This window comes from Bubalus kerabau, chromosome 15, assembly GCF_029407905.1.
Source record: "Bubalus kerabau isolate K-KA32 ecotype Philippines breed swamp buffalo chromosome 15, PCC_UOA_SB_1v2, whole genome shotgun sequence".
Taxonomy (NCBI): Eukaryota; Metazoa; Chordata; class Mammalia; order Artiodactyla; family Bovidae; genus Bubalus; species Bubalus kerabau.
Window position 1 is genome coordinate 7,280,787 of NC_073638.1, and position 288,358 is coordinate 7,569,144.

Consider the following 288,358-nt stretch of genomic DNA (forward strand, 5'->3'; position numbering starts at 1 on the left):
GTGTGTATGCCCAGCAGTGGGATTGCTGGATCATAAGGCAGGTCTATTTCCAGTTTTTTAAGGAATCTCCACACTGTTCTCCATAGTGGCTGTACTAGTTTGCATTCCCACCAACAGTGTAAGAGGGTTCCCTTTTCTCCACACCCTCTCCAGCATTTATTGCTTGTAGACTTTTGGATCGCAGCCATTCTGACTGGTGTGAAATGGTACCTCATAGTGGTTTTGATTTGCATTTCTCTGATAATGAGTGATGTTGAGCATCTTTTCATGTGTTTGTTAGCCATCTGTATGGCTTCTTTGGAGAAATGTCTATTTAGTTCTTTGGCCCATTTTTTGATTGGGTCATTTATTTTTCTGGAGTTGAGCTGTAGGAGTTGCTTGTATATTCTCGAGATTAGTTGTTTGTCAGTTGCTTCATTTGCTATTATCTTCTCCCATTCTGAAGGCTGTCTTTTCACCTTGCTAATAGTTTCCTTTGATGTGCAGAAGCTTTTAAGGTTAATTAGGTCCCATTTGTTTATTTTTGCTTTTATTTCCAATATTCTGGGAGGTGGGTCATAGAGGATCCTGCTGTGATGTATGTCAGAGAGTGTTTTGCCTATGTTCTCCTCTAGGAGTTTTACAGTTTCTGGTCTTATGTTTAGATCTTTAGTCCATTTTGAGTTTATTTTTGTGTATGGTGTTAGAAAGTGTTCTAGTTTCATTCTTTTACAAGTGGTTGACCAGATTTCCCAGCACCACTTGTTAAAGAGATTGTCTTTAATCCATTGTATATTCTTGCCTCCTTTGTCAAAGATAAGGTGTCCATATGTGCGTGGATTTATCTCTGGGCTTTCTATTTTGTTCCATTGATCTATATTTCTGTCTTTGTGCCAGTACCATACTGTCTTGATAACTGTGGCTTTGTAGTAGAGCCTGAAGTCAGGTAGGTTGATTCCTCCAGTTCCATTCTTCTTTCTCAAGATCGCTTTGGCTATTCAAGGTTTTTTGTATTTCCATACAAATTGTGAAATTATTTGTTCTAGCTCTGTGAAGAATGCTGTTGGTAGCTTGATAGGGATTGCATTGAATCTATAGATTGCTTTGGGTAGTATACTCATTTTCACTATATTGATTCTTCCAACCCATGAACATGGTATATTTCTCCATCTGTTAGTGTCCTCTTTGATTTCTTTCACCAGTGTTTTATAGTTTTCTATATATAGGTCTTTAGTTTCTTTAGGTAGATATATTCCTAAGTATTTTTTTCTTTCCGTTGCAATGGTGAATGGAATTGTTTCCTTAATTTCTCTTTCTGTTTTCTCATTATTAGTGTATAGGAATGCAAGGGATTTCTGTGTGTTGATTTTATATCCTGCAACTTTACTATAGTCATTGATTAGTTCTAGTAATTTTCTGGTGGAGTCTTTAGGGTTTTCTATGTAGAGGATCATGTCATCTGCAAACAGTGAGAGCTTTACTTCTTCTTTTCCAATTTGGATTCCTTTTATTTCTTTTTCTGCTCTGATTGCTGTGGCCAAAACTTCCAAAACTATGTTGAATAGTAATGGTGAAAGTGGGCACCCTTGTCTTGTTCCTGACTTTAGAGGAAATGCTTTCAATTTTTCACCATTGAGGATAATGTTTGCTGTGGGTTTGTCATATATAGCTTTTATTATGTTGAGGTATGTTCCTTCTATTCCTGCTTTCTGGAGAGTTTTTATCATAAATGGATGTTGAATTTTGTCAAAGGCTTTCTCAGCATCTATTGAGATAATCATATGGTTTTTATTTTTCAATTTGTTAATGTGGTGTATTACATTGATTGATTTGTGGATATTGAAGAATCCTTGCATCCCTGGGATAAAGCCCACTTGGTCATGGTGTATGATCTTTTTAATGTGTTGTTGGGTTCTGATTGCTAGAATTTTGTTAAGGATTTTTGCACCTATGTTCATCAGTGATATTGGCCTGTAGTTTTCTTTTTTTGTGGGATCTTTGTCAGGTTTTGGTATTATGGTGATGGTGGCCTCATAGAATGAGTTTGGAAGTTTACCATCCTCTGCAATTTTCTGGAAGAGTTTGAGCAGGATAGGTGTTAGCTCTTCTCTAAATTTTTGGTAGAATTCAGCTGTGAAGCCGTCTGGACCTGGGCTTTTGTTTGCTGGAAGATTTTTTATTACAGTTTCAATTTCCATGCTTGTGATGGGTCTGTTAAGATTTTCTATTTCTTCCTGGTCGAGTTTTGGAAAGTTGTACTTTTCTAAGAATTTGTCCATTTCTTCCTCGTTGTCCATTTTATTGGCATATAATTGTTGATAGTAGTCTCTTATGATCCTTTGTATTTCTGTGTTGTCTGTTGTGATCTCTCCATTTTCATTTCTAATTTTATTGATTTGATTTTTCTCCCTTTGTTTCTTGATGAGTCTCGCTAATGGTTTGTGAATTTTATTTATCCTTTCAAAGAACCAGCTTTTGGTTTTGTTGATTTTTGCTATGGTCTCTTTTGTTTCTTTTGCATTTATTTCTGCTCTAATTTTTAAGATTTCTTTCCTTCTACTAACCCTGGGGTTCTTCATTTCTTCCTTTTCTAGTTGCTTTACATGTAGAGTTAGGTTATTTATTTGACTTTTTCTTGTTTCTTGAGGTGTGCCTGTATTGCTATTAGTATTTCTTAATTACTATTTTAATATTCATGGTTTTGGCAGTGATGTTCTCCCTTACATTTTACTTTTTTTTTATTAAAGTATAGCTGATTTACATATTATATTAGTTCTGGTGTACAACATACAGAGTTAATGGTTTTTATAGACTATACTGCCTTTAAAGTTGTAAAATAGTGGCTATATTCTTTGTGCTATAAAGTATATCCTTGTATTTTATCTATTTTATACATAGTGTTTTGTACTTTTTAATCCTCTACCTTTACTTTGTCCCTCCTCTATCCCTCTTTCCATTGGTAACTACTAGTTTTTTCCTCTATATCTGTGAGTCTGTTTCTGTTTTGTTATATTCATTCCCTTACTTTGTTTTCTAGATACCATAAAAGTGATAACACACAGTATTGTCTTTGTCTGAATTATTTCACTAAGCTTAATACCTTTCAGGTCCATTCACATTGAAATGCAAATTGAAAAATTTCATTTGGTGTTTGGGGGAGAATGGGTCCATGTATATGACTGAGTACCTTCACTGTTCACCCGAAACTATCACAACATTGTTAATCAGCCATACCCCAATACAAAATAAAAAGTTAAAAAAATTTTTTTAATGACTTACTAGTAATCAAATATATATATATATATATATATATATATATATATATATATATAATCACTTCTTTATCCATTCATCTATAGATGGATACTTCCTAATCTTGGTTATTGTAAATAATGCTGCAATGAACACTGGGTTGCATGGATCTTTTCAAATTAGTATTTTCTTCAGATATATACCAAGAGGAATTCCTGGATCATATTGTACTTCTATTTTTAGTTCTTTGAGAAACTTCCATACTGGCTGCACCAATTGACATTCCCACCAACACTGTACAAGTGTTCCCTTTTCTCAGTCCTCTCCAATATTTTATATTTGTGTTCTTTTTGATAAAAGACATTTGGCAGGGGTAGGGTGATATCTCCTTGTGTGTTTTGTTTTTTTTTTTTGGTTTCTTTGTTTTTTTTTTGTTTTTTTTTTTTTTTTTAATTATTTATTTTAATTGGAAGACAATCACTTCACAACACTGTGGTGGCCCCTGCCACACATTGACATGAATCAGTCATGGGCGCACATGCACCCTCACATCCTGAACTCCCCTCCAACTTCCCTGCCCACCCCATTCCTCTGGGTTATCCCAGAGCACCAGCTTTGAGGGCCCTGCCTCATGCATCAAACTAGCACTGGTCATCTCTTTTACATATGGTAATACACATGTTTCAACGCTATTTTCTCATATCATCCCACCCTCGCCTTCTCCCACATAGTCCAGTAGTCTGTTCTTCACATCTTTGTCTCTTTTGCTGCCTTACATATAGGATTGTCATTACTGTCTTTCTAGATTTCATATATACGCATTGATATACTGTATTGGTGTTTCTCTTCCTGACCTGCTTCACTCTGTATAACAGGCTTCAGTTTCATCCACCTCATTAGAACTGACTCAAATGCGTTCTTTTTATAGCTGAGTAATATTCCATTGTGTATATGTACCATGACTTCCTTATCCACTCGTCTGCCAATGGACATAGACGTTGCTTCCATGTCCTAGCTATTGTAAACAGTGTTGCAATGAACACTGGGGTCCAAGTGTCTCTTTCGATTTTGGTTTCCTTAGTGTGTATGCCCAGCAGTTGGATTGCTGGGTCATGCAGATGACACCACCTTTATGGCAGAAAGTGAAAAGGAACCAAAAGCCTCTTGATGAAAGTGAAAGAGGAGAGTGGAAAAGTTGGCTTAAAGCTCAACATTCAGAAAACGAAGATCATGGTATCTGGTCCCACCACTTCATGGGAAATAGATGGGGAAACAGTGGAAACAGTGCCAGATTATTTTTCTGGGCTCCAAAATCACTACAGATGGTGACTGCAGCCATGAAATTAAAAGACGCTTGCTCCTTGGAAGGAAAGTTATGACCAACCTAGATAGCATATTCAAAAGCAGAGGCATTACTTTGCCAACAAAGGTTCGTCTAGTCAAGGCTATGGTTTTTCCTGTGATCGTGTATGGATGTGAGAGTTGGACTGTGAAGAAGGCTGAGCGCCCAAGAATTGATGCTTTTGAACTGTGGTGTTGGGAGAAGACTCTTGAGAGTCCCTTGGACTGCAAGGAGATCCAACCAGTCCATTTGGAAGGAGATCAGCCCTGGCATTTCTTTGGAAGGAGTGATGCTAAAGCTGAAACTCCAGTACTTTGGCCACCTCATGCGAAGAGTTGACTCATTGGAAAAGTCTCTGATGCTGGGAGGGATTGGGGGCAGGCGGAGAAGGGGACGACAGAGGATGAGATGGCTGGATGGCATCGCTGACTCGATGGACGTGAGTCTCAGTGAACTCCGAGAGTTGGTGATGGACAGGGAGGCCTGGCAATGCTGTGATTCATGGGGTCGCAAAGAGTAGGACACGACTGAGCGACTGATCTGATCTGATGGCAGTTCTATTTCCAGTTTTTTAAGGAATCTCCACACTGTTCTCCATAGTGGCTGTACCAGTTTGTATTCCCACCAACAGTGTAAGAGGATTCCCTTTTCTCCACGCCCTCTCCAGAGTTAATTATTTGTATACTTTTTGATGGCAGCTATTCTAACCAGTGTGACATGATACCTTATTGTGGATTTGATTTGTGATGTTGATAATCAGTGATGTTGAGCATCTTTTCTTGTGTTCATTAGCTATCTGTATGTATTCTTTGGAGAAATGTGTTTAGTTCTTTGGCCCACTTTTTGATTGGGTTGTTAGTTTTTCTGGGATTGAGCTGCATGAGCTGCTTGTATATTTTGGAGATTAATTATTTGTCAGTTGATTCATTTGCTATTATTTATTCCCATTCTGAAGGCTGTCTTTTCACCTTGCTTATAGTTTCCTTCATTGTGTAAAAGCTTTTAAGTTTAATTAGGTCCCATTTGTTTATTTTTGCTTTTATTTCCATCACTCTGGGAGGTGGGTCATAGAGGATCTTGCTGTGATTTATGTCAGAGAGTGTTCTCCCTATGTTTTCCTCAAAGAGTTTTATAGTTTCTGGTCTTGCATTTAGATCTTTAACCCATTTTAAGTTTATTTTTGCATATGGTGTTAGAAAGTATTCTAGTTTCATTCTTTTACATGTGAGTGAGCAGTTTTCCCGGCATCATTTGTTAAAGAGATTGTATTTTCTCTATTGTAAATTTTTTGCTTCCTTTGTCAAAGATAAGGTGTCCATAGGCACGTGGATTTATCTCTGGGCTTTCTATTTTGTTCCACTGATCTATATTTCTGTCTTCATGCCAGTACCATACTGTCTTGGTGACTGTAGCTAGACTGTAGTATAGTCTGAAGTCATGAAGGTTGCTTCTTCCTGTTCAATTTTTCTTTCTCAGGATTTCTTTGGCTATTCAGGGTCTTTTGTGTTTCCATACAAACTTTGAAATTATTTGTTCTAGTTCTATGAAGAATATCATTGCTAGCTTGATAAAGATTGCATTACATCTATAGATTGCTTTGGGTAGTATACTCATTTTCACTATACTGATTCTTTCAGTCCATGAATATGGTATATTTCCCCACCTCAAACCTAGGAACAAATACAGACTGAAAGTGGGGGGCTGGAAAAAAATATTTTATGCAAATGGAGGGCAAAAGAAAGCAGGATAACAATGCTTATATGAGATAAAATAGACTTTGAAATAAAGACCATGATAAGAAACAAAGAAGGACACTACATAATAATCAAAACTAATACAATTATTTAAAGTTTAAAAATAAAATAAAATTAAAAAAAATCAAAGGATCAATCTAAAAAGAAGATATAACAATTATAAATATATATGCACCCAAAATAGGAGCACCTCAATATGTAAGCAAAAAATGCTAACAAGTATGAAAGGGGAAATTAAGAGTAACAAAATAAAACTGGGGGACATTAATACTCCACTCTCCTATGGATAGATCAACCAAACAGAAATTTAGCAAAGAAACACAAGCTTTAAATGATATAATGGACCAGTTAGACCTAATTGATATTTACAGGGCATTTCTCCTTGTAGTTTTGAGTTTCCTTGATAACTAGTGTGATTGAATATCTTTATTATTATTATTATTCTTTATTGATGTACAATATTCTGTAAGTTATAGGTGTACAAAGTTTTGCTCCATAGTTATTATAAAATATTGGCTATTTTCCCCCTGTTGTATAATATATCCATATACCTTACATTATTCTTGATAGTTTGTACCACTTAATCCCCTATACCTGTACTATTTCTTCCCCCACCGGTCTTCCCAGTGATAACTAAATTCGTTCTGTATATCTGTGAGTCTGTTTCTTTTTTTTGTTTATTCACAGTTTGCTGTATTTTTTAGATTCTTTCTATAAATGATATACTATATTTCTCTGTCTCTGTCTGACTTATTTTACATGATGCTGTCCAAGTCAATCAGAGTTGAACATCTTTCCATGTGCCTATTGCCATTTGTATTTCTTCTTTGAAAAAAATGTTTATTCTGGTTTTCTGCACATTTTTAAATTGTTTTTTTTTAATATTGAGCTATATGAACTGTTTAATCTCTGCATCAAGGTTGCCAAAGTATTGGAGCTTCAGCTTTAGCATCAGCCCTGTCAATGAATGTTCGGGGTTATTTCTTTTAGGATTGACTGGTTTGATCTTCCTGCAGTCCAAAGGACTGTCAAGAATCTTCTCCAACACCACAGTTCAAAAGCATCAATTCTTCTGCATCCAGTCTTCTTTATGGTTCAACATCCACATCCATACATGACTACTGGGAAATCTATAGCTTTGACTAGATGGACCTCTGTCGGTAAAGTAACGTCTCTGCTTTTTAGTATGTTGTCTAGGTTTGTCATAGCTTTTCTTCCAAGGAGCAAGCATCTTTTACTTTCATGGCTGCACTCACCATTTGCAGTGATTTTGGAGCCCAAGAAAATAAAGTCTGTCATAGATTATTTGACCATAAATCTGTTTGTTTATTTCTAGGGTCTCTAGTCTGTCCTACTGACCTTTGTATCTGTTTCTATGACAGTATCATATGTGTTAGATTACTGTAGCTTTATAGTGTAGTCTGAAGTCAAGGAGCTTGATACATTCAGCTTTGTTCTTTTTATTCAATATTGCTTAGGCTACTCAGAGTCTTTTGTGGTGCCATATAAATTTTATGGGGCTTCCCTGGTGGCTCAAATGGTAAAGAATCTGCCTGCAATGCAGGAGACCTGGGTTCAATCCCTGAGTTGGGAAGATCCTGTGGAGAAGGAAATGGTAAGCCACTTCAGTTATACTTGCCTGGAAAATTCTATGGGCAGAGGAACCTGGTGGGCTATAATCCACGGTGTCACAAAGAGTTGGACACAACTGAGTGGGGGATTATTTCTTCTAGTTCTGCAAAAAGTATCGTGGATAGGTGATAGAGATTACATTAAATCTGTAGATTGCGTTGAGTAGTATGAACATTTCATTCATTTAAGAAGTATTAATTCTTCCATAAAAATAGGATATCTTTTAATTTCTTTGCATCATTTCCAGTTTCCTTCATCAATGTTTATAATTTTCAGAGCATAGGTCTTTCACTCTGTGCTTATGTTATTACTAGGTATTTCATTCTTTTTGATGAGATTTTAAGTGGGATTTTTTTTTCTTGGTTTGTATTTCTGATATTTTATTATAATGTATAGAAAAGCAGAATATTTCAGTATATTAATTTTGTATTCTGGAACTTTACTGAATTAATTTATTAGTTCTGATAGTTTTTTAGTGGCAACTTTAGGGTTTTCTGTATATAGTATCATATCATCTGCAAATACTGATAATTTTACTTCTCTTCTAATTTGGGTGCCTTTCATTTCTTTTTATTACTGATTGCTGTAGCTAAAACTTTCAATATTGCATTAAATAGAATTGGTGAGAATGAGCATTCTTGTCTTGTTCTTGAATTTAACAGGAAACCTTTTAGCTTTTCACTTGTGAATATAATGTTGGCTGTAGGTTTGTCATAAATGGCCTTTATTATGTTGACCTATGTCCCCTTTATACCCACTTTGATGAGAAACAAGAAAAATCTCAAATAAACACCCTATCCTAACATGTAAAGGAATTAGAAAAGGAATAACAAACACAAAGTCAGCAGAAGGAATATATACCTGGAAGAAATGGACAAATTCTCAGGAAGCTACAAACTCCCAAAACTGAACCAGGAAGAAATAGAAAATATGAACAGACCAATTTCAAGTACATCCCAATGATTTTGGAAAGTTATATTTTTATTTTCACTTCTTTTGAGGTATTTTCTGATTCTCTCTTTGATTTCTTTATTCACCCATTGCTTTTTAGTATCATGTTGTTTAGTCTCCACATATTTTTGTTTTCCCCATCTTTTCTTTCTGTAATTAATCTCTACTATTTCATACCATTTCATTAAGGTTGGAAAAGATGCTTAAAAAGACTTCTAGCCACTTAAATTTGTTGAGACTTGCTTTGCAGCCCAACATGTGATCTATCTTGGAGAATGTGCACTTGAAAAGAAAATGTATTTTGCTGACTTGGGATGAAATGTCCTGTAGATCTCTATTAAGTCCAACTGGTCTAATGTGTAGTTTAATACCATTCTTTTCTTACTAGTTTTCTCTATGAATGATCTGTCTATGATGTAAGTGAGATGTTAAAGTTCTCTATTATTATTACATTACTGTCAATTTCTATCTTTAAGTCTGTTAATATTGGTTTTATGTATTTAGGTACACTTATAAGGCAATGGCACCCCACTCCAGTACTCTTGCCTGGAAAATCCCATGGACAGAGGAGCCTGGTAGGCTGCAGTCCATGGGGTGGCTAAGAGTTGGACACGACTGAGCAACCTCATTTTCACTTTTCACTTCCATGCATTGGAGAAGGAAATGGCAACCCACTCCAGTGTTCTTGCCTGGAGAATCCCAGGGACGGGGGAGCCTGGTGGGCTGCCGTCTATGGGGTCGCACAGAGTCAGACACGACTGAAGTGACTTAGCATAGCATAATAAGTGTATGCTGCTACTGTTAAGTCACTTCAGTCGTGTCCAACTCTGTGCGACCCCAAAGACAGCAGGGATTCTCCAGGCAAGAACACTGGAGTGGGTTGCCATTTCCTTCTCCAATGCATGAAAGTGAAAAGTGAAAATGAAGTCGCTCAGTCGTGTCCGACCCTCAGCGACCCCATGGACTGCAGCCTTCCAGGCTCCTCCATCAATGGGATTTTCCAGGCAAGAGTACTGGAGTGGGGTGCCATTGCCTTCTCCGACTAATAAGTGTATATATGTTAACAAATGCTAACATCTTTTTTGAATTAATTCCTGTATTATTACATAATGCCCCTCTTTGTCTTTTGTTATAGACATTGTTTTAAAGTCTACACCATCAGATATGAGTATTACTACCTCTGCTTTTTTTGTCATTTACATTTGTATGAAATATCTTTTTCCATCCTTCACTTTCAGTCCATAAGTCACTGTTATTTCCTTCTAGTGTATTTTTCATTTCAGTTATCGTGTTCTTCATTTCTGTTTGTTTCTTCTAATTTCTCACTCTGTTAATATACTCTTCTTTTAGTTTTTTAAACATCTTTATGATACATACCTTGAACTCTTTATTGGGTAGACACACTTAACTCCACTTCACTTAGGTCTTCTCTTAGAACTTTGTCTTGTTCCTTTGTTTGGAACATATTCATCTCTCACCTCATTTTGCCTAAATTGCTATTTTTATTTCTATGTATTTGGTAAATGTGGAGAAGTGGCCTTTTGTAGAGAATATCCTATATGTCCCAGCAGTGCACTTCGCTCTGGTCACCAGAGCTATATGTTTTAGGAGTGCCCTCTAATTTGTGCTTCATGGATCCTTCTGCTTTGGAGGGCTGACTATAGGTGGTCTGGCTGGCATGGGTAACCCCCCAGTCTGGTTGGTTGCCAGGCCTTGACTTGTACAGAGGTTATTGGTCACTGGTGGGCAGGGCTAGGTAATGAGGTTGCTGGCTGTGAGGTTCTCGGAGTCCGAGGGCTAGCACTGTCCTACTGGGCAAAGCTGGGTTATGGAGTGGGTGGCTGTGGGGTTGGTGGTGCTGGATCTGGTTTCAACCAGTTCCTGACACAATTGACTGCAGGTTCAGAGATATCCCCAAACTGGTGCATACTCACTGGTGGGTGAAGCTGATCCTTGGACTAACGCTAGTGCACTAGTGCATAAGGCCAGGTTCTCGGCCTTCTGGTGGACAAGACAGGGTCACACTATGGCTCACCAGTTCTTAAGGCAGTAGCCTGTTCATGGGTAGGACTGTGTCTCCACACAGCTAGTGTCTTGGTCTGTAGTGTCCCAGTATTGGTAAGCGTCCTAGTATTGGACAGGCTAGCGGATGTGGTTGGGTCCCAGTGCTAATAAGATAGCAGGAGATTCCAAAATGACACTTGCCATCACCTGGGTCCAAATGATAGAACAACCCACTCCAAATGGGTGCCACCAATGTTCATGTCCTCAGGATGAGTTTCTATTGCCTCTTGTCTCTCTGGGAGGCTCTCCATGATCAGCACGTAGGTCTGACCTAGGCTCCTTTCAAATTATTTCTTCTTTCCTGGGTCCTCAGTCATGTGAGACTTTCTATGTATCCTTTAAGAGTGGAATCTTCCCACAGTCCTCTGGCTTCCCTCAAAGGAAGCTCCACTGGTCTTCAACCAAGTGTTTTGGAGGTTCAACTTTCTGGTGCAGAACCCCATACTGGAGAGTTCAGTGTACTGGTCAGACCCCTTGATCCTTGGGTGCAATCTCTGTAATTGTAATTATTTTCCCAATTGTGGGTTTCCCACAGAGGGTATGGGGTCTTGACTGTATCTACCTCTGCTCCTCCTACTTCATTGTGGTTCTTTACATTTTTAGTAGTGGAAAATATTTTCTGCTAGTCTTCCAGTTTCTCTCATCAATTAACTCTTATCTAAATGTTTGGTAGAATTTGCCTGTGAAGCCATCTGGTCTTGGATTTCTATTTGCTGGGAGTTTTTGAATCACAGTTTTAATTTCAGTACTTGAGATTGGTCTGTTCATATTTTCTATTTCTTCCTGGTTCAGTTTTGGGAGTTTGTGGCTTCCTGAGAATTTGTCCATTTCTTCCAGGTTGTCCATTTTATTGGTATATATTAATAGTTGCCTTTAGTAGTCTCTTATAATCCTTTGCATTTCTGTGGTATCTGTTGTAACTTCTTTTTCATTTCTCATTTTATTGATTTGAGCCCTGGTTAACTAGCTTCTCCTGAGGGCAGAGCTTATCAAGAATAAAAGAATGTTCTGGAATATTTAAAAAATGGTTTTGTCTCCACTTTCTCTGCAGGAAGTACTGGGAGATTTTCTCTTATATTCACCGTGATAATCTGATAGAGTTTCAGAAAGTAAACTTCACAGACATGTGAGGGCCTCCTAGTAACTGGTTTCTTTGGAGTTTTAATCTCTCAGATGGCCCATATCAAACCTCCAGCATTTGTTAATTGCACTTTAGGGTTTCATACTCCACCACAGGTTCCCATGGACATTTCTGCTCCAGTGAGTATGGTTCTCCGTACTCGCTCCTCAGTCTCTCCAATTAAGGGAGAAACACTTTGCCCTGTGGCCTCTTTTGTCTTATGGATCTAAGAAGAGTTGTTGAATTTTCAGTTTGCTCAGCTTTTTGCTTGTGGTTAGGGTGACTTTTTTTTTTTCCAGGCATTGTTTCCTTTTTATTTTATAATTTCTTTTACGTTTTTATTTTTAATTGTTTTACATTGTTGTGTTGATTTCTAACATTCAACAAGGTGAATCAGTTATAAGTATCCATGTGTCCTCTCCCTCTTGAACCTCCGTCCCACCTCCCACTTCCCACCCGATCCCACTCCTCTAGGCCATCACAGAGCACTGGGTTGAGCTCCCTGTGTTGTACAGCCACTTCTGCCTAGCTATTTTACATAGGGTAATGTATATGTTTCAATGCTACTCTCTCAATTTGGCCTGCCCTCTCCTTCTCACTGCTGTGTCCACAAATCTGTTCTCTACATTTGCACCTCTATTCCTGCCCTGCAAATATGTTCATCATTACCAATTTTCTAGATTCCATATATATGCAATAATATAAAATTTTTTTTTCTCTAACTTCACTCTGTATAACAGGCTCTAGATTCACCCACCACATGAACTGACTTAATTTTTTTCCCCCAAACTCCTTAAATGCTGGCCAGAAACTGAAACTATCAATATATTTTAGCCAAATACACTGGAAAAGTAATGTTGGACTGACAACCATCTGGAGTTGTATTTGAGAGGGTGACCAGGGATATCCTAATAAAATTCAGAAGAATTTTTTCAAAACTGAACATAACCAGATTTTTAGTCAAACTTACAGATGTTTAATATCTCATAGAGTTTACATCCCTGTCTGCTTCTACTACATATAACAGGAGTCAGTGGTCACCCTGGAGAGGGCTCACTGGAGGAAATATTGTGTTATAATAATAAACTTTCCACATTTAAATTTTCTCTGTGACTGACAGAAACTGAGTTATCTTTGGAACAGAAAACCTTCCAAACTGTATTTCAGGAATATTTTGGTCTCATTCAGCTGGGAAAAAAACAAATTTTCGATCTCCATATTTCCCTCCAATTCCCAAGGAGCTTCTAGGCCAAATCACAGACTAAAAATAGCTTAGACTAATTTAGGCTCAGTTAGGCAAGCTATTTTTCCTGTTTTACATAGTTCCTTTTTTTTTTCTTTTTTGAACATCTAGTCATAGACATTCTATTAATGCTGTGAAATCATCTATATGGTATGGACAAGACTGCTGTACATATGGAGTCACTTTCTTGAAAGTAGTTCTCAGAATTCAGCTTTTGCTGAGCATCTATTATTTGTGTTTCCAATTGCAGTTTGTTACATGCCATTACCATATTATTACTGCAAATTCTTCATCATCTGCCTAGTTACTGAACAACATGTTCAATTATATAAACAAGTACATTCTCAACATCTAAATATTTCAGTTGTAGAATTAGATAGTTTTACATATTTCCCTGTCTTTAATTTCTGGGTTTCTTTGGTCACTGTATAATGAGTATTTTTATTTATATGTATTTGTATTTATATGTATTTATATTTCTGTAGCTTTTCTCCCTTGCATATATACAGTTTATTTGAGTGAAGATACTCCATTTCTTCCTTGAACATTGTGATTATTATTCATTAATGCTTCATCCATGCTTAGGTTTCTGACTCATTATATCTTTCAAGTTCTTCCTCCAAATTTTTTTCAATTTGTCTAAAATTTATCTAACATCTCTATTTCTTCATATGGCTTTTCATGAATGATCAATTTGTAATTCTCTCAGTGTGTAGAATAGTTGTAAAGACTAATTGCAAGTATGTACTTTCTATGGTTAAATACTTTCTAGTTATGCCCTATCTTACCTACATTTTGGGCTTCCCTGGTGGCTCAGATGGTAAAGAATCTGCCTGCAGTGCAGGAGACCCAGGTCTGTCCCTGGGTGGGGAAGATCACCTGGAAGAGCATGGCAACCACTCCAGTATTCCTGCCTGGAGAATCCCATGGACAGTGACGTCTGGGAGGATACAATCCACAGACTCTCAAAGAATTGGACACTACTGGGAAAGACTAGAGATCTCTTCAAGAAAATTAGAGATACCAAGGGAACATTTCATGCAAAGATGGGCTTGATAAAGGACGGAAGTGGTATGGACCTAACAGAAGCAGAAGATATTAAGAAAAGGTGGCAAGAATACACAGAAAAACTGTACAAAAAAGATCTTCAAGACCAAGATAATCACGATGGTATGATCACTCACCTAGAGCCAGACATCCTGGAATGTGAAGTCAAATGGCCTTAAATAGCATCACTATGAACAAAGCTAGTGGAGGTGATGGAATTCCAGTTGAGATCTTTCAAATCCTGAAAGATGATGCTGTGAAAGTGCTGCACGCAATATGCCAGCAAATTTGGAAAACTCAGCAGTGGCTACAAGACTGGAAAAGGTCAGTTTTCATTCCAATCCCAAAGAAAGGCAATGCCAAAGAATGCTCAAACTACTGCACAATTGCACTCATCTCACATGCTAGTAAAGTAATGCTCAAAATTCTCCAAGTCAGGCTTCAGCAATACGTGAACCATGAACTTCCAGATGTTCAAGTTGGTTTTAGAAAAGGCAGAGGAATCAGAGATCAAATTGCCAACATCCACTGGATCATCCAAAAAGCAAGAGAGTTCCAGAAAAACATCTATTTCTGCTTTATTGACTATACCAAAGCCTTTGACTGTGTGGATCACAATAAACTGTGGACAATTCTGAAAGAGATGGGAATACCAGACCACCTGACCTTCCTCTTGAGAAACCTATATGCAGGTTAGGAAGCAAAGTTAGAACTGGACATGGAACAACAGACTGGTTCCAAATAGGAAAAGGAGTATGTCAAGGCTGTATATTGTCACCCTGCTTATTTAAATTCTATGCAGAGTACATCATGAGAAACGCTGGGCTGGAAGAAGTACAAGCTGGAATCAAGATTGCTGGGAGAAGTATCAATAACCTCAGATATGCAGATGACACCACCCTTATGGCAGAAAGTGAAGGGGAACTAAAAAGCCTCTTGATGAGAGTGAAAGAGGAGAGTGAAAAAGTTGTCTTAAAGCTCAACATTCAGAAAACGAAGATCATAGCATCCGGTCCCATTACTTCATGGGAAACAGATGGGGAAACAGTGGAAACAAGGTCAGACTTTATTTTTGGGGGCTCCAAAATCACTGCAGATGGTGACTGCGGTCATGAAATTAAAAGACATTTACTCCTTTGAAGAAAAGTTATGACCAATCTAGATAGCATATTGAAGAGCAGAGACATTACTTTGCCAACAAAGGTCCATCTAGTCAAGGCTGTGGTTTTTCCAGTGGTCACATATGGATGCGAGAGTTGGACTGTGAAGAAAGCTGAGCACCAAAGAATTGATGCTTTTGAACTGTGGTGTTGGAGAAGACTCTTGAGAGTCCCTTGGACTGCAAGGAGAGCCAACCAGTCCATTCTAAAGGAGATCAGCCCTGGGTGTTCTTTGGAAGGAATGATGCTAAAGCTGAAACTCCAGTACTTTGGCCACCTCATGCAAAGAATTGACTCATTGGAAAAGACTCTGATGCTGGGAGGGATTGGGGGCAGGAGGAGAAGGGGATGACAGAGGATGAGATGGCTGGATGGCATCACTGACTCTATGGATGTGAGTTTGAGTCAACTCCGGGAGATGGTGATGGACAGGGAGGTCTGGCGTGCTGCAATTCATGGGGTCACAAAGAGTCTGACACGACTGAGCGACTGAACTGAACTGAACTGAAGAGACTTAGCATGCATGTAACTATATTTTAAGTTAACTATCCCAGCTTTTAGCAACCTTAAGTCTTGCCTCACTTTGTCATTCCTGCCCCCAACAAGTATCAGGTTCTGGGGTGCATTATATTTTGCTAAATTAATAAAGAGTAAAGTGGTTGAATTGGTAAGACCCAAGGCATATTTTTGATGTGGCCATTAATTCTTGAGTGCTAACTACATGCCAGGCATTAGTTCCTGTGCACTAAAAATCCATTGGTAAGATAGAAAAAGTCCCTGTACTCAATAATCCAGTCAGGAAGACAGACAATGAACAAAATCAGCATTAGGTGCTATAAAGACAACTGGGAAAACAGGATAGGGAGTGATGTCCTGAATTTCTTTTTCATTGGATACATATTTTTAACTTTAATATTCAGAAAGGGCTTCTCTGGTGAGGTAACAATTAAAAGCTCAGATGTGAATTTGAAGGCGAGGAGTCAGCTGTCAGACATCTACAGGCAGGAGCATTTCAGGTGGGAGGAGCATTTCAGGTGGGCGGAGCAGGATGACCAAAGGCTGGAAGGCAGAAGTGCTCTTGGCATGTTTGAAGAAGAGCCAGGAGAGGAAGTAAAAATGCAGAACCACATTTGCCAATCTCTGAAGCGATCTTATCTGCTAATACCTCTTGAGGAAGCAAGTCACACAGCCAACCTCAGAATCAAAAGATTAGAAAATCGACTCCACCTCTTCAGTAGGAGAAACTATAGTCACATGGCAAAGGGAATAGACAGAAAAACGGGTGAAAAATTGAGATTGTCTATAATAATATTTATTCAACTCCCTAATTATTCACTTAGAATTAAAAAAAACCAGGAATTAAGAGATGAATGATCTTTTGAGCATTTTCCTTTAAATTATTAATGCAGCAAATTGTTGTTCAGTAATTCATTTGCCTCCAACTCTTTGCCACCCCATGGACTGCAGTATGCTAGACTTCCCTATCCTTTACTATCTCTCAGAGTTTACTGTCTCCCAGAGTCCCATGTCCATTGAGTCAGTGATGCCATCCAACCATCTCATCCTCTGTCGCCCCCTCCTTCTTCTTCTGCCCTCATTCTTTCCCAACATCAGGATCCTTTCCAATAAGTTGGCTATTTTCATCAGGTGGCCAAAGTATTGAAGTGTCAGCTTCAGCATCAGTCCTTTCAATGAATATTCAGGGTTGATTTCCTTTAGGATTGACTGGTTTGATCTCTTGCTGTGCAAGGGACTTGCAAAAATCTTCTCTCGCACCATAGTTTGAAAACATCAATTCTTTGATGCAAAGTACCTTGCTTGATTTTTTAATATTAAATTCCTCTTACATTCTTAGGAGAAAGTCAATTTGCTCATTATGTACATGATACTTAGGTATTTGTGCTTTTTTTTTTGTTTGTATGTATTTGGGCTTTTTAAGTTACATGAATGAATAGTAATAAGCAAGATTAGCCTAGAAATTTCTTCTTACATTGCCTAGTTTGCTCTGATATTGAGACTATGAAAGTAAATTGGAAAATATCCCACCTCCCTTTTTTTACTATTCAATGGATAAATTAGTTTCAGACTGGACTTTGTTCCTTGAAATGTTGAAGTCATTTGGTACTATTTTCTTTGTGGGGCAGTATTAAATGCTAATTCAGTTCTTTAATAATGTAGGACTAGTAAGACATATCTTCTTGTGTTAGTTTTGATAAGCTATATTTTTATAGGACTTCTGTAACTTTCATATGGTTATAACTGTTTATAATAGCTTTTCATTATTTCTTAGTGTCTGTAAGAGGTATAGTGATGTTCTCTTTTGAAATTTTTGTTGTTTTATTTTGCCCTTTCTTTCTTTCCTTTTTTTTTTTTTTGGTAAGTCTTGCATTAGGTTTATCACATTCATCAATTTTTTTTTAAAAAAATTGGCTTTTATTGTATATTTTTATGTCGAATTTTATTCCTTTACTTTCTGTGCTTATTATTTATTTTCTTCTACTTTCTTTGGTATCATTTTGCTTTTGATTTTATTACACCATTATATGAGTAATTCCATCATTAATTTTCACCATTCTCTTTTTGTAATACATGAATTTAAAGCTGAATTCTTTAAATTCTGCCTTAGCTTCATCTTTTAAAGTACAAAGTGTATTTGTGTTAGTAAGATAGGATGGGCTGTTAATCCAAATATCAGGGGCTCAGCACAGTAAAGATTTATCTTTCACTTATGTATGAGTCTAATGTGGGTCAAGGAAAACTCACGGGCCAGTCTTCTCCAGGTGGCCACTCAAACATCCAGGCTCCTTTTATTTTATCAGTATGCCCGCCAAACTTCCTGCTATGAGAGAGTCATTATGGAAGAGAACTTAAGAGTAGGTGGGATTTATGGCTAGCTATCAAAGTGGCATGTATAACTCCTACCTCTATTCCACTGATAACTGATCTGGTCACTATAGCTGCATGACCAACTACCCCCAAGCTTAGTAGTATGAAATTACCATTTTCTTATGTTCACAGAGTCTCTGGGTCAGGTATTCTCATAGGGTACATCAGTTTGTCTCTGGCCCCCAAAGTCTGTGACCTCGGTTGTTAACACTTGATGGCTTCAAAGCTCAGGGCTGTAACTATGACTCTCTCTGTGCATATATCTGTCTGTTGCTGCTGATTGTCAGCTGGAACTGTCACCTTTCCATGTGGTCTGGATTCTTCACAGAATGAGGCTCTCCAATCGGACCTCCAGTTGGGTCACGCTGAAGACAAGCGACCAGAGAAAGTTAAGCGGAAACAGAGAAAGGCTTTTTTTTTTTTTTTTAACTTTGCCATGGCAGTTACTCATTATTGTTTCTCTTGCATTCTAATAGTTATAAATGGGTCATTAAAGTTGATTCCAATTCAAGGGGTGGGGACATAGACATATCAGTTTTGAAGAGTGTCAAGTGATGTACAGAAATGTTTAGAACACCCTCATAGTCAGTTACATGGCCTTTAAGTGTAGAAGAATTTGACAAGTGCTATTTTCTTACATTCTCAGAAAGAGGAAAATTAAATAGAATTTGATGAATACATCCTAAGTAGATAAAGCAGCATATTTCATCAATTATTAACAAACCATTATGAGATCTTCTTTGACTGACATTTTAACATTTCAGGTATGTTTGTAAAGGTATGTGTATGGGTCAGCATTTTGTTTTTCTCTAAAGAGTAAAAAGTAAATATTTTAGGCTCTGTAGGCCACTTATGGTCTTTGTAACAATTTTTTCTTTCTTTTTTCACAACTGTTTTAAGATATAAAAACCATTCTTAACTCACATTTCATTCAAGAGCAGGTCATAGGCAGAATTTGGCTCAGTTTGCTGGCTCCTGCTCCAATTGATTGTTCTATATATAACTGTTAGTTCATATATTGTATATATGCTAATCTATTAGTCTATATATGACTAATAGACCGTATATTGCCAATTTATTTCTATTTGTAGACCTATTAGTTTTGCTTTATATATTTTGAGGCTTTATTATTGAGAACTGTTATATAAGCAATTTCTGCTTAATATCCCCATGGAAATATGACCATGGAAAAATGACATTATGTGCAAAAATACTAATCTGGAATGTTGTTTAGTCACAAAGCCATGTTTGGCTCTTGCAACCCCATGGACTGTAGCTTGCCAAGTTCCTCTCTCTATGGGATTTCTCAGGCAAGAATACTGGAGTGGATTGCCATTTCCTTCTCCAGAAGATCTTCCTGACCCAGGGATCGAACCTGCGTCTCCTGCTTAGTAGGTGAGTTCTTTACCACTGAGACACTGGGGAAGCCCCTGTAACTATCTATATGAATATAAAGTAACATGATAGGATACAAAAAAATGTTCAAAACACTACTTTTTAATCACCAAAAAAACTAGTTTATCAATATTTGTTAACCAATATATTTTTTTCATAAAATAACAGTTTCTTTTAGCACCAATAATATCTCAGGTAAACATTCATTACTTTTGTTGACACTCTGAATGCTTTTCAAAATGTCTACCTTTATAGCACAAAAACAATGTTACAGATCAATATTTACTGTGAATACTGGTACAAAAATCCCAAATAAAATATTAGCAAGCAACATTCTGTACCATATTTGGGACATAATATATTAATATAATGATCAAGTGGGATTTATTCTGGTACTGCAAGAATGGTTCAGTACTGTTATTCATTAGTATAATGGACCACATTAATAAATCTCAAGAGAAAAGTTACATTATTATCTCCATAATGATTTGGAAAGCCTCTTTTTTTAAAAAAATTAAAGCTCAAGAAAATAGAAATTGACAGACATTTCCTTAGCATATACACCCCCCTCACATACACACACATTTCTATTATTTATATTTAATCTATAGTAATATTAACAATATTCTGGTAACAGGAAACTAGAATAGTAGAAATTTGAAAATAAAATAGAAAATCTATCTCTCATTCAAATGATATGATAGTATTTCTGGAAACCTTAGAGAGTCAATGATAAACTGAAAAAATAAAAGAACCCAGTAAAGTATCAGGATATAAGATTAACCTAGAAATCAGTTGATTTAATATAAGCAAAAATAACTGTTTATACAATATAATGGAAGATAATCAGTATTTAAAATAGGTTGATAAACTTTTTAAATGTGGGAATGTGCTTAGAAAGAAATGTGTAAAAGTTGTATGAATAAAACTTTAAAACAATTCTACAAGACACAAAAATAGATATGAGCAAAGAAAAAAAGCATCCCTTGTATTTGGATATAACTGAGAGCCATAAAGATGTCAGTTTGCTTAATTTATAATTGTAATGTGATCCCAATAAAAATACCAACAAATATTTTTTTTCTGGAGTTAGCAAAGTTGATACCAAAGTTCATATGGAAAAATAAGCATACAAGAATAGCTAGGAAAACATAGAAAAGAAAAGCTAAGAGAAGGCACTAATCTTACAATATGTTAAAATATATTATTAATCCTCTGTAGTTAAAATAGTTTGGAACTCACATCTGAATAAACAAACATTAATGGAATAGGATAGCAAGTCTGGATATAGACCGAAGGCAATGGCAACCCACTCCAGTGTTCTTGCCTGGAGAATCCCAGGGATGGAGGAGCCTGGTGGGCTGCCGTCTATGGGGTCACACAGAGTCAGACACGACTGAAGCAACTCAGCAGCAGCAGCAGCAGCACACATGAAAATTTAATATATGATAAAGATGGTATCTAAAATCACTGGGACACAAGTTAAGTTTTTACTCAGTGGTGCTGGGGTAAATGGATAGCCATGTGGAAGAAGATAAAAGTAAGTCCATATCTCATACCACACACAAGAATAAATTTCAAAATGATATAAAAATAAAGTCATGCAATTACTAGAAAGGGTAATTTTCTCTACACCCATACAATCTAACTATGACTCAAAACCCAGATTTGATAAGATTTAACAAAGCTGTATTGCTGTCTTCTGGCCCTTAGAGAGAAGTTACTACCTTAAATGAATTGTTGGTCCCCTGTGTATAATGTGTTGTTTGCCACCAGCTTCTTTCAAGATTGTCTCCTTGCCTTTGGTTTTCAGCAGTTAATCTATGATGTGCTTACTTCCATACTGTAAATTCCTTTCAGACTCAAACCTACCATATGTAATAACTATTAATTACGGACAAAATACAAAAAAAAAAATAGACAAAGTCACTTAAGAATCATGAATAACTCGCTCAGGATTTCTTGAGGAGTGTGAAGACTTGAAAGAAGAGGCTCATACACAGCAAGTTTTCCCCCTGTACAGCTTTTATGTGAGAACAGGCCAAAACAGTCACCAAGTAGGGTGGGTAAAACTCCAATATCCATAGTGTGTATAGACTATAGAACAAAGAACAGGAGTCCAGGCCATTTCAGCTGCTGGGAAGTCTGGAGAGAGTCCTGAAATAAAGTCAGAGTAGAGTAATTTTCAAATTTTGTGAGTGAACTCTGGCTAAGTCTTTGGCTGGCCCTTGAACTATGCACACAAGGAGAGGAGAAGATGGGACAGAGAAAAGTATTTGAACATATAATTGCCTAAATTTTGTTTTTCAAATTCAAGAAACTCTGCATTTGCTTTTGATCCTGCTTCTAGGAATTTACTTTAAAGATGTATCTCTAATAATTTGAAAACACTTATATATAAAGCTATTAATTTTATCATCATTAATAATTTAAAATATTGGATACATCTTAATATCAACACACTGGATATTATTTGAACAAATTTTGAATAAATTTCATCAAGTGATAGCCTATTTTTTTAAAGAGCCAGATAGTAATTTTTGGCTCATACTGTCTCTGCTTCAGCTACTTACCTCTGTGGCTATAACAGTCATAAACAATGTGTAAGCAAATGTTCATGGCTGTGTGTCAATAAAACTTTATTTACAAAAAGAGATAAATGGTAGGGTCAGATTAAGCCAGTGGGTCATAATTTATCAAGCTCTGATTTACACAGTGGAGTACTATGCATCTATTTTTTAAGAAAAATTGACAGTCTCTCTGTAAACACATGGAATATTTTCATATTTCCTCCAGCAAAATATGAAATTGGCTCCCCTACACAGAAGGCAAGGAAAGACTGAAGAAAGAGCACACCATTCAATTGGTAGGTGCAGGATTAATAACCAAGACTTGTCTTGGGGGGCTGCAAGATGAGTAGATCTTTGCATTTACCTGCAAGCATCTCGAACATTTACAGAGAGAACTTGACTGGGCTCAGTCACATATACAGTCCAGGTGATCTCAAGAACACATACGATCTCAAGGCTGTGTCCTTGAAACAGGTTTAAGTGTAGGTGCTTTCACACATTCCAAGGACAGGAAAGCCCAGGTTCAGTTTGAGGATCAAATGGGAGTCATGCCCTCTTGGGCATCTCTTCTAACAGAATGACCTTCCTTATCTCCATCGCCAAAATTAGTAATCAGAAGTGGAGTGATTCTGTAAACAAGACAAAAGAACACACAAACTAAACTGAAATGTGTAGCATTTCCTCAGATGCCAAGTGATGGTAGACAAATAACTTGTTATCAACTCCTGGAAAGAGGGCAGTTCATATTACTGGTGTTATGTGGTAGGAAAAAATGTCAAAAACTGTCACCTCCAATTACTTGGAGGACAATGTACCTAATCATAAAGAAGGATTGAAAAAATGAATGTTCATAGCGGATGTTGGTTACTATTGGCTATATTTGGCAATTTGACAGGAAAGAGATGATCTCTGAACAGTATTGGAAAGTTTGTGAGCAAAACTGAAAAAGAATAGAGTCCTGAAATTCAGAGACCTGTACAGTTAAAGGTTTCCCTGGTGGCTGAGACAGTAAAGATTCCACCTGCAATGCAGATCTGGGTTCAATCTCTGGATTGCGAAGATCCCCTGGAGGAGGGCATGGCAACCTACTCCAGTATTCTTGCCTGGAGAATCCCATGGACAGTGGAGCCTGGTGGGTTATAGTCCATAGAATCATAAAGAGTCGGATATAATTTAAGCAAATTAACAGGCATGCACCCATGCACATCAGAGTTAAAGAGGCTGTTGTTAGTTTTCATCCCCAAACAGTAAAACTATAAAATTGAGAAATTATTTGAGCCCCCAAAGACCTACACCTCTCAGTCTTACATTAAGGATCAAGTCAAAGTTGTGGCCATGAGGCTCACTGTTAAAATCCTGATGGACTTAGGTGGCACAGAGTAAATCCTTCCAAGAGCAGGAAATGGCTAAGAGTGTGCGGCTCCCACTGCACCCTGATCTGTGTGAGGTGTCTGCATTTATAAAAGACAGTGAGGGAATAGGAGAGTCACGGGGGTGAAGATGTAATGAAATGTGGCAAACCCAAGAAATGTGACTAGAAAAGAATGGGTATAACCACTGGTACATGAAACTGCAATCAAATGGAAAGAAATTTTTTAATTTTCAGAAAATTATCTGTCAAAGGAACTACAAGTCCACAATACAGCTCAAACTTTAACCTGCTGCCTCTTTGAAGCCTCCCAGAAATTCAGGTGAGTGGCATCAGTGGCATCTGAGTTACATGTTCAGTTCAGTTCAGTCGCTCAGTTGTGTCCGACTCTTTGCGACCCCACGAATCGCAGCACGCCAGGCCTCCCTGTCCATCACCAACTCCCAGAGTTCACCCAGACTCACGTCCATCGAGTCAGTGATGCCATCCAGCCATCTCATCCTCTGTCGTCCCCTTCTCCTCCTGCCCCCAATCCCTCCCAGCATCAGAGTCTTTTCCAATGAGTCAACTCTTCGCATGAGGTGGCCAAAGTACTGGAGTTTCAGCTTTAGCATCATTCCTTCCAAAGAAATCCCAGGGCTGATCTCCTTCAGAATGGACTGGCTGGATCTCCTTGCAGTCCAAGGGACTCTCAAGAGTCTTCTCCAACACCACAGTTCAAAAGCATCAATTCTTCGGTGCTTAGCCTTCTTGCTTTTATTAGTAGATTCTATAAATTTAAATTTTGCTTGTTTGTTTCAACTGTTGGTGAATTCTTAGGCTGGCATTCTCCACTTGAAGATTACATATTGTAAATAAATTTCACTCCTATCTTTCTCTAATAGGATTTAGAGATTTAAAATTACATTCAACTTTTTAATGTCGTCCATTAATTTTGACAAAGGTGGAGACAGAAATCTCTCATCCAGTTTCTTTTATTCAACATTTCCTCATTTCCCCTCTTGAATTAAGATGTATTCTTTATCATATCATAAAATCTTTAATATATTGAAGTATTTCACTAAACTTTCTCTTATATTCTTTGAATGCTTCTATTTTGTTAATATGAATCTATTTGTTGTGAACAAATAATCAAAACTTATTCAATGTTTAATAGAAAAATATCCTTTCATTCCTTTTTTAAAATGATTTTTCTTACTTTTTTCACATCTATTCTTGGAAAAAATAAATAGTAGAGAAAAACCTGTCCTTAGAGGGAAAGCCAATATTGAAAATATTACATTCCACTCATTAATCTGTAAATTTTAATATCAGTTTCATCATACTCTCAATAAAATTTATTGTATAATTTGAGTTAGGCCTTTGACTCATCTTAAAATTAGGTCTTGGTAAACTTTTACAATTTTCTTTACATAGGTCTTACAGTGCTTGGTTAAATTTATTTCAATTTATTTTATGCTTGGTAAAGCTTTTATTATATTTTGACTGGCTATTGCTAGTATATAGGAAAGCTACTGAAGTTTCTATGCTTACCTTTATAACATAACATTGTTCACATAACATTGCTCCAAACATATTTCTTACTCTGTAGTTCTAATATTTTTCTTGAAATTTTTATGGTAAGACAAGTATATCATCCATAAACTAATAGGTTTATGTTCCTTTTCAAATTTTTACTTCCTTTATTTATCATGTTTTATTTAGCTTATTATAAAAGTTCTTAGCTAATAATTAATAGTAATGATGGTAATATCTTTGTCTTATTCCTTACACTTACGTAAACATGTCCAGTATTTCCCCATGTTGGTTTTGTCTGAAGTTGATCTTCTTCACCATGTTAAAGAACATACCTGTTTACTAAGCCTTTATGAAAAAAAAAAATAGTAAGTCAAGAAAAGATGGAATTTTATCAGTTGTGCATTTTGGATCCACTGAGATGACAATAAGTTTTGAATTTCAGACTTTTCTTAAAGGATCTTAGAGTTCATTTAATTTTCCACAAATATATTGGCTCATTTTATAGCAAAACTTGAGGTCTAGGCTGCATTTGAATGTGTCCAGTGATGGGAAACTAACTAGTTACCAAGTAACTCCATCCATTCTTGACATGTCTCCATTTACTGAGCCTGAGTGACATTGATCCATAGACCACCCATCTTCTCAACAGTCTTCTGACTACTTCCAAATCATACATCTGCTCCTCAGTCCACATAGTTCAATCTTACTGATAAATGTCATATAACGCCCTTGGCCAGTAGTTTACTGAAACTATTTTAATAATTCTATTAAAAGAGATTAATTTAGTCAAACATGACTTGTTCTAAGTGAAATCGTGGTAATCACAAGTGCTTCCAAAATACCCATATGATAATGTTAGAATTTTAGATAGCTATGTTAAGCTCAAAGGAAATATTAAAATAGGTCACTATTTTAACTTTTTGTTGTAGCTGTTTAGTCACTAATTTGTGTTCGACTCTGTTGTGACCCCATGGACTGTAGCTGGCCAGGCTCCTCTGTGCATGGGATTTCCAGGCAAGAATACTGGAGTGGGTTGCCATTTCCTCCTCTAGGGGATATTCTTGACCCAGGGATCAAATCTGCATCTCCTGCATTGGCAGGCAGATCCTTTACCACTGAGCCACCATTTTAACTCTACTGCTTCTAATACTTAATATAATAAAGTTTTAATATCTGCAGTAGAGATTTAAATATAACTGTTACAGCCCTTTCACTTTAATAATAAAGCAACTGAGGTTCAAAGATCTGGTATCACCTGCAACTATTTCACTCAAACCAGAATTTACAGAGGACCTTTGTTCATAGATCAGGCCTTCTGAAGCTTCCAGGGTTATTGTTGGTTTGTTTGTTTCTTTCCCCTGTAGATTCTCCCCTCTAAATTCTATGTGCATGAGAAGACAGGGCTCTGGGTCTCCACGTTTTGAATTATCTACATGAATTTCTGACTAAAGTATTATTTGTAGCTGTTGGTCAACTAACCCCAAAGCATTTCCCAGAAAAGCTCTTGTGCCAGTGGCTTCTCATCAACAGTAGCATCTGATAAACAGCAACTGCCTCAAGTCTTCCATGCAATGCCTTCTTTTTGAGTCATTAGGCATCTACTAAGGTTTTCTCAACCTTTTGTCCCTGATGCCACTAGAAATATCATTTTCTTTCCCTTTGGGGTCTTGGTTTGAGACCTTCTAGAGGGCAACTCTTCTTCTTGACTTTTCAAAATACTGCGTTGCATTAAAATCAATCAGTCAAACAAACTGCATGTATGTATAATGAGGTGAAAGTCCTCTCTTAATGGCATCCCACCCTTTGCCCATTCAGACACACAGCCTGCCTTCATCTCCGCATCTCAGACCTACCACTTGGTGTTCTTTTTTATTACTATCATAAACATATGACGTACATACAACATAAAATTGCATAGCAATGTTTTAAGCTCTGTGAAATGGTTCAACAATTTTTTACTTTTTTCTTTAACTTCATTCCCCAATTTTCTTCATTACTCCGGATATACTACTCAACAATGCCCCACTTGATTAAAAATATACATTAATTGGTTGGGAGGTCGTCTTCTTTTTAATGTAACTGAAGAGATAACTGCATCATAAAGTCAAAGTGAAGTCACTCAGTTGTGTCCAACTCTTTGTGACCCCATGGACTGCAGCCTCCCAGGCTCCTCCGTCCATGGGATTTTCCAGGCAAGAGTACTGGAGTGGGTTGCCATTTCCTTCTCCAGGGGATCTTCCCGACTCAGGGATTGAACCCAGGTCTCCTGCATTGTAGGCAGACATTTTACCCTCTAAGCCACCTGGTGGCTGAAGAGATAACTGCATAGGTAAGGATAAAACGCAGAAAGTTAGAGACTGAGGAGTGCTTTGTAATTATATCTCTGCTTACTGGTTAGTGAAAGAGGCAGAGAGAAATTAGATATTCTTTTTGAAATTATACAGTTTCAGTTAGTGGAATGGTTAGAACAAGGCTTTCAGGCTTCCAGTCAAATGCTCTTTCCACTTCATCAGATCATTAAACTCTTTCAGAATCCTCTAATCCTTTGTCCATCACCTTCTCCCTTCTGTGAAAACAGCCCTGGAATTTTTTTTGGTCTGGTACTAACTACATTTCAAATAACAGAGAAAAGCATGTCTTATCTTGCAAAATGATAAATTTATATCACATTATAAGTTTACTGTAATAATTTTTCCAGTGTGAAGGTTGCTACCTGAGAATGAAAAACAGTGTTATAAGAAAAGGCATAAACAGCTCAACTAACTATGACAACACCATTAATTCTGTCTCAATTTTTGTTTTCTTAGTTAAAGACTAACACTTAAACTAACACCACCAGTCATTTCTAACTTTTCTTTAGCTCACAGAATTTGAGTCAGTTCAAAAACATTTGATTACTCACCCCACTAATTTTTTTTTTTTGCCATGTTGTGACTTCATTTGCAGCCCTGGGGGTTTCTGTCTAGTCAGGGAGTCTGAGCTTCTCTTGTTGCATAGAACACAGGCTCTAGAGCGTGCGGGCTTAGTAATTGTGGTGGTTGGGGTCTCTACTTGCTTAGTTGCCCTGTGGCATATGGTATCCTAGCTCTCTGCCCAGGGGTCAAACCCCCATTTCCTGTATTGAAAGGCAGTTTCTTCACCACTGAACCACCAGCTCAGCTCAGTCGCTCAGTCATGTTCCACTCTTTGCGACCCCACGGACTGCAGCACGCCAGGCCTCCCTGTCCATCACCAACTCCTGGAGTTTACCCAAACTCATGTCCATTGAGTCGGTGATGCCATCCAACCATCAGGAAAGTCCTTAAATTGTTTACTATACTTGATGTTCTCAAACAGATTATCTTGGCACTATTTAATTAAACATTTATTAACTAATTTATTCAAGCATGAAAACTAGTGTTCTTACGGATAGTAATTGCCACAAACAAATTTCAAGGAGTGAACATTATCACTATGCATAATTATTAGGCAATAGTAAGAATTTTAAGCCACGGCTCCACATGATGAGAAATCCAAAGAGATTCTTAATCAGGAATAATATACTTCAGAATGATGGCAATTAGTTTTTCAGGATAAATGTTGTTTTAGTGGTCAAGACTCTTTTCTTATTTTTTCTGTACTTCATCCATCCATCCATCCATCCATTTATCCATTCATTCATTCCACATACCAGTGGCAAATACAGAACCAGACCCTAAGAATACAATGGTTCCTGTCTTCTCTGAGTTTTAGTTCTTAGAGTAGTGGCCAAGTAAAAGCTCTAAATTTGTGACACCTTTTCTCTTCTATTAAGTTCACTGCTTTCACACTTCCAACATACATTTTATCATCCACCTACTTATGGGATGCAAAAGTACCTTTACAACAGAATTTCTGACTGTCTGTCTTTCTTCAATCCTTTTGCAACCAGTTTCTGATCTTTTCATATCTGGCTCCTTGCCCTGTCGATCTCCACTTAACTAACACCTGCTTGGAAAGGCCTCTTTAAACCACCTAATAATATTAAACAGACAGTCTCCAGTTATTATAACATCAACCTGTCTTATTTTTATTGTGATTTTTGTCTCTGATTCCTTTTCTGTTTAATCTCTGTCTCCTCTTCCATTAAATCTCTACAAGGGCTGATGGGGGCCTTAGCTGGCTAGTTTGCCTCTGAATCCTAAAACGCTGCTTGGAAACTGGGATCAATGAAATATTTGTTGAATAAATGAATGGGTTCTTAATTGACAATTGCTTGAACTACTACAGTTAGTGATTCATCCTTGTTGAGTAGTTTTACTTCACACGTGTACGGAGATTAAGTCAGAATTTAAAACTAAGTCTTAAAATTAAAAACAGTTCTGAAATGTGGGAAACATCTGGCAGAGAAGTAATTCTGGCATTTGCAATGATGGAAGAAAAGTTTTTTCTCTGAAGTAAGCAGGTTGTTGGCCTCTATTGGTGTTATCGGAAAATGCTGGCCTATTTTGGTTGATTTGCTCAGGAACTGGGACCATCTGGCACTGGTAACACAGAATGTTGTTCATAATAAAGTGAAGAGTTATCACTTCGGGGGTAGGGAGGGAGAGAGAGAATGCCCTAAGAAGATGAAGGCAGTACGGAGCAAGGAGAGGCTCCTGTCTTTTAAAACAGTTGAGTTCTTGGTTCTCTGAGTCTTATTTAAGAGAAGCTTCCTAGAAAGTTCTTCATTTGGATGGTTTCTAAATAAGCACTCTTAGGGCCTAGAAAAAAAAAAGTGTGTGGCTCCACCTACTTGAGGTTCCTCTTGGCTCTGAAAGTTGTGGCTCCACGATAGGCTTCGGCTGCTTTCTGGAACCTCGTTCTGATCCCTTTAAAGGTGGGATCATGACGGAGGGCGCAGGGGAAGAAGGCGGGAGCCGAGGGCTGGAGTCTCGGTTGACATAGTAACTCCAGCGCTGTCTCCCGGGCTCTCGGCTCTCAGGCTCCGCTGCCGCCCTCCGACCCGCCTGGGCTCGCTCGGCCCGGGAGCCCTAGCCACCTCCTTGAGGGTCCCCGGCTCCGTCTGCTTGGCGCCCCGCTACGTGGCGACTGCTTCCCGGGCCCGCGGGGCAGCCGCGCGCGGATCTTAGCCCGCGGGGCGTCTGCGCGCCCAGCCTCAGCCTCGCCCCGGGGGCGCAGGGCCGCCGCGGGCCCCTGCGCACCGGGTCCCCGCGGGAATTGCTGAGGCGGCTCCGTCACGAGCGGGACCCCGGCCCGTCAATCGGGCTTCCCCGCCATGAACCAGAGCCCGGCCGCGTTCGGGCCCCGGAGGGGCGCCTCTCCCGCCGTGGCGGCCGGGGCTGGCGCACGGCGCAACGAGAGCCAAGACTACCTGCTCATGGACTCGGAGCTGGGAGACGACGCGCAGCCCCCGCTGCCTGCCTACGGCTACTACCCCTGCCTGTGAGTGCTCGCGCCGCGGGCGGGCGGGCGGGTCCCCCGGGGCCCGAGGGGGCCGAGCGCGCGGGGCCAAGTGCGCCCCTGCGAGCGCGCGCGGGGCGCCGGGTCCCGACGCCGCCCCAGCCGGTCTGCTCCGTTTCCCCCGCGTCCTCGAGGAGCTCCCTCGTCACAGTCGTGGCCCGGGCTGATTCACAGTTGCGTCCCCTGTGGCACGCCGCTGTGGGTTGATGAGAACTCTCAGGGTCGCCGGTGCAGCTTGGCGCTCCTGCCCGCAGCGGGCTCGGGAACCCGCGCGCCCCGCCGTCCGAACGCGCCCCGCCGGCGCCCTTCAAGAGGCGCCCACAGGCCCGCGGGCCCTGGCCGGCCGCCGAGTTCGCAGGCGGCGGAGAAATGCCGCCTCCAGGCTCACCTCCCCGCCGCGCGCACCTCTCACCGAGGGCTCCCGGGAGGAAACTGTTACAGGTGGCGCCCGGGAGACTCGGCAGGGGAGAAGCCCCAGAGGGCGGTGGGGGGTGGACTCCGAGGAACTACGAGATCTTATTCAAAAGTCTACAGGGTTTCTTTTTTGGCGGGTAGAGGATGAGAGGCAGGGGCGAGCCGAGGGCAGAAGCGGGGAGAAGTCTCCCGCTCGCCGCAGGCCTGGGCCCAGAAGTGTGGCGGGCAGAGAGCCTTTCTGTCTCCCTGCCCCTTTAGTTGACTGTGCAGTCTGGTTTCTTGACACGCCACATTATCTGCATGGGGTTTCCCACGGAAAGCAGTTCTCAGTAGCAGTTCTGTAAGCAGCTCTAGAGGTGTGTGTGTGTGTGTGTGTGTGTGTGTGTCTGTGTGTCTGTGTGTGTGTCTGTGTCTGGAGGCGGAATAGGGGGGCAGGATCGATGGGGACACCTTCAGATCACTGCTCAGGGCTGCGCAGCGTCAAGGTCTGCTGTGGATCCTTTTCCCAGGAGGAAGTGACCCCCAGAAGATGCTGCATGTAATTTTCCCCCTAGATAAAAAGAAAAAAAAATTGTAACTCCTTCCCTTCATCTGTGTACTGTACGGTTGGAAAACATCCTCCCCTAAAGAAATCTTATACTTTAACTTGACATTAAATTAGAAAGTATTACTATGTCTGTTATTACAGAAATTGTCAAACTTTAATGGCCACGTGAATTACCTGTGGAGCTTGTTAAAATGCAGATTCTGATTCAGTAGGGTCTAGGTGCAGCCAAAATTTCTGCATTTCCAACAGTCTCTGAGAAGATAAGGAGACTGCTGGTCCGTGGAGCACACTTTGAGTAGCAAGGAGATATATCTCAAGAAAAGACAGAATATAAATCAATTCTGCATACTCTGAATGTAGCTACTTGCAAGTTTGCTTCGAGGGTATGTTTAAAACACATGGATTTTTTACATTGACTTAGATTTGAGCTTACCCTTAAGTCTGAGGGTTATGTTTGGTAATGTTACCTGTGAGTAAGTTAAGTAACTTATAAAAGCTATATTGCTTTTTAAAAGTTATGCTGTTCCATAGACAAAAATCTATTTTTTTAAATCATTTAATCATTCTGTAGTCACTTGTTACTTTGTGGGGAAAATTGATTTTTAAAACTTGTGGATATATATTAGTAGTGAGAGAGACGAAATAAAATAGTAATTCCAAGTTGTCCTGAAAAATAACCCTAATGCTTTCTTCAAATGTGGTTTCCTTCCTCGTTGATTTATCTAGTTTTTATATCATCTACTATTTAGAGAAAAAGTATTTTTCTGCATTAAGAAATCCCAGATCATTTTTAATGCATTGGTAACAGATCAACAGAAATATTTTAATGTGCTTCAATTCATAATGAACACCTCCTTTCAGGTCAAACATATGATAGCAAACTTAAGAGTGAGCCATGTTTCTAAATAAGACTTTGGTCTTGTCCAAATCTATTATTTCCGAAAGGTTCTATAGTAACTTTTCATCACTGTTTACTCTTACAAGGTTTTTATTTTTTTCCTCTTGAATAATCAAGTTACTGAAAAATCTTCACCAATAAACATCAGCACTTCACACCTGTGATTTATGAGAAAGAATTAAGGAAAATTATTTCCTTCTGGTAGAGGATACAAATAAGCCTTTGTCTATGCTTTTGACTTATAATTTAAACAATTTCATATATTTTCCTAGAGTAGGAGGCATATTATTTTTGAAAGTTGAAATAACTAGTATACTTTAGGTTTTGTTCTGTCATTATCTCAAATTATTGAGATTTTCCCATGTAAGAACAGATTTTTGCAAATTGTCGTTTCTGTGGGATAAGTTCTATGGACTCTTGCTAAAATATTCTTTTTCATAGTTTACTTTTGTAGAACGATTTTCTTACATATATTTATGAGGCTTTTACTACTGAAATTTGTGCCTAACAATCTTGTTTGAGAGTAATTACATACTCTCAGGCTTTAAGTGCAATAAGTAACATTTTGAAGTTAGTATTTAGACGAAAAAGATTCAAATTCTTTTTTTCAACTTCTAATTGAAAATAAATTAATTCAATCTATTTTAATCAGTTTGTAATGGTGATTAGCAAGAAATGTCCATGTCCTGGGAGGACCCCAGAAGTTATATCACAGAATTCCTTCATTTTGAACGTAAATATGTCTTTAGTCCATCACTTCTGAACATGGAGAAGAATTCTGGACATAAAGCATGTTAAGTGTTTCTAAATTCTCAAGATCTGAAACAATTCAGCTAAAATTCCTGCTTGGAAATGACTGATTGATTACAAACTGTAAACTAAAGCTCTGGCAAAACAGTAGACTGAGATATTCTGAAACAGACTCTTGGTTACAAACGCCTAGCAGTAATGGATAAAATAATTAAAAGGATTTTAACATGTTGCCCAATTTTGCAAAAAAAAAAAAAAAAGTGATTACTCTTTGCCAAAAGCAAGGAAGTTAAAAGCCAGAGGATATCCTGGGGACTGATGCTGTGGTTGCCCCAGGGGTTAGAGGTTTGGGTGACCAGGAAGCTGGAGTATAATATCCATTTGAGGTAGGGAGAAGCTAAGGCCTTGGCCCCAGATGAGGCAGAGAGTTGGAATTGAGACATCCCTGCTGCTGCTGCTGCTAAGTCACTTTAGTCGTGTCCAACTCTGTGTGACTCCACAGACATCCCTAGCCCCTGCTTAAAACCAGGACCCTATATTAGTGAAAAGTTAGGCTAGAATAATATGCTGTTGGCACAGTGAGAAAAAGAAACTTTCTTTTCCTCTTAAAAGAAGAACTTTTAAGAGGAAAAGAAATCTTCCCTTAAGAATTTCATTCTTCAGGCCTGCACATCATGTGACTTTGTTTTGCTTTTGTTTTTTATACCACCTAACTGACCTAGAAATCTTCAAATTGACAAATACCCCTGAGGCTCCTAGACCAGTAAAACAGAAAACCATTCTGAAAGTACAGAAGTAACCATCTAGACTGCTAAGGATTTTCAAGAAAACAGCAAGCCCTGCTCAAGACATGATCACTGTAATACATGATGAAACACACAAGGAAGCAATCGACTAAACAAAAGTTAGCAGACGGTACAAGCCATGAGAGGGAAAATTAACATGAGACCTAACAGCAGTACTGGATCCTTAAAAACTTGAGATGATATTGCAGCATAAAAGGGAATATATAAAGTGAATATGTGTATAGTTTTGAGGGCTTCCCTGGTGGTTTAGATGGTAAAGCATCTGCCTGCAATGCAAGGGACCCAGGTTTGATCCCTGGGTTGGGAAGATCCCCTGGAGAAGGAAATGACTCCCCACTCCAGTATTCTTGCCTGGAGAATTCCATGGACACAAAACCTTGACAGTATAAAAGAAGACATTAAGCCCTAACAAAGAATAAGTTATTTTAAAAAAACAAAAACCACAAGTAGAAAACCTGTAAAAGGAAAATACAATTTTGAAATAAAAACTCAATGGAAGATTTAAAAGTGAAGACTAAACATGGTATAATTGATAGTAATACCTAGAATACAGAGATATAAATAAGTGGAGAATATAAACATTAAGGCAAAAGCTCCAGAAGGAGAAAATATAGAGAATGAGGGTGAGGCAATATTTGAATAGATAATAAGTGATAATTTTTCAGAAGTGATTCATTCTCATGTTTATGAAGTACAAGAATATTAGTGTGATGCAGAAACATAAACTTATTTAAATGTATCATATTGAAATTGAAGAACACTAAAGAAGAAACATTAAAAAATAAACCAAAATATGAGAGATTTGAATGAGTAAGTTTTAAAATTCAAAATATGGAAATGTACTCATACTGTATCTTGATACCTAGGTTATGCAATGCGAAGCTTGTGAGAACTATGGTTTTCTTTTATGTAAAGCAGTTTTTACTCTCTAGTTATTAATGTAGTTTTTAATTTTTTTAATACAAAGTCACTGCTCCATTGCTGGTAGGATTTGTTTAAACATGGATACAGACATAAAGGGATTCCAAGGATCATTAAATCATGGTCTCAGAAGAAACCCAAAGAGATTCTTTAATTCACATGATGAAACAAAAATGACCTTTTAAAGAAATGTTTTAATGGATCACAGACCTTTTAAAATTGTTATTGACCTCAGGATGGTTTTGGACGAAACCTGTCTAATGAGCCCAAGGACCCAGACTATGAACTCCTGATTTAAGAGAGGTAACTTAATATCAGAGACCACAGATAAATAGAATCCCCCCATGTAGCCTTCTTTTCTCCATCAAAATTAGGTATTAATAAGGAAATGAAAAATTCAGGCTGCAGGCTAGAAAATGTTTTTCTGACATTAATTGTTGACAGAGTATAGTACATGACTCTCTCGAAGTTTGATTGAAGTTAGGGTATGGATATACCTTCAATCAAGCTTCAAGAGAAGTTTGCAATGCAGGAGACCCCAGTTTGATTCCTGTGTTGGGAAGATCCACTGGAGAAGGGATAGTCTACCCAGTCCAGTATTCTTGGGCTTTCCTGATGGCTTAGCTGGTAAAGAATCCACCTGAAATGTGGGAGAATTGGGTTCAATCCCTGGGTTGGGATGATCCCCTGGAGAAAGGAACAGCTACTCACTCCAGTATTCTGGCCTGGAGAATTCCGTGGACTGTGTAGTCCATGAGGTGGCAAAGAATCGGACATGACTGAGGACTTGCACTTTCTTTCAGAGTATCCATCAAACCTATGAATCACATTACATTTTCATATGCTTGTTATACCTCCATCATTTTTGCCTCCACATGTGTGATAAATATGTTACTCAAACATCTATTTCACTTTTCTACACTTCTTTGCTCAAATATCTGTTTCTACCAGACCATATGCCTCCAGAGGTGGGGCTGTCCTTCATCCCTTACACTTAGCAGAGTGTCTAGCAAAGAGAAGGTATAAATTAATTTATTCTGCAACAGAGACATGGTACTCTTCTCGGCATTTATTCTGATAAGGAATAAAGTGATGCTGGCTCTTTTCGTAAAATAGCATCTGAGTCCTTTAAGGAAGGTAAAAGAGTGAATGTCCACCTAGAAGGAGATACCTAGATCTTCTATGCCAGCTGCTGGTTTGTGGAGATTCACCCTCTTCTGGGGAAGCTGTCACTAATGACCTTGCCACAACACTACTCTCCTTTTAGCTCTAGCCCCAGGCTCTTCCCTTCAGGTTCCTTCTGTTCACCTGAGGTAAGGTGAGCAGAATTATCAGCCCAATTCAGTTCAGTTCAGTCTCTCCCTCGTGTCCGACTCTTTGCGAGCATGCCAGGCCTCCCTGTCCATCACCAACTCCCGGAGTTTACTCACTTGTCAAATGCTTAGGGATAACAAAAGAGAATTAACATACAGAGACAAACTCCCAGCTGGCTGTGACTGTCTTTTCCCTCATTTGTGAAGCTTCTTAAGGACTGACTCCTCCCTAATCCCAAGCTTCATCCAGTTGGCAGAGAGTATTCTCCCCCACTCTACCTCACAAAGACCATCCCCAAACAATCTAGCTCTTAATAGTCAGTCTTAGCCCAGATGGATAAAGGAATACCACTCACTTAAGATATGCCTTTCAAACTCCCATTTGTTTTTCTAGTTTCTCCTTCCTTCTTTCCTGGATCATTGACCTTAGGTATGTCTAATCCTTTAAACAGAGACCCCACCACTTACCCCAACAGGTATGACTTCACTCTTGGACCCATAGGGGCAGTTACTTGAGAACACAACCACCCAGCAGCTGTAAAAGGGATTTCCAAATAAAATCAAGGGTCTCATTTCCTTATAAAAACACACTTATCAAAAGAAATATAAAATCCATCAAAGGAAGTATGTGTGATATCATGATTTCTTATGATATCACAAATATATGTAGTTGTTTAGAATTCAGAGAATCTTAGTATCTATTATGTCCTTTGAAAAAAAAATAGTATCCATAACCATAAAGCAAAAACCTGGACCTTGGTTAAGAGTTTGCAGTTTGGAAGCTGCAAAGCAAGTGTGAAAATCACCTTTGGCTCTGCTTCCTCTTCTTCATTTAGCAATCAACATCTCCTCTAGCTGCCATTTGGATTAATGGTGGATCTCTTTCAGTTGACCACTTTGCAGGATTATGTTCTGCATGACAGAAACCAGATATTTTGTTTCTAAATCTCCCTGGATTGAAGTAATCAACATCTGCTGATAACAGTTTATTGTCATGAAATGTTATCAGGGTCTCAGCACTGTGAGCTGTAGCGTTATTGCAGGATGTGCTGAAATGCACACACTTGTTCTGTAACAGAATGTTTACCTCTAGGAAGACCTTGCATAATTTTTTTTTTTTCTCTAGACAGTTATGTTCCTTGAGTTTTAAGAAGTAAGTTAACTTCATAAGGCAATTCATCTTTGCCTCTTAGAGAGTAAATCATAAAAGGAAAACATTTTCTTGAGCCCATTATTCGTTTCCTGCCTGTCATAAAAAAATGCTAAACATAATTGGATCCAGTTGGGTAAAATTACCATTTGTGATTGCTCTTTGTTTAGGAGTCATCTGCTGGGTTTTAGTACATGGAGAAGTGCTCATCTGTATGCCAAATTTCAGTTAAACTTGTATATCTAAAACTTGGTATGCTGTTGAAGACCCTTAAGCAGTTGGAATGGACTGAATCACATTTCTTATAGAATGTCCATTTGGAGCAGGGTATAGAAATGATACATGCTGTTACAATGAAACAATGATACCCAAACAACATATGCAGTTGCAGCCTAATTGTTCTCAGCCCCAAAGAGGAGCAATGGTGTTAACTATAGAGTTAGTTATTTACAGGCCCAGGCAAGTTGCTGTTTCTGTAGAGGAGTAATCTGTAAAGTATTTACATATATTTTGAGGGACTACCATTTTTTGAATACCTACTCTGTAGCAGATCCTTTTCTAATTGTCATACAAATGTAATTTGCTCTTCAAGGCAACTACTTGGCTATTTTTAATGTCCATTTTATAGATGACCCATGTTGAAGTTTAGAGATGTTAGACAATGTTTAGAAAGTTACATAGCTGGCAAATTGTTGTCAACTGGATAATAACCAAATGCATTTTAGATACTGCAGGCTGGAGCTCATGGAGGAAGGGCTGGCTGGTTGCAGAGTCTCCTCTCAGCATCCTGTATAATCATGCCTGCACCCAGCACAGCTGGCTATGTTGTGGGTGTGCTCTGGGAGTGCACACTCATCACTCCTTCTCATCTCTTCTTTGATAGGCACTTGAGAAGCCACAGGTTGGCTCTGATGCACTGAACCAAGATTCCTGACCTGTGCTCTTTTTATCTAAGTTATACTCTGGCAAGAGAAGAAGACAGGAAGAAAGGTTATGAATAGCAGGAATAAGTATGTTTCACTTCTACCTCTCCTCTCTGTTGAAATCTTAATCACCTCTGAAGGTCAAGCTTTATATTCCACTAATTCATTAATCTGTTTATTCATTCATCTTTTACCTTATGTGATTATGTCACATAGTAATAACAATAGCAGCTAGATTTATTAGGGGTTTCTGTGTGCTAGGGCCTCCTCTAAGTGCTTTATAGCCTTTAATACTTCTAGCAAATCTGTGAGGCATGCACTTTTATAATCACTGTTTCACTGATATTTTATTGATAAGAAAGAAAAAAAAAAAGCAACCACAGCAATGAGAGGGTAACTTGCCAAGGATTACACAGCCAGCAGTTGATAGAAAGAAAGGGAAGAACAGAAGATTCTTTTTTTATCACTTATCTAGACAGTGAAACTAGGTTTTAAATAACTGCCAATCTCTGTCACCAAAGGAAGATTAATAATGCATCAAAGCTAGATAATCTGTAAATTACTAATTATACCAATGGTCCACAAGCTGATTATGACACTTTAAAGGTTACAAAAGATGAAACTTTCTTTTGGTCTTGATCTCTATCAAGTGGATAAATTGCTTCTGTGCTATAAAACAGGTTGTATCAGAAAAACTGACCTGACTCAGAGGGTAGTGTGATACTGTGGATTTATTTCATGGCAGGATTTGCATAATTTTTAAAGCATTTTACATGGTATTCATCTGAAAGTATATATTGCCAGAAATCAATTACAGCATGAATAGCTATGTTAAGATTGATTGCCTTTTCAAGGCAGATTCCATGTTTTGGTTACAGAAACTCTGCTTGTAGCATAAAGAGCATTTTGCCCTGACATGGGTGGGTCAGCACAAAACCCTTGCACAAAACTGGGAAGCGTTCTCTTCATGGGGATTACTAAGAAAATTATCTTGAAAGTTATAATAAGAATTGGAAATGATGTGATTTCTAAACTCTTTTAAGGTTTCTTTTAGGCAGTTAAACTGTTAAAGTAATAATACAAATAAGTTTTATCTATGTTAACCTTTTTGAAACAGAATTTTGAATTGAACAGGTTGAAGGATGGCTGTGGTTGCTATGAACAGCTGATTTCTGAACACTGTAAGAATCCTCTCCTCTCCCCAGGAAAATGTTTTCTGCAGGACCCCTTTTCTTGGAGGAGCATTCAGGGCCAGACACAGTATTCTTTATTGAATAATGTATTCATTTTTTTCAATGAATGTTTATTAAGCTCTTTTAATGGGCCAAGTTCCATATTAGAGAACTCTGGATATCATATTTCATAGAGTCCAAGGTTCTATCAATTTTAACCTATCCTGATGTTTTATATACCTTTGAAAAGCAAGAAAAGATGATATCAATTACATTATACCTTAGATTTTTATATGATAACTATTGAACTATATCTTTATATTTAATTATGGGCTTTCCTGGTGGCTCAGTAGTAATGAATCTGCCTTCAGAACAGGAGATGCAAGTTCAGTCCCTGGGTCAGGAAGATATCCTGGAGAAGGAAATTGCAACTCACTCCAGTATTCTTGCTTGGGAAATCCCATGGACAGAAGAGCCTGGTGGGCTATAGTCCATGGGGTTGCAAAGAGTCAGATGTGACTTAGTGACTAAACAAGATCAAGGTATAGGTTTGGGTCATATATAACTCGTATGCACATATGAAAAAAGAAAGTCTAAACAAAATGAATTTAGTTAAAGTTCTAATAAAGCTTCTTAACATTAAGAGATGAACTTTCCTGAGCCCTTTTCAACTCAGAATTTTCAATATCTATGTTTCTCCACACAGTCTTATCCTCTGTTCCCAAAACCAATTGGTGATGTAGCATTTCTTTAAAGAATCCAAAGAAACGAAAGCTTTTGTTTCTAGGCAGTTAGGCTGACTTTGCAGTTATGTGTGTTCAGTCCCTCAGTTGTGTCTAACTCTGCAACCCCATGGACTGCAGCATGCCAGGTTTCCCTGTCCTTCACTGTCTCCTGCAGTTTGCTCACATTCATATCCATTGAGTCTGTGATGCTGTCTAACCATCTCATTCTCTGTCATCCCCTTCTCCTGCTCTCAATCTTGCCCAGCAACGGGGCCTTTACCAATGAATTGACTCTTTGCATCAGGTGGCCAGAGTATTAGAGCTTCAGCTTCATCATCAGTCCTTTCTAGTGAATATTCAGGGTTGATTTCCTTCAGGATGAGCTGGTTTGATCTCCTTGCTGTCCAAGAAACTCTCAAGAGTCTTCTCCAGCACCACAGTTCGAAAGCATCTATATTCTTCAGCACTCAGCCTTCTTTATTGTCCAATTCTCACATCTGTACATGACTACTGGAAAAACCATAGCTTTGACTATATGGACCTTGGTCAGCAAAATGATATCTTTGCTTTTTAATACACTGTCTAGATTTATCATAGCTTTTCTTCTAAGGAGCAAGTGTCTTTTAATTTCATGGCTGCAGTCATTCTCAGCAGTGACTTTGTAATTATATAGAGCTAGACTATTTTGACTTAACAGTTCCTGAATGTTGCTGAACAAATGTGATTCACAACCATTTCCCATGTCTGATCCATCCTCCTCGATACACACATGCACATACATACATGTATTAGTTTCTTAGGCTTGAGAGGTATGCTTATCTATTGTTTCCAAGATTTATTTTCAAGCCACTGTCATCCATTTTGCAATTTTGGAGCCATTTCTTTTAATTCCTACACAGATACTGGCAATGGAAAACTATCATGGTAATAACTGATATTTGACTAGCAGCAATTTCAAGAAGGCTATATGATAACATGTTCTATTCCAGAGAAGTTGAAGTGGGAGGAATATATGTCCTAGAATCAGTGAAATTTGGTTTTTAATGTGCTAGAGTTGGGGTAAATGAAAGCGGGTGAGATAGGAAAGATTACAAGGCAGACAATATGCTTTATTATCTGTATAGAATTTGAGAGTTTTGAATTTTAATCTCTACCTGACTTTGAAACACAGGTAAGACCATACCAATCTTGTTTGATCCTAACAGCAAACTTGTGTGATAGGTAGTGTTATTTCTACTTGTAAATGAGGAGACGAGTTCAGAAAGGTTAAGTAACGTGTCTATGAATTTATAGCTCTTAAAAATTTGAACTTGGGTTTGAACTCATATTTGACTGTTTCGTTTGTTTGCTTGTTTGCTTTTCACCTTCACTCTCTGAACTTCTTCCCCCACTGGAATGGCAGCTCTATGAGGGCAGAGATACAGTCTGTAAATGCTGACTAGCATTTGGCAGGGTCTCAGTAAATATTTGGTGGGTGAATGAATGCAAAGTCTTCTTTATACAAATTGATTCCAGTTGATTGGCCTTACCACTAAAATTCTTTTTCTGGGCATCATACAGTTTTGTGAGACTTTGCTTTTAGGGTACCATGTTTTCCTCTTAGTCTTTTCAAGAATACTACAATATTAGAGTCTTGTATTCTTGCAGCTTCCATCATTTAATGAATTCTAAGAGTTTTGTGATATATATATTATTTGATCCCTAACATTGTGCTTGTTAAATATTTTTAAATAATCCTACAAACAAGAAAATATGAATATAATGCAATTATTTTGCATTATGTTGATAGACCACTCATGGGGATTAATCTTTTTTGTTTTTACTATAATGGCAAGAGGAAAGGCACTTGAGTTTCTGTTTGTTTACACTGAAAAAGTTTATGAAAACTGAACTTCCAGAGATCAAAATTCATTACATTCAGGAAAGTTTTAAATACATAAATGAAAAAAAAATCCAGCTTACAATTGAGAAAGTGAGGAAAGAATGGTTAAATAAAATGATCTAAAAATTACATGTTAATTATAATGCAACTATTTGAATCACATTGTGCCTGGGCAAAACTTACAATGTCATTTAGTTGAGTTTCATGGCAATATGTCTTCTTGAAATTTGATTGGTTATTCTCAAATTATATTGCAACCTAACTCAGACTTAGACAATTTCCTTAGACAACTTCTCTTTCCTACATGTAAAAGTCTGATATACCCTCAACAGAATAGTGTTGCACACTGACTGATGTGAACACAGAAAAAATGTCAGCAGCCTTTTGTCTAAACATGCATCAGATGATGGGGATGAAAAAATGTTTTTATCAGTGGTTTAATAATCTGGCTATATATTAGACTCACTTCAGTTCAGTTGCTCAGTTGTGTCCGACTCTGTGACCCGATGGACTGCAGCACACCAGGCATCCCTGTCCATCACCAACTCCAAGAGTTTTATCAAACTCATGTCCATTGAGTCAGTGATGCCATCCAACCATCTCATCTTCTGTCATCTCCTTCTCCTCCCACCTTCAATCTTTCCCAGCATCAGGGTCTTTTCAAATGAGTCAGTTCTTCACATCAAGTGGCCAAAGTATTGGAGTTTCAGTTTCAGCATCAGTCTTTCCAATGAATATTCAGGACTGATTTCCTTTAGGATATACTGGTTGGATCTCCTTGCAGTCCAAGGGACTCTCAAGAGTCTTCTCCAACACCGCAGTTCATAAAGCATCAATTCTTTGGTGCTCAGCTTTCTTTATAGTGCAACCCTCACATCCATATATGACTACTGGAAAAATCATAGCCTTAACTAGACAGACCTTTGGTGGCAAAGTAATGTCTCTGTAATATTTCTTGCAGGGGGATGTGGATATGGCCTAGGATTAATATTTTTTTAAATTTCCCCGGTTGATTCAAATCATAGTCCATTTTACAAACCTGTTGTTACAGCTACTTTAGATTCACTATGAAAAGCAGTTAGGAACTAAACCTAATTTCAATCAAGAAAACCGTTACTGTGTATTCATCCATGCAACGACATGAGATTGAAATTAATTTTTCTACCTAAGATCCAATGATCAGATAAATTGAAATATAGAATATTTTAATTCAGCAAATTTTCGTCAAATAACCTGCTCTACAGAATGTGTATTCTTGATATATTTTGGAGAATAGTGATAATATAGGAAATATGCTTGATGTCAGGAGAGTAATAGCTTGTTTTGTGAGAAAGTACATGATAAAAACTAGTCTGTTTTTCCTGTCTGTTTCTTAAATCAAAACATAACACAATAATTTTATATTTGAATTAGAGGAGAATGTAATTTGTTTGAATTTTATTTTTATCTTAATGTTGACCTTCTTCTTGATTTGAATTATCTATTTTCAGAAAATATGGAGGAAGTTTGACCTTCTTAAATCATCCACGATTTTATGAGTTGAAATTTCTTAAAAGGATGAAAATTCTGTTATATAAGCTTATTATCATTTAACTGGATTTCTTTTTCTGAATATTATCAAGTTTTGAAACACTCTTTTGAAATTCTGCCTCCAGCAGAATAATCTTGGTGATCATCCTGTTACAAAACAACTAGATTCTGCATGAAATATAGTAGTTTATATTTGTGTGCTTATAGGAAGTAAGGAAAATCTTACCCAACCCTGTATGCAAACGCACACATGATAGAAGTCACAGATTTCTATCAGAGCAGTAGTCAACAGTGCTGCTGCTGCTGCTGCTGCTAAGTCGCTTCAGTCGTGTCCGACTCTGTGCGACCCCATAGACGGCAGCCCACCAGGCTCCCCCGTCCCTGGGACCCTCCAGGCAAGAACACTGGAGTGGGTTGCCATTTCCTTCTCCAATGCATGAAAGTGAAAAGTGAAAGGGAAGTCGCTCAGTCGTGTCCGACTCTTAGCGACCCCATGGACTGCGGCCCCCCAGGGTCCTCCGTCCATGGGATTTTCCAGGCAAGAGTACTGGAGTGGGGTGCCATTGCCTTCTCTGAGTGAACAGTAAACTCTCTTTAAAGGCAGAATTCCATAATAAGGTGCTAATGTCAGCATTTTGGTCAGGAGACTCAGCTTTGAACCTGAAAATTCTTAGTTAATCCTAGTCCCCTGGGTTCCCTACAAATTGGTAATCTTTAAATGTGATTATATATTTAATTTACAATAATTACACAAGAAAACAGCCATCAGAAGTAGGAGTCATCAGAAATAACAAGCAAGATATAAGCAAGATATAAGCATGTCAATGTAAAAATTAAAGATAAGCACATAAAATTACTTTGAACTGTGTAAAGACATAGAGTCTCAAAAGTGAAAAAAACAAAGGAAAGCTGTCAAAAATGAGCAAGCATGTTGAAAAAAATTACAACAGTAGAGCTTTCAGAAAAAAACCAAAAGCTGCTGAAATAAAAGTATCAATGGACCAGAGTTCTTTGTGGAAGATTAAGAGCAGCTAGCAAGAGAATTGATAATTGGGGAGATAGATACTAAAAAGTTTCTCAAAATGCAATACAGAAAGATAAGAATTGTAAAATATGAGAGAGGTTAAGAAATATAGAGGCTAGAATTGGAAAGAACAGTTTACATATATTCAAAGTACCATAAGCAAAGAATAAAGGGAATGTAGTTGAGGAAACAATTCGAAAAATGGTGGCTTAGGTTTTGTTTTTTCCAGAATTAATGAACAATATAAAGCTACAGAGAAAGGCTTCTATATATCAAATAAATAAAAGGAAACTCACACCTAGTTACAAGGAACTGAGTGCAGAATATTAATAGAACTTTGGACATATCATTCTTTTCTGCTTTCCTTTCTTAGTGTTGAGATATTTGCTGGAAGAAAATTCTCTTTCTTTGGTACATAATCTGTATTTTTCTGACTGCTTACAAAGTCTTTTTAAATGTTTTTTTTTTTTTTTTTTTTGAAATGTAGTTTCAGTTCCTTCTATCTAGGTGTGAATTTGAAATAAAGATATTTTCAAGGGAAAAAAAAAATCAAAAGCTTTTTTTCTTTTTAACCAATATACCTACATGAAAAGAACTTGTAATGGATGGACCATACTGCAGACAGATGGAAACCTATCCTAGGAGGATGGTCTGTGATATTAAAGAAATAAGAACAATGAAATTGATAAATGTGGATAACATTAAATAATCATTCTCCTATAACATAATTATGTCTAATTTGTCTTTAAAAAAGAGGACAGAGCTAAAGTACTGAACAATTTCCTATAGACTAGAAGGGAATTTTCAGACTTAAAAAATTCTAAAATCCTTATGTTGCTTAGGAAGTAGTGGAGCTTAAAGTCTACATTATACAATTTCAAAGGAAGTCCATATAAGAATAGAAATAGAGTATATAACTGTACGAATCAGTTCAGTTCAGTTCAGTTCAGTCACTCAGTCGTGTCCGACTCTTTGCAACCCCATGACTCACAGCAAGCCAGGCCTCCCTGTCCATCACCAACTCCCAGAGTTCACTCAGACTCAAGTCCATCGAGTCAGTGATGCCATCCAGCTGTCTCATCCTCTGTCGTCCCCTTCTCCTCCTGCCCCCAATCCCTCCCAGCATCACAGTCTTTTCCAATGAGTCAACTCTTCGATGAGGTGGCCAAAGTACTGGAGTTTCAGCTTTAGCATCATTCCTTCCAAAGAAATCCCAGGGCTGATCTCCTTCAGAATGGACTGGTTGGATCTCCTTGCAGTCCAAGGGACTCTCAAGAGTCTTCTCCAACACAAAGTTCAAAAGCATCAGTTCTTCGGTGCTCAGCTTTCTTCCCAGTCCAACTCTCACATCCATACATGGCCACAGGAAAAACCATAGCCTTGACTAGACGGACCTTTGTTGGCAAAGTAATGTCTCTGCTTTTGAATATGCTTTCTAGGTTGGTCATAACTTTCCTTCCAAGGAGTAAGCGTCTTTTAATTTCATGGCTGCAGTCACCATCTGAAGTGATTTTGGAGTCCAAAAAAATAAAGTCTGACACTGTTTCCAATTTTTCCCCATCTACTTCCCATGAAGTGATGGGACCAGATGCCATGATCTTCGTTTTCTGAATGTTGAGCTTTAAGCCAACTTTTTCACTCTCCACTGTCACTTTCATCAAGAGGCTTTTGAGTTCCTCTTCACTTTCTGCCATAAGGGTGGTGTCATCTGCATATCTGAGGTTATTGATATTTCAGTAGAGGGAAGATAAAAAGAAAGGAAAATGGAAAAAAAGAACTGGAAAGAAAAGCAAGCAAGAAAGACGCTGCCTAGGAAAAAAAAAGATAAATTCCAAGAATAGCAAGTTGGTAGAAACAAGTTCATATATATCAGTTAAGATAATAAATAGAAACTGACTAAGTTCACTGGGAAAAATCCCCAGAAGAATAGAGTTTTCTTAATTTAGTTGTTTTTCACTTAAATAGGAAGTATACTTAAAATTAATGGACGTGGAAAGACTGGGATCAAGACAAGAACAAAAATATATATGACAAACACAAAGAGAAATATTGGTAGGTATAATAACATCAAATTCAACAAATGTTCTAAAGCAAAAAATCATTGATAGGAAAATAGAGGCAACAACAAAATAATAAAAGGTATAATACATCTGGTAGGTATAGAAGTTAAAAACTTGCATACCCATCATAAAGTAGTGTTAAAAATATAAAAGCAGAGATCAAAAGAACTGTAAGAGTAACACTGACAAATCTGTCATCATAGTGGGAAATCTCAATTTTTGATAGGTTGAGCAAATAAAAAATTTTAAATAAGGAAACCTGAAAGTAAAATTATGAAACATTATTAATTGGACATATATGGAACCTGGGAGTTTAAATAATACCACTTTTTAAATGTGAAACATTAAAATTTGTTGAGATAGCTTTTTGGTATAATACATATAAATTTTACTGAAAGAATACATACCTCATAGAAAAAAAATCTGATCACAATATATTTGAAATAGAGATGAGCAACAAAAATAGTTTCCATCAATTTAAAAATTGATATGATAAATCTATCTATACACATACACACGTTTCATGGAACAAAGAAGAAATTATAATAGAAATTTAAAAATAAATTACAATGAAAATATTATATAGCAGTTTATAGTAGTGGTAGTAACATTGGTACTTAGACTTAAATGCTTAGAGAAAACAGAGTCTAGCAAATATTTTTATTCTATAATGCTATTTTTTGTGTGTTTATTCTCTTCTGTGCTCTCTTTCATAAATTGAACATTTAGCTAATGAATAAAATTAAAATTAAAAACAATAAAATAGTGGAGTGCAACAAATCTAAAAGTTTATTATTTTCAAAAAGTAAGTAGAAAAGACTGGTGAGCTTTATCCAGAAAAGATAATTCACAAATAAATAATATTTAGCATGAAAGATATATACACAGGTACCTGAAAGACTGAAAAAGAACATAATGATAGAACATAATAGCAGTTATCAGAGGTTGGAAAAGGTATGATAATAGACTAAATTTATGCCAAAATTTGAAAATTTAAAGCACAATGCTCGATTTTTAGAGTAACAGAACATACCAAAGTTCACTTAGGAAGATATCGAGGGCCCAAATAGTTTCATAATTATTTATTAAAGAAATTTATTCAGTATATAAAAATTCTCATAAAGAAAAGATAGGCTCAGGGAGTCTTATAAATAAGTTTTAGTAAATTTCCTAAAAATAGATCCCTTTAATCTGGCACATACTCGTATAGGGAAGCCATTGTAACATTGTAACAACCCAAAATAGGAGTGCAAGAAAGTTATAAGACAGTTTTATTCAAAACTTTCTGAACAAAGTATTGGTAAACCAAATCCAGCAGTTAAATTCTAAAGAAATAATTTATATAATTCATCAGATCAATAAATCGAAAATATATGATCATCTCAATGATAAATGAAAAATCATTTGATAAACTTGAGTATTCATTCACAGTAAAACTCAACAAAATAGGAATCTCCCCAGATCTACAGGAAAATATTCTGACACATTCCTTTTAAAATTCTAGCTCTAGACACTGATGACCACCTCACTTCTTCTATAGTGTGTATTGGAGAATTAACAAGCACAAAGGAAAAGAACATAAATAGAAGTAATAAGTTTGTAAAGGAAGAAAAGAATCGCTGTTATTATATAAGTATTGCAGCATTATTTAGAATAGCCAAAGTAGGTTTCCTCAATGAATGGATAAAGAAGATGTGGTATATATGTTTAATGGAATATTACTCAGCATAAGAAAGAAATCCAGTCCTTTGCAACAGCAGGATGAACCATGAAGGCATTATGCTAAGCAAATTAAGCCAGGTAAATACACACATTTTGCACTGGTATCACTTATATGTATACTCAAATTTAAAATTATAGAAGCAGAATAGAAGAAGGTTGCCAGAGGACTGTTGTTGTTAATCGCCCAGTCATGTCTGACTCTTTTGAGACCCAATGGATTGGGATTTTCCAGGCAAGAGTACTGGAGTGGGTTGCCATTTCCTTTCTCTAGGGGGTCTTCCTGACACAGGGATCGAACCTGTGTCTCCTGTGTTGTCAGGTGGATTCTTTACCTCTGAGCCACCAGGGAAACCTGCCAGAGGAGAGGAGTTGGGGAAATAGGGACGGGTTGGTAAAAACTTCTAGCTAAAAGATGAATACAGTCTGAGTCTGAGAATCTAATAAAACATGGTGAATATAGTTGATAACATTATATTGTGAAATTGAAATTTGCTCAGAGAACGAAATTTAAATATTCTCACCAAAAAAAGTAAAGTATGTAAATATGTGGGGTGATAAATGTGTTAATTATCTAGATGGGGGAATCCCTTCACAATACTTATGTATATCAAATCATGATGTATATGCTATAGATATCTTATAATTTATAAAGTCAATTATATCACAATAAAGCTGAGATAACAAAATCCCAAATTATTAGCATATTTCCTGCATAGTAAAGTCCCCAAATTCTGTAGACAAATATAGAAATAATAAAAGAATTTTTAACAAATGGTTATGAGATAAACATATAAAATCAATTACATTTATTTATATCAGCAACAGACTGTTATAAATCACAAAAATTACTATTCACTGAAAAAAAAAATACTTAAGGCATCAGTACTAAATCTAACCATAAATGTGTATGCTTTTATGGAATAAACTTTAAAATTGTACTGAAAAATTAAAGAATGTTCACGAAAGAAAACATGAACAGCCACCATTATGAAAGAGGTGGCTGGGCAGCTTCAGCTGCCCTTTCTGAGAGAAAGCTGATTTTTCATTAAAATAGTGATAGGGAAATTGGACATCCATATGGGGGTAAAAAAGTATAATATAAATTGGATCTCTAACTCACACCCTACAGAAAATTCTACTCCAGATGATTTTTAAGAGGCAAAACATTTGTTTTCATTTTTTTTCTAAACATTTTAATGACTTTGGGATAGAAAAGGATTCCTATGGCACACAAAAAAATCACAAAACAGAAATAAAATTGATAAGTTTAACACATAAAAATTAAGAAACTATGCTTACCAAAAGATACCATAAGTGGAAAAGGAAGATAAGATTACAGTTTGGCGAAAGATACTGAAAACATATAAAATAATGACTATATAGAATACTGACAATATATAGATTCTCTAAAAATTAACAAAGACACAGCTTTTTCTTACAGCAGCAGAAACACAAATGACCAATAATCATCCACAGTCATATTAATAATCTGGAAAATGCCAAAGAAATCACAGAGAGTTACTCTTTGACATCCAGTAAGTTGACACACAAAAAAAAGTTTAATTATATAAAGTGTCTATGATGATATAGATCAATGAAACCCTATACCCAGTTAGTAAGAGTTTACATCAAATGGGAAAAACTTTGTTAGAATAAAAATGGCAAAACTTAGTAAAGGTGAAGATGGGAACACCATATCACCCAATAATTTCACTCCTTGGCATATACCTAAAGCACTGGTCTTGATGATGTTCAGGTTGGTTACCCTAAAAGAACATTAACATCTGAAACGTTCATCATAATTTTAAATAGTTGCAAAAAATGTAATTGTCATTATATTGTGAAATTAATGTTTATAAATAAAATTGATCCATTACTTTTAAAATTGTGTTATAGTCACCATTAGCTTAAAAAATATGTAAGTTCTTTAATTACAAATTTTTACTGCCTTTTACTTGAAATCATTTTTTACATAATTTAACCATCATGTTGCAACATATTTTTGAAGGCTTTTTTGTTAATGACCTTAATAAAATTTTCTGAAACAAATCTATTTAAAATGGATTAAGTTAAAAAAAAATGCTTAAGTTAAAAAAGATTAAGTTTAAGATTAAGTTAAAAAAATATCCTGAGATATTATTATTGCCATTAATAATTACAACAACAACAACTGTAGGCTAACACATATAGCATTTCGTATGTGCCAGATACAATTCTAAACATTTCTAAATATATTAATGTATATAATTTACACTTACACTATTTATGTGTATCATTTAATGTGCATAATAATCAAAAAAGGAACTTACCATTTGCTTTTTATAGAAGCAGAGTTTGAGGCACAGGGAGATTAAATAACTTTCACAGATAGTTAAGTAGTTCAGGATTGGATTCTATATATTTTGACTCCACTTTTCAGATTTTTAAAAATAAAATCTTCATAAATTTTGATCAGTAATAGTTAATTTTTTGTTTACTAATGAGTAGAAAGGGCTTCCCTGGTGGTTCAGACACTAAAGAATTGGCCTGCAATACAGGAGACCCAAGTTTAATCCCTGGTTCAGGAAGATCCCCTGGAGAAGACTCCAGTATCCTTGCCTGGAGAATCCCGTGGACAGAAGAGCCTGGCGGGCTCCAGTTCATGGCGTGGCAGAGCTGGATATGACAGCCACTAACACACACACGAGTAGAAAAGCATCTACTGCAAAGATGGGCAGGGATACTTCTGGTGCCCTGATTAAGAGAGGCGTTGAACTTTGGAACATTTGTTTAATATTCAAGAAGGCTTTACACTTGAGGTCAGTGTTAGGAATGGATGAGGGTCGTGTTTTTCCTTTGCAAAGTGAGACAAGGGCGATGTGGCTGGGAAGTGGTGACTGACGACAAGCGTGTTCTGAGGGAAACCTGAGGGGTGTTTTAGGAAAAAACACATTCAGATATGGGGGAGTTGATAGATTTCAGTGGACTCTTTCCGACCCTTCACCTCTTGCAAAGTTGTGTCGTCCACAGGTAGGGGTACTCCAGTTTAAAGACAGAGCTCTGGAGCAGGGCTTCTCAAAGCATGTGCTCAATAGCACCCTGGAACTTGTTAGCAATCCAGATCATCAGGCCTTATTCCAGACTAACTGAATCAGAAACTGAGGGTGGAGCCCAGCAACACATGTGGTTTTTATTTGCTTTTTTAAGGTACAGCCTGACTTCAGACCGCTGATCTAATCGCCATAGATTCTACACAGCTCTCCCGGCATGATGCTCTTTTGCGCTAATCTTTATGATCTCATCCAGTTGAAAGCACCCCAATTGTAAGATAAAGTCCAATTTCAAAGGTTTTAAAATGTAAAAGAAGTATCTTTGATTGAATGAAGTGTTGTCCTGCCTTACCAGAGGATTGATCCTACCCAAAGGCAAGAATCGTGGCTTCTTTCTCTCTGTGTTCCTCTCACCCTTCAGGACTTGGTTATGTGGACCTGTGGAGTAGAGACTTGCTGAGTGCCTGTCAACATTGGGCTTCTCTGTTACATGTCCTTCTGGGTTCTTACTTTTCCTTTTTTTGCCCTGACAAGAGCCTCATCCTGAGGAAACAGGAGATGCTCAGTAAACATCTGTGGATTCACTGACCTATTATGAAAGGAGCGGTAGGCTGGTGTCAGGAATTGAGTCAAGTAGAAATTGAGGACTTGGTGACGTCTTTGGCTATGGAAGGAAGGATATAGGCACTGCTTATATTCCTAAACAGTGAGAAAGGGGACAGAGTGTCCTCTGCTCTGAGAAGTGTGGTGTTAGAGTCAAGAGATAAGTCTCTGATTGACCAGTATTAATCTCTCCATTATTTTAAATCATGCTGTTTGTATAGCCTCACTAGTGTATAATCTCAGTGAATGAGGGACTTAGAGACCTTTTCTACTATATTTTCACTGCCTAGAATGGCACCTCGGAGAAGGCAGTGGCACCCCACTCCAGTACTCTTGCCTGGAAAATCCCATGGATGGAGGAGCCTGGTGGGCTGCAGTCCATGGGGTCACTAAGAGTCTGACATGACTGAGCAACTTCACTTTCACTTTTCACTTTCATGCATTGGAGAAGGAAATGGCAACCCACTCCAGTGTTCTTGCCTGGAGAATCCCAGGGATGGGGGAGCCTGGTGAGCTGCCGTCTATGGGGTCACACAGAGTCAGACACGACTGAAGCGACTTAGCAGAATGGTACCTATTTCATAGCAGATAATCAGTATGTTTTGAATAAACACTTGATTAAGGTATCAACTGAGGTTTACTAAAACCCAAAAGGAGTTGTGATGTGTGGAGAAATTTTTTTACAACAATTCATGTTGTTTGTTTTGTTTTGTTTGTTTTGTTTTATTTATTTATTTGGCTGCACTGGGTCCTAGTTGTGACATGTGAATCTTCGCTCTTCATTTCAGCATTCGGGATCTTTAGTTGCAGCAGGTGAGTCTTAGTTGTAACATGTGGGATCTAGTAATAATTCCTAGACCAATGATCGAACCCCAAGCCCCCTGTATTGAGAGCTCGGACTTTTAGCCACTTGGCCACCAGGGAAGTCCCAATAATTAATGGCTTAATTTTATTCATTTACATTGAGTTGCAATATTTAAACCCTAGTGTTTCTCAAGCTTTAGTTTTTAAAAAATATTTATTTACTTTATTGTTGTAATTGACATATAACATTGTATTAGCTTGAAGTGTTCAACATGGTTTGACATGTGTATATATTGCAAAAGGATCACCACAAATGTCTAGTTAACATCCATCATCACACATAGTTTACAAAGCTTTTCTTAAAAATCTATTCTTTTAGTAACTTTCAAATATATTATACAGTATTATTGACTACAGTCACCATGTGGTACATTACATCCCCAGGACCTATTTATTTTGTAACTGGAAGTTTTGATCCACTTCACTCATTTGGCCTCCCCCTCACCCTCTTGCAATGGCAACCACCCACCTGTTCTCTGTCACTCTGAATTCATTTTTTGTTTTCGGATTCCACTTATAAGAGCGGCAGCCTGTGTTTTAACAAGCTCTCTAGGTGGTTCTAATACATGTTAAGTTTTGCAAGCTACTCCCCAAGAGAAATTTTCATTCATGTATCCCAGTGTATACATGCAGGAATGTTCAAAACACTGTTTCTAATGTCAAGCAGGAATTGTAGGCTGTCTGCAGACCTGCCAACTTGGAAAACAAATTAGCAGTAGAGGACACTAACATAGCCAGAACCAGTCAATTTCCCTCATGTTAGTTTCCTTGGGGGGAGGTCCTTGGACCTTCGCAATGTGTGCGTGGATAGACATTGTCCATTGCTACAGCTCCATGAAGTAAACATATAACCCTGTTTTCTCCCAGGTCACCTTTTCCTTACTCGATATGTACAGGTAAAAAGTGGGATAAAGAAGGGAAATCCTTAGTACAAGCAGGGTGGGCATCCCCAGGCAAAGGATGAGGGGGCGTGATCTGCTCTCACCTTCGGTCTCCATCTGCCCCGTGCTGCCTTCTCCTCGGGGTGTGCTCTGCTGACTCTTTCTGCCGGAACCTCTCTCCTCTCTCCTGCCCTTCCCTCTCCTCCTTCCTCCAGCCTCACTTCCAGATGCTCATCCTCACCATCCTCACTCCATTCAGATTTGACTTTTAAAGCTCATTACTTTGAAAATATATGGTGACCAGTCATGTGGTGAAGCTTGTGCAAGGAACAAGAAATTAAAAAGATGAACGAGACACAAATAATGTCCGTGTATGGAGTTGAGATTTTAGTTACACAGATGACTAATGAACAGCTTTAAAATTCTGTAATGTTTTCCTACATAAAATGTAGTCACCCTTCAAGTCTCCTTACAGTTAATTTTCCTGATTCATCAGCCCGCCCCCACCCTTACAAGCACATGGGGCACACACAGGCTTGCACAGACAGACATGGTATCCTCTGCATTTCATATGGCATCTGGTCCAGAGGAGACCCTCACTCCATGTTTAATGACTGCCTGACTCAACTAATTCTGTTCCTGGGGTTTGTCTTGTACTGCTACTATTATAATTATCCATTTCTAACACAACACTGTGCCATAGAACTTTCTTGGGCCTTGTGTTTTATACCTGCCATGCCCAGTATGACAACCACTGGTACTAAGCCCCTGAAATGTGATGAATGTAACTGAGCAACTGAATTTTTTAGCTTCATTTAATTTCAGCTAAGTTGAATTAAAGCTTCAATTGCTACTTGTGGCTACAGGCCACTATATTGGACAGTGCTGTTCCAACACCTTTGCACAGGTTAGTTTTCCAGATTCCTAGCAGAGGCAGCTTTCATAAAGAACAGACAATGCGCCAGGCACTGCCCTAAACATTTTCCACCTATTAATTCATTTAAACCTCACTATGACCCTATAAGGTAGAGTTTAATGGACAATCTTACAGCTTAAGATAACATGTTTAAAAATAAAATTCCCTCCTAAAGATGACTTGAATCCTGCCACTCAGTGGGAGAGGCAGCAGATCTTGTAGGATCGTATCTGGAATTGACTTTATTTCATTTGGTTCCTATTTATTTTTAACTTTTATTTTTATTTCATTGAAAAGGTAATGCTCAGGTTTAAGCAAGTTTTGCAAGTTGCTTTGTTGTCAGAAAACTGAAAGAAAGAAAGTAAGTGAGGCCGCTCATTCGTGTCCAACTCTTTGTGACCCTGTGGACTGTAGCCCACCAGGCTCCTCTGTCCATGGGATTCTCCAGGCAAGAATATTGGAGTGGGTTGCCATGCCCTTCTCCAGGGGGTCTTCCCGACCCAGGGATCAAACCCAGGTCTCCTGCATTGCAGGCAGATGCTTTGCCCTCTGAGCCACCAGGGAAGCCCCTTCAGAAAACTGAATGTGTACACAAAAGTGGTTTTTTTTGGGGGGGGGGTGGTGGTTACATAGATCTTTTTAAATGAAGTTGTTTTCTATGTGCCTTTTTCATAGCCACTCAGGTGGAGTGTTCCAGGTCGTTTATCACAATATGCAGAAGGCAGTCTATCTGTGTTTTCTGTGTTTTTCATCTGTGATGCCTCTGCTGCTCAGCACACCCCAGCCCACCTTCTCCTTCCTCTCCCTCAAGGCCCACGTCTCCTTCCCTCCCTCCCGAGCACCCATGGGCACAGAGTGCACCTTGCCAGCTCCAACTGCACCATATTTATCTTTCCCCAAAGCCACACCTCCACCCACGTCATCTCCATATAGAATAGGAAACGTAGGCAGACATAGCTAAAGTCATTTTCCCAATTGTCACCTCAGATTCAAACCCAAGCAGTCTGACTCCAGAGTCTAGGATCCTAAGCCCTTATTCTACACTCTCTAGTAAGATAGTTTTAATACCCATTTCCGGCATAATAATCCCAAAGGTCAGAAACAAGGAAAAAGATACATTTCCTATTATACTTGAACTCGAAACAGAAGGTAACTACCTACTTATGAATATAAAGTGCATTACAAACTAAGATTCTTTGTTGGAATGTCTAGGACAAAATTTAACCACTTTAAAATTTCAGGTTGTACAGAAAATGCCATTTTTATGAAAGAAATTGAAAGAGAATAGAGAAGAATTTTAAAATACGTGATTTGCAAAGGGATTTACCCTGGTGACATTCTGGGACCAAGGATGAAGTCATAAATTTCCTGAATTTAGGGACTGCCCCAAAAAGATAGTTACAAAATATATAAATGCTTATTCAAACTCTAGCAAGATCCACTGAAATTGGGTGATTTCCCATGGTTTCTTCTCTTCCTCTTGTGTACCTTTTCTTTTTTCAGTTCTTTATTTTTTAATTCCTTTCTTTTCCTTCTCTTCTATGACCTGGCCTATCCATTTTTAAGAAGGTTAGAGGAGGAAGAATTAGGAACCACTTATGGTGAAAGCAGGTTTGGAATTTTAGTATCTCAAAATGTTTATTTCGCCACAGGTTCACTCACTCATCCGAGCAACTGAGACCATCTTTTTGTGATGTTATGGTGTCTCTTAGGCATTTATGATGGAGAAGGCAATGGCACCCCACTCCAGTACTCTTGCCTGGAAAATCCCATGGATGGAGGAGCCTAGTGGGCTGCAGTCCATGGGGTTGCTAGGAGTCGGACATGACTGAGCGACTTCCTTTTCACTTTTCACTTTCGTGCATTGGTGAAGGAAATGGCAACCCACTCCAGTGTTCTTGCCTGGAAAATCCCAGGGACGGCGGAGCCTGGTGGGCTGCTGTCTGTGGGGTTGCACAGAGTCGGACACGACTGAAGCGACTTAGCAGCAGCAGCAGCAGCAGCAGGCATTTATGAAGCTGTGCCCCAGGCAACTCATTAGTAACAAGGGTTAAAGGACTAATACCTCAAAGGAATGTGCTTTAAAAAAGTTAAATTTTAGGGGACTTAAGGTAATCTCTTGGAGAAGGCAATGGCACCCCCACTCCAGTACTCTTTCTTGCCTGGAAATCCATGGACAGAGGAGCCAGGTAGGCTGCAGTTCATGGGATCGCTAAGAGTCGGACACGACTGAGCGACTTCACTTTCACTTTTCACTTTCATGCATTGGAGAAGGAAATGGCACCCCACTCCAGTGTTCTTGCCTGGAGAATCCCAGGGACCGGGGAGCCTGGTGGGCTGCCGTCTATGGGGTCGCACAGACTCGGACACGACTGAAGCAACTTAGCAGCAGCAGCAGTAGCAATGTAATCTCTAGAATCCTGATACTGACCTGCCTTTTCATATGTTTTGGAAGCGAGAGTAGAAGAGAGGAGTGAGACTTGTGTATAACCCAGCCTATACTGTCTGTATCCAGTCCAAGGAAGATTCTTTCCCTTTTGATATCCAGCAGCTCGGATGTAGAGAGAAATAAAGGGATGAGAGCCACTGATCTCAAATGTATTCAAGTCTACATGAAAGTTAAAAAAAAGGGCAAGGAGATGGTTCTGAGTAAATAAAAGAGTTGGCATGAAGTTAAGGCATACCGGTTTATAAAAGTACCGATCCCAACCTAAATAAAAGACATATTGTATGTATTTGTAATGAGTCTGATCCTTTACTTTTAGCCTATATTGTTTCAGGAAAAACAAATAAGGGGGAGACAACACTTGAGACTTCTTACTTTTCCCTCATGCTTTCAATTCACCCAACAGGTATATATCAAAAAAAGATGAGTCTACTCAAGTTACTTATTGATTGTATCTACTATCAACATTTATATCCAATTCCAAGATTTTTGAAAAAAATTCTTGTTCTTTGCTGCTCAGAAAAGTTTACTGAAAATACCAAGTCCCTGAAAGCACTGAAATCTGCTGTCTGTCTTCTGCTAAATAATGTTTAGAAGTGTGGAGAGTTCTCCCGTCATACAATCATGGCAGGTGACTACGTTCGTGCAAGGTGAACGTAGTCTGTTGGCATCCATGTGATTGGAGACAGGCAGGTCGAGTCTACACAGCCGTCTCCCATTACATTCGGGATAGTGTGCTAAAGATTTGTTCGCTTTAATACAGACAGATTATGGTAAAGTAGGGGAAAAAAAAAAGATGTTACTCAAATAGAATACTATTAACATAGGAGGAAGAGTCCCACTTATGGAAATGAAAGTGTTAGTCACTCAGTTGTGTTTGACACTCTGCGATCCTATGGACTGTAGCCTGCCAGGCTCCTCTGTCCATGGTTTTCTTCTGGCAAGAATACTGGAGTGCATAGCCATCCTTTTTCCAGGGGATCTTCCCAACCCAGGGGCTGAATCCAGGTCTCCTGAATTGTCAGGGGGCATGGGATGCAAAAAAGGCAAAAATGGCTTCTGAGGAGCCCTTACAAGTAGCTGAGAAAAGAAGAGAAGCAAAAAGCAAAGGAGAAAAGAAAAGATATACCCATTTGAATGTAGAGTTCCAAAGAATAGCAAGGAGAGATAAGAAAGTCTTCTTAAGGGAATGCAAACAAATAGAGGAAAAAACAACAGAATGGGAAAGACTAGTGATCTCTTCAAGAAAATTAGAGATACAAAGGGAATATTTCATGCAAAGATGGGCTCAATAAAGGACAGAAATTGTATGGACCTAACAGAAGCAGAAGATACTAAGAAGAGGTGGCAAAAATACACAGAAGAACTATACAAAAAAGATCTTATGACCCAGATAATCACGATGGTGTGATCACCCACCTAGAGCCAGATATACTGGAGTGCAAAGCCAAGTGGGCCTTATGAAGGATCACTATGAACAAAGCTAGTGTAGGTGATGGAATTCCAGCTGAGCTATTTCAAAACCTAAAAGATGATGCTGTGAAAGTGCTGTACTCAATATGCCAGCAAATTTGGAAAACTCAGCAGTGGCCACAGGACTGGAAAAGGTCAGTTTTCATTCCAGTCCCAAAGAAAGGCAATGCCAAAGAATGCTCAAACTACCACACAATTGCACTCATCTAACACGCTAGCAAAGTAATGCTCAAAATTCTCCAAGCTAGGATTCAACAGTACGTGAACTGAGAACTTCCAGATTTAGTAAAGGCAGAGGAATGAGAGATCCAATTGCCAACATCCATTGTATCATCGAAAGCGAGAGAGTTAGAAAAAGACATCTACTTCTGCTTTATTATTAAAGTCTTTGACTGTGTGGATCAAAACAAACTGTGGAAAATTCTTAAAGAGATGGGAATACCAGATCACCTGACCTGCCTCCTGAGAAACCGGTTTGCTGGTCAAGAAGCAACAGTTAGAACCAGACATGGAGTAATGGAGTGGTCCATACCAGCAAAGGAGCATATCAAGGCTGTATATTGTCACCCTGCTTGTTTAACTTAAATGCAGACTATATCATGTGAAATGCCGGGGTGGATGAAGCACAAGCTGGAATCAAGATTGCTGGGAGAAATATCAATAACCTCAGATATGCAGATGACACCACTCTTATGGCAGAAAGTGAAGAGGAACTAAAGAACCTCTTGATGAAAGTGAAAGAGGGGAGTGAAAAAGTTGGCTCAAAACTCAACATTCAGAAAACTGAGATTATGGAATCTGGTCCCATCACTTCAATGGCAAATAGATGGGCAAACAATGGAAACAGTGACAGACTTTATTTTCTTGGGCTCCAAAATCACTGCATATGGTGACCGCAGCCATGAAATTAAAAGCTGCTTGCTCCATGGAAGAAAAGCAACGACCAACCTAGACAGCATATTAAAAAGCAAAGACAGTACTTTGCCGACAAAGGTCCATCTAGACAAAGCTATGGTTTTTCCAATAGTCATGTATGGATGTGAGAGTTGGACTATAAAGAAAGCTTAGAACCAAAAAATTGATACTTTTGAACTGCGGTGTTGGAGAAGACTCTTGAAAGTCCCTTGGACTGCAAGGATATCAAACAAATCTATCTTAAAGGAAATCAACCCTGAATATTCATTGGAAGGACTGATGCTGAATCTGAAGCTTTGGCCACCTGATGAGAAGAACTGACTCATTGGAAAAGACCCTGATGCTGGGAAAGATTGAAGGCAGGAGGAGAAGGGGATGAAAGAGGATGAGATGATAGGATGGCATCACCAACTTTATGGACATGAGTTTGAGCAAGCTCCAGGTGTTGGTGATGGACAGGAAAACCTGGCACTCTGCAGTCCATGGGGTCACAGAATGGGATACGACTGAGCCACTGAACTGAACTCCTGCATTGTGGGCAGATTCTTTACTGTCTGAGCCACCAGGGATCCCTTATTTATGTAAGAGGAAGATTCCCACTTATAGCACTGGTATTTTATTGGCAGTGATTTAATCATTGACATTTATATTGCTCTTCTTGAGTCATCAAAAGAAATTTAAATTTATCATTCCATAATTTAAGAAAGAAGAGATGTATGCAATGCATTTTAGGAAGAGTTTAAATCCAATATAGCTAACAAAAATGTCATGTTGTAAGACATGGGAGTAAACTGTAATGTTCCTTTATGTGGATTCTTTTTTTGATGCCACATATAATCTGAGGCCCTATGTGGGCAACTCAGTATACTGGCATCTTCAATCTGACTTCTTTCCATCTCAAACATCAATCCTCTTCACCTTTTTCCAGTCTTTGTGTTCTCACGATAAAAGTACAGACACTTTTGACTGCTGTGCCTTTCTTCAGACTATTCAATCGGCCTAAATTATCCTCGTCTCCTTTGTTATCAGGCACACTCCTTCAGGGACTCCTTCCCTGAACCCTTTTATCCATTCCAGACTGGAGTTGCTCCACTTCAGAGCTCTCGTGTTGTTCAGAGCAGATCTCTGTCATTGCTTTTACAATGCCATAGTTCAGTGATTCATTCTGTTGTATGGACTTCTGAGTATTCAAGGGCAGAGGGAAGGGCTAAGTAATGTACTTGCTAGTTGCAGAACAGTGTCATTTGTTGTTGTTGTTCAGTTGTTTTGTCATGTCCGACTCTTTGCAACCCCATGGACTGCAGCATGCCAGGCTTCCCTGTCCTTCACCATGTCCTGGAATTTGCTTAAACTCATGTCCACGGGATGCTATTCAACCATCTCATCCTTGGTCGTCCCCTTCTCCTCCAGCGTTCAATCTTTCCCAGCATCAGGGTCTTTTCCAGTGAGTCGGCTCTTCACATCAGGTAGCCAGAGTATTGGAGTTTCAGCTTTAGTATCAGTCCTTCCAATGAATATTCAAGATTGATTTCCTTTAAGATTGACTGGTTTGGTCTCCTTGCAGTTCAAGGGACTCTCAAGAGTCTTCTCCAACACCACAGTTCAAAAGCATCAGTTCTTCAGTGCTGAGCCTTCTTTATGGTCCAAATCTCACATCCTTACATGACTACTGGAAAAACCATAGCTTTGATTACATGGACCTTTGTCCACAAGTGATACCTCTACTTTTTAATATGCTGTCTAGGTTTGTCATGGAGAGGGCAATGGCTCCCCACTCCAGTACTCTTGCCTGGAAAATCCCATGGACGGAAGACCCTGGTAGGCTGCCGTCCATGGGGTTGCTAGGAGTCGGACACGACTGAGTGACTTCAGTTTCGCTTTTCACTTTCATGCATTGGAGAAGGAAATGGCAACCCACTCCAGTGTTCTTGCCTGGAGAATCCCAGGGACGGGGGAGCCTTGTGGGCTGCCATCCATGGGGTCACACAGAGTTGGACACGACTGAAGCGACTTAGCAGCAGCAGCAGCAGCAGGTTTGTCGTAGCTTCTCTTCTAAGGAGCAAGCATCTTTTAATTTCATGGCTTCAGTCACCATCTGCAGTGATTTTGGAGCCCAAGAAAATAAAGTCTGACACTGTTTCCACTGTTTCCCCATCTATTTGCCATGAAGTGATGGGACCAGATGCTGTGATCTTAAGTTTTTTAATGTTGAGTTTTAAGCCAACTTTTTCACTTTCATCAAGAGGCTCTTTAGTTCTTCTTCACTTTCTGCCATAAGGGTGGTGTCATCTGCATATCTGAGGTGATTGATATTTTCCCAGCAATATTGATTCCAGCTTGTGCTTCATCTAGTCTGGCATTTCTCATGATATACTACAATAGCTAAAAATGTCTGATGAATGCAAGACTGGTAGAAAGATTCAATAGTGTCAACTCAAATGCCTGGGCAAATTATGGGAAGAAATGAATCAAGTCTGCTGGAAAGGCTGGGAGTGTTGGGAGTGTTGTGACCTGGAGGAGACGCCCTGTATGAAAGTGGCAGTCTCCACTTAGCACTTTCAGTTGTCACCATGAGGCACTAGAGGCCCATGCTCCTAAACCCTCCAGCTTTTAAAGAGAAGCCCAAGGTAAGGTTTTTATATGAGAGATATTTTCATTTTAAAAAAATCATATGGTCCAAAAGGTCTACAGACCAGATCCAACTCCCAGACTGACAATTTTAAAGATTTAGAATGAGTAAAAGGTCAGTTTCCATGAAACCTTAGTTAGAGGTTTAACAAATTTTGCTTGCTGATATTCTATTATAATGGAATCTACCACATTATTGATAAAAAGAGAATGTTACTATATCTTGGTGACATATAGGTTTTTATTGTAATTTTCAACTTGGACTTACAGATGTTACTTTTACATAAGATGGAGATGTTATTTTAAAAAGAAATTGTAAAAAAAAGTGAATTGATGCTTTTAAAGAAATAAATCTTTAAAAATCTCAGTAATAAAAATACCTCCAAATTATCAAGAAATTCTGTTAACTCCCTGGTTGGAAAAAAAAAAACAAAACTGTTTGCCCTTATTTAAAGGTACATTCATGATGTTATGATTTTTAAGGTTTATTTACTCTGTTAAAATCTATAAAGATAATTTCATGAAAAAACACTCTCTAGGGATAATGCTCCTCAAAATTTTATGAATAAAATTTTTTATGTAAAATTTTCAACATTTTCTATCCCCAGCCACAGGGGAAAAAAAAAAAAGACTGGTTCTCATAGAAGCCTTTGAGACTGGTAGAGTCCACTGGAGGCACAAATATTCTTTGACATCTGCTTCCCAATACAAGTTTGCACTTTATTCCATAATGTTCCCATATTTATGGGGAAAGGAAATAGCTTTCCACCACCTCTTCTTCCAGAAAGATGTAATATGTTTATTTATAGTTTTGTGTACCATTAGGTCTTGCCACATGCTCAGAGGTACTAATATAGGATGGGGAAGAGCCAGTGAGTCACATTAGTGACTATGAACAGAAAATGTCAACTCAGCCCCTTCCCAAACTCAGACCATGAGCAAATATACTGAGCACTTAGGAGCTTCCTAGACAGGAAAAGACAGTTAGGGGAGCCAAGAGGAAGCCTTTGTAAAATAATGGAATAAGAGGAAGTTCCCTTTCGGCATGCTGAAAGAGTAGGGTGCCACATGGCGATGTTGAAAAGAGAGGTGTTTGGAATGGAAGAAATAAAATGGAACCCCAATATGTTCCATGACTGGTTGACACCAAGCATAAAGCATCCTGCTTTTGAAGAATAGGTGAAGAAAGCAGACTTCACCAGTAAGAGAGTCTGTTGGATCATCTAGTGAATGGACATGCCATGTCCATAACCAGCACCAAGAGGAAGCTCCAAAGCCTGAACTCCCTGCTCAGGGCTTGGCAAGTGAGGGCTCAGTGCACGCAGTGCATATCAGCCCTCACTGTGCTGTCTCTGAAAATTAGGTAAACACTGATGCAGCCTGATTGCATATGTGGGATGGCATCTTTGTGGCCTGTTCTAAGACTCCGAAGTACAGAGAACAAGACAAACTGTGAGAGGACAGGGAGGGAGCAGAGCAGGGGAGCTAGTGCCCACACCTGTGTGTGCTGTGCTTACTTGCTCAGTCCTGTCCGACTCCCTGTGACCCCATGGACTGCAGCCCGTCAGGCTCCTCGGTCCATGGGATTCTCCAGGCAAGAACACTGGAGTGGGTACCCCATCCCTTCTCCAGGGGATCTTCCTGACCCACCGATTGAAACAGGTAAATTGATTCTTTACCAAGTGAGCTCCCCAACATCTAAGGCGAGGAGACAGGGCTGAGATCTCTCGAGGGAACATCCAGTTCTGATAGGTGGGCCAGCTGCTGTCGGTCTGAGCTTGCAGATTAAATTTCTTTATCTTTAGTTAATAAGTAATATTTTAGATTGGTTGTATTTCATTTTTGTTTAATTTTTTTTTAATTTTATTTTATTTTTAAACTTTACATAATTGTATTAGTTTTGCCAAATATCAAAATGAATCCACCACAGGTATACATGTGTTCCCCATCCTGAACCCTCCTCCCTCCTCCCTCCCCATTCCATCCCTCTGGGTCGTCCCAGTGCACCAGCCTTATCACTGTTTGCGTGAGGCCAAAAACGGATGCGGTGAGACAGATAACTTGTCTCTTTTTGCCCTGCCCTAGGCAGGTACCAGCTGAAACTGGCCAGGACACAGGGGTTACTGTATTGGTCACTGACTCTCCCTGGAGCCAGGAAGACCCCCATGCCCAATTCATAGATACTTCACAGTCAGAGTCATACAGACCTGGGAAACATGAGGGATTCCAGCATATTAGGCTATTGCTTATTCTCGTAAGTGGCCAACTTCCCACTGTTGCTCAGCTTTCAAGTAAGCTTGTGTCTAGTTGATATGCTGCTACTGCTGCTGCTAAGTCGCTTCAGTCGGGTCCGACTCTGTGCGACCCCATAGACGGCAGCCCACCAGGCTCCCCGGTCCCTGGGATTCTCCAGGCAAGAACACTGGAGTGGGTTGCCATTTCCTTCTCCAATGCATGAAAGTGAAAAGTGAAAGTAAAGTTGCTCAGTCGTGTCCAACTCTTAGCGACCCCATGGACTGCAGCTCACCAGGCTCCTCCGTCCATGGGATTTTCCAGGCAAGAGTACTGGAGTGGGGTGACATTGCCTTCTCCATTGATATAGTTGATATACCAAGCATAAAATAAATGCAAACAAAAGTTTAAGAAGATGAATATATGCAAATCAAAACTTTTTTGTACAGCTTCTCTGAAACTGAGCCCTCAATAATAAAAATGAAGTAAGAAGGAACAGTGCTGACTTTCAGTTCTTCCTGTTGAAATGACAGCACATGGTCTCATACTTCCTTCCATTACACACACTAGTCTGTCTGCCTGGGCTGCAGACGGTCTTCTTTCCTCTTCACTTAGACAGCCTCTTTGCATTTTCTCAATGTATTTTAAAATCATCTCCCTGTGAATTCCGCTCCAACTCAGGTTAAGTTCAGTGTGTCTGTTTCTGTATTTTCATGTTCATTATATAAACTTCTGGTATAACATTTAAAACAAATATGAAAGATGTGAACATTTTTCCCACTGAAGTATGAACTTATCACAGCTTCCTGTACAGAGCAGATGTTTACAAAATACTTCTTGTCTGCAAGTGTTTTATTTTCCTTTGTGTACATCCTATTACTACGGGTTGGTCTCTGGAATACGACAAACGTTAAGTGAATTTCTGTGGAAAGAATGATGTGTGAGTGTATTTTCTCTTCTAGAACTAACTGTGGGGGTCAATGGAGAAATGAATACAACAAAGGAACTTTCAGATACAATGTGATTGAAAATTTTATGATTCTTTGTGGACCTGATACAGTGTATGCTGAGATCGCAAGCAAGTGAACTGTTTGAGAAGGGAAGAAAGCCAGGAACTATTAGAAACACAGTCTAGGTTGATTCTACAGTTTTGGTCAGGAGTCATGGTTATAATGTCCAAAAGCATGGGACCAAGTTACTTGGTTTAGGTGATTGGCATCCACAGCCGTCTGTTCTAACAGGTGGGCAAGGCAGCAGGAGTCAACAGCTAGTGAGACATTTAGATTTGTTCTATGACATCATCTTAATTATTTTTTATTCATCTATTTTGATATAAGATACCAACTCTAATAAAGATTCAAGGAGAGAATTACAAAGCCTAGGCAGGGAGACACATAAAAGCAAGGCTGTATCAGGACTGGCAAATGTGGGACAGGTTGTAGGGAATAATACAGCTCAGGAGGATTCTGGTTTCTGAACCACGACTGTTTCGATTCTTAACTGTACAGACTAGAGTAAATGACTGGTCAAGACCAGCTCAGATTCATGGTCTTGAGCACCAGCTGCTGAGTCAGGCATGCAAAGGAGAGACTGTCTGCTTCTTTTTAAAATTACATTCCACTTCATAGCTCTTATCTTACTTCTCATTAATACCCTACTTCCTGATTTTTGCAAACCAGACTTTAAGAAAGCTTCTCATTTCACAGTAAATGAATACAGCTTAATTTCTTCTCCATTTTAAGGGGGGGAAAAATTATTTCCCAGACACGATATTTTCGTTTCATTTCTGCCACTTGCAACAGGAAAACCACACTGGATAAAGTCCAACAATATTTATAAGTATCATTCTTGTTCACATAATAGCATTTACACATCTATTTTTCTAGGCATTGCCTAGAACCTGGAATTAGACCAGATCCTAATTTATTGGGGTAAGATAAATACTCAATACTAATACACAATAATAATGTGGGAATTGTAGAGGAAATGTGCAGAGTTTGAGACACATAATCAGTTGGACAGAATTTTTAAAAACTGGGTAGTCTGATAACTAAGACAATTTCTTTTAGAATTCATGGTTGGAGTTTTAACCATTGCTCTTTTTTTGGGGGGTGGGGGGGCAGCAACAAATAAACAGACCTAAATGGAGAGAAAAGAAGATGTCTCAAAAGCAAAGCTTGAAGTTTCTGGCTTACTGCCTTAGCTTCTGTTTTGTGCCAGAATGGATTGACATAAATTTTATTATTTCATACAAATGCTTCCTGGACCATTTTTAGTTCTTGATATATAAAACAATGAGACAGAAGGTGACACAAATATTTAGAGCCAAGTAATTTTGGAAAATTCTGTCCCATGTGGCTTTTTTTATGATTTTTTCAAATACATTTACAAACACACAAAACATTGTGTGTTTCAAATATGGGTTACGTCGATTTCTCTTCATCATGTATTTCTTTAGTCTCTTAAGCTAACAGTAGCTAGCTGCACTTTGGAAGATGTGCAGTGAGTGGCCCTGGCTTCATTTAGTTAAAGAAAATCACAATCAAATAAATTCTGAAAATAATTTATAAACTGTATGTAAATTACATGTCTGATCTCCAGTACAGCGCAGGGTTTGAGATCTTACTTCACTTGCAGACTTACAAGACCACCTGCCACAGCTTCATGGACACTGGTAGAAGACACAAGTCTCCTAGGTCAGAGATAAAGGACAGTTTGTTATACTAGCATAACTAGCATAACTGTATACTAGTTATACTAGCATAACTGTATAACTATACTAGTTATACAGTTTGTTATATATAGTATACTATATATAGTATAGTATACTATACTGCTAGTATAACATGTATTCTCATGTTTGGATTGGTCCCCCAAGCCCCAATTTCCACACGGCGACATGGGTGCTCAAGATGGTGCTGTCCTCAGTGAGTTACGTTGCAGGAGAGAAACTCTGAGCTTAGGGAACCTAAATCTTTAGAAATGGACAATGGCCGTGACTGCCCTTGTGCTCTGGAGAAAGACAGCATCTCTGTCTTCCAAGGCTGTTTGCTATACCAGCATCCTGTAAATTATAGTTTGGAATGAAGGACAGTCATTGCCTCACACACAAACTATGTAGGCACTCTAGACTCATCTGTGAATAACTGCATTTTAAGAGTCTTTTTGAGACAATATCTTGGGGGGAAAGGTGATTTTAAAATTATAACTATAGAAAAAATTGCATACTTATGACTGTATGAGGAAATAGTGGAAAGCTATTTAACTTAGGTTTGAAAATGTTAAGTCGGGTTTTTTAAAAATGTGATTTAGAAGACTTGAGAGTCCCTTGGACTGCAAGGAGATCCAACCAGTCCATCCTAAAGGAAATCAGTCCTGAATATTCATTGGAAGGACTGATGCTGAAGCTGAAACTCCCAATACTTTGGCACCTGATGTGAAGGACTGACTCATTGGAAAAGACCCTGATGCTGGGAAAGATTGAAGGCGGGAGGAGAAGGGGACGACAGAGGATAAGATGGTTGGATGGCATCACTGACTCAATGGACATGAGTTTGAGTAAACTCCGAGAGTTGGTGATGGACAGGGAGGCCTGGTGTGCTGCAGTCCATGGGGTCCCAAAGAGTCGACTACAACTGAGCGACTGAACTGAACTGACTGATTTCTCAGGAGAGCAATTTAAATAACATTACTCCTTTTTCAAAAACAGAAGTTATGCTCCCCAAAGAAAAATAGTTTAAACGGTCAAAGCTAAATATTTTTGGACTTTTTTTAAACAAACTTTTTATGAAAGTTTAAAATTAAGATTGTCACCCTAAATTGGCCATTAATATAGTTTACTCTAATGCTTTTAAGTTGGTCATGCTTAATGAGTGCCAATTCATGCTATTCGTTTAGTCCTTTTAATTTATTTCCCAGTTTCACTGAATGTATTTACTGATTAAATATTAAATACTCATTTCTATGATGTTGAAATCATGCTATTTTTATAGAAGTATATTAAATTGAAAAATATGTTCTTATCTGGAGAAACTATTTTCTGATTACAAAAGAAGCATTTTCTCCAAGCAAGCTAGACTGTAGCAACTAACTACTTTATCCTAAATACTTACATATTTATAGTAATATAACTACTCTTACTGAAAATGATTGTTTTAATTTTGGCTAATGAGGCACCAAAAATTAAATTTTGGTTTCAGTTTTATATCATATGATTCATTTTCTTTTATTATTACAATTCAGTAAAATGTAGGAATCATCTTTTACCTCACAACACTTGTTAAGTGAATGTAATGAACACAAAATTTAGCATGTGTGTTATTTTTTAAGTAAATTGAAACATCAGTGTGGAATTTTACAAAGTACTATATTTGATCCAAATGTTTAATATTTCTCTAAATATTAAAGGTTATATTAATACCTCCTACTCTGGATATATCGCATATATTTTTGCTAAACCTGTTTGTGTATTGTGATATGTCACCTTCAGTTGAGTTCAGTTCAATCGCTCAGTCGTGTCGGACTCTTTGCGACCCCATGAATCGCAGCACGCCAGGCCTCCCTGTCCATCACCAACTCCTGGAGTTCACTCAGACTCACGTCCATCGAGTCAGTGATGCCATTCAGCCATCTCATCCTCTGTCGTCCCCTTCTCCTTCTGCTCCAAATCCCTCCCAGCATCAGAGTCTTTTCCAATGAGTCAACTCTTCCCATGAGGTGGCCAAAGTACTGGAGTTTCAGCTTTAGCATCATTCCTTCCAAAGAAATCCCAGGGCTGATCTCCTTCAGAATGGACTGGTTGCATCTCCTTGAAGTCCAAGGGACTCTCAGGAGTCTTCTCCAACACCACAGTTCAAAAGCTCAGTTCTTCGGTGCTCAGCCTTCTTCACAGTCCCACTCTCACATCCATACATGACCACAGAAAAAACCATAGCTTTGACTAGATGAACCTTTGTTGGCAAAGTAATGTCTCTGCTTTTGAATATGCTATCTAGGTTGGTCATAACTTTCCTTCCAAGGAGTAAGCGTCTTTTAATTTCATGGCTGCAATCACCATCTGCAGTGATTTTGGAGCCCCCAAAAATAAAGCCTGAGACACTGTTTCTACTGTTTCCCCATCTATTTCCCATGAAGTGATGGGACTAGATGCCATGATCTTCATTTTCTGAATGTTGAAATTTAAGCCAAATTTTTCACTCTCCACTTTCACTTTTCATCAAGAGGCTTTTGAGTTCCTCTTCACTTTCTGCCATAAGGGTGGTGTCATCTGCATATCTGAGGTTATTGATATTTCTCCTGGCAATCTTGATTCCAGCTTGTGCTTCTTCCAGCCCAGCATTTCTCATGATGTACTCTGCATATAAGCTAAATAAACAGGGTGACAATATACGGCCTTGATGTACTCCTTTTCCTATTTGGAACCAGTCTGTTGTTCCATGTCCAGTTCTAACTGTTGCTTCCTGACCTGCATACAGATTTCTCAAGAGGCAGATCAGGTGGTCTGGTATTCCCATCTCTTTCAGAATTTTCCACAGTTTATTGTGATCCACACAGTCAAAGGCTGGCATAGTCAATAAAGCAGAAATAGATGTTTTTCTGGAACTCTCTTGCTTTTTCCATGATCCAGCAGATGTTGGCAATTTGATCTCTGGTTCCTCTGCCTTTTCTAAAACCAACTTGAACATCTGGAAGTTCACGGTTCACATATTGCTGAAGCCTGGCTTGGAGAATTTTGAGCATTACTTTACTAGCGTGTGAGATGAGTGCAATTGTGCAGTAGTTTGAGCATTCTTTGGCATTGCCTTTCTTTGGGATTGGGATGAAAACTGACCTTTTCCAGTCCTGTGGCCACTGCTGAGTTTTCCAAATTTGTTGGCATATTGAGTACATCAGTTTCACAGCATCATCTTTCAGGATTTGAAATAGTTCAACTGGAATTCCATCACCTCCACTAGCTTTGTTTGTAGTGATGCTTTCTAAAGCCCACTTGACTTCACATTCCAGGATGTCTGGCTCTAGGTCAGTGATCACACCATCGTGATTATCTGGGTCGTGAAGATCTTTTTTGTACAGTTCTTCTGTGTATTCCTGCCATCTCTTCTTAATATCTTCTGCTTCTGTTAGGTCCATACCATTTCTGTCCTTTATCGAGCCCATCTTTGTATGAAATGTTCCCTTGGTATCTCTAATTTTCTTTAAGAGATCTCTAGTCTTTCCCATTCTGTTGTTTTCCACTATTTCTTTGCATTGATCTCTGAAAAAGGCTTTCTTATCTCTTCTTGATATTCTTTGGAACTCTGCATTCAGATGCTTATATCTTTCCTTTTCTCCTTTGCTTTTTGCTTCTCTTCTTTTCACAGCTATTTGTAAGGCCTCCCCAGACAGCCATTTTGCTGTTTTGCATTTCTTTTCCATGGTGATGGTCTTGATCCCTGTCTCCTGTACAATGTCATGAACCTCAGTCCATAGTTCATCAGGCAGTCTATCTATCAGATCTAGTCCCTTAAATCTATTTCTCACTTCCACTGTATAATCATAAGGGATTTGATTTAGGTCATACCTGAATGGTCTAGTGGTTTTCCCTACTTTCTTCAATTTCAGTCTGAATTTGGCAATAAGGAGTTCATGGTCTGAGCCACAGTCAGCTCCTGGTCTTGTTTTTGCTGACTGTATAGAGCTTATCCATCTTTGGCTGCAAAGAATATAATCAATCTGAATTTGGTGTTGACCATCTGGTGATGTCCATGTATAGAGTCTTCTCTTGTGTTGTTGGAAGAGGGTGTTTGTTATGACCAGTGCATTTTATTGGCAAAACTCTATTAGCCTTTGCCCTGCTTCATTCTATACTCCAAGGCCAAATTTGCCTGTTACTCCAGGTGTTTCTTGACTTCCTACTTTTGCATTCCAGTCCCCTATACTGAAAAGGACATCTTTTTTGGGTGTTAGTTCTAAAAGGTCTTATAGGTCTTCATAGAACCGTTCAACTTCAGCTTCTTCAGCATTACTGGTTGGGGCATAGACTTGGATTACTGTGATATTGAATGGTTTGCCTTGGAAACGAACAGAGATCATTCTGTCATTTTTGAGATTGCATCCAAGTACTGCATTTCGGACTCTTTTGTTGACTGTGATGGCTACTCCATTTCTTCTGATGGATTCCTGCCTGCAGTAGTAGATATAATGGTCATCTGAGTTAAATTCACCCATTCCAGTCCATTTCAGTTCGCTGATTCCTAGAATGTCGACATTCACTCTTGCCATCTCTTGTTTGACCACTTCCAATTTGCCTTGATTCATGGACCTGACATTCCAGGCTCCTATGCAATATTGCTCTTTACAGCATCAGACCTTGCTGCTATCACCAGTCACATCCACAACTGGGTATTCTTTTTGCTTTGACTCCATCCCTTCATTCTCTCTGGAGTTATTTCTCCACTGATCTCCAGTAGCATATTGGGCACCTACTGACCTGGGGCGTTCCTCTTTCAGTATCCTATCTTTTTGCTTTTTCATACTGTTCATGGGGTTTTCAAGGCAAGAATACTGAAGTGTTTTGCCATTCCCTTCTCCAGTGGACCACATTCTGTCAGATCTCTCCACCATGACCCATCTTGGGTTGCCGCACGGGCATGGCTTAGTTTCATTGAGTTAGACGAGGCTGTGGTCCTAGTGTGATTAGATTGACTAGTTTTCTGTGAGTATGGTTTCAGTGTGTCTGCCCTCTGATGCCCTCTTGCAACACCAACTGTCTTACTTGGGTTTCTCTTACCTTGGGCGTGGGGTATCTCTTCACGGCTGCTCCAGCAAAGCGCAGCTGCTGCTTCTTACCTTGGACAAGGGGTATCTCCTCACCGCCTCCCTTCCTGACCTTCAAAGTGGGATAGCTCCTCTAGGCCCTCCTGGGCCCGCGCAGCAACGGCTCCTTAGAAACATTTATTATAAACAGTAATATAATATTCAACTGCCCTTTGTCACTTTTTATTAGTGCTTATAACTAATTATAAATTTTGCAATTGAAATTAATTTTTCTTTTTGTTGCTTAAAAACACTGCACTGTGTTTTAGGGTTATAAAATTTATCATTAGTTCCACAAATATTTTCATAGCAACATAAATAGAAATCAACTTAAAATTAAGAAAAAAGTATAAATACATCTGAACCCTAACAAATCAAAATATAATTCTTTTACTTTCTTTTACCCAGGTTTATACATGTATTATTTTACATCATAGTATATATCTCTATACTTTCTACATGTAATGTAGTAATATACCTGTGTTTTCACATGTAGGATATGTATTTTTTATAATCATTATGTTGAAAGTCACATAAGATTCTATTGAGAAAATTTTATTGAAGAATTAAATATGTTATTAATAATTCCCTTATTGTTTGTCACATATAAGTTGATTCTAAATTTTTATACTTATATATGGTGTTTAGAAAACCATCCAGTATGCATATTTTTTCCTTTACACTTTTTTAGAATAAATTCCAAGAGGGAGAATTCTAAAGTACAAAAACTTAATACATTTTCAGTATTCTTAGACATATTATTTAATTATTTTCCAAAAGGATTTTTCAAATTTGTGTCATCAATGAAAAAGGACAAATTTCACTTCACTCATATACTTATGGTGATATCATTCATATTTATTCAGCTCCTATGACCATTTTAAGATCAGATTTTTTTTTCCATTCTATTGAGTTGTAAGAACTTCTTATATATTTTGGATGTTAACTCCTTATCAAAGAGATCATTCAAGTATTTTTTCTGATTCTGTTTATTTCTATTTGTTTATTTTTGCTATTGTTGCCTGCACTTTTGTAGTCAGATGTAAAAAGTCATTGCCAAGACAGATGTCAGTGAACTTTACCTCAATTTGTGTTTTAGAAATTTTATGGTCTCAGGTGTTATGTTTAAGCCTTTTTTTTTTTTTAAATTAATTTATTTACTTTAATTGGAGACTAATTACTTTACAATATTGTAGTGGTTTTTGCCATACATTGACATGAATCCACAATGGGTGTACATGTGTTTCCCATCCTGAATCCCTCCTCCCACCTCCCTCCCCATCCCATCCTTCTGGGTCATCCCAGTGCACCAGCCCTAAGCACCCTGTCTCATGCATTGAACCTGGACTGGCGATCTGTTTCACATATAGTAATATACATGTTTCAATGCTATTCTCTCAAATCATCCCACCCTTGCCTTCTCCCACAGAGTCCAAAAGACTGTTCTTTATATCTATGTCTCTTTTGCTGTCTTACATATAGGGTCATCGTTACCATCTTTCTAAATTCCATATGTATGTGTTAGTATACTATATTGCTGTTTTCCTTTCTGACTTACTTCACTCTGTATAATAGGCTCCAGTTTCATCTACCTTATTAGAACTGATTCAAATGCATTCTTTTTAATGGCTGAGTAATATTCCATTGTGTATATGTACCACAGCTTTCTTATCCATTCATTTACTGATGGACATCTAGATTGTTTCCATGTCCTGGGTATTGTAAACAGTGCTGTGATGAACATTGGGGTACATGTGTCTCTTTCAATTCTGGTTTCCTCGGTGTGTATGCCCAGCAGTGGGATTGCTGGGTCATATGTAAGTTCTATTTCCAGTTTTTTAAGGAATCGCCACACTGTCCTCCATAGTGGTTGTACTAGTTTGCATTACCACCAACAGTGTAAGAGTGTTCCCTTTTCTCCACACCCTCTCCAGCATTTATTGTTTGTGGACTTTTTGATACAAGCCATTCTGACCAGTTTGAGTAGCAGAGGTGTTAGCTCTTTTCTAAATTTTTGGTAGAATTCAGCTGTGAAGCCGTCTGGTCCTGAGCTTTTGTTTGCTGGAAGATTTCTGATTACAGTTTCAATTTCCATGCTTGTGATGGGTCTGTTAAGATTTTCTATTTCTTCCTGATTCAGTTTTGGAAAGTTGTACTTTTCTAAGAATTTGTCCATTTCTTCCAAGTTGTCCATTTTATTGGCATATAGTTGCTGATAGTAGTCTCTTATGATCTTTTGTATTTGTGTGTTGTCTGTAGTGATTTCTCCATTTTCATTTCTAATTTTGTTGATTTGATTCTTCTCCCTTTGTTTCTTGATGAGTGTGGCTAATGGTCTGTCAATTTTATTTCTCTTCTCAAAGAAACAGCTTTTAGCTTTGTTGATTTCTGCCATGGTCTCCTTTGTTTCTTTTTCATTTATTTATGCCCCAATTTTTATCATTTCTTTCCTTCTGCTAACCCTGGGGTTCTTCATTTCTTCCTTTTCTAGTTGCTTTAGGTGTAGAATTAGGTTATTTATTTGATTATTCTCTTGTTTCTTGAGGTAAGCTTGTATTCATATGAACTTTCCCCTTAGCACTGCTTTTACTGAGTCCTATAGGCTTTGGGTTGTTGTGTTTGCATTTTCATTCATTTCTATGCGTATTTTGATTTCTTCTGTGGTTTCTTGGTTATTCAGTAGTGTGTTGTTTAGCCTCCATATGTTTGTATTTTTAATAGTTTTTTTTTTTTTTTCCTGTAGTTGACATCTAATCTTACCGCATTGTGATCAGAAAAGATGCTTGGAATAATTTCAATTTTTTTTTAATTTACCAAGGCTAGATTCGTGGCCAAGGATGTGATCTATCCTGGAGAAGGTTCCATGTGCACTGGAGAAAAAGGTGAAATTCATTGTTTTGGGGTGAAATGTCCTATAGATATCAATTAGGTCTAACTGGTCCATTGTATGATTTAAAGTTTGTGTTTCCTTGCTAATTTTCTGTTTAGTTAATCTATCTGTAGGTGTGAGTGGGGTATTAAAGTCTCCCACTATTATTGTGCTACTGTTAATTTCCCCTTTCATACTTGTTAGCATTTGTCTTACATATTGTGGTGCTCCTATGTTGGATGCATATATATTTGTAATTGTTATATCTTCTTCTTGGATTGATCCTTTGATCATTATGTAGTGTCCTTCTTTGTCTCTTTTCACAGCCTTTATTTCAAAGTCTATTTTATCTGATATGAGTATTGCTAATCCTGTTTTCTTTTGGTCTCCATTTGTGTGAAATATCTTTTTATAGCCCCCTACTTTCATTATGTATGTGTCCCGTATTTTGAGGTGTGTCTCTTGTAGACAACATATATAGGGGTCTTGTTTTTGTATCCATTCAGCCAGTCTTTGTCTTTTGGTTGGGGCATTCAACCCATTTACATTTAAGGTAATTATTGATAATATGATCCCGTTGCCATTTACTTTGTTGTTTTTGGTTTGATTTTATATACCTTTTCAATATTTCCTGTCTAGAGGAGATCCTTTAGCATGTGTTGAGAGCTAGTTTGGTGGTGCTGAATTCTCTCAGTTGTTGCTTGCCTGTAAAGCTTTTGATTTCTCCTTCATATTTGAATGAGATCCTTGCTGGGTACAGTAATCTGGGTTGTAGGTTTTTCTCTTTCATCACTTCGTGTCCTGCCATTGCCTTCTGGCCTGAAGAGTTTCTATTGAAAGGTCAGCTGTTATCCTTATGGGAATCCCCTTGTGTGCTATTTGTTGCTTTTCCCTTGCTGCTTTTAATATTTGCTCTTTGTGTTTGATCTTCATTAATTTGATTAATATGTGTCTTGGGGTGTTTTGCCTTGGGTTTATCCTGTTTGGGACTCTCTGGGTTTCTTGGACTTGGGTGACTAATTCCTTCTCCATTTTAGGGAATTTTTCAACTATTATCTCCTCAAGTATTTTCTCATGGCCTTTCTTTTTGTCTTCTTATTCTGGGACTCCTATGATTCAAATGTTGGGGCATTTGACACTGTCCCAGAGGTCTCTGAGGTTGTCCTCATTTCTTTTACTTCTTTTTTCTTTTTTCCTCTCTCCTTCATTTATTTTCATCATTGTATCTTCCACCTCATTTATCCTATCTTCTGCCTCAGTTATTCTACTGTTGGTTCCCTCCAGAGTGTTTTTAATCTCAGTTATTGCATTATTCATTATTTATTGACTCTTTTTTATTTATTCTAGGTCATTGTTAAACATTTCTTGCATCTTCTCAATCCTTGTCTGCAGACTATTTATCTGTAACTCCATTTTGTTTTCAAGATTTTGGATCATTTTTACTATCATTATTCTGGATTCTTTTTCAGGTAGACTCCCTGTCTCCTCCACTTTTGTTTGATTTGGTGGGCATTTATCATGTACTTTTACCTACTGAATATTTCTCTGCCTTTTCATTTTCTTTAGATTGCTGTGTTTGGGGTGACCTTTCTGTGTGCTGGAAGTTTGTGGTTCATCTTTATTGTGGAGGTTCCTCCCTGTGGGTGGGGTTGGACGAGTGTCTTGTCAATGTTTCCTGCCTAGGGAAGCTTGCGTCAGTGTTCTGGTGGGTGGAGCTGGATCTCTTGTCTCTGGAGTGCATCAAAGTATCCAGTAGTGAATTTTGAGGTGTCTGTGGGTTTGGTGTGACTTTGGGCAGCCTGTATATTAATGCTCAGGTTTGTCTTCCTGTGTTGCTGGAGAATTAGTATGGTATGTCTTTCTCTGGAACTTGTTGGTTCTTGGTTAAAGCTTGGTTTCAGTGTAGGTATGGAGGCTTTTGGATGAGCTCTTGTCTATTAATGTTCCCTGGAGTCAGGAGTTTTATGGTGTTCTCAAGTTTTGGATTTAAGCTCCCTGCCTCTGGTTTTCAGTCTTATTCTTACAGTAGCCTCAAGACTTCTCCATCCATACTGCACCTATGATAAAACATCTAGGTTAATGGAGAAAAGATTCTCCATAATGAGAGATACCTAGAGAGTTTTGCAGAGTTACATGGAGAAGAGAAGAGGGAGGAGGGAGATAGAGGTAACCAGGAAGAGAAGAGGGGGAATCAAAAGGGGAGAGAACAGTCTAGCCAGTAATCAATTCCCTATGTGCCCTCCACAGCTTGGAATACCCAGAGAAGTTCACAGAGTTACATAGAGAAGAGAAGAGAAGAGGGAGGAAGGAGATAGAGGTGACCAGGAGGAGAAGAGGGGGAATCAAAAGGGGAGGGAAAGATCTAGCCAGTAATCAGTTCCGTAAGTGTTCTCCATAGCCCAGAACACCCAAAGAGAGTCACACAGTTGGGTAGAGAAGAAAGGAGGAGGGAAGAGATAGATGTGTCTTGGGGGAGAAAAAAGGAGAGTCAAAAGGGGGAGAGGGCAATGAAGCCAGTAATCACACTCCTAAGTAAAAATGGGTACTGAAGATTGGATTCTTAAAGGTACAAAATTGATAACAAATACCAAAAAGCAAAGATTAAAAATCTAGAGTAGAGGTTAGACTCTAAAAAATGCAATATTAAAAAAACAAAACAAAATCACAAAATTATAAAAAATATATATGAAATTTGCTTTAAAAATAGGGTCTTTTTTTGCAAGATAATAGTAGGTTGTGAAAATGAAAATTAAAGGAGTAATAAAGGACTTAATAAAAAATGATAATAGTAAAATATATCTAGGCATTTCTCTGGAGCTGTTGCAGGCAGTGTGGGGTCAGTTCAGTTTCAGATAGTTCCTTGTTTCAGCTTATACTTCTTCTTGAGATCTATAGGCCCCTTCCAATGTAGTTGGTGCTAACTACAGGGTTTTAATCTGTTGCACCTGTCACTTCCAAAGTGATTCCCTTTGTTTATTTTGGCTTGATCTGTTTGCAAGTCTCTTCAGTGTCTAATTTCCACCCTGCCACAAGGAGGCAAAGATGGTCACTATTTAGGTTCACTTGTTCAGTTGTGCTATGGGGAGGGAGGAATACTGCAAACAAATATCACTGGCATGTGTGGGGAGTGCTTGCAGTCTGGGCTGCACTTGGTTTGTCCCCACTCATGGCATGTGCTTTCTTGGTCTGCACTGCTCAGTCTCTAGGTTGCTCTACAGGGGAACTGTTTAAAATGGGCCCTGGGTTGCGTGTACTTCCCAGGTTTAAGCCACTCAGGTTCATGTTCTTGGGTACTCCACAAAGGCACAGACTTGGTTGGGCCTGGGTTTTGTGCCCTTCCCAGGTCAGAACAGCTCAGGTGACCAGGTGCTTGGCGAGCACACTCCTACCAGGTGGGCGGTGCCTCTTATCACTTCCCTGGTCCCAGCCTCTTGGTTTCCTGGGTGCGCAGTGGTAGCACTGTCTCAGGTGTGTCGTGTGTCTCCTCTGGGGAACTGATCTCTGGCTGCAACCCTCCTGGTGGATGTTAACCGTCCAGGATCCCAGGAAGACTTGGTTAGCAACTGGGAGCCTGCTTGCAGTTTGGTGGAAGATGCTGTCTCTGGGGCCGAGATTGCTCCTTGCCTTCTGGCTCTGGCTGTTGCCTGCCTGCCTCCCTGACTCCAGTGGGCGATGGGCTGGTCCACTGCCAGCTAGCTCTCCTCTGGTGATGGCTCAGACCTTTGTTCTGTGAGTGGGCCGGCAGTGCCTTAGCTTAGATCTTTTCATGGGAAAGTTCTGTCTCTTTTTTCTCTCTCTCTGGCAATCCCACGGTTTGGGTTGTCATCGCACGTTAGCTCCCTTAGATTGCCCTCAGGGCATTCAGGCCCGGTCCTTACCCTTAGCAACGCAGCCCGCACCTCCTTGTTCAGCCCCCGCTTGCTGGTAGCAGATGCAAGCATCTGGGCTACTTCTCCGCTGGGAGTTGCGGCTAGGTGCATAATCTGTGGGTTTTATTTATTTATTTTTCCTCCTGGTTATGTTGCCCTCTGAGATTCCAAAACTCCCCACAGACGTGCCAATGAGAGGGTTTCCTGGTGTTTGGAAACTTCTCCTCTTTCACAACTCCCTCCCCAGGACAGGTCTCTGTCCCTAACTCTTTTGTCTCTCTTTTTATCTTTTATATTTTGTCTTACCTCCTTTCAAAGACAATGGGCTGCCCTTCTGAGTGCCTGGTGTCCTCCACCAGCATTCAAAATTGTTTTGTGGAATTTGCTCAGCATTCAGATGATATTTTGACAAATTTGTGGGTGAGAAAGTGGTCTCCCCATCCTATTCCTCTGCCATCTCAGGACTGCCCTCCTATGTTTAAGTCTTTACTTCATTTTGAATTTATTTTTGTGTTTTAAGATAACAGTCCAATTTTTTTCTTTTGCTCATTAAGATATTTGTCCAATTTTCCCAACCCCACTTAAAAAGAGGGGTTGCTCTTCCTTCCATTGTATTTTCTTACTGCCTTTGTCAAAAGTCAGATGGCTGTATACTGTGGGTTTCTTTCTGGAGCCTCTATTCTGTTCCAATGATCTATGAGTCTTTTTTTTTTTTTTTAAATTCAAATACTGTACTGTTTTGACCGCTATGGCTTTGTAATATAGTTTGAAAGTCTCCAGCTTTACTTCTTCCTCAAGATTGCTTTGGGGGCATTTTGGAGTTCCACACAGATTTTAGGATTGTTTTCAATTTGCCACTGGGATTTTGATAGGGATTTCACTGAATCTGTGGATTTCTTTGGATGTATGGATATTTAATATTAATTCTCCTAATTCATGAACATGGAACATCTTTCTATTTATTTGTGTCATCTTCAATTTATTTCATCAGTTTTTCGTAGTTTTCAGTGTATAGCTCTTTCATTCCTTAGTTAAATTTATCCCTAAGTATTTTATTTTTTTGATGCTATTGCAAAGGGGCTTAAAAAATGTCTTCTTCAGATACCTTGTTGTTTCTGTATAGAAATGCAACTCATTTTTGTATAGTGATTTTGTACCTTGCAAATTTGCTCTATTCATTGATTAGTCCTAACAGTTTTTTACTGGAGTCTTTAGGGCTTTCTGTATAAGATTATGTTTAGCTTTCCTGACTAACTAAGGAAAAAAGAAAGTGTGAAACAATAGATTCAATGTAGATGGTAAAACTTCTGTGCTTTGAACAGCCTTAAAGAATCTTAAGGTCATAATTGGCATCTCCAGAGACAGTTTATATGTAAGAAATGTGTGTGAATACATTTGAATGTAGTATATTTATTGACATAACAATTTTGATGTTGAAGTTGGTTAGTAGTCTCACTTTAGTGCTTCTTGGTTTGCTCTGTAGCCATGAATATCAGAAATTAATAATAGGAAGAAAGAGGCAACAGGCTAGGAGAATATAGTGCCTATTGAGACCAAATAAAATATGTGTGTATAATTGTCAAGGCTGTATATTGTCACCCTGCTTATTTAACTCATATGCAGTGTACATCATGAAAAATGCCAGGCTGCATTAAGCACAAGCTGGAATCAAGATTGCCAAGAGAAGTATCAATAACCTCAGATAATCAGATGACACCACCCTTATGGCAGAAAGCAGGAAGAACTAAAGAGCCTCTTGATAAAAGTGAAAGAGGAGAGTGAAAAAATTGGCTTAAAACTAAACATTCAGAAAACTAAGATCATGGTATCTGGTCCCATCACTTTATGTCAAATAGATGGGGAAATAATGGAAACAGTGACAGACTTTATTTTTTGGGGCTCCAAAATCACTGTAGATGGTGACTGCAGCCATAAAATTAAAAGGCACTTGCTCCTTGGAAGTAAAGCTATGACCAACCCAGACAGCGTATTAAAAAGCAGAGACATTACTTTGCCAACAAAAGTCCATCTAGTCAAAGCTATGGTTTTCCCAGTAGTCATGTATGGATATGCGAATTGGACTATAAACAAAGCTGAGCACTGAATAATTGATGCTTTTGAACTGTGCCTGGAAAAGACTCTTGAGTGTCCCTTGGACTGCAAGGAGATTCAACCAGTTAATCCTGAATATACACCAGAAGGACTGATCGTGAAGATAAAACTCCTGATGCAAAGAACTGACTCATTTGAAAAGACCCTGATGCTGGGGAAGATTGAAGGCAGGAGGAGAAGGGAACGACAGAGGATGAGATGGTTGGATGGCATTACCGACTTGATGGACATGAGTTTGAGTAAACTCCGGGAGTTGGTGATGGACAGGAAAGCCTGCCGTGCTGCAGTCCATGGGTTTGCAGAGTTGAACACGACTGAGTGACTGAACTGAACTGAACTGATAATATACCTGTTCCATTCTCCATGTGCCTATGTTAGTGTATGTCTGGCTTTTGAAATGTCTGTTAGGACATGGGTCTGAAACTCTCACAGGAAGATTATCACCTGGATGTCTTCTAGGAAAGCCTGTTTTCTGTACAAAGTTTCTTAATTTCAGACAGGAAGAGACATTCATAAGACTAAGATTTAACAGTAATTAATGCCCTCCTGGGGGTATGCTTGGCATAATTTGCAGGGATCATATATTCTTAGTTTGAACCAAGGAGGTTTTTGGGATTTCTAAATTCAGGTACTAGAATTCTAGAATGTTTTCCTTGCATCAGAGCTTTCTTCTTTGCCATTCATCCTATGTACACTTTGGAAAACTTGAGCTGCTTTGTTATTTCCCATGTCAAAAAGGAAAAATTTTACTAGAATGGTTTATGAGTGCCTAGGAATCTTAACCCCTGCCTTGCTCCTAGGTATAAGGATACTTTGGGGATATTGAGAACACTGGGTATGAAAGGCCTTTGTGAGTCTCTGTCTTGGTGTTTCTCTACATGGGACCACAACTCTGAGATTGTCTTATTTTTCTTCATTTATTCATTCAATAATTTATTTATTTATCAATACTTTCACACTCACAATAGTAACCCAATGTTTAGGCCCAAATTTCTTCCTCTAAATTCTTCATTTTCATGGAGAGTGTGTTAGTCACTCAGTCCTGTCTGATTCTTTGCAACCCTATGGACTATAGCCCACCAGGCTCCTCTGTCCAAGGGATTCTCCAGGCAAGAATACTGGAGAGGGTTACCGTTTCCTTCTCCAGGGGATCCTCATGACCCAGAGATCGAACCCAGGTCTCCTGCATTGCAAGCAGACTCTTTATGGTCTGAGCCACCAGAGAAGCCTTTTGATGCAGAATCCTGACAAATATATAAGATAAGCAAACATATTTTAAAGTGTGGTAAAATATTACTTTAAGAAAATGAAATTGTGCAGTGGGATACAATGTGATAGGATGTAGAGCTTCTTTAGCTAGGCTGTGCAAACAAGTACTATCTGAGGAGCAGGGAGCTACCTATAAATCTGGAGGGAAGTTCATTGTAGATAGACTGGAGAGACCCTGAAACAGGAATGGACCTGGCATATTCCTAGAACAGCAATGGCAACAAAGCCAGTGTCCGTGAGCAGAATGCAAAATGGGCAGAAGTGTGAACCATATATTATCAGACTGCTAGTTACTGATTTGATTTTTTTTTTCCTGATTTGCCTTGGGAAAGAGTTTAATACTGTTTGATTGCAATGGGAAACTATTGGAGTTTATCTTATGCCAAAATAAGTATATTGTCTGATTTTATATTTTGAGAAAATATTTGGACCTCTATGTAGGGGGCAAGAATGTATGCAAAAGAGCTGTTGTAGAGTTATTGTAGATCAGGGATGGGGTGAGAGAGGCTTAGACGAGGATTCTAGGAGCAGACACATTGATGAGTATTAGATTCCAAATATATTTTGGAGATAAAAACACTGAAAATTTTACTTGTAAGGAAAAGACATAGATGAAGGATTGCTCCAAGTTTTCACCCTAAGTTTGATAACGGGACCATTTGCTGAATTAAAGAAAATTGGGGAACAGGAAAAATAGATATAAGAGTGCCATTTTGGTCATATTAATTTTTTAAATGCCTGTTAGGCATCAGGAAGTGGAATCAATGGCCTCAGGGATGAGGCTAGGTCTGGGTATATTGATTTGACATTTAAAGTCACATACTGGATGAACTCTTCTAAGAAGTAAGTGGAAACAGAAAAGAGAAGGGAACCAGGACAAGGACCCTGGGTATTATAACTTTTAGGCATCAGGCAGTTGAGGAGGGACTGACTAGTACAATGGGAGAAGAACATGGGAATGTGGCATCTCAAGAACCTAGGGAAAGTAAATCTTTCAAGAAGGTAAAACACTTCTTTTGTGTCCTGATGTCGGCACAACAGTCAAGATGGATATAAATGAATTGACTTCTGAATTTTCACAGTAGAGGTCAATAACCGCCTCAGTGCAAAGTGTTCAATGCAGCCAGTAAATACAAAATCCAGGTTAGAATAAGTTGAGGACAGTATAAGGTTGAGAGGATGGAGATAATAGATCTATTCAAGACTTCTGAAAACTTTTGCTACTTAGGGGGAGTTTTTTGTAAAATCAAACTTCCAGTGCCCTCCCCACATTAACCTGTTGAGAATACAGTAATTTAGGGGTTATATAAGAGGAGGTCAGTGAAGAAAATAGCCTATATATGGTCATTGGATTGTGCCTTTAAATTGGAGAATTCAGGTATGTTAAAGAACATAAGGATTTGGATTCCTACTAAAAAAAAATCTCTGACCCTAGTTTCACATATGTAGATTTTATGTATTTGTAAAAGAAAAGAAACATTAATTAAAAACAGTGTCTAAGAATAATGATAATAATTATACTTTTGTTCCTGTTCTTTATTGAGATACATGTCACACATACAGAAATATTAAACCTATGTATGTAATAGCTTAAATAATAATTGCAAAATGACCTCCATGTAACCAATACCAAGATGGAGAAACATAACATGCAAAAACCCAGAAGACTCCCATGGGCTTCTTTCCAACCTGACCTTTGTAAGGATCATTTCTCTGTTTCTCTTTACCTTTTAGCACCTGTGTATTTATTCTTTAAAAAAAAAAAAAAACAAAACAAAACAACTTTTTATTTTGTATTGGGGTATAGCCAATTAACAAAGTTGCAATAGTTTCAGGTGAACAGGGAAGGGACTCAGTCATACACATACATGTATCCGTTCTCCCCCAAACTCCGCTCTCATCCAGGCTGCAGTAAATTATTGAGCAGAGTTCCATGTACTCGACAGTAGGTCCTTGTTGATGATCCATTACTGTTTTTGAACTTTATGCAAATGTATTATGCTATCTGTATTCTTTTATTTCTGCTTCAGTTCAGTTCAGTCCAGTCGCTCAGTCGTGTCTGACTCTTTGCAACCCCATGAATCACAGCACGCCAGGCCTTCCTGTCCATCACCAACTCCCAGAGTTCACTCAGACTGACGTCCATCAAGTCGGTGATGCCATCCAGCCATCTCATCCTCTGTCGTCCCCCTTCTCCTCCTGCCCCCAATCCCTCCCAGCATCAGAGTCTTTTCCAATGAGTCAACTCTTCGCATGAGGTGGCCAAAGTACTGGAGTTTCAGCTTTAGCATCATTCCTTCCAAAGAAATCCCAGGGCTGATCTCCTTCAGAATGGACTGGTTGGATTTCCTTGCAGTCCAAGGGACTCTCAAGAGGCTTCTCCAACACCACAGTTCAAAAGCATCAATTCTTCGGTGCTCAGCTTTCTTCACAGTCCAACTCTCACATCCATACATGACCACAGGAAAAACCATAGTCTTGACTAGATGGACCTTTGTTGGCAAAGTAATGTCTCTGCTTTTCAATATGCTATCTAGGTTGGTCATAACTTTCCTTCCAAGGAGTAAGCGTCTTTTAATTTCATGGCTGCAATCACCATCTGTAGTGATTTTGGAGCCCAGAAGAATAAAGTTTGACACGGTTTCCAGTGTTTCCCCATTTATTTCCCATATTTCTGCTTAATTTGCTTTTATGATAATTTTGAGAGTCGTCAATTTGGTGTGTAGCTCTAGTTCATTTTCATGACCATATGGTATCCCATTGTATAAATGTATTGCAATTCATCCATCCTATTCTTTATAGTTATATGTGTTATTTCTAGCTTGGAGTATTATGATCAATACTGCTGTAAGCATTTGATAGTGCAGCTGTTAGGCTGTACTATCAACTATGGCAAGCACTAGACTGACAAATTTAAATTAGTTAATATTAAATGAAATTAAAAATGCAGCCTTTTAGTTGTGTTAACCACATTTCAAGTGTACAACAGCCACACTGTGTCACCAGTACCATTGACTGATAGCAATAGTATTGGACAGCACCATTTCTGGCACATTTCCATCATTCTGGAAATTTCTATTCAACAGCAATAGTCTAGGAATACATACCTGGGAGTGGAATTGTTAAGACCTCAGATAGACATTTCCAAATGATGTCACACCGTTTTACAAAGTGGTTGTACTAGTTTGTATTCCACTGAACTGTATAAGAGAACCCTGCTCCTAAGGCCCCTGCATCCTCAACAGCGCTTGGTTTGGAGCTCAGCAGTTAAGGCTTCTGTAACAAAGTACCACAAACTTGGTGGCATAAGTATCAGAAATTTATTTTCTAACAGTTCTGGGGGGGTGGAAGCCCAAGATCAAGTTGTCAGCAGGCATAGTTCCTTTGGAGGGCTGTAAGGAAAGGATATGTTCCAGGCTTCTATATTTGGCTTGTGGATGGCCATTTTCTCCAGGTGTCTTCACATTGTATTCCCTCTGAATGTCTCTGGGGGCAAATTTCTCCTCTGACCTCACCCTTATGACCTCATTTTAACTTGATGACCTTTGTAAAGGTCCTATCTTCAAATAAGGCCCCATTCTGAGGAACCAGGGTTTAGACCTCAGTAGATATATTTGGACAGAAGGGGCATAATTCAGCCTATAACAGGTATTTAGATGTTTCAATATTTGCAAATCTGGTAGGAGTATAATGGTATTGCATTATAATTTTAATTTTACTTCTCTGATTTTTCACATATTATTCTATTTTTTTCACATGTTATTTATAATCTGATAGTCTTTTTTTTTTTTTTTTTTTTAAGTACCATGTCAAGGTTTGACCCCTTATTTCTCTTAGGCTGCCAACTTTTTTTATACTTCTTTATAGGAATTCTCTTTACTATTTTGGACACTAGTACTTTTTTGATCATCGGTTCAGTTCAGTCGCTGTCATGTCTGACTCTTTGCAACCCCATGAATTGCAGCATGCCAGGCCTCCCTGTCCATCACCAACACCTGGAGTTCACTCAAACTCATGTCCATCGAGTTGGTGATGCCATCCAGCCATCTCATCCTCTGTCGTCTCCTTCTCCTCCTGCCCCCAATCCCTCCCAGCATCAGAGTCTTTTCCAAGGAGTCAACTCTTTGCATGAGGCGGCCAAAGTACTGGAGTTTCAGCTTCAGCATCATTCCTTCCAATGAACACCCAGGGCTGATCTCCTTTAGAATGGACTGGTTGGATCTCCTTGCAGTCCAAGGGACTCTCAAGAGTCTTCTCCAACACCACAGTTCAAAAGCATCAATTCTTCGGTGCTCAGCTTTCTTCACAGTCCAACTCTCACATCCATACATGACCACAGGAAAAACCATAGTCTTGACTAGATGGACCTTTGTTGGCAAAGTAATGTCTCTGCTTTTCAATATGCTATCTAGGTTGGTCATAACTTTCCTTCCAAGGAGTAAGCGTCTTTTAATTTCATGGCTGCAATCACCATCTGTAGTGATTTTGGAGCCCAGAAGAATAAAGTTTGACACGGTTTCCAGTGTTTCCCCATTTATTTCCCATATTTCTGCTTAATTTGCTTTTATGATAATTTTGAGAGTCGTCAATTTGGTGTGTAGCTCTAGTTCATTTTCATGACCATATGGTATCCCATTGTATAAATGTATTGCAATTCATCCATCCTATTCTTTATAGTTATATGTGTTATTTCTAGCTTGGAGTATTATGATCAATACTGCTGTAAGCATTTGATAGTGCAGCTGTTAGGCTGTACTATCAACTATGGCAAGCACTAGACTGACAAATTTAAATTAGTTAATATTAAATGAAATTAAAAATGCAGCCTTTTAGTTGTGTTAACCACATTTCAAGTGTACAACAGCCACACTGTGTCACCAGTACCATTGACTGATAGCAATAGTATTGGACAGCACCATTTCTGGCACATTTCCATCATTCTGGAAATTTCTATTCAACAGCAATAGTCTAGGAATACATACCTGGGAGTGGAATTGTTAAGACCTCAGATAGACATTTCCAAATGATGTCACACCGTTTTACAAAGTGGTTGTACTAGTTTGTATTCCACTGAACTGTATAAGAGAACCCTGCTCCTAAGGCCCCTGCATCCTCAACAGCGCTTGGTTTGGAGCTCAGCAGTTAAGGCTTCTGTAACAAAGTACCACAAACTTGGTGGCATAAGTATCAGAAATTTATTTTCTAACAGTTCTGGGGGGGTGGAAGCCCAAGATCAAGTTGTCAGCAGGCATAGTTCCTTTGGAGGGCTGTAAGGAAAGGATATGTTCCAGGCTTCTATATTTGGCTTGTGGATGGCCATTTTCTCCAGGTGTCTTCACATTGTATTCCCTCTGAATGTCTCTGGGGGCAAATTTCTCCTCTGACCTCACCCTTATGACCTCATTTTAACTTGATGACCTTTGTAAAGGTCCTATCTTCAAATAAGGCCCCATTCTGAGGAACCAGGGTTTAGACCTCAGTAGATATATTTGGACAGAAGGGGCATAATTCAGCCTATAACAGGTATTTAGATGTTTCAATATTTGCAAATCTGGTAGGAGTATAATGGTATTGCATTATAATTTTAATTTTACTTCTCTGATTTTTCACATATTATTCTATTTTTTTCACATGTTATTTATAATCTGATAGTCTTTTTTTTTTTTTTTTTTTTAAGTACCATGTCAAGGTTTGACCCCTTATTTCTCTTAGGCTGCCAACTTTTTTTATACTTCTTTATAGGAATTCTCTTTACTATTTTGGACACTAGTACTTTTTTGATCATCGGTTCAGTTCAGTCGCTGTCATGTCTGACTCTTTGCAACCCCATGAATTGCAGCATGCCAGGCCTCCCTGTCCATCACCAACACCTGGAGTTCACTCAAACTCATGTCCATCGAGTTGGTGATGCCATCCAGCCATCTCATCCTCTGTCGTCTCCTTCTCCTCCTGCCCCCAATCCCTCCCAGCATCAGAGTCTTTTCCAAGGAGTCAACTCTTTGCATGAGGCGGCCAAAGTACTGGAGTTTCAGCTTCAGCATCATTCCTTCCAATGAACACCCAGGGCTGATCTCCTTTAGAATGGACTGGTTGGATCTCCTTGCAGTCCAAGGGACTCTCAAGAGTCTTCTCCAACACCACAGTTCAAAAGCATCAATTCTTCGGTGCTCAGCTTTCTTCACAGTCCAACTCTCACATCCATACATGACCACAGGAAAAACCATAGCCTTGACTAGCTGGACCTTTGTTGGCAAAGTAATGTCTCTGCTTTTGAATATGCTATCTAGGTTGGTCATAACTTTTTTTCCGAGGAGTAAGCATCTTTTAATTTCATGGCTGTAGTCACCATCTGCAGTGATTTTGGAGCCCCCCAAAAATGAAGTCTGACACTGTTTCCACTGTTTCCCCATCTATTTCCCATGAAGTGATGGGACCAGATGCCATAATCTTCGTTTTCTGAATGTTGAGCTTTAAGCCAACTTTTTCACTCTCCTCTTTCACTTTCATCAAGAGGCTTTTTAGTTCCTCTTCACTTTCTGCCATAAGGGTGGTTTCATCTGCATATCTGAGGTTATTGATATTTCTCCCAGTAATCTTGATTCCAGCTTGTGCTTCTCCATAGGTGTTGCAATTATGTTCTCCTACCCTGTGGTTTGCCATTTACTTATTTTTTATAATAAAAGTAAGTTCCTAAATTTTTATTTGATTTAGTAAACATTTTCCTATGGTTTGTATTTTTTCTGTCTTGTTAAGAAATCCTTCCTTGCCCTGAGGTTATGGATTTCTTCTTCTATATTTTTTTCCTAAAACCTTACAGTTTTGTTTCTCTCATTTAGGTCATTTTTCTACCTGGGATTGTTTTTTGGTTTTGTTAAGTGGTGGTAAAATTTTATTTTCTTTTTATAATAAAGAAAATTAGATTTCCACCATCATTTATTGAAAGTTCTATTCTTTCTCCCCAAGTCTTCTGTATCAAACAATGTCCATTGGTCTGTTTATACTACTTTATTTAGTTCTCCTGGTGTGTTTTCTACCACTATGTCTATATGACCCTTCTTTATTATGAAAGTTTTACAATAAATTTTATTTGATAGTGAAAGTCTTTTTAATTTGTTCTTCAAGAATTTCTTATCTATGATTTGATATTTGCATTTTCTAGTTTTTTATAGCCATGTTTTGACAGACTAAGTTCCCTTCTATTCCTGGTTTGCTAAGAGCCTTCTTTTCTTTTTTAAATCATAAATAGAAGTTAAATTTTGTCAAATCTTCCTGCAGCTGTGCTTTACTTTTTCAAAAGCCTACTGTTTCCCAAATGATGTGCTAGATGCTTTATATATACATCATGTCTAGTCCTCAGATCAGTTCTGCCAAGTAAGTATAATTATTCCCATCTTGGAAATGAAAAAATAAAACAAAGCTCTAGAGGAAAGGCTAAGTAGTTTGCCCAAATTTCTAGGTACTAAGTGGAAGAGCTAGGATTCAAACTGAGATTTCTCTGGCCCCTTAATTAACTCATTAATTAATTTATGCATGTATTAAATCAGTAATTGTTATTGAGTAACCTCTGTGTTCCCTTGAAACCTTTGCACTTGCTGTTTTATCTCATTATCACCTGAGTCTGGGTACAAGTATACCTTGGAGGTATTGAGGATTCCACTCCACTGCAACAGAGTTAGTCACACAGAGTTTTTGGTTTCTTGGTGCACATAAAATTTATGTTTACACTATATCTAAAAAAATAATGTACATACCTTAATTAAAAAATACATAATTGCTAAGAATGCTAACCATCCCTTGAACCTCCATATTTTTCTGGTGGTGAAGGATCTTGCCTCAATGTTGATGGCTGCTGGCTGATCAGGGTGGATACTGCTGAAGGTTGGGGTGGCTGAGATAATTTCTTAAAATAAGAAAAGAAGTTTGCCACATCGATTGACTCTTCTTTTTAAATAAAGTATTGTGTGTCAGGGAACAGGGAGGCTGGCAGAGAGGGAGAAAGATGGGAACTGCTGGTTCATGAAATGGAACACACACACATTTATCAGTAAAGTTCACCATCTATATGGGCAAGTTTCATGGTGCCCCAAAACAATTACAATGGAAACACCAAAGGTGCCTTGAGAACACGTTGTTGTTAACAGTGCTAAACATGCATGTGTGTTTTAGTTCTTGAATTATTGAGAATGCTAACAGGATGACACTGGTTATCTGTAAATGGCAATTGAAAAAGGCATTTCCCAGTCCAACATCCTCCAAGGAATTTTGCAGTCCTTGGCAAAAGGAGGCATGAGTGGAGCCCTTAATCAGAAGCTGCATGTGAAGAATTCCCTCATCATATCCCATCCATTCAGCTTGGTCCTGGCCAAGCTTTTGATCTCATGGAGGCTATCAGAAATACAGTCTTTTTACATATAGCAACAAAGTTAAACAAGAGTGAATTTTAGTATACTCAAACACATATGATAAATGGGGACATTAAATACTACATAGAAGCCTGGGAAAATACATATGATAAAACATTTTTTAAAAAAGTATTGACTATGGAAGATACCACTTCTTCCCTTTGTTTCATATCTTTAAGAATGGTGAAAAGTGAAAGATAACGGCTTTAAGTACCTAAGTCTACTTGGTTCCCTGCCCAGTTTTGTGTTCCCTCATCTGTTCTTGATCGGCTGTGAGACTTCCCAGTTGGGGAGGAGAGGCCTAAGGCAGTCTTCTCCTATCTATCCCATGGTGTTACCTCATTTTCATTGCTGATAATTGTTTAAGCACTTCCTAGAAAACACGACTGAGCGACTTCACTTTCATTTTTCACTTTCATGCATCGGAGAAGGAAATGGCAACCTGCTCCAGTGTTCTTGCCTGGAGAATCCCAGGGACAGTGGAGCCTGGTGGGCTGCCGTCTGTGGGGTCGCACAGAGTAAGACACGGCTGAAGTGACTTAGCAGCAGCAGCAGCAGCAGCAGAAAACAGGAAGTTTTACACAAATGTGTTGCTCAGTACTCAGAGGAACTACAGACATTTTGAATAAATTTTTCATCTTCTTATATAATTCACTCAATTCCTTGCTGTATTTTGACATAACTGGAGACTTAAAGATGATTTAGTATTTCAGACATGTCATTAATCTCAGAACAAAAGTAAATGATCCCATTGAAATGTCTATAATTGACTGAATGGCTGTTGCCTTTACCACCTGCCACTTCCTCAGCATTGATGCTCCTAGTCTGTAATATACAGGTGGGTCTCACTTCACAAACACCCCAGATTCATAAAATGTACAGTCTAAGGCATCATTAGATATATATTTTAAGTAACTCTTTTTACAGAGTAACTTATTACTAAATTTCTTTATAAGAAAAGCTGCTACTGGGTGATTAAAATATGGCCCACTTTCTAAGAATGATATTTACAAGCAATTTTTCAAAAATATCTATATGTCTAGATAAGACTTGAAATTCTGGGAAGATGGGACCAGCAGAAGACATCTGGTTTTTTAAAATGTATTTGAATTCCCACACATAAACAACCAAGGTAGCTATTTAGCAGAACCAAAACCAATGGACATTTACAACAAAACTGGTAACAACATATCTCCACAATCCCCCAAAATGCAGGCTGCTGGAATAAACGCTGTAGCCACAAGGCCAGCTTGTTATCAGTGTCGAGCTGCAGGTAGCAGAGAGACCCTGAACATGGGTTCTGAGAAACTGAGAGCAGGTCAGCTCACAGCTCTTTACCAGAAGTCCCAGGACAATTGCAGAACAGCAGCTGCAGCTGGGCAGCTGGGAGGGTTTTGCTCATCTCTGTAGCAAAGCGCAAGGGCTTACTGTGAATCCTAAACACGCAAGCAGCCGGGTCCCTGTGAAATCTCCAAACTGAACCTTCAGAGCTCCTTTTGGAGAAAGGTTCTCACAGTGAAGTATGGAGTCAAAACTGAACATGATAAGAATGACAGAGAGAAAAAGGAAGGTTCAGATAAAATGAGTGAGCCAAGAGCCTCAAAAAGATATGGAGGAAACTTAAATTACATGTCACTAAGTGAAAGAAAATCTGCAAGACTTCATAGTGTGATAGTCAAACTCTACAACATTCTAGAAAAGGCAAATCTATGGAGAGGGTGAAAACCTCAGTAACTGAGGGAGCCTAGAGGGTAGGGAGAGATGAGTAGTCAGGGCAGAGGATTTTAAGTGTAGCGAAACTGCTGTGTTTGATGTTTTAATTATGGATAGATTTCATTGTGTATTTGCCTAAACTCATAGAACATACCAAGAGTGAACTCTAATGTAAACTGTGGTCTTTGATTGGTAATGACGTGTCACTGTAGGTTTATCTGTTGTAAGAAATATGTCACTGTCATGGGGGACATGACTCTAGAGGAGGCTCTGCATGAGTGGAGGCAGGGCATGTATGGGAAATCTCTGCACCTTCCAGTCAGTTTTGTTCATGAGCCTAAAACTGCTCTAAAAAGTTGTCGTTGTTTAGTCACTACGTCATGTCTGACTCTTGCGACCCCATGGACTGTGGCCTGCCAGGCTCCTGTGTCCATGGGATTCTCCAGGCAAGAATACTGGAGTGGGTTGCCATTCCCTTCTCCAGGGGATCTTCCCGATCCAGGGATTGAACCCAGGTCTCCTGCATTGCAGGCAGATTCTTAATAGACTGAGCTACAAGGGGAGCTCTAAAAAGTAAAGCCTATCAAAAAAACAGGGTGTGTTTGCTTACCTTAGTACTGTAAGGCATTTCTACAAACTTAGTGACTTAGAAACAACATAAATGTATTATCTTAGAGTTCTTAGGTCAGAATTATGAATGGTTTCAGGTGACTCTGCTACGAGACTTAAACCAAGGTGTATGTGTCTGGGCTTTTATGGGGAGATTGTAGGAAGAATCCCCTTCTGTTCATTCAGGTGGATGGCAGAGCTCTCTGCCATGTGTTAAGGGACTGAGGTCCTGTTTCCTTGCTGTTTGCTCCAAGGGTCATTTCTCAGCATCCAGAGCATGGCAGCATTCTCTGCTTAGTGGCCTTCTTCATTTTTGAGACAATCCTTTTCATGTGGGTCAGTCCTCCTGTCTCAGATCTCTCTTACTCTTGTTCTGCCCCATCCCTATTGCCTCCAGCTAAAGAAAGTTCTCTTGTTTTAAGGTGCTTGTATGATTCAACTGGGTTTCCACAGATAATAATCCGGGATATCTCCCTGGATTTTAGTTTATGGTCTGTAACCTTAGTTATATCTTTACAGGTTCTAGAGATTAGGACTCAGATATCTGGGGTGACCATTCATTCTACACTATGAGGAGAGGGGCACAGAGCCTGGAGATCTCAGGAAGCAAGCTGCTGTACAAAAATAACAGACGAGGGAACTCCGTGATGTTAAAAATTTAGCCTGAACTGTGCCTCCTTCTAAAAGTTCATAGAAACTAAATTCAACAAAAAGTATAAATATGGCCTTTTATAATATTTCAAAAATAAACTAAAGATTTAAAGATATGGTATAAGATGTGAAAGAACAATATTCATCAGAGAAAAATTCAGAAAGGAGGTAATGGAACTGAGCTGAGGTATTGGAAATAAAAGAAAACAAATTCAACACAAGAGAGAATAAAGAAATTACTTTAAGAAAAACTGATAATAAAAAAGAACAACATATCAAATATAAAACATGAAAAATTTAAAGAAGAATTGGAGATAAAGTTAAAAACACTGAGAACTGGCAATAAAAGTTCAACATAAATGTTATTGAAGTCTCTGGAAAAAATTTAAAACAAAACAAGAAAATAGGAAAACCCACTAACAAGAAGACTTTCTGAAAATATGTATATGTTTGAAATTATGTATTAGATACACACTGAGTACCTAAGAATATCAATCTAGAATGACCAAAATCAAGATATATTCTAGCAAAATTACTACAGCTTAAAGGAAAAAAAAGCCTTATTTTTCATCTTGGCAAAATCAGCAGGTGATTTATAAGGGAAAGAAAATTATGTTATCATCAGAACTTTTTTGTTAGTAGTACTTTATACTAAGAGAAAATGGAGTAACATAAAGTTAAGGTACTCAAGGGAAGAAATGTTGGCCAGGGATTTTATATTCATCAGACTTACCTGCCAGTTTAAAGGGTATAGACAAACAAATAGCATTAGAACTCAAAGAAATTGTTCCCAAGATTTCTTCCTGAAGAAGCTTCTAGAGACTGTGCTCCTGAACTACCAAAATGACAAGAGAAGCAGCAACATAAGGCCATGTGGTGTCATTAAATGTTTAGTTACTTATAAAACTCAAGAGTAAATGATTTTAGGACAAGAGAGGATACTATATAATGGCTATATGCTTAGGAATAATATAGTCCAGCTACTAAGCAATAGAGAGTAAAAAGCACATATGTAAAAGAAAAAAATATTCACCCATTCTCAGTAATTATATAGGTAACTAATAATTCTAATATAGTAGAATTACTATTGTTATTCTGAGACCCTTATGTGTGTAATGTGGGAAAAAGTAAATGAATATATGTGGGATATTCTGTTATTCCCTGTGTCCTTGAGACGTAGGATTCTTGGTACAGATGAAGGGTATATAAGAAAGAAGTGAAGTGAAGTGAAATAAAGTGAAGTCACTCAGTCATGTCCGACTCTTTGCGACCCCATGGACTGTAGCCTGCCAGGCTCCTCCGTCCATGGGATTTTCCAGGCAAGAATACTGGAGAGGGTTGCCATTTCCTTCTCCAGATATAAGAGGGAAGTATATATAAAAGTATATAGAAGAACTCTGGTTTAGAATTTGGGTTTGAATTGAACGTATCAGTACAAATGTTATCGTAAAAGATTAAATTATCTTAAAAGTTTTACTAAAGGAAGTGACACTCAGTGGCTGCATTATTTTATCCCCAATTCCTACTTCTCCTACACGGTAAGTCCAGAAACTTGATAAGCCACATTTAACCCTTTAAATCCTTTACTTCTTCTTCATCCCCTCTTAACAGACAATCAGCCTGCAAATTCAAACAACTCTTGTTCAGTTGCTCAGTTGTATCTGACTCTCTGTGACCACATGGACTGCAGCACGCCAGGATTCCCTGTCCTTCACTATCTCCTGGAATTTCCTCAAATTCATATCTATTGAGTCAATGATGCCCTCCAACCATCTCATCCTCTGTCACCCTCTTCTCCTCTTGCCCTCAGTCTTTTCCAATGAATCAGCTCTTCTCATCATGTGGCCAAAGTATTGGAGCTTCTGCTTCAGCATCAGTCCTTCCAATGAATATTCAGGACTGATTTCCTTTAGGATTGACTGATTGGATCTCCTGGCAGTCTGAGGGGCTCTCAAGAGTCTTCTCCAACACCACAGTTCAAAAGCATCAATTCTTTGGTGCTCAGCCTTCTTTATGGTCCAAGTCTCACATCCATACATGACCACTGGAAAAGCCATAGCTTTGACTAGATGGACGTTTGTTGGCAAAATGATGTCTCTGCTTTTTAATATTCTGTCTAGGTTTGTCATAGACTTTCTTCCAAGGTGCAAGAGTCTTTTAATTCATGGCTGCAGTCACCATCCACAGTGATTTTGGAGGCCAAGAAAATAAAGTCTGTCACTGTTGCCATTTTTTTCCGCATCTATTTGCCATGAATTGATGGGACTGGTTGCTGTGATTTTACTTTTTTAATGTTGAGTTTTAAGCTAGCTTTTTCACACTCCTCTTTCACTTTCATCAAGAGGCTCTTTAGCTCATCTTCACTTTCTGTCATAAGGGTGATGTCATCTACATATCTGAGATTACTGATATTTCTCTAACAACTCTACCTTTTAGATATTTCTCAAATCCATCCATTCTTCTCCATCTTAATGGTGCCACCATCTAACCTGGAAGCTCTGCAGTCATCTCCTCAGTGGTCTCCTTGCATCTCTCTTTGCCCCTCCAATCCGTTCCTCATTTTGCAAAATGATCCCTGTATAGTAAGTATGATCATTCCGCTCCACATTTTAAACACATCAGTGGCTTCCCAGAGTCCTGAGAGTGGCTACAATAGCCTGGATGATGCAACCGCTGTTGATGCTGAGTCCTCAGATGCACCATTTCCCTCCAGCTCTGAGTTTTCAGTCCTGCTGGGCTTCTTTTGGCTCCTCAAACATGCCAGAGTTTTTAGGGCCATCACATGGATTGTTTTCTCTTCCTGTTACATATTCTTCCTCCTATTGCAGCATCTCATTCTTCCTTACAGCTTCAGCTTAAATATCACCTTCTCCAGATTCTCCTGATCACCACCCCTAATTAGAGGAAATACCCCTGAGTATTTAACATCCTATACTTCTAAGAACACTGAGCACTTGCATTTTTAATGCCAATTTTCCCCATCAGCATGGGAGTTCCATGAAGAGGGGAATCTACCTATTTCCCACTTAACTCCCATTTCCTAGCACATGGCAGTTACTGATTAAATATTTACTGAATGAATAAAGGAGTGAAAGTGAAAGTCATTCAGTGTCTGACTCTTTGTGACCCCATGAACTATACAGTCCATGGCATTCTCCAGACCATAATACTGGAGTGGGTAGCCTTTCCCTTCTCCAGGGGATCTTCCCAACCCAGGGATCGAACCCAGGTCTCCCACCTTGCAGGCAGTTTCTTTACCAGCTGAGCCACAAGGGAAGCCCATGAATGAGGGAATGGTTGTCTAAATAGGCAAGATTGAGACATAAAAATGTTGGTTAATTTCTTTCCTCTAATCTTTGCATTTATTAAAACCAAGTGTGATGCCATCTATTTTATATTTATAGGAATATTATATGTAGGATATTCTCCCTTTCCACAGTCATTTAATTTTTCCAGTCAGGCCTTTAGATTTAATCATAGAACATTTTATTCTTTCCATCTAAACTTTTAAATGGACTTCCGGGGTGGCGCTAGTGGTAAAAAACAAAAAACAAAAACCCTGCCAATGCAGGAGACATAAAAGATGTGGATTTGATTCCTAGGTTGGGAAGACCCCCTGAAGGAGGGCATGGAAACCCACTCCAGTATTCTTGTCTGGAGAAGCCCATGGACAGAGGAGCATGGTGGGCTACAGTCCATGGGTTGCAAAGAGTCAGACATGACTGAAGTGATTTAGCTTGCCACGGAAAACTTTGAAATAGTTCAATAAAAACGATTAACTAGTATTCTCAATTAGTAATGCTTTTATACTCTGCTTTTAACAGGCTAAGAAAGCACAATGAGGGGAAAGACTATTATCAGAGGTTTTACTAAATTGTAAACAGAACCACTAAGTTATGTCCCAGAGTTAGCCCAGCTTTCTACATTTTTTTCTATTTGAGGTTAGCATTAATGTTCAGAATAAGGACCCTATGGTCCTCTGAAGTCCCACATCATGAAAAAGAGATTTAATTATCTTGGCCTAAAAGTGGGTAACTATTTTTATGAGGACTTTCAGTAATAAAGGTAAAAACAGGAAAAACAAAATAAAATTAATGGGTTGTTTGTATAGTAACTAAGTTAACAACAAAATAAATTAACCAGAACACATTACTTCTGAGCATCCTGGAAACGTTCGAACTCCTCTTTTATGTTACTATATATTTCTTAGTTGCTTTGACATCCTATGTAATTTATATGTGTGTATTTTCTCACATAAATCTTATGTCAGCTGTACATTATTTCTGTTGTGCAAATCAAGATTTCTTAATAAACCATTGTTTTAATTTCTGAAAAAAAATATTGGACTAAAACTTTGGTTTGCTGTGAAGCATGCATCGTAGAGAAGTGACCCATCACAACAGTTATGAACCATTGTTTCTACTGTGGGAGTGAGAAGCTCTGAAGCTCCTTAGCTTCAGGATAAATGTGCCCTGAGTTCAGCTGTGCAGTGTGGTTGCTTGATCTGACCTCTGACCTTGCTTTTGCCTTGGCACTATGAGTAATTGGTCTGGCCTGGGCCCTTGTTTATCCACCTGTGCCTCTGTCTTAGGATATGGCTCACCTCATCTTCAGAGGTAATGACCTGCAGAGCCATCCCTGACCAGCTCATCTCTGCTATGGCTAAAACAGGAAGAAGGAGATGGAGAAAGAACACCAAGGACATACCTGCAATAATCTGGGTGATAAGAATTTGAACTTCAGTGGAGCAGAGAGAACAGGGAGAAGAGAGGGTGAACTTGACTGGTTATAGGGGATGAAAAAAGGAAAGCAGTACATGGAATTAATACCAAATGACTGGGAGAGGGGGAATGGATGTAGAAAAGTTGCTAATGTGGGTCTGCATATCTATATTAGCTGAAAATATGACAGTAAAATTGTGTCAATACAGAAAGTCTCAAATTATGTCTACTTTATTCATATTCACAGGATTCAGGAAGAATTTTGGCAAATAATCTTCCTTTAGAACAACCAAACACATATTATTATATTCAAGATTGTGAGTCAAAATATTTCTTAGAACACAGGCTATGCATGCTGTTCATATACATTATCACTGCCTTTCATATTGTAGAGAATGTAACATGCAGTGCCTACCCAGATAAAAGGTAACACATTAAAGAGGTGAAGGTGGCAGACTTGGGCCAGACTTCCTGGCACCAAATCCAGCTTTGTCACTGAGGAGACCCTTGTATGGCTAAGAGCAAGTTACATATGCTGTCATCCTCAGTTTCCGCATTTGGACGGTGGAGATACTATAGTTATATACCTTGTAGTATTAAAGTTGTTATGACAATTGAATTATTAATTATAAAATAAACTTTAGAATTGTACCTGGCATGTACAGAGTAAGTACTAAGTATTTCATAAATAAATGTTTTCTAAGATTCTCCTAATTCTCAGATTATCTAATTTTATAGAAGAGTGTGTTCTGCCCAGTCTTTAGCCTTGTTTTACTTTGCCTTTAGGTGATTCTACATTGACAAATATTTTAAAACATACCATTTATGTTAGTGTTAGTCACTCAGTTGTGTCTGACTCTTTGCGACCCCATGGACTTCAGCCTGCCAGGCTCCTCTGTACATGGAATTTCCCAGGCAAGAGTACTGGAGTGGGTTGCCATTTCTTCTTTAGGGGATCTTCGTGATCCAGTGATCGAACCTGGGTCTCCTGAATTGCAGGCAGATTCTTTATCATCTAAGCCACAAAGGAAACCCATGTATGTCAGAGGACCTAGTTAAAGGACAAAAGTCTGCTCAGTGCACACTCATGCCTTTCCCTGGGCCATTTAATTCCTTTGCTGCAGCAGTAGCATCTGCCGGTCCCTCAAGAGAGGGCTCTGAAGGCAGGACTTGCAGAGCCGGGAGGCAGCCTGGTTTCATCCTGGCATCCCATTGCTTCTGTGTCACTCCATCCTAACTGATTAATAGACTGCATGTGCGTCATCCTACTCCCATCTTTAGCAGCATGCAAACTCCTTTAATCCTTCCTTATCTTGAACTTTGCTAACCTTCTGAGCTATAAACCTTTCAGTTCAGTTCACTTCAGTCGCTCAGTGGTGTCCGACTCTTTGCGACCCCATGAATCGCAGCACGCCAAGCCTCCCTGTCCATCACAACTCCCGGAGTTCACTCAGACTCACGTCCATCGAGTCAGTGATGCCATCCAGCCATCTCATCCTCTGCCGTCCCCTTCTCCTCCTGCCCCCAATCCCTCCCAGCATCAGAGTCTTTTCCAATGACTCAACTCTTCTCATGAGGTGGCCAAATACTGGAGTTTCAGCTTTAGCATCAGTCCTTCCAAAGAAATCCCTTTATAAAGCTATAAATGAAATCTTATGGATCTACAAGTCTGGCACTTAAAACACATGAGAATTCCTTAGCAAATATACTTTCTTTTCCTTGAAGAGTGAAAGTCACTCAGTCATGTCCAACTCTGCCACCCCATGGACTGTATGTAGCCCACCAGACTCCTCCGTCCATGGAGTTTTCCAGGTAAGAATGCTGGAGTGGGTTGCCATTCCTTTCTCCAGGGGATCTTCCTGATCCAGGGATTGAATCCCAGTGTCCTGCATTGCAGGCAGGTTCTTTACCACTGAGCTACCTGGGAAGCCCTTTTATTCCTTACTTTCAACTGAAATTCAGTTCATTAGTAGTTAAAAAGAGGAAAACTGTGCTTGTCCATGGTTAATGCCTCCTTCCTACCAGTAGGTTATTTATTGATTAGTTGGAAATTTCCAGGATCTATGACTTGGCAAGGATCATTAATATTTTCATGATTTCCAATACCAATTGGTGTTTGGTATTAGTTTATAAATTACTGCTTCATTTCTAGACTCTTAGATCAATTTAACCTCCTAGAAGGTATCTAAGAACTTTTTTGGCCTGTCAAAATTCTGTCTGATAGAATTTTTCTTGGTACATTTACTTATGACCTCACACTCCTGAGCAGGTTTATATTTTTAAAATACACATAGGTGAGAGGGCATCACATGGCAAGAGCAATGGTCCTGCATCCTTACAGATTTATATGAGAAGAGAAAACAGCCTACAAATGAGAAGTAATAATAGAAACAATAAGGAAATAATGATAACAGCATTTATTGTGTCTTATGCCAAGGGCCACACTAAGCAGTTCTTTATATGTTATATTATATAGGGCTTCCTTTGTGGCTTAGGCTGGTAAAGAATCCACCTGCAACTGGGGACACCTGGATTTGATCCCTGAGTTGGGTAGATCGCCTGGAGAAGGGAAAGGTTACCCACTCCAGTATTCTGGCCTAGAGAATTCCATGGACTATACAGTCCAGGGGGTCACAAAGAGTGGGACACGACTGAGTGACTTTAAAAAAAAATAGAGGACACACCCTAAGGTGATATCTGTATTTTAAAGATAATTTTTAACCAATATATTTCATAACAAGATTACATTAGTGAATAAGATTACATTGGATACACTACTTTATGAACTGCATTGCATTTGTAAATCATATCTTAGTTTCCCTTTCCCCTTTTAAAATCACAGTAGACCTCTTTCCATGTCAGTATCTCTGAATCTCACATTTGGCTAATACTTATTAATCTGACTTTTACCTTTTCCATTACACATGTTTAAAATAAAAAATGCATAAATGTAACATAAGTATATTTATTCAAATAATTTAAAACCTGATTATAGATATGGATATACAGATAGACACAGATAAAATATATAATCCATTGTATATCAAAAAGTATTTGTGGTGGCAGAGATTTAAAGAAAAAACTAAAAACAAAAGGTGTAATTATTTAGTTACTTCATTGTAAAACATGTTCTTTTGTAAACAGATAATTTCATGAATTTAATAAATTTTAAATTGTGCACCATTGTTTTTATAAAAGCTGTAAAGTGTCCATGGTATGGACCTAACAGAAGCATAAAATATTAAGGAGCGGTGGCAAGAATACACAGAAGAACTGTATAAAGAAGATCCTCATGAACCAGATAACCACAATGGTGTGATTACTCACCTAGAGCCAAATATCCTGGAATGTGAAGTCAAGTGGGCTTTAAGAAGCATCATTATGAACAAAGCTGCTGGAGGCAATGGAATTCCAGTTGAGCTATTTCAGATCCTTAACAGTGGCCACAGGACTGGAAAAGGTCAGTTTTTATTCCAATATCAAAGAAAGGCAATGCAAAAGAATGCTCAAACTACTGCACAGTTTTAGTCATCTCACATGCTAGAAAAGTAATGCTCAAAATTCCCCAAGCCAGCTTCAACAGTATGTGAACCATGAACTTCCAGATGTTCAAGCTGGATTTAGAAAAGGCAGAGAAACCAGAGATGAAATTGCCAACATCCATTGGATCATAGAAAAAGCAAAAGAGTTTCAGAAAAACATCTACTTCTGCTTTACTGACTATGCCAAAGCCCTTGACTGTGTGGATCACAACAAACTCTGGAAAATTCTTAAAGAGATGGGAATATCAGACCACCTTACCTGCCTCCTGAGGAGTCTGTATGCAGGTCAAGAAGGAACAGTTAGATCCGGACATGGAACAACAGACCAGTTCCAAGTCAGGAAAGGAGTACATCAAGGCTACATGTTGACACCCTGCTTATTTAACTTCTATGCAGAGTACATCATGCGAAATGCCACACGGGGTGAAGCACAAGCTGGAATCAAGAATGCTGGGAGAAGTATCAATAACCTCAGATATGCAGAGATACCACCCTTATGGCAGAAAGTGAAGAACTGAAGAGCCTCTTTATGAAAGTGAAAGAGGAGAGTGAAAAAGTCGGCTTAAATCTCAACATTCATAATAGTAAGATCATGGCATCCAGTCCCATCACTTCATGGCAAACAGATGGGAAACAATGTATACAGTGACAGACTTTACTTTTGGGGGCTCCAAAATCACTGCAGATGGTGACTGTAGCCATGAAATTAAAAGACACTTGCCCCTTGGAATAAAAGCTATGACTAACCTAGACAGCACATTAAAAATCAGAGATATTCCTTTGCCAAAAAAGGTCTGTCTAGTCAAAGCTGTGGTTTTTCCAGTAGTCATGTATGGATGTGAGAGTTGGGTGCTGAAGAACTGATGCTTTTGAACTGTGGTGTTGGAGAAGACTCTTGAGTGTCCCTTGGACTGAAAGAAGATCCAACCAGTCCCTCCTAAAGGAAATCAGTCTTGAATATTCACTGGAAGGACTGATGCTGAAGCTGAATTTCCAATACTTTGGCCACCTGATGCGAAGAACTGACTCACTGGAAAAGACTCTGATTCTGGGAAAGATTGAAAGCAGGAGGAGAAGGGGATGACAGAGGATGAGATGGTTTGGTGGCATCACTGACTCAATGGACATGATTTTGAGCAGGCTCTGGGAGTTGGTGATGGACAGGGAAAACTGGTGTGCTGCGGTCCATGGGGTTGCGAAGAGTCAGACATGACTGAGTGACTGAACTGAAAGTGTCCTTGAAAACAATTAACGTATCATATGCAGACACACACATATGCACATATACATACCCCATTTCACAAATGTATATAGTCCCCTGTCAATCTAATATATAGTACTGGACCTCTGTCATCAAAAAATATAAATGTGAAATCTATGTTTTCTCTCAACATTATATAAGAACACTTGCTTGCTCAATCCAGTCATTGTGGGCATAAAATGATCAAGCAAAGTCAAAAGATTTTACTTCATGAATGTTTAAGTGTCATAGAAGATTCAATTTTAATTATTGGTAGTGGTTTCAATTGTTTTTAAAATTTTTTTAAAGTTTTTTAAACTTTTAACATTTTAAAAATAACTTAGCAATTATTCTTAATTGGTAAAACAAGTTTAACCAAGACTTAAAGGCAATAATTCAACAGAGACCACAAAGCCCAGGAACATCACTTGGCATTTTCAGGAGAAGTGACGATTTCAGAGGAAAATAAATGTTCTGCAGGAAATGAAAACCAAAAGACATTACTTTTATTCCTGAAAATTTATAACTAATTAAATTTTTCTTGTATTGCTAGTCATATTTCCTTCTCCAGTTTCAGTACTATGATGTATAAAATATTGCACAACCTTGTACCTATACATTTTGAAATTGTAGCCTTTTTCATCCCATCAGCATTTGTGTGTATAGTGAATAGTATAATTCATTAGAAACATGACTTAATTAATTATACTTTAAAATGTACACTGCCTATACTTTGGGAGATGTCTATGTAATAAAATCATCTTTTGATATCAGAACATTCTAGAAAGTAGTTATATATACAATAAAAGACAATTTAGGAATGGCACATCTGGAAAAAGCCCACTCAGTAAAAACTAACTGTGGTTATTGACTTTGATTTTAAAAAGGGGAAGGGAAACTAAGATGTATAACATTTTTTGAAAATTAAGAAGCATATATAAGCTTCTAAGGACAGAAAATAAACCATAGATAGCTTATGTTCAGTGTTTAATACAGTTTCACATGGAAGTTAGCTCTCAGAGCTTTAATGGGGATGATGGTGCTCCTCTCTACGCTGGAGGAAACAATTCCGTTATTTTGAGGTGTCTGCATTATCCACATGAGTATTCATTGTTCAAAGGAGGGATGCAGAATGGGAAGGAGATTCATATTTATGCCTCTTCATTAATGTTTATATATATTGAACCCTCTCCACATGCCAGAAATTGTGTGTGGGACTGAAAAAGAAAAGCTTGATTTTTGTCCTGCTTGAACTTACATTTTACCATGTGATGAAAGCTCATTATGGTAAGTACCCTACTATGCAGGCAGTGAGTGCAAAGGGCTATGGAACACAGAAGGGAAGGCACTGCTCTTATCCAGGAGTCAGAGAAAGCTTTCCTGTGTGTTTCTCAGTCCCCATTCTTGCTGCCCTGTATTAGGTTGTCCTCGTCTTGCACCCTGCTTTTAGCCATAGTCTCCTAACTGGTCATCCTGCCTCACGTCCTTGCTCCTGTCCACTCTAAATCTAATTTAGAAGCTTTCACTCTCCCTACATCACTCTCAGGATTGCGTTCAAACACAGTATTATGTCTCAAAACATCTTTAATAGTTGGGATGCCATGTTCTTCCCATCCTAATCTCTAGCCATCTTGTTACATTGGACGCTAACGTGTAACTAAACTACCTTGAGTTCCAAGGACACATTATGTTTATGCATCTTATCTGCCCCTGGTTCATGTACTTCCTCTTTCTAGAACATTCTCATCCCTTTTACTGCACCTGTACCTGGTTAATTCATTCTCATTGTTTAGGTTTCTGTTCAGATGTATTCATCCAAGCCAAAAACAAAAGTGTCTTCCAACTGTCTTCCCTTTTTCTTGTCCTTTTCATTTAATCATCAAATCCTAAAAATTCTAAGCCTAAAGCACAAGCTGGAATCAAGATTGCCAGGAGAAATATCAATAACCTCAGATATGCAGATGACACCACCCTTATGGCAGAAAGTGAAGAGGAACTAAAAAGCCTCTTGATGAAGGTGAAAGAGGAGAGTGAAAAAGTTGGCTTAAAACTCAACATTCAGAAAACAAAGATCATGGCATCCAGTCCTATCACTTCATGAGAAATAGATGGGGAAACAGTGGAAACAGTGTCAGACTTTATTTTTTTGGGCTCCAAAATCACTGCAGATGATGACTGCAGCCATGAAATTAAAAGACACTTACTCCTTGGAAGGAAAGTTATGACCAACCTAGATAGCATATTCAAAAGCAGAGACATTACTTTGCCAACAAAGGTCCGTCTAGTCAAGGCTATGGTTTTTCCTGTGGTCATGTATGGATGTGAGAGTTGGACTGAGAAGAAGGCTGAGCGCCGAAGAATTGGTGCTTTTGAACTGTGGTGTTGGAGAAGACTCTTGAGAGTCCCTTGGACTGCAAGGAGATCCAACCAGTCCATTCTGAAAGAGATCAGCCCTGGGATTTCTTTGGAAGGAATGATGCTAAAGCTGAAATTCCAGTACTTTGTCCACCTCATGTGAAGAGTTGAGTCATTGGAAAAGACTCTGACGCTGGGAGGGATTGGGGGCAGGAGGAAAAGGGGACGACAGAGGATGAGATGGCTGGATGGCATCACTGACTCGACGGACGTGAGTCTGAGTGAACTCCGGGAGTTAGTGATGGACAGGGAGGCCTGGCGTGCTGTGATTCATGGGGTCGCAAAGAGTCAGACACGACTGAGCGACTGAACTGAACTGAAGCATCTTTACTGTGAATTATTTAAATTTCTCCTACTTACTAACGCATACCTGCAAGGTTGGTATTCTTGTTCCCCTGGTAAAACTAAAGCTAAAAGGGATTAAGTTGCCAACTCAGGAGCACACATTTAATAGGTCACACATCTGGGATGAAATCAAATTCCATCTGACTTCAAAGCCAAAATGCTCTAGCACATTGCCTTTCTCCTACGTTTCCAGACTGAACCATTGGGTGTTTGGTCCAAAAATGTTTTTACTTTAAGATGTTTAATTTAATTTTTTGTTTCTTCCATATTTATATAAAAATCAGTGGCTAACAAAATTGAGTACTAGACTTTTACTTTATATTTCTAAGGGATAGAAAGTGAGAAATAATTGAAAAGTGAATGAAGCAGATACTTTCATTTTAAGTAAAAGAAAAATAAATTATTTAAAGAGGATTTCAGGCTGATCTCACTTTATATGTAGAATCTAACAAAGCTGAATACATAGAGACGTAAGTAAAATGGTGGTTACCAGGGACAGGGAAATGGGATAAACGGGGAGATGTTGGTCAAAAGGTACAAAGTTGCAGTTATGTAAAATTAATGGGCTAGAGATCTCAAGTACAGCATGATAATTATAGTTAATAATTCCATATTGAATACTGGAAATTTGCTAGGAGAGTAGACTACAGATATGCTTACTCTCACAAGAAAGGTAACTATGTGAGTAAATGGATATATTAATTAGCTTGACCATAGTAATCATTTGCTATGTGTACATATATCAAATCATCATGTTGTAAACCTTCAATATAATGAATTTTATGAAAAAATAAAAATTATAATCAGACAAAAATGTCATTGTAGTTATGAATCTCCTATGAACAAATAAAAATTTTAAGATATTGCAAGCAAACTGTAGGAAATTCTACCACCATTGGTAGCAAATTTTCTATATTTTGTAGATTATATATATAATAATGTATTCACATGTATCATACTTCCTGCTACTCACTCTTTTGGGGGAAATGGAGAATATTGAAACAAAAGATCCAGTCTTGAAAGCAAAGCCCTTACAATATGGTAGAATTACATTTTGACTTAAATACATTCAGATCTAAGGGATAAAACAGGCCTGACAGACATTGAAGTCCCTGTCTTTAGACATTCGCCAGAATGGTCTTGATGGGTACACAGTCCAAATTTGTGAAAGTGACACTACAGTGAAGATAAACATCAGTATGAATGAGAGACTACTTCCAGATTGGAGAAATGCTAGCTGACTTTCACTGAGTAATCCCAAATTGACTTTGGCAAGGACAGAGCCTGTCTAGTTTGAGGAGATCCTTCCAAATTAATTATTATAATTTTAAAACCATAAAAGAATACAGAGGCAGAGAAGTGAGAGAGAAGTGAAAGTTTGTCTCAAATGTTGACATGAGAGGGGCAGAAAGTTTCATGTGGAATCACTGTATCCATTTTTGATTTTTTAATGCATCAGAAAAATTGTAAACAATTTTTTTACATTTATATATACATTACTTAAATAGTCATTGCAAGTAGAGAATATTTGAGTAGTGATTAGATACATTTTTATCACAAATGAATAGCTTTGGTCTTTTTCAATTTGTTTTGTTTCAGTTTCAGATAAATATTTGTGGACAGTTGTCTAACCTAAGGGGAAATATAGAACTTTTGCTTTTTACTGAAGATTTCAGTTGGTTTTATCACAGAGTTAGTCTCTAATGATTAGTAAAATCTGTGTTTTATTTCTGCTGCAGTTGATTTGAAATGTTTCAGAATAAAGGCAAAACAAAAGAGAATTTCAGATAAAGGAAGATAAAGTCTTCTAATATATCTTAGAAATGATAAAGAACAAGAAAGAACAAATAAAATTTCACAGAAACATACCCATGGTATAACTTGAAAACAAAGAGTGATCAAACTTCAATATAACTGAAATAAGAAAATGGAAAACAAACCTACTAAATCCTAGTGCAAGATCACATCCTCCTGACAGCTCTGCTCTACCGTGGCCTGCTTAGCAAGGACAGACCAAGAAAATCCATGGGTAAGAGAGAAGAAAGCTAGTGGAGAGTTTCAGGTTGGTCTAAAAGCACTGTCAGAAAGACTATGCTATGCTTAGTCACTCAGTCGTGTCTGACTCTTTGTGACCCCATGGACTGTAGCCCGCCAGGCTCCTCTGTCCATGGGATTCTCCAGGCAAGAATATTGGAGTGGATAGGCTATCCTTTTGCTAGGGGATCTTCCCAACCCAGGGACTGAATCAAGGTCTCCTGCATTGCAGGCAGATTCTTCACCATCTGAGCCACCAGGAAAGCCCAAGAATACTGGAGTGGGTAGCCTATCTCTTCTCCAAGGGAAATTCCGTACCTGAACTGGGGTCTCCTGCATTGCAAGCAGATTCTTTACCAGCTGAGCTACCAGGGAAACCCCAGAAAGACTAAGCCTACACTTAGTCTGATACTAAAAAAAAAAATGCGCCTTGGTAGATCAGAGGGAAAGAGCTACAGTATATGTTTAGCATTCTTGAAAATGTATACCTTCTAGGGGGAAAGGCAAAAATGATGTGAAAAGCCCCCTTTGGCTATTTATTAAGTAGTGAAAGATAAAAGAGGCCAAAAAGAGAAGTCTCTGTCCAGAAAGACAATGGATAACCAGAAATTTGAAGGATATACAACCTGATCTCCAACCACCAAAAGAGCAACAGTCTACTCACCTATCTGAGCTTTGCAATATTAACAGAAGAGGGTACAATTGAACTAGGAATCTTGTACAATACAAAAAGGAACACAAAATGTTCCAGTTGTCCTGCATCCATACCAAAACATGGTGTGATCATTGTTTTTAATTTTAGCCATCCTAACTGCAGCCATGAAATTAAAAGATGCTTGCTCCTTGGAAGAAAAGTTATGACCAACCTAGACAGCATATTAAAAAGCAGAGACATTACTTTGCCAACAAAGGTCTGCCTAGGCAAAGGTTTGGTTTTTTCCAGTAGTCATGTATGGATGTGCTACTGTTGCTGCTGCTGCTAAGTCTCTGCAGTCATGTCTGACTCTGTGCGACCTCATAGACAGCAGCCCACCAGGCTCCCCCATCCCTGGGATTCTCCAGGCAAGAACACTGGAGTGGGTTGCCATTTCCCCCTCCAACGCATGAAAGGGAAGAGGGAAAATGAAGTCACTCAGTCGTGTCCAAGTCTTAGTGACCCCATGGACTGCAGCCCACCAGGCTCCTCTGTCCATGGGATTTTCCAGGCAAGGGTACTGGAGTGGGGTGCCAGTGCTTTCTCCAGTATGGATGTGAGAAGTGGACTATAAAGAAAGCTGAGCACCAAAGAATTGATGCCTTTGAACTGTGGTGTTGGAGAAGACTCTTGAGAATCCCTTGGACAGCAAGGAGATCCAACCAGTCCATCCTGAAGGAAAGGAGTCCTGAATATTCATTGGAAGGACTGATGCTATAGCTCAAGCTCCAATACTTAGGCCATCTGATGTGAAGAACTGACTCATTTGAAAAGACCCTGATGCTGGGAATGATTGAAGGCAGGGGGAGAAGGGGATGACAGAGGATGATGTGACTGGATGGCATCACTGACTCAGTGGACATGAGTTTGAGTAAACTCAGGGAGTTGGTGATGGACAGGGAAGTGTGTTGTGCTGCGGTCCATGGGGTTGCAAAGAGTTAGACATGACTGAGTGACTGAACTGAATTGAATAAGTATGCACTGATATCACATAAAGGTTATCGTTTGCATTAATTTTATGGCTAATAACATTGAGCATCTTTTCTTATGCATATTTGTCATCCATATTTATTTTTTGATAAAACATCTGTCAAATCTTTGCTAATTTTTAGCTGGGTTCTTTATTTCATTGGGTTCTTTTTTTCTTTTTAATCAATTTTGTTTACATAAAAGTTCTTTATGTATTCTGGATACAAGTCCTTTATCAGGTAGGTAATTTGCAAACAGTCAGTGACTTGCCTTTTAATTCTATTAACAGTGTCTTACAAAAAGTGAAAGTTCTTTACCTTGATGAAGCACAATTTACTAATTTTTAAATTTATGGATCATTACTTTGGTGTCATATCTAGGATTCTCAAAATTGTCTAATCTGTAGGCATAAGGTAGTTCATAATATTCTATTATCCTTTTAACATCTGTAGAGTCAGTAATAATGTCACTTTTCATTCTTGGCATTGTTTCTAATCTGGCAGAGCTTTATAATTTATTTATTTTTAATTGAAGCATAATTGCTTTACAAATTGTGTTGTTTCTGCCATATATCAACATGAATCAGCCATAGGTATACATATGTCCCTTCCCTCTTGAACCTCCCTCCAACCTCCCACCTCATCCTACCCCTCAAGGTTGTCACAGATTACCTCAAGGTTGTCACAAATTACTGGGTTTGAGCTCCATGCATCACAGAGCAAATTCCCACTGGCTATCTATTTTACATATGGTAGTATATATGTTGGAGAAGGCACTGGCACCCCACTCCAGTACCCTTGCCTGGAAAATCCCATGGACGGAGGAGCCTGGTGGGCTGCAGTCCATGGGGTCACTAAGAGTCGGACACAACTGAGCGACTTCACTTTCACTTTTCACTTTCATGCATTGGAGAAGGCAATGGCACCCCACTCCAGTACTCTTGCCTGGAGAATCCCAGGGATGGGGGAGCCTGGTGGGCTGTGGTCTATGGGGTCGCACAGAGTTGGACATGACTGAAGTGATTTAGCAGTATATATGTTTCAATGCTTCTCTCAATTTATCCCACACTTTCCTTCCCCCACTGTGTTCACAAGTCTATTTTGTCTGCATCTCAACTGCTGCCCTGCAAATAGATTCATCAGTTCCATCTTTTTAGACTACATATATATATATGTGTTAGTTGGAGAAGGCAATGGCAACCCACTCCAGTACTCTTGCCTGGAAAATCCCATGGACGGAGGAGCCTGGTAGGGTGCAGTCCATGGGGTTGCGAAGAGTCGGACACGACTGAGCGACTTAACTTTCACTTTTCACTTTCATGCATTGGAGAAGGAAACAGCAACCCACTCCAATGTTCTTGCCTGGAGAATCCCAGGGATGGGGGAGCCTGGTGGGCTGCCATCTATGGGGTCGCATAGAGTTGGACATGACTGAAGTGACTTAGGCTCTAGGTTCATTCACCTCATCAGAACTGACTCAAATGGGTTCCTTCTTATGGCTGAGTAATACTCCATTGTATGTACCACAGCTTCTTTATCCATTCATCAGTTGATGAACATCTGGCTTGCCTCCTAACTATTGTAAATAGTGCTGTAATGAACATTGGGATGCCTGTTCTTTTTCAGTTATTGTTTCCTCAGGGTAAATGCCCAGAAGGGGGATTCTTGGGTCATATAGTAGTTTTATTCCAATTTTTTTAAAGGAATCTCCTTACTGTTCTTCAAAGCGGCTGTATCAATTTGCATTCCTACCAACAATGCAAGAGGGTTCCCTTTTCTCCATACCCTCTCCAGCATTTATTGTTTGTAGATTTTTTGATGATGGCCATTCTGACTGGTGTTAAGTGATACCTCACTGTACTTTTGATTTGCATTTCTCAATAATGAGTGACATTAGGCATCTTTTCATGTGCTCATTAACTGTCTGCACGTCTTATTTGGAGAAAGGTCTGTTTAGGTCTTCTGCCCACTTTTGATTGGGTTGTTTGTTTTTCTGGTATTGAGCTACATGAAGTGTTTGTATATTTTGGAGATTAATCATTTCTCAGTTGCTTCATTTGTTATTATTTTCTCCTATTCTGAGGTTGTCTTTTCATCTCGTTTATAGTTTCTTTTGTTGTGCAAAAACTTTTAAGCTTAATTAGGTCCCATTTGTTCTTTTGTTGTTGTTGTTTGTTAATTTTTTTGTTTTTATTTCCATTTCTCTAGGAGGTGGATCTTGCTGTGGTATATATCAAGGAGTGTACTGCCTATGTTTTCCTCTAAGAGCTTCATATTTTTTGGCTTTATACTCAGGTCTTTAATCTATTTAGAGTTTATTTTCATATATGGTTTAAGGAGGAGTTCTAGCTTCATTCTTTTGCTTGTAGTTGTCCAGTTTTCCAAGCAGCACTTATTGATGAGGCTGTCTTTTCTCCGTTGTATATTCTTGCCTACTTTTCAAAGATAAGGTACCCATAGGTGTATGGATTTATTCTTGGACTTTCTATCTTTTTCCATTGGTCTATATTTCTGCTTTTGTGCCAGTACTGTATTGTTTTGATGACTGTAGCATTATAGTAGTCTGAAATCAGGAAGGTTGACTCCTTTAGCTCCATTTTTCTTTCTCAGGATTGCTTTGGCTATTTGGGGTCTTTTGTGTTTCCATACAAATTGTGAAATTTTTTGTTCTATTTCTGTGAAAAAAATTGGTAGTTTGATAGAGATTGCATTGAAAATGTAGATTGCTTTGGGTAGTATATTCATTTTCAAATATTGATTCTTCCAACCCAAGAAGATGATATATCTCTCCATTTGTGTTATCTTTGATTTCTTTCATCACTGTCTTATAGCTCTCTGCATACAAGTCTTTTGTCTCTAGGTAAGTTTATTCCTAGCATTTTATTCTTTTTGTTGTAGTGGTGAATTGGATTGTTTCCTTAATTTCTCTTCCTGATTTTTCATTGTTCGTGTATAGGAATGAAAAGGATTTTTGTGTATTATTTTTATATCCTACAACTTTTGCCATATTTATTGATTAGCTCTAGTAATTTTCTGGTGGCAGCTTTAGGGTTTTCTATGCAGAGGATCATGTCATCTGCAAACAGTGAGAGTTTTCCAATCTGAACTCCTTTTATTTCTTTGTCTTCTCTGATTGCTGTGGCTATGACTTCCAAAACTGTTGATAATAGTGGTGAGAGTGGGCACCTTTGTTTTGTTCCTGATCTTAGAGGAAATCCTTTTGGTTTTTCTCCAGATAGAATTTTATAGATTGTATTGTTCTCAAAACAACAACAATAACAAACCTCCAAATAATGCTGGTACTGAAACTACACCTACCCAATTTCTTATAGGCAGTCAATCTAGGGTATATCTATTCATCTTTTCATCCATTCAGCAGACATTTACTGAGAATTTACTAGATACATTGAGAATACGTTAGGTAAAAAGCCCATGCCTTCATAGAATCTACATTATTGTGAGAGAAACAGATAATAAACAAGACAAATAAGTAGAATGTGTTGATGTTGATGATATGTGGTAAGATGAAATAAAAAGCAGGGTATGTTAGAGGTTTGGATTTTACTTTAAATAGTAACCAGAGAAGACCTCAGTGAGAAGGTGACTATTAAGTGAAGACTTGAACTCGGATATTAGGCAGAGCATAGAAGTACAAAAGCACAAGCATGCTTGTCACATAAAGGAAGAGCAGTGAGGTCAGAGTGGCAAGAGAAAAAGGTCTACTCGAGTGGGGCTGGGCTCCATACAGAGAACAAGCACAAAGTCCAGATTGTGCCTGGCATTGTATATCACGGTAAGAACCTTGTTTTTGTTTTGAGACAGGGAGCAGTTGTAGAATTTTGAGATGAGAGGTGACACAATCTGACTAATGTTTTTTTTTTTTTAAATTTTATTTTATTTTTAAACTTTACATAATTGTATTAGTTTTGCCAAATATCAAAAGGAATACGCCACAGGTATACATGTGTTCCCCATCCTGAACCCTCCTCCTTCCTCCCTCCCCATTCCATCCCTCTGGGTCGTCCCAGTGCACCAGCCCCAATCATCCAGTATCGTGCATCGAACCTGGACTGGCGACTCATTTCATACATGATATTTTACCTGTTTCAATGCCATTCTCCCAAATCTTCCCACCCTCTCCCTCTCTCACAGAGTCCATAAGACTGTTTTATACATCAGTGTCTCCTTTGCTGTCTCGTACACAGGGTTATTGTTACCATCTTTCTAAATTCCATATATATGCATTAGTATACTGCATTGGTGTTTTTCTTTCTGGCTTACTTCACTCTGTATAATAGGCTCCAGTTTCATCCACCTCATTAGAACGGATTCAAATGTATTCTTTTTAATGGCTGAGTAATACTCCATTGTGTATATGTACCACTGCTTTCTTATCCATTCATCTGCTGATGGACATCTAGGTTGCTTCCATGTCCTGGCTATTATAAACAGTGCTGTGATGAACATTGGGGTACACGTGTCTCGTTCCCTTCTGGTTTCCTCAGTGTGTATACTCAGCAGTGGGATTGCTGGATCATAAGGCAGTTCTATTTCCAGTTTTTTAAGGAATCTCCACACTGTTCTCCATAGTGGCTGTACTAGTTTGCATTCCCACCAACAGTTTAAGAGGGTTCCCTTTTCTCCACACCCTCTCCAGCATTTATTACTTGTAGACTTTTGGATCACAGCCATTCTGACTGGTGTGAAATGGTACCTCATAGTGGTTTTGATTTGCCTTTCTCTGATAATGAGTGATGTTGAGCACCTTCTCATGTGTTTGTTAGCCATCTGTATGTCTTCTTTGGAGAAATGTCTATTTAGTTCTTTGGCCCATTTTTTGATTGGGTCATTTATTTTTCTGGAGTTGAGCTGTAGGAGTTGCTTGTATATTCTCAAGATTAGTTGTTTGTCAGTTGCTTCATTTGCTATTATCTTCTCCCATTCTGAAGGCTGTCTTTTCACCTTGCTAATAGTTTCCTTTGATGTGCAGAAGCTTTTAAGGTTAGTTAGGTCCCATTTGTTTATTTTTGCTTTTATTTCCAATATTCTGGGAGGTGGGTCATAGAGGATCCTGCTGTGATGTATGTCAGAGAGTGTTTTGCTTATGTTCTCCTCTAGGAGTTTTATAGTTTCTGGTCTTACATTTAGATCCTTAATCCATTTTGAATTTATTTTTGTGTATGGTGTTAGAAAGTGTTCTAGTTTCATTCTTTTACAAGTGGTTGACCAGATTTCCCAGCACCACTTGTTAAAGAGATTGTCTTTAATCCGTTGTATATTCTTGCCTCCTTTGTCAAAGATAAGGTGTCCATATGTGCGTGGATTTATCTCCGGACTTTCTATTTTGTTCCATTGATCTATATTTCTGTCTTTGTGCCAGTACCATGCTGTCTTAATAAATGTGGCTTTGTAGTAGAGCCTGAAGTCAGGTAGGTTGATTCCTCCAGTTCCATTCTTCTTTCTCAAGATTGCTTTGGCTATTCGAGGTTTTTTGTATTTCCATACAAATTGTGAAATTATTTGTTCTAGCTCTGTGAAGAATGCTGTTGGTAGCTTGATAGGGATTGCATTGAATCTATAGATTGCTTTGGGTAGTATACTCATTTTCACTATATTGATTCTTCCAATCTATGAACATGGTATATTTCTCCATCTGTTAGTGTCCTCTTTGATTTCTTTCACCAGTATTTTATAGTTTTCTATATATAGGTCTTTAGTTTCTTTAGGTAGATATATTCCTAAGTATTTTATTCTTTCCGTTGCAATGGTTAATGGAATTGTTTCCTTAATTTCTCTTTCTGTTTTCTCATTATTAGTGTATAGGAATGCAAGTGATTTCTGTGTGTTGATTTTATATCCTGCAACTTTACAATAGTCATTGATTAGTTCTAGTAATTTTCTGGTGGAGTCTTTAGGGTTTTCTATGTAGAGGATCATGTCATCTGCAAACAGTGAGAGCTTTACTTCTTCTTTTCCAATTTGGATTCCTTTTATTTCTTTTTCTGCTCTGATTGCTGTGGCCAAAACTTCCAAAACTATGTTGAATAGTAATGGTGAAAGTGGGCACCCTTGTCTTGTTCCTGACTTTAGAGGAAATGCTTTCAATTTTTCACCATTGAGGATAATGTTTGCTGTGGGTTTGTCATATATATCTTTTATTATGTTGAGGTATGTTCCTTCTATTCCTGCTTTCTGGAGAGTTTTTATCATAAATGGATGTTGAATTTTGTCAAAGGCTTTCTCTGCATCTATTGAGATAATCATATGGTTTTTATTTTTCAATTTGTTAATGTGGTGTATTACATTGATTGATTTGCGGATATTGAAGAATCCTTGCATCCCTGGGATAAAGCCCACTTGGTCATGGTGTATGATCTTTTTAATGTGTTGTTGGATTCTGATTGCTAGAATTTTGTTAAGGATATTTGCATCTATGTTCATCAGTGATATTGGCCTGTAGTTTTCTTTTTTTGTGGGATCTTTGTCAGGTTTTAGTATTAGGGTGATGGTGGCCTCATAGAATGAGTTTGGAAGTTTACCATCCTCTGCAATTTTCTGGAAGAGTTTGAGCAGGATAGGTGTTAGCTCTTCTCTAAATTTTTGGTAGAATTCAGCTGTGAAGCCGTCTGGACCTGGGCTTTTGTTTGCTGGAAGATTTCTGATTACAGTTTCAATTTCCGTGCTTGTGATGGGTCTGTTAAGATTTTCTATTTCTTCCTGGTTGAGTTTTGGAAAGTTGTACTTTTCTAAGAATTTGTCCATTTCTTCCTCGTTGTCCATTTTATTGGCATGCAATTGTTGATAGTAGTCTCTTATGATCCTTTTATTTCTTTGTTGTCTGTTGTGATCTCTCCATTTTCATTTCTAATTTTATTGATTTGATTTTTCTCCCTTTGTTTCTTGATGAGTCTGGCTAATGGTTTGTCAATTTTATTTGTCCTTTCAAAAAACCAGCTTTTGGTTTTGTTGATTTTTGCTATGATCTCTTTTGTTTCTTTTGCATTTATTTCTGCTCTAAGTTTTAAGATTTCTTTCCTTCTACTAACCTTGGGGTTCTTCATTTCTTCCTTTTCTAGTTGCTTTACGTGTAGAGTTAGGTTATTTATTTGACTTTTTTCTTGTTTCTTGAGGTGTGCCTGTATTGCTATGAACTTTCCCCTTAGGACTGCTTTTACCGTCTCCCACAGGTTTTGGGTTGTTGTGTTTTCATTTTCATTCGTTTCTATGCAAATTTTGATTTCTTTTTTGATTTCTTCTGTGATTTGTTGGTTATTCAGCAGTGTGTTGTTCAGCCTCCATATGTTGGATTTTTTAATAGTTTTTCTCCTGTAATTGAGATCTAATCTTACTGCATTGTGGTCAGAAAAGATGCTTGGAATGATTTCTATTTTTTTGAATTTACCAAGGCTAGCTTTATGGCCCAGGATGTGATCTATCCTGGAGAAGGTTCCATGTGCGCTTGAGAAGAAGGTGAAATTCATTGTTTTGGGATGAAATGTCCTATAGATATCAATTAGGTCTAACTGGTCTATTGTATCATTTAAAGTTTGTGTTTCCTTGTTAATTTTCTGTTTAGTTGATCTATCCATAGGTGTCAGTGGGGTATTAAAGTCTCCCACCATTATTGTGTTATTGTTAATTTCTCCTTTCATACTTGTTAGCATTTGTCTTACATACTGCGGTGCTCCCGTGTTGGGTGCATACATATTTATAATTGTTATATCTTCTTCTTGGATTGATCCTTTGATCATTATTTAGTGACCTTCTTTGTCTCTTTTCACCGCCTTTGTTTTAAAGTCTATTTTATCTGATATGAGTATTGCTACTCCTGCTTTCTTTTGGCCCCTATTTGCATGGAAAATCTTTTTCCAGCCCTTCACTTTCAGTCTGTATGTGTCCCCTGTTTTGAGGTGGGTCTCTTGTCGACAACATATGTAGGGGTCTTGTTTTTGTATCCATTCAGCCAGTCTTTGTCTTTTGGTTGGGGCATTCGTCCCATTTACGTTAAAGGTAATTACTGATAAATATGATCCCTTTGCCATTCACTTTATTGTTTTGGGTTTGAATTTATACACCGTCTTTGTGTTTCCTGTCTAGAGAATATCCTTTAGTATTTGTTGGAGAGCTGGTATGGTGGTGCAGAATTCTCTCAGCTTTTGCTTGTCTGAAAAGCTTTTGATTCCTCCTTCATACTTGAATGAGATCCTTGCTGGGTACAATAATCTGGGCTGTAGGTTATTTTCTTTCATCATTTTAAGTATGTCTTGCCATTCCCTCCTGGCTTGAAGAGTTTCTATTGAAAGATCAGCTGTTATCCTTATAGGTAATCCCTTGTGTGTTATTTGTTGTTTTTCCCTTGCTGCTTTTGGTATTTGTTCTTTGTGTTTGATCTTTGTTAATTTGATTACCATGTGTCTTGGGGTGTTTCGCCTTGGGTTTATCCTGTTTGGGACTCTCTGGGTTTCTTGGACTTGAGTGATTATTTCCTTCCCCATTTTAGGGAAGTTTTCAACTATTATCTCCTCGAGTATTTTCTCATGGTCTTTCTTTTTGTCTTCTTCTTCTGGGACCCCTATGATTCGAATGTTGTAGCGTTTAATATTGTCCTGGAGGTCTCTGAAATTGTCCTCATTTCTTTTAATTCGTTTTTCTTTTTTCCTCTCTGATTCATTTATTTCTGCCATTCTATCTTCTAATTCACTAATCCTATCTTCTGCCTCTGTTATTCTACTATTTGTTGCCTCCAGAGTGTTTTTAATTTCACTTATTGCATTATGCATTATATATTGACTCTTTTTTATTTCTTCTAAGTCCTTGTTAAACCTTTCTTGCATCTTCTCAATCCTTGCCTCCAGGCTATTTATCTGTGATTCTATTTTAATTTCAAGATTTTGGATCAATTTCACTATCATTATTCGGAATTCTTTATCAGGTAGATTCCCTATCTCTTCCTCTTTTGTTTGGTTTGGTGGGCATTTATCCTGTTCCTTTATCTGCTGGCTATTCCTCTGTCTCTTCATCTTGTTTAAATTGCTGAGTTTGGGGTGTCCTTTCTGTATTCTGGCAGTTTGTGGAGTTCTCTTTATTGAGGCGTTTCCTCACTGTGTGTGGGTTTGTACAGGTGGCTTGTCAAGGTTTCCTGGTTAGGGAAGCTTGTGTCGATGTTCTGGTGGATGGAGCTGTATTTCTTCTCTCTGGAGTGTAATGAAATGTCCAGTAATGAGTTATGAGATGTCTATGGTTTTGGGGTGACTTCGGGCAGCCTGTATCTTGAAGCTCAGGGCTGTGTTCCTTTGTTGCTGGAGAATTTGCTTGGTATGTCTTGCCCTGGAACTTGTTGGCCCTTGTGTGGTGCTTGGTTTCAGTGTCGGTATGGAGGCATTTGTTGAGCTCCTGTCAATTAATGTTCCTTGGAGTCAGGAGTTCCCTGGAGTCAGTGTTTGGACTTAAGCCTCCTGCTTCCAGTTATCGGTCTTATTTTTACAGTAGTTTCAAAACTTCTCCTTCTATACAGCACCATTGATAAAACATCTACGTTAAAGATGAAAAGTTTCTCTACTGTGAGGGTCACTTATAGAGGTTCACAGCGTTACATGGAGAAGAGAAGAGGGAGGAGGGAGTTAGAGGTGACCCAAATGAGATGAGGTGGAATCAATAGTGGAGAGAGTGGGCTAGCCAGTAGTCACTTCCTTATGTGCACTCCACATCTGGACCGCTCAGAGATGTTCACGGAGTTATACAGAGAAGAGAAGAAGGAGGCAGGAGACAGAGGTGGCCAGAAGGATAAAAGGGGGAAATGAAAAGGAGGGAGACAGATCCAGCCAGTAATCAGTTCCCTAAGTGTTCTCCACCATCTGGAACACACAGAAATTCACAGAGTTGGGTAGAGTAGAGAGGGGTTAGGGAGGAGATACAGGCGACCTGGTGGAGAAAACGGAGAGTCCAAAGGGAGAGAGAGCAGTCAAGCCAGTAATCTCGTTCCCTAGTGAAAAATGGGTCCTGAAGATTGGGTTCTTAAAGGTACAAAATTGGTAACAAATACATAAAAGCAAAAATTAAAAATCTAGAGTAGAGTTTGGAATTTCAAAAATACAATGTTAAAGAAAAGAAGAAGGAAAAGAAAGAGAGAAAAAATGAACAAAGAAAAACAAACAAGGTTGCAAAAATTATAAAGAAACTACAGGTACAAAATTGATAACTAATACCAAAAAGCAAAAGTTAAAAATCTAGAGTAGAGTTTGGAATTTCAAAAATAAAATGTTAAAAAAAAGAAGAAGAGAAATAAAGAGAGAAAACAAACAAACCAACAAAAACAATGTCACAAAAATTATAAAGAAAATACAGGTACAAAATTGATATCAAATACCAAAAAGCATAAATTAAAAATCTTGAGTAGAGTTTGGAATTGCAGATATACGATGTTATACAAAAGAAGAAGAGAAAGAAACAGATGGAAAAAAAAAATCACAGAAATTATGAAAAAAACTATAGGTACAAAATTGATAACATATACCAAAAGGCTAAAATTAAAAATCTAGAGAAGAGTTTGGAATTTCAAAAATACAATGTTAAATAAAAGAAGAAAAAGAGAGAAAAAAAAAACACAGTCAAAAAATTATAAAATATATATATGAAGTTTGCTGAAGAAGAAAAAAAAGGGTCTTTTTTTTTTTTTGCAAAGTAATAGTTATAAAAGTGAAAATTAAAGGACAATAGAGGACTTAAAATTTAAAAAAAAAAATTAAAAAAAATAAGAAAGAAAGATTGATCGTAAAAATAGTAAAAATATATCTAGGTCTTTCTCTGGTTTTGTTGTGAGTATTGTGGGTTCAGTTCATTTTTGGCTAGTTCCTTGGTCCGACTTATATTTCTCAAGATCTATAGGCCCCTTCCTATGTAGTCCGTAGTAACCACAGGGTTTTAATCTATGGCCTGTAGCTTCCAAGGCGTTTCCCTCTGTTATAGCTTCTTCTGTTTGCTGGTCTCTTCAGTGTCTGGTTCCCGCCCTGACACAAAGGGGACGGTGGAGGACACTTTTTTTTTTTTTTTTTTAGGCTCACTTGTTCAGCCGCGCTGTGGGGAGGGAGGGAGGGATGCTGCAAACAGATAACACTGGCGTGCGCTCGCAGTGCCTCAGCCACACTGGGTCTGCCCCCCGCTCACGGCGCGTGTAGCCTCCCTGCCCACACTGCTCGGGCTCTAGGTTGTTCCGCCAGGAACAATCAGAGGCCGGCCCTGGGCTGAGCTCCCAGGTCCAAGCCACTCAGGTTCAGGCACTCGGGTAGTCCTCAGAGGCGCAGACTCGGTTGGGCCTGCGTTTTGTGCTCTTCCCAGATCCGAGCAGCTCAGGTGATGAGGTGTTTGGCGGGCGCCAATGCTGCGACTTATCGCCTCCCCGCCACTCGGTTATCTGGGTGTAAAACCGGCGCACCTTCTCAGGCAGATGTTGACCGTCCAGACCCCCAAGAAGTTTTAGTTAGCAAAGAAGCCTGCTTACAGTTTTATAGATAGTGTCTCTCTGGGGCTGCGATTGCCCCCTTCCGGCTCTGGCTGCCTGTCACCGGAGGGGGAAGGTCTGCAGCCGGCTATCTCTGTTCAGTCCTTTGTTCCATGCATGGGCCTGGTGGTGTCTTAGGTTAGGGCTGGCTTTTCGCGTGGTAGATATCCCACAGTCTGGTTTGCTAGCCCAGATTATTTCGCTCAGATAGCGCTCAGGACATTCGGGCCTGATTCTTACTCTAAGGGACACAGGCCGCGCGCTTCCCTGCCCAGCCCCCGCTTGCTAATTCCGTGTGCAGGCGTCTGCGCTGCTTCTCTGCTGGGGGAGTTACCGTAGGGCTCACAATCTGCGATTTTTAATTGTTTATTTATTTTTTTTCTCCCTTTTATGTTCAGCCCTCTGTGCTTCCAAAGCTTGGCACAGATTCGGCAGTGAGAAGGTTTCCTGGTGTTTGGAAACTTCTCTCTTTTTAAGACTCCCTTCCCGGGATGGAACTCCATCTGTCCCTCTTTTGTCTCTTTTTTTGTCTTTTATATTTTTCCTACCTCCTTTTGAAGCGTTGGGTTGCTTTTCTGGGTGCCTGATGTCCTCTGCCGGCATTCAGAAGTTGTTTTGTGGAATTTACTTGACGTTTAAATGCTCTTTTGATGAATTTGTGGGGGAGAAAGTGTTCTCCTCGTCCTACTCCTCCGCCATCTTGGCTCCTCCCCCTGACTAATGTTTTAAAAGTATTGCCCTGACAGCTATTGTGGTAAGAATAGTCTTTACTGGATGGTGGTGACCATATGAGATGAAAGCAGGGTGGAGACTATAGCAGTGATTTAGATGATAGGGTCTGGACTAGGGTGGGAGCAAGGTGTGCTCAGACTCTGGATGCATTTTAAGCTACAATTGAGAAGCTTTCCTGATGTAAAGTCCTTGGGGTATCCAAGAAAGGAAGACATCAAGGATGAATGCCATCAGCAACTTTTTTTTTTTTTTTTTTTTTTTTGAGTAACTAGTAGATTGGAGGGACACTAACTGAGACAGGGAACAAGATAAGAGAAGCAGAATTTGGCAAAAAGCATCATATTGTTGAATGTTTTCCTCAAGTGTTCACCTGACTTCAAGTTATTCAGTTTTGTCTCGACCCTCAGAGCTGTTGGAAATGAAGATAAGTATTCCATTATTTAAAATAAAGAAACAGAATCAAATATAGTATTAACTCAAATGGGCCTTACAGATTCCTTTACAAGCAAGAAAATGGAAGACCAGAGAGGAATACTGATGCTTTTCTCTGAGTTGAATTCACTACTCTGGGCTTCAGCTAAGAGATGAAGTTTATAGATCCAGCCACATGTTTTGACTTTTCTCCTTTATCTGGCCACACTCTCTATGGAATATATTCAAAACCAGCTATGAAACTGTCTGATAAACAAGAGGTGCTTTTTAAATTTGGTCTTTATCATAAGAAAATTCCTCTTAACAGGACCAGAAGCTAATTTCCTTTATTGTAAAATTTATTTTGAGGTAATAATATCTTGGAATGAAAATGAGTGAACAGTTCAGGGTTGTAAGAAGCTATTTAACATTGGGCAAGTTATTTTGGGCCTCAGTTTTCTTTAATAGAAAGTAACTTAAGGCATAAAGTTGGAAGAGACAATTTCTAAGTGCCCTTCTAACATTTCCAGTCTGTGCTTCCACTATTATTACTTTGGTGGATAAAGTGAAGTGATGCAGAAATGTATCCCATACATTCAGACATTTAAGTAACTAACATTCACTAAGTGACTGATGGTATTAATAAAGAATCACAGAGTAGTATGCCTAGAGGAAATATGACCCTTGGGCAGGGTTCTCAATTTCAAATTTACTAGCATAGAAATTTAATGCAATTAATAAAAAAGGGTTTGTGTTATACCTATAGGAACTGAATTTCATTTTTACCATAAAAGAAGAAGGGTAAGCTAAGAATTACTACTCTGTGGAAAAGTAGACCCTTATTTTTTGCTCAGGTGGTATCAAATACTCTAGAGGTTAGTCAACTAGATTTGCTTTGTGTTCTATCAAAGCAGTGGCTTCACTGGTTTCACTGAGCTTGTTTTTTCCTTTTCATCTTACTTTAGGGAAGTCATATGACTTTTTTAGCTCAAGTTGCCTTGAAAGTCCCATTTAAGGGAAGCTCACTTACCATGCTTCTGAAAGTTGAATATAGCTGCAGATGGAGATATAGACTTTCCATCCGTGGCTCAGGATAACTAGTAGCTTTCAGTTAGCATGGCTAGCCATGCTATGAAGCTTTCCGTGTAATTTGGTGTTTTGTTTTCCTAAGATTATTATTTTTTAAAATATAGAGGAAAGAGGAGATGAAGCAAAGTCGGATAACTGACTTCTAAAGCCCATAGGAGAAGGGCGAGGACCCTATTCCGTCTGAGGTGATTTGCCTTAACTCTGTGCAGCAGAGTCACGAGTTGCAGAAGGCCAGATGCCTCACCATGTGTCCAGCCAGATGCTACAGTTCAGGTGAACCCCTTGTTTCCCAGGACTCTGAGCAGTCGGTTGCTACCAACCCACAGGGATCCCTGTAAACTGTCAGGGAAGCAAGAGACAGACAGTGGACTGCGGACTACACTCTGCTGGTCTTGTCCAGGAGCCTCCCTCACCAGGAGAGTGGCAGAGTAGTTCTTTTTCCTTATTCTGCCAGGTTTGCGCTAAGTATTTAGTTTTCCAAACTAATCTATATTATTTAGGGCAGACACAGATGGAATGGCTATAATAATAATATTAAGAATGTTTAATGCAAAAGCAAGGTGCTGGTGTAGTGGTCACTTGTTGCAGTGTGCAGGGAAGATAGTAATTCAGAGTGGGCCACAGAGGTTTCCAAAGTTATCAGTGGTCTATTCTTAGAGGGAAGGTAAGGGGAAGGGTTGGTAAATGGTGTTCATTTTACTATTAATCTTAAAATAATAGCTCTTTTCAGCATGTATGTTTCACAATAATAAAAATAAGATTTAAAAAGTGAAATACATCTATAAAGCTATTTTATAATCTTGCTTTACTATATTTATCATTAGTATGAACTTAAGGAGTAGTGTATCATAACTAGTTCCAGCAGAGAAGGCTATGGCACCCCACTCCAGTACCCTTGCCTGGAAAATCCCATGGACGGAGGAGCCTGGTGGGCTACTGTCCATGGGGTCGCAAAGAGTCAGACACAACTGAGCGACTTCACTTTCACTTTTTACTTTCATGCATTAGAGAAGGAAATGGCAACCCACTCCAGTGTTCTTGCCTGGAGAATCCCAGGGATGGGGGAACCTGGTGGGCTGTCATCTGTGGGGTCGCACAGAGTCGGACATGACTGAAGCGACTTAGCAGCAGCAACTAGTTCCAGGTACTGTAGAGAGTTCATAAACATTTTTTAGGTATTAGTTTTTTTTTTTTTTCAGCTGTATTAAAAAATAGAGACATTACTTTGCCAACAAAGGTCCATTTAGTCAAGGCTATGGTTTTTCCATTAGTCATGTATGGATGTGAGAGTTGGACTATAAAGAAAGCTGAACACCAAAGAGAATTGATGCTTTTGAACTGTGGTGTTGTGGTAGACTCTTGAGAGTCCCTTGGACTGCAAGGAGATCCAACCAGTCCATTCTAAAGGAGATCAGTCCTGGCTGTTCATTGGAAGGACGGATGCTAAAGCTGAATCTCCAATACTTTGGCCACCTGATGCGAAGAACTGACTCACTGGAAAAGACCCTGATGCTGGAAAAGATTGAGGTCAGGAGGAGAAGGTGACAACAGAGGATGAGATGGTTGGATGGCATCACTGACTCAATGGATGTGAATCTGAGTAAACTCCAGGAGTTGGTGATGGACAGGGAAGCCTGGTGTGCTGCAATCCATGGGGTTGCAAAGAGTCGGACATGACTGAGCAACTGAACTGAATTGAAAAAATATAACAAAAACAAAAATAACAGTTTTCCCTATGTGTACCATTTCTGATCCTGATTGATCTCTGAACATTTCTTCATATGTATAGTGGAAGTAACAACACCAGCTTCACCAACTGCAGGGAAATTAAATAAAATATAATTGATAAAGAGATTGGCACATAGTAAACCTTAGTAATGATCAGTTCTTACTCTGCAGGTTCTAGTCAAATTAATTTAATATATAGATTCATAAGAGTTTATCCAGTAATTTTGTTTATATTATTCTTTCTTGAAAGATAATTGATGTGTAGGGCTTTGCAGGTGGTGCTAGTGGTAAAGAATCTGCCTGCCAATGCAGGAGATGCAAGAGGCATGGCTTTGATCTCTGGGTCAGGAAGATCCCTTTGAGTAGGAAATGGTACCAGACTCCAGTATTCTTGCCTAGAAAATCTCTTGAGCAGAGGAGCTTGGCAGGCTACAGTTCATAGGGCTGCAAAGAGTTGGACACAACTGAGCAACCAAGCATAGCACAATCAATGTATAACACTGTTAATTTTAGGTGTACAATTTAATAATTTGACATTTGTATGTATTGCAAAATGGTCACCACAATAAATTTAGTTAGCATCCGTCACAACATATAAGTGCAAATCTTCTTTTCTTGTGATGAGACTTTTTAAGATCTAGTCCCTTAGCAACTTTGTTATCTTATAACTGGTAGTTTATACCTTTGGCCCACCTCCTCCCATCTTGACCCTACTTCCTACCTCCTGCCTCTGGCAACAAACAGTTTGTTCTCTGTACTGATGAGTTTAGATTTTGGTTGTTGTTGTTATTTTGCTTTGTTTTGATGCTATATATAAGTGAAATTATACACTATTTTCCTTTCTCTTACTTATTTCACATAGCATAATGCCCTTGTCATCCACCCATGTTGTTGCAAATGGCAGGATTTTCTTGTTTTTTTTTTTTTTTTTTTTTTAATGGCTGAATAATACTCCATTGCACACATACATCATATTTTCTTTATCTATTCTTCTACCGATAAGACACTAAAGTTCTTTCCGTGTTTTGGCTAGTGAAAATAATGTTGCAGTGAATATGGGGGCACAGATACTCTTTTGAAATAACAATTTCATTTTTTCTGAATATATACCCAAAAGTGGGATTACTGAATCATATGGGAGTTCTATTTTTAATTTTTCGAGGAACTGCCATACTGTTTTCCATAGCAGCTGCACCAATTTACATTTCCAACATTGCATATGTGTTTTAATCTTATTTATATAACTTTTCCTTACAAAGCTAGAAAAAATAGTAACTATACAGTGAACTAACAACTTTACTTGACACAATTGGTATGCTAAAAATCAAGCTCTACCAAATTGCGATATTTCATTCTCACTGATATTCATGGACTGTATAGTCCATGGGGTCACAAAGAGTTGGACATGACTGAGCAAATTCACTTCACTTCACTTCATTATCACTGATGGTGGACAAATATATTTGATTTTATTACAAGTAAAAATTACTTTCAAATGCAATAGAATAATAATAACAAAACTATTTTTTGAACACTTATTATTAGTAAGTAGTAAATGCTTTACATTCTTTACCTCATTGAGAATAGTAAGAGTACTTATTATATAAGGTGGTTAAGATTACTTGAGTTAAGACTTGAAGAACACTTGTTACTATGCTGGGTCTATAACTGATATTTCCAAATAAAATACATAGTTTTTTAACCCTCCCAGCAATCCTGTGAATGGGATAGTTATCATCTTTATTTTGGAGGAAGCCAGGGAGTCAACAAATTGGCACATCAGAACCTGACTCCATAGCTGGTTATTCTAGCATTTGTATTTAAACCACTGTGAATCTGAAGTATTTAATGAAAATGTATGATTTGATCACAGGATGAGGAAGAAAATGTGTAGCTTTGCAAAGTCTGATGTTGCTGTACTAGGAATGGTAAAGGACACAGTTTTATAGATTAGTTTTGAAAGTCATTGGGGGCAATATTTACTTATTTATGGTACTTTGAAATACTTTGCCTTATATTTCTAAGGAACCAGCCTATTAAAAAGAGAACACTGAGGATTATTGGGTGGCTAAACTGCTAAAGAATCTGCCTGCAATGTGGGACACCTGGGTTCGATGCTTGGGTGGGGAAGATACCCTGGAGAAGGGAAAGGCTTACCCACTCCAGTATTCTGGCCTGGAGAATTCCATGGACTGTATAGTCCATGGGGTCCCAAAGAGTCGGATACGCCTGAGTGACTTTCACTTTCACTAAGTTGTATCAAGTGAGTATATAAAAATTGGTTGATTTAGCCATGTGACTATTTTAATATTTAGACATAAAATTATCTTATCCCACAAATTCATGATCTAAAAATCTGATGTGTTGCTGGATTACATCCTTCTGGATGGGAGAAATCCTAAATGAATAGACATTCATTTTGTAGGAAGTTTAGCAAGTATGGTTATATCTACAGAGTAGTCTGTCTACTTTGCCCTCAGCTACCTGAATGATGCAGGAACATTATGAGAAGTTACCCTTACTTGGTGAATACAGGATGTACTTTTCAAAATTTAACTCCCTGCCAGCACAGGAAGCTTGTGCAGTATGGTTGTTACACACTTGGTTATTGAGGATAAATGACATTCTAACTGTATAGTAAAAAAATTAGTTATTGATATGGAGTAAAAATTGGAGTGGGAAATGGCAATCCACTCCAGTATTATTGCCTGAAAAATTCCATATATAGAGGAGCATGGTGGGCTGCAGTCCATGGGGTCGCAAAGAGTTGGATATGACTAAGCACATGCACGGGAGAAGGCAATGGCACCCCACTCCAGTACTGTTGCCCAGAAAATCCCAAGGATGGAGGAGCCTGGTGGGCTGCAGTCCATGGGGTCGCTAAGAGTCAGACACGACTGAGTGACTTCACTTTCTACTTTCATGCATTGGAGAAGGAAATGGTAACCCACTCCAGTGTTCTTGCCTGGAGAATCCCATGGACAGAGAAGCCTGGTAGGCTGCAGTCCATGGGGTCGCACAGAGTCAGACATGACTGAAGTTACTTGGCAGCAAGCACATGCACACAGATACACATGGAATAAAATAGCTTTGGAAGCTCCTAGAAATATGACAAAACAGGATGCTCTCCATTAATTTTTCTTTTCATACATGTTTCTTTCTATTACTTATTCATTCATGTGTAGATTCACAGACATTATAGGCACAGCTTGTGCCTGACACTGGAAAGTGAAGATGAAATGGGGCTTTAAGAGCACATGTATACAAGAAGGGTAAGACAAACACAGTCAAGGGACGAAGAGAAAAGACTGGAGCATTATTTAGGAACAGTGCAAGCAAGAATGAAGTCCAGAATACGATGAAGATTAAAACAAAACTAAGGCAATGAAAGTAGTAAGGAAAAAAACAAGGGAAGGTCAATCTGTCATTTTGGGCACATGGTACAAATTTAAGAGATTACATTGAGGAAAGGAAAGCCATTTAATGACTACTTAGCTTCCACCTTGTTTATTAAACAGACATCTTCAAGCTGGAAAGCTTTGAACAATTATAGTTAAGAAGGATTTAATTTCCATAAAGCTTAAGGCATCAAAGTACCTTAAGCTGAATTGCGTGAGTCACCGATTTCATAGTAACTCTGCAAAGTTACATTATTCCCCCAGCTCCCCAATTTACCCATTTAATAGCACTGGGTGCTCAGAGAGGTGATACAGCTAGTAAATGGCCCAATCAGGATCCCCAACAAAATCTGTCTTTCTCCAAAGCAGTGTTCTTCCCAGTACTTGCAAGAGCTCCCCAGACTTGCCTCAAGTTCTTTAGATCCCTAAAGATTTAATTCTCAGCAGCCATGTATGTGTCCTTAATTTTTCCAAACTTGTGCACTTGAATTATGTAACCTCCAAATGCCTCAGAACAAAGCCCCTTGAGCTAGAGACCTCACAGTTGAGTTCTGAAGCTTGAATCTCCTAAAATTAAATTATTAGCTTTTTACCTTAGAGTTATCTAAATTTTCATCTTTTTGCCTAAGGCATACATCCTAAGTGTTGAACTAAGATTAGCAATGGAACCCAGACCCCAGCTTCTAAATCCTGAGTCCTCAACCTTCAATTAGACTGAGCCAGGAATAAGAAGACCCTTGGGGGAGAGAACTCCAGTGCATTCCAGACATAATGGACATCTTTCCCCTCTGAGAAATTAGAGGGTGGGAGAGTGAGGTCAGAGAATCAGTTCCCCTGATTTTTTCTCGAGGGTTGGCTATTACCCTCAACTAAAGGCCAGAAACACTGTCAAGTGGGCCTTGCCTTAGAGTTACCCTATTTAACTGCTTCTAACTTTTCCTCCTTTCTCCCCGGCAGTCTGAAGCCTCCCTTGTCCTAGACCAAGTACTTCAAGGCACCATGGTGGATTTCCCCAACTCCTGCCGCACAGTCCTAGTATCTCTTCATTAAAGTCCTCAGATTACCCAATTTAAGTATTCTTTTTCCTGCCCAGAATCTGTCTTATATAGAAGTTATTTTGGAATAGGAAAATATGCTTGTATAATACACAGGACTGTGATGGCTGTTGATATTGAGGCAAAGGGCTTAAAACTCTTTGGTGAGATAATTGGGATATATTTTGCTTGTATTAAACACAAACTTTTAATATCTCCAAGAGTACTCTGTCAAAACAAATAAAAATAAATCCATGGGCATTCTTTCTTTGAAAGAGCATTTCAAAGAAGGATGGCATGACACATGAAATAAACTACAAGCTAAAGGCTGAAAAGAAACAATGACATTTCAGATTTAGTTGTTTTAAAAAAATTCTATAACTGTTCCAGTATTTACTCATGTTTTCATTCTCTCACATAGTTTGGTTTCTAATGTATATAAATGAGGTGTCAATTGGTGATAAAAATAAACAAAAATACATAATATGCACAAGACATTTTTCAGTCACATTTTTGCTGGCTTCCACCTAAAAGTGACAAGCAGTTCAGGCCTCTATCATTTTGCAGAATACTGAAGCAGTGGTGTGATATAGTGTGACTAATCACATAGAAAGTTAGTGTTTGATGGACTAGGAAGAGTCCATGGGGTTAGCGAAGCTAACTGAATCAAAATAAAGAACTGTTATCTTGAAAAGTACCTGGAGGATAAAGGGATTTCATAATATGTTGTGAGGATAGGTGGTTCTGCTCTATGTGTGGTGCCAAGGGTAGACAAGGGAAACAATAGAGGTGAGATAATATTAGTTTTTTAAGGACAAAAGACTCCACTTCTGGATCATGGACAAGTCACAAAGATGCCACTTTTAAAAATATGCCTTTCAATTTTCTTTGTTCCCTATTGAACTTGCCACTTATTTGAAATGAATATAATTATTATACGTACTCCAGGGCACATTATGACTCAATCTTCATGTTGTGTTCCTTTTATCTTTTTTGGTAGAGTTGTATATCCTAGTGATTTGCTGTTGGCTTAATAGCAAATAAACAGGCTTTGGTTTTTATTCCTGTGACAAGAGGGGTTCATGCATTTGATGTTATGTCTGGAGTGTTTGCAGTGTGCCTTTCTGCTAAGCACTGGGAATCCAGTGTGGAATAAGGCAAAATAGTCCTTGTTCTCATGGGAGAAAGGGAAACCGCTACAGTTGTTTATTGCCCCCTCAGCCCCAGGGGAAGGACCAGAGGAAGCCCCAGAGGAAAGTGTGCGGCTAGAGATTAAGTAGAGTAAAGACAGTTTCATTACAAAATCAGAATAAAATTACTTTTTATCATTTATCCTCCTAAAGTAGTATGCAAAATTGCTAGTTGAGTTTGTTGTTAACCTCTAATTATCCACATCTAATTTTTTCTGTGGATAATTGTGCACGTAATAAAATATACATCCTAGAATTGTTTAATTTTCACTTTCCTATAAGACGTCTTAAAGTCTACTCTTGTGGCTCTTCCATGCTGCCTGGAATAGTTACATGCCATTTATGGTTTCAGCACTTCTGCTTTAGCAGAATTGTGCTTTATTTAAATATTTCAAGGATTTTTGAAGCAAAAAATAAAAGTGAAGATAGATACTTAACATGGAGCTTAGTTTGTAGGGGAGCAGTTCCATTTGATAAAAGTGTATCATATTTGAACAGGATGTAGAAAATTACTGCACATGTTCTGGCTTCAAACACATTGTCCATTTGACTCAGAAGCTAATTTGCATTGCTGGCATTTTCAGTGGAGATGGGTTATTCCATTTCTCCCTATCTAGGACAACAGGCATCATTTAGCCAACAAAAATAATCATAAAAATGAGGTATGTAAAAAAAGTTGTTTCCTTGACCTAATCAATATTTGAGTAGTATGGAGGCAGTGACTATTTATACTATTTCCTAGAACTGGTATTTATGTATTGTGATAAAGCAAATTATAAAAATATGATCACAAAAATGTAGGTTACTAAACATCCAACCATGCTAAATATGGCTAAAGGGTTGAAGAAAAAAAATCTTAATAAATATTTTTCTTAAATACAAGAACCCACTTTTAAAGTGTGCACTTAAGGTGGAATGAAAATGTCTCTTTTGTTAACATAATGCTTTGGGCTATTGTTCCTATTTCTAGTAGACAGTTTTTCTAGGTTACATTTGCAATTAATATACAGTTCTACAATATAGCCTTGTAAAATCCATTCTCAAAGAGGTAATTTAATCTAGCAATGTCTAGTATCTTTCTTGAAAGGCTTCAAATATTTGTCATTTAAAAAGCTGTTACACATTTTGCTTTTGTGTTTGACACTTAAGGATTAAGCATCACTTGTGACGAAATGCTATACATAGAGCCTTTTGTTGCTTCTTTACACTGCAGTTGAGGAAGGCAAAGTGAAAGTGAAAGTCATTCAGTCTTTGAATTCTCCAGACCAGAATACTGGAGTGGATAACCGTTCCCTTCTCCAGGGGATCTTCCCAACCCAGGGATCGAACCCAGGTCTCCCGCATTGTAGGCAGATTCTTTACCAGCTGAGCCACCAGGGAAGCCATTGAGGAAGACAAGGAGACAGCAAATCATGCATTTTGTCAACATGCAAATACTTTCCCTTTATCTCACTACTCATGCAAGGACTACTGCCTTCATTCTGCCTGTCAGAGTTATCTTCCTAAAACAATCATAAATGCCTCTATAAACATTCTGTATCTGGCTTTCCTGTGGCAGAGTGCTAAGAAAATGATGATGATCCAAGCCTTTTTATAAAAAGATATCTGAAATCTATGTCACTGCATATGATTAAAATTTGTGATAGAGACAGGAGAAGCTTTAAAACTGAAGAAAACATTTTCTCTGGAACTGTCTTTACTGTTCTTCAAAAGGATGAAAGTTATAGGTATGAAAATCATAATAGTTTAGAAGGAGATTGGATATATCCTTAGTGGCTTGCCAGGGTAGAACTTGCCATTATTCATATTAATAACATTAAAGTCATAAAATTAGAAATTTAGAATGAAAGGTGTCACAACTCAGGCTTATTCTACCTCAGTGTAATTCAATGCATGAAGCAGGGTACCCAAAGCCAGTGCTCTGGGACAACCCAGAGGGATAGAGTGTGGAGGGAGGTGGGAGGGGGTTCAGGATGAGGGAGACACATATATACCTGTGGCCGATTCATGTTGATGAATGGCAGAAACCATCAGAATATTGCAATTATCCTCCAATTAAAATAATAAATTAATTTAATAAATAAATAAATCTCAAGTACTCTTAGGTGACAACTTGGTCCCAGATTATGTAGATTAAAGCACTCTTGATAATTACAAGAATAGCCTAAAATATTACATGGACGTCAAGTGGGAAAGCAAACAATATTATTAGAACTTGAACATTTCCATTTAAATGCTTTCCACTTTCATATTTTCAATTGAGCCTAGAAGTAATTCTGTAAAATAGACTGGAATAATTATTTCTGCTGATCTTATGGAAGAAAAAGAACAACAAAGAGGCTTGGTTCTTGGCCTTTTGGTACTTGGTACTATTTTGTGTCAATTCTGTGTCTTTTTATTTTTGTTACACAAAAACCTTTCTTGCACTCCTATTAATTTAATCTCACTTCTATAAATCCCCTGATCCTAGCTCTTTTCTCCTTTAATTTTACAGTTTTCTTTCTCAGAGCATTAATCATGTTCAGGAGATGTCTCCCCTCTCCCTGATTTTTGAGCTTCCTCCTATCTACAACAGAATCTATGGAAAGTAATATATACAGAAGAGAAGAGAGGAAGTGAAAGGCTAAAGAGGTTATTAGAAGCCAGAAAAGTGACAGAAAAAATTACTTTCTCTTTTAAAAGACATTAGAAATAATATTTATTTTTAAAAATTGAAAATAATATCAACTAAGGATCACTAGTTACTTGAGGCAAAACTTTAATATAAAGTATAAAACAAACATAAAATAGAAATATAAAAATAAGCATAAAAAAGGAATAGGAGTAAATTCCCTGAAGTGTTCTGATCTGTGTCAGAGTCTTTATCACTGATGTCCCCAGAATTAGATACTGTGTTTTCAAAAGCAGGAAAAGGTATTATTTTTTTTTAATGTGAGGAATAAAAGATATCCTTGCAAATTAAAAAGTAATAGCAGAGGAAAAATTTACAAAAGATATATTAAAGTGGAAGAAATATCTCAGAGTACTGTACAAAAAGATAAATAATTGGAAAATAGAGAAAAAAGAAGAAAATAAAGGATATTCCAGAATTACCAACATTCAAAAAGAAGGAGTTCCAGAAACAAAGGACCCTGTAGACAAGAATAAAAAATATCAAAGAGTGTTCTGTTTATGTTTTCTTCTAAGAGTTTTACAGCATCTGGCCAAAATTGAAGCAAGGTTTTTTTTGTGTTTTTTTTGACCCATCTTCTAGAGTAATGAAAATAAAAACAAAAATAAACAAATAGGACCTAATTAAACTTAAAAGCTTTTGCATAGCAAAGGAAACCATAAACAAGATGAAAAGAGAACCCCTCAGAATGGGAGAAAATATTTGCAAATGAAGCAACTAACAAAGGATTAATCTCCAAAATATACAAATAGCTCATGTAGCTCAAAATCAGAAAAACAAACAACCCAATCAAAAAATGGGCAGAAGATCTTAATAGACATTTCTCCAAAGAAAACATACAGATGGTCAACAAATACATGAAGAAATACTCAGCATCACTAATTATTAGAGAAATGCAAATCAAACTACAGTGAGATATCACCTCAAGCCATCAGAATGACAATCACCAAAAAAGCATGGGGGGTGTGTGTGTGTGAGAGAGAGAGAGAGAGAGAGAGAGAGAAGGGTGTGAACATAGGGTGGGAGATTGTGAAAGTGACCTAAATATTCAACTTTCACAATGGGAAGTCTGTAGGTAATACCAAATCTGGAAAATTAAGAAATAGCAATATTACCAAGTTATATGATGTAAGGATTTAAATGATAAAATAATCAACTAAAATAGTTGAAATGTATTTCCTCTAAATATCAGGATGTGGAGAAAATGAAGAATAAGGGCCTGCTATTTTCTGTAACAAGCTTTTCAAGTCTTTCAGCATGCACATGCATGGCTTGGATGCAGGTTAAAATGGAATTGGAAACAAAACAATAGCTATAGAAATAAAAATAGATGCAATAAATAATTCCCTTATTATAGTACTTTAATAAAAGCTATATATACATTATTTAAATATCAGTCTTAAAAATTATGGAGAGGTGAGAGGGAGGCTCTAGAGGGAGGGGATATATGTATACTTTTGGCCGATTCACAGTATTGCATGGCAGAAACTAATGCAATATTTTAAAACAATTATCCTCCAATTAAAGATCTTAAAAGATTACTAGTATCATAACATGTTTGGCTATGGCCTCGATATAATTTTAAAGAATTTACATAGCTGTCATTTCAGTAAAACAACTTGGTTAGTTTTAAGAGGCTGTGAATGGTTACACTGTTGAACAAAAATTTCTGAAAAAATTTTGTGAATATGGTAGAACATTCTTCAAGCTCCTCGTTGCTAAGTCACTTCAGTCATGTCCAACTCTGTGTGACCCCATAGACGGCAGCCCACCAGGCTCCCCCATCCCTGGGATTCTCCAGGCAAGAACACTGGAGTGGGTTGCCATTTCCTTCTCCAATGCATGAAAGTGAGAAGTGAAAGGGAAGTCGCTCAGTCGTGTCCAACTCTTCGCGACCCCATGGACTGCAGCCTACCAGGCTCCTCTGTCCGTGGGATTTTCCAGGCAAGAGTACTGGAGGGGGGCGCCATTGCCTTCTCCTTGGAGAGACACAACCTATTTCTGAGCTGCAGACTTTTGCTAACTCCTTTGGGATCATACTGCCATGGTCAACATTGCCTGGAGCTTTGGTATTAAGATGGACAAGGGTTAGTTTGGAAAGAAAGTTAGCTTCTCTAGGCCTGGCCTGATAGAAAGGGAAGATGGTTTATGGGGTCTTTGGGTCTATTTAAATTCTCTTCATACAGGGAAATTTGTGAGTCTTTGAAGGAGGATGACTTTTGGAACATTTATAAAGATCTGTGACATCAATCATCAGTCACACTTTTCTTCATTTCATACTCCCCCATAACCTGGCTCTTTCATATTCTGCAGGAACTTATCCTTGTTGGGTTTCCAGTTAGTGATAGTGACACAGGTTCAAGCTCAAAAAGACCTTAAGACATGAAGTTGTGAATCACTAGAGAAAAAAAATCCCCATTTTAGCATTTCCTTCAGAGGGAGTATCACTTTTTCTGATCACAGAGTGAAAGCCAACATAGAAGGCTGGCCACCCTTTTGATCCTTCCCATTTAACACCTGGATCACAGCTTTTCAGGTTTCCAGTGATTTTTAGAATAATGCCTAGCAGAGTCCAACCCATTTATTTTCCCTGTCAATGAAACCCACACTGTGGCATTTAATTGATCCCTCTGCTGGAGGAAGCTCCCCACCTGTACCTGGCCTTGTCCCACTCTCACACTCTCTCACACTTTTCTTCCCACTTAACACCGGATCACAGCTTTTCAGGTTTCCAGTGATTTTTAGAATAATGCCTAGCAGAGTCCAACCCATTTATTTTCCTAGTCAATGAAACCTTCTCCGTGGCATTTAATTGATCCCTGTGCTGGAGGAAGCTCCCTGGCTGTACCTGACCTTGTCCCACTCTCCCCAAATACACTGTCACGCTTGACTTCTATGCTTCCATTTTCAGCACATCATTTCTCTAGGAAGGTAGACTAGATGCCCCTGTGGTAGGTTTCTCATGACAGTTAAACAGCTAATAATAGTAATGAACTAATTGCCCATTTCTCCCTTTGGACTATAAGATTTATAAGGACAGAAACTTTATTTTGTTTTCACTACTGCTTTGTCCACACCTTATATAATGCCTGGCCCTGGCATAGGAGGGACTCAATAAATATATGTTGACTTGAGTGGATTTGTTATTTTCCTACTTATTTTTTATATTTTCACACACTATGTCATAATGGCAACATTTTGGTCTTTCTTTATCTATACCACCTGTAAATGAAAAACACATATTAATCTGTATGTGCACGTCACAGAGAGATTAAGGGAACTGCTTGAACCTCCACCCAAATTAAAATGTTAAAATCTGCAAAATGCTTGACTTTCTAAAAAGAGAAATTCTTGGAATCCATTAACAAATAAATGTGTCTTCATTTGTATTATAGTTGGTCTAGAGATGATGGGACAACATCTAATATGCTTGAGGACTGCATTAGATGAATGGCAGGTCATTTGACACACTAAAATGCTCTTAATGTAATTTGTTCACAATCTTTCTATTTTATTACAGCCGGGGCACCGACAATAGACTGACCCATCGGCGGCAGACAGTTCTCCGTGAGAAGGGGAGACGGTTAGCTAACCGAGGACCAGCGTACATGTTTAACGACCACTCAACAAGCCTATCTATTGAGGAGGAACGCTTTTTAGATGCAGCTGAGTATGGCAACATCCCAGTGGTAAGGAAGATGTTGGAAGAATGCCTCTCACTCAATGTCAACTGTGTGGATTACATGGGCCAGAACGCCCTGCAGCTGGCAGTGGCTAATGAGCATCTGGAAATTACAGAACTTCTTCTCAAGAAAGAAAATCTCTCACGCGTTGGGGATGCCTTGCTTTTAGCTATTAGTAAAGGTTATGTTCGGATTGTGGAAGCCATTCTCAGTCACCCAGCTTTTGCTGAAGGCAAGCGGTTAGCAACAAGCCCCAGTCAGTCTGAACTCCAGCAAGATGATTTTTATGCATATGATGAAGACGGGACACGGTTCTCCCATGACGTGACCCCCATCATTCTGGCTGCCCACTGCCAGGAATATGAAATAGTGCACACCCTCTTGCGGAAGGGTGCTCGGATCGAACGGCCTCATGACTATTTCTGCAAGTGCAGTGAATGCAACCAGAAACAGAAGCATGACTCCTTCAGCCACTCCAGATCTAGAATTAATGCCTACAAAGGCCTGGCGAGCCCAGCTTACCTGTCATTGTCTAGCGAAGACCCAGTCATGACAGCTTTAGAGCTTAGCAATGAGCTGGCAGTGCTGGCCAACATAGAGAAGGAGTTCAAGGTAGGTTTTTAACAAGTTGGAGTCAAGGTGAATTTATAAGCTTCCACTATGTACTCACACTCTGTTAGGCATCATAGATAGTAGGCAATTTTATATATTTGATTCAACAAGTTCTTTATTATGTAGAGTAAAAGTTGTGGTTACTACCATTTGGAGATGATCTACTATAAACTAGACATTTTGCATTTATTATGTCTGATACCTATTACAACCTTGGGAAGATCTTAGTTCCTTTTCAGATGCAGAAATGGAGGTATAGAAAGGTTAAGGCCCAAGAGCCACAGCTGGTGAAATCACAGAGCTGGGATCAGAACCCAGGGATGCAGACTCTAAAACCCAGGTTCTGTCTCCTGTGAAACTCTTGTTTCTATATTCAGATCATGGTGATAGCTACTGTTGAGGTCAGAAAGATGAATAAGACAAAGGAAGTCATAGTTTGACTTGAAAGACAGATGCATGCATGCATACATATGTTATAAACAGAAATGAAACTACTAGACAGGGCTATAAGCAGAGTGCTGTAGCAGTTCAGAGAAAGCAGTATTTAATTAAGATTAGATGTCGGAGAAGTTACGTGAAAAATGGTATTTCAGCTGCATATGGCAGAATAAATAGCATATTTGAAGGCAGAGATATTTTAGGCCAAGGTAACAGCCAAAACTAAAGCTTGTAGATATGGGAGAAGTAGTCAAATATAATCACTTTACGATGTTGTATTCATGTCTGCTGTACAACAAAGTGAATTGGCCATATGCATACATATACCCCCTCCCTTCTGAATCCCCCTCCATCCCCTTGATCGCACCCCTCCAAGTCATCACAGAGCACTGAGATGAGCTCGCTGTGCTTTGATGAGATCCCACTAGCTACCTGTTTTATATCTGACGTATACACAAGGTAGTGCACATATGTCAGCGCTGCTCTCTCCACTCATCCCACCCTTCCCTTCCCGCCCTGAGTCTACATGTCCTTTCTCTATGTCTGTGTCTCGTTCCTGCCTCAAGGGAACTTTGAGCAATCTCTAAATAAGAGGTAAGTGGGGAGACACGCTGTCAGACCTTGCCATTGTCTGCATGGTTTGTGCTTCATTTGGAGAGGGTGAAAGTTCAGATTCCTAGTCCGAGGTCACACACTTATACACACACATCTTTAAATTTCCTCCACAGGTTATCTGACCTTTCCTATAGTGCTTATCATGTTCTGCTGTATGATACTATTTAGGGTGGGCTTTTCTTCTTTACTCAGCTATATACTGCTTGGAATCAGGTCTGATTCATCAAATACAGTATTACACAAAGATGAATATTGGTTTCATTTTCTCTATCCTGTATGCTGTGAGAAAGCATGTCTCTCTATTCCATACCTTGGGGTCTCTCCTGTGCAGTTTTTTGGTGCCTCTGTCACTGAAGGAACACAGCAAACCCCAGCCTAGCATGTGTCTCTCCCCGGGTCCTATCTGTCCAGGTGAGGAGGGCAGGTCACCAGTGACTGAAGCCTTCCAATGGCCCCCAGCATGGAGGATGCTGCTTTTCCTCTAGCTCCCTGGCAGCTGAGGATGCAGGACAAGCAGATGATCTCTTCCAACAATGTCACATTCTTTCCTACTTCTCACTTTGCTCCCAGAACTCAGGGAGGCAGGGAACTACGCTATCTTGGAAATCTGATAAATATGATCTTCAGTTCAGTTCAGTCGCTCAGTCATGTCCGGCTCTTTGCAACTCCATGAATCACAGCATGCCAGGCCTCCCTGTCCATCACCAACTCCCAGAGTTCACTCAAACTCATGTCTAACGAGTCGGTGATGCCATCCAGCCATCTCATCCTCTGTCGTCCCCTTTTCCTCCTGCCCCCAATCCCTCCCAGCATCAGGGACTTTTCCAATGAGTCAACTCTTCGCATGAGGTGGCCAAAGTATTGGAGTTTCAGCTTCAGCATCACTCCTTCAAAAGAACACCCAGGACTGATCTCCTTTAGGATGGACTGGTTGGATCTCCTTCCAGTCCAAGGGACTCTCAAGAGTCTTCTCCAACACCATAGTTCAAAAGCATCAATTCTTTGGCGCTCAGCTTTCTTTACAGTCCAACTCTCACATCAATACATGACCACTGGAAAAACCATAGCCTTGACTAGATGGACCTTTGTTGGCAAAGTAATATCTCTGCTTTTCAATATGCTATCCAGGTTGGTCATAACTTTCCTTCCAAGGAGTAAGTGTCTTTTAATTTCATAGCTGTAATCACCATCTGCAGTGATTTTGGAGCCCAAAAACATAAAGTCTGACACTGTTTCCACTGTTTCCCCATCTATTTCCCATGAAGTGATGGGACCAGATGCCATGATCTTTGTTTTCTGAATGTTGAGTTTTAAGCCAACTTTTTCACTCTCCACTTTCACTTTCATCAAGAGGCTTTTGAGTTCCTCTTCACTTTCTGCCATAAGGGTGGTGTCATCTGCATATCTGAGGTTATTGATATTTCTCCCGGCAATCTTGATTCCAGCTTGTGCTTCTTCCAGCCCAGAGTTTCTCATGATGTACTCTGCATAGAAGTTAAATGAGCAGGGTGACAATATACAGCCTTGATGTACTCCTTTCCCTATTTGGAACCAGTCTGTTGTTCCATGTCCAGTTCTAACTGTTGCTTCCTGACCTGCATATAGGTTTCTCAAGAGGCAGGTCAGATGGTGTGGTATGCCCATCTCTTTCAGAATTTTCCACAGTTTACTGTGATCCACACAGTCAAAGGCTTTGGCATAGCCAATAAAGCAGAAATAGATGTTTTTCTGGAACTCTCTTGCTTTTTCAATGATCCAGCAGATGTTGGCAATTTGATCTTAAAATTTATATTTAATTTTTTGAAACTTACTGCTTAGGGTTCAACATTTCTGTTTCTGTAATTGTATCTTTGTTTACACGATACTCTAAACCATTCTTCATTCACTCACTTGCTTACATCTTCTGAGCCCATGGTTGTAGCAAATATTGTTCTGGGAAGAGTCAAGAATGAGGGTGGAGATATCTCACAGCACAAAGACAGTTCAGTCAATAACCCTGCCCTCAATTAACTTGTAATTTAATAGGAGAGCAAAGACCTGTGTGAAATAACTGTAATATAAGACATGACCTTGTGGAATGAGGGGTGGGCTGGTAGGGCCAAATGTGAAAGAATCACATCTAATCGGAATGCGAATTTTTCATTGTCCCTAAATGCACTGCATTGGAGAAGGCAATGGCACCCCACTCCAGTACTCTTGCCTGGAAAATCCCATGGATGGAGGAGCATGGTAGGCTGCAGTCCATGGGGTCACACAGTCGGACACAACTGAGCGACTTCACTTTCACTTTTCACTTTCATGCATTGGAGAAGGAAATGGCAACCCACTCCAGTGTTCTTGCCTGGAGAATCCCAGGGACAGGGGAGCCTGGTGGGCTGCTGTCTATGGGGTCGCACAGAGTCAGACATGACTGAAGCGACTTAGCATCAAATGCATTGCATAATGTGAAGGCTGCTTTAGGTTTATGATAAATTAGGGATCCAGATATCCCTTTACTTGTTCATCATACACTGTTTCTGCCCACCTAGGTGCAAGGTAAATGGATCAGGCACTTTCCCTCCATCCCTGCTTTCTCTGTGCAGGTCCACACTGTTAGCCTCTAATCAGGCTCACCCTTTGCTTAATGCCCTGCCTCTGTGAAGGGTTAATGGCAAAGAAAAGGTAACTCTCTCTGAAAACACAAATCTCTTTAATAATATGTTATTCCTAATATCTTTAAAAAATCATCCTCAAGGATTAAAGTATACTGTTAAAAGAGGGTAGCAGTTTTAAAAATGTTCTTAAAAGTATGTCCTAGAACTTGACAATTCAACAGCTTTTCTAATTAGAAATTTGACTCCCCAAATCCTTGTATTACACAAGCAGAAAGGCCAGTTCTTGGCAGTTTTTAAAAGCCTTTGGCAAATACAAAACAAGAAACCATAATGTTTTCTTTCTCACCAGACGGGACACTCTAGAACAATTATTTTAGTCTCCCAGACTCAGTTGGCCCATAGAGGCAAGAACAGCTTCATGTGAGAATGCGCCGCCATGACTCTCACATGTAAACTCAGGGAAAGCATATCATGCTACCATGCATGCTCACGTGATGGTGCTAAACCTGCTCCAGCAGCCCAGCCCCAGTTTACAACAGGATGGGACCCCAAAGGGCTTGGTGAATCTGGTGAGATTTGCTAAATCTGCTGCTCTGTCCTTTAAGAATAACTTCTCTTTTCTTTTTTTAAAAGAATATAGTTGACTCTTGAACAACACGAGTTTGAAGTATATGGGTTCACTTACATGTGGCTTTTTTCCACTAAATATGCACTACAGTACCACACAAGCCCAGGCTGGTTGAATCCATGGGTGTCGAACAGTGGATGCCAAGGGCCCTCTGGAGAGTTATGTGCAGAGTTTTCGCTCGATAGAGTACTGGTTCTCCTTCCCTCTGCTTTGTTCAAAGGTCACCTTACATGATCATGTTAAAAAACAGTAATTTAAATATGAAGAAAAATTTAAAGATAATTTCTAATTTTGATACTGCAAAACGCCAACATGTATCCTTCCAGAAATAAACACTGATACTGCAACATGCCAACATGTATCCTATCAGTCTTATTTTTAGTAGTCAAGCCCCTTAGAGTCTCAGGGACCAAAGACTGCAGGGACCAAAGACTGAGATACCTCACAGGGACCTGAAATATTGTACTGGCAACAGGCAATCCTCTCTGCTCATGGTCTTCAAATTCTTTTGCTTCCTTTTCACCTGAAAAACATTTGAAAAATTCTGTGCTCATGAGTACATTTTAAAGTTGGCATCTAAATTTAAAGTTGAAATAATTTTAAAAGGTATAATTTCTGTGTGGCCTAAATATTAACATTTAAAAATATTTATCTTAAATGGCTGCTTCAGATGTATCTAGGGGCCTTTAAGTGCTGTGATTTTATACACACCATCACCTATTTTAAAAATAAACAGCCTCCTCTTTAATATTCATTAACAGTTGTTACATCTTTCCTTTTCTCCTTAAACTTGTAATCTAGTACATTTTCCTCCACAAATGTGATTTCTAATGTAATAGCTTTTTATTGTAAAGTCCTTCATAGATCACCTACTATATATATATATTAGATATGTATATTATATATATATGATATATATATATATTGCATAACACATGTGTAATGTGTATGTTTACAAGAAATTTTAGAATTTGTTTTACTTTCTGTTATCATCAGGCTCTAGGTATTTAAAATATTCTGGAAATACTTACCATTATATTTATTAGCAGTATATTTGATCAAAACTACATAAATTGAATATAATGTTTCAAAATAACATACACAAATTCTGAAAAATAAATTTTAAATATATGATACATTTCCTATTGGAAATGAATTTTAAAGGAACAAGTCATATCCATACTTTTGTTATGTATTTAATGAAATAAAAAACTTATAACCTGTTAAAATAACTTGATTTGTCAGCCAGCATATTGTTTCAGTTTTTGTTAATGGAATATGTAAATTATTAATGATTTTATGGAATAGAATTAAAAGATAGTAGACTATATTTGGGATAAATATTTCTTGATATGATTTGATAACTGCCTTATTGAATTACCCACACTGATCTGAAACAAATCACATAAAAGTTTTATCCTTGTGCTTTAGCCAATAGCCTATGAAAATTTTTTAAGTCCTGGAAACCATTCCAAGTCACAGTAAAAAGACTCATCCTGACTAAACTTCTTGCACATTTGTGATGTCTTTCTTTTAAGTTAATGATACATCCAAAAGATGAGTACTAAGAATGGTTTTAAATAAGGGTAAAATAAACTTGTTTACAAAACAGAAGCAGAGTCACAGATGTAGAAAATAAACTTATGGTTATCAGGGTGAAGGGGATAAATTGGGAAATTGGGATTGACATATACACTCTATTATATATAAAATAGATAACTAATAAGAACCTACTGTATAGCACAGGGAACTCTACTCAGTACTCTGTAATGGCCTATATGGAAAAAGAATCTAAAACAAGTAGGTTTATGTATATGTATGATTGATTCCCTTTGCTGTACACCTGAAACTAACACTGTAAATCAACTATACTCCAATAAATTTTTTAAAAAGAATAATTTTAATTAATCACTTAATTTAAATAATATGAAGTAGTGGAATTTTGTATTCAGTATTCCCTACTGATGTCTTCTTTACTGTCCTCTCATTTAAGAAGGATGCATTCTTTGATAGCTATTGAAGAATGAAGAGGCAAAGTACATTAAAATTCATCTAAATTCACAATATCCCAACATGAACTGGCAGGTTGTATTCCTATCATTTAGCTTCATCTTCATTGGAAATGTGTATTAAGGAAAGGAAATACAGGAAACCCCTCAGGGTCTGCGGTACCTGGATTAATTATTAAAGGGGAATTTTCATTGTTTGCTGCAGGGGTGAGTGAGAGTGGAGAATTTTTTGTAAAGGGAAAAATTATCTGTTCTCAAGAAAATTAGTTACAGGAAAGTTGAGGATCTAGAAATTATTTCTCTTAAAACTATCAGTGTTTTGTGGCCCCTTGAAAAGTCTTCATATTTCTCTGCTTGAAGGCAACTAATCTATTTTATGAGTTAGAGATGAGAATAATCACAAAGATCATAAACTCCAATATATAGTTTCTCTAAGCTCCTCCTAAATTCTCCTTTTCTGCATTAGTCCATAGTCATTTAACAAAAGAGCACAGAGGAGGTGCAACTGAGTTCCTCAGGCAACTGTAGTCTGGCACTTTGACTCTTCTAGACAGAACGAATTGCACTCATTACCAGTATCATCAGGTCTGAAGATGGATCTATGCAGAGGTGACAGCCAGAACACAGCAGAGAAATCTAACAGTTAGATGGAACCTCAAGAATAGAAGAAAACCAACAGACCTGAGAGACTACAGGTCTTCACAGTGAATGGGGAGAAGCCAGATTTAAAAGTTTCATCCATTCAAGTTCAATCTTTATATACTGAGTTTTTATCAATAACTTTTTGCTTTGGTAGAAAGAGACCTCAGCCACCTTAAGCTAAACTTGGGCTAAGCCTAATTTGGGCAATATATACTCAGAATTTTGACTGTTTTTGATATTGGGAAAGGAGAGTATAACACCTCCCTTCTCTCCTTGACTCACGATTAAGAATCATCAGAAAGACGAAAGGATCAGTACCATTATTTTAGCAAATGCATTCTTCCAAATTTTTAACTTCCTTTTACTATCTCAGAATTTACCTATGACCTATGTCTCTGAACACTTTTTAAGCCTATTTACATTTTAGATTGTGCTTCACAACCAAGATAATCACGATGGTGTGATCACTGACCTAGAGCCAGACACCCTGGAATGTGAAGTCAAGTGGGCTTTAGAAAGCATCACTACGAACAAAGCTAGTGGATGTGATGGAATTCCAGTTGAGCTATTTCAAATCCTGAAAGATGATGCTGTGAAAGTGCTGCACTCAATATGCCAGCAAATTTGGAAAACTCAGCAATGGCCACAGAACTGGAAAAGGTCAGTTTTCATTCCAATCCCAAAGAAAGGCAATGCCAAAGAATGCTCAAACTACAGCACAATTGCAGTCATCTCACATGCTAGTAAAGTAATGCTCAAAATTCTCCAAGCCAGGCTTCAGCAATATGTGAACCGTGAACTTCCTAATGTTCAAGCTGGTTTTAGAAAAGGCAGAAGAACCAGAGATCAAATTGCCAACATCTGCTGGGTCATTGAAAAAGCAAGAGAGTTCCAGAAAAACATCTTTTTCTGCTTTATTGACTATGCCAAAGCCTTTGACTGTGTGGATCACAATAAACTGTGGAAAATTCTGAAAGAGATGGGCATACCAGACCACCTGACCTGCCTCTTGAGAAACCTATATGCAGGTCAGGAAGCAACAATTAGAACTGGACATGGAACAACAGACTGGTTTCAAATAGGAAAAGGAGTACGTCAAGGCTGTATATTGTCACCCTGCTCATTTAACTTCTATGCAGAGTACATCATGAGAAACTCTGGGCTGGAAGAAGCACAAGCTGGAATCAAGATTGCCGGGAGAAATATCAATAACCTCAGATATGCAGATGACACCACCCTTATGGCAGAAAGTGAAGAGGAACTCAAAAGCCTCTTGATGAAAATGAAAGTGGAGAGTGAAAAAGTTGGTTTAAAGCTCAACATTCAGAATATGAAGATCATGGTCCCATCACTTCATGGGAAATAGATGGGGAAACAGTGGAAACAGTGTCAGACTTTATCTTTTTGGGCTCCAAAATCACTGCAGATGGTGACTGCAGCCATGAAATTAAAAGACGCTTACTCCTTGGAAGGAAAGTTATGACCAACCTAGATAGCATATTCAAAAGCAGAGACATTACTTTGCCAACAAAGGTCCATCTAGTCAAGGCTATGGTTTTTCCATTGGTCATGTATTGATGTGAGAGTTGAACTGTGAAGAAAGCTGAGTGCTGAAGAATTGATGCTTTTGAACTGTGGTGTTGGAGAAGACTCTTGAGAGTCCCTTGGACTGCAAGGAGATCCAACCAGTCCATTCTGAAGGAGATCAGCCCTGGGATTTCTTTGGAGGGAATGATGCTGGATGAAACTCCAGTACTTTGGCCACCTCATGCGAAGAGTTGACTCATTGGAAAAGACCCTGATGCTGGGAGGGATTGGGGGCAGGAGGAGAAGGGGACGACAGAGGATGAGATGGCTAGATGGCATCACTGACTCGGTGGATGTGAATCTGAGTGAACTCCGGGAGTTGGTGATGGACAGGGAGGCCTGGCATGCTGCAAGTCATGGGGTCGCAAAGAGTTGGACACGACTGAGCGACTGAACTGAACAATGTTTCCTTTAATTACCCTAAAATCACCTTTTCTATAAAGTTCAGGGATTTCCCTCTACCCTGCCATTCTGGATAAATAGTTTTTCTGAAGCTTCACCAAATACTGCTTGTCTTCCTGGGGCCATGTATCTAAATAGGCACCTGGCTGTCCAGACATCTCTGGCATTGACTTAGACTAAAGGGAAGACACTACTGTGCTTGTTTTTAAACTGTTGCTATGTTCTGGCATTCAAAATGTTCAAAGATGCCTGAAATTGTTTGCAAAAGAAATAACCTTCTAAGAAACAGACCAAGTTGAAAAGTAGTTTTTGTTAGCAGAAAGGCAGTGTGACTGTCATCTTACCATAGTCAGGTGACAGAGGTGTTGCTTGCACGCAAAATAGCCTACAGAGGCACAGGACAAGGGTCCAGGCCAAAGGGAAAGGAGGAAATGGACCACTGTTGAGCTTAATGAATTATTCTAAGTGGTTTACAATCTAACTTTATGATACAACAGCTTTTAAGTTCTCCATATGGTAAAGAATGTGCCTGCAATGTGGGAGACCAGGGTTCAATCCTTGGGTTGGGAAGATCCTCTGGAGAAGGGAAAGACTACACACTCCAGTATTCTGGCCTGAATAATTCCATGAACTGTATAGTCCATGGGGTCTCAAAAAGTCAGTCATGACTGAGCAACTTTCACTAGGTCCATCATAACTTTTCTTCTAAGGAGCAAGCATCTTTTAATTTCATGGCTGTAGTCACCATCTGCAGTGATTTTGGAGCCCAAAAACATAAAGTCTGACACTGTTTCCACTGTTTCCCCATCTATTTCCCATGAAGTGATGGGACCAGATGCCATGATCTTTTTTTTTGAATATTGAGTTTTAAGCCAGCTTTTTCACTCTCCTCTGTCACCTTCATCAGGAGGCTCTTTAGTTCCTCTTCACTTTCTGCCATTAGGGTACTGTCATCCGCGTATCTGAAGTTATTGATGTTTCTCCCGACAATCTTAATTCCAGCTTGTGCTTCATCCAGCTCGGCATTTTACATGATGTACTCTGCGTATAAGTTAAATAAGCAGGGTGACAATATATAGCCTTGATGTATTCCTTTCTCAATTTTGAACTGGTCCATTGTTCCATGTCCAGTTCTAACTGTGGTTTCTTGACCTTCATACAGGTTTCTCAGGAGGCAGATAAGGGGGTCTGGTATTCCCATCTCTTTCAGAATTTTCCACAGTTTGTTGTGATCTACAGTCTGCTCAAGAGAGGCAGATGCATGAAAAAATGCAGTAAAGTGTATGAGTCTGTTCTTGTGTTTGACTTTCCTATCAGTTTAAATAGACGGGCAGAGAAAATCCATTCTGGCAAAATTTTAGATCCAGTCAATAGTTGGGGAGGGAAGTTAAGTGCAGCGGTTTGTAACCTGAGAGCCCTCAGCCCCTGAAGCATCTGTTTACCTTCATGGCTGCTCTTTAAGCTTCATGGCTTCAGCTGAACCTGAGAATTTCTATGTTGAAGGAAGAATAAAAACTGGAATCAAGCACTGTATTAAGTTAAATAAGTAGCTGCTGCTGTGGCAACGATCAGCATAAAAGTGAGGAGGATCTGACATATCTAGGAAAATGCCTGTCTTCAATTCTTGTCTGAAATTGCATCTCACCTCCTGTTACCTTTTCTTGAGAGCAGTATCTGATTTCCTTTTATGTCCCTCACAGCCCTGAGTAGTAGGTGCTGTATAAGTGCTTGTTACTCTTGTGCACACCAGCTGTGACAGGACTCAGGGATCATCATGCCATTTAGTGACAATTATCCTGAAGAGCAGGAAAGCCCTAGAGTTGCTTGTGGTTCCAAGAGCATGGCTGGTTAATTCAGTCACAAGCTGGATAATGATAGTCTATGCTTTCTTTATTCTTCAAGAATGCAATCTCATTTAAAAAATTCCATCTGAGATAGAATGTGGTATCTATCACAGCACTGGTTGCTGAATATTTGTAGAACATTTGTTGAAATAATGAATGAATAATTGTTTTATTTTCAGTACATTCAAGTGACACTCAATGTTGATGAAAATACTCAATAAACAATCTATAATAGGCTTAGAAAAGAGTTTTATTTGAGCCAAACTGAAGCCTGGAAGACAGCCTCTCATAATTCTGAGGAACTGATCTGGAAAAGCATGGTTTTTAACACAGTTTTATATCTTGTCAGAATAAAGAACATTAACCAAGTCAGGGATACATTCCTTCAAGGTTTCAAAACACAGGTCAGCGTGTACACAGTCAGTCTGGCCTTGGCACCTGGGAAAGGAATCTTATCAAAAAGGAGGACCAGTATTGGCTTCCCAGGAAGGGAGGCATTTTTTATTTTTAACATGGATATTCCTTACTTCTGGTCAATGTGCCCTTTTCTTAATAATTAAAGCAGATGTACAATATATGTTTTGACAGGCCACAAACAGGTTATTTTAGTTAGCTTAAATTTAACTCGTGTATAAGCCAGAATGACTTACCCATACCTTAGTATGTGAAAATATCTTTTATCACTAGGAATTTCATCATGATTTTATATTTTTTAGTGCAATTTTGTGTCAAGGTACTGAGATGACTTGGGTATTTACGAAATGATGAAAACAACAACAATAATAATTATCATTGATTCAACCCATCCCCGAGCCAAGAAGTTAGCATTTGTTATCTTGTATAACCTTCACAGCAACCCTAGGAAGAACCTTATATTATCCCCACTTTACAAATAAGAATTTTGAGGCTGTAAGGGCTTAAGTAATTTTCACAATTCATGCACCTAGTAAGTGAGGTGTAAGTGATTTCAACTATACTTAACTTGAAATCCAGGTCTGCCCTTATCCAAAACTCACTTAATTAGTGTTGATTCATGAGAATTAAGACATGCATTTTCCTCACCCTTTTAATTTCTATAAAGCAGCTTTTTCTTTATATGGAATTATGAATTAAAATTACACACCATATCTTCTACTATATAAAAATCCAACTAAAGTTACCCTTTGAAATGATAATTGTATCAGGGTCTTTTTATGTTTTATAATCTTTATGTTCTATTAACCCGCTATCAGTCATCTCTTTAAAAGTCAAAGGTTAATAGGCAAGCACCCACTTTTAATTTATTAATGTATGGTGTGAATGTGTGAGCCAAAGGCAGAATTAAATCAACCACCAGCTTCACTTTTTATTTCAAAAAACTGAAATCACAGTGTTAAGTATGGCTCATGAACTACTGCCAATATCTCACTTTAAGTGAGTTTACATTTCAGTGTGAGAGAACATAAACATGAAAACATTTGTAAATGATTCCCAAGGTGAAAAAAAGCATACATTTCTAAAAGCAGTCTTATTCTTTTTTTTTTTTTAATGGGTTTTTGTTTTGTTTTTGCTTGTAATATATCTTGTGAATTAGCAATGAGTTGGAAATAATTTTTAAGATATTGAACAGTGAAGAATGCCTGTACTGTATCAATTCATGTGGTTTCTACTAAAAGTTATTACCCCATATTTGAAGGGTCATACCCTCCTTTGAAATATCTAATTTCACATGAGCCTTATTGGAATTCTAGAGAGTATTGGTTTTGATTCTTACATTTTTGTCTCCATAAGGACTAAGGATACATCTAGAATTGAGTGCTACAGACAATAGAGGCTAGGTATATTAAATTTTGTCATAACTCCATGGGTTCTTACTAATATTAAGAAACAGCTTGTTTTCAGGTCTTGCTTTTGATGATATAATACAATAATTATGTTTTATCAAGTGCTTGATATGCACTTCTTTATATATAAAGAATATATTCTTTTCTTTACATATATTCTTTCTTTATATATAAAGAAATGAGTGATTTCTTTAGCACAACTAATCTCACTAAACTTTTATTTTTTTATCTGTAAAATGAGAATAATAATAGCACCTACCTCATAGATTGATTTTAAGTTACCTTAGAGCACATGGCTAAAAACTGGAGGAGCTTGGATTTGATCACAAGTATATCTAACCTGGAGAAGGCAATGACAACCCACTCCAGTACTCTTGCCTGGAAAATCCCATGGACAGAGGAGCCTGGTAGGCTGCAGTCCATGGGGTCGTGAAGAGTCGGACACGAATGAGCGACTTCACTTTCACTTTTCACTTTCATGCATTGGAGGAGGAAATGGCAACCCACTCGAGTGTTCTTGCCTGGAGAATCCCAGGGACGGCGGGCCCTGGTGGGCTGCCGTCTATGGGGTCACACAGAGTCGGACATGACTGAAGCAACTTAGCAGCAGCAGCAGCATATCTAACCTTGGGCTTCCCAGGTGGTGCTAGTGGTTAAAGAACCTGCCTGCCAACGTAGGAGATATAAGAGACGCAGGTTTGATCCCTGGGTCAGGAAGATCCCATGGTGGAGGGCATGGCAACCCACTCCAGTATTCTTGCCTGGAGAACCCCATGGACAGAGAAGCCTGGCGGGCTACAGTCCATAGGGTCACAAAGAGTCAGACATGACTGAAGCAACTTAGCATGCATGTAGCATGCATTTAAACTTAAAAGCCCAAGCTCCTAAACACTATAACATGGAATAGTGGGCATGGACAACATATGTACTTCAACATCTCAAAGGTCTTCCCCATGACCTTAACCGACTATTTCATGAAAGGGGAAGAGCTGTTTCCTCATGACCTTGTTTATACTATCTGACCAGATACCTGTGGAAAATAGTTTGAGTCATTCTCAGTTGAGACATAGTTTATGAAATTCCTTTTATAGAATCTGTTTGAACCTACAGTTAGCAAAGTGAAACTAACAGGGAGGAGCCCAAGTAGGTCCTTTGCATACACTCAGGATGAAATTGTTTTCCATATAGACTCCCCACAATGTTACCTTATTGAATCATATCTAGAGCCTCTCCTATTTCTCCAATATCTTCTTCTCTTGATCCCTGCAAGGAATCTTTTTATCCTATAACACTGGTGACTTCAAAATGGAGGGGACAACTAATTCTGAATCTGCAAAGCTGATTTAAGAGTAAACTCGCCATGGAGGCTGTGACCTTGGTTTTTTGATGTGCCAAATGGAAATCATATTTACCTGGCTTACCTTGCAGTTCTTCATAGATCAAAACAGAAAAGCATTCTACAAAGAGACAAAGTGACAAAACTCTTACAGGCAAAGTGCAGCCAAACAGGGTTAAATTTAAAGCCTCATTTTGGCACCTAGTGGCTGCAGTTTTGGATGTAACCTAAGTGATCAAGGTGACTGTGAAGATTAACTGAGATTCTATGATCCACTTGCAATGCAACAAATTCTAGCTAATAGATTTTCTTTATTAACACTGGGTTATGAATGGCCTTATTTCCATGTAAGAGAATACAGAGGAAGGAAATTTTAGAAACCTGAATGAAGATATATATATATAGATGGTGTATGTAAATTCAAAAAGAGTATTTGATGTTTAAATATGATCTGTAGTCTCCAAATCCTCTCAACATGCTATTAGGTCCTCAACAGTAATTTATAATGAAAGTATTTTCATCAAACTTCCTTTTATCCAAAGAATCTCAATTTGCAGACTATATATTAGATCTTGTCTTTTGATCCCATAAGTTTGATAAGTAAAGTTCCTCAATAACAATTTAGTAAATAGGGAAGTGATATATGTTTGCTTTTCTTGAAACCTTTCCAAATGTTCTGTGTTTCTCAAGTTTATCAACACCGTATATAAAGTCTTCCAATAATTGCCTAGCTGGTGAAGTTATGAACATAGGAGATATGATGTGTGCAAGAAAGTATGATCATGATATGGGAAGAGTTGCTAACTTTTTATTTCTCCTGAATCAGCAGGTGAGTTTGGTGTAGTACAGTACTTTTTGGCAACTTTCATTGTGTTTTAGACAAATTTCCTCTTTGGAATATAAGGACAATCTTTATGGTGCTAATATATTTCAGAGCTCACTCAACAGAATAGCAACTTAAGCATGTTAAAAAGAATAATAAACCTAAAAATAGAGCTTTTTTATTCTCTACAGTCAAATCACTGATAAATTCTACAGTGTAACATAGTAAAATGTGATACTTCTACTTTTTTTTTTTTTCTTTATCTTTCCTAGAATGACTACAAAAAACTGTCAATGCAGTGCAAAGATTTTGTTGTTGGACTCCTTGATCTGTGCAGAAATACCGAAGAAGTAGAAGCCATTCTGAATGGGGATGTTGAAATACACCACAGTGGTGGAGATCACTATCGTCCTAACCTCAGCCGTTTAAAACTTGCCATTAAATATGACGTAAAAAAAGTAAGATCAAGCACAAAGCCCCTTTTATGTTATTTCAGTTTTTATTCATGCTAAATCAAGATGAAGGATTGGCATAATTAGGTTAAGCTGGGTTTTTCTAATTAATTGCTCTAGGTAGGATCTCTAGTAAATTCTAATTGCCAGGCAGTGAGACATTTCACCTACACTAAATGCTGGTCTTTAAAAATCTAGACTTGTTTATCCAATGATTGACACTTTCTTTTACTTAATGAATGATGCAAAAATGGCTTTGTGTGTTCAAAATACAAGGCATTCGTTGTAGGATGGGAACATCATTATTTAAGACCCATCTCCACTTATTAATTTAGTCCACTTCTGGATCAATGCCTTCAGTTCCTTCTTTAGTGCATTTGAATCTCCTGCATCTTTATTTGTGGAATATTTTTAGTCTCTGTCTTCAGGCAGTGCCTCCTATTCTTGACTGCTTTCTTAAGTTATGTAAGATATGTTTTACTTATTTTTTTCTTTTAAAAAATTGTTTATTGAGATATAACATATATTCCATAAACAGCACATATCTTAAGTTGTATGTAAACTCATTAATTCTTAAAATTTCACATTCTTTTTTTTTAATTTATTTATTTGGAGGCTAATTACTTTACAATATTATATTGGTTTTGCCATATATTGACATTAATCCACCATGGGTGTATATGTGTTCCCCATCCTGAACCCTGCTACCTCCTCCCTCCCCATCCCATCTCTCTGGGTCATCCCAGTGCACCAGTCCCAAGCACCCTGTATCATGCATCAAACCTGGACTGGTGATTCATTTCATATATGATAATACACATGTTTCAATGCCATTCTCCCAAACCATCCCACCCTTGCCCTCTCCCACAGAGTCCAAAAGGCTGTTCTATACATCTGTGTCTCTTTTGCTGTCTTGCATATAGGGTCATCATTACCATCTTTCTCAATTCCATATATATGCGTTAGTATATTGTATTGGTGTTTTTCTTTCTGGCTTACTTCACTCTGAATAATAGGCTCCAGTTTCATCCACCTCACTAGAACGGATTCAAATGTATTCTTTTTAATGGCTGAGTAATACTCCATTCTGTATATGTACCACAGCTTTCTTATCCTTTCATCTGCTGATGGACATCTAGGTTGTTTCCATGTCCTGGATATTATAAACAGTGCTGTGATGAACATTGGGGTATATGTGTCTCTTTCAATTCTGGTTTCCTTGGTGTGTATGCCCAGCAGTGGGATTGCTGGGTCATATGGCAGTTCTATTTCCAGTTTTTTAAGGAATTTCCACACTGTTCTCCATAGTGGCTGTACTAGTTTGCATTCCCACCAACACTGTAAGAGGGTTCCCTTTTCTCCACACCCTCTCCAGCAGTTATTGCTTGTAGACTTTGGATAGCAGCCATTCTGACTGGCGTGAAATGGTACCTCATTGTGGTTTTGATTTGCATTTCTCTGATAATGAATGATGTTGAACATCTTTTCATGTGTTTGTTAGCCATCTGTATGTCTTCTTTGGAGAAATATCTGTTTAGTTCTTTGGCCCACTTTTTGATTGGGTTGTTTATTTTTCTGGAATTGAGCTGCAGGAGTTGTTTGTATATTTTTGAGATTAATTGTCAGTTGCTTCGTTTGCTATTATTTTCTCCCATTCTGAAGGCTGTCTTTTCACCCTGCTTATAGTTTCCTTTGTTGTGCAGAAGCTTTTAAGTTTAATTAGGTCCCATTTGTTTATTTTTGCTTTTATTTCCAATATTCTGGGAGGTGGGTCATAGAGGATCCTGCTGTGATGTATGTCAGAGAGTGTTTTGCCTATGTTCTCCTCTAGGAGTTTTATAGTTTCTGGTCCTACATTGAGATCTTTAATCCATTTTGAGTTTATTTTTGTGTATGGTGTTAGAAAGTGTTCTAGTTTCATTCTTTTACAAGTGGTTGACCAGTTTTCCCAGCACCACTTGTTAAAGAGATTGTCTTTAATTCATTGTATATTCTTGCCTCCTTTGTCAAAGATAAGGTGTCCATATGTGTGTGGATTTATCTCTGGGCTTTCTATTTTGTTCCATTGATCTATATTTCTGTCTTTGTGCCAGTACCATACTGTCTTGATGACAGTGGCTTTGTAGTAGAGACTGAAGTCAGGGAGGTTGATTCTTCCAGTTCCATTCTTCTTTCTCAAGATTGCTTTGGCTATTTGAGTTTTTTTTGTATTTCCATACAAATTGTGAAATTATTTGTTCTAGTTCTCTGAAAAATACCATTGATAGCTTGATAGGGATTGCATTAAATCTATAGATTGCTTTGGATAGTATACTCATTTTCACTATATTGATTCTTCCGATCCATGAACATGGTATATTTCTCTATCTATTTGTGTCCTCTTTGATTTCTTTCACCAGTATTTTATAGTTTTCTATATATATAGGTATTTTGTTTCTTTAGGTAGATATATTCCTAAGTATTTTATTCTTTTTGTTGCAATGGTGAATGGAGTTGTTTCCTTAATTTCTCTTTCTGTTTTCTCATTGTTAGTGTATAGGAATGTAAAGGATTTCTGTGTGTTGATTTTATATCGTACAACTTTACTATATTCATTGATTAGCTCTAGTAATTTTCTGGTGGAGTCGTTAGGGTTTTCTATGTAGAGGATCATGTCATCTACAAACAGTGAGAGTTTTACTTCTTGTTTTCCAGTCTGGATTCCTTTTATTTCTTTTTCTGCTCTGATTGCTGTGGCCAAAACTTCCAAAACTATGTTGAATAGTAGTAGTGAGAGTGGGCACCCTTGTCTTGTTCCTGACTTTAGGGGAAATGCTTTCCATTTTTCACCATTGAGGATAATGTTTGCTGTGGGTTTGTCATATATAGCTTTTATTATGTTGAGGTATGTTCCTTCTATGCCTGCTTTCTGGAGGGTTTTGATCATAAATGGATGTTGAATTTTGTCAAAGGCTTTCTCTGCATCTATTGAGATAATCATGTGGTTTTTATTTTTCAATTTGTTAATGTGGTATATTACATTGATTGATTTGTGGATATTGAAGAATCCTTGCATCCCTGGGATAAAGCCCACTTGGTCATGATGTTTGATCTTTTTAATATGTTGTTGGATTCTGATTGCTAGAATTTTGTTAAGGATTTTTTCATCTATGTTCATCAGTGATAATGGCCTGTAGTTTTCTTTTTTTGTGGCATCTTTTTCAGGTTTTGGTATTAGGGTGATGGTGGCCTCACAGAATGAGTTTAGAAGTTTACCTTCCTCTGCAATTTTCTGGAAGAGTTTGAGTAGGATAGGTGTTACCTCTTCTCTAAATTTTTGATATAATTCAGCTGTGAAGCCGTCTGGTCCTGGGCTTTTGTTTGCTGGAAGATTTCTGATTACAGCTTCAATTTCCATGCTTGTGATGGGTCTGTTAAGATTTTCTGTTTCTTCCTGGTTCAGTTTTGGAAAGTTGTACTTTTCTGAGAATTTGTCCATTTCCTCCAAGTTGTCCCTTTTATTGGCATATAGTTGCTGATAGTTGTCCCTTATGATCCTTTGTATTTCTGTGTTGTCTGTTGTGATCTCTCCATTTTCATTCTATTTTTGTTGATTTGATTTTTCTCCCTTTGTATTTAAAAAACCAGTTTTTAAAGGTGGATTTTATAATAAAAGTAATACAGACTTATGATTGGCTTTCAAACAGTATAGACATAACCCCTTTCTGTCTTCCTATTTCTTAATGCAGAATAGTCAGTATTCTATTTTTCTCCATAAATTTATCTTGGACATCTTCATATATTAGCATGTAAACATCCACTCAACCTTTTCAAAGCCTACATATCATTATGCTGATTTATATAATTATGTTCATTTATCCATTTACTGTTTAAGGGTGTCTATTATTTTCTTAAGTTTCTGTTATTTCAAAACATTTGATAAATTTCCCTCAAAAAAGGTACACGTCAACAGTGTACAGATGGGCTTATTTCTTCCACTCATGTATCATTAAACCTTACCATTTTACAAAGACAAACACTGTAGCTTGATTTAATTGTCTTTGACTGTTAACCATCCTTAGGTAACATTTTTAGTTCCTTTATATAATCTGTCCTTTGTCTAACCTTTTAATATTCTTCAGCAATTGTTATTTTGGATTGTTGCTTTTTGTATATTAAGTGATGCTCTCTGTCATATGTAGCATTCATCTGTAAAAATTAAATATATGAGAACAAAAATATTCTGAAAATTAAAAATTATGAAATTTAGTTATACAATTTTCTTATTTGAAAGAGTTTATGGCACAGGAATATATCAATGGAATAGAATAGGCAGTCCATAAAAAGATCATATGCAAATGGGAATCTAGTATAAAATACATTTAGCACTTTAGGTCAGGGCAGAAAAGGTGGTATACTTTTTTAAAAAAAAATTATTTAGACATCCAAATTAGCAGGATCTTTATATCATTCCTTCTAGATGGAAAAAGTGCATAATCATAAAAGTCCTTTTATAAAATATTGATGAAGCTTTTTATAACACTAAATTTTCAAAATTTGTCTATGCTTTGAAAGTCCTTTAGTCCTAAAGGAAAAGTTTGGTAAATTTGAATCCTTGAATTTACATAAACTGTATTACAACCTCCTGCCACATTGCTTGATACCTGTCCCCTACATATTTTACATTTGTTCTTTAATTCTAACAATATTTTTTATGAGAAAGGATAGAACTTAATATTAGAACACAAGCAAAAAGCTTATGCTGAATCCTTCTTTAATCAAGCTGTTAAATGTTTTGTTACCCCCTGCTAGTTTGTAGCCCATCCAAACTGCCAACAGCAGCTCCTGTCCATATGGTATGAGAACCTTTCCGGGCTGCGGCAGCAGACCATGGCGGTCAAGTTCCTCGTGGTCCTCGCCGTTGCCATGGGACTGCCCTTCCTGGCTCTCGTTTACTGGTTCGCTCCGTGCAGCAAGGTACGTCTGTGAAGCCTGGACCTCTGTCAGCCCCTCAAAGTCTGTCTGTTTTATTTATTAGAGCCAGTTAAGCAGGGAAAATTCTATTTCTCAAACAAAAATGTCAGGAAGTCAGAGTTGGGTTCACATTATAAAAATAACATATTTGCTATAAGAAATTTTAAAAAAGCAATGGAAAGAAAAAGTTCACCTGTAATATCACTGTTAGTAATATGTGAAAGAAAACATCAGTTAGATTATTCCTATTTGTCTTCTCTCTAGTCATGCCTGTGCATATATTTCTACATTTTTAATGAAGCATGCATTGAGCAGAATTTCAAATAACATCCTAAAAACGCTTCCTTTTGTTTTTCCCCCCGCTGGCAAAATCTGAGATGAAAGTTTCTGTTTATCATTTATTTTAACTAATAAATCTTAATATAAATAAAGGACAATTGTGTAAATACTCCTATAAGGCTTGTTTCAATGAAGAGGATTTATTTTGGGACACTATACATTGTAACCTGACAGCAAAAATAGCTTTTATTGTTTGTTTGGTTTTATTTTTAGCAGACTCCCTCTGCCCAGACTTTGATGAAATTGGTTTGTTCAAATGAACCTAGCCTTTCAGAACAAGTTTGGAAAATGTTGACCTGTCATGCTTTAACAGGCATAGAAATTTGCCGTGCATTGCCAACAATCTTATTCTTCATATTTCGGAAGCCACATTTCTGGAATCTTTTAAGTTTCAACTCTGAGAGCCAAATTTAAATAATTCTAAAGCTATGTAGCTAAAATGTCTATTGGACCATCTATTTAAGTGCTATGTAGATATGCCAGTTGAATCACTTGCTGTTCTTAAACCTGGATATGGCTTATTTTCACATGGGTCCAAACATCTTGCCATTGTTTTTTTATTTTATTTATTGCCAACATTTTTTAAAATTATTATTTAGTCACATATTTGGTGCTTTAACCTTATAGGAATGTTTCTAAGTGGCTTATAGTAAGAAGCCGATGCAAAGCCTTTTTCACATAGTGGGAGCTTCATCATTACTTCCAGTGATAAAGATAGGAACTGCTAGAAACTGAGCATTTTCTCCTGAGGGTAAAATCTATCATCATAAATGTTTTCCTCATAAAGGCCAAAAATTGATTCATAAATAAAATATAAAGGAGGAAAAGTAAATGAAAATAGTGATATTTACTAGAATTAGAATTTATAGCATGGATTTTTTTCTAGAAAGTTAAGCTTTTCTTTTTTTTTCCTTTTTTCATTGGAATGACAGATTTCATTTTGAAAAAACTAATTAATCCTCCTTACTAGAACATAGGCCACATCTATGTATGTGGTCTCTATTCTGCTTCGACATACATTTTCGGGTTCTTCAGAGATTTAAACTGAATTATGCTTGTTATTACTCTGTGATCAGTTAAACTGTAATATATTTTCTAAAGTGAATAATTGCCCCTCTCCATAATGAGCTCAAAAACATAATGCCTTTCAGAGGGTTTGGTCTTTGACAGACTATTTTTGGCAGTCCTTAGAGTTTCACATTTCTTAATTTTTGATTAAATCCTAATCAACCTGATTTCCTTTACTATTTCTTCTTCCATAACTGTGTTTCTTTCTGCCATCTGTTTTTCATCCTCATTTAGATCATCAAGGCAAATAATCAAATTAAAAGGGCACTGTCAATGTATTTTTTTCTCATATCTAAAATCTATTTTACTGACTCTCATTTAGAGTTTGAAGCAAGATTATAAAATATATTTTATATTTTCCCTTTAGTGACAGAGATATAAATATTACAACTTAGAGAATTTTTTTTTTGTAATAAGGGAAAATTACTCGGGCTATATTAATAGTTTTATTTAAAATACTGTTTTAAATACTTAAAAATTCAAAAACACCCATGAAAATTATACCAGACCAAATTTCAGGCCTATGCACCTTGACAGAGTCCCTGTTTCTGTTTAGAGCTTGGTTTTCATTCCTCAAGTCTGCTCTTTAAGAAATTCTTTTTTGTCCTTACTTGTTCTCTTTTTTCTACCATAATCCAAATATGTTTTATGCTCATTATAGTAAAAATAGGCCATGCTGTGATTTCAAATCATTTTGGCTTCAGCTAGTACTAGCTGCAACCTTTTCTATTTACTATTGGTATTTAATAGCTATTTGATCATAAATACATACTTAAAAAGAATATGATGTAACATTTAAAGTTCTTCCTTTCAGTCATTTTTCAGGTACATCAGTTTTGTTTTTTGTTTTTTTTTTTTCTTTTGTGTAGCAGAGTTTTATTAAAGTGCAAAGGGACAGCGAAAGCTACTGACACAGACATCAGAAGGGGGATGGAGAATGCCCCCCTCGCTAGTGTTAGCAAGGGGGTTATATACTTTTTAAATTAGTTATTACAATAAATCAAAAGAATGTCTCAAGGTTGTAAAAATCTTACTAGACCTACTCCCACAATTTACATTTTAGGATGACAGGATTAGAACTTAACAGTAGAAAGACCCTACCAGACCCACTACCATAATATACATTCTAAGATATCAGGATTAGTCAGAAGGTTTTCAGGAAGCAAAAACTGTCCTCAAGCAGGCTACATTGTTGTTATATGATCCCTAGTACAGAGTTTAAACTGAATTTTTTTGTGTGTAATCATCAGTTCTGGGCTTAAAAAAAAAAAAAAAAGTTTTATGTGACTAAGACTAAGGAATGTAGAGAGAGAAAAAAAAAAAAAGTTTGTCCTTTGCTCCTCCTTGAGAATTCCAGACTCCTGTCTCTTCCTCAAAAATCCCAGACCCCTCTCTCCTTGGAGACACTGAACTTCTTATTAACCTGCCTAGGATTTCACTCTCTCATCGCCCCCTTTTCTTTTAGGAGAATTATATTGCCAAGGGAAAGGGGCATCATTTTCTTTACATAACTACTTCCTGCTGTTGAGGGGCATGGTCCCTAAATCATTGAGGCAACATATTCTCCTAACCCTCATGTGGAGGGTCTCTGATCCAGGGGCCCCAAGTAATAGTTGGAGGAGGCCGTGGCACTCGTAGGAGCTTGAACAACCTTTTGTAACCTAAAAGCTTTCAGACGGCGAGAAACAAATCCAGTTACACAGTTACAGATGTAAAGCAAACAGCAAAAACAGAACAATTAGAATTGTTACGATTAAGATAGTTTTCCACCATGGGGAGCTAGTTAACGTTTCCCAAAGTGAGGTGACTGTGGCTTTAGGAGTATCCTAGCCTGATTCATTTTGTTCACATGTTTAGTAAAGTGAGTAACATTAGTACTCATATCTGGTATGTATGTACAACATTGGATATTAATAATATCCAATGTGTGGCTGTTAGAATATCTAAGGCCAATCTGTTTTGTAAAACCATCTTTCTAATTTGTATTTGTTCAGCTTTAAGGACTGAAAGTTAGAGCATCAACTTGTAGCATAACATCTGATCTGTAGTTCCCAAAAAGGGAATGAATATTGTAGCCAGATAATCATACCAGTGAAACACAGACTTTGCCCAACAAGTTCCCCCCCGCCCCCACCCCGCCCCCCGCCAGTGTGGTTTTTTATTAATTTAATTAATTTATTTTTTATTGAAGGATAATTGCTTTACAGAATTTTTCTGTTTTCTGTCAAACCTCAACATGAATCAGCCATAGGTATACAAATATCCCCTCCCTTTTGAAACTCCCATCAGTTTTTCACTTTGGTCAATTATTCTTTACACTTATTTTTTTTAGAAATTTGTTTACATCACAGAATATATACATGACAAATTTTACTATGAGTAACTCATAGTAAACTCAAAGGAGTAACTCCGGCTCCTAAAGTCCACCAAATCTCCCAGCATCTCTATAGGGAAACTCAACTCTCAATGATTTGTGATAATAAATGGAAAATATGAATATCCACACACATCACTTTAGTTTCCTATAAGCCAACTTTTTATGTGTTTTCTTGTTTTATTTTTTCTTTAAACCACCACCTTTAATAAGCAACAAAAGTGCTTGGTTTGATTCTCCTGTTTGCCCTCTGGATAGAATGAAGGGGTCAATTGCAGAGGGCCAGGAACCCCGTGAAGAGCGAGAGTGAGCCTGCTCAGGAGGGAGGTGCAACTCATCGCCCTGGATGGCTGAATACTGGCTTGAGATGTGTTCAGACAGCTGAATGCAAGCTCTAGGCCTCTCAGACTTGAGGTCCACTCTAACGTGGGTGGCGCTCTTCTCACTCTATTTTACGTCCCTAGCCTTTTCTCTTCTCCCCCTGTTTTAGTTTGTGCTTTCTTGAGTTTTTGTTATTTTGTGTTTTGAAGGCTGCCTCTGATTCTCCCCTGAAGAAGGCAGGGAATAAATAAGTTTTTCATAGATTTCACTACTAATAGTCAATGCCCCATTCCAAGTTTTCCACAACAGTCAAATAAATTGAGAACTTTAAAAATGTTCATTTAATATTTATAACAATAGATTTTTTTTCACCAGAAAGATATTGAACCTTGAAGTACATGATTAAATAAAGCTCATGCTGCTGCTGCTGCTAAGTCGCTTCAGTTGTGTTCGACTCTGTGCGACCCCATAGAAGGCAGTCCACCAGACTCCCCTGTCCCTGGGATTCTCCAGGGAAGAACACTGGAGTGGGTTGCCATTTCCTGCTCCAAAATAAAGCTCATACACAAGATCCATAGAACTCTCATATAAAGTTAAAACAAATGGTAGAGAAAATAGGACTGATTTTCTTTTTCCTATTGTCCTTAGCCATGTTTTTCTTTAAATATTGACTGTTAAAAACTGAACATTAATGCATCTTAATTTCTTTTCCATAGTGTACCATATATACAATTTAAATTACATTGTTATATATATAATTTATTGTGACTTGGCTATTTAATCATGTATTATATAAAGTTTAATCATGTGTATGAGCTTTATTTGATTAAACTTTATATAGGTCAGATCAGATCAGATCAGTTGCTCAGTCGTGTCTGACTCTTTGAGACCCCATGAATCGCAGCACACCAGGCCTCCCTGTCCATCACCAACTCCCAGAATTCACTCAGATTCACGTCCATCAAGTCAGTGATGCCATCCAGCCATCTCATCCTCTGTCGTCCCCTTCTTCTCTTGCCCCCAATCCCTCCCAGCATCAGAGTCTTTTCCAATGAGTCAACTCTTCGCATGAGGTGGCCAAAGCACTGGAGTTTAAGCTTTAGCATCATTCCTTTCAAAGAAATCCCAGGGCTGATCTCCTTCAGAATGGACTGGTTGGATCTCCTTGCAGTCCAAAGGACTCTCAAGAGTCTTCTCCAACACCACAGTTCAAAAGCATCAATTCTTCAGTGCTCAGCCTTCTTCACAGTCCAACTCTCACATCCATACATGACACAGGAAAAACCATAGCCTTGACTAGACGAACCTTTGTTGGCAAAGTAATGTCTCTGCTTTTGAATATGCTATCTAGGTTGGTCATAACTTTCCTTCTAAGGAGTAAGCATCTGTTAATTTCATGGCTGTAATCACCATCTGCAGTGATTTTGGAGCCCAGAAAAATAAAGTCTGACACTGTTTCCACTGTTTCCCCATCTATATCCCATGAAGTGATGGGACCGGATGCCATGATCTTCGTTTTCTGAATGTTGAACTTTAAGTCAACTTTTTCACTCTCCACTTGCACTTTCATCAAGAGGCTTTTGAGTTCCTCTTCACTTTCTGCCATAAAGGTGGTGTCATCTGCATATCTGAGGTTATTGATATTTCTCCCGGCAATCTTGATTCCAGCTTGTGTTTCTTCCAGTCCAGTGCTTCTCATGATGTACTCTGCATAGAAGTTAAATAAGCAGGGTGACAGTGTACAGCCTTGACATACTCCTTTTCCTATTTGGAACCAGTCTGATGTTCCATGTCCAGTTCTAACTGTTGCTTCCTGACTTGCATACAAATTTCTCAAGAAGCAGATCAGGTGGTCTGGTATTCCCATCTCTTTCAGAATTTTCCACAGTTTATTGTGATCCACACAGTCAAAGGCTTTGTCATAGTCAGTAAAGCAGAAATAGATGTTCTTCCAGGTGATAGAATTCCAGTTGAGCTATGCCAAATCCTGAAAGATGATGCTGTGAAAGTGCTACACTCAATATGCCAGCAAATTTGGAAAACTCAGCAGTGGCCACAGGACTGGAAAAGGTCAGTTTTCATTTCAATCCCAAGGAAAGGCAATGCCAAAGAATGCTCAAACTACTGCACAATTGCACTCATATCACACGCTAGTAAAGTAATGTTCAAAATTCTCCAAGCCAGGCTTCAGCAATATGCGAACCGTGAACTTCCTGATGTTCAAGCTGGTTTTAGAAAAGGAAGAGGAACCAGAGATCAAATTGCCAACATCCGCTGGATCATGCAAAAACTTTATATAATACATGATTAAATAGCCAAGTCACAATAAATTGTATATATAACAATGTCAAATTTAAATTGTATATGTGGTACACTATGGAAAAGAAATTAAAGTTGCATTAATGTTCAGTTTTTAACAGTCCATATTTAAAGAAAAACATGGATAAGGACAATAGGCAAAAGGAAATCAGTCCTATTTTCTCTCCCATTTGTTTTAACTTTATATGAGAGTTCTATTTAAACAGGATCTTAAAAAGAAACACACAAAAAATACTCTGATTCAAGCTAAGGAATATTTACTTAGGGAAGTATGCTTTTCAGACATGATTTTTACAGCAACTTTTTACAAATTAATTTTGTATTGGCTCTGCAATATATCTAACTATATGGATCCATTGACTTAAAACTAGATTGATCTATTAATCTAGATAAACATACACATACACACACACACACACACACATGCACACACACATGCAGAACATGACATTCTGCCTGGCCTAAGTTAGAGAGAGAAAACAAATATCGTACATTAACCCATAAAAATGGAATCTGGAAAAAACGGTACTGATGAGCCTATTTACAGGGCAGGAACAGAGACGCAGACGTAGAGAGTGGACATGTGGACCCGGAAGAGGAAGGGGAGGGCGGCACAGACTGGAGAGCAGCACTGACATGTGTGCACTCCCATGGATGAAAGATAGCCAGTAGGAAGCTTCTGATGGCACAAGGAGCTCAGCTCGGTGCTCTGTGATGATTCACAGGGGTGAGATGGTGCGAGAGGGAGGCTCAAGATTCACTTTGTTGTATAGCAGAAACTAACACAACATTGTAAAGCAATTATACTCCAATAAATTTTTTTTAATGATTCTAATTAAGAGAGAAGGGACTAAGCTATGTGACTCATCATTCTAGCTCTAACTTTTATGATTTTGAAAACCATATAGACCGATAGTTTGTAGGAGCAGAGAATATTGATTGGATTTCTTCCATTATAGCATTTCTTTGTTAAAAACCTTAGAACCTTTTTTTTTCCCCTTAAGAATTTACATGTATATGTACTTCCATGAGAAAATAAGAAATTGTTTTGTAAACCAAATAGAAACATTAACTCTTAAAACAAATATGCTGTGCTTAGTTGCTTAGTAGTATCTGACTCTTTGCAACCCCATGGACTGTAGCCCAACAGGATCCTCTGTCCCTGGGGATTCTCCAGGCAGCAATACTGGAGTGGGTAGCCTATCCCTTCTCCAGGGGAACTTTCTAACCCAGGAATTGAACTGGGGTCTCCTGCAGTGAAGGCAGATTCTTTACCAGCTGAGCAACTCGAGAAGCCCCAAGTATACCTGAGTTCAAATTCCAGCTCTACCACTTAAGGAGCTCGTTTCTGGACCTTGCTTCCTCTTTTTCTTCATCTGTAAAATGGGCATTTCAGCAGCATATACCCCTTTGTATTGTTGTAACAGTTACATGTAATTAATAGAGTAAAGCACTTAAAACAGTACTTAGCACATAAAAGTACTGGATAAGTGGTGGTGTTATTATTATTTTCTGTATTTTATTTCTATATTTTTCTGTAATAATCAGTTAATTTAAAAAGCTGTTGAAAGCTATGAGCCCTCTCCTACAAAAAAATATCCTTACATGCGTGTGCTGAGTTTTGTTTACCATTCCAGGGGTGCACAGAGCCCCTGAGACACATCTTGGGCACACACCACACCTCTGCTCTGACTAGGATGCGCGCATCTCAGATGGGAATGATTCCTGCACTATTGACGTGCGGGAGCTTTATGGTCTCCATATTTTATATGAAGACTCTGATTTTCACATAATTTAGGAAGTTCACTCATTGCTAATGAGGGAATGAAACTGGAACCTGAACCTAAAATGTTGGACTTTCAATGCAGTGTCATTCCAGGACTTTGGTCCAGTGCATGACGGGACCTGCCCTGCTGTCCTGCCCTTGGCTGGGTGTCTTCTTCTCAGTACACCTGACTTTTGCTCCACACAGCATCTCCAACATACAATATCACCTGAAGCCTGACCTGCACCCACAGCAGTTCAGTTCAGTCACTCAGTCATGTCCAGTTCTTTGCGACCCCAAGGACTGCAGCACACCAGGCCTCCATGTCCATCACCAACTCCTGGCGTTTACTCAAACTCCTGTCCATGAGTCAGTGATGCCATCCAACCATCTCATCCTCTGTTGTCCCCTTCTCCTCCCGCCTTCAATCTTTTCCAGCATCAGGGTCTGTTCTAATGAGTCAGTTCTTTGCACCCACGTCAGTGAAATACATATGTGGACAGTGCTAGTGCTAAGTCACTTCAGTTGTGTCTGACTCTTTGTGATCCTATTGGCCGTAGCCTGCCAGGCTCCTCTGTCCCTCTGTCCATGGGATTCTCCAGGCAAGAATACTGGAGTGGGTTGCCATTTCTTTCTCCAGGGGATCTTCCTGACCCAGAGGTTGAACCCACGTCTCCTGTGTCTCCTGCATTGGCAGGCAGGTTCTTTACTACTAATGCCACCTGGGAAGCCCAGAAGGCAAATATCAACGAAGGGTGTATACATGGCAAAGTAGATTCAGTTTAATATTTTCACTGCTGCTTCCTCAAAACTTCATGCCCACTAAATTAGTTTGTTTTTCATGAATAATTGTGATACTCTGCTCTGCCTTTTGTTATTATACTAATAAAATATTTTGTCAGTATCACATATATTTTAAGAACTTAAATATTATTTTCTAGAAGTGAATTTATTTAACTATCAATCCCAAATATCAGCATATATAGATGAGCAATGAGACAAAATTTTATATTAGCATAAAGGATTATTTTTCTAATATCAGTTATAAATGTACATAATTATCTTAGAAGAACATTGGACTGCACAGATGTTTGTTCTTGTGTATAGACATGTGTGTTTTGCAAAATGCACACAACAAAGCTAAGACTTTCTTTTGGTGTGTTTTGTGGCAGATGGGGAAGATAATGCGTGGACCATTCATGAAGTTTGTGGCACACGCTGCCTCCTTCACCATTTTTCTGGGACTGCTAGTCATGAATGCAGCTGACAGATTCGAAGGCACCAAAATCCTTCCTAATGAAACCAGCACAGATCATGCAAAACAGCTGTTCAGGATGAAAACATCCTGCTTCTCATGGATGGAGATGCTCATTATTTCCTGGGTAATAGGTAAAGACTGACTTTCTCTCATCATTTATTTTTGCAGCCATAGCAATAGGACTGAATGACACCTGTTCTCTCACACGTCAGTTATATAAATGTATGCAGCATAATACAATGCTCTGCACAACATGATTTTGTGTTTTTAAAGTGAAGTTATCTAGGGTTCATTTTCAGTACCACAGTTCTCTTCACATGCCACATGCTTTTTAGATTTCCAAGAAAAACCCAGGAAGAAAATGAACAGGATAGTATGAATCAAACCTTTCCAGTGATGAAAAACTGCCATTCATATTTTGGGACAGCTGTGACTTCAAGCTTAAAAATAACCATATGATTTTATGTTGCAATTTAATAGGAACAGAAGGTCCTAGCCACTCACATCTATTGAACATTTGTTATGTACTAAGAACCATTCAGATCATTTTACATCCATCACATTACACACTGTCTTTGTGCCTTAGTGGTCTACTCTATCGTATAATAATAACGTCTACACTATGGCTTTAGGTCTCCCAGATGGAAAGTGAAACAGAGAGAATGCAGTCTCAATTACTAGGCTGTCTTTAGAATCAGTCATCCATATTGCTTGACATTAAATATAATGCAAATAAAAGATATTTCAATTGGATATTTATAAATGAATAGACTCAGTAGCTATTACCTATTGAGGATAATAATGTGAATAAAATGTAGTCCTTATAGTCAAGGAAGTTAAGTCTGCTGGAGGGAGGCAGGCAGGTCAACAAGTAAATCAACAAAGAAAACTATGTAACAAATAATATTACTGAGGAGCTATTAGAGGGTTATGAACATATACAGATTGGGCACCTAAATCTGAGTGGGTGGGATGTGGAAGGGGCAGAGAAGGTCTCCCTAGACAGTACATTCAACCTGAGATTTTGAAGATAAGGGCATGTTAATCCTACTGACTGTTTATGGTGGGGTAAGGAAGGACTGATGTTGAGGCTGAAACTCCAGTATTTTGGCCACCTGGTCGGGAGAGCTGACTCATTTGAAAAGACCCTGATGCTGGGAAAGATTGAGGGCAGGAGGAGAAGGGGACAACATAGGATGAGATGGTTGGATGGCATCACCGACACAATGGACATGGGTTTGGGTGGACTCCGGGAGTTGGTGATGGACAGGGAGGCCTGGCATCCTGCGGTTCATGGGGTCGCAAAGAGTCAGACACGACTGAGTGACTGAACTGAACTGAAGGACACTACGAGGCATGGATCAAAAAGCTGAAGGCAAAGATGTGGAAGTAGGTCCACACTTGGCTCCTCATTTGCCAAGTCATGTGTTAGGCTCAGCTATAACGCAGGCTCATTTATGGATGTGATTGATGGGAGAGAGGGGAGGAGACACGGTCAGAGGATGATTTTCAGCTATTGGTGCTGTGATTCCTCACCTTTTATAAAATGCAGCTGGCTGTGAGGTAGAGGGTGGCTTTGAGGAGGGGGTTCGGGAGGCTGAGAGTCAACCGAAGTGATCCGTGTATGGAATGTGGGGCCAGAAGTCAGGGAGTGAGGAAAGGACTTGAGAGCTTTGTAAAAGATATTCTTCAAAAAACCTGGTAATGTATTGCACGTGGACAGGGAGAGCTGTGGATTCTGCCTTGGGTTAAGGTGCTGACTGCAAGTCTCTAAGAGGAAGAATACAGAGGGAAGATAAGGATTGAGACCAGGAGAATGAAAAGCTGGTAAGGAAGTTTGCTTGAGATTGACTTTGAAGTGCCCATGGGATTTCCAGGTGAAGATGTCTACTAAGTAATAGGAAATGCAACCCCAGAGAGAAGCCAGGCTGTGGACAAAATTTCAGCTGTCTCCATAAGGTCTTGACTATGCAGGAAGTCCTGCAGGTAGATATGTGGAGAAGGATGTGAGAAGAGAGCTCAAGGAATCTTATTCCAAAACCGTTGGCAGTCCGTAAGCTTGGTTCTCCCCTGGTGATCTGGAGAAGCATCTGTAGTCGGTTTTATGTTACTTCTGTGGCAAGGGATATCTTCTTGGCTTCCTCATTCTGGGGCTGATAGGATAATCAATTGAAATGTTATAAAGCACTATACAAATTACCTTATGAGCATTTTAAATGCATATGAGGTAATTCAACAGCATTGAGAGTTATTCAAAACTTCTGAATCACTTCATTTCCTCATTATGTTCCAAGGAGAAATATAGTGTCTTAACAAGTGAATTGCATCACTAAGGTAAACCTTTGATAAAGAAGAGTTTGATTGTCCACTTTTTCTTTTCTAATTTGTTTGTCTTATGCTATAAAGCTCTAAGAAATATATTACATCTCACTTTGAATATTTGATTTAAAATAAGAATGATCATTTGGACATTGCCTTTATCTCAAGCTAAATATGCCTGTATGCTGTCATGTTTTGTGCATGTTAGTATGTGAAACATACATAATATAGTACTGGGCACACTGGAAATGTTTAATAAATTTCAGATGGCTATGATTATTATTAAACTCTTCATTAAGAGTTCATATGTTTTATATGGAAGTGATATTTCCTACTGAAAAGATATTAATCAAGATATGACTCTTTCAAGGTTAAACTTTGAAAGCATTTAATTTTATGTAAGGGGATTAGATATAATGAATGGTCATTTTATTCTTTTTCTTATTTTAAACTTTCTATTTTGCATTGGGGCATAGCCAGTTAATAAGGTTGTGGTAGTTTCAGGTAAACAGTAAAAGGACCCATCCATACATACACATGCATCTATGTTCATCTTATTCTTTATCAAACATAATTTACTCTTCTCATACTAATATTTTAATATAAGCATTAGAAGTTTTTCCTTTTTCACCTGGAAACCTAAACCAAGAATGTTAACTTTTAATTTTATGAATAAAAGCATTTTCCTTGGAACAACTGGCCCAATAACCTTTATATTTGAGATTCGGAGATGTTCTCAGTGTTCATTTAAAGGGAAAACAGTGAACAACTCAGAATGGACAACTGGTACTTTGTAGCATGTGTTAGACTCCTGGTTCAGTTTCTAACACTGATATTTTTTTTCTTCCTGAATTTTCTTGAAAGTGGTTGTACCTTCTGGAAATAATCATTAAGTGGCCTACTTAGGTCTGATGCTAGCTGGTTTGAAAGAAAAGACTGACATTATTGGTCACAGAAAGCAAACTGATTTAATTTTAGTGAAAAGTTGAAAAGCTGAATGATGGAATCTGCATTCCAAGAGATCTTGACAAGACAGAATGGTGAGCTCAAAACAAGGAGAAATGAGAAGGGTAGCAGGAACACAGGGAGGAGGAGACGTGCTTGATGACACTTCACAGGAAAAGGTCTTAAGCAGCAGTTTTAGCCTAATGTCCAGTGAGCGCCGAGGAAGGAAATGCAATGCAGGACTGACTCTTCAACAGGAGGGAAGGACTGCAGGCAAGGGCTGTAATTATGTCCCTGAGCCACACTCTGTCTAGACCACAGCTGCAGGCAATTGGCAAAATAGGGAGCATTCCAAGTGGAAAGCTGTCAGAAAAGTGAGTGGCTTCTCCACAGAAAAGCCCCTGTTGGGACTTGAGAAGCTTACTCTGGAGGGTGGGAGGTAGGGCGGAACCTAGGGATTGTGAAGCCTGAAATTTAATTTTTTGGAGGGCCCCATTTAGAGAAAAAGAAGGCAAAATAGAGAAGGAAAAATGGAGGATCCTGGGCAAATAAGGCATCCTAGAATTCAAATTTCATTTGCTTCATGGGAAACCCACCTCTGCTCTAGAAGAATAAATTTAATGAGGGCACAGGTGTTTTTGCTTTTAAAAAAATTTTGTTTTAAGAAATGTAAAGGTGGAGGGAGCAGATTCATTCTTTTGAGGGCAGAATTAGTACTGACAGGTTCACAGTGAAGGGATACTTCCTGCAAAGTCAAGAATGGGATGAGCAGCCTTCAGTAGGAGTAATTCAGGACATATTCAAGCAGAGGCTCCACCCTGTGGAGGAGTTCTCTGCTTGTGAAGAAACTGGACTAGATGGAGGATTTTGAACTATGCTTGGCAACGCCTGGGGGTCCTCAGAAAACATAATATGGAAATTTTTCCTTCAAACAGAATGGTTTGCTGTATCTGTTTTATCTTTTAAGCTTTGGGAAGATATCATTTTTACCAAGAAGTGTACCCCTTAAAGAGAGAGAAGATGGAGGAGAAGTGGGAAGAAGGAGAGAAGCTTTGAAAGCAACTAGACTATACGAATTTAAAACCCCCAGTAATCTGTTTTTCAGCTACTCTAAACTACCCTTGTTTCATAGTGAGGAAGCTGGTGGGAACCCAGGGACAACATCCACACAAAGACTGCCCTCAGATTTTTTCACTCCTGCTCATTGTTTGTGTGTGTGTGTGTGCATGTGCATGTGTGTGTGCATGAGTGGACACATGCAGTGTTTCCTATTTTATTAATAAATCTGATCCACTAAAGTGTATATGAATTCAATCCCAGCCTTCTCTAAATTTGGAATAATTTCAAAATAAGTAAGTCGTGTGATACATTGAATGCTGATTTTGAGAAAAGCACAGTTAAGCTGTTGGAAGGCAATTCCCAGGTGGTCCTAATAGTAAAGAACTTGCCTGCCAATGCAGGAGACACGGGAGACACAGGTTCGATCCCTGGTTTGGGGCGATCCCCTGGAGAAGGGCATGGCAACCCACTGCAGTATTCTTACCTGGAGAATCCCATGGACAGAGGAGCCTGGCAGGCTACAGTCGATGGGGTCGAGAAGAGTCAGATACAAGTGAAGTGACTTAGCATGCACGCACAAGCTGTTGGAAGGACAGAGCATGGCTTTTTAAAACCCCTACAGGGCTTCACAATCATTCACATAGGTTCTGTGATAAAAGTTTATGACAAATATGGGGATTTGGGGAAGGTGATTAGTGGCAGAAAGGGCAGAAGATTTATTTCAGCTAGGGGACCCTGGAGACTTCTTGATGGAAGTAGACTTTGAGGAATTGTTGGTGTTTAGGTTGTGTTTCTCCAGATGGCTCTAGGAGGAGACAGGACATCAGAGATTAGGATGTCTTAAAGATAATAGAGGTAAAGTTACTTCTTTTTAATAAAGAAAGAAAATATATACCAGACATAGAAAATCTGAAATAGTAAATTCTCAGTAAGTATTAGTTATGTTTTCAAGTGCCAGACACTGTGCTATGCATTTTTCATATGTTATTTAAGTCTCATAACCATCCTATGAAGTAGGTACAAACTACTATCATCCCCATTTTGCAAGCTGAATTTTAGAAAGTTTCAGTAAGTTGCCAAAGATTGCACAGCTAACAAATGGATGACTGTGATTGTTCAGGCACCCAGCGGTGTCTGACTCTTTGTGACCCCATGGACTGCAGCACGCCGGGCCTCCCTGTCCCTCCCCATCTCCCAGAGTTTGCCCAAGTTTATGTTTGTTGCATTAGTGATGCCATGGTGTCTGATTCCAAAACCTGTGCTCCTAAGTAATACACTAAGTTTTAGAGTGGATGTGCAACATTATTAATAATTCCGCCATGAAGAAACTACAACTACTACTATGCTCCTGTAATTCCTTCTAGTCTTTTACTATGCTGTTTTAAACATAATATCATAGAATATATAAAATGTTTACTTGGCATGCTTGAATGTTTATGACATAAACATTTCCCATTGTGTATTAGTCTAGGTCCTCCAAGAAGCATATGCAAAGACAGAATTTAACATGCAACAATTTTATTAAGGGAAATTCTATGTGAGAGAAATGGGAGGGAGCTGAAGAAACCTGCAAGGGCTGTAAGACTGCGATGCAAGGTTGATGTTGAGGGCAGGAGAGAGGGAAGGAAGGTAGGACAGAAGCACCCTAGATCTCCATTCTGTCTAAAGAAAGTTGGACAAGTGTCGAGAGATCCTTGAGCCGAGGTCAGCCATTGGAGGAGTCCCATGCCTCCCAAGAAGGGGTGTCCTCAGTTACTGGTGAGGAGCAGCCCATGGGAAGCATGGCCTTAGGGCAAAAGTGTCTATAGTCTTCAGAGTGCTGCAGCTTTGGCCCATGGCCAGTTGAATTTCTGTATTTGGAGGCCTGTGGGGCACATTCTTGTGGCCACTATTCCATGGTAATTAAAATATCATATGAAATGGCTACGTAATAGTCTATTTGTGAAAGTCCCATGATTACTTCTATTTTGAGGATGTTAGTATCTGTGTTTTTACATATATATTTTTTTTTATTATAAAGAATCCTATAATGAACATCTTATGTACAGAATTAATGGATCAAATCATGTTTGCTGCTTGAATGCCCTTAATGAACTTTGTCAAATTGCTTTATGATAATGCACTGATATTTTTGGACTATAGGATTTGTAGGGACAGGATAATTATGGCTGAATGGGTAAGATGAAGTCATATTTTGAAGGGTTTTGAATGTCAGCCTGAGACCTTTTAAATTTGTTTTGTTGAAAACTAAGGCTGGAATGAAATTGGATTTTAACCCCTATTTTAACCTCTTTCCCATACAGGCATGATATGGGCTGAATGTAAAGAAATTTGGACTCAAGGCCCCAAGGAGTACTTGTTTGAGTTGTGGAATATGCTTGATTTTGGAATGCTGGCAATCTTTGCAGCATCATTCATTGCAAGATTCATGGCATTTTGGCATGCTTCCAAAGCCCAGAGCATCATTGATGCAAATGATACTTTAAAGGATTTAACAAAAGTTACACTGGGAGACAATGTGAAATACTACAATTTGGGTGAGTTTACAGTACTCAGTCAATATGTTTATAAAAATGCAGAATTTACATGATATCATTTGTATGCAGAATCTTAAAAAAAAAAAAGGTACAAATGAGCCTATTTACAAAACAGAAATAGAGTCACAGATGTAGAAAACAAGCTTATGGTTACCAAGAGGGAAGGGAGGGGAGGGATAAACACAAGAGAGAGATTGGAATTGACATATACACACTACTATATATAAAATAGATAACTAATAAGTACCTACTGTATAGCACAGGGAACTCTACTCAATATTCTGTAATGACCTACATGGGAAAAGAATCTAAAACAGAGTGGGTTTATGTATAACTGATTCTCGTTGCTATATAGCAGGAACTAACACAGCATTGTGATTCAACTGTACTTTAATAAAAACTTATTTCAATTTTTTTAGATAAAATGATGAAAGAAAAAAAAGGAACACATCAGTAGCAGTTTAGTTATTATTCAGTTCTCATAAAATTATTGGTCAATTTCCAGCTTCTTCAGATTATCTATATCTTTTATTATGCTTTCTACTTCTTTCCTGATATTTCTTCTGGCAGAAAACCTCTCAATCACAAGAATCATCTCCCCTTATCTCTGGTATTAATTGGCTAACCACCAAACTTCATTGAGAATGCTTGTATTATGTCGTGGATTTATTTTTTTCTTCTTGTCTATTAAAAATAGTACACATTTAAGTACCATTTCTGTTTAAGGCATGTAAACTATTCGAAAGCAAGTTAATCATCGAAGGCTACCAATAAATAGCACCCCTTTTTCTCACCCAGACTTTGAACTAGTGCTATACTGTGCTTAGTCGCTCAGTCGTGTCCAACTCTTTGCGACTCATTGGACTGTAGCCCACCAGGCTCTCTGTCATGGGATTTTTCAGGCAAGAATGTTGGAGTAGGTTGCCATTTTTTCCTCCAGTGAATCTTCCTGACCCAGGGACAGAACCCACCTGCTGAGCCATGAGGGAAGCCTTTGAACTAGATGAGAAATAAAGTACCCACATTAGGTCAAATCATCACCTTTAATACTGACAAAGTTTAGAGTGGATGATATAATTCTGAGTTTATTAGTCAACTGGCTCAGCAATACTGAACCCCAGGCTTAGACAGATATATCCTCCAATTTCCAAGCAGCCATGGACAGGGCAGTCATACCCAAAGAGGGGTATGGTAGCAGGTATCTGATCATGTGAGAGTCCTCCATGGAAGATCAGAAGGAAATTCCCAAGATAAAGAGGGCAGAGCTGAGTCCAGTATGCTCAATTTCTACCCAGTTTAGCAATCAGAGAAGTCATTCTACCTCCCCAGGAGGAAAGTGACTAAAAAAGGAACAGAAGTAGGTTCAGTTATTGCTTAGGGAAAACCTCTCCTTGTAGAAACCTAGGGTGGGAAAAACAGATTCTCTTTGACTACTTACTTCAAGTCCTCCTCTGATAAGATGTCAGTTAACATACGGTTGACATCTCTATGAGTTTTATTGGCTGTATCACATAGGGATTTCTTTTTTATTATTTCTCTTTAATATTTTAATACCTAACAATTTTTAGAGCACATACATGGCTTTTATACAAGGATATATTGTACAGCACAGGGAATATAGCCATTATTTTATAAGAGAATTTTTAATATATGGAATTTTACAAGTCAAACTATTTTTATACTGACCTTATATTCAAAGTGCTATATAAAAAGAAACTGCTTTTATTACTTTATTGTTCCTAATTCTACTTCTCAGCAAATAAGCAAATACAAATTTATAATTATGTTTTTCCTCTCTGTTACACACTGCTTTGCATTTTTCTTCATAATGGCTTCTTAATTAGATTTTTGATGTTCTGATGTAATAATGTCAGAAAAATTCATAAATGAATAATTACTACATTCTATGATAAAAATAGACTTGAATGGCCAATATAAATTACCTTAGTAAGTTTAAATAACTACAAGTACTGCACAGGCCCCAAATTACTTTATGGTGTAATTATAGTTTAGGACTAAATAATGATATCATTTACTAGGGCCTTATTTTCTTTTATTATAGTTTAAGATTAAATAGTAAATGCCACTATTTAGCTAGTGCCAAGCACTTTCTAAACACTGAATGTATGTTGATTTACTAAATTCTCACAACAGATGATAGGGTATAAACAGTATGTCATTTTTAAAGATGGGAAAATAAAACTATTAATAAGATAAATAATTTGTACTAGTTCTTCTAGTTGATTTTAGATAGATAGATGCATGCAGAAATGTGTGGTAAGTCACTTGAATCATGTCCAACTCTCAGCGACCCTACAGACTACAACCCACCACTCTCCTGTCCGTGGAATTCTCTAGGCAAGAATGTTGGAGTGGTTACATAAGCCAAGTCCATAGTTTGTACTCTCGACCATTATGCTATACCATTATGGAAAACTGCCAGCAAACCAGGGGGTAATTTTCTTTGTAAATTCAAAAGTTCAAATATACCTGACACTTGAAGAAATTAACTGGATTGCTAATGTAATTATATTTCTATCCCAGAAAAGAAGTTACCTAAGTAAAAAGTTTCCTTCTCCAGGAGATCTTCCTGACCCAGGGATCAAACCCAGGTCTCTTGCAATGCAGACAGATTCTTTACCATCTGAGCTACCAGGAAAGCCCCAAGTAAAAAATGTAAATAAACTCACCATAACTTTTGTCTTTCCTTTCTCCTAGCCAGGATAAAGTGGGACCCCTCTGATCCTCAAATTATATCTGAAGGTCTTTATGCAATTGCTGTAGTTTTAAGTTTCTCCAGAATAGCCTACATTTTACCAGCAAATGAAAGCTTTGGACCTCTGCAGATATCACTTGGAAGAACAGTAAAAGATATCTTCAAGTTCATGGTCATATTCATCATGGTGTTTGTGGCCTTTATGATTGGAATGTTCAACCTCTATTCCTACTACATTGGTGCAAAGCAAAACGAAGCCTTCACAACGTAGGTGTTTTTGGTTCTTTTAATCATGATGATTGTCAATTAAACTTTAGCCTAATAGTGTTCATATGCAACAGTGGGATAAATAATGTTTTAGTAAAGACATTATTTCCAGTTACTCTTTAGCATTATGAGAGAAGTTTTAAATGTGTTGTAAGAACTCAACAATTTTAGGGCCAAGAGCTACCTCACACACATCATCTTATTATTTCTGTTTCACACAAAAAGGAACTGAAGCTCAGGGAAGTTAAATGACATGCTGAGTGTCTCATAGCTGCTAGTATGTAGAAAAGCCAGGACTAGTCCCTTGTCCACTGACCCTAGCATCTGTGCTCCTCACTGCTGTATACTGCTCAGTTCAGACTCCTGGGGCCCTATGAGAATGGCTGCTTCCAAAATCAATCTGAGTTACCAGCAGCAACAAGGGTTTTAACTTATGTTCACCATGGATACACGTTTTTTATAAAGTATGTTTGGAATACATTACTCAAATATTAGGTATTCAGGTATACTTTGGCCACCTGATGCGAAGAGCCGACTCACTGGAGAAGACCTTGATTCTAGGAAAGACTGATGGCATCACTGACTCAATGGACATGAGTTTGATCAAACTCTGGGAGATGGTGAAGGACAGGGAAGCCTGGCACGCTGCAGTCCATGGGATCACAAAGAGTTGGACATGACCGAGCAACTGAAGAACAACAAAAAAATGTTACAATGAGAAGTACTGATCAAAGCATAACCTATTACTCATATTCCTGTAAAGTTCAGTTTATCAGAGAGATTGAACCAACTGACCTAAGCAGAGGAGCTTCATTTTGGTCAATAATTATGCTTAATGCATTGAAATTCCTAAGACATGTCAGTGATTTCAGTAACACTGACTATGTTTATATTGTCATATTTTCCTTAAGACACCTTAAGATACATACCATTATCTATTTATTGGATATTAGAAGTGTAGATGAGCAGAAAACACAAAAGGACTATAAATTACATTATTACATTACATATATAAATTATAAATTACATATTACATTGTTTTTATTAATACATTTAATATTTTCTTACCAAAACTATGGATTATTTAAATGTTAATGTCTGTGGTTTGAAGTTATTTTAACATTTATTGAGTGCTTATTATGTGCCAGATAGTGAGTTGTGTGCTTCATATGCAAAATATTCCCTTATCCTTGCAACAATCCTGGAAATAGTTATTGTACCCATTTTACAAAAAAAGAAAACTGAGGCTCAGGGAAGTGAAGAATTTTCTCATGAATATCTAATAATTTTCAGACATTAAATCAGCTTGCTTTTATTATAGTATCATTGTCATTCATTTGTATGCTTTATCATCTCCTTTATTTCCTTTTTTTTACCCAGAGTGGAAGAGAGTTTTAAGACACTGTTTTGGGCTATATTTGGACTTTCTGAAGTGAAATCAGTGGTCATCAACTATAATCACAAATTTATTGAAAACATCGGTTATGTTCTTTATGGAGTCTATAATGTTACAATGGTCATTGTTTTGCTAAACATGTTAATTGCAATGATCAACAGTTCATTCCAGGAAATTGAGGTATAATCTCTATACATTTGCATACTATGTGGTATATATTTTAACTATTTCAGGGATCAACTCAGCAATGGTGGTGATACTATAGACTACTTTCTATCTGTTCTTTACCTCTTTATATACTTCTTTATATATTTTATAGAAAATTTATATTTTTATATTCTTTATATGTAGTAATCAGAAAAATTTAATCCTTTGCTTCCAAGCACAACATCTATGGGTGTGGTAGGGTAGTAAGGAATAAGGATGAGAAATGTTGTATGATTTAGTATTATTATTTGTAAATTCTTAGAGATACTATATCAGCATGAATTTATGTTTCATTTAAAAATTATTGCTTATGAATGCCACTGTTCTCCAAATCTTACTTTGAGTGATGTTCAAAATTGACTTTTTCTCAAATTTAGAGTGATTTTTATTCAAGAATCTTGGTGTGTGTCCCAAATTCATCAAAGTAGTGATCTGTTGCAAAATATAAGAGTGAATAATTTTTCATAGCGTTTTTCAGAATATAGGAAAATAGCTTTATAACTTTCAGTGTATTTATAAATACATGCAAGTTTTAAGATCTGTAAGAATGATAATTTTTTAAGTAAATTTTCCTAAATTTTCTTTCCTAAGAGTGTGTGAATAGTACCTTAATATTTTTGAGAATATCTTGGGGTGGTGTTTGGGGTCTGAGATTGTTGTAGGTAACATTACTTCCATCTAGCCACACAATATCAGAAGCATCCCAGTAATTCTGTTTATGCATTTCCTTGCTGAACTGTCATATTTATTTGTATAGGATGATGCTGATGTGGAATGGAAATTCGCAAGGGCCAAACTTTGGTTTTCTTACTTTGAGGAGGGAAGAACTCTTCCTGTTCCCTTCAACCTGGTGCCAAGTCCAAAGTCCCTGTTTTATCTCTTATTGAGGCTTAAAAAGTGGATTTCTGAATTGTTCCAGGGCCATAAAAAAGGTTTCCAGAAGGATGCAGAAATGAACAAGGTGATTTGACTTAATAATTTGAAATTATGTTTTTAAACACTAAAACCATGATAGGCACGATACCACATCCCTTTATAAAGAAGCAGTTTGTGATGACATGCCTATCCATTCCCAAATGTAGTCAATTAGCTCAGAGCAGTCCTTTGGCTTTTGTCTGTTTATTAGGAGCACACTGGACATTTTTTACTAAAAAATATAAGAAAAATCCATGAAATGTAGCTAAATAATGTGTCACATTTTCCAGAGTGGGTATTAAAAGGGAGAGCTATTCTGGGGCACATTTTCACTGTGGTAGCTACATGTCCCTCCCTTTGTCTTCAATTTATACAGCTAGGTGTAGTTATATACCTCAGCTTATGCAGCTTCAATTTTTTTTCACCTTCAACTTATACAGCTAGCTGATCATGACTTCGGGGACACTGACAGACTCTTAAGTTCTACACAGAGAAGTTCAGAAATCAATTGCTCACATGTAATATGGGAGATGAGTCTTGGCATTACATCAAGAAAGATCTATCTAAGGGTACTAATTGGAAACTGTAATCTCATGAAGCAGGGCCATCTTAAGAATCCATGGAAGTGATCTGTCTAGTGCCTGATGAAGGAGTAGAACCATCACAGAGGGTTAAGGAATGTGTGGAGCATGTGGAATGCTATGTGGACTGCATGGGGGTGGGGAGGTTATTCTCTGCCAGGAATTCCAAGGGGACAGAACTCTGTATCCAGGAGGAGCATAGACTAGATGCCACCAGAGGAGGGCCAAGAGGCAGACAGGTTTGGATATGGTGTCATAGATAAGTGATGAGTCAGCTGCTTCTAGAAGGAAGACTGAAGGGGAATACAATGAATATTTTTTACAATTCCCAATTTTAATGAGGAAATACATTTGTTTATTTTATTCTTCAAATATAGGAAAAGAGGCCATGGGCAAAATTTGCTAATAGTTCAATTTTAGCTTTATGTAAAAAAAAAATTTATCAAGATCTGTCCAACAGAATGGTGGGCTTTCTTATGAAATAGTCAGTTCCCTATCATTTTAAGTAATCAATAAATGCTAGATGACCAGTATTAGGATTTTATAGATTTTCTGCACTGGGTGGGCAACTGAGCCAAATGATCATAAAGGTCCCTTGCAATTATAAGGTTCTATTATTGAATATAAAGGAAATATTTTAATTCCTGCTGGGTTTGCATCTTACTACTTGGGATTCTCAAGTTAAGCTCCCTGAGCTCCAATTTCACCTGTAATATGGGAATTACAGTTATATCTATGTCATGAAAATCAAATCAAATAAATATGTGAAGTGCTTTGAGAATTCTTAAGCTTTCTTTAAATGTATGATGATTATTTTGGATAGGAATTTTGGAAAAAATATATGATCTTTGGTGCTCTCCCAGATGTATAACTTATAGAACTCAGTGGGTTGAATAGCAAAAATTTCGCTCACCTTACTCCATGTTACTAAGCATGTTGCTCTTAGTAACATGTAGTTAGAACTGCAACCCCAGACAATTCAGTGTCCAAATGAAATATCTGAGTATTCACCAAACGAAGACCCTAGTAAGAATATGTTCCTCTCAAAGAAACTTGCTGGAGAATTAGACCAGATGGCTTTTAGAATATGGGATGAAGGAAGAGCGAAATTCATCTTACAGTTCTCAATGTATAATTAGTGATTGTATTCATTTTACTCTCTATCTTTAAAAGAGAAATGAAGGAAAGAAATTTGGAATTTTGGGAAGTCATGAAGACCTTTCAAAGTTATCACTTGACAGAAAACAGGTAAGATCACATTTGAAAATATGGAGCCACACTTATGATCTGGCTTATCTTCTCAGAGAGAAGGACAAATATTCAGAAGCAATTTTAAGAAACAGTAGACACATTAAAGAATTAACAATTTGGCAGTGCTCCAAGAATCTGCTATTGAGAAGTTAAAGCAAGCCTGTGTCCAGTGCATCAGCAAGAAGAATTACATGGCTGTTTAAGGCAGATATTAAACATATATTTGGAGTACTTTGGGGTGATAAAATATAGAATTGTGATGTAAAGAAAGAAAAATTAAAATAATAGAGGAACTTGTCAGGGACCTGATGGAGATATAATTAATGTAATTCTCCACAGCTCAAGTGGCAATTATGCACACCTCGCAGAGCTGCATTATTTGTCAGTAATCGAGAGGTTGTCAAAAGAGGCTCCCTGAGAATTCAGTGGCTGCTCCAGTCAGCACAGTTTACAATGAGCAGTGTACCCGAGAGCTACATCAGCTGCCTAATTTGGAGTGGCAGAATCCCTCATGATGAGGACTTTTGATTCGTTCTGGCAGCAGGCACATAGTAGGGGCACAAGGCAGAAGGAAATTATGAGTGAACTAAATAGGAGAAGAGCAATGTATTAGGTGAGACTTGCATTCAGTTGCACATAATAATAATAATAATAAACATGGTGATTTAAGCGAGACAGTTGTCTTCTCCCCTCTCATTTAACTCTCCAGAGTTGGCAGTACAGGGTTCTTGTCAGGAGTGAGTCTCTGCAATTCCCCTGGATATTTTATCATAGTCAAATACAAGATGACACCTTTACCTCCAGACATGACACCTCCTATTCAGGCATGAAGAAGGGGGCAGAGGAAAAGTTGGGCACCAGAGGAATCGGTCACCACCCTCAGAAGTGCCTCCCAACATCTGTTACTATATCTCATTAGCCAGAGCTCTGTTCCAGGGCCACCACATGCAACACAAACGCCAAGGAGGGTTGCGGTTTTGTTTTGTTTTTAAGCCAAGTGTGTTACCTCCTCTAACAAAATAGGAATACTCTTAAGTATTGATATAATATTGATAAAGTGAGAGCACTGAACTAAGTAGTCAGAAGAATGAGATCTCATCTCATCTCTGCCACTTTAGCAATTCATTTAACTTCTCTGAACCTTAATTTCCTTATTGACAAAATAGGATTAGTCAAGTTGTACAACCCATCACACAAAATCGTTGGGAGGATTCAGTTGAAGCTTTGTAAATCACAAACACTAGTAGGTACTTGTTACAGAGAAGCAGCTTTTGTCCTTTGGTTATAATTAACTCAACAAAATTTTTCAAAAAAATAGGTCAGTGTAAGTTGGATTTGGGGCTTCCCTGGTGGCTTAGATGGTAAAGAATCTGCCTGCAATGCAGGAGACCCAGATTTGTCCCCGAATCAGGAAGAGCCCCTGAAAAAGGGAATGACTACATACTCCAGTATTCTTGCCTGGAGAATTCCATTGATAAGAGGAGCCTGGTGGGCTACAGTCCATGGGGTCGCAAAGAGGTGGACCTGACTGAGCAACTAATACTTTCACTTCAAGTTGGATTTTACAACTTTTCAGTAAGAAATTGCTTATACTAAAAGTATGATGAGTGAATGATAACAATAAGTCATTGAACAAGTATAAAAAATTTAAGGGGGATTAAAATGCTTTTTTTCCCTTTATGATAGAATCTATGTGTGTGTTGGAGAAGGAAATGGCAAACAACTCCAGTACTCTTGCCTGGAAAATCTCATGGACAGGGGAGCCTGGTAGGCTACAGTCCATGGGGTCGAGAAGAGTCAGACACCATTGAGCAACTTCACTTTCACTTTTCACTTTCATGCACTGGAGAAGGAAATGACAACCCACTCCAGTACTCTTGCCTGGAGAATCCCAGAGACAGAGGAGCCTGGAGGGCTGCCGTTTATGGGGTCGCACAGAGTCGGACACAACTGAGGCAACTTAGCAGCAGCAGCAGCAGCTGTGTGTGTGTGTTAGTCACTCAGTTGTCTCTGACTCTGTGATCCCATGGACTGTAACCCTGCAGTCTATGTCCATGGTATTCTCCAGGCAGATAGAATCTGTAGTACCTTTCAGTGAAATAATTTTATTTTCTCTGTAGTTTCTCCAAAAATGTAGAAAATTAAAATTTGTTTAAATCATCTGAAAAATACACTTTATATCCTTTTAACATGACTGGATTACTTTATGCTTTCCATTAGCATATATTTCAACCCCAGATTAAAGTAAACTCTTTAAGGTCAATACAAAGCCTCTGGTGTCTGACCCTAGTGGTGGATCAATAAAATGTTGATTTCAGTGTCAGCTGAACCTTATGGTGTATGCGTGCTAAGTTGCTTCAGTTGTGTTCAACTCTGTGCATCCCTGTTTACTGAAGCCCGCCAGGCTTCTCTGTCCATGGGGATTCTCCAGGCAAGAATACTGGAGTGGGTTGCCATGCCCTTCTCCAAGGAATCTGCCCGACCCAGGGATTGAACCCAGGTCACCTGCATTGCAAGGCATTGACCTTCCAAGCCACCAGGGAGGCCACCAACGAACCTTCTAGAGTGGCTGTTTATTTTGGCAACCATGGAGATGTATGGCTCGTATCTTCTTTCAAGACACAACCTGCTTCGGGGAGCTCGGTCAGCTGGCAGCCTCCTGCTGCAGCCTCTTTGGGATACCTTCAGCTTTCCCACCACGGTCATACTTTTTGGGTCCTGGGCATTTCTTGCCAGCACAGGACCTCTCTTGGGGCACTCTGTGCCCAGCTTTCTCAATCTTCCTACCTCTCCCTCTTTCACAAGTGAGCCAAGCCTCATGGTCTGGGAGCTTTTTCTGCCGTCTGCTCACACTTCCCATTATCTTTCAGAGGTATGATTCTGAACACATTTCATATTTCTGACACTGTCTTGGCATTTGATTCCCAGAGGACCAAACCAACACAGGTGCCTATTTCCCTTTGCCATGTAAGCTTATGATGAACAAAACTAGGCACATTTCACATAGTGTGCTTTTGCATGATACGTTAACTATATTCCCGAGAAAATGCTTTTTAAAGCAACCATTTGTAGTTCCATTTATTTTTGCCTGTTATTGCTGAGGTGAACTCCTACTGGAACATGTTTGACACTGTTATGTACTAAGAAGAACTCTCATGGTGTGTTTTCCCTTACTTAGTTTGTGTAGCTTTTGCTCACTTTTTCATGAAGTCTATGTTTAGTTTCTATTTCACTCGGGTCTTCTTTCTGACTCCTTGAAGGTTAAAGTGATTAGGTCACATGAACATTCCTTCACATCTTCTTCCTGCATATCTGCTCCACGCAAACTATAGAAATCAGTCAGATGAGCCATATAACAATACTTTTTGAAACAAAGTAAGCATTCATTATCTTTCAGTTCAGTTCAGTTCAGTCGCTCAGTCGTGTCCAACTCTTTGCGACCCCATGAATCGCAGCACGCCAGGCCTCCCTGTCCATCACCAACTCCCAGAGTTCACTCAGACTCACATCCATCGAGTCAGTGATACCATCCAGCCACCTCATCCTCTGTCGTCCCCTTCTCCTCCTGCCCCCAATCCCTCCCAGTATCAGTCTTTTCCAATGAGTCAACTCTTTGCATGAGGTGGCCAAAGTACTGGAGTTTCAGCTTTAGCATCATTCCTTCCAAAGAAATCCCAGGGCTGATCTCCTTGCAGTCCAAGGAACTCTCAAGAGTCTTCTCCAACATCACAGTTCAAAAGCATCAATTCTTCGGTGCTCAGCCTTCTTCACAGTCCAACTCTCACATCCATACATGACCACTGGAAAAACCATAGCCTTGACTAGTCGGACCTTTGTTGGCAAAGTAATGTCTCTGCTTTTCAATATGCTATCCAGGTTGGTCATAACTTTTCTTCCAAGGAGTAAGCATCTTTTAATTTCATCATTATCTTTAGTCATCACTTTTAATTCTGTCACTCACTTTGGTGGTCTCTAGCATTAACTTTTCAGACACAGAGTCTGAAAGAACAGCATACATTCAGTCTCTGCTGTACTACATTATATATGTAAACCTAAAAATGCCAAATAGCTTCTTGAATATCTGCTCTGTTCCAGCTCTAGAACAGATCACCTCCAAGTGTCAGTTTCAGAGCAGGTTTCATGTGACCTAGACAATAGGCCAGTGTGGAGCATAAAGACGTTATCTTAGCATTTTGGATCCATTCTGCACTATATTGAATGAGATGTGTAGATTTTTTTCATCAGTTACATACCCAAGAACTATGTCCTTTAGCCTTCAGTTAGGTCAGAGGCTGTCTTTTTAGTCATCTGATGAAATAGTTCCAATTACAATCACCAGGGTCATTTTGCCATACAAATTTGTGCAAATTACCCATCCTCTGCTCTAGAGCTATCAAGTTAAAATCTCTGGCCATGGGACCTGGAAATGTGTATTTTATTAAGTCCTTAAGAGATTCTAATGCTCATCTGGGTGTGGGAATCATTGAATATTTCATTGCTTGAATGCCTTAGTCATGGACACATAAGTGAAAAGCAATATTCAGCGAAGTATCTCCAGAAAAAAAAAAAAAAAACAGACTCAAACCAACCATGAAACAGGTCTAAAGCCACAAAGTAGATATTTATCCTTCCATATAGTAATAATAGTTGTTGACATTTGTACAATATCAACTGTATGTCAAGCTACATATTCTACACCACTTACATCTTTAATCCTCACATTCAGCTCTAGGGATGTAGGTAATATTATTTTCCTTATTGTATATATGAGAAACCTGAGGATAACAAAGGTGAAATGAACTGCTCAAAGTCCCATTTCAGACATGTGCCAGAGCCAGAATTCAAATCCACATCTACCTGGCTTCATTCCCACACATCAGCACCCACTGCTGACTGATCATATTGCCTGTACTTTTTCAGTTCATTGCTTTGATCCCAGCCTCAGACCCTTCAATGCTTGTGGAGAGTGGGAAACTCTCAGAACTGTTGCTATGTCCAAACATAAAAAATTCCAAAGACTGAAGCTTGCTTGTTCCGCTTAATAAATAACAACAGTTATTTAGTATTCCTCACTGCCATCCTACAGTGAAGCTGCAGCAAGATGAAAATGCTAATATCAAACTAATTACTAGGAAGTGAAAGAAAGACAACATAAAGAATGCAGGAAATGTGGTAGAAGGTATGAAAAAAAGGAGCAGGCAGTGCTCCCTTCAGAACTGGAGTGTATATCTGCATATTAGTCAGGTACAGAGCTCACACCCAATCATTCCTGCTTCCACTCACCAAACCCCCTTCCTCACTCCCATCTCATATTATACATCAGTATCATCTGTAAATGTCCAAATCACTAAGGGTTAAATGCTATTCATATTGCCCACTGACTTGCTTCGACTTCTCAGTCTATTTTAGTGGCCGTACATCAAAGCAAATATAAATTAGAATTTTCTGCCACCAAGTGGTTAAAATGCTTCTTTGCACCATTGGGTAAGTTTCTTCTTACATATTATTTCTTGGGGTTATTAAGTTTTTAAACACGTGCTTGTTGAATACCTACTACATATTAGAAACTGATTAGAAATTTTTGCTGTGTAAATGTTAGATTTGCATTCAAATTCACATTGCAGATTTAGAGCAGAATTCGTCACATAAAAAAGATCCAAGTGGATTTATTACTGCTTAGTCAGGTACCATTTAATTATATAACTGGTTCCCAGTGAGAGCTGATTTTTATCCCACATGACCAGCAGTCTAGGGTGCATCTGTAATACCTGGAGACAGGTTTGGTTGTCAAAACTAGTGATGGGTCCTATTATTGGCATCTAGGGGTGAAGACCAGGGATACGGGCAAACATTATACAATGCGCTAGAAGACCCCCACAGTAAGGAAGTACCCAACCCATAAATGAAATTAAATGAGAGCACTGAATATGAAATAGAAAAAGTGAAACAGGCTAAAAGTAAAAGATCAAATTAAAAACCTTATTTTTAAACATGGCTGCTCATTGGAATTACATCTGGAGCTTTGGAGCAAAAAAACAATACCTGGGTATTTGTATTTTTCAAAAATGTGCATCTGGATTTTAAAAAGTGATTATAGATTTTTCTATTAAATGGCAGTGTTAGTGATATAAAATTCTATTATTTTCTGTTACATATATTTTCTAATTTTCCTTGTAATGGCTTCTTAGATACACCCATCATTGAAAAGTGGACATTTAATTTTCAAACACATGGAATTTTTAAAGTAAAAAAAAAAATTACTCAGCCCAAAGTGTTAAAAATGTTGCAATTGAGAAAGCCCAGACTCTGCCTACTGGGTGCATGCAAAGGGAAGCCATGTGTTATGCTAAAACTGTATGACATACTGTAGATCTACACTTTAGAAAACCTATAATTGTATGCATTCTTAAAACTGTTTTCTGGCTTTCCCTTGCCTCTTTTGTGTCATCCAGTATGTCAGTTTGTAAGTCATCTGCCTCAGACCTTAAAACCAGCTCTCCAGGTTTCAGATATATTTTTCCCATGTGGTTGAATTGTAGCCAGCTGTTTCATGAACCTAGATTGTACATGCCTTGTACAGCAAGGTGTCTAGAAACCAAATGATCTCCACTAGTTACCCAAAAGTACTTCTTCATTCATTTCATCAGCCAACTACTTCTGAGCATTTACCATCTGTCTCAGAGTGATGGCTCTGGGGAAACTGAGATGAACTAAACAAAGTCCTTCCTTCTGTGGAGCCCAGGAGGGTGTAAGCAATAACCGTGTAAACAAGCCAATGAATAAAGTAATTGGCATGTTATGAAGGATACAAGAGGCTTCTTAGGTGGTGCTAGTGGTAAAGAACCTGCCTGCCAATTCAGGAGACATAAGAGACACGGGTTTAATCTCTGGGTTGGGAAGCTCCCCTGGAGGGCAACCCACTTCAGTATTCTTGCCTGGAGAATTCCATGGACAGTGGAGCCTGGTGGGCAACAGTCCTTAGGGTCACAAGGGGTCAGACACGACTGAAGCAACTTGGCATGCACAGAGCACGAAGGATACAAAAGGCCTAGCTTTCTTAAGATCTATTTTCATGGGGTGGGCAGAGAAAGCCATCTGAGGAGCTTATACATTCATCTCAACTCCAGAGGATCAGACAAAGCAAGTCAGTCAGGCAAAGACCCAGGAAGATAATGTTGTGGGGATTGGGAACAACAAATTCAAAGGCCTTAAGTTAGAAAAGAGCAAATGAAAGACCACCTGTGTGGTTATTAAGTTTTCAAAAAAGTATTATTGCCATAGGTGTGGTGTGTTGTGGAGCTGCTTTAATTTGGGATGATTGGCACGTCATGTACTAAGGTCCACACATTCATCTCTAAAATAATCTCAAAGAAGTATAAATTTTCACTTTCTTATTTCCATGAACACCATTTGGATATGTTCGTGGCCTCTAACAAAAGAAAACATTAAATTAATAATTTGTCACCATGAGGCTAGGTGTTCATAAGCAGATGGCTGGGATGCTCCAAAATTCCCTTTGTTTGGATCTTTTCCCTCTGATTATGAACCTGTCCTCACCCTCCATGCTTTAGCTTAAAAACCGAGGGGTGGAAGTGAGCTTGACTCTGGTCATCATGTTTAATGATGTCTTTAAAGCATAAGTCACAGTTTGAAATTCAGGAATCATATCTAATATTAGAGGTTACGATCATTATATTTTATATCATTATAAAAATTAATGATTATGTTATTTGCAAATGAATTAAATATTAAAATATGTTGAAGTTTACATTTGTCTCGCAAATTCATAAATTAATGGGGTTTAAAGGACTCCAGTGGAAAAGACAATGGCACCCCACTCCAGTACTCTTGCCTGGAAAATCCCATGGATGGAGGAGCCTGGTGGGCTTCGGTCCAGGGCGTCGGGAAGAGTTGGACACGACTGAGTGACTTTACTTTCACTTTTCACTTTCATGCACTGGAGAAAGAAATGGCAACCCACTCCAGTGTTCTTACCTGTAGAATCCCAGGGACAGGGGTGCCTAGTGGGCTGCCGTCTGTGGGGTCGTACAGAGTCAGACATGACTGAAGCGACTTAGCAGCAGCAGCAGCATGACTCCAGAGATCAACTAGGGCATTCTTTTCACTATCAGGAGAGATTATAGGATTTCAGCTTCTCACCTAGTGTTCCACAGCTAACCTGAAGGCAGAACCAGATTTGAATTTTCAGGCTTTTGTCAAGAGTTCTTCTACAGAACCTAAGCCATCTCTCTGGTTAATTTGGTCAACTGTATAATTTTATCTTATTTTTTTTAAAGTTGATATCAAGTTAAAAAAAATACAGATATTTTCTTGACATTTTTAGAAAGGGTGAAAGAGAAAGGGAAATAGCTACATGAAAAAGGATATTATCTAAAGAATATCTTCACAATTATATATATTTTTATGAATCTTGTCAGCCTTGCCATATTTTTCCTATTATAACTCAGCTAGATAATTTATGTTCTTAATTAAATACTCAGGACATAGCACAGTTCTTTACATATAGAAGACGCTCATAAAATACCTGTTTAATGGATGAATGTGTGCATAGCTGCTTTACTTCAATGTGTGGCCATTTATAGCATCAAAGAATTGGAGTTAAGGATTTTAATTGAATTTCATTGGGCTTCTCTGATTGGTAAAGAATCCACCTGCAATGCAGGAGACCTGGGTTTGATTCCTATGTTGGGAAGATCCCCTAGAGAAGGGAAAGGCTACCTACTCAGTATTCTGGCCTGGAGAATTCCATGGACCGTATAGTCCAGTGGGGTGGCAAAGAGTTGGGTATGACCGAGCGACTTTCACTTTCATTTTACTTCTAACAGAGGAAAAATGGCAACCCACTCCAGTGTTCTTGCCTGAGGAATCCCATGGACAGAGGAGCCTGGTGGGCTACAGTCTATGGGATCACAAAGAATCGGACACAACTGAAGCAAGCAAGCATGCATTAGCTCTAACAGTGTAGATATCACTGGGAAATAGAAATCATGGCTGTCTTAGTAAATGGTCTTGAAGTTTCTTTACCCCTGAAAAAATTTTGCACCCCGCAAAATATATATCTGGAGATACTGTGTTTTGTTCAGTTTCTCCTATTTATTTCTTTGTAAAGCCATTTTCCCTTTAGAAAATATGTTAAAGAGGTTTCTAATCTTTCTCTTAGCATGTCAATATGGTGCTTTACCACCTCTCTTGCAGATTGCTTTCTTTGTCATTTGCCTCTTCAAGCATATGTATTATTTGAAAAGTCCTACCCAGATAGGGTATTATACACATTCTAAAATTCAAATAGATTTATTAGTGCTTTCTTGACACCTGGATCCTATCCCTCAACAAAGTCGTCTCCTGGTGTTTCCTCAGGAGTCTCATCACGGTCTACTGCATGTGCAGATGGTGTTGTCAGTCATGCTGGACTGTGGCTCCCTCACCAGTGGACTTCTGAGATCACCACTATTATTTTCTCAACTTGTTTGCCTCTCCCTCTACCAAGGATACAACTGTGGGAGTGTTAAAGCATGACTCTCATGACAGCATGACTGACAGCCACGGAGTCTAAGACAGTCCTCAGACAACCTCTAATAGCCACCAAGAGGCTGAACACACCTAAAACATCTATGATTTGTGTTGGAAGAAAGAATATTAAGCAAATTAAGTTAAAATGGCACTATACATATAGAACGGAGAAGGCAATGGCACCCCACTCCAGTACTCTTGCCTGCAAGAGTACTGGGCGGAGGAGCCTGGAAGGCTGCAGTCCATGGGGTTGCTGAGGGTCAGACATGACCCAGCGACTTCACTTTCACTTTTCACTTTCACGCATTGGAGAAGGAAATGGCAACCCACTCCCGTGTTCTTGCCTGGAGAATCCCAGGGACGGGGGAGCCTGGTGGGCTGTCATCTATGGGTCGCACAGAGTCGGACACGACTGAAGCGACTTAGCAGCAGCAGCAGCAGCATACATATAGAAAAGATTATGTATATAAGACTATTAGTTCATATGTGTAACTATCACATATGAAACTATGAGATAAAGGCCATCACATTATTTAAAAATTAAATAAGAATCAATTTCTAATTCTTTTCAAATTACAGTTTGCACATAGTAAACAATCAAGTATAAGGAGCTCAGAAGATTTCCAGTTAAACAGTTTCACTAATCCTCCAAGACAATATCAGGTAAGCATGAGGTTTTAAAGAAATGACTAGTTATTTGTAATATTTAGAAACTCACACAGTGCAATTATTAAAAGGATAATGACCTGTTATGATATTTTTTCAGTGATAATGCACTAATACAAAAAATATTTATTGAGTAATTACAACATACCATGCACTTTCTAAGTACTAGAGATACAGAAGTAAATGAAATAGATGAAATCTTGCCATCATGGGAATTAGACCCTACATTTTTATTCTATCAAGACTATATTCAAAAAGCATAAGAAGAGAGTAAAAGTCATCTCAAACCCTATTACTGAGCAATTAAGACTACTTACTTTTTGTGAATATTCTGCCAGATGATTATACTTATGTGTATAATTTTACATACATTTTAATATTATTATAGAAATGTTTATGCAATATTGGGCTTCCCTGAAGGCTCAGTGGTAAAGAATCCACCTGCCAATGCATGAGATGCTGGTTTGATCCCTGGGTTGGAAAGATCCCCTGGAGAAGGAAATGGCAACCCACTCCACTATTTTTGCCTGGACAGAGGAGCCTGGCTACACTCCACAGCATCGCAAAAGAGTTGGACACAACTCAGTGACTAAACAGCAACAACAACAAATATGCAGTGTTATCTAAATGAGATAATAATATATAATGAGTAATAGTTTTCCACTTCACAAAGCATATATTCATATTAATTTTAATGGAGGTACTGTACTCCTTTGTACAAATAAATAATCCCCTATTGATGAACATTTAGGGTTTATTTTTTCCACTTTTATAAGGAGTACTACTATGAAAAGACTTGTTTGTATACCTAATTACATTCTTAGAATAAGTTCTTGAAAGTGGGACTTTATTGTCTATCATTTAATTTTGGGCTTAGGTAGTAAGATTTGGTTTAGCTATATATCCATCCGCTCAGGACTTCCTACATATGTGCTAAGCCTCTTATTATTTATAAAAAGTATATAGTAAAAGCAGTATCCTCATGGTAGAAGCCAAGTGCTGGAGAAATATTATTACATTGAAACTAGCCAATCCTAAATTATTAGAAAGTATACGATCAAAACTGGCTACATTTTTTGGTAATGGAGGGGAAAATCCATAAATGAGGCACATTTACTTAACTTTCCATTCCCACAGGCCGAACTGCACACCTTTGACCCACCCAGCTGAAAGGCTGTGTCTTGTTCTAACATTTTTCAAGTAAAATACAAGCAATGAACATCAAGGATTATGCGTTTGCTCTAAACTTACTCTTTTCTCATGAATTAACTTTTGAGTCATTAGCCCTGGTGATGTTAAAATTTACTTTAAAATCTGTAGATAGTATACATTCCCTATCAGATAAATCATCTTAATCTCTCATAGCTATCACTTCAAAGTATTTACTAAAGACAGAAAGATTCAGAAGCTTATTCCAAATGAGAGATTGGTCATGAACGTAAAACTAAGATGGATTTTTCCTTTTCCTGTCTAGAAAATAATGAAGAGGCTCATTAAAAGATATGTATTACAAGCCCAGATAGACAAGGAAAGTGATGAAGTGAATGAAGGTGAGTTGAAGTCAGCCCGTGAGCATGAGCCACACCTGGGGCCTGAGGCCAAGTTGAGGCAGAGCTGGAGAGGTGGACGTGGGAAGGGTGGGCTTCAAGGGGAGAAGACTGCATCGCACCAGGCATCAGCACTGCCTCATGCTGAGGAAATAGAGGCTATTTCTCCAAAGGGCAGATGCTGTTGGCTAGATAAGTAACTGTGTTCATCCCTTAGTCTTTGTGGGAGATTGGTTCTAGGACCTGTGTCAATACCAAGTTCCTCATATAAAAAAGGAGTATTGTATTCCAGCCTATCCTTCATATTCCAGATGTGGAGCCTGCAAACAGGGAAAGTAGACTGTACTATTTTTGTGGGGGGCTTTAGAGGGAGAGGACTTCCCTGGTAGTTCAGACAGTAAAGAATCAGCCTGCAATGCAGGAGACCCGGTTTGATCCCTAGGTCAGGAAGATTCCCTGGAGGATGGCATGGCAACCCACTCCAGTATGCTTGCATGGAGAATCCCAAGGACAGAGAAGCCTTCACAGGGTTGCAAAGAGTTGGACACAGCTGAGTGACTAACGCTTTCACTTACACTTGAAGGGAGAAATAAGTGGGTGGTGAAAGTGAGGGTCCATTGCCCCCAAAATCCTGTAACATTTGTTGCCAATGTTTCAATTTCAATTATTTTAGGGGGACTTTCATTATAAGTTTTCTCTATAATCTTTTCATTACCCAAAATACTTAGCTGAGAAAATAGAAATCTGCCCCCATTAAGAGTGATTTCCTTTGAAAAGATTCAAAATACAGATGTGTGTGGAATTAAAACAGATTTTGATCTATACAGAATCACCAGTTTCTCTGCATTACATATTTACAATTGAATTCTTGTCACTCTTGTTTTTCAAAGGGGAACTGAAGGAAATTAAACAAGACATCTCAAGTCTCCGCTATGAACTCCTTGAAGAAAAAACTCAGAATTCAGAAGACCTGGCAGAACTTATTAGAAAACTTGGGGAGAAATTATCAATGGAGCCAAATCAAGAGGAAAGCAATAGATAATGCAGAGACTTTCTTAAAAATTCATATTTATTCGTCCACTTGAAGCCATATTATTTTCTGATTTATTTTTTTAAGTGCCACTGTGACCAGCTTTTGAAAAAGAAAAAGTTCAAAGATAACTTGGGTCATCCGATCATTTGGAATTCTACTATTTAATATTTATGGTGATTAAATTTCATTATTCAGGTTAAAGATTGCAGATTATGATGAAAATTACACCCGATTGTTTGGTGCTTTTCTTCATAAACTGCTTTCTTGGGTCTAACTATTTTTGATTATGTGAGTGCCATGTAGTGTCTGTCTGGGGATTGTTTCGGCTGGCAGGGCAAACACACTGCACTGTGTTATTTCCCCTGATGGTGACTTCAGGCATCTTCTTGCCTGTTCTGTGGACCCCCTGATGGTGACTTCCAGACTTGAATTTAGAGAAAAATAATCTCTTGCCATTTAGAGAATACTATTTAATCATCCAACCCTTCTTAGTCCCCACAAAATAGGACTGATATTGTCTGTGCAAAGTGGTGTTAAATCGCTCCTAAATTTTCTGATTCATCTCTTTGGATATGTTACCAGTGAAAAAGTGCTGCCTTCACTGAACCTTGGAAACAAAGTTCAGTGTGTGGTATGTGTGTGTGTGTGTGTTTGTGTGTGTGTGTGTATGTGCACACGTGCATATAAAGTACTTGTCTTGTTTTCTTTTGCAGCCAGTGTAGAGACTTAAAAGCTCTTTAAGTTGTACTTTTTATTGTGACTAAAAAGATGTTGGCCAAATAAGAACTTTTTATTGGAGAAGTATCAAAGCCACAGACAATTGTGGTTATTTGGTCAAATGACAGCACAATTTTGTACCATTTCCAAGGGTCTTTTATAGGTGATTTCCTACATTTGGCAACAGATGGAAAGGAAAAAAATGTGTAGACAGAACTTGCAAATACTTATCTGTTATTCTCAGTATAGTCTACCCTCCTCTCAAAATATATAAAACAAGAATTTGCATTCATGAGCATTTACCAAGAGGTTGCTATTATGTATTGATAATGTGAGGCAATATCTAAAAGAAAGAAATGAAGGTTCACACTTCAGCTACCCAGACTATCAATACTTAGATAATGCTGGGCATTGACTGGAAGTGCTGCTTTAAACTCAATAGAGAGAGGCTTCATATGCAAAATTTTATTTTAAAGATAAAATGGTCACAGAGAATCTGGTTAGCCCCAACTTTGATTTTGTTTACATCAAAAAACCTTTATGTAACCAGATCCGAAAATTTAGCTGAGATTTTATATTAGGTGATTTTTGTATTTATGGTTATCACTTAATTGAAAAGTTATTTAGTGATACAGAAAAGGTCTGTTTTCATATGTTCTATGACAATATTTGAATCAGAAATTGTAAAAATCAAACTCATACCAAATGCACTACCCATGAATTAAAATAACCTAAATGCAAAAACCTTGTGTGTTATGCCATGCAAGAGATTGGCCTCCATGCCAAGCAGCATTCTATGACAGCAGATGGGCTTGATTCTAGAAGATTCTACAGAAGATATTTAGATTCCTCAGCACTCCAGCCACCAGGAGCACCAGCAGCTCCGCGGTGGCCAGGCTTACCAGCTAACAGTTGGTGAGTTGGACTGACTTTTAAATTTGATTGACCTGACAAGATGTAAGTTTTAGGAAATGCAACAGGCATGATGGTGGGCCCCCTCAGTAAAAGGCAAAGTGCTACATGTTATTATTCAAATTATATGTCCTGAGATCAACATACTTCCTTCAAAGGGCAGCTGAATTGGCATCTCTTCTCATTTCCTTTTAATTGGAAGATGATAAGAGAAACCAAGCATATTTTAAGAAAGGGTTTAAGAATTCCAGCAAGAGCTTCTTAATTCAAGGCATACTGGCAAAGGATGGTCAAAGCACAACCATCCTGCAAAAGTCTCAAGACCACTGGCTTTAAATCATGTATTCATGTTGCATCTGCTTAACCTTTTACGATTAGGGGATTAAGAAATTTAAATGTGTTTATCCAAACTGTTCTTTCTCATACTTCTTCTCTGAGATTTGGAGCTTTCTGGACTTCGGGTCCCAGAAGGAGGACAGAACAGTGATGTCTGATACTCTGACCACACAGCTCCTCCCTGAGGGTCAAGCCTGCCCACTCCTGGGCCTGTTTTACTCTGCTCTTCTTACTCTAAAATTGAGAAATAATACAAATTCAATGTGATTTTACTAGGTGTATAAAATTAATCACAAGAATCTACTGTCTGCTTAAAACTTTGCCAGGGATTAAGAGATAGAAAATGCATCTGACCTCAAGGAGACTGCAACCAAGTAAAGAAATGGGACTTAATACAACTATAAGAAGTGCTTACTGAATATTCACCATCTGCTAAGTACTGTGATAAATGCTTTCTGTGCTCTGTGTAATTTAATATAACTTAACGCTTACAATGGGTTTTCCTGGTGGCTCAGTGGTAAAGAATCTGCCTGCCAAGCAGGAGATGAAGTTCAGTCCCTGGGTCGGGAAGATCCCCTGGAGAAGGAAATGGCAACCCACTCTAGTATTCTTGCCTGGGAAATGCCACGGACAGAGAAGCCTGGCAGGTTATAGCCCATGGGGTCACCAAAGAGTCAGATATGACTAAACAACTAAACAACAGCAACCAATGCTTACAATTGCTGTATAAGGTAACTATTATTACTATCCTCATTTTAGAAATGAGAAAACAGAGGCTTTTTTTTTTAGTGACTTGCATACAGAGTAAGTATCGGAATCAGGACTAAAACCTAGGCCTGCTTCACAACAGAGGTCTCACACATAGCTGGGATCTTGAGCAGCTAATCTGCAGTGTGATTGCCTCAGTGCAAAAGCTCATAGTTCAATCTGTAGGGGAAGAAAAATGACCTGTACCTGAAAATCCACAGTTCCACTGTATACCCAGTCCACAGGCCCATAATCACATTAATCAAGGAAGGCTATGAGTAAAGAGAAGATCTGATTTCAAAAGGATTGTAGATACAAAAGAGAATAAGAGACGGAGATGTATATTAAGGGGAGGGGGGAGCGAGCATAGAGTGAGCAAGACCAAGAGTTGGACATGAGTCGGGGGCACAGAGGAAGAGAGAGTGAATTCAGTGGCTGTGACTCAGGCTGAGGAGAACAGATTGACTTTGGACAATCTATCCCACCCATCCAGCACTATTCCTGTATGAAAGAATCTTATCACTATATGAATAGTTAAAAAAGAAAAAAATATACTAAGATTTCAATTAAAATGGAGAGACTATGCATCAGTATTTGCCAACCAGGCAGCCTGACCTAAAAGTGCTCCAATAGAATCAGTCTGTACCAATATCCAGCTTCAGGCCAAGGAAGAGCTGTTTCTCCAAGTGCCACAGTCTAAGTATGACTTTCATCTGTTCCAACAAGCAGGTATGGCTTCCTTCTTCACCCTGAAACCATCCCTTGGGGTCACGTGCTAGGTGTTCCCACCGCTCTGCTGAATGGTGCCGGGTGGGAGGTTCTACTGTAGTTACAGCCCCTGCCCAACTAGAGGCTGCAGGTTAAATCACTAAAGAAGCAGAAAAAGATATGAATTCTTTTTTTTAGATCTGAATCTCATTTTCATATAATTAAAAAAAGCTTCTTTAGTAAGTACACATTGTTTAAAACTGTTTATTTAAGTACATTTTAGTGTTTTTTAATAGTTTAGCCTAATCTAAAAATGATATAGTATACATTAATATATCCTTTGAAAGTGAGATAAAGGAAATGAGTATATAATCTCTGTTTTACAGAATACTGGAACAAAAGTCCACTTCAATATAGGCAGACAATTTGAAGTACAGAACAATAAAATATTATAGAATAAAAAGGTAAATTTATTTCCTGGTTGAATTAGCAATAAGAAAAAATACCAAAAATGTCAGAACTAAAATGTTAACAATATCAAAAATTTGGTCTTAATCTGTTTTGATCATCTATCACTGTACAGAAGAAGTCATCTAGAGATTAGCTCAAGGTGGCAGAGTAGAAATTCTCCCCCTTATGAAAATACCAAAATCACAACTGACTGCTATACAAGCATCAACAAGAAAATGCTAGAACCTACCAAAAAGGATTTGAATTCTTGACCCAGACCTCTGTGTTGTACTTGGGAAACTTATCTGAGCAGCTTTCCAAGTGAGCAAGTTAATCACAGGTTGTATAGGAGTATAGCTCAGCATCTTACCACTGACAGTCAACTTCAAAATTCAGCTACCATAGAAATCTGTTACCATAGAAAACATTGACTTTTCTGAGTATTTACTTTTATATGTGACTACCTAGGTTAGAGATACACCACAAACAAAAGATCCAGGTAATGAAGGCAAATTAATTGTATCATTAGAATGATTGCTCGAAGTTTCTTCTTTACTTTGTATTTACAGCAACGACTGTAAATATTTCTATGGACACTTTTAAAAACTTTCCCAGTATGAATTTGACAACACCTATTCTCAAATCACAGAAAGCTTTCATTTTGAAATCAATTTTTGATGAGACTTTTGTACAACTGAGTAAATAGCTAGAGATACTGACCAACTGTATGATAGGCTTTTTTTATATTAATGCCATTTGACTGACATATATCCAGTGTAGGTGGATCATGGGGACATTGATTCAAGTTTTTCAAACTCTTTGAAAATGACAAAGCAAGCAGCCAACTTATTCAATGATAAGGGGAATTATACCTACTAAAGAGATCATATTAGTCATAGTGCTAAAAAATAGTTTTTCAGATTCATAATAGTCATCATACTCCCTAAGTATCATGTTATTGAAGACAGTGAAGTAAAAACTAAGAGAAATATTGGTATGTACAGAATCTAAGAATGGTTTACTTTCTTCTTTTTCTAATGGCCACTCTGAAAGCCATAAGCTTCTGTCATTATCTACTGATAAACTATAGGAACAGTGTGTAAAAGGTAGACAAATAGGCATGCCCTCTAGTAAATGCATAGAACATTAATATTTTTTCCTAAATCATTAGAGGAAACCTTGATGATGACATTTAGGAAATGAGTTTTGAACGCGACTGCCCTGCCTTTTTGTCCTCATCATTGTCCATGAAAATAGACTTCTGAATCATTACAAGAACAGTCTCAGAATAAATTTACTAATTATCATGTCTGAGACTAAAAGTACTATGGCAACTCTCTGCTTCTGCCTTAACCTTTCCAGTATTTTGTGATTCAGTCGTCTGACATTTACCCTTCACTCTCCTTCAGGAAATGGACTATCCTTCAGAATAATTGGAAGAAGTAAAATTTCAGTGTTACATGATGTTTTAAAAAATGTTACCATGTTTTCATATTGCTGCTACTATTAATATGTAGAATAATATTATAGACACATATACATAGTTTGTCATTATATTTAGTCTGTAATCATATAATGCATGTAAAATATATGCCTGTTTTATATATATGTATATATAAATCAAAACAAAGACATTTTTCAAAATATGGTTATAATCCTGGAAAAAAACAATTATGCTTGGGCTTCCCTGGTGGTCCAGTGGTTAAGAATCTGCCTGCCAGTGCAGGGGACATGGGTTCGATCCCTGCTCCTGGAAGATCCCACATGCTGCAGAGCAGCTAAGCCTGCTCGCTCTAGAGCCGATGTACAGCAACAAGAGAAGTCGCTGCAGTGAGAAGCCTGCACACTGCAGTGAAGTGGCCCTGCTGGCCACAACTAGAGAGAAGTCTGCACGCAGCAATGAAGACCCAGCACAGCCACAAAAAACAGATAATGCTTACAAATCTGCACTTTTTGATTGTTTCTTTCCTCATTTGTCCTTTTCTTTCATTTTCATTTCAATGATTTCAACTTTTCCCTCTAGTCTCTGTATCTACCTCCTCTACTGAGTTTCTTCACCCTAGTAGTTCAGAGTATATGTTCTAGAGCCAGAACATGTGGGTTTGAATCTGACCTATGACAATCATCAGCTGTGCATTTGTCATTAAGCTGTTTAACCACTCTGAGTATACTAAATTCTACAGATGAAAAGAAGCTAACATCACCTTCTGCATAAAGTTACTGTGAGGATAAAATGAGTTATCTTAGACTCAAAAATAATTCTTGCCATGTATAAGTATTTGGTTAATGGTAGCAATTGTAGAGAAAGAATGTGGTTCTCGAATTCTACCCTGTCTTAAATCTCTCCCTCCTAAATCTCACAATATTGTATTAAATTTATGTTTCAACTCATGTTGCTCTGATTAGTTGGAAAATGTGTCTGGAGCACTGTGCTAAGAAGGGATCTGTTGAGATCAGTAAGAAAGAAATATACAGAGACTAGATGAGAAGTTGGCCCTCTGGCCCAACTTCAAGGAAGGTTTTCCTTCCTTGAAAAAAGAAATCATATTTGAATAATATTTAGAAAACTCTTAAGGCATATGTGTCACTTTTGCTTGTGATAATTTTGTATTGTTATAAAATATCACAAAATATTTTAGGGCAGGTACTCTTAGATCTCAATCAAAAAATTTTTATTTAAAACCTATTATATTCATTGCAATGTGCTGGGTGCCATTGCCAATAGCAGTGATAGAAACAGAAAACAAGTAGTTTATGTAGAATCAATAGTTTGATGGGGCCTACTTTAATTTATTCATCCTAGAGAGCTATACAACACTTGAGAAGAAATTCTTTACCATCTGCCAAGTAGAAAATGAAGCCTGGACTCATTTGTCAGTGTGCTTTGACCTGGGCTTTACATGGGCTACTTTTGTTCCAGGAACTTTTATGCATCTCCCTGCCTAGTACAGATACTGGGATGTTGTGAGTGTCAGCAATAGGTGGCTTATTCAGTCATTTCACTTAAAACAATAATCAGGATTCATTTTTTACCCTCCAGGAGCCTTAGTCAGACACAGGAGTCAGACATGTCGCCTGTTCAATGCTGTGAAAGCCCCCAGGGGCGCATCAAGGTATTGGGAGTGAGGTGTGTTATTTCACGTCAATGAGACTGCTGGTTGGAAGTAACATATATTTCAAACAAGCCTGCCTGTAGGCTGACACACTGTTCTTTCCACATCCTGGAAATAGCAGTATTGGAAATACATCTGTGGTGGCTTGGCATGATGCTTGCTCTCATACAGGCTGTCTTAAATAACGTTTCCCAGAGCAGACTTGGAATGAAGCCATGCTCCCAGGCCCAGGACAAACTGATGAAGAGTTGGGAAAAGCAGGACAGGGAAGGAGAAATCCTCACAAATGTGTGATGCAGGCAAAATCCCACTAAGGCTTCATTTTCCACTTGGCAGATGGTAAAGAATTTCTTCTCAAGTGTTGCATGGCTCTCTAGGATGAATAAAGTAGGCCCCATCGAACTACTGATTCTACATAAACTACTTGTTTTCTGTTTCGAGTACTACTATTGGCAATGGCACCCAACACATTGCAATGAATATAATAAGTTTTAAACAAAATTTTTTTTGATTGAGATCTAATAGAGTACCTGCTCTAAAATATTTCATCAACCTGGAGGAAGTTCTGCCTCTGATCCATTGGTCTTCGTCTAGGAGCTGCCCCAAGAGGACGAAAACTCCCAGGCTCTTTGAGTAAGGCTTCAGTAGCCCAAAGCAGGCCTGCAGAGAGCATGTCAGGTACAGACACTTAGAAGCAAAAGCACACAGATGTCAGGGAGGGGCGCACTGTAAAGGGGTCTGCTAGCATCTGGAGAAGCCCCAACAACACCTGCTCCACTCCCAATGTACAGTGGGCATGTGCCTTTTTTTTTCTTTTCTAATTAATTATTTTGGGGCCATACTGGGTCTTTGTTGCTGTGTGGGTTTTTTTCTGGTTGCCACAAGTGGGGGCCCCTCTTTACTTGTGGTGCATGGTCTTCTCATTGTGATTGTTTCTCTTATTGGGGAACATGGCTCCAGGGTGCTTGGGGGTACTCAGGCTTCAATAGTTGCAACACGGGCTCAGTAGTTGCAATGCCCAGGCTCAGCAGCTTTGAGTATTCTGAGCACAAGCTCAGTAGTTTTTGTGGTGCACGGGCTTAGTTGCTCCACAGCACGTGGGATAGTCCCATGTCTTCCCAGGGGTCAAACCCATGTCTCCTACACTGGCAAACGGATTCTTTACCACTGAGTCAACAGTGAAGCCCCAAGAGATTCTTGAAACCAAGGAGATTCTGCGTTAGTCACACTTAGGGTTAAACCAAGTGGTGTCTGTACGCATCAGAAACAGGGCTGTTTCCAGAGGCGGCTGCTTACTTCATTGAACTAGATAAGTGTTGAGAGTTACACACACATGCTGGACCGACATACCTCATGAGGCAGCTAGGCCCTTCAGATTACCCACCAGCTGGCATTCCTTTAAGTAGAGGTTTAATACGTTCCTTTGAAATGTAATTTTAATAAGGGTGATATATTAAGCAGTTATGAACATCAAACTGAAAGAATTTATGTAGACCTCTGGATAAAGAGGTCCTTTATAAAGAGGTCCTCATTCCTCATAAAGAAGAATGAGACCCAGAATTGGTAACTTTAGATGAAAGTGGGTTGAAGAAAAAAAATCTAGAATATGGGGCTGTTCAATTAGACCACTTTACAACCAATCATAGCAGTTGTCCTTAGCTAAAGCACAGCAGAAATGTAATAGAAGGCTGTGGAGAATGCAACAGCCCAGGACAGCCTGAATAAAATGCATCAAAGAGCATCAATGACTAATGATTCCCTTACATGTCCTACTTCACAATACTTACAACACTGTTGCCACCAAAATAGGATTTGCATGAACCCTCAAAAAACATATATTGCATCTGTGTGCTCAGGCATGTCTGACTGAGCATGGACTGTAGCCTGCCAGGCTCCTCTGTCCATGGGATTTTCCAGGCAAGAATACTGGAGTGGTTGCCATTTCCTTCTCCAGAGGATCTTTTCAACCCAGGAATCAAACCCGTGTCTCTTGTAATTCCTGCTTTGGCAGGCAGATTCTTTATTACTATGGCACAGGATTTGTGTCACAGGTACTTACAGGGTTCCCAGCACATAGTGGGTGCTCAATGTATATTTCCTGAATGAATATACATATTGGATGAATGTGTTTGGTGCCACTTGCTACTCCAGGAGGGCTTGCTATTCCCTAGGAGAAGAAAAACAGAACAGGCCTTGGGCAGACAAAACTCCTGAGAGAAACCCTTTCAAGACTTGCTGTCCAAACACTTTGACAGGAGACCCCAGTGACCTCCTGCAGGCTCTGTCAGCATTGCGGTCTAGTGAGGGACATAGATTTTTAATGCTGCAGGGCTCTCTCTCTCTGGTCACCATAGAGGTGTACCCTAGACTGACAGAGTACACACAAGTCTGGCCTGACTTGGGCTCTTTTTTCCACTTTTTGAGAAATTTATTCTGGTCCCAACCTCCTGGGTATCACCTTTCATCTACATCAGAAGAGAGATTAGAGTTGAGAGGAGGTCTGCCTGGGTGACATAGTGCGATCAGAATTTCTAGGGAGAAAGGGGCAGCAGGAAGCTGCCTTTATCTCTGCTACTTTGGTTTCCTTTATCATCAGAGGAGGGAAGTAATCCTTGCTGTGCACTTGACATCCTGAGATTATAGTGAAGTGCAAAAAAAGAAAAAAAAAAAGTGATGTCTCTAAAATGTTTACAAATTGCCCCACAGAGCAAAGCAGCTGCCCTGAACACAAAGTCAGTGATGGAATTTCACCCCATAAGAGTTGTCATTTTCTTGGAATAATTGAGACTCTTCTACCAAAATCTCATTGTTTGTTAAGTACTGGGAAAAGAGCAAATATCAACCCAGTCTTTGGTTTCCTGAAAGGAGCTAATCGGTGGGTCCACTTTGGCTTCTACCATTCAGAATTCCTTTCATTCTTTTTTTTTAAAAATTGAGGTGTAATTGACATAATACATTATGTTAGTTTCAGACATATAACATGATGATTTATTTATATTGTGAAATAAGTACCACAGTAATTCTAGTTAACATCCATCACCACAAATAGTTACAATTTTTTTTTTCTCGTGACAAGAACTTTCAAGATCTACTCTCTTAGCAACTTTCAAATATACAATACAGTACTATTAACTATAATTACTGTGTTGTACATGACATCCAACTTGGGCTTTTTTTGTTCCCATTATGCCTGGCTGCTGACCAAACCTCAAGGTATTCTATCCCAGATCTGGGAGGTCACACTGACACAGTTCAGGCAGGCTGGCGACAGGACCTGCGAGGAACCAGGCAGGCTGGCCCCACCCTGCTGATGCCAATGTGTGGCAATGTGGTTCAGAGAGATGCACATAGCTTTTGAGACAGACCTTGAAGGACACTTGCCTCCCACCTGCTGACGCTGCCTTGAACTTAGACAAATGTGGAACATTTCCGAGGGGCTTATTTTCCTCAGTTGCTTAAAAATGCCTTCCTCATGACTTCCTCATAAGGATTAAATAAGAACATGTACAAGAAGCACTGTTTCTCTAAGGACAGTACAACTGAACATCTTTGTCAGACATTGGGTGATACAATCCTCAGACATCTTTTACCTTCTGTCCTCCCCAGATACCCAATTCACTTTTTAAAACTGAAGTAGACTGATTTACAATGGTGTGTTAGTTTCAGGTGTACAGCAAAATGATTCAGTTATATGTACATATATATCTATTTTTCAGAGTATTTCCCTTATAGGTCATTACAAAATATTGAGTATATTTCCTTGTGGTAATCTATTTCATATATAGTAGTGTGTATATATTAAACCCAAACTCCTAATTTATTGCTTCCCACTTCCCCTTTGAAAAGTGTTTTTCATGTCAGTGGGTCAGTTTCTGTTTTGTAAATAAGTTCATTTGTATCAGTTTTTTAGATTCCACATATAAATGATGTACGATATTTGTCTTTCTCTGACTTCACTTAGATGATAATCTCTAGGTTCTTCTATGTTGCTACAAATGACATTATTTCATTCTTTTTTATAACAGTAATATTCCATTGTATTATAAATATACCACATCTTCTTTATCTGTTTCATCTGTTGATGGTCATTTAGGTTTTTTTTGAGATAAAATAATCCCAGGACACACCTCAGGATATGTATCTGGATCAATGAAGACCTGGTTGGGGCGTTCACTGACCTTTGCCAGGTGTTTGGGGGAGGGGAGTCATCCAGAGAAATATCAAGGCCCACACACCCCGTTTTGTCTGTAGGCCTTGGTATCCTAAGTTTCCCTTCCAAACTTCACACATAATTTGCCTTCAAAATAGGGTTGCTCTTTCTGATGGGGACAGCTTCATCCTGGGCTTTGTTTTCTGGTACCCCCAGGGTGCGGATGGCAGGGGCTTAGTTATTGGCACCCTCAGTCTTATATCCGTTCCTCAAAGTTACCACTCCACAGACTGAAGGACTCTACTGCTGAGTCCTAAATACACCGGCTCTCCGAAAGCCCACGGGATCAGAAACTCCTTGACAACCCTGTGTGAGGCCCTCGTGCTCAGGCCTCCTGTCTCCTGGAGTTCCCGTGCCCTACCTGAGGCACAGTGCTGAAAACAGCGAGTTCGACACTTAATTTGCTGTAGAATAAACACGCTTTGCGCACTCACCTATAGGAGGCACTGCCCTGGGGGCCGAAGGGCGCGCGGAACCTCTGACTCCTCTTGGAACCCGTATTCAGGAAGGGGAAGTAGCCTAGAAGTAGAATAACTAAGTGAAGCGCGCAGGGTGTTAAAAGGGGACGTGTGCAATGAAGAAAACTGAGGCGGTGAGGGAGCTGCAATTTTAAGCAGGGTGGAAAAGGCCTCGTGAGAGAAGACCGAACGGAGGTGAGGGAGGGAGTTTCGCACGTACGTGAGGAGAACGGTCTCATGGGCCCACCTGAGAACAGAGACACTGGGGCGGGAGAGAGTCTGCTGTATCTGAGGAACAAAGAGGAAAGGAAAAGGGTTGGAGCAGAGACGCGAACGGAAGACCTAGAGACGAGAGCTCGGACTGGAAATGCTTGCCGGCCAGGTGGGCGGAGCTTTGACGTCACAGACGGCCAGGCTTTTACTCTGAGTTTCCTCAGGAGCCTTGGTGGGATCTTCAAGTCAGTGAGAACAACATTCTTCTCCAGCTACCTGCCTGGGGCCTGTTTCAGACCCTCATTTCTAGAAACGGGTGGAGGTGTTTTAGTCGCTAAGTCGTGTCTCACTCGTGACCTCATGGACTGTAGCTTGCCCGGTTCCTCTGTCCATGGGATTTCTAGGTGAGAACACTGGAGGGGGTTGCTGTTCCCTTCTCCAGGGGATCTTCCTGACCCAGGGAGCAAACCCGCATCTCCTACATCGCCAGCGAAGAATTTTTTTACCGCTAAACTTCCAGGGAAACCCCTTCTAGAAGCTGAGCCGTTTTTCTTCCTCTCATGCCACCGTCATCCCTGAATGGCACTTTGGTGAGATGTCAGGAGCATCATAACTGGCTGGGTCAGAGTCTGCGTGGTGATGCTCTCCGCACACCTTTGCTCTTGGCATACCTGCAAGAACTGGGTCAGTCACAGCCCTATTTATACTCTCTCTGATCACAGCTTATACGTGCAAGCTTCAAGCTGAGTCTTTCTCTCTTTTCCCCTTTCTTTCCCTGTAACTTCCTTAACATGGACTACGTTGCCTCTAGCATGCCAGGAAACTGGCACCAGTCTCAGGGCTTTCTGAATATCTACTAGAAGCTAGTGACAGATACCAAGCTGCCTGGTGATTAATGGGAAGATTCTGTGCCCACTTCTCTGCCCATTTCTATCAAGAAATGACAATAAATGCATCAGAATGCTTGCCCCAAGAATTACACGTCAAGAGGGGAGCTGATGAAGGAAGGAAGAACTTGCCATCATTTTCTTCACAAAACTGACTGACTTGAGCCAGTATTTCAGGATGAGCAAGATGTACTTGGTAACTCAGGGCTGGTGTGAGCCATATATTGGGGTCACCCTACAGCATCACTCCCTAGTAGAGAAGGGTCGATACTGTGGTTCTTCATTTGGCAGATTCAGCTTGAGTACCAGTGTGCCTTCCAGCCTCTGGAGCAGCGTGCTGGTAGCCCAACGCTAGCTCCATGGCTTTTCCAAGGTCACTGGTGGTCTCTAATAACCCTGCTCATAACCTTTAAGAAGGTGCCCTGAAGACTGTGTAAAGAGGGAATGCCATGAAGGCCTTGACTTGTACAAGGGCCACACACAAATTTCTCCATCACATTTTCTTCACTAACAATGCATGGGACTCTGCTGTGACATTTGAGTTTTGCACGTAGATGCGTTCAACTATAAAATAAATCACTTCTAAAACTATACAGATTCTTAAATGATAACATTTTTATTTTATAGTTTTAAGTTTTCATCATTCAAAGATCCTTATTACTTGTAGAACATTTAGTAATCATCATCAGCCACAGTTGTCACCTATAAATCACTCATCAAGGCCAGATTTGTGCTAGGTCTCTACCTCTGTGGTCTCATGTACTGTCCATATACCCTGTGAAGTAGGTATTACTGTTTTAGCAGAAATGAGAACATTCAAGCTCACTCAGATCACGTAATTTGGGCTTCTCTGGTGGCTCGGTGGTAAAAGAATTCATGTGCCAATACAGGAAATATGGGTTCAATCCTTGAGCTGGGAAGATCCCACATGCCCCAGAGCAACTAAGTCCAGGTGCCCTAACGATTGAGCCTGTTCTCCAGAGCCCAGGAGCTGCAGCTACTGAAGCCCACCTACCCTAGAGCCCATACTTCACAAGAGAAGCCCCCGCAATGAGAAGCCTGTGCACTGCCACTAGAGAAAAGCCCACACAGCAACAAAGACCCAGAACAGACAAAAATAAATAAATAGAACTATAGATCACACAATTTTCCCCAAACCCTGCAGCATTAACTGTGCCTCATATTACTGTGGTAGAATCAGGACTTAAATACAGGTCTGTTTGAAAACGACAGTGCTGTAGAGGCAGTTCAGGTGTTGGAATTAAAATGCCTGTGATTCACAGTGGTGGTCTCTGTGGACAGATGGATAGAGGGCGGCTTGCATGTGTTTAATGGCATTGAGCAGAGAGTGTTACAGTATTGCACAAATGGAAGGATGCGTCTCAGCTCCCACTACAGTGTCCATCCCACACACTCTCACAGCCCATGGAGAACACTGGTCCTGAGCTGGGTGTGACGGCAGAGGTCTGCAGAGCCCCTGGTGGCAGGGACAGCTCCCACTCTGCACCACTGGGTCCTGAGATCACAAATATGAAATATTTACTTAAGTTGGTCCCAAAGGGCCCAAGAAGCTAACATATAAAGAATGGTTTTGCTGCTTATCCCATTAGAATTCTCTTCCATTTTCTTGTCATATGAGGCAAAACAAACCTCAGTTCCACAGTAGGAATGAATTGGCGCTCAAGCTCTGCAACTGATAAAAGAGATACATAGGAGGTTCTGATAAGTATACAGAGTAAGTTTGGTTTAATTCTCCTTACAAAGCATTTAACTCAACATGATATAAAGGTAACTGAAATATTTGTTCATAATCACTGTGCCCCTCTGCTCATTTTTGTTGGGATCCCATTTCCCATTTGACAGTTAAAGTCAATTTTCTAATACTCAGAGTAAGAAAATGTCAATGAGTAGTCCCCTTGGAGAATACTTGTTTAATGTGCACTAGTTTTCTTTGGGTGTACTTCATGTGATGCCTTACATATTTGCTTATTTCAGTCTTCATAGCAGTCCCTATACTGAGGTTTAAAGAAAAGAAGGCGTGAACATGTTTCTTGCTTGAGACCAATATTCTAATCCCAGAATTTTTAACGGCAAGGCTGGTACTTTATGCATGTATTTTACATAACCATAAAAGAAGAAACTATCCTCAAGAGGAGGAGCGTTGAAGCAATCATCTAGTTCAGGTCAAGTTGCTCCTGTCTATCAGCAGTGAAGTTAGACAAAGAAGAACAAATTGTTTTTGAATTTACCAGGCAAGATCTACCAGGAGCCTACCAAGAAGATCTAGCCTGGAAAATCCCATGTACAGAGGAGCCTGGTAGGCTGCATGCAGTCCATGGGGTCGCTAAGAGTCAGACACGACTGAACGACTTCACTTTCACTTTTTACTTTCATGCATTGTAGAAGGAAATGGCAACCCACTCCAGTGTTCTTGCTTGGAGAATCCCAGGGACGGAAGAGCCTGGTGGGCTGCCGTCTATGGGGTCGCACAGAGTCCGACACGACTGAAGAGACTTAGCAGCAGTAGCAACAGCGGCAGGCAAGATCAGCCGAAGGCATATTGACAAAGGTCAGCCACTAGAGGGCGCCATTGCCCCACTCTGTAAAGCCCTCCTAGAATGTTACCCTGCTTACCTTCTGAAGCGATCCAGGTGAGAGATTCCCAAAACTCTCACTCTGTCTCTGTATCTGTCTGTCTCTCTCTCTGTATATATATATAAATAGATATAGATATATGTTCCTGCACCTATTCTGCACAAAATCCAGGAAATCAATAAGAAAATGTTCTTTTTAGCAAGCAGGAAATGGTGCTTTATGGTTACAGATAACTTGATGTCTTTGAAACCGTCTTCAAATTTTTTAACTCACTAAAAAATATTTTAAAATAAATGACTAAATGAAACCCAGGAGGGAAACCGTAGCTCATGTTGAAATTGAGCTAACTGAAACTAGAATTGAAATAATTCTAATTTTCTCTTTGAAGGCAAAGTGGATTAGTCTGTGAATAACGAGCTTCACCCAGTTCTGTCAGGAAAATCAGGGTTTAGACTTGGATAGACAATGATCTCTAATCCCGTTTCCCCACCACCACCAATTCTAAACTCTCATCCAGCCACCTTACTGGACAGGGTATTAAAACAGTGAGCAATACAGGGACTCCGGTCCACATTGAGCACTTCATAACTGCTGGTTGAAAAATTACTCCAAAGACTCCAATCTCTGCTCTAGTATCCCCGACAGTAACAAGGCGATGGTGACCTTTGCCAGCTACGCCTCCTGCCACAGGTCCTGAGCTATCAGTAGTGAGCGTGTTGAAGATCAAGCTTAGATGATGTTTAGATTTGTCCTTTTCCTTCCAGAGATTACAGACGCAACTCACACTTCTGGTATATGCTTCATAAATACCTGATGAGTTGAATAAGTAGGAGCTGACTCTAATTAGGAGTAACAGGTGAAACTGAGTCCTGGAAAACTGAAGATGGAACCACTTAAATGGGAAAAAGTAATGGTAAAATCCGCTCCCGTGTGTAACCACCTCCCATCAGTAGCAGTGGCTGTCCCCCCACCTTAATTAACTCAGAAAAAGAAATAACTTGGCCCAAAGGCCGGTTTGCAGGATCCAATGAGAGGGTGAGAGAGACAGAAGCAGCACGGCGAAGATGCTCTAATGGGTTTTCCACATTGAGGTTGATTGACTGTTGAGAAAAGAAAGAACAGCTTGTACTATTCTGGGTGGCATGAGCACTGTAATCTGTGATAGCTGTAGGTCATGTGTCTATTTTTCTGTCTGACAAGGACAGGGAGCAGCTGGTGGCTGGCACAAACCCAGACTGGCTTGTTCAGACTGTGAACTCTGGAGATAGAGCCTGGATTTTCAATCTGAGCTATACAGGAGGTAGCCTGTGGGGTTAGTGCATGTATATCTGTGAAAACATAACTAGAGTGAACAGATTTCTGGCTGCAGGTGGGAAAATGAAGCTTAATGATTCTAAGAGCTCTGTCCTTAATTTCCTTCTGAGCATGAAAAGAAAGTTGGTTTTATGCCTCTCTCTTGCCTCTCCTCTCCCAGCTTCAGTTTAATTAAGTCTAAAAAACATCAACCAAGTTTTTAGGCCTCGCAGGGTGCTGGGGGCTGAGACAGTGAGGTGAGTGTGGCTTGTTCCTTGCGCCTCCAGGACTAGTTTAATGCAGAAGGCAGACACGTGAGCACACATAGGGTGGTAATCGTGACAATAGATTTATGCGTGAAAGCTACAAGATGCAGCAGAGAGAGGAGAGATTTATTCTATTGTTGTAGATAAGCCCTCCAGGCTCCTCTGTCCATGGAGTTCTCTAGGCAAGAATACTGGACTGGGTAGCCATTCCCTTCTCCAGGGCATCTTACTGACCCAGGGATCAAACCCAGGTCTCCTGCATTGCAGGCAGATTCTTTACTTTCTGAGACAGCAATGAAAGTGACAGTCTCTCATTCGTGTCCAACTATCTGCTACCCATGGACTGTACAGTCCATGGAATTGTCCAGGCCAGAATACTTAAGTGGGTAGCCTTTCCCTTCTCCAGGGGATCTTCCCAACCCAGGGATCAAACCCAGGTCTCCCAGCAGGGATTCTCATAAATAAGAACTGTAGAAAACTTCTCAATTCATGCACATGAGAAGACCACACTAGGAAATACAAATGGCTTCCCAGTGCACAATTCTAACTTTCCCCTCCTGTAAATTGATGAGAAAGAGCTGAGCGGGGAAAGGACACATCTAGAGAGCGATCCGTTCCTCCCAACGTGCCCCAGCCCCGCCTTCCCTTCCAGGCCAAGCAGTGAGCCTCCTTCCTTGGGCTGTTCCTCTGGCATCTGCTCCACTGGTGCTCCCAGGATGGTACCATTATAAGATCTGTGCACCCAACTTTATTTCATGATTTTTTTTCTCCTGCAAAATGGTTATCTTCATTTTATTTACTTTAGATATTAAAAAAAAATCCTAGAAAATGTGTTTTGTCTTTTACAGGCCAGAAGTGCCAACATTTCTCCTAAGAAAAGGGCACTGGAAAACGCCATGGAGTTAAGTCACAAAGTGAATGCAAGTAATTAAATGCGGTAGTTTAAAGGGTCAAGCATAGAGGGTTTCCTGACATCTTCTACTTGTTCTTTACAAGCCCATTAAGTCTGTGTTGCTTTTCCCCCTAGTGTCTCCCACTCCTCCCCACACCTTCCCCAGCCCTCCTCTCACAGGTCTTCTCCCTGCCTGCTTCTGATACCTCAACACAGGCCTCCTTATATAAGCTGTCAAATTTTGGCAAAATTAAAACCATTTAGTCAAAGTTTTATGTCCTTTACTTAAGGTCTGGAATCCACGGGTTGGGGAAGTACAGTGCTCATGGCAGTGGAGCATTCTGCCCAAGAGGTTTGGGATGGGGTGAGTTTTAACAGATTTAGAAGTAGCAATGTAGAAACAGGACATAACTGGGTGGAAGGTCAAAGCCAAGGCAAAGCAGGTCCTACTTTCCAGGGAAGGGTAAGGTACCTAGAGCTGAGTTGGAGGACTGCATTTGGTGTTAAGTTTCCTTGACAAGAGTTTCCCCTAAGTGCAGGCTGACATAGGTTTAGATTTGTGATCTGAGCTGGGGTCTCTGGGACAGCCTCCGTCTTGTGGTCTTGATATAGGAATGAATATTATCAACATCTGACACATCTCCAGGAAAAAAAAAAAAAAAAAAGACGGCCAAGAGGAAATTCCTGATGTCCCCTCGCTACATGAGTGTCACTGTATTCACTTCTGGGCACTGATGAGGAATAAGCAGGGTCAGGATGGAAAACAAGTCTGTGTATCTCGGAAAATCTCATATTCTTAGAATAAATGCATGCCTTTGGATTCTTAATGAAAGTGATAAATTTATAAATATTGAAGTAAATTCTCCATGTTAAATGAAGAAAATTCATGGAGATTTTAGAAGACATTACGTGTAGCAACTGGAACATTCCACTGTGCGGCAGCAAGTCACTTTGCATTTGTGGACAGTCCCCTGAGGCCAGATGGAGCCTCATGATCGACAGAAAGCCAACAGCAAATGTTCCTACAGGGATATGCCTCCCAAACCCTGGGATTTTCTGTATCAGCCAAGCACTTAGGTCTTTAGGCACTTTTCTCTACTTGAGTCCGTCATGCTCATCTATGTGGCAATGAGCCCCTAATTTCAGAGAGGACTTGGCAGAGGGGTTCACTCTGAATCAACTCAGGTTATCTTTAGGCCACAGCATGTACCAGAAAGCCTCTGCATGTACATGCATCCTGAAGAGGTTTGCCAAACATGGGGTGGTGGTGTACAAGAGGTTTAAGGACAAACCACAGCCTAGGAGGCCTGCAAACCAAAGAGCAGTGTGGACTCACGGCTGTTATATGCGTGCATGCTCAGTCATGTCCGACTCTTCGTGACCCCCAAAGGCTGTAGCCCGCAAGGCTCCTCTGTCCATGGGATTCTCCAGGCAAGAATACTGGAGGGGTTTGCCATTTCCTCCTCCAGAGGATCTTCCCAAATGAGGGATGATGTAACTGGCTGTTATAGTGTGTCACATTAATAGGAACACTTTATTTAGGAAAATCTTGGAAGTTTTAGTGTTGCCAAAGGTATATCCAGGGACACAATCCACTTGCCTTCACTGCCAAATGAATTCACATTGTGACCTGTTTTCCACAGCCACCATGAGTTTGTCTTCTGATGAGACTCATTTGAACCTTGGAAAAGGGAATGAAAACTATTAACTGTACACCTTACAGTCTGGATCTGCCAATACTTAATGTTGAAGGCTGGCAGTGGCCACAGGACTGGAAAAGGTCAGTTTTTATTCCAATCCCAAAGAAAGGCAATGCCAAAGAATGTTCAAACTACTGTACAATTGCATTCATCTCACACACTAGCAAAGTAATGCTTAAAATTATCCAAGCCAGGATTCAACAGTATGTGAACCATGAACTTCCAGATGTTCAAGCTGGATTTAGAAAAGGTAGAGGAACCAGAGATCAAATTGCCAACATCGACTGGATCATCAAAAAAGCAAGAGAGTTCTACTTTTACTTTATCAACTATGCCAAAGCCTTTGACTGTGTGGGTCACAACAAACTGTGGAAAATTATTCAAGAGGTGGGAATAACAGACCACCTTACCTGCCTCCTGAGAAATCTGTATGCAGGTCAAGAAGCAACAATTAGAACTGGACACGGAAAAACAGTCTGCTTCCAAATCAGAAAAAGAGTACGTCAAGGCTGTATATTGTCACCCGGTTTATTTAACTTATATGCAGAGTACATCATGTGAAATGCTGGGCTGGATGAAGTACAGCTGGAATCAAGATTGCCAGGAGAAATAGCAATAACTGCAGATACACAGATGACACGACGCTTAAAGCAGAAAGCGAAGAAGAACTACAGACCTCTTGATGAAAGTGAAAAAAGAGAGTGAAAAAGTTGGCTTAAACTCAACATTCAGTAAATTAATGTCATGGCATTCAGTGCCATCACTTCATGGCAAGTAGATGGGGAAACAATGGAAACAGTGACAGACTTTATTTTTGTGGGGCTCCAAAATCACTGCAAATGGTGATTGCAGCCATGAAATTAAAAGATGCTTTCTCCTTGGAAGAAAAGCTATGACCAACCTAGACAGCATATTAAAAAGCAGAGACATTACTTTGCCAACAAAGGTCCATCTAGTCAAAGCTATGGTTTTCCAGTAGTCATGTATGGATGTGAGAGCTGGACTATAAAGAAAGCTGAGTGCTGAAGAATTGATGCTTTTGAACTGTGGTGTTGGAGAAGACTCTTGAGAGTCCCTTGGACTGCAAGGAGAGCCAACCAGTCAATCCTAAAGGAAATCAGTCCTGAACAGTCATGGGAAGGACTGATGCTGGAGCTGAAGCTCCAATACTTTGGCTACCTGATGAGAAGAACTGACTCATTGAAAAGACCCTGATGCTAGGAAAGTTTGAAGGCAGGAAGAGAAGGGGATGACAGAGGATGAGATGGTTGGATGGAATTCATTGACTCAATATATTTGAGTTTAAGCAAACTCCAGGAGTTGGTGATGGACAGGGAAGCCTGGTGTGCTGCAGGGGTCGCAAAGAGTTGGATATGACTGAGTGACTGAACTGAACTGAAAGTTGAAGGCAGGGACTACAGTTAGACCCTTATGTTGCAAGAGATGCAGCCAGGATGTTAAAATCAAATTGTTTTCAGTCTTGAGGGCTCTGGCTGAAGGAAGCTCCATAGAGAGGGGGAGCAGGGATCAGCTCTATTCCAGTTGACTCTGGAACCTTAACACCTCACTCATTAGACAGAGGATGGCATCCAACATCCTTCTCATCCCCCCACCTTGCATTTTGCAGGTGTCAGTCTCTGGGGCATTACTTGTAGAAAGTTACCCTGTAGAAATCAGGATGGATTCCATGGGTTTTGTGGTAAATAATCTTGGCAAGTACTATCTACTCTATTTCGTCCTGAAGAATCACAATATGTCTTCTTGATTATTTTAAAGACTCTGAGAAATTCTGAAATCAAAACATTTTCATTTTTTTTTGTATTCCTTTACACTTTTTTTAGTCCAGCATTTTAAAATTTTATTTAACCATTGTTAAAAGATAAAGTGAGGCATATCAAATATGTTAAGAATTTATTTAGCAGCAAAAGAGACACAGATATAAATAAAGACTTTTGGACTCTGTGGGAGAAGGTGAGAGTGGGATGATTTTAGAAAATAGCATTGAAACATGTATATTACCATATGTGAAACAGATGACCAACCCAAGTTCGATGCATTAAACAGGGCACTCAGGACCAGAGCACTGGGACAACCCAGAGGGAAGGGATGGGGAGGGCAGTGAGAGGGGGGTTCAGGATGGGGGACACATGTACACCCATGGCTGATTCATGTCAATGTATGGCAAAAACCACCACAATATTGTAAAGTTATTAGCCTCCAATTAAAATAAATTAATTTTAAAAATTTTTAAGAAAAAGAATCTATTTGAGCAAAATCAGTTTGTATCAGGCAGCAAAATGCTGAAGTGGTTAGGAGAACTCCAGTAGGAGCTAGAAGAAAAATGTATAAAGTGAGGAACATATATATATATATATATATATATATATATATATATTATTATTATTATTATTATTGCTTGGCTATGGCTTAAAGCCCTGTAGGCTGTTTGTGACTAGTTGTCCTCAAGTTTCTGTCCTTAACCTTGGGGTCATTACGGGCTTAGATTTGGTTGGGTTACATAGGTCACTGTAATGTTAGAGTTGCTTCAGTCTAATGGCTTTCAGGTTTAATTAATTTTAGACCATGAAACCATTTTGGCAGAACAATTACTGGCATCTCAAGCAATGAGTGTTCAGCGATATGCAAAAGTGACATGCACCTCACACAACAAATAAACGTGGTACAAAGCTCCCCATGAGTGAGGAAGGATACTGATGAATGTTTATATGAACTCATGCTTTCGGAGCCTCAGGGAGTACTGTGATGTACACAGTCAGTACTGACCAGGTGATTCTTTGCTTACAAGTGAGGGTGTACTTGGTGGAAGTGATCACTAATTTCAGCTCAAAAGAAAGGTGACTGGCACAGCAATCAAAGGGCTTTAACCTTTAGATCTTTCCATCAGACCACAAAGGGGCTCTTCTTGTCACATCACAAAAGCCTTGGGCCGGGTAGATTCTGAACCCTCAACAGAACCACATAACGATTCGCCTCGGGTGGGCCACATGTGGAACAGGCCTGTGGCTCCCTCATGGACCACCTGCCACACTAGAAGAATAAGTGAGGGGAGGGAAGGGGAGACCACACAGACTAAGATCAGAAGTTTCCTTGCCCTTTAATGATCAGCAGTTAAAGCCGATTTGGAAGGGGAGCCCTGAGCATAAATTGAGAGACTCTGGCCTGGGAGGCTTGAACTGGCCTCACATTCTTCCAGCCCTGCTGTAGTTAAGTGTTGTAATTTATAGCTCTGTTGTGGATGGGAGTAGGCTTGGGAAACAGAATTCTTAGTCTGAGAGTGTAAGGGTGGCTTGGGGACAAACAAGTCATTAATTGAGGTTGTTTACCAGAGATCTGAGGAAAATATCCAAGAGAAAAAATTCCTCAGGAAAAACAAGCCCTGATGGAGGTTCATACTTTCTGGCTTTTTTTCCCCCTCTTAGATCAACACCAAAGGCTCCTCTTTTCATTTGGACCCTCCTAAATGCAGACTCAAGACAGGATTGGTGCATAACAGGCTTACTCCAAGGATAAAGTGGGGAGAAGTCAGCGAGGAGGGCAAAGTCAGGCACCCATGAGGAGAAGGGCCGAGAAGGAGGGTGCAGTCGGGGGTGAGGAGGCTAACTCAACCTGGAGAGCACCACGTCTCTGCCACCTCAGCTGCTGTCTCCTCATCTTGTCTGGTCAGCTCTTGGTCACTGCTCAGGTTCACCAGGCCTCTGAGCTGCGGCACACTGTGGTCTACATCCAGGATCTGTCTTGTCTCTGTGGAGGCCAGACTACGACTTATATGGAGATATGATGGGGACCATGAGTGCTCATATTTTAGGGGATTTAATGGCGACGTCATCCCTCCCCGGAGGAACTATGTCAATCAGCATCTGCAGCCTGGCTGGGGTCTGGGAATTGAGCATGGAATTGTGGTTTTGTGTTGGAGCAACTGTCCCCAGCCTCCCGCTCCTCCATTCTTCCTTTTTCTGGCAGTAGATTTTTTATAGCTCCCTTTTTGGCTGCTGTCCACTTTGCTCCTGGGAACGATATGCTCAATTAACCATCTACAAAACTCCCTGAAGATCAGGCCCTCTGGCTGCCCTCTGTGAATGCTAGTTATTATGTTAATTATGGCCTCCTGGCTTCTGGCAGTTAAGTGCTAAGTACTGCCACCTCACCTCTAATCCCCCAAGGTTCCATCTTCCCCGTGGATACTAGTAAGCCCAGCTCTGTCAGTTCTGTGACTGCCTCTCCCACTGTAAGCACTGGCCTGCAGAGGAAAGTTGCCCTAAACTGCTGTCCTTGTCATCAGTACATCACTGGTGACCTGGATGAATGGAGTGTCCTCTGGATCTTCCTGCAGAACAGAATTCTGCTGGCCCTTCTGCCCTCACAGAATAAATCCCTGCTGGCCTGCCCAAATCCCTCAGCCTCTTTATTCCTTTCTCCATTGTCTTCCAGGACTTAAACATTTGCACTTGACTCAATTTGAATGATCAATTTCTCCAGGTTTCCAATAGTCTCCCTAGTAGAGAATTTGCCTCATCCCCTAGGGTCCATGCCAGGGTGGGTGTTAAGTTCAGTGTCTTGAGAAATTTCCCCCAAGTCAATGAATTCTTGCATGACCACTCTTAAATTCCATCACCTTTGATCAAATACTCTCAAAATCCAATAATGATACAGGATAGCCAATTTTTGCAGCTCCTCTCAGTATATAATCTCTTCCTTCTCTTATCAGGCCCAGAATATCTTCAACGGGTTATCAGTCTGGGATACAGGAGATAAAGAAGGAGAAGCTCTTATGAGGGGGTGCCTCTCACCTTGTTGGACAGAAGTCTCTGTTGCATCTTTCAGTATAGAGGAAAGTGTTGGCTCTTATTAAAGAAGGGTAGCTACTTGATGCAAACTCTGAGGATTGTCCAGGGTGTGTGTACAGAGCCAACATTCTCATACTAATGGTGTACTTCTCAATGCTCTCATTCCATTTTTCAGGGTCTCAAGTTTTCTCAACTTTTCCCAAGGTTTCTCACCATTTTTACATCTTAGGAGTTTGAACTTCAACATTTAGATCTCTGTTCAGCTATTCAACTGTGTCAACTTTCCCACTGCAGGACATAAGGAACTAAAGAAGCCCTCTGGCACTCACACTTAGTTTTTAAATGCTTTAAAGGTCTTCAGTTTTTCATTATCTTTGCCCAGGACATAAATATAGTTTAGCAGTCACTGACGAACTTCTCTGTCCCAGATATTGCACTGCCATGTTTTTCAAAAGCTTGAATCTTGTACCTGCAGTGATGTTCCCCTCCACTGAGGAGTTTCTCCAGTTACTGCTTGTGAAATATTTAACATTTCAGATGCCACCTTGTGCCTGAGACTATCCACTTTCACTTCACTTCCTTTCAGAAGCAGAAGTTAAGATGGGATTTGATTTCATGAAGGAAATGTTAATTAAGAATTAGGGATCCACCCACCTCATTAGAATTGACTCAAAAGCATTCTTTTTTACGGCTCAGTAAAAACTCCAGTACTTTGGCCACCTCATGTGAAGAGTTGACTCATTGGAAAAGACTCTGATGCTGGGAGGGATTGGCGGCAGGAGGAGAAGGAGACGACAGAGGATGGGATGGCTGGATGGCATCACTGACTCGATGGACGTGAGTTTGAGTGAACTCCAGGAGTTGGTGATGGACAGGGAGGCCTGGCGTGCTGTGATTCATGGGGTCGCAAAGAGTTGGACACGACTGAGCCACTGAACTGAACTGAACTGAATATTTAATTACTTATATGTACCACAACTCCTTTAACACACACACACATATATATATGGAATCTAGAAAAAAGGTAGGGATGAACCTATTTATAGGGCGGGAATAGAGAAGCAGATGTAGAGAACAGACCGTGGACATGGCAGGGAAAGGAGATCAGATCAGATCAGATCAGTCGCTCAGTCGTGTCCGACTCTTTGCAACCCCATGAATCGCAGCACGCCAGGCCTCCCTGTCCATCACCAACTCCTGGAGTTCACTGAGTCTCACATCCACTGAGTCAGTGATGCCATCCAGCCATCTCATCCTCTGTCGTCCCCTTCTCCTCTTGCCCTCAATCCTTCCCAGCGTCAGAGTCTTTTCCAATGAGTCAACTCTTCGCATGAGGTGGCCAAAGTACTGGAGTTTCAGCTTTAGCATCATTCCTTCCAAAGAACACCCAGGGCTGATCTCCTTTAGGATCGACTGGTTGGATCTCCTTGCAGTCCAAGGGACTCTCAAGAGTCTTTTCCAACACCACAGTTCAAAAGCATCATTCTTCAGCGCTCAGCCTTCTTCACAGTCCAACTCTCACATCCATACATGACCACAGGAAAAACCATAGCCTTGACTAGACGAACCTTTGTTGGCAAAGTAATGTCTCTGCTTTTGAATATGTTTTCTAGGTTGGTCATAACTTTCCTTCCAAGGAGTAAGCGTCTTTTAATTTCATGGCTGCAGTCACCATCTGCAGTGATTTTGGAGCCCAGAAAAATAAAGTCTGACACTGTTTCCACTGTTTTCCCATCTATTTCCCATGAAGTGATGGGATCGGATGCCATGATCTTTGTTTTCTGAATGTTGAGCTTTTAGCCAACTTTTCACTCTCCTCTTTCACTTTCATCAAGAGGCTTTTGAGTTCCTCTTCACTTTCTGCCATAAGGGTGGTGTCATCTGCATATCTGAGGTTATTGATATTTCTCCCGGCAATCTTGATTCCAGCTTGTGTTTCTTCCAGCCCAGCGTTTCTCATGATGTACTCTGCATATAAGTTAAATAAACAAGGTGACAATATACAGCCTTGACGTACTCCTTTTCCTATTTGGAACCAGTCTGTTGTTCCGTGTCCAGTTCTAACTGATGCTTCCTGACCTGCATCCAAATTTCTTAAGAGGCAGATCAGGTGGTCTGGTATTCACATCTCTTTCAGAATTTTCCACAGTTTATTGTGATCCACACAGTCAAAGGCTTTGGAATAGTCAATAAAGCAGAAATGGATGTTTTTCTGGAACTCTTGCTTTTTCCATGATCCAACAGATGTTGACAATTTGATCTCTGGTTCCTCTGCCTTTTCTAAAACCAGCTTGAACATCAGGAAGTTCACGGTTCACATATTGCTAAAGCCTGGCTTGGAGAATTTTGAGCATTACTTTACTAGCGTGTGAGATGAGCACAATTGTGCAGTAGTTTGAGCATTCTTTGGCATTGCCTTTCTTTGGGATTGAAATGAAAACTGACCTTTTCCAGTCCTGTGGCCATTGCTGAGTTTTCCAAATTTGCTGGCATATTGAGTGCAGCACTTTCACAGCATCATCTTTCAGAATTTGGAATAGCTCAACTGGAATTCTATCACCTCCTCCAGCTTTGTTCATAGTAATGCTTTCTAAGGCCCACTTGACTTCACATTCCAGGATGTCTGGCCCTAGGTCAGTGATCACACCATCATGATTATCTGGGTTGTGAAGATCTTTTTTGTACAGTTCTTCTGTGTATTCTTGCCACCTCTTCTTAATATCTTCTGCTTCTGTTAGGTCCATACCATTTCTGTCCTTTATCGAGCCCATCTTCACATGAAATATTCCTTTGGAATCTCTGATTTTCTTGAAGAGATCTCTAGTTTTTCCCATTCTGTTGTTTTCCTCTATTTCTTTGCATTGATCACTGAAGAAGGCTTTCTTATCTCTCCTTGCTATTCTTTGGAACTCTGCATTCAGATGTTTATATTTTTCTTTTTCTCCTTTGCTTTTCACTTCTCTTCTTTTCACAACTATTTGTAAGGCCTCCCCAGACAGCCATTTTGCTTTTTTGCATTTCTTTTCCATGGGAATGGTCTTGATCCCTGTCTCCTGTACAATGTCACGAGCTTCATTCCATAGTTCATCAGGCACTCTATCTATCAAGATCTAGGCCCGTAAATCTATTTCTCACTTCCACTGTAGAATCATAAGGGATTTGATTTAGGTCATACTTGAAATGTCTAGTGGTTTTTCCTACTTTCTTCAATTTAAGTCTGAATTTGGCAATAAGGAGTTCATGGTCTGAGCCACAGTCAGCTCCTGGTCTTGTTTTTGTTGACAGTATAGAGCTTCTCCATCTTTGGCTGCAAAGAATATAATCAATCTGATTTCGGTGTTGACCATCTGGTGATGTCCATGTGTAGAGTCTTCTCTTGTGTTGATGGAAGAGGGTGTTTGTTATGACCAGTGCATTTTCTTGGCAAAACTCTATTAGTCTTTGCCCTGCTTCATTCCATATTCCAAAGCCAAATTTGCCTGTTACTCCAGGTGTTTCTTGACTCCCTACTTTTGCATTCCAGTCCCCTATAATGAAAAGGACATCTTTTTGGGGGGTGTTAGTTCTAAAAGGTCTTGTAGGTCTTCATAGAACCGTTCCACTTCAGCTTCTTCAGCATTACTGGTTGGGGCACACTTGGATTACTGTGATATTGAATGGTTTGCCTTGGAAATGAACAGAGATCATTCTGTCATTTTTGAGATTGCATCCTAGTACTGCATTTCGGACTGTTTTGTTGACCATGATAGCTACTCCATTTCTTCTGAGGGATTCCTGCCCGCAGTAGTAGATATAATGGTCATCTGAGTTAAATTCACCCATTCCAGTCCATTTCAGTTCGCTGATTCCTAGAATGTCGACATTCACTCTTGCCATCTCTTGTTTGACCACTTCCAATTTGCCTTGATTCATGGACCTGACATCCCAGGTTCTTATGCAATATTGCTCTTTACAGCATTGGACCTTGCTTCTATCACCAGTCACATCCACAGCTGGGTATTATTTTTGCTTTGGCTCCATCCCTTCATTCTTTCTGGAGTTATTTCTCCACTGATCTCCAGTAGCATATTGGGCACCTACTGACCTGGGGATTTCCTCTTTCAGTTATCCTATCATTTTGCCTTTTCATACTGTTCATGGGGTTATCAAGGCAAGAATACTGAAGTGGTTTGCCATTCCCTTCTCCAGTGGACCACATTCTGTCAGATCTATCCACCATGACCTGCCCATCTTGGGTTGCCCCACAGGCATGGCTTAGTTTCATTGAGTTAGACAAGGCTGTGGTCCTAGTGTGATTAGATTGACTAGTTTTCTGTGAGTATGGTTTCAGTGTGTCTGCCCTCTGATGCCCTCTTGCAACACCTACCATCTTACTTGGGTTTCTCTTACCTTGGGCATGGTGTATCTCTTCAGGGCTACTCCAGCAAAGTGCAGCCACTGCTCCTTACCTTGGACGAGGGGTATCTCCTCACTGCTGCCCTTCCTGACCTTCAACGTGGGATAGCTCCTCTAGGCCCTCCTGCGCCCGCACAGCCACAGCTCCTTGGACATGGTGTTGCTCCTCCCGGCCACTGCCCCGACCTTGGACGCTGGGTATCTCCTCTTGGCCGCCCCCCTTGACCTCAGATGCGGGATAACTCTTGGCTGCCACCCTTCGAGCTTGGGTCCTCCCGGCTTCTGCCCCTGACCTCGGAGAGGGTAGGACAAATTGAGAGAGTAATATTGAAACATAACATTACCATATGTAAAATATATAGGTAGCAGGAAGTTTTTGCATAACACAGGGAGTTCAACTCAGAACTCTGTGACCACCTAGAATGGTGGGATGGGGTAAGGGGTAGGGGAAGGTTCAAGAAGAAGGGAACATAGGTACAGTTATGGCCGATTCACACTGCTGTATGGCAGAAGCTAACACAGTATTATAAAGCAATTATCCTCTAATTAAAGATGGTAACAATAACCCTGTGTACGAGACAGCAAAAGAGACACTGATGTATAGAACAGTCTTATGGATTCTGTGAGAGAGGGAGAGGGTGGGAAGATTTGGGAGAATGGCATTGAAACATGTAAAATATCATGTATGAAACGAGTTGCCAGTCCAGGTTCGATGCACGATACTGGATGCTTGGGGCTGGTGCACTGGGACGACCCAGAGGGATGGAATGGGGAGGGAGGAGGGAGGAGGGTTCAGGATGGGGAACACATGTATACCTGTGGCGGATTCATTTTGATATTTGGCAAAACTAATACAATTATGTAAAGTTTAAAAATAAAATAAAATAAAATAAATTTAAAAGAAAAAAGAATTAAGGGGACAACACCAGAGAAGGCAGGGAGAACCTTTAGCCCATGGTACAAATCTTAATCCTTTGAAGACAGGAGGTCTTGAGAAAGTCAAGGGAATTGTGTAATAAGGGTCTCAGACTACAGCACAGTTCTATGAAAATTTCAGCCCAGTAGAAGTTCTCAAGCAAAACCACATACTAAAAGAGTCTTGTGTTTTGAAGGAATGGTTCTGTATTAGCTCCTTGACGATGCTCATCTATTACTTGGGAGGAAGTCACGGGAAGCATGGTCTTAGCACGTCACTCAGAAGGGCAGCCGCTGAGGCCACTGGTCAATTATACTCCCTGCAGCAGATCAGTCCTGTGTGTTCATTGGAAGGACTGATGTTGAAGCTGAAACTCCATTATTTTGGCCACCTAATGCAAAGAACTGACTCATTTGAAAAGACCCTGATGCTGGGAAAGATTGGGGGCAGGAGGAGAAGGGGACGACAGAGGATGAGATTGTTGGATGGCATCACCGACTCAATGGACATGAGTTTGGCTAAAGTCTGGGAGTTGGTGATGGACAGGGAGGCCTGGCGTGCTATGTTTCATGGAGTCACAAAGAGTCAGACATGACTAAGTGACTGAACTGAACTGAAGCATTTAGCTAATGAAGTCACTAAAAAGTGAAGAAATGAACGTAAACAATTAGAAAAAAAGAAATAACCATAGACTCTTAGAAACTAATGAGTTAGACAATAGGAAAACAGCCTCGGAGATCAAGATGGTGGAGTAGAAGAATGCTGAGCTCACTTTCCCCCATGAAAAGATCAAAAATACATCTATATGTGGAATAATTTTCCCTAGAAGCAGACTGGATACTGGCAGAAAGACTCCTATATAACTAAGGCTATAAAAATGTTCTACACAGAATCAGTAGGAAGGGAAGAGAAGTGAAGGTTGGGACATGCACTCCTGGGAGGCAACACAGAGAATGAGGGGCATTGCAAAGGCCTGGAGATCCTCCCTGGGGAGTGAGAAGCTTGAGCTCCACCCTGGATGCCCTTCCTCTGGGGACTGATGCATCAGGGCAAGTATCCTTAGTTGATTTGAAAGTCAGCAGGACTGACATTGGAGTTGTGAGAAATGTGTATGACTCTGTGTGTACACACTTGCTTGCTCCCAAAACAAGGTGAAGAAAGCAAATTGAGATGCCTGGGACTCTGACGAGTCTCCCATGACTGCCCCAGGGCACACCCACACCAAGCCGAGAACCCACTTCGGCATGTTTGGCTCCTGCACAGCTTCGTACTAGTGCAAAAGTGGCTTTTGCTGAGGAGAGTGCACAGTTGTGGGTTATAGAGATGCCCTCCACCTGCGCAGCATTGAAACTGGGTGAGGGCAGCCATTACAAGCTTTCATGGAGGTGACAGACTGGAAGCACTGCCTGGGGTGACAGGATCGTCTCAGGATACCTCTGGCCCATGCCAAACAATCGCTGCAGCCTCTATTGCTTCAGTGCCACTCCTCTCTGGGGTGAAGTTGCCATTGATGAGAGTGGGAAAAGAGCACACGTAGAGGGAACAGAACTAGCTCAGACATGACCCCCAGGATTTCTGTACTAGCACCTTGAAACTGCAATAAGCTGGTGATAGCTACTGAGCATAGGAGTAGCCCCAGCTCACATCAAAGTGATAGCTACCGAAACCTCCTGGGGGAATCTGTGGCTCACACTCACTTCAGGTCAAACTCTCCCACCAAAGATATTAGGCACACACAGATTTCACAGGGACATTCTCACACAAGGACACCACATCAAGACCAAGGTAATTATTTCACATAGTTTCACACAGAGAGAACATTAACCAAAATGATAAAATGGGGGAAAAATAACTAATAAAACAGAGATAAATAATTTACAATATAAAGAGTTCAAGGTATTAGTAATAAAAATGCTAACATAACTGAGGAAAATAATAGGCAGAGTGAAAATTTTAACAAGGAACCAAAACATATATATATAAAAGAACCAGTCAAAGCTGAAGAATACAATAACTGGAATAAAAAACATACTAGAGAAGTAAGCCAGAAAGAAAAACACCAATACAGTATACTAACGCATATATATGGAATTTAGAAAGATGGTAACAATAACCCTATATACAAGACAGAAAAAGAGACACTGATGTATAGAACAGTCTTTTGGACTCTGTGGGAGAGGGAGAGGGTGGGATGATTTGGGAGAATGGCATTGAAACACGTAAAATATCATGTATGAAATGAGTTGCCAGTCCAGGTTCGATGCACGATACTGGATGCTTGGGGCTGGTGCACTGGGACGACCCAGAGGGATGGAATGGGGAGGGAGTAGGGAGGAGGGTTCAGGATGGGGGACACGTGTATATCTGTGGCGAATTCATGTTGATATATGGCAAAACCAATACAATATTGTAAAGTTAAAAAATAAAATTAAAAAAAACCCAACCATACGAGAGGGAATTAACAGCAAATCAAGTGACATATAAGAAAGCATAAGTGATCTGAAAATTAGAAATTGACTCTGAATACACTGGAAAAACTGTTTCTGAAGCTCCAATATTTTGGCCACCTGGTGCAAAGAGCGAACTCATTGAAAAAGATGGATACTGGGAAAGATTGAAGGCAAAAGAAGGAGGCAGCAGAGGATGAGATGTTTAGATAGCATCACTGACTCAATGGACATAAATTTGAGCAAATTCTGGGAGATAGTGGAGGACAGAGGGGTCTGGTGTCCATGGGGTCATAAAGAGTTGGGCACATCTTAGAGACTGAACAACAACAATATACCATCTAAAGGCATTAATAAAAGGAACAAATAAAGCCAAAAGTCAGAAGAAGGACAAAAACAATAAAGATCAGAAAATAAATACATAAAGTAGAGATTAGAAAACAATGGAAAAGACTAATGAAATCAAGAACTTTGTTCTTGAAAAGATAAAAAAAAATATTAACAAACCTTTAGCTAGGCTCATTAAGAAAAAAATAGAGATCAAAGAAATGAAGTAAGAAATAAAAGAGGAGAATTTACAGCTGATACCACAAAGATAAACATATGAACAGCTACATAACAACAAATTGGATCACCTAGAAAACATGGATAATTTTAATTTTTTCAATGGAATAGGAAGAAACAGACAGTCTGAATAGACCAAATACTAATAGAGAAATTGAGCTGTAATCAAAAATTCTCAACAAGCAAAAGTCCTGGACCAGATGGCTTAACAAGGAAATTCTGCCAAGCATATAAAAGACCTTTTCAAAATATTCAAAAAAATTGAAGAGGATAAAACACTCCTAAATTCATTCTACAAGGCCACCATTACCCTAATACCAAATAACTACAAAAAATAAAGAAAATTACAGGTCAATATCTCTGATGAATATAGAGGAAAAAATTTTCAACAAAATATTATCAAATCAAATTTAACAATATATAAAAAGGATCAAACACAAGAATCTAGTTGTATTCATTCTAGAGATCTGAGACTGGCTCATATTTGCAAATTAATCAATATGATATACCACATCAGTAAAGGAAGTATAAAAATCCATGATTATCTCAGAAACAGAAAAATTAGTTGACAAAATTTGGTATTCATTCATGATAAAAAACACTCTCAGGAAAGTCTGAGAGAGAACGTATCTCAACATAATAAAGTCCCTTCATCACAAACCCACAACTAACATCTTACTCAATGGTGAAAAACTAAAAACTTTTCCTCTAAAATAAGGGAAAAGACAAGGATGTTCACTCTTGTCCCTTTCATTTAACATTATAAAGAAAAGAAATAAATGAAATCCAAACTGGAAAAGAAGTATATCTATCACTATTTGCAGAGGACATGAGATATATATATATATATATATATATATATATATATATATATATATATATAAAGGGCATACACCCCTAATGTCTCCATCAAAAACTCTTAGAACCAATAAATAAATTCAGTAAAGTTACAGCAAGTGCAATAACAGAAATCTGTACAATAAATTTATATTAAAAAATTATACTCTTAGATTCACAAATAAAGAATGAGTGCTGCTAAAAAAAAAGGGAAAGTAATAAAAACAATCCCATTGGAAATCATATCAAAAAGAATAAAACACCTAGGAATAAACTTCACACAGAGGTGAAAGGCCTATACTCTAAAAACTTTTAAGACAGTGATAAGAAATTGAGGATAACACAAAGAAATGGAAAGATATCCTACGTTCATGTATTGGAAGGGTTAATATTTTTTAAATGTACGTACTACTCAGAGAAATCTATAGATTCACTGAAATCCCTATCAAAATATCTATCACATTTTTTCACAGAACTATAACAAGTAATTCTAAAATTGGTAAAAGACACTGAATGTCAGAGAAATCTTGAGGAAAAAGAACAAAGCTGGAGGTATCTTGGTCCCTGACTTCAGACCGTACTACAAAGCTACAAATATAAAAAGAGTATGTTTTGGCACAAAAAACAGACACATAGACCAGTGGAACAGAAGAGAGAGCCCAAGATTAAAGCCATACACTTATGGTCAATTGAACTATGACAAAAGATATAAAAATATACAATGGAGAAAAGACAGGCTCTTCATAAGTGGTGCTGGGAGAACTGGACAGTTACATGTAAAAGAATGACATTAGAATATTTTCTCATATCATATACAAAGATAAACTCAAACTGTATTAAAGTCCTAAATGTTAGATTGGAAACCATAAAATTTCTGGAAGAAAACAGAAAACTTACACAAATCATAGCAATATATTTTTAGACCTGTCTCTTAAGACAGAGGAAAAAAAGCAAAAATAATTAATGAGGCTTAGTTAAATTTAAAAGGATTTGTACAGCGAAGGAAACCATTAGCAAAATAGAAAGACTGGAAAGGAGAAAGCATTATCAAAAAATATAGGGGTTATGCTGCTACCGCTAAGTCGCTTCAGTCGTGTCCGACTCTGTGCGACCCCATTGACGGCAGCCCACCAGGCTCCCCCGTCCCTGGGATTCTCCAGGCAAGTACACTGGACTGGGTTGCCATTTCCTTCTCCAATGCATGAGAGTGAAAAGTGAAAGTGAAGTCGCTCAGTCATGTCCGACTCTTAGCGACCCCATGGACTGCAGCCTACCAGGCTCCTCAGTCCATGGGATTTTCCAGGCAAGAGTACTGGAGTGGGGTGCCATCTCCTTCTTCCTCTTATAGGGATTATAAGGGGTTATAAAAGATATAGGACTGATAAGGGGTTAATATCCAAAATATATGAACAGTTCATACAACTCAGTATTGAAAAACAAAACAACCTAATTAAAAATAGAAGACTTGCATAGGCATTTTTCCAAGGAAGATAGACAGATAGCCAGCAGGTCTGTGAAAAGATTCCCAACCTCTCTAATCATTATAGACATGCAAAACAAAACCACAATGAGGTATGACCTTGCACTATTACAGAATGATATAGTCACATAATGATGATCATTAAAAAAACGCACACACAAATAAGTGTTGCTGAAGATGTGGATGAAAGGGAACCCTTTTCATTCCTGTGGGGATGTAAATTGGTGGAGTCACCATGTAAAACAGTGTCTGCTGCTGCTGCTAAGTCGCTTCAGTCGTGTTCAACTCTGTGTGACCCCATAGACGGCATCCCACCAGGCTCCCCCATCCCTGGGATTCTCCAGGCAAGAACACTGGAGTGGGTTGCCATTTCTTTCTCCAATGCATGAAAGTGAAAAGTGAAAGCGAAATTCTCAGTCATGTCCGACTCTTAGCGACCCCATGGACTGCAGCCTACCAGGCTCCTCAGTCCATGGGATTTTCCAGGCAAGAGTACTGGAGTGGGTTGCCATTGCCTTCTCCAAAACAGTGTCTAGGTTCCTCCAAAGCTAAAAACAGAACTGCCATATGATCCAGCAACTCTACTCCTAGGTATATAGTTGAGGAAAACGAAAACAATTCAAAAAGATACTTGTAACCCAATGTTAGTAGCAGAATCATTTACAATTGCCTTCATATAAAAGCAACCTAAGTGTCCATCAGCCAATGAATGAATAAAGAACACGTGGATTCTATATGTTATCATTTATCCGTGGGATCTAAAAAGTAAACAATGAATGACAAACAGAAACAGATTCAGAGACACAGAGAAAAAACTAGTGGATACCAGTGGTGGGAGGGTAGGGGAGGTAGGAGTGGGAAAGGAAAGATGGGGTAGGAGATTAAAAGGCACAAACTACTATATATCAAATAAATAATCTACAGTGATATATTGTACAGCACAGGAAATTTTGCTAATATTCTATAAGAACTCTTCCCTGGTGGCTCAGATGGAAAAGAATCTTCCTGCAATGCAGGAGACCCAGGTTTGACCCCTGGGTCAGGAAGATCCTCTGGAGGAGGAATTGGCAACCCACACCTGTATTTTTCCCTGGAGAATCCCATAGCATAGCAGGCTACAGTTGGACATGACTTGGCAACCAAATGACAACAACAACATATTTTAATTAAAAATTAAATTTAAAAAAGAGAAGAGGAAAACAATAAGATCACAAAACATGTATGGCGTGTTTTGAAGGTACACAATAAAATACACATAAAAAGACAGTAGCTAACCTAACCAGGAAAGATAAGAATACTCAAAGACAAAAAGTTGAAAAGTTAAAGGAAAAAAAATGGATTCTATCAGAAATTACTGAGTACTTTGAAAAATATGACAACAGAAATGAATAAATGAGTTGGATAAATTCATAAGGAAATACAAATTCTTTATCTCATGTTATTTTAATAACATTTTTATTTCTTGTAAAGCATTGATCTGTTTAGGTTTTCTAAGAGTTCATTTCTCACAAAGGCCTACATAATCACTGAAGAGTTTTAAGCAGAGAAGTGAAGTGATTTGAGTTGCACTTAAAAGAGATCATTCCCAGTCTCCATCCAGGTCATTCCTTATTCTGAAGCCAGAGAGAATGCTGTTAAAAAACTATTACAGGACACTAAAGATGTTGGTGGCTCTCACTGGGGTAGTGGCAGTGAAGTTAAAGAGATGTGGGTAGTTTCAAAAGTATTGGGCAGAATCAGCATGATTGTGATTGAGTGGCTAAAGGGAAGGGATTGCACAGCAAACTGATCATATTCATCCTTTCACTTGTCTCTTTCCCTTGATTATCTTCATAGCCTCCAAACCTAGCATAGCATCTGTCACGTAATAGGTATTCTATGACCTGTTTCTTGTTTCATTCAACACATATTTACTCTCAAATAGCTCTCAAGAGATGCTGATCTATTTTCTGGGTGTTGCTACTTAGTAAAAAAAAGTATCTAGATGTAAAAATTCGGAGAAGGAAATGGCAACCCACTCCAGTACTCTTGCCTGGAGAATCCCATGGATGGGGGAGCCTGGTGGGCTGAAGTCCATGGGGTCGCTCAGAGTTGGACACGACTGAGTGACTTCACTTTCACTTTTCACTTTCATGAACTGGAGGAGAAAATGGCAACCCACTCCAGTGTTCTTGCCTGGAGAATCCCAGGGATGGGGGAGCCTGGTGGGCTACCGTCTATGGGGTCGCACAGAGTCAGACACGACTGAAGCAACTTAGCAGCAGCAGATGTAAAAATTGCTAAAGAAATAAAAAAAATTAATAAACAGACTATGATTCCTGCTTTTTATTTAAAATGGCTGTAGTGAATGCATTATCAAAATTCTAAGAATTGAAGAGCATGGGTTGGTATTGGAGTGGCCATTTTCCACAGAGAAAGACTATTAACTTATGACTCCATTCACAAAGATACTACAGTACAACTTTTAGTTTGTTCATACTTGATAAAAGCATAATCCCGTATGAATGAATTTGAAATGAAACCTAGGGTTTTAAAAGCATATTAGCAAGCACATAATGACTAAGCACATTAAAAATCCAATAGACTGAGACTCAACCAGCATACAATGTCTCAACTTGGAGTCAAAATTCCTAAATATTCAAAGCGCTTTTTAAAAAAAATTTACATAACTGAAAGCCTTTCCCGCTTACCCCAGACAGGGTTCCCTGACTTCCCTTCCTTTAGTACAGCACTTACATTACATAACCGTAATTGAATTTTTAGTCAGCCTCCTTTCCTTTGAGTTTGAACTTCCTGCAATCAGCAATAATGGGTTATTTATTTTTTTATGTCCTCCTGGATAATATTTAGCACACAATCAATGTTTAATAAATATTGAATAAATGAAACTCTGTTCACTGTTCCTTCCAAGAAACAAGTTTGGATTGTCAAAAAATGGATGGGCTGAGAGAAAGATGCAGTTTAAAAATGCTTTTGTTCTTTTTGCCATGAACTACTGACAATGCAAGACTTATTCTTTCATGACTTAGCCTCCCCAGTTTCTTCTTTTTGTCCAGGATTTCTCAGTCTCAGAATTGTAGACTTTTGGGCCTGGGTAGTTCTTTGTCGTGGGGGCTTCCCTGTTCCAATATAGGCTGTCCAGAACCACCCTTGGCCTTATTCACTAGATGCCTGTAGCTCTCTCATGGTAGCACTCAAAAATGTCTTCAGACACTGTCAAACGTCCCTCATAAGGTAAAAATCACGCCAGATAGAGAACCACCGATTATGTCTGCCTGGGATTTTATGGTACAAAGCAGTTAAGGAAAACAAAATCCTGTCAGTTGCCTTGTACAAGATTACATGACTTCAAAGCGACAGAACAAATGCAATCTTCAGTTGAGTTACAATGGAAATAAAGCCTACTCTAGAGGTTTGTGGTAAGAATCACATGATATAATATGTAAGCATGTCTGACATACTTTTCTTGGCCCGTTTTGGCCTTGCGAAGCACTTATTGAATCTGAATGCTGATCGATACAGCATGTCTTTAGAAAGAGGAGTAAGTTAGCAAAAACTGGCAACAACATCATTTTGGGTTTGCTGTCAGCATCTTCAGCTGCTTTAGTGATGTTTTTCATGTTTTAATGTTTCTAGTTTCCACTCCCTGAATCTTTTCTCAGATGTCCACTTCAGTTGCTGTATCAACAACACATGCAGAAATCATGCTTGTCTACCAGTGCCCTTAGATATAACTCCTGCACCCAGTGTGGGAGAGACATCCATTAGCAATTCAACTATTTCAGTACAGTTCACAACTTTGGCAATAACATTGCTTCAACAGCATGTGAATAATGTTTTGTAAAGCTTTTGCTTACAAATAAAGATCATTTTGCACGTTTATTGACAAGTCATTGAAGAATATGCTAAATCATTAAACAAAGAAAGACTCTTAAATTTTATCCTTTAAAGTCTCTTTATCACATAGCCAAATGCTTGCATTACCCAAATCTTAAATAAGGAGAAGCTTTAAAAAAATACAGTGTGCAACATGGCATTTTCTAGAAACCTGAATGGAAAATATTTTCCCAAATGGGATATATAGCTTAAGTGGCAGACTCTGCCTTATTTCCTGGCCCAGGTTTGAATATGAAAGGTCATGTCGTCCTGCAAAACAGGTCTCCATGGCCTTGAGTGTACTTTCATTTTGCTATGGGAGAAGGAAAGAATAAAAAGAACTGTTTTCTTTTGCTTTCAGGCAGGGGCAACTCATCTCTTGGCAAGTCTGCCGCATTCCTCCTGGGTTTGGAAGCAGCCCACACAGAGTCCTTGAAGTCTTCCTACCCTGGGACTTCTCTGTAAGATAATCATATTTGAGATAGCAGCAGGGCATAGCCCAAAACTCAGCTACCTGCTTTTGCACAGGTATTAGCTCAACGATCAGGTCTTGACTCTGCCACCACCCGAATATCTCAACCTCCCAACCCTCCACCCCTGGTCTTGGTGCAGGTGACCCACAATGTCTCTCTCTTCATTTTTCAGGGCTGCCTTGGGGAACTTCCACAAGTCCCTGCTCTCCCAGTCCCACCACTTGCTCTGGACACTGCTTTAGATCTAGTCCCTGCTGTCCCCAATCCCCATGACCATGGCTTATCATGTTTCATGGCAACTCTTATTAAAAAAACTAATTTTGTTTTCTGTGCACACAGGGACCTGTGACTGAGGGTTTACTCCTTTGGAAACAGGGGGATTTATTTTTTAGTAGGAATCATAATGGATGCTTTTGCATTGTGGTTCTGGAGAACACTCTTAAGAGTCCCTCGGATAACAATAAGATTAAACCAGTCAATCCTAAAGGAAATCAACCCTGAATATTCATTGGAAGGACTGATGCTAAAGCTCCAATACTTTGGCCACCTGATGCGAAGAGCGGACTCACTGGGAAAAACCCTGATGCTGGGGAAGATTGAAGGCAGGAGAAGTGGGCAGCAGAGGCTGAGATGACAGGATGGTATCACCACATCATTGGACATGAGTTTGAGCAAGCTCCAGGAGATAGTGAAGACCTGGAAAGCCTGGTGTGCTGCAGTTCATGGGGTTGCAAAGAGTCATACACAACTTAAGTGACTGGACAATGAGGAGGAAGACCCATAAAGGAACCATACAGGCAGCCTTGCATGCTTAAGGCACATTTACATTTCTTTGCAGGTAGTAAAAAGTGAAAACCTTGGTTTTACAGGTATCAGTACTGGAGGTTGTGTTCACGCCCATCTAAGCTTAAAGACAGAACCCAAACACCATTTTCATATATAATTTTGGAGAAAAATAGTGCTGTTTCTTGTCAATGTTTTTGTGGTAATAATAAAGATGTCTGCACCAGGCACTCTGGGAACCGGTGAGATATTCCCTTGTCAGTGACTGGACAGAAATTCCTTCCTGTGACATGACCATTTAGTTGAAGCTGAAGGAAACTGGAAAGAATGATGAACCTGGATACAGACTAGTAATAATAATGGAAACTCCATATATCATATTTTTAATCCTCACATAATCCTTTAAAATAGGTACAACTATTACTCCTATTTTAACCAAAGCATAAAGTAGTTAAGGAATTTGCCCACTGTTTAATAATTAATAGAGGAATATTCAAACACAGCTCTAATTGCAACATCTCTCTTCTCTACCACTGTTCTCCCCTGCTCCTGGGAATGTAAAGTCATATTAGTCCTAGTTTTGGAATCTAGTTTTGACTTCATTTTGGTTTTCCTCAGTTAATTTACTTATTTAAAGAGTATGGCAACATTTGTCTCAGCGGGCCCTTGTGGAAATGAGAGGATAACAAATGTGGAAGTGGAAATATTTATATTGTAGGATCTGTCACTTACAATAGGATGTGATACATTGTTAAGTTTATAGTAATGCTCTGGGGTGACTCCCAAGAGATGCTTTTCATAGCTGAATTTAAAAGAGTATAGATCTATCTTTGCGTCCTGATCTTTTTAGAAGCTCAATTTGACTTATAACATTATTTTGTGACCCAATTGAGTTTCAAATAAAACACCTTGACCTGGGCTTTGGCAACCTGGATTAATTGTTGGTTTGTCATTCTGATCCTTAAAGAGGAAACAACAAAGATTGGGCATCTGGCATGCTTAATACTGGCAGTCACATGGTCAAAACAAACTTGGAGCTTTAGTCAAGGTTTGTATTGGCAGAAAAAAAGCAAACCTGTGCTATTTAATAGCATTTCAAGAAACCGGACTAACATTTCTTGAGTGCTGCAAAACCCATGGTGTATTGGAAATACAGGATGAACAAGGGAAATAAGAAGCAAAATAAGAGTTCTTGAAGAGAAATGATGAAACTTGAGGGCTGGTTCATGTGAAAACCATGTGACTGCTACTTTATAAGCACAAAAGAATTCTCCTCCCCCAAACTCTTACAGTACAGGTATTATTTTCCATACTGGACCTATTTAGAAAATATTTTCTCTTTATTTTCTTTCTCTGCCCCCATTTAATTATTTAAATACTTTAAAGGAAATAATTCAAGTTCCAATGTTTTGTTTGGTTTTTGTTTGTTTATTCTCTGGCTTTCTCTCACTGGGATGTGAACTGTGTCTTTCTACTCTACCTGAGAGTCTGCTATTGGAACACCCTTCTCAGTCCAAGTATCACTCTTTTAAACCTTCCCTTCCTTCTTAGAAGGGAAGCCATTTTGAAAGGAGGCCCTTCCTTTATAGAAGGGAAGCCATTTTGAAAGGAGGCCCTTCCTTTTTAGAAGGGAAGCCATTTTGAAACGAGGCCCTTCCTTTTTAGAAGGGAAGCCATTTTGAAAGGAGGCCCTTCCTTTTTAGAAGGGAAGCCATTTTGAAAGGAGGCCCTTCCTTTATAGAAGGGAAGCCATTTTGAAAGGAGGCCCTTCCTTTATAGAAGGGAAGCCATTTTGAAAGGAGGCCCTTCCTTTATAGAAGGGAAGCCATTTTGAAAGGAGGCCCTTCCTTTTTAGAAGGGAAGCCATTTTGAAAGGAGGCCCTGGGGTGCTACTAGCATGAGTAGTAGATTTCATTTCTAATAGATGCTACTGGATTTCATCAGTTTCTCAGAGTATTTTACTTTAAGTGTCTTGTAATGGAACTAGAACTTGTTTCTAAGTCCAATAACTTGATTTCATTTCAAATTTCAGCCTTACCACTTATTAGTTTTGTGATTATACGTGAGTTACAGAAACACTCTGTATCTCAATGAAGTCCTTGACCTAACAGTAAAAATAACAGCATTGTAGACTATTTCATTTGGAGAAGGCAATGGCACCACTCCAGTACTCTTGCCTGGAAAATCCCATGGACAGAGGGGCCTGGTAGGCTGCAGTCCATGCGGTCACTAAGAGTCGGACATGACTGAACAACTTCACTTTCACTTTTCACTTTCATGCATTGGAGAAGGAAATGGCAGCCCACTCCAGCATTCTTGCCTGGAGAATCCCTGGGACAGAGGAGCCTAGTGGGCTGCTGTCTATGGGGTCGCACAGAGTCGGACACGACTGAAGCGATTTAGCAGCAGCAGCAGCAGCAGCAGACTATTTCATGTAATTCTTACAACATACTGGAAGAAAGGCATGTAGATTTGGGTTTGTTATACAAGAAGCCCCTGGTAAACTGTTTTCTGCCCTGCCCCCACCTTTGTTCCCCAGGATTATTCATTTCCAATGTCAGGGGAATAGAAGGAAAAGAAAAATAGGAAGCTAGAACTACTCTCACCTTAGGAATACTCATATCAGTTTTAACTAGATTTAACCAACACATTCTCCCTCAGGTTATTACTCCAGCTATTGGAAGTATTCTTGGCAGCAATCTCATGCTGGAGGGAGCAGTCACTATTTAATTTTGTATTAGCAAAAGTATTTAGGAACAGTATTTTTTAAATGATGGATCACTTTTTTCTTTTTGTCTAGGGCTTTAAGCTACAGATAAATAGGCAGAATTCTTTCCTTCAAGGATATTTCAGTCTTGAGATAGCAATTCTTCAACTTCAGGTTTCACACAGGCTATACAAGGCTGCCTTTTTTTTTTCTTTCTTTTTATGGATGAAATAATCAATAGGTAACATCTGAGCATGGGAAATAGATGCGGAAACAGTGGAAACAGTGTCAGACTTTATTTTTCTGGGCTCCAAAATCGCTACAGATGGTGACTGCAGCCATGAAATTAAAAGACGCTTACTCCTTGGAAGGAAAGTTATGACCAACCTAGACAGCATATTCAAAAGCAGAGACATTACTTTGCCAACAAAGATTCATCTAGTCAAGGCTATGGTTTTTCCTGTGGCCATGTATGGATGTGAGAGTTGGACTGTGAAGAAGGCTGAGCGCCAAAGAATTGATGCTTTTGAACTGTGGTGTTGGAGAAGACTCTTGAGAGTCCCTTGGACTGCAAGGAGATCCAACCAGTCCATTCTGAAGGAGATCAACCCTGGGATTTCTTTGGAAGGAATGATGCTGAAGCTGAAACTCCAGTACTTTGGCCACCTCATGCAAAGAGTTGACTCATTGGAAAAGACTCTGATTCTGGGAGGGATTGGGGGCAGGAGGAGAAGGGGACAACAGAGGATTAGATGGCTGGATGGCATCACTGAATCGATGGACGTGGGCCTGAGTGAACTCCGGGAATTGGTAATGGACAGGGAGGCCTGGTGTGCTGTGATTCATGGGGTCGCAAAGAGTCAGACACGACTGAGCAACTGATCTGATCTGAACATCTGAGCAAACCACCTTTCCTTCAGTTTTTCAGACGAAAGTCTTTGCCTTCATACAATGCAAAATTCTGGAGCCTCACCAAAGGGCTTGTGCTACTATTGGAGAAGAGATCATGCTCTTTCCTGGGTGGGTCGGGGGTGGGTCGTGGAGAGAAATGCTGGTTTCTCCTGCTGCAGCCCCCCGTCCTTTTAAAATTATTTTTATTTAGCTGCACTGGATCTTAGTGTGGTGTGTGGGATCTTCAAAGCAGCATATGTGATCTAGTTCCCTGATCAGGGATCTAAGTCAGACCCCCTGGGTTGAGAGTAAGGAGTCTTAGCCACTAGACCACAAGAGAAGTCCCTGCTGCAGCCCTCTCTGCTGCTCCCTCCACCTCACGCCAGAGGGGCTTCCCAGCTGACCTTCTGTCAAGGTAAGTCGGCAAACCTCTCTCTTCACTTTCCATTCCATAGCATAGTGGCACCCCCGCTCTTTCCAGAGCTGAGAACTAAATCACTTAACTTGTACTAAAACTAGTACAGTGTTCTCGCTTTAGGAAATTCAATCCTGTGGTAGCTAAGATAGAGACAATAGTAAACAAGACATAGTCTGCATTCAGGCAGCTTACATTCTGGTGAGAGGAGGCAAGTAAACGATTAGAGCCTGGATTTACTTCCTTTAAGGCATTTCAATAATTAAAAGAGGGCAGAGGAAGAAAATGAGAGAAAACATTTTCTATAATAGGGTAGTCAGGGAAAATTATCTTTCCATTTCGAAAAAGAAAGTCATGCAAAGGTTTGGAGAAGGAGTAATTTACCAGAGGAACCAGTGGGTTCAAGGTCCTGAGGAAGATTAGAGCTTGGTGCATTTAGAGGAAACTGAAGGGATTGTGGACAGTCTGAAAGAAGCACATTGTGGGGAGAGAGAATTGTGCCTTATATCTCTCTTTCTGTTCTTCATTGAGCAGAGATGAAGATACACTCACGTGAACCTCAAGACACTGATTCTTGTTGTGAGATTGGGTTTCAGAGGGGAAAGGATTACAACACCATCTGTCATACCAGTTTCTTCTTAACCTGCCAGATGCAGGTGGGATGAGATAAGCTGCCTTGACCCCTCACTCAATTCCCTGAAGGAGCCTCTTCCCAAGACCTGGCCTGACCTCTTGAAGATGTTTTTCTATTCAGCCCTCAAGGGCTTTGCCACAGCTGATACTAAACCTAGGGACATTAATATAACACTGGAATGTTTTAGTGTTGGATAACTATTCACTAGTGTGGCTTAGAAGGAATATTGGGTATAAATATCTAATAATATAAATACTTAATAATGTGAAAAAGCTGACAACTTTGCTTTCAAAAAACTAAGATTATGGCATCTGGTCCCATCACTTCATAACAAATAGATGGGGAATAAATGGACACAGTGATAGATTATTTTCTTGGGCTCCAAAATCACTGCAGATGGTGACTGCATGTAGGAAATTAAAAGATGCTTGCTCCTTGGGAGAAAAGCTATAATCAACCTAGACAGTATATTAAAAAGCAGAGACATTACTTTGCCAACAAAGATCTGTAAATTTAAAGCTATGACTTTTCCAGTAGTCATGTATTGATGTGAGAGTTTGACCATAAATAAGGTTGAGTGCTAAGGAATTGATGCTTTTGAATTGTGGTGCTGGAGAAGACTCTTGAGAGTCCCTTGGACTGTGAGGAGATCCAACCAGTCTATTGAAAGGAAATCAACCCTGAATATTCATGGAAAGACTGATACTGAAGCTACAATACTTTGGCCACCTGATGCAAAGAGCTGATTCATTGGAAAAGACCCTGATGCTGGGAAAGACTGAGGGCAGGAGGAGAAGAGGGTGACAGAGAATGAGATGGTTGGATGGCCTCTCCAAATCAATGGATATGAGTTTGAGCCAACTCTGGGAGATAGTGAAGGACAGGAAGACTGGCATGCTGTACTTCATGGGGTTACAAAGAGTTGGACATGATTTAGTGACTAAACAACAATAGCAGTGTATTAGACTGAGGTGATTAAGGACATTTCTATAGAGCTGTGCCTCTCCTCTTCCTGATGTTCTTTCCTCATGTTCACGTTCCCCAAATTCCTCCATCTATTCTGTGATTGACTACCTTTTGCTACCAACCCAAATCTGCCATAGCTCAATAATTTTCAATAATCTACAATCACCCATTCCTACTGGCCACATCACTCTTTCAGAACTCTTTTCCCAAAAGAAAAAGATAAGTTTAGCTTATACTTGATGTTAAGGTGGGAGTGGGCAGATGAATCATTAAAAAGAATCATGCTAAGCTGTAAATAACTAACTGAGATTCCATTTCATACCTCCCCAAAACATTTCCATTTTTGGAGAATAGTCTAATACCTCACAAAAATAATATTTCCCTGATGGTAAAATTCTAGAAAAGGTAACTTTGACTTTGTATGTATTAAACTTAGCTGAGTGCAATCAAAGATTAAGAGCTATTGATAACATTTCAGGAACTCATCTAAGGTTTGATTCTATTGTTTCACTTCATAATCACCAGATCTGAATTTAGATAAAACACTCTATTAGTAAAGATGAATTTAATGAAATAAAAGTAACTTTTAAGCTAAATGGCCAGCTCGATTCTAGAAAATAATCAAGCATATCTATATAGTTTGTGTAGGCTTTATTTTGGAATGGTTTTTAAGCACTAGAAGATGTGGGCCCCACTGATTCACTCAGGATCTGTATGATCATGTTTGAGTAATTTATTTATTCTTTAGGTCTTTTTCCTTATTTAGTAAAATGATTGAGTTGAACTAGATGTATAATTTTAGTGATTACAAGAATGTCTGATTTATATTATTTAGGAGCCCATGAAATACTTACAGTTTTTAACAATGTACCAGCTACGTCAGAGAGGCTTCTTTTGATAATCTTTCAATAGACACACATTTTAATCATAGCATCTTTCCCATAGTCAGTTGAAAATGTGATGATCTAAAATACGCAATTGTTCTACTAAATAATGTCTGAACTTTATTACAACAAAGAAAATATTTTTTAAATTATAATATTAAAAATAAACTTGTAATATAATCAATATATTTTGACAAATATGCATATTTATTAATCCTTAATTTTTATATTTGATTTCTATTTGAAAGACAAAATACCAGAATCATTATTTGGTTTTACACAAAGTGATCCTTTATGCTACAGAGAAGAGTTAAATACATTCAGCTGAAGCTGGAGAGAGTTTATGCACTGCCATGCACATAGCTAAGCAGAGGCAGGGCTCTGAGGACAACACTAACATAATTTGAACATTTTTATAGAGTTGGCTGAGGAGCCAGACCCAGGAGTTAGACTTTGTAAGGATTTTGACCAGATTAAATTTCTGATGACAATGAAAAAGAAGGCAGGGACCAATGCTGAAAGGAAGAAACTCATTCCTTAAATCTGCCACTTTCACCTTTTCCTTTTAACAGTCCATCAAAACCTCCATTTCAAATTTTTCTGCTCTTGAAACTTTGTTTTGATCTGAAGCTCAATTGCATCTCTTCTTGAAAGATTTATCATCTAGCCTAATTCCTAAGTAATAGTACTGTTTATAATCATCTTTTCTTACTCCAAAGGGTATTCATATTTTATTTATTTCTATTATCTTCCCTAACACCCTTCCAAATTGTACAGTTTTGCCATTTTATCCTAATGAAAATTATTTTCTGTTTTCTCAGAAAATTCTCATTTTTTTATCCAGATTCTCTGAGTCTGAACTTATAAGCATGCAAGACATTAATTACTACAAGTTAACACCTTAATTCTTGAAATTCAGGCTGTTAGTCTAAGGTAAGAGGCTAAAAATCAAGTCAAAAAAGGTAATAATTCATGCATTTAAATTTTGTGCCAATTTTTTCTTGTGTTAAGTTATGTTACTTACTGAAATTTCTATTTTTTATAAAACTAGTGGATTTCTGAAGCTCCCTGTAGAAACTCTACACTTAATAAAGAGATGCTCCTATATTTAAACTATTTACAATTTTGAAAGAAAAATATTCTATACCTGTGGTGGATTCATTTCGATATTTGGCAAAACTAATACAATTTTGTAAAGTTTAAAAATAAAATAAAATTTAAAAAAGTAAATAAATAAAAGCAAAAAAATAAATAAAAATAAATTAAAAAAATAAATAAAAGAAGGATGACAATACTCAAATAGAAAAAAAAAAAAAGAAAAAGAAAAAGAAAGCTCATTCTTCCCATCATATCTTATCTTCCAGACTGAATCTGTTTAGACAGAGCTCCAGACACCAGGTTTCAGTTCAGTTCAGTCATTCAGCCTTCTCTGACTCTTTGTGACCCCATGGACTGCAGCATGCCAGGCCTCCCTGTCCATCACCAAATCCTGGAGCTTGCACAAAATCATGCCCATCAAGTCCGTGATGCCATCCAACCATCTCATCCTTGGTCACCCCCTTTCCTGCCTTCAATCTTTCCCAACAAAAGGGTCTTTCCCAATGAGTCAGTTATTCGCATCAGGTGGACAAAGTATTGGAGTTTCAACTTCAACATCAGTCCTTCCAATGAATATTCAACACCGATTTCTTTTAGGATGGACTGGTTGGATCTCCTTGCAGTCCAAGGGACTCTCAAGAGTCTTTTCCAACATCACAGTTCAAAAGGATCAATTCTTCAGCATTCAGCTTTCTTTATGGTCCAACTCTCACATCCATACATGTCTACTGGAAAAACTATAACTTTTACTAGATGGACCTTTGTTGCCAAAGTAATGTCTTTGTTTTTTAATACACTGTCTAGGTTGGTCATCGCTTTTCTCCCAAGGAGCAAGCGTCTTTTAATTTCATGGCCGCAGTCACCATCTGCAGTGATGTTGGAGCCCAAGAAAATAGTCTGTCACTTATCTATTTGCCATGAAGTGATGAGACCAGATGCCATGATCTTTGTTTTTTGAATGTTAGGTTTTAAGCTAGCTTTTTCACTTCCTTTTTCACTTTCATCAAGAGGCTCTTTAGTTCTTCTTTGCTTTCTGCCATTAGGGTGGTGTCATCTGCATATCTGAGGTTATTGATATTTCTCTCAGCAATCTTGATTCCAGCTTGTGTTTCATCCAGTCCAGTATTTCATATAATGTATTCTGCACATAAGTTAAATAAGCAGGGTTACAATATACAGCCTTGACTTACCCCTTTCTCAATTTGGGACCAGTCTGGTGTTCAATGTCTGGTTCTAACTGTTGCTTTTCTTTACCTGCATCCAGATTTCTCAGGAATCAGGTAAGGTGGTCTGGTATTCCCATCTCTTGAAAAATTTTCCACAGTTTGTTTTGATCTATACAGTTAAAGGCTTTGATGTAGTCAATAAAGCAGAAGTAAATGTTTTTCTGAAACTCTCTTGCTTTTTCTATGATCCAACAGATGTTGACAATTTGATCTCCAGTTCCTCTGCCTTTTCTAAATCCAGCTTGAACAGCTAGAATTTCTCAGTTCACATACTGTTGAAGTTTAGATTGGAGAATTTTGAGCATTACTTTACTAGCATGAGATGAGTGCACTTGTGCAGTAGTTTGAACATTCTTTGGCATTGCCTTTCTTTGGGATTGGAATGAAAACTGACCTTTTCCAGTCCTGTGACCACTGCTGAGTTTTCCAAGTTTACTGACATACTGAGTACAGCACTTTCACAGCTTCATCTTTTAGGATTTGAAATAGCTCAACTGGAATTCCATCAGCTCCATTAGCTTTGTTTGTAGTGATGCTTCCTAAGGCTCACGTGACTTTGCATACCAAGATGTCTGACTCTAGGTGAGTGATCACACCATCGTGGTTATATGGGCCATGAAGATATTTTTTATATAGTTCTTCTATGTATTCTTGCCACCTCTTCTTAATATCTTCTGCTTCTGTTAGGTCCATACTGTTTCTGTCCTTTATTGTATTTATCTTTGCATGAAATGTTCCCTTGGTATCTCTAATTTTCATGAGATCTCTAGTTCTTTCCCATTCTATTGGTTTCCTCTATTTCTTTGCCTTGATCGCTGAAGAAGGCTTTCTTATCTCTCCTTGCTATTCTTTGGAACTCTGCATTCAAATGGATATATCTTTCCTTTGTTCCTTTGCCTTTCGCTTCTCTTTTTTTCCTCATCTATTTGTAAGGTCTCAGACAACCATTTTGCCTTTTTGTCTGAAACAACTAAACCTACTGGAAGTCACCACAGACAAGCAAGACTCCTGTCTCTCCAATTTTATTTGATTTCATTTTTCTATAAAAGGTGATTTGTTGCTATTTCAATGGAACATTTCATCCAAAAACTTCCTGGGTGTAGGATCTTTATTGTCCTGATAAGTTCATCTTTGCACAGTAGCAGAAAAGTCCTTGATTAGCTAGTAGTCTTTCAGTTATAAGTAGGGGAGACAATAATCAAAATGGCTTAAGAGACAGGGGAAATTATTGATCCATTTAACTGGGTTGTCTAGAGACAGATCTGGGATTAAGGCTCAGTTGGATCCAGGTGACCAATAGCTATCAATAGAACTTTCTCTGATGTAGTTTATTAGCTTTACTTCTTTTTTCTCTTGACCTCATTCTTTTCTTCTCTTACTTGACATGTTTTCCTTTACTCTTTTCAGTCCAGGAAGATGAGTGCTGGAGGCTCCAACATGACTCCTTCCTATAACTACAATCACCAAGGCAAGACATATACTTTCTTATTGTCTCTCCCAGAGAAGTCCAGGTAAGAATCTAATTGTCTGACCTTGTTACATGCCCAATCATTGTTGTGGGTTAGGTGTGGGTAGAAATTCTGACTGATGAGACTGCATTTCAAGCCATGGTGATGTGACTGAGATATGAGGAAGGGGTGTCTTGCGATTGACCACCCCCAGGTCCACTTAGACTGCTAATGGGGTCTCTCCAGAGGAAGCGAAGCCACGCCAATGAATAAGGTGATTTATTACACAGAGCTCCTCAGTTTCCCAAGTCTTTGCACTGGTTTATTATTCTTTTTTTTTTTTTTTTCCTCTAGAGGATATCTTCCTTACATGTGATACATTTTCGTCCACTGTTGTTGTCTACTTGGAGTTTACCAGTTATTTAATTAGGATTAAAGGACCTCTTTGGAGAAGGAAATGGCAACCCACTCCAGTGTTCTTGCCTGGAGAATCCCATGGACGGAGAAGCCTGGTAGGCTGCAGTCCATGGGGTTGCACAGAGTCGGACACGACTCAGGCGACTTAGCAGCAGCAAAGGACCTCTTAACCTTTCTCCAATAGGTAAGTTCAAATGGTGAACGTTCAGGGGATTCCTTGGGAATGTCTCTGTAAGGAAGTAATTGAATACAATAACATCATCTGAACCATTAGGATGATTAGTTGCCGATTTCCTAAGCATTTTCTCCAGGGCTGAAAAAGTATTTGGGGTAAAGCTTCAGCCTTTACACAGATAGTGAGGGAGCCAAGCATTGCTTCTCCTGGGGGAACTCATGGCAGGGGCCATGATTTTAAGAACATGCGCTTGTGCCTTGGAAACCTAGCCAGAGGACCAATAATATATTTTTCCTATCCTATAATGTAAACGTGGTGTGGCTCCAGTCATATCTGTGTTATGGGTTAGATATTTGGTATGTATTTTTAAAAATTGTTCAGTCACTCAGTCATGTCTGATGCCTTGTGACCCCATGACCTGCAGCATTCCAGCCTTCCCTGTCCTTCACCGTCTCCTAGAGTTTGCTCAAACTCATGTCCATTGAGTCGGTGATGCCATCCAACCATCCCATTTTGTTGCCCCCTTTTAAAATTATTTTTCAAATAATTTAATTAATTTATTTTTTTTTGGCCCTCCTGGGTCTTCCTTGCTGCTTGGGCTCTTCTCTAGTCGTGGCGATGGGGGCTCCTCTCCAGTTGCGGTGTGTGCACTTCTCACTGTGTGGCTCCTTTTGTTATGCAGCACAGGCTCTAGGGTGCACAGACTTCAGTAGCTGATGTTCATGGGCTCAGTAGTTTTGCTTCCTAGGCTTTAGAGCACAGGTCAATAGTCATGGGGCACAGGCTTAGTTGCTTTGTAGCATTTGAGATATTTCTGGACCAAGGATCAAACCCATGTCTTCCATGTTGGCAGGTGGATTCTTTCCTACCAAGCCGCCAAGGAGGCCCCCTTGGTATATGTTGATGGCATGACTATATATGTCCAGTACTGCCCTGCCAGTCACCCCCAGTGATGGTTGTGATGGGTTGTTTTGTGTATCAATTTGACTGGGGCAAAAGGTGCCCAGATTAAACATCATTTTTCAGTGTGCATGAGGGTATTTTTGGATGAACATTTAAACCAGGGATTCAGTAAAACAGGTTGCCCTCCCTGTTGTGGGTGGACATCAGCAAATCCATGGAGGACCATTTCACTGTGGCTTCTTCTTTGTCTTTGAATGTGGGGTACCTTTTTTTGTGGGTTCCAGTGCCTTCCTGTCAATGGTGTTCAATAGTTAGTTGTGATTTGATGCTCTGGCAGGAGAAGGTGAGTGCACATCTTTCTGCTCTGCCATCCTAATCTCCAATATCTCTCTCCAATTTAAAATACTTAATAAAGCCCACCCACGCTGATGCTATTGTTTTCTTATCATTATCATTACCATTGTTGGGCTTCCCTGGTGGATCAGAAGTAAAGAATCTACCTGCAATGCAGGAGCCACAGGAGATGCGAGTTTGATCCCTGGGTAGGGAAGATCCCCTGGAGGAGGGCATGGCAAGCCACTCCAATATTCTTACCTGGAGAATCCCATGGGCAGAAGAGCCTGGTGGGCCAGAGTCCATAGGGTTGCAAAGAGTCAGACATAACTGAAACAACTTAGCATGCACCATCATTACTCTTATTATCATTTAATAGACTACGTGCTTTATAATACCTCATTCAGTAGTTACAGTAGACTCTTAGAGGTAGGTAATGTTTTCTTTATGCTACATTTAAGGAAAATGAGAGGTTAAATAACTCTTAAGAGGTCACACATTTAGAAAGCAATAAAGTTAAATTGTATCAGTGCTCCTCTAGAGCTTGTGTTTTTGCACTATGTCATATGATTTCCCTGGAAGCTGGTGTTCCAAGGATACACAGGGAGGTGAAGCCATATTGCCTCCAGGGACCTAGGATTAAATGGATTTAACAGTTTCCCCTACGTGTCCTTAATGCCCCATTATAGTTCTGGAACTTCTCCCATCTAACTGGAATCAATTTTCCACTCTTAGTAAGTTTAAATCACATTTAAGGCAGACTTCTTGGACCTGTTTTCATTTAGTTCAGACTGTTCAAGCTCAAGATAAAATTAAATCTGCTTTCAACAAGTTGAGTATTTGCTCCATGAGTACTCTGATTTTTTTATCCATAGTGTATGCATTTTTTTTGTTGCAAGAAGTTTCATTGAATTGGTAAAGCAAAAAGGAAATGTTCTATCTCACATAACAATAAACCTAGAAGTAGTGTGGATTCCAGGGTTGATCACTTTATCCTCCCTAGTCTTCAACTACACACAATAAGTGTTACCTTGTTATTAGCAAAGTGGCTGTAGCATTTGCAGGAGTTACCTCCAGAAATAACATGATCTTGTGGAAGAAGAGACATGATCTCTCTGTATTGATCTCTCTTAGGAGCAGTAGAACTTGTGAAATGAAGCTGAAACTCTCATGATAGTCTGGGTGCAATGATGTTGCACATTGTCCCTTTCAACTTGTATACTGGTTCTACCCATGGAGATTCACAGCAAACAATAGCTCTCACATATATAATTGTATAATAAGGCTTTTAGCTGATATTACTGGAGTTCTGGTTCTACAGATGTAGAAACTGAGACTCATAGAGGGTAAGGGTCTGCCCATAATGAAATTGCTAGCACATTGAATTGGGTGTGAAGTCAACAGGCATGGATCAGCAGCTAATGATAGAGTTGTTCCTTTTATTTTCAGACATGACTCATGAATACAAATTTTGTCCTTGACCCCATGGCCAGAATGAACTGCTGAAGATATGTGTGTGTGTGTGTGTGTGTAGATTTTCCTACCCTTTATTGATTAGCCTATTTCTAAAGTAGTGGTTCTCAACCCTGGCTGCTCATTAAAATGAAAGCAAACCAAAATAAAACAAATAAAACCACTGGGAAGGTTTCAAAAATACTGGTGCCCCTGCCCTATCTCATGAAAATTAAATAAAAGTCTTTGGAAATGGGATATAGACTCAAAAAACAAAACAAAACAAAACAAAACAAAACAAAAAACTCCCCCAGGTGATTAATGTGCATCCAAGTTGGGAATCGTAGCCCTAAAAGTAAAATCTAAGCTTCTATCTTGAGACATAAGACTCATCATGACCTGACCTCTCTTTCTTACATCACCAATGAATTTTCAGACTCTCTAGCCATGAAATTAAAAGATGCTTACTCCTTGGAAGGAAAGTTATGACCAACCTAGATAGCATATTCAAAAGCAGAGACATTACTTTGCCAACAAAGGTCCGTCTAGTCAAGGCTATGATTTTTCCTGTGGTCATGTATGGATGTGAGAGTTGGACTGTGAAGAAGGCTGAGCACCGAAGAATTGATGCTTTTGAACTGTGGTGTTGGAGAAGACTCTTGAGAGTCCCTTGGACTGCAAGGAGATCCAACCAGTCCATTCTAATGGAGATCAGTCCTGGGTGTTCTTTGGAAGGAATGATGCTAAAGCTGAAACTCCAGTACTTTGGCCACCTCATGAGAAGAGTTGACTCATTGGAAAAGACTCTGATGCTGGGAGGGATTGGGGCAGGAGGAGAAGGGGACGACAGAGGATGAGATGGCTGGATGGCATCACCGACTTGATGGACGTGAGTTTGAGTGAACTCTGGGAGTTGGTGATGGACAGGGAGGCCTGGCATGCTGCAATTCATGGGTTCGCAAAGAGCTGGACATGACTGAGCGACTGAACTGAACCTAGTTCCCTTGGGGCTTTATACTCCAACCCCAACCTGCTTCTGAACAACTAAGCGTTCCATGCTATCTCACAACCCTGAGCCTCTGCACATAACTATCTTTTTTTCCTGAAATGCTTGTTCAACCGCTACCTATCCCTCACCATAAAATTTGATGAACTCCAGTTCAGCCTAATAACATCATCCAGACCATCTTCCTGGACCCCTGCCTCATTAAGTAAATGTAATCACTCTTTCGGCTGTGTTTCCTCATTTTTCATTTACAAATCTGAATGCAATATCAAAATCACATATCAAGTGAAGTGAAATTAGGTGTCATGTCTCCTCTTATGGTCCATGAGTCTTTTAAGAACAAAGACTGGATTTTCTTATTTTTAGGTGCTTAGCATCATGCCTAGCACTTGGAAAACACTTTAAATATTTGTTGAATTAATTTATTTTACTGTTTTTCTCAATTTCAAGAAAATGTTTCCTTTTAATTATCATTTTATTTGCAAAAGACATCCTCCCTTGTAGGCATTCCTCTTATAAAAAATAGAGCAGAAGCATTTTTTTTTAATTTTATAATCTACCTGCACATAGTCCAAATGTCTTTCTTACCATTTATGTGCAATCCAACAAGAGACTGTTGTGCTAACTTACCCTCTGATAGCTCCACTATAACAATGGAAAAACAATCACTCTTTCCTTTGGAAGAAAATCATGCTATTGCCATTATAGCAATTTGAATAAAGTCCACTGTGTTCTTGTCTATCACATTCCAAGTTTAGGCTAGAAAATCTGACAGTCATTTTGTATTTAATCAGTGTAAGAAGAAAACAGAGCTGTCTGAGTACTGTGGAATGTTTTCTGTAATAAATCATTGAAAGTAACAATCTGATCTGGGGCTAGTCTGAAAAGACAAGTGAATATTGCCACAGATACATTACATTCAGAGTGTATTAAGCAAAATTTTCTTATTCTTCCAGTCTAGCTTTCACAAGATACTACCAAACAGAGTAGAATCAGTATATCAAACTGAAAAAACTTGAAAAACTGTGAATCTAAATGGAATAAAAATCATTAAAAAAGATAGAAGGATTAATAACATGGAATGCATTCCTGTGAAACATAGATTTAATTATTTAGAAAGTAGGGCTGAAGATGTTTTTATTGATCTTGGCAATAATTATTTGACTATGACAACAAAAGCTCAAGCATAAAGGCAAAGACAACAAAAGCAAAAATAAGCAAGTAGGATTACATCAAAATTAAAGGCTCTGTATAGCAAAAGAAACAATTAACAAAATGAACATGCAATCTACAGGATGGGAGAAAATATTTGCAAACCATACATCTAAGAAGGGATAATATCTAAAATATATAAGGAGCTCATACGACTAAGGAACCAAAAAAATCTAATTTAAAATGGGCAAAAGATGTGAATAGATATTTTTCCAAAGAAGAAAGGCAAATGGCCACAGTTACATCAAAAGGTGCTCAAGAGCACTAATCATCAGGGAAATGCAAATTAAAACCACAATAAAATATACCCTTTATCTGTTAGGATCACTAGTCTCAAAAATACAGGAGATTAAAAAGTGTTGGCAAGGAGTGGAGAAAAGTACATTGTTGGTACTGGGAGGTAAGTCACTTCAGTTATGTCCAACTCTGTGACCCTATGAACTGCAGCCCACCAGGCCCCTCTTATTATGGGATTCTCCAGGCAAGAACACTGGAGTAGGTTGCTGTGCCCTCCTCCAGGGTATCTTCCTGACCCAGGAATTGAATCCATGTCTCTTAAGTCTCCTGCATTGGCAGGCAGGTTCTTTACCACTAGCACCACCTGGAATCCCACACTGTTGGTAGGAATGTAAGGTGGTGCAGCCACTACGGAAAAGAATATGGAGATTCATCAAAAATTAAAGATTGGTCTTCCCTGGAGGTACAGTGAATAAGAAACTACCTGCCAATGCCAGACACACAGGTTCGATCCCTGGTCTAGGAAGATTATATGTACAGCAGAGCAACCAAGCCTGTGCATCACAGCAGCTGAGCCCACGCTCTAGGAACCAGGAGCCATAACTACTGAGCCTGCTCACTGCAACTGGAGAAAGCCATGTGCAGCAATAAAGGCCCAATGAAACCAAAATAAATAAAGTTATTTTTTTTAATTAAAGATCAAACTACCATGTGATCAAGCAATGCCATTTCTGGGTATACCTCTGAAAGAAAAGAAATCAGTATCTTCAAAAAATATACTTACTCTCACATTCATGGCTATTAAGTGTACCCAAGATTGTGAACAGAAACAGAAACACTGTGTCTGTCAACAGCTAAAGAAAAAGAAGATGTGATTATATACTCTGATTAAAATGTGATTGTGTTACACACACATACACACACCAATATATTTTATTCAACCATTATAAAAAGGAAATCCTGCCATTTGTGACAACACGAATGAACTTTGAGAACATTCCACTAAGTGAAATAAGCCAGAAACAAAATTCAAATTCTTTATGATCTTGTTCATGTATGGTATCTAAAAAAGTCAAACACATAGAAAGAGAATGAATTAACATAAAGTGATTACTAGGGGCTATCAGTTCAGTTCAGTTGCTCAGTCGTGTCTGACTCTTTGTGACCCCAGGAATCACAGGACGCCAGGCCTCCCTGTCCATCACCAACTCCCGGAGTTTACCCAAACTCATGTCCATCAAGTCGGTGATGCCATTCAGCCATCTCATCCTCTGTCATCCCCTTCTCCTCCTGCCCCCAATCCCTCCCAGCATCAGGGTCTTTTCCAATGAGTCAACTCTTCGCATGAGGTGGCCAAAGTACTGGAGTTTCAGCTTCAGCATCAGTCCTTCCAATGAACATCCAGGACTGGTCTCCTTTAGGATGGACTGGTTGGATCTTCTTGCAGTCCAAGGGACTCTCAAGAGTCTTCTCCAACACCACAGTTCAAAAGCATCAATTCTTCAACACTCAGCTTTCTTTATAGTACAACTCTCACATCTATACATGACCACTGGAAAAACCATAGCCTTGATTAGATGAACCTTTGTGGACAAAGTAATGTCTCTGCTTGTTAATATGCTGTCTAGGTTGGTCATAACTTTCCTTCCAAGGAGTAAGTGTCGTTTAATTTCATGGCTGCAGACACCATTTGCAGTGATTTTGGAGCCCAGAAAAAATAAAGTCAGCCACTGTATCTACTGTTTCCCCATCTATTTACCATGAAGTATTGGGACCGGATGCCATGATCTTTGTTTCTTGAATGTTGAGCTTTAAGCCATCTTTTTCACTCTCCTCTCTCACTTTCATCAAGAGGCTCTTTAGTTCTTCTTGGCCGTAAGGGTGGTGACATCTGGTATCTGTGGTTATTGATATTTCTCCCAGCAATCTTGATTCCAGCTTGTGATCCATCCAGCCCAGCGTTTCTCATGATGTACTCTGCATATAAGTTAAATAAGCAGGATGACAATATACAGCTTGATGTACTCCTTTCCGAATTTGGAACCAGTCTGTTTTTCCCTGTCCGGTTCTAACTGTTGCTTTTTGACCTGCATACAGATTTCTCAGGAGGCAGGTCAGGTGGTCTGATATTCTCAAATCTTGAAGAATTTTCCACAGTTTGTTGTGATCCACACAGTCCAAAGCTTTGTTATAGTCAATAAAGCAGAAGTAGATGTTTTTCTGGAAAAATATGGCTTCCCAGGTGGTGCTAGTGGTAAAGAACCAACTTGCCTATGCAGGAGATGCAAGAAAAGTAGGTTCAGTCCCTGGGTGAGGAAGATCCCATGGAGGAGGCCATGGCAGCTCGCTCCAGTAATCTTACCTGGGGAATACCTTGGACAGAGGAGCCTGGCAGTCTACAGTCCACAGGGTCACAAAAAGTTGGACAAGACTGAAGCAACTTAATATATATGCAAATGTGTGTGTGTGTGTGTGTGTGTGTGTGTGTGTGTGTATACAGAAAGAGAGAGAGATTTATTACAGTATAGGAATTGCCTCATGTGACTGTGGAGGCTAAGATCAAAATTTGTATATTAGGCCAGTTGACTAGAGAGTCACGAAGTTAATGCTGCAGTTTAATTCAAAAGCAGTCTGCTGGCAGAACTCTCTTTCCTTTGGTGAATACAGTCTTTTTCCATCAAGTCTTTCAAATGATTAGATGAGGCCCACTCACTCATAATCTCATATCTTCATAGAAACTTCTAGAATCAGTTCAGTTGCTCAGTCATGTCCGATTCTTTGTGATCCCAAGGACTGTAGCATGCCAGGCTTCCCTGCTCATCACCAATTCCCAAAGCCTACTCAAACTCATGTCCATCGAGTCAGTGATACCATCCAACCATCTCATCCTCTGTCGTCCCCTTCTCTTCCCGCCTTCAATCTTTCCCAGCATCAGGGTCTTTTCCAGTGAGGTGGCTCAGAGGATAAAGCGTCTGCCTGCAATGCAGGACACCCGGGTTCGATCCCTGGATTGGGAAGATCCCCTGGAGAAGGAAATGGCAACCCACTCCAGTATTCTTGCCTGGAGAATCCCATGGACAGAGGAGCCTGGCGGGCTACAGTCCATGGGGTCGCAAAGATTCAGACACGACTGAGTGACTTCATTTTCACTTTCAGTTCTTCATATCAGGTGGCCAAAGTATTAGAGTTTCAGCTTCAGTACTGGAGTTCCTTCTTCTAGAATAATAATCAACTAAATAGCTGGATGCAGCCAGGTTAACATACAAAATTAATCATCACAAATAATATTGGTGAAATGTAGAAATTAATTAATTAGTTAATTAAATGTAATCACATTCACTCAGAGGAAATAGTTCAAAGCATATAGTAGAAAAGAATGATATTGAGGTTGTTCCAAAATCTGCTTTCTTCCTCACATTAGCACCAAGAGATGCAATGAGCTGACAGACACCCTAGAAAAATAGTTAGGATTATTACCTTGGCCGCTATGTTCTAATTAGGTGGACCAGCTGGCTCCTTGCCCTTCCTGACTTGAGCTGAGCAATGAGGAGCAGCAATATTGCTCACAAGTTACAGCTCTGCAGGGACACAGAGTGGGAAGGGCAGCACAGAGTGTTTGGAGAGGTAGGGATCACAAACTCCTAGGAGTCAAGCTGAGGTGCATCACATTTACTAGCCCATCTTTACTTTACCATGACCACATAACCAGCATCTAGCAAAAGAAAAACAGGAATTCTTAAATTCAGAGATAAAATGACAATCAAAATTACCAGCCATTTGAACAAGATATGTAAGGAACTGTAAAGAAGGCATTTTGACTAAAGAACAGAATGTCAAGGGATAACGTGACATGATATGACAATGGAGCATTAAGAAACATCATGCGGGCCTTTGTAAGCCAAAAAAAAAAAAAAACCAAAAAAAAAAAAAAACAACTTTTCAACTTCATCCTAAGGGAAACTGAAGTTGTTAAAGGATTTTCAGCTTTAATGTAACATGATGAATTCGAAAACAAAACAGATTATATGGCCACCAGTGCTACTAGATTGGAGAAACTTTCCATTTTCAGTTATGATAGACTTGGTAACCAAACCAAACTTTCCAGTGGTTACTAGTGAGGAAAGGGAAAGGGAGGGAGATAATATAGGGGGGAAGGATTAAGAGGTACAAACTATTAAGTATAAAATAAGTTGCAATGATTTATTGTACAACACAAGGAATAAAGCCAGTATTTTATAATAACTATAGGAGTATAACCTTTAAAAATTGTGAATCACTGTTTTATACACCTATAACTTATATTGCATGGCAACTACACTTCAGGTTTTTTTTAAGTTCTAGATAGAATATAGAGTCATCAAATAAACTGGAAAAATGTATGCAACACTGAGGTTAAATTCACATGAAGTCAGGAATCCAGATAGATAAAGAAACATAGAAACAAACTTTTGATCTGAGTTCAACTGAAACTACAGAATTCAACTTTATTCATCATTCTTCTTGAGCACAGGCAAAATAAGACAGGGCAAGACTAACCAAAATAAAGAAGATAACAGGAGACTCAAACCTTTTAAAGCTGATACTCCAGTAGGGACACTCTCAGTATTAGGGTAAATTCAAAATAAACTCCTCTCCTCCTGATCCCTCTCTTGTTAAGGATAACTACCTGTTTCAACCATGACACTGAGTAAAGGGGGGAAGATCCTTGTGAAGTGTGACATAAACTGACTCTCTCAGGTATTTGTACCTCAAATTACCATGCCTGGGTAAAGTAAAATACTTCAGTGGTGATTTTACTTAAAATGATTCTACAGAAGTGGTGCCTCTATCTGCCAGAGAAGTAAAGCAAAACTGCATTGAAGTAAACTGTCTTTATCCTACATATCAAAGAATTCCCAAAAAGATACATTGAAAATGCACAGTTCACAGAAAAATTTGATAAAAATAAACTACTAGACTCTAAATAAAACAAGCAATCTTGAGTGAAAACCAACCATTATAACAAACAGTTGAAACAGATTAGCAGAGAATATAGACAAGTTTTGCTTACTTAAGTGTCAATGCAGGGAACAGGAAACTAGAATGACTTAGAAAAAAAATGAGCACCCCAGGCTGGAAGGTGTCTGATATGCCACTGGAGCAGAATGGAAGGCAATTACTAACATCTCCAGAAAGAAATAGAGCTGCTGGGCCAAAGTGGAAATGAAGCTCAATTGTGGATATGTCTGGTGGTGAAAATAAAGTCTGATACTGTAAAGAACACTTATGCATAGGAATATGGAATATTAGGTCCATGGGTCAAGGTAAATTGGATGTGGTCAAGCAGAAGATGGCAAGATTGGATATCAACTTCTTAGGAATCAGTGAACTAAAATTGACAGAAAAATGAGAAATTAATTCAGATGACCATAATATGTACTACGGTAGGCTAGAATCCCTTAGATGAAATGGAGTAGCCCTCATAGTCAACAAAAGAGTCCAAAATGTAGTACTTGGGAGCAATCTCAAAAATGACATAATGATCTCAGTTTGTTTCCAGGGCAAACCATTCAATATCACAGTAATCCAAATATATGCAACCACTTATGCCAAAGAAGCTGAGGTTGATCAGTTTTATAAAAACCTACAAGACCCTCTACAACTAACACTGAAAAAGATCCTTTTCATCATAGAGGATTGGAATTGAAAAGTAGGAAGTCAAGAGTTACCCAGAATAACAGGCAAGTTTGCCCTTGGAGTACAAAATGAAGCAGAGCAAAGTTTAACAGCGTTTTGTCAAAATAACATGCTGGTCATAGGAAAGACCTTTTCCCATCAACCCAAGAGATAACTACACATGGACATCATGAGATTAACAATACCAAAATCAGATTGATTATATTCTTTGCAGCTGAAAATGCAGAAACTCCATACAGTCAGCAAAAACAAGACCTGGAGCCCCATCGACTTAGATCATACACTCTTTTGTTTGTTTGTTTGTTTTAATATAAACTTATTTATTTTAATTGGAGGCTAATTACTTTACAGCATTGTAGTGGTTTTGCCATACATTGACATGAATTAGCCATGGGTGTACATGTGTTCCCCATTCTGAATGCCCCTCCCACCTCCTTCCCCATCCCATCCCTCAGGGTCATCCCAGTGCACCAGCCCTGAGCACCCTGTCTCATGCATCAAACCTGGACTGGCGATCTGTTTCATATGATAATATACATGTTTCAATGCCATTGTGCCAGATCATGAACTCTTTATTGAAAAATTCAGGCTTAAATTTTGAAGAAAGTAGGGAAAACCACTAGGCCATTGAGATATGACCTAAATCAAACCCCTTATGATTATACAGTAGAGGCGATTAATAGATTCAAGGGATTAGATCTGATAGAGTGCCTGAAGAACTATGGATGGAAATTTATAACATTGTACAGAAGACCGTGACCAAAACCTTCCCCAAGAAAAAGGAATGCAACAAGGCAAAGTGGTTGTTTGAGAAGGCTTTCCAAATAGGTGAGGAAGGAAGAGAAGTGAAAGGCAAAGGAGAAAGGGAAAGACATACCCAACGGAATGCAGAGTTCCAGAGATGAGCAATGAGATATAAGAAGGCTTTTTTAAACGAACAGTGCAAAGAAATAGAGGAACACAATAGAACGGGAAAGACCAGAGATCCCCTCAAGAAAATTGGAGATATCAAGGGAATATTTCATGCAACGATGGGCACAATAAAGGATATAAAAGGTAGGATTATAACAGAAGCTGAAGAGATTAAGAGGAAGTGGCAAGAAGACAAAGAACTATACAAAAAAAAAAAAAAAAAAAAGTCTTAATGACCCAGATAACCATGATGGTATGGTCACTCACCTAGACTCAGACATCCTGGGGTGTGAGGTCAAGTGGGCCTGAGGAAACATTCATATGAACAAATATAGTAGAGATGAAGGAATTCCAGCTGAGCTATTTCAAATCCTAAAAGTTAATGCTGTTAAAGTGCTGCACTCAATATATCAGCAAATTTGGAAAAGTCAGCAGTGGCCACAAGACTGGAAAGGGTCAGTCTTTTTTATTCTAATCCCAAAGAAACACAGTGCCAAAGAATGTTAAAATGACTGTACTGTTGCACTCATTTCATATGTCAGTAAGATTATGCTCAAAATTCTTCAAGTTAGGCTTCAACTGTACATAAACTGAGAAATTCCAGATGTACAATTTGGGTTTAGAAAAGGCAGTGGAACAAGAAATTAAGTTGCCAGTATTATTTGGATCATGGAGAACAGAAGTGAATTCCAGAAAAATATCTACTTCTGCTTCATGGAATACACTAAAGCCTCTGACAGTGTGGATCACAACAAACTGGGAAAAATTCTTAAAGAGATGGGAACATCAGACCACTTTACATGTTTCTGGAGAAACCTGTATGCAGGTCAAAAAGCCAAGAGTTAGAACTGGATATGGAAACATGGACTGCTTCAAATTGGGGAAGGAAGACAGGGCTATATATTGTCACCCTGCTTATTTAACTTATATGCAGAGTACATCTGGTGAAATGCCACGGTGGATGTAGCACAAGCTGGAATCAAGATTGCTGGGAGAACTATCAATAACCTCATACATGCAGATGATACCACTATAATGGCAGAAAGGAAAGAGAAACTAAAGAGCCTCTTGATGTGGGTGAAAGAGGAGAATGAAAAAGCTGGCTTGAAACAACATTAAAAAAGCTGAGATCATGGCATCTGGTCCTTCACTTCATGGCATATAGAAGGGGGGAAAGTGGAAAGTGACAGACTTTATTTTTCTTGGGCTTCAAAATCACTGCAGATGGTGACTGCAGCCATGAAATTAAAAGATGCTTGCTCCTTGGAAGAAAAGCTATGACAAGCCTAGACAACATGTAAAAAGCAGAGACAACACTTTGCCAACAAAGGTTCATCTAGTCAAAGCTATGATTTTTCCAGTAGTCATGTATGGATGTGAGAGTTGGACCATATAGAAGGCTGAGCACCAAAGAACTTAAGCTTTCAAACCGTGGTGCTGCAAAAGACTCTTGAGAGTCCCTTGGACTGCAAAGAGATCAATTCAATCAATCCTGAAAGAAATCACTCTGAATATTCTGGAAGGACTGATCCTGAAGCAGAAGCTCCAGTACTTTGGCCACTTGCTGCAAAGAGCTGACTCATTGGATAAGACCCTGATGCTGGAAAAGATTGAGGGCAGGAGGAAAAAGGGGTGACTGAGCATGAGATGGCTGGTTGGCATCACTGACTCAATGGACATAACTTTGAGCCAACTCCAGGAGATTGTGGAGGACAGAGGAGACTGGCTTGCTACAGTTTATGGGGTTGCAGAGTTGGATATGACTTGGCAACCAAACAACAATCAGGTAGAAATCTGGAAAAAAAAAAACCCTCATATTTAACATAATTAATAGATCACTGAAACAGAAAAAATTTTAAAAGTTCATAAAATGGAAAATATAGCAGAAAAATCAATCTGCACTGTAGCAAAAGAGCCTAACAGATGGAAAAGCTGAGAGATTAACATATAGAGGGGATTGAATTAGAAAGGCTAATATGTATTGTCCAGATCCCCAGAAAAAGAATAGGGTAAAGGCAATAAGAGTTGCTGAGAATTTTCCAAATCTAATAAAAGACATAAATTCACAAATTCAAGGAACTTAATAATTTCCTAATAGGATAAAAATAAGTCTGCATTTAGGCACTTGTAATGAAAGTACTGAACATCAAACCTAAAGATATATTCAAAAAGCATGCAAGAATATACTTTAAAAAAAATGATAATAGATTGAGAATTGACTTATCGGTAGCATCACAATGGAAGGGAAGACATAGTGAAATAAAATCTTTGATATCTTAGAGAAAATAACAATCTGAAGTATTTTACTGGATGCTTCTGGTGATTGCATATCAGCTTGTGGTAAATCAAGACTTCTAACAAAGACAATTAGAAATACAGAATAAAGTAAAACAAAAATCTGTTCAAAGTTATCTAAGACCTACCCAGGCAGCAAGGAATTCACTGATCAAGAACAGAGAAGTTATCTTGACATCCACTGTCATTTTTCTTACTGAGTGCATTTATTGTCTTCAGATGATAAGAGACTAAAAAGCTGAACAGAGCTCTCAGTGGTCTTATAGGGCTGTGGGAAGATAGAGCTTAGAGCCAGAAGCGATGTGGGCCCTGATAAACACCCTAAACTGTCCTTTGGAATTCCCAAAGGTCTACATACTAAGAATAGGCATAAATTAGAATTAAAATACAAGCCCTGAAGCATAGCCTGGAAAGAGCTTTAATTTTTAATTAAATTGAAACAATATATTTCAGCATTAACTGCTTGACAGAAGAAAGTAAAAAGAAAGAAGTAGGTATAATGGTCATCTGACCAAAATTCACCCATTCCAGTCCATTTTAGTTTGCTGATTCCTAAAATGTCAATGTTCACTTTTGCCATCTCCTGCTTGACCACTTCTAATTTGTCTTGATTCATGGACCTAACATTCCAGGTTCCTATGCAATATTGCTCTTTACACCATCAGACTTTACTTCCATTACCAGTGACATCCACCACTGGGCATTGTTTTCACTTTGGCTCTGTCTCTTCATTCTTTCTGGAGTTATTTATCCACTCTTCTTCAGTAGCATATTGGGTACCTACCGATCTGGGGAGTTCGTCTTTCAGTGTCCTATCTTTTTGCCTTTTCATACTGTTCATGGGGTTCTCAAGGCAAGAATTCTGAAGTGGCTTGCCATTCCCTTCTCTAGTAGACCACATTTTGTCAGAACTCTCCACCATGACCCTTCCATCTTGGGTGGCCCTGCACGGCATGGCTCATAGTTTCCTTGAGTTAGACGAGGTTAACCCAGTGGTCCATGTGATCATTTTGATTAGCTTTCTGTGATTGTGGTGTTCATCTTGTGTCCTCTGACAGATAAGGATAAGAGGCTTATGGAAGCTTCCTTATGAGAGAGACTGACTGTGGGGGAAGCTGGGTAAACTGGGTCTTGTTCTTATGGGCAGGGCTGTGCTCAATAAATCTTTAGTCCAATTTTCTGTTGGTGGGTGTGGCTGTGTTCCCTCCCTGTTGTTTGACCTGAGACCAAACTATGGTGGAGGTAATGAAGATAATGGCGACCTCCTTCAGAAGGTCCCATGCAGGCACTGTTGCACTCAGTGTCCTGAGCCTTGAGCAGGCCACCACTGACCCACGACTCCCCCAGGGACTCCTGGACACTCACAGGCAAGTCTGGCTCAGTCTCTTGTGGGGTCACTGCTCCTTTCTCCTGGGTTCTTGTGCACACAAGGTTTTGTTTGTGCCCTCCAAGAGTCTGTTTCCCCAGTCCTATGGAAGTTCTGTAATCAAATCCCCCTGGCTTCTAAAGTCAAATTCTCTTGGGATTCTCAGTCCCTTTGCCAGATCCCCAGTTTGGGAAATCTGTTGTGGGTCTTAGAACTTTTTTAACAGTGCAAAGTTTTCATTGGTATGATTGTTCTGCAGTTTGTGGGTCGTTTGCTTGGCGGCTGTATGGTGGGTTAATGATGACCTCCTCCAAGAGGGCTTATGCCACAGGCTATGTGGCCCAGGGAGCTGCACCCAGAGCCCCTGCCCCTGCAGCAGGCCACTGCTGACCCATACCTCTGCACAAGACTCAAACACAGGTCTGGCACAGTGTCTGTGGGGTCTCTGGGTCCTGGTGTGCACAAGGTTTTGTTTGAGCCCTCCGAGTCTCTAGCAGGTATGGGGTTTGATTCTAAACTCAATTTCACCCCTCCTACCATCTTGCTGGGTCTTCTCCTTTGCCCTTGAATGTAGGGTATATTTTTTTATGTGTGGGATCCAACATTCTCCTGTTGATGGTTGTTCAACAGGAGATGAATGTTGTAATTCATTGAGTTGTAATTTTGGAGTTTTCACAGGAGAAAATGAGCACATGTCCTTCTACTCCACCAACTTGCCAGAGTCTTGGGCTTCCCTGGTGGCTCAACTGGTAAAGAATCAGTCTGCAATGCAGGAGACCTGGGTTCAATCCCTGGGTTGGAAAGCTCCCCTGGAGAAGGGAAAAGCTGTCCACTCCAGTATTCTTTCCTGGAGAATTCTAGTCTGTGGGTAGCAAAAAGTCAGACACAACTGAGCAACTTTCACTTTCAGCCCATTAAGACTATTCCAAAAATCATAGTCAAATATAGGATGAAGATAAATTAATATTTCAAATGAGTGACTTCATCAGTATGTTCCTCAGTTGTATCTGTATTTTTTCTCATAATTCACTTTATTTTTCATGATCATACAGGTGTGTTTTCTATCCCAGTAATTACTTGAATGCACATAAAAGGCAGAAACTTATGAAATACCACTCATGCTTTAAGCCTGAGGGCAGAAGAAATAATTTGAAAAGTGCCTGGATCAGGCTCACTTGCTAATTTTGGAGAACATTCTATAGAGGTATAAGGAAACCAAGACTCATACTCAGAACATAGGCACAGGCAGCAGCAATTTCAGGGAGCTCATTCTACAATGCAGGAAGCACCATTTCAGAGTTCTCCCTCTAGCTTATTAGTGCTTCGGTCAGGGTCAGCCAGGAGAAGGCAATGGCACCCCACTCCAGTACTCTTGCCTGGAAAATCCCATGGATGGCGGAGCCTGGTGGGCTACAGTTCATGGGGTCGCTAAGAGTCGGACACAACTGAGCGACTTCATTTTCACTTTTCACTTTCATGCATTGGAGAAGGAAATGGCAACCCACTCCAGTGTTCTTGCCTGGAGAATCCCAGGGATGGGGGAGCCTGGTGGGCTGCCGTCTATGGGGTCGCACAGAGTCGGACATGACTGAAGTGACTTAGCAGCAGCAGGGCCAGCCAGTAGGCAACAGTCCTTGGAAGCCTGAGGACAAGCAGATAACATTAATATAGCCCCATGAGTCAGAATACAGGCTGAATAGACTCCCCTGATCACCCCAGTCTTCCAAGACACAATACCATACAACAGAGGACCCGAGACCTGGACCAGCAAACCAACACCAGCTCCAAGACCCACAGAGCCCCAAAACCAGAGACCCTGGGCTATAGCTCTACCCACTAATTGGTGGAAACCAGTCCTGGGACTACCACAGCCCCACAGCCAGCCACCCTTTGATTTGACCCTACCAACCAGTGAGCCAAGAGTGGTCCAGGACCCAGTCTCCCACACCAGCTGGCTCACACTTGTAGGTCTCAGAGTGAGAGAACCCAAGTCCTGGGTTCCATCTGGTGCCTAGTCCCACCCACCAGAGAGCTTGTGAAAGCCCTGGAATCTGGTATCAGTTAACAGTGGGGGGGGGGGGGGCACTAGCCCTGTTACCCCATGAAAATGTGTCCCACCCACCAGCAGGAGACCCTAGCTACAAGTCATCTTAGGGCCCTCAGCCAGCTCTGTCAGTTACCAGTCATACCCACCAGCAGGCCAGTACAAACCCAGGCCCTGGCCCTATACACTAGTAGGTAACACCAACTCTGGGACCCCTGGCCTGCAGTCAACTATCCTGTAACCCAATCTTGCACACCAGTGGGCTGACTCCAGGACTAGGACTCCCTGGGTCATGCAGCCAGATACCAGGACACAGCCCCACTCAGTGTTAGCTGGCAGCCTCCATGCTACATAGGATCTAGCAAACAAACAGGTGATGAATCAGCCATGCCCACTAGTCTGCCTATAGCAGTCAGCCCTACTATAACAGGAGGGTCTGTAGAAGATACTCTTAGAGCATTTAGCTCTAGTTAGCAGAGGAGAGTGTAAGACATTTCCTACACAAGACCACTTTTGCAAGATCAGGCAGTGTAACCAACCTACTAATTTCATAGAAATAAAACCACTGAATTAGGCAAAATGAAGCAAAAGAATGTCTTCTAGGTGAAAGAATAAGACAAATTCCCAGAAGAAGAGTTAAGTGAAGTGGAGATAAGCAATCTACCCAATAAAGGGTTCAAGGTAAGATCATAAACATGCTGAAAGAACTGGGGAGAAGAAAGAATGAACATAGTGATAAATTTAACAAGAAGAAACTATAAAAATGAACCAAACAGCACTGAAGAATACAATAACTTAAATTAAAAATACACTAAAGGAATCAATAGTACATTAGATGAGGAATGGATGAGTGAACTGGAAATCACACAAGGTGAACAGAAAAAAAGAATATTTTTTTTTAAATGAGTACAAGAGACCTCTTGAACAACATCAAACATATTAACACTTTAAATATAAAGATACACACCTGCTAAAGTTAGAGGATGTAAAAAGATCCAAGTGAAAATGAAAGGAAAGTCAGGGTAGCCAACCTTGTTATCAGACTGAATATACATTAAAATAAAGTCTGTATTTAAGTATCATGTCTTCTTTATCCATTCCTCTGTCTATCGAAATCTAGGTTGCTTTCATGTCTTGGTTATTGTAAAAATGATGCAATAAACATTGGGGTGCATGTATCCTTTCAGATCATGTTTTCCTCTGGATATATGCCTAGGAGTGGGATTACAGGGTCAAATGGTAGGTCTATTTTTAGTTTTGTTTTTTTTTTTTTTTTTTTTTTAAGGAATACCCATACTGTTCTTCATTATGGTTATACCAATTTCTGTTCCTACCAACAGTGTAAGAGGGTTCCCTTCTCTCCACACCCTCTCAAGCATTTACTATTTATGGATTTTTTGATGACAGAGATTCAGCTGGTGTGAGGTGCTATCTCATTGTAGTTTTGATTTGCATTTCTCTAATAATTAGTGATGTTTAATGTCTTTTCATGTGCCTATTTGCCATCTCTATGTCTTCTTTATAGAAATGTCTATTTAGGTCTTCTGCCCATTTGTTCATTGGAATATTATTCAACTGTTAAAAAGAATGAAATAATGCCATTTGCAGTAACATGGATGGACCTAGAGATTGTCATACTGAGTCTGAGTAAGTCAGACAGAGAAGGAGAAATATCGTATGACACTCCTTATATGTGAAATGTAAAAAGAAATGATGCAAATGAACTTAATTTGCAAAACAGAAAGAGACTTACAGGCTTAGAGAACAAATTTATGGTTGCTGGGGGGAAGGGATAGTTAGGGAGTTTGGGATGGACACACTACTAAATTTAAAATAGATAACAAATTGGGACCTACTATATAGCATATGGAACTCTGCTCAGTGTTATGTGGCAGCCTGGAGGGGAATTTGGAGGAGAATGGATACATGTGTGGCTGAGTCCCTTCACTGTTCACCTGAAGCTATTACAGTATTGTTAATTGGCTATATCCCAATAGAAAGTTATGACCATGCTAGACAGCATGTTAGAAAGCAGAGACATTACTTTGCCAACAAAGGTCCATCTAGTCAAAGCTATGGTTTTTCCAGTAGTCACGTATGGATGTGAGAGTTGGACTAAAAAGAAAGCTGAGTGCTGAAGAATTAATGCTTTTGGTCCCATTTATTTATTTTTGCTTTTATTTTCAATATTCTTGGAGGTGGGTCATAGAGGATCCTGCTGTGATGTATGTCGGAGAGTGTTTTGCCTATGTTCTCCTCTAAGAGTTTTATAGTTTCTGGTCTTACGTTTAGATCTTTAATCCATTTTGAGTTTATTTTTGTGTATGGTGTTAGAAAGTGTTCTAGTTTCATTCTTTTACAAGTGGTTGACCTGTTTTCCCAGCACCACTTGTTAAAGAGATTGTCTTTTCTCCATTGTATATTCTTGCCTCCTTTGTCAAAGATAAGGTGTCCATATGTGTGTGGATTTATCTCTGGGCCTTCTATTTTGTTCCATTGATATATATTTTGCAGATGACATGATCCTTTACATAGAAAACCCTAAAGACTCCACCAGAAAATTACTAGAGCTAACCAATGAATATGGTAAAGTTGCAGGATATAAAATCATTGTTCCATTGATATATATTTTGTTCCATTGATATATATTTCTGTCTTTGTGCCAGTACCATACTGTCTTGATGACTGGCTTTGTAGTAGAGCCTGAAGTCAGGCAGGTTGATTCCTCCAGTTCCATTATTCTTTCTCAAGATTGCTTTGGCTATTCAAGGTTTTTTGTATTTCCATAAAAGTTGTGAAATTATTTGTTCTAGCTCTGTGAAAAATACCGTTGGTAGCTTGATAGGGATTGCATTGAATCTATAGATTGCTTTGGGGAGTATACTCATTTTCACTATATTGATTCTTCCCATCCATGAACATGGTATATTTCTCCATCTATTAGTGTCCTCTTTGATTTCTTTCACCAGTGTTTTATAGTTTTCTATATATAGGTCTTTAGTTTATATATTCCTAAGTATTTTATTCTTTTCGTTGCAATGGGGAATGGAATTGTTTCCTTAATTTCTCTTTCGATTTTCTCATTATTAGTGTATAGGAATGCAAGGGATTTTTGTGTGTTGATTTTATATCCTGCAACTTTACCATATTCATTGGTTAGCTCTAGTAATTTTTTGGTGGAGTCTTTAGGGTTTTCTATGTAGAGGATCATGTCATCTGCAAACAGTGAGAGTTTTACTTCTTCTTTTCCAATTTGGATTCCTTTTATTTCTTTTTCTGCTCTGATTGCTGTGGCCAAAACTTCCAAAACTATGTTGAACAGTAATGGTGAAAGTGGGCACCACTGTCTTGTTCCTGACTTTAGGAGAAATGCTTTCCATTTTTCACCATTGAGGATAACGTTTGCTGTGGGTTTGTCATATATAGCTTTTATTATGTTGAAGTATGTTCCTTCTATTCCTGCTTTCTGGAGAGTTTTTATCATAAATGATGTTGAATTTTGTCAAAGGCTTTCTCTGCATCTATTGAGATAATCATATGGCTTTTATTTTTCAATTTGTTAATGTGGTGTATTGCATAAATGCTCCAACATAAATCACAGCAGGATCCTCTATGACCCACCTCCCAGAATATTGGAAATAAAAGCAGAAATAAACAAATGGGACCTAATTAAAATTAAAAGCTTCTGTACAACAAAGGAAACTATAAGCAAGGTGAAAAGACAGCCTTTGAAATGGGAGAAAATAATAGAAAATGAAGCAACTGACAAACAACTAATCTCAAAAATATACAACCAATTCCTACAGCTAAATTCCAGAAAAATAAATGACCCAGTCAAAAAATGGGCCAAAAAACTAAACAGACATTTTTCCAAAGAAGGCATACAGATGGCTAACAAACACATGAAAAGATGCTTAACATCACTCATTATCAGAGAAATGCAAATCAAAACCACTATGAGGTACCATTTCACGCCAGTCAGAATGGCTGTGATCCAAAAGTCTACAAGCAATAAATGATGGAGAGGGTGTGGAGAAAAGGGAACCCTCTTACACTGTTGGTGGGAATGCAAACTAGTACAGCCACTATGAAAACAGTGTGGAGATTCCTTAAAAAACTGGAAATAGAATTGCCTTCTGACCCAGCAATCTCACTGCTGGGCATACACACTGAGGAAATTAGAATTGCAAGAGACATGTGTACCCCAATGTTCATTTCAGCACTGTTTATAATAGCCAGAACATGGAAGCAACCTAGGTGTCCATCAGCAGATGAATGGATAAGAAAGCTGTGGTACATATACACAGTGGAATATTACTCAGCCATTAAAAAGAATACATTTGAATCAGTTCTAATGAGGTGGATGAAACTGGAGCCTATTATACAGAGTGAAGTAAGCCAGAAAGAAAAACACCAATACAGTATACTAATGCATATATATGAAATTTAGAAAGATGGTAAAGATAACCTTGTATTTGAGACAGCAAAAGAGACACAGATGTATAGAACAGTCTTCTGGACTCTGAGAGAGGGAGAGTGGGATGATTTGGGGGAATGTCATGGAAACATATATAATATCATATAAGAAAAGAATCGCCGGTCCAGGTTCAATACAGGATGCTTGGGGCTGGTGCACTGGGATGACCCAGAGGGATGGTATGGGGAGGGAGGTGGAAGGGGAGTTCAAAAATAAATAAATAAATAAGAAAAAGAAAACAAAAACAAATACACTTTATGAATCAGTTCCTATTTGTCCCTGAAACAAATACTACTCCAAACAGCACTGCAAAGAACCTTTAACACCAGGCCTACTCCAGCTGAATTATCCTTATCCCCAATACTCAGATTCTCCAGTGAATGAGTTTACTTCTCCTTGATCCAGATTGATAGAAGAAAAGCATCCTTCACTTTTTCATGTCATGAAGCACCTGTGTCCTGTGTCAAATGCTGCAAAAAAAAATCTTCATGACCTGGCCTAAACTTCATCATTGGAGCACATTCCGACAAGGAGCAGAGATTTTGTCTCTCCCCTGAGCTGCTTCTGTTGCTGTGTTGCTGCCTTTGTTTATTATTTGTTAACAAGCACTTGGTGGTCCAACAAGTTAGTCAACAAATGGCCTTCCCTTTCCTGTGGCTTGCTGTCATACCCTGAACCCTGTGCAGCCTCTGGCATGATAGCAAGCAGGGCCACTTCAGCAGCCTACATCCTCAAAGCTAGTGATCTGAAAGAGCCTATAAAAGCTCAACTGTGTTAGGTGCCACTGAAGGCAATGAGATTGCAACTCAGTGGGGATTTTCACAAGGATGTCACTTTGTTTCCTAGTCAAGCAAATGAAAGAGTTCCACAGAGAACCAGGGGGCTGGCCAAGAGCTGAGTCATAGCTTCATTAACTCTACTTTTCATGCACTTTGGACCTGCTCCAAAAGGACAGAGAAACATGCAATAACATAATAAGAAATAATAACCTGGAGCTGCCAGTCAGAAGGCAAGAGGAACGTGGTTGTGATTGTAAGATACATGCACAAAATAATAGTAATAACAATAGGATGGGGGAAATTTTTAGAAGTTATGGATATATTTATGGCATAGATTGTGGTGATGATTTCTTTATACTCTTCCTGTTATACACATTAAATATCTATACCCTTCTTTGTATGTCAGTCAGCCCCCAATAAAATGTTTGTTAAAAAGGAAAGAAAAACAAAGCCTGTAATAAGAGACAAAGCAAAGCATTATATAATGAGAAAGGTTCAAGCCAAAGGATATAACAATTATAAATACATATATACAGCCAACATATGAGCACCTAAAGACATATAACATATATTCACAAACAGAACAGGGAAATTGATAGTAACACAATAATACAAAGAAATCTAATACTCCACTTACATCAATGAACAGACTATCCAAACTAAAATTTAATAAGGAAACACTGGCCTTAAATAACACGTTAGAACAGAAAGATTTAATAGATATATCCATAATCCAAAAGCAGTTAAATAGAAATTCTTTACAAGGGTGCATAGAACATACTCCAGGATAAACCATATAGTTGGCCACAAAATAAGTCTCAGTAGATTTAAGGTTGAAATCATATTAAACCTCTTTTCTGATTACAGTGCTATGACACTAGATATGAACCACAAGAAAAAGTATATAAAAAACACAAATACTTAAAAACTAAATAGCATACTACTGAACATTCAATGGGCCACCGAAGAAATCAAAGAGGATATTAAAAAATACATGAAAAATGAAAATGGAGACACAATGATCCAAATTCAATGCAGCAAAACAAAAGCAGTTCTTGGTGGAAATTTTATAGTGATACTAGCCTACTTTAGGAAACAAGAAATACTGCAAATAAATAACACAACCTTATATCTAAAGAGAAAATAAAAGAAAAACAAAACTCTAAGAAGGAAAACTAAATACAGAGCAGAAATAAAGAAAAAAATTTAAAAAATACCTAATATCAATGAAATTAAGAGCTGATTCTTTGTAAAGATAAACTTGATAAACCTTTATATAGCCTCATCAACAAAAAGGAGAGAGCACACTAATAAAGTTGGAAATAAAAAAGAAGTTAAAATTGACACCACATAAATACAATCATAAAACTTACTATGAAAAATTATACAAGAATAAAATGGACAAGTGTAAGAAACAAATAATATAGAAAAATAAAGTCTCCCAAAAATGATTTAGGATGGGATGAAGACACCCAAAAGACAGATTATCAATAATGTTGAACCAGCAATCAAAACCTACCAACAAACAAAAGCCCAGAACTACCTGGCTTCACAGATTAATAATACCAAATACTTAAAGAAGAGATAACACATATTCTTCTCAAAGTATTCTAAAAACTGAAAAAGAAAAATAGCCTCTGAACTCATTGTTCAGGGCCAGCATCATATTGAATACGAAAACCCAAAGACACTACAAAAAAAGAGAAAATTACAGACCAATATCATTAATGAACATAGATCGTTGCTGTTTAGTTATTAAGTTGTACCTGACACTTTTGTGACCCCATGGACTGTAGCCCACCAGGCTCCTCTGTCCATGTGATTTCCCAGGCAAGAATCCTGTAGTGGCTTGCCATTTGCTTCTCAAGGGCATCTTCCCAACCCAGAGATCAAACCCACGTCTCCTGCATTGACTGGTGGATGCCTTATCTTTGAGCCACCTGGGAAGCCCAAATGAACATAGATACAATAGACCAAAGCAAAATATTAACCAGACAAATTCAGGAATGCATTAAATGATCATCCACTTTGGTGGAGTGAGATTTATCATAAGGATGACAGAATGGTTCAGTATCTACAAATCAACCAATGATACTTTACAGTAACACACTGAAAAACAAAAATAAAATGATCATTCCAGCAGCTGAAGTAAACCTTTTTAACAATACTTAACAATCATTTCTGATAAAAGTCTCAAAAAAGTGGGTATAGAGGGAGCGATATAAAAAGGCCATATATGAAAAACCATTTCCAAAATTATACTTAATAGTAAAAGCAGAAAACATCTTCTCTAAGTTCAAGAACAAGACAGAAAGGCCCACTCTCACCATGTTTATTCAACATAATATTGGTAGCTGGGTAGAAATCATATATCAACAAATATACATCAAATGAATCCAAAGAGTAAAAGTGAAATTATCACTGTTTCATATGGCATAGTACTATTTATATAAAGAAGACCCAATAGCCTATACCAAAACCCAATAGAAATAATGAATGAATTCAGTAAAATTTCAGAACACAAAATTAATATACAAAAATCTGTTATATTTTTTTACACCAATAACCATCCATACAAAAAAGAAATTATGAAAACTATCTTACTGGATAACGTCAGTTTTCATTCCAAACTCAAAGAAAGGCAATGCCAAAGAATGTTCAAACTACTGCATGATTGCACTCATCTCACATGCTAACAAAGTAATGCTCAAAATTCTCCAAGCCAGGTTTCAGCAGTAGGTGAACCAAGAATTTCCAGATGTTCAAAATGGATTTAGAAAAGGCAGAGGAATCATAGATCAAATTGCCAAACATCCACTGGATCATAGAAAAAGCAAGAGAGTTCCAGAAAAACATCTACTTCTGCTTTATTGACTGTGCCAAAGCCTTTGACTCTGGATCACAACAAACTGTGGAAAATTCTGAAAGAGATGGGAATACCAGATCACCATACCTACCTCCTGAGAAACCTGTATGCATGTCAGGAAGCAACAGTTAGAACCAGACATGGAACAACAGACTGGTTCCAAATAGGAAAAGGAGTACATCAAGGCTGTATATTGTCACCCCGCTTCAGATCAGATCAGTCGCTCAGTCGTGTCGGACTCTTTGCGACCCTATGAATCGCAGCACGCCAGGCCTCCCTGTCCATCACCAACTCCCGGAGTTCACTCAGACTCACATCCATCGAGTCAGTGATGCCATCCAGCCATCTCATCCTCTGTCATCCCCTTCTCCTCCTGCCCCCAATCCCTCCCAGCATCAGAGTCTTTTCCAATGAGTCAACTCTTCGCATGAGGTGGCCAAAGTACTGGACTTTCAGCTTTAGCATCATTCCTTCCAAAGAAATCCCAGGGCTGATCTCCTTCAGAATGGACTGGTTGGATCTCCTTGCAGTCCAAGGGACTCTCAAGAGTCTTCTCCAACACCACAGTTCAAAAGCATCAATTCTTCGGTGCTCAGCCTTCTTCACAGTCCAACTCTCACATCCATACATGACCACAGGAAAAACCATAGCCTTGACTAGAGGAATCTTTATTGGCAAAGTAATGTCTCTGCTTTTGAATATGCTATCTAGGTTGGTCATAACTTTCCTTCCAGTCACCCCCCTTATTTAACCTATATGCAGAGTACATCATGAGAAACGCTGGGCTGGAAGAAGCACAAGCTGGAATCAAGACTGCCAGGAGAAATATCAATAACATTAGATATGCAGATGACACCACCCTTATGGCAGGACGCAAAGGATCTAAAGAGCCTCTTGATGAAAGTGAACGAGAAGGGTGAAAAGCTGGCTTAAAACTCAACATCCAAAAAATTAAGATCTTGGCACATGGTCCCATCACTTCATGGCAAATACATGGGAAAACAATGGAAACAGTGACAGACTTTATTTTCTTGGACTCCAAAATCACTGCAGATGGTGACTGCAGCCATGAAATTAAAAGACGCTTGCTCCTTGGATGAGAAACTATGACCAATCTAGACAACACATTAAAAAGCAGAGACATTACTTTTCCAACAAAGGTCCATCTAGTCAAAGCTATGGCTTTTCCAACAGTTATGTATGGATATGAGAGTTGGACCATAAAGAAAGCTGAGCACCGAAGAACTGAAGCTTTTGATCTGTAGTGTTGGAGACTCTTGAGAGTCCCTTGGACAGCAAGATCAAACCAGTCAATCCTAAAGGAAATCAGTCCCTAATATTCATTGAAGGACTGATGCTGAAGCTGAAGCTCTAATACTTTGGCCACCTGATGCAAAGAACTGACTCACTGGAAAAGATCTGATGCTGGGAAAGATTGAAGGTGGGAGGAGGGAATGACAATGGATGAGATAGTTTGATATCATCACTGACTTGATGGATGTGACTTTGAGTAAGCTCTGGGAGTTGGTGATGGACAGGGAAGCCTTGCTGCAGTTCATGGGGTCACATGACTGAGGGGACATGACTGAGCAACTGAACTGAACTATCCCCTATGTAATTACATCAGAAAGAATAAAATATATAGAAATAAATCTAATCAGGAAATGAAAGACCTTTACTCTGAAAACAATAAGACATTGATCAAATATACTGAAGAAGGCATAAACAAATGGAAAGATATACCATGTTCATGAACTGGAAAAATTAGCATTGTTAAAATGACCATACTATTTAGGGCAGTCTACAAATTCAGAAACAATTCTTATCAAAACACCAAGAGCATTTTCCACAAAACTAGAACAAATATAAAAATTTGTGGAAACAGAAAAGAGTCAGTGTCCAAAGCAACCTTGAGAAAGGACAAATGTATCAACAACTCCTAAATTGTAAACTATATTACAAATTTATAGTAACCAAAATAATGTGACACTGGCACAATAAGAGACACATGGATCAATAGAACAGGAAAGAGAAACCAAAAATAAACCCACACATCTATTAGTATATGAGAAAGAAGGCAAGAATATGCAACGGAGAAAAGACAGTCTCTTCAGTAAGTGGTCTTGAGAGAAATGGACAACACTGATTAGCTTTCCTTTAAGGGAAAATGGCCTAAAATAGGTAAGCATGACTATCTGAATACTTATATTGCCTTTTTATTTTTCCCTTATCAATTTTTTTATTGAAGTATAATTGACTTACAACATTATATTAGTTTTAGGTGTACAGCATAGCAATTCAATATTTTCACAGATTATAGGTTATTACAAGAAAATGGCTATAATTCATTGTGTTATACAGTATATCCTTGTTGCTTATTTATTTTATATGTAGTGGCTTGTTTCTGTTAATTCTATACCCCCAATCTGTCCCTCTTTTCTTCTCCCTCTCCCCTTTGGTAACCATGTTTGTTTTCTATATCTGTGTTTCTGTTTGCATATGCATTCAATTGTGTTCTTTCTTAGATTCTATGTATCAGTTCAGTTCAGTTCAGTCTATGTATAAGTGACATCATACAGTATTTGTCTTTCTCTGCCTGATGTTTCACTAAACTTAATATTCTCTAGGTCCATCCACTTTGCTGGAAATGACAGAATTTCATTTTTCATGATTGAGGAATATTACATACCACATTTTCTTAAGCCACACATCTGCAATAGTCACTTTATTTGCTTATATTTCTTGGATATTGTAAACAGTGATGCAGTGAACATTAGGGTGCATGCCTATTTCTGAATTAGTGCCTTTATGTTTTCCAGATATATTCCCAGAAGTGTAATTGGTGGATCACAAGGTAGTTTTTTTTTTTTTTTAAGAACCTCAATACTCTTTTCAATACAGACTGCATCTGTTTACATTTCCACCAACAGTATGCAACAGTGCTTTTCTCTGCATTCTCTCCAGTTTTTGTTACTTGTAGACTTTTTGATGATAATTATTCTAAAAAGTGTGAGATAATACCTTATTGTGGTTTTGATTTTCATTTCTCTTATAATTAGTAACATTAAACATCTTTTCATGTGTCTGTTATCCATCTGTATGTCTTCTTTGGAGAAATGTCTGTTTAGGTCTTCTGTCTACTTTTTGATTGGGCTGTATTTTTCTTATTGAATTGTATGAGCTGTTTGAATATTTTGCATATTAACTCTTTATCTATCACACTATTTGCAAATATTTTCTTCCATTTTGTAGGCTGTCTTTTGTTTTGTCAATAATCTCCTGCACAAATTTTTTAAGCTTAATTAGGTCCCATTTGCTTATGGTTGCTTTTATTTCCTTATCCTTAGGAAACTGATCCAAGAACATATTACTCAGTTTATGTCAAAGAGTGTTCCACCTAAGTTCTCTTCTAGGTGATTTAGGGTTTCAGGTCTTAAATTTAGGTCTTAAACCATTTTGAGTTTAATTTTATATGTGGTATGAGGGAATGTTCTAATCTCATTATTTTTATATGTGGCTGTCCAGCTTTACTAGCACCACTTTTTGAACAGACTGTCATTATTCTGTTGTCTGTTCTTGCCTCCTGTGTTGTAGATTACTTGACTGTGGGTCTGTGGGTTTGTTTATGGGCTCTCTATTCTGTTTAATTGATCTATGTGTCTGCTTTTGTGCCAGTACTGTGCTCTTGATTACTATAACTTTGTAGTATAATCTGAAGCCTAGGAGAGTCATTCCTTCAGTTTTCCTCTCTTTACTGAGGATTGCTTTGGCAATTTCTAGGGTCTTTTGTGGTTCCTTATAAGTTTTAGGATAAGTCCATATCTGTGATAAAATGTCATGGGTATTTTGATAAGGATTGCATTAAATTTGTAGATTGCTTTGGGAAATATGGCCACTGGGATAATATTAAGTCTTCCAATTTAGGAGCATGGGATACCTTTCCATTTCTTTGAATCAGCTTCAATTTCCTTCATCAGTGTTTTGTAATTTTCAGAGTGCAGTTCTTCCAACTTGTTGGTTATGTATATTTTAGGTGATTTTGATGCAATTTTAAGAAAGATTTTTAAAAAACTTTTTCTTTCTGATATTCTATTATTGGTATTTAGAAAGGCAACATATTTATGTATATTAATTTTGTATCCTGCAAACATGAATTCATTTATTAGTGCTAACAGTTTTTCAGTGAAGAGTGTGCTGCTAAGTCACTTCAGTCGTGTTTGACTCTGTGCGACCCCATAGACGGCAGCCCACCAGGCTCCGCCATCCCTGGGATTCTCTAGGCAAGAAGACTGGAGTGGGTTGCCATTTCCTTCTCCAACACATGAAAGTAAAAAGTGAAAGTGAAGTCGCTCAGTCATGTCCGACTCTTTGCGACCCCATGGACTGCAGCCCACCGAGCTCCTCTGTCCATGGGATTTTCCATGTAAGAGTACTGGAGTGGGTGGCCATTGCCTTCTCCAATGGAGAGTGTAGGGTTCTCTATATAGAGCATATTATGTCATATGGTGATAGTTTTACATTTTCCCTTCAAATTTGGATTTGATTCTTATTCTTTTCTGTTTGCTGTGGCTAATCCAATACTTCCAATACTGTGTTAAATATAATTGGTTAGAATATGTGCTCTTGCCTTGTTCCTAAATTTAGTGGGAAAGCTTTCAGCCTTGCACCATTGAGTATTATGTTGGCTGTAGGTTTGTCAAAAATGGTCTTTATCCCTTTGAGATCTGTTTCCTTTATACTAATTTTGATGACAGTTTTTATCATGAATGTTAAAGTTTTTCAAAAGCTTTTTCTGTATCTATTGAGATTATCATGTAATTTTTTATTTTCTTTTTATTAATGTGATATATCACACCAATTGATTTGCTTACATTGAACCATTCTTATGATTCTTTAATAAATCCAACTTAATTATGATGTATGATCCTTTTTGCATACTTTTGGAATTAGTCTGCTTATATTTTGTTAAGGATTTTTTAATCTATATTAATCAAAGCAATTGGCCTATAATTTCTTTATTGTAGTATCTTTGGTTGGTGTCAGGGTAATGAAGGTCTTGTAGAATGAATTTGAGAGTGTTCCCTCCTTTTCAGTCTTTTGTAATAGTTTGAGAAGCATAGGTATTAATTCTTCTTTATGCTTCATAGGATTCCCCCATGAAGCAATCTGGTCCTGGACTTTTGTTTGCTCGGAACTTTTTCATTACAGATTCAATTTCACTTTTAGTAATTGGTTTGTTTAGCACATCGGCTTCTTCTTGATTCAGTCTTGGAAAGCTATATATTTCTAGAAATGCGTTCATTTCCTACAAGTTGTCCACTCTGTTAGTAGATAACTGTTCATAGTATTCTCCTGTGGTTTTTTTTGTATCTCTGTGGTATCAGTTATTATTTATCCCTATTCATTTCTTATTTTATCTATTTGAGTCCTCTCTCTTTTCTTCTTTTGACCTTGGCAAAAAGCTTCTTAGTTTTGTTTACCATTTCAAAAAAACAGATCTTGTTTTCATTGATTGTTTCTATTATTTTTTTAAATCTCTATTTCACCCTTTCCTCTTTGATCTTTTTTATTTCATTCCTTTTGCTAACTTTGGGTTTTGTTTATTCTTTCTTTAATAGTTCATTTAGGTGAACTAAATGAGGTTGTTTATTCAATATTTTTCCTGTTTCTTACCAAAGGCCTCTATCACCTTGAATTTCCCTCTCAGAACTCATTTTCCTGCTTCCCATAGCTTTTAGAAAATTATTTTTTATTTTCATTTGTCTTGAGATATTTTCTGATTTCTTCTATGATTTTATCACTGACCTTTGAGTTTTTTAAATCACTCTACATTCTAAGACTTGCCAGTAATATTTGAGCCCCCCAAAATTAACAAGTATATCAATACAAAAACTAAATTTATTGTCATCTCTTTGCGATTTAAATATATTTAATGCTTTTTTATACTTTTCACTGTAAAAATTTGGATAAAGAAATCTGAATCTCAAAGGAAAATATTACTATTTTTTTTTTTACTTTTTTAAAAATAAAATTGTATCGATTGTTTCCCAGTCAATTCCTTTGTTTATTTGTTTGTTTTGGTAGGCAAAAGCTTCTTATACATGTCTCATGGATGTTTTATCATGGTCTCAACATGTAGCATAAAAAGTTGAATACACAGCTTCCTTGTCTTATGGCAATAAAAATCTTTACACAATGAAGGAGGAAAACACAAGTGACTAGCAAATTCATGTTAATGTTTATTTGAGGAGGAATTATTTTATTTTGATGTTCCAAGCAAATGGCAGTACCAACTCATTTGAATTCATTTGAATTCTCCAAATAGAAAATGGAAAAATCCATAGGTACCAAAAAGAAAAAAAGAATCCTACAAGTCTGATGCTGATGGAAGCCCCAGAAGTAAGGGGATGGGAACTTTACATGGAGATTTTGGCTACAGACTTGATTTGGTCTTAAGAGAAGTAAGAAATTAGAACTGAAACTTTTGCAAAATGCCAGATCCTCAAATAGGTGAGTACTTAGTTCTAAATGATGAGAGAAATACACTTATGTGGACCTCCCAAAGTTTACTCTTGCTGTTCCAGGTGTTTTTGTTTGTTTGTTTGTTTGTTTTAATATTTTTATCTAATCTTTCAGCAAATGTGCTCTTCCAACACAAGAGGCAACTCTACACATGGACATCACCAGGTGGTCAATACCAAAATCAGATTGATTATATTCTTTGCAACCGAAGATGGAGAAACTTTACAGTCAACAAAAACAAGATGGGGAGCTGACTGTGACTCAAATAATAAAGTCCTTATTGCAAAATTCAGATTTAAATTGAAGAAAGTGGGAAAAACCACTAGACCATTCAGGTATGACCTAAATCAAATCCCTTACAATTATACAGTGGGAGTGAAAAATAGATTCAAGGGATTAAATCTGATAGACAGAGTGACTGAAGAACTATGGATGGAGGTTCATGACATTGTACAGCAGGCAGTGACTAAGACCATCCCCAAGAAAAATCAATGCAAAAGGCAAAATGGTTGTTTGAAGAGGGCTTACAAATAGCTGAAAAGAGAAGAGAAGAGAAAGACAAAGGAGAAAAGGAAAGATATACCCATCTAAATGCAGAGATCCAAAGAACAGCGAGAAGAGATAAAGAAGCTTTCCTCACTTATCAATGCAAAGAAATAGAAGATAACAATTGAATGGGAAAAACTAGAGATCTCCTCAAGAAAATTAGAGATACCAAAGGAACATTTCATGCAAAAATGGGCACAATAAAAGACAGAAATGGTATGGATCTAAGAGAAGTAGAAGATATTAAGGGCAAGAATATACAGAAGAACTATACAAAAAAAGATCTTAATGACCCAGATAACCACGATGGTGTGATCACTCACCTAGAGCCTGACAGCCTGGAGTGCGAAGTCAAGTGGGCCTTAGGAAGCATCACAACTAACAAAGCTAGGAGGTGATGGAATCCCTGTTGAGCTATTGCAAATCCTAAAACATGATACTGTGAAAGTGCTACACTCAATATGTCACCAAATTTGGAAAACTTGGCAGTGGCCACAGGACTGGAGAAGGTCAGTTTTCATTCAAATCCCAAAGAAAGGCAATGCCAAAGAATATTCAAACTACTGCACAATTGCACTCATTTCACATGCTAGCAAAGTAATGCTCAAAATTCTCCAAGCCAGGCTTCAACAGTAGGTGAACTGAGAACTTCCAGATGTCCAAACTGGATTTAGAAAAGGCAGAGGAAGGAGAAATCAAGTTGACAACATCCATATGCCAACATACAAAAAGTAAGAGAGTTCCAGAAAAACATCTACTTCTGCTTTATAGACTATGCCAAAACCTTTGACTGTGTGGATCACAACAAACTGTGGAAAATTCCTAAAGAAATGGGAATACCAGAGCACCATACCTGCCTCCTGAGAAATATGTATGCAGGCCAGGAAGCAACAGTTAGAACTGAACAGGGAACAACAGACTGGTTTCAAATAGGAAAAGGAGTACGTCAAGGCCGTATATTGTCACCCTGCTTATTTAACTTATATGTTGAGTACATCATGAGAAATGATGGGCTGGAAGAAGCACAAGCTGGAATCAAGACTGCCGGCAGAAATGTCAATAACCTCCGATATATGCAGATGGCACCACTCTTATGGCAGAAAGCCAAGAGGAACAAACAAACTTATAGATGAAAGTGAAAGAGAAGTGTTGAAAATGCTTTCTTAAAACTCAAGAGTCAAAAAACAAAGATCATGGCATCCGGTCCCATCATTTCATGGCAAAAATTGGGGAAACCATAGAAACAGTAACAGACATTATTTTCTTGGGCTCCTAACTCACTGTATATGATGGCTGCAGCCATGAAATTAAAAGACGCCTGCTCCTTGGAAGATAAGCTATGACTAACCTAAATAGAATACTAGAAACAGAGACGTTACTTTGCCGACAAAGGTACATCTAGTCAAATCAATGGTTTTTCCAGTAGTCATGTATGGATGTGAGAGTTGGACTATAAATAAAACTGAGTGCTGAAGAATTGATGCTTTTGAACTGTGGTGTTGGAGAAGACTCTTGAGAATCCCTTGGACTGCAAGGAGATCAAACCAGTCCATCCTGAAGGAAATCAGTCTTGATTATTCATTGGAAGGACTGAAGCTGAAGCTGAAATACTTTGGCCAATACTTTGGCCTGATGTGAAGAACTGACTCATTGGATAAGACCCTGATGCTGGGAAAGACGGAAAGCAGAAGGAGAAGGGGATGACAGAGGATGAGATGGTTGGATGGCATCACCGACTCGATGGACATAAGCTTGAATAAACTCTGGGAGTTGGTGATGGACAGGGAGGCCTGGCGTGCTGCCATCCATGGGTCACAAAGAGTTGGACACAACTAAGCAACTAAAATGAATACTTCAGACCAGGTCGGCTGGTTCTATCTTCACAATTCATTCTCTAGGTATGATAGCCTCACTTTTACTATCATATTTTCTTAAAGAATAACATTTGAAATATGGCCCCACTATATTCTTCTAGACTTCTATCAGGTACAATTCAATAATAATGTGTTTGATTAAGTGGCTGCAAGTCAAAAAAATGAAAATCTGCATTAGAAGCTCATCTCCACTGGTATAAAAAAGGGATAATAGACCAGGGTAGAAATAACTCAATGGATGGCAAGAGAAGGAATAGCATAGTGTAATAATTAAATCAGGGGGGTAGTCAGGCACAGAAAATATTAATATGGGATCTAAAATCCAGGGGGGAGATTGAGAGCAGAGTTCACAGTAACATCTAGAAAGTGGTGACTCACTAGCTCTGTTTGAAACAATATTTAGTTTTCAAAATAATAATAATAGCAATTATAATAGACAATATTAATTAATTATGTACTTTTTGCATACAATTGTTTCACTTATGGTATTTTATTTTATCCTCAAGAAACTATATATCATTGTAGATATCATTATGTTCATTTATAGATCTTGAAGTTGAAACTCAGTAGATTACAGTGTCTTCCCCAAGCTGCAACAAGAAATAAGTGGAAAAGTTGGCCCTGGAGGTCAGATTTGTGGGAGTCTGATATCCGTATTCTCTTCACTATACTTCTTTGCCTGTTTAACAGACTTAAAGTGATTTGGTTAAGGCTACTTTGCAAAAATAAGAAAAAAATGAGTTGACATGTCAAATTTAATATGTCAAAGCTGAACCCCAAATCAACACTGTCCCCCAACCACACACACAAGCTCATACACCCCAATTCTGTTTCACCTACAAGTGAAGCTGCTATTGCCCATAATTTTAGTTGCTGAAGTCATAAACTTTCAAAATATCTTTGGCTCTTTTTTTAGATATGTCCCACAGACAATCTGAAAGGAAACCTAGCAGATTCTACCTTCAAAATATATCCAGGATCTGATCACTTCTCATCATGTTAGTCTGCGCTCTCATCATCTTTTACCTGAATTTCTGTAACAGCCTCCAAATATAGTAGAGAATGAGTCTTTTTAAAAGAAAGCCAAATCTTGTCATTCCTAGGCTTAAAACCTTCTAAAAGTTCTCCAAAACCTTCTATTATCTATATACAACCCACATCGAAGATGAGGAAAGTGAGAAGCTAAGTGACTCGTCAAAATTCGCAAGGCTTATTGGTGATTATAATGATGAGTAGAACCTAACTCAGTGCAGTAAGATGAAAATGATTAGTTTCGGGCTTTTCAGTCACACTGATAATTTATGCAATTTAATTTGTAGTGGAGAAAATGTGGGAGAGGATTGTTTACCAAAATTAAAGTTTGTCAAAGGCAGTGATTATCCCTTCTAACTCTAAAATCTTCCCACAATCTTTCTTAAATGAAGGAACAATTCCATGTCAAAATGACCAAATGTGTAATGCAATTACTGACTTTCATAGTGTATACTGTATTCTAGGCTATAGATGTCATCCAGTAATATTTGTCACCATCAGGATTCTACTACTAGTCTTCACTGTACTATATACCCAGCAAGTCATTAAGAAAACCTTCTGATGGCACATGTGTTTATAAACAGGAAGTACTTGATAATGATAACAAATGATGAAAATATTAGTTGAATAATATTTTTGTACTCCTCAAATTCCCAGTACCATTTTTGTTAAGAGCTTCTACTCTGTTGAAAATGTTCCCTTCTCCTTATCCTCCCTTTTACTTCTACACACATGTGAAATAGGCTCTGTTAATCTGAACTCCCCCCTTATGAAAAACAAAAACAAAAAACACACATTAAACCCTTGGCCTGGTTCAAAATGTTATTTTTTAAATCTGTGGTGAATGCTGAAAATGAGAGTTCTCTAGTAAACATTGGGTAACATGGAGGCCCCCTTTCCAGGGGCAGCAGGCCCTATTTGCAGCTTTCCCCACAGAGGAGGTAAGTATAAACCAAGTAGCCTAAGGTTATAAGGTAAATGTCTACTGTCCTTTTGTATTATTCCATCTTATCAGGTTGCTTGATTCTAGAAAAGGGGATTAAGTTGATATTCATTGTTGTAGCATGTAAGATTTTTATTAATGCCCTTCACCAACATGATTTTCTTATAGTGGCAAGCCCAACATAATATTGTGTTATATATTTGCATGTTAGTAACCTCAAGCAATATAAAAAAAGTCACTTTTTTTCAATCAATCAGTTTTTTAAAATATATTTTAAAAGTGATATAACAAGTACTATTTGGGGTTTCATTCTCTAAGTATCTTGAATGTTTTATGTCATGTCACTCTAGAGAGCTATGTTTATAAAACACTCACTTATTCTTTCTCATTTCCTAAATTTATCAAAAAATAAATCAACTTATTTGCTCAAAGCCTTGGGACAAACAATGTTGGCACCAAGTCCCATGATTCCACCACTCAACAGACACACAAGGCCATTTATTAAGTCTGGTAAAAAGTCAATCAGTGGGGATGGAACCAGAGACCCTAAAAGCTTTCCTTGCTCTGATTTCCTTGATTGAAAGCAGGATCAAAATTATACTCCATTTTCTACAGTGAAAAATACTGCTTTTGAAGCAGCTCTTAAATGGCTGTATGATGGGGTGCTGTCTGTGAAACAAACATTCCCCAGGTTGTCTCCAACCCAAACAACCACTTGCACTCAAGAGAGTAGTGTGTTTTTCATTTCACTTAAAAGATTTGGTCAGAAATTACAAAATAGATGGAATATCCTCAATGGAGGGCTCTTCATCTTTTGAGATGCAAGATGGAAAAGAAAATTCATGAAAATATTTCAATAGCATGAAGACTGTGCCTGGGGAAGTCATTTAAAGGCAGGGCACAGTGTTCTAGCTTGAATGAGACTCACCACCCAGAGAGACTTAAGAAACAAAGTTCAGAACCTGATGACCACTCATTTCATGGTCCTTTAAGAACACAGAAGGAGAACTAAAAACACGACGGGTTAAGATCTAACAGGCTTAACATTTACTATCAGATCTGCCTCTAGTTAGCTATGAGACTTTGAGTCATTTAATCTCTCTAAACCTCAGTTTTGTTGTTATTGTGTGTGTGTGTGTGTGTGTGTTCTCAGTCATTTACTTGCATATTAAATGAGAATATTGAAACTAAATGATCATATAAGGCTCTTTTCTATGTTATAATTTGAAAACTATTCTTTGACATCAAGAAAGTGTTTACCCTGAACCTCATCTCATTGCTTACTCACAACCAACTCACATATTCAACTGTTCTTCACAGTAACAATTTAATGTAATCTCACATTTTTTAGCAAACTGTAAAATTGTTCCTCTTTCTGAGGTGAGAATATTCATTTTGCAACACAATTCTAATTATGACGTTCCCTAAATTAAAACACAGCATAATTCAGATAGCTAATACTTACTGAGTGATTATGATATTCCAGGCACTGTTCTCAGTGGTTCTTGTGGTACAAGTTGCTTGCTCTTTAAATAATCCTATACGTGAGGTTTTATTCCTATCAGCCCATTTCACAGATAAAGAAACTAAGACATAGAGTTCACAATCCTAAACACTCTGCTGCCTTCTCTCATAGGCTTATGGACAATGCATTTTCCCCATTGCCCTTAGGATAAAGTGCAATTCCTAACAAAGCTGGCAGAGTCCTTCAGGGATTGAGTTTGTGCTTATTAGCCTGATTTCTGGTCATGTCTCCTCCCAATACTCTGTTGTGATTGTACTGCACTCATTGCAGCTCTTCTGAAAGGCAGCCTTGAGGTGAGAGAAGAATATACTGTTTCCTCTGCCTCTAATATTCCTCCCTTTGCCTGGGTAGCAAAAATGCCATAGTTCAGAATTCACGTCATCCAGGGAAATACTGTTTCAGGGTCCCTCCTCTGGTGCTCCTATATATCTCTGTCTACTCCTACTGTGCTGCTGCTGCTAAGTCACTTCAGTCGTGTCCGACTCTGTGCGACCCCATAGACGGCAGCCCACCAGGCTCCCCTGTCCCTGGGATTCTCCAGGCAAGAACACTGGAGTGGGTTGCCATTTCCTTCTCCAATGCATGAAAGTGAAAAGTGAAAGTGAAGTCGCTCAGTCGTGTCTCACTCTTCGCGACCCCATGGACTGCAGCCTACTAGGCTTCTCCGTCCATGGGATTTTCCAGGCAAGAGTACTGGAGTGGGGTGCCATTGCCTTCTCTGACTCCTACTGTAGCACGCCTTATAGGATGCTTAAATCACCTGTTTATACCACGCTTCTTTCTGTGGGTGGAAACTACATATTCTTGGAGCTTAAGGTGTGTTTTTACTCAAATATTTATTGAATTCATAAAAGAAGGAAGTGTGGTGTTCTTTTCTTCCTCTTCCCATCTCACATTCCAAATCAGATGAGATCAGATCAGTCACTCAGTCGTGTCCGACTCTTCGACCCCATGAATCACAGAACGCCAGGCCTCCCAATCCATCACCAACTCCCGGAGTTCACTGAGACTCACGTCCATTGAGTCAGTGATGCCATTCCGCCATCTCATCCTCTGTCGTCCCCTTCTCCTCTTGCCCCCAATCCATCCCAGCATCAGAGTCTTTTCCAATGAGTCAACTCTTCGCATGAGGTGGCCAAAGAACTGGAGTTTCAGCTTTAGCATCATTCCTTCCGAAGGAATCCCAGGGCTGATCTCCTTCAGAATGGACTGGTTGGATCTCCTTGCAGTCCAAGGGACTCTCAAGAGTCTTCTCCAACACCACAGTTCAAAAGCATCAATTCTCCGGCGCTCAGCCTTCTTCACAGTCCAACTTTCACATCCATACATGGCCACAGGAAAAACCATAGCCTTGACTAGACGAACCTTTGTTGGCAAAGTAATGTCTCTGCTTTTGAATATGTTTTCTAGGTTGGTCATAACTTTCCTTCCAAGGAGTAAGCGTCTTTTAATTTCATGGCTGCAATCACCATCTGTAGTGATTTTGGAGCCCCCAAAAATAAAGTCTGACACTGTTTCCCCATCTATTTGCCATGAAGTGATGGGACCAGATGCCATGATCTTTGTTTTCTGAATGTTGAGCTTTAAGCCAACTTTTTCACTCTCCCCTTTCACTTTCCTCAAGAGGCTTTTTAGTTCCTCTTCACTTTCTGCCATAAGGGTGGTGTCATCTGCATATCTGAGGTTATTGATATTTCTCCCGGCAATCTTGATTCCAGCTTGTGTTTTTTCCAGTCCAGCGTTTCTCATGATGTACTCTGCATATAAGTTAAATAAACAGGGTGACAATATACAGCCTTGACGTACTCTTTTTCCTATTTGGAACCAGTCTGTTGTTCCATGTCCAGTTCTAACTGTTGCTTCCTGACCTGCATACAAATTTCTCAAGAGGCAGATCAGGTGGTCTGGTATTCCCATCTCTTTCAGAATAGAGGAAAACTGCCGGGGTCCAGCCCCGGTGGATTCAGGGGTTTCGACGGGGAGAAGGCATCGGCGAGGATCAGGAAACAATTGCTTAATTAAACATTAATTAAGGATATAAAGAGTGGTTAAATAAAGATAGCTCAGTGAGGAAATTCAGTGGAGAAAAGAGGCTGAATAATTCAGCCAGAAGGTGAGAGAAAGAACGACATGGGGAGACCAAGTTTTGGTGAATAAGGCCCGCACTTTATTTTCCAAAGTAGTTTTTATACCTTAAGTTATACATAGAGGATAATAGGGGAAGGGGTAGAGTCATGCAAGGACAGCAGTTCCTGATCCTAATCGAAGCCAGGCTTTCAAACTTATCATATGCAAAAGTTTAGGTGATTTACATCATCTTCTGGCCAGGAGGCCTGTTAACATTTTAAGAAACTTATTTTTCTCTAAAGGTGATTAGTCAGGCGCCACCCTCCAAAAGCATTAAAGTTGTATTCCTATAGGGCAAAGGTGTGGTGGGCTACAACAAGAAAAAGAATTAACTCAAGGGTCCAAGGTTACAAATACTGAGGCTACTACTTACATTTCTATACACCCATTATATCAGTAAATACACTGCCAAGGACACAGTAGGTAAGGGATATGGAGACTTAGCAGCAAACATTGGCCCAATAAGTGAAAAACCCTTCACCAATACAATTTCTAATCAATCTTTTAACTACTCAAAGGAATCTGTGTTTAGACAGTTTAGAACATCTCCTGCCTCTCACAGTTGGGAGGCTCTGAACAATCACATGTGGCCGGAAAAACCTATTCAGGCAGGCTAGAGGATTTCCAAAGGAATTTGTAGGTTGAAACACTGTTACACCAGGAATTATTAACTGGAGCTGTAAGCTAACTCTTTTTTCAGAGAGAGGTAGTGGGGGACAGCCCCCCCGTAAAGTCAGAGGTGTAGGCGGAAGCACAAAGCAGAAAGTAGGCAGACTCTGGTTTTGGGGGTAGATGCTCAAGAATTTCCAGGGGGACTCCTGAGGCTCGATCCTGCCTTTGCGTATGCTGAGCCTCCTTCCTCATGACCTTTGCCACAGGTGGAGCTCGCTCCCGGCAGAAAACAACAGAATGGGAAAGACTAGAGATCTCTTCAAGAAAATCAGAGATACCAATGGAACATTTCATGCAAAGATGGGCTCGATAAAGGACAGAAATGGTATGGACCTAACAGAAGCAGAAGATATTAAGAAGAGATGGCAAGAATACACAGGAGAACTGTACAAAAAAGATCTTCATCACCCAGATAATCACGATGGTGTGATCACTGACCTAGAGCCAGACATCCTGGAATGTGAAGTCAAGTGGGCCTTAGAAAGCATCACTATGAACAAAGCTAGTGGAGGTGATAGAATTCCAGTTGAGCTATTCCAAATCCTGAAAGATGATGCTGTGAAAGTGCTGCACTCAATATGCCAGCAAATTTGGAAAACTCAGCGGTGGCCACAGGACTGGAAAAGGTCAGTTTTCATTCCAATCCCAAAGAAAGGCAATGCCAAAGAATGCTCAAACTACTGCACAATTGCATTCATCTCACACATTCCTAATACTGCCATGTAAATTCTGAGATAATACAGTGAATTTCATCCTGCTATGAATCATTTTTTCTCTTGTTTTCTTCTTCATTAAAACACCCATTTTAGAATCTCTTTTATCAAAGTATTGATCCACTTGCCCATTTGTCTAATAGTGGTTCATGTTTCCCCACCAGCTTCCCAGCATAGTGACTTCAGGCAATCTAAGTGTTGAGAAAGATGAGGTTTCTGTCCAAATCATACTGAAGGGCCTGCCTGTTTGATCAATACATAAACTCAGATGCAGCATTATGACACTTGGCTTTCAGAAATGTGTGGGCTTTGACGTTCTTCCGTTTAGTGTCATCATTGTTATTCCTGGGGATAATAGCTCTAGTTCAGAGAAAGATTATTTCACTAATAATAAATACTTGTCTGAAACTTCTAGATTTGGGGAAATACTTCTGAGATTATTATCTTTTACCTCTCAAATTTGTACATGGGTGTTTTTAAATAAAAAGACATAACTGCCAATTCTGTCTAGAGTAAACACTATGAAAAAGGTTTAGTATCAGAAAACAAAGTTGCTTCTCCCCACGGGAGAAAGTTTAAAAAGCGTTGGGAAGAAAATCTTCACTTCGCCATTGATACCATGTCTGTTTAAGAGCCAGGATTCCTTGACACCGTGCATCTACTGTTGATTGCCTTACGCAGTTTCTTGGACTTAAGGTCTGAGGTTTCTGGATTGTAAACATAGAAGTGGGACAGAATGTGACTACAGTAGCCAATAATGTCTGTTGTAAATTGAAAATCGTTCTAACACTTCCTAAGCTTTCAAATACTCTTTGGAAGAGATTAAAGAAAGCAGGTTGCCAATAAAGGTGCAGGAAGACACACATTGCTAGTCTGGAGAATGACCTGCAAGCCAGGCAAGCACACATGGACAGAGCATGACAGTGCATGCCTGCTTAGTTGTGTCCAACTCTGCAACCCCGTGGACTGTAGCCCACCAGGCTCCTCTGTCCATGCGATTCTCCAGGCAAGAACACTGGAGTGGGTTGCCATTTCCTCCTCCAGGGGATCTTCCTGACCCAGGGATCGAACCCATGTCCTTTGCATCTATAGCACTGCAGGTGGATTCTCTTCCCCCCTTCACTATTACATGGGGGAATCCCATGTAGTAATAAAGGAAGCAAATCCTTGTAGGTATGATGGCATTAAATCAGCTTCTACAATATTTAGATTTGGGCTGGGCATCTAAGTTTTAGTTTTACAAGGGATGGTAACTTATTTGTCCTCACCAGGAGTATACAAACTATTGTAGAAACTGTTGTTTGCAACAAAGGAACTTCCATAGACAAGTCTAAACTTTAATTTCTGTGGAATTACTCTCTCTGGAGTTTAGATGATTTTGACTTTTAGGACATTGGAAATAATAGCTGTAAAAGCTAAAAGGGAGAAATATGAATAAGAATCTCTTGCCAGGGCATTTCTCATCTGATCCTCCGTAGAAGTGAATTTTTAGTGCACTAAGGACTTTCCTTTCTTCTGTTCCTTTATCCTGGG

General features: G+C 38.9%; 1 protein-coding gene across 1 annotated transcript; it reads left to right on the forward strand.

Moving 5' to 3' along the window:
- Positions 1 to 29,551: 29,551 nt before the first annotated feature.
- On the forward strand, positions 29,552 to 195,831 carry TRPC6 (transient receptor potential cation channel subfamily C member 6). The gene is made up of 13 exons (XM_055547555.1): positions 29,552 to 30,685; positions 137,045 to 137,819; positions 152,833 to 153,018; positions 157,804 to 157,968; positions 167,324 to 167,540; positions 174,036 to 174,269; positions 176,988 to 177,252; positions 178,633 to 178,828; positions 179,613 to 179,816; positions 181,525 to 181,599; positions 191,713 to 191,796; positions 193,274 to 193,349; positions 194,237 to 195,831. The coding sequence occupies exons 1-13, from the start codon at positions 30,519 to 30,521 to the stop codon at positions 194,386 to 194,388; spliced, it is 2,796 nt and encodes a 931-aa protein (XP_055403530.1). The 5' UTR covers positions 29,552 to 30,518; the 3' UTR covers positions 194,389 to 195,831.
- The last annotated feature ends 92,527 nt before the right edge of the window (positions 195,832 to 288,358 follow it).

Coding starts and splice junctions, on each gene's coding strand:
- TRPC6 (XM_055547555.1), top strand. CDS start 30,519: ATGAACCAGAGCCCGGCCGCGTTCGGGCCCCGGAGGGGCGCCTCTCCC. Junction 174,270..176,987: donor TGTGAAATACTACAATTTGG/GTGAGTTTACAG, acceptor CCTTTCTCCTAG/CCAGGATAAAGTGGGACCCC. Junction 191,797..193,273: donor ATCCTCCAAGACAATATCAG/GTAAGCATGAGG, acceptor TTTCCTGTCTAG/AAAATAATGAAGAGGCTCAT.